Raw genomic sequence first — 288358 nt, forward strand, 5'->3', positions numbered from 1 at the left:
ATTTCATGCTGTGAGTTTTGCTCCCTTGTAAAATATTAACTGTCTACCTGAGGATCTGTCTCTGGATTCTCAATTGTATTCCAATGACCGGAGAGTCTGCCTTTATTTAAATACCATACAACTTTGATTACAACAGCTTTATGGTATAATTTAAAATTAGGACAAGTAAAGTCTCCCATCTTCTTTTTCCTTATAATTACTTTAGATATTATGGGGTTTTATTACTCCATATAAATTTCAACAGCGTTTAGTATAAGTCTCTGAAAAATGTAATGAATATCTTTACAGATACTGAACTATATCTGTATAGTGCTTTGGGCATGATTATGATTTTGACAATATTAACAATTACAATCCATAAATAGGATATGTTTTCACTTTCTCATGTCCTCATGTCCTCTTTTATGTCTCTTGTTAGTGATTTATAGTTTTCCTTGCATAAATCTTTTGCCTCCTTTTTGATCTGATTCCTATGTACTTGATTTTCTGAAGTACAATTGTGAATGCAAAGTTTTAAAAATTTTCTTTCTTTTATTTTCTATTTACATATAGAAAATTTGTGGAAAAAATCAATAAATCAATTTCTGTGCATTGGTTTATTGTAACCTGATTTGTATCATTAATTTTACTGCAGTTTTATTTCTAGGAGGTTTTTTGTAGAGTCTTTAGTGTTTTTTAGGGATAGTATCATGCCATTTGCAAATACTGAGAGTTTGAATTCTTCTTATCCAAATTGGATGCCTTTAATATTACTTTTTTGCCAGATTACAATGGCAGATACTTCTAAAACTATATTGCATAGTACTGAAGAGAGTGGGCAGCTTTGTCTTTTGCATGACCTTATACTGTGTTTGATGTTTGCTGTGGAATGTGGTAAATGTCTTTAGCTATGTGAGGAAAGTTCCTTCAAATTAAATTGATGGAACTTTCAATTCCTTGATTCAGAGGTATATTGTATTCCTTTATTCAGAGGTTTTTACTTTTCTTTTATTATTATGAATGTGTGTTGGATCTTGTCAAATGCTTTCTCTGCATTTATTTATATTATCATATTTTCCATATATTGACATGGTATATTATGCTGATTGACTTGAGTGTACTAGTCAACACTTGGATCCACAGAATGAACCCTGCTTGGTAGTGGTATAGGATCTTTTGGATGCATTGTTGGATTTGTTTAGTTAGGATATATATTGATTTATATTTAGATGAGGCCACTGCTTCATGCCCAGCTATGAGATTTTGGGGTCATCTTCTGGTTGGAATAGTATATTGTATTCCTGGCCTAATTCTGTGGAGAATAAAATGAGATCTACATGGATTTTCTGTTCAGGTTCTTTCATCAGATTGGACAGGATTCTGAGCTTAGTAGTTGGGCAAGGCTGTGAATATGTTTACATGATGGGCACTGTTGTAGAACAGGCTCTAAACCTCTGAAAGTCAGTGAATGAAGAATAAAACCAGGCAGAATTCTCTACTCAGCCTCTTGACCAGGAAGGGTCATCATCTTCTTTTTGCAGATAGGTAAAGCTACTGACATGCTCTTGGTTTGTACTTCACTATAATAAAGATCATACATCACTTGTATCACTTGTCACTTGTCATTCCGTTGATCCTCGATTTCCTTGAGCAGACATCAGAAATGTCTCCATTTGTCCCTGTCATGTGCTAGTGTAGCCCAATGATATCTGCTCGTTCCAGGAACAGGAAGAACCTCAAATTGTTCATTCAGGGGTTTGACGAAGAAGTCTGACTATCTCGTTGGTGGGCGGCCATGTGGTCTTTTAATATCCAGTGAATCCAGTCGGTAGCAGCTCTAGTCCAGCGGTCATCTCTGAATCGCATTACATGTCCAGCCCATCTGATTTTCGACGCCTTGGCAAAAGAGACAGCATCCCTGATTCTTGATCGTCAATGGAGGTTGGAACTCCGGATTCCTTCTCTCACTTGAGTGAAACGTGATACTCCAAGCATAGCTCTTTCGATTCCTCTTTGGGATACCCAAATAGTGTTCTCATCCTGTTTTTGTAGGACCCAAGTCTCTGAGGCGTATGTTAGTGCAGGAAGAATGGTGGAGTTGAAAAGATGTGCCCATACTCAGAGGTTCTTCATCCTCTTAACCACTTCTTCGATGCTCTTGAAGGCATTCCATGCTGTTCTCTTTCTCCTGCACAGTTCTGGCGCCAAGTCATTCCTCATGTTGAGTTCTCTACCCAGGTACACATAGCTGCTGCATTCAGAGATGTTTGTTACATTGAGAGAAAATGGAATGTCAGGGACTAGTTCATTTTTCATGAACATTGTCTTGGTGAGATTCAGCTGCAGTCCGATCTTTCCACACTCGTGGTCGAAGTTGGCCAGCATTTGTGCCACTTGGCTAATGTTTGGTGTTATGAGAATGATGTCATCAGCAAAGTGGAAATGGTGTAGTTGCCAACCATCTATCTTCACTCCTATTCCTTCCCATTCCAGTCGTTGCATGATGTTCTTGTGGGTGGCACTGAAGAGTTTCAGTGAAATGGTACCACCCTGCTGAACCCCTCTCTTTATGTCAATTTAACTATTCCTTGTAGAATGGTGAGATCCTGGTGGTGAATCTGTAATACAGCTCATAGAGAATCTTGATGTACTGAGTTTGAATGCCCTATTCCGCTAGGGCTTTGATGACTGCTTCAGTCTCAACAGAATCGAAGGCCTTCTTTAAATCGATGAACGTTAGAGTGGCATCTTGAATGCTGGCAAAGCTTCAATGAGTTTGGTCACCATTTGGATATAGTCAATCATGCTGAATCATTTTTAGAACCCGGCTTGCTCGCATGGTTATCCTTTGCCTAGTGTTCTGCATCTTCTATTCAGGATGATTTGTGTGAACAGCTTGTAGACGATGGATAACAGGCAGTTTGGGCCAATGTCGTGGATGTCTCCCTTGTACAACAGAACAGTCCTCCTGGTTTTCCATTCAGATGGAACCTTGCATTCAGACAGGTAACATGTGAAGAGCCAAACCAATGTATTGATGAGTACTGACGGCAGATTCTTCAGGTGTTTGGGTCTGACCTTGTCTGGATCAGGTGCTGTACGTGTCTTTACAGATGAAATGGTGTGTTGAATTTCTGAAGGGAGGACGTTGGGAACGACATATCCATCCTGCGGAATTTGGTATGTGGGCAGGTGGACATGGCTGTAGAAGAGATTGGAGTAGAAGTCATGAATAATCCTCTCCATTACCTTTCTGGAAGATGTGATAGATCCATCAGGACGTCAGAGGGCAGTCATCTTGGTCTTGTAGTTAGCGAAGAACAGGCGAGCGTTGCGAATACTTTTCCCCGCTTCTGCCACATAGGCCAACACTGCTACTCTTCTCTCTTTGAGGTCTTCCTTTATCACTTCTCTGCACAGCTTTGTGAGCTCGGATGTTAGCTTGTGGTTGCCTGAGGCTCCTGCCAAACCATGTTGGTGAATGAGCTCAAGAGTTTCCCAAGACAGGCATCTGTTTTCGGCTTTTTCACTCAGCACTTTTTGTGCAATCATGGAGATGCTGAACCAGTCGATCATATTCCTCGTTGATGTTGTCAACGATGGCATCTTCCCACGTTGCCACAATAGAGCCAAAGAGCTCCCAGTTGGTGGTCATTCTGGGAGTTCTCTTCTTAAACTTAAACTTTGCAGATCTTTCTCTCCACTCCGTGAAGTAGAATTTTACACAAAGGAGACAGTGGTCCGATTCCATCTGGAATTTGCCTGACTGATGTCGCTGTTGTCCCAAAATTCAGGCAAAACCTTCAATTGAATATGATGTGGTCAGTTTCATTGTGGAACTGTCCATCGGGAGACACCCATATCCAATGTTTAGATTTGCCTTCTGGAACTGTGAGTTACCATGGATGGTTTTGGTCGATATGACGAACTCAGACAGTCTCTCATCCTATTCGTTCTATTCTAGTCCATGGGACCAAATGTGGAGTTCTTTGGGCGACCTTCTTGGTCCTATCTTGGTATTAAAATCAACAATGATCTTGTAGAAGGTGTGGTCTTCTTTATAGAACTTCTCCAGCTCCATGTAGAACTTCTCAATTTCTTCTTCATCGTAGTTGGATGTTGGTGCGTAGACGATGAAGATAGAAACTGGCGGCAGTGAGCCACATCTCTTCAAGTGTAATCATCCGATTCAGGTTTTTAGGTATTCGAATGAATCAATGCTCATGGCCAAGTTCGTGTTGACAAGGACACAAACACCACTGACGCCTCTGTTGTTGCATGTTCCAAGGGACAGATCATACATAGTATAGAGGAATGTGGTCTTTGAGGACCTGCTTTAAGCCTTGTCCCTTTCTGCATCTCATTCTATTCTGATAGAGATTCCAGAAGGTGCTGCGTGTGGTTCCTGTGAGATGGTAACTAATTTGGTCTCCGAGGAATCATCCATCAGTGCTGGTAGAAGTATCCGTATATATTCATCTTTCTGTCTCCCATTAGAGAGACCATAATTCCACGAAGGCCTTCTAGTTGGCAGCCTGGGGGAGGAGTGTTGCAAGCCATCAAAATAGAACCATCATTCTTACCCTTCTATTGATGTACTTCTGGTTTTTGTGATCCATGGAGTACTTAAGCCACTTCTCCCAAATTTCTGGAACTTCTATCCTGATCTCTATGGATAGGTGCTGGTTGGTATTCTTATGAGGGTCATTGAAGTTGGAGATTGTAGGATATCATTGATTTGTCCTTTCTCCCTTGCTATAAAGACTTTAGCTTTATCTGGTAATAATCTCTAAACAATTTTAGACAACATTGGTATATCCTGTTCCCCTTGCCACAAGGAGCTTAGCTATGTCAGGTCACACCCATCAAAGTGTCAAAGTGCTCCGAGTCACTCCCATTCCTTTGTCTATCTGTAACCACTTCTGTGCTCTCTTCCCCAACCAATTAATCAGCTTTTCCCCTAATCACACTCTGTTAATCTGTAAGGTCAGACCTTTCTAGGAAAATGAACTTGTATTGTAAGTTAATATTGCCTTACTCCTCTCCTCGTGTCTTTTGATTCACGATCATGATAGCCCGTTAAACACCGATTTCTCGATTTCTCGGGTGGGCCCAGTACCATCTCATTTTGTCCTTTCCCTGATATCTTAGAAGTCCATCTGGACTTGGCCCTCCTAACGATGTTGCACTGGGGGCTCTTCAGGGTCACGGGAATGAGATCCAGCTTGTTACTGGATTTTGCATATGAATACACCATGGGAAGCTTGCAAGGCTGTCCCATGTGGGCAGGAAACTCTCAGAAGACTGCCAGTTTCTCCCAAAGGGAGAAGCAGGCTAAAGATATCGCTTCTGAGAGCTTGCTTTTAAGTCTCTGGATGTTGACCATTGATGGGATTACACACCCCTGGGTTCCTCTGCCAGTACTTTCATGCATGAGGCCTGTCCAAACGTGTAGAGAGGAGCCTCCAGTATGGCTGCAGCTAGGTTCGGGTGGTCCTCGGCCGCCGGGAGCTCTGCTTGGGGTGGGGAGGGAAGCTGGAGCCCATCCCCTCCGAGGGGCCCCGGGGAAGACAGCCAGGCGTGTGGGCAAGAGACTCTCCGAATAGTCTTTTGAATAGTTTACTTTAAAAAAATGATTTTTTTGGTATGGACAAAGAAAGACAGTTGTTAATATGCTTTGGTAACAAGGGATTTAATTGGCTTCGAATATTATTCACTCCCAGGCATCTGCTTTCTCGACTTAAGCCTCAGCTGCTCTTACTTCCTAGCATCCCCAAAAGCAGGGTCCCGACAAGGGACGGGACAGACCCAGGGCAAGCGATGAGTTATGTGCTACCCTGGCATTGAGATGAGTCTGGCCAAAGTGCCTAATGCTTAACTATATGTTAAGAGCTTGGTAATGGACATGTCATGTCATGATCCAAAAGCAATGACACGACTAGGACCCTGCTAGGGATAGGAAAGACTAATCTGGCGTGAGCACTGTAGTCTGAGATCAAGATGACCCCAGGAGAGCAATTCTATAAGCTTGATGCATCTCTTGCTATGTCCATACAAAATGATTAATATTATGAATACTTATATGTTAGTTGGACAAGGAGAGGAGAAACACACCCATGGTATTCTACCCTTGGGTGGGTCATCCTACTGAAAGAGAATCTGTCCTGGAAGCAGCATCCCCTGAGGAAAAGAATTTTACCCCTATTGATTATGACTACACTAAGTGTAAGCCCTGATCCCTCATGCTGGGCGGTGTAAGGAGGCGGGAAAAGGGGGCTCGGGGAAGAAGCAGAGAGAGAGAGACAGGAGTGTATAGAGAGGATATTGGAATAAACTGCAACTGAGACCAACCAGCCTGGCCTCCGTTCCTTTCTTTGCCTGTCTCATCATCGCTATCAACCTCCTCGGGGTGGGGGTAGGGGCTGGAGACTACTGAACGTGGGAGGCGGGAGAGATAGAGCGCCGCTGCTGCCCTGTGCCCGGTGCAGTGCCTCCTCCCCACTTCTCTTCCTCTTTTTTGTGTGTTTCCACAGGGGATGACCCATGTAGCCATTTTGATAATATAATACTTAGAAAAATATTAGCTTCATTTTTTGAATCTGTAAAAATTATATTATGCCTAAATATTAGCTTTAAAGTATTGATTTAGTTGCAGTTGATCTTTGAACAGTATGTATTTGAGCTGAACAGGTTATAAGTGTTTTGTTTTCTTTTTCTAGCTGTGTCTCTGTGTTCATAGATTCAACCAACTCAAAATGTTGCTTGAGTCTATGGATTTGTGATCCACAAATATGGAGCACTGATTGTCAAAGAGTGGAATGAAAATGTAGAGATTTTGGTGTCTGGACTGGGGACATTGATGAGAGTGTCCTAAAATAAATTCTCTTGTATGAAGGGATGCCTAAATTAAATTTTAAGGGAGTAAATGTTATACAGAGTTTTTTTTATTACATCAGTTCAGCATCTAATTATCCTCCTATGTAGTATCTAATGGTCAATTCACTTTAAATCATGTTACAAAAGTCATACCATGATGTCAAACACATGTAAAGTAGGTGCTTACCCACGCTTTTAAATTGGGTAAAAGGCTGATGTTTGACCTGAATTTTACAGATGAGATAGGAATTAGGCAGACAAATGTAGTGCCATCTAGAGAGCAAGCAGCATATAAAAAGGCATGACAGCCTGAATGTCAGACTCCGGGAGGAGAGGTTCAAGAAAGGTGGTAGAATACTACAGGAGTGTGCTCTCTGCCACCCAATCCAGGTACCAGCCCAGGTCGGGGCTCCTGCCCGGGGCCACATTCTTGCCCAGTTCCCAGGAAAGGCAGTTTTCATCCTTGCTTTTCGGAGGACAGGAATTGAGGGTCACTGAACCGCTGAATCGTTCCACGCGCTCTCTGCCACCCAATCCAGGTACCAGCCTGGGTTGGGGCTCCTGCCTGAAGCCGCAGCCACTAATGTGGCCACGAGTTTTTTCTCTTCCCTCCATATTTCACAAGAACCAGAAGTTACCCTTTTAGCTAGAACTTTCACCAGGTTAGCTTAACCAACAGAAACACATAAGCCAATATCTCATTGAGCCCACCTAAATTAATATTGCATCATAAGCAGAATAATATCAGTGAGTGTAAAGGGCTGAGCCACATAGGTCACAATGGTAAAGCAATGCAGATCCCCACTAAGCTTACTTGTTGAAGAGGCTAGCCCTGAAGAACCCAACAGCAATGAACTCTCTGACAAGGAATTTAGAAAGGAGCTACTGAGGATGTTGAGGGAGCTAAAAGAAACAATGGCAAGCAACACCAATAAAACACAAGAAGATTTGAAGGAAGAGATGCGGAAAATACAAACGGAAAAGTCAGATGTGAAAAACCTGGTAGGAGAATTAAAAAACTCACTGGCTGACCTCAGCAGCAGAGTAACAGCAGCTGAGGAAAGAGTTAGTGAGCTCGAAGATGAAGTCCAGAGACTCTCTAGAAAACAACAGAAAATGGAAAAGAGACTGACAATCCGGGAACAGATGGCAAGAGAAGATCATGATGAAGCCAAGAGGAGTAATATGAGAATTATTGGCATCCCAGAGGGACAGGAAGAAAACCCTGATGAAGAAGAAACTGTCAAAGACATCAATGCTACGATGTTCCCAGAGCTGAAGAAAACATGTGACCACATTTAGGAGGCCCGAAAGGTGCCTGCTAGAAGAAATCCAAATAAAAATACCCCAAGACACATCCTGATAAAAATGACCAAAACCTTAGATAGAGACAAAATCCTGAAAGCAGCAAGATCAAAGAAAGAAATTGCCTATAAAGGAGCATACTTAAGATTCACAGCTAACTTGTCTGATGAAACCCTCATGGCCCGAAAACAGTGGTGGGATATAGTGAGAAAACTCAATGAAATAAATGCCTCACCAAAAATACTTTACCCAGCTAGACTCTCATTCATAACAGAGGGAAAAACACAGTTTCACAGATAAACAGCACAGAAACTTCATAGACTCAAAACCATGGTTACAAGAACAACTGAATGGGCCACTTTAAGACAGACAGGCCCCTCAAATACACCAAATTTTAGCAGAAAAATGGGACAAAACCCCATAACGATAATCTCTCTCAACATCAATGGGTTAAACTCACCAATTAAAAGACGCAGGATGGATTAGAAAATTGAACCCAACATTCTGCTGCCTGCAAGAAACTCATCTCAACAGTCAGAGCAAACACAGGCTCAAAGTCAAAGGTTGGAAAACAATCCTACAGGTGAACAACTCCCATAAAAAAGCTGGTGTAGCCATTTTAATATCAGACCACATTGATTTCAGACTGAAGAAGGTCACAAGAGACAGTGAAGGTCATTTCTTATTGATAAAGAGATCTATACAACAGGAAGAACTGACAATACTAAATATATATGCACCTAATGAAGGACCAGCAAAGTACTTAAAACAATTACTCATAGACTTGAAGAAAGACATCGATAGCAACACAATACTAGTGGGAGACTTCAATACCGCTTTATCCTCTCTTGATAGATTAACCAGACTCAAGCTTAGCAAGGACATACAGCATCTGAGGGAAGAAATGGAAGAAAGGGATTTAGTAGATATATACAGGACACTTCATCCTCAAAAAGCTGAATATACATTCTTCTCAAGTGTGCATGGAACATTCTCCAAGATAGACCACATGCTGAGCCACAAAACATACATCCATAAAATTAAGAAGATAGAGATTGTATCCACAATCTTCTCAGACCACGATGCGCTGAAATTAGACATAAATCTCACACACAAACAGAAAATGAAATCAAACACCTGGAAATTAAACAGCTTTTAATTCAAAGAGAAATCAAAGAGAAAATCAAAAGATTTCTGGAAACGAACGACAATAAGGACACGAGGTACAAAAACCTATGGGACACAGCAAAAGCTGTATTAAAAGGAAAGCTCATAGCTCTACAAGCATTCCTCAGGAAGCAGGAGCGAGCCCACATAAGTCACCTAACCTCAAAGCTTAAGAGATTGGAGAATGACCAACAAAACGAGCCCTATCCGAATAGGAGGAAGGACATAACAAAACTCAGAGCAGAAATTAATGAGATAGAAACCAAAAAAACAATCTGAAAGATCAATGAAACCAAGAGCTGGTTCTTTGAGAAAATAAACAATATCAATAAACCTCTAGCAAGACTCACAAAAAAGGGAGAGAGGAAATCCTAATAAACCAATATAGAAATGAAAAGGGGGACATTAAAACAGAAATTACAGAAATTCAAAGGATCCTCAGAGATTACTTTGAGAATCTTTATGCCATGAAACATGAAAACCTCGAAGAAATGTATAAAATCCTAGACTCCTATAGCCTCCCAAGGCTGAACCAAGATTACCTAGGATACCTGAACAGACCTATCACCATCAAAGGAATTGAAACGGTAATAAAAATTCTCCCCAAGCACAAAAGTCCTGGCCCAGATGGATTTACTAGTGAATTCTTCCAAACTTCCAAAGAGGATTTAATCCCAATCCTTTTTAAGCTTTTCCAGGGAATTGAAGTATCAAAAACACTTCCAAACAGTTTCTATGAAGCAAATATCACCCTGATACCAAAAACAGACAAAGATATCACAAAGAAAGAGAATTACAGACCAATATCCCTGATGAACACAGACGCAAAGATCCTCAACAAAATATTAGCAAATAGAATCCAACGAAAGGTCAAAAAGATCATGCACCATGACCAAGTAGGATTCATCTCAGGGATGCAAGGATGGTTTAATATTCACAAGTCAATCAACATAATTCATCATATTAATAAAAGAAATTATAAAAACCATATGATCATATCAATAGATGCAAAGAAAGCATTTGACAAGATTCAGCACCTGTTTATGATGAAAACTCTCAGCAGAATGGGCATCAAAGGAACTTTCCTCAATATAGTCAAAGCCATCTACCAAAAGCCCACAGCAAGTATCATTCTCAATGGGGAAAAACTGAAAGCCTTCCCTCTAAGATAGGGTACAAGGCAAGGTTGCCCGCTTTCGCCCCTCCTATTCAATATAGTACTGGAAGTCCTGGCCATAGCAGTTAGACAAGAAAAAGATATCAAGGGCATACATAAAGGAAAGGAAGAGATCAAGTTATCACTATTTTCAGATGATATGATGCTATACTTGGAAAACCCTAAAGGCTCAACAGAAAAGCTCCTAGAAACAATAAGTCAATATAGTAAAGTGGCAGGCTACAAAATCAACACCTAAAAGTCCATGGCTTTCTTATATACAAATAATGAAAGAGAAGAAAGATACATTAAAAAAAAACCAATCCCATTCACAATAGTACCTCAGAAAATCAAGTACCTTGGAATCAGCTTAACCAAAGTGGTGAAGGACCTATACAAGGAAAATTACAACACACTACTTGAAGAAATAAAGGAGGACACTAGGAAGTGGAGACACATCCCCTGGGGCTGGAGTGATAGCACAGAGGGTAGAGCATTTGCCTTGCACGCGGCCAACCCGGGTTTGATTCCCAGCATCCCATATGGTCCCCTGAGCACCACCCAGAGTAATTCCTGAGTGCAGAGCCAGGAGTAACCACTGTGCATTGCTGGGTGTGACCCAAAAAGCCAAAAAAACCAAAAAAACAAAGTGGAGACACATCCCCTGCTCATGGATAGGGAGAATTAACATTATCAAAATGGCAATACTGCCCAAAGCACTATACAAATCTAATTCAGTCCCTATCACGATACCCATGACATTTTTCAAAGAAATAGACAAAATACTCCTAAAATTTACATGGAACAATAAACCCCCACGAATAGCTAAAGCAATCCTTGGAAAAAAGAAGATGGGTAGCGAAACCTTCCGCAACTTTAAACTCTACTACAAAACAGCATGGTATTGGGATAAAAACGACCTGCAGACCAATGGAATAGAGTTGAATATCCTGTCACAGACCCCCAAATATATGGCCACTTAATCTTTGACAAAGGAGCAAGAAATGCAAATTGAAACAAGGAAAGCCTCTTCAACGAGTGGTGCTGGGAAAACTGGATAGCTACCTGCAAAAATAATGAACTCTGATCTCTGTCTAATGCCAGGCACAAAAGTCAGATCAAAGTGCATTAAAGACCTCAATATCAGACATGAATCTATAAGGTTTATAGAAGAAAATGTAGGCAGAACTCTCCATGACATTGAAGCTAAAAGCATCTTTAAGGACGAAACAGCACTGACCATGCAAGTGGAAGCAAACATAAACAAATGGGACTAACTAAACTAAGAAGCTTCTGCACTTCAAAATAAACAGTGACTAAAATACAGAAAGTGCCCACAGAATTGGAAAGAATATTTACACAATACCCATCTGATAAGGGATTAATATCCAGGATATACAAGATACTTGTAGAACTGTATAAGAAAAAACCTCCAACCCCATCAAAAAATGGGTAGAATAAATAAACAGAAGTTTCCTCAAAAAAGAAATACAAATGGCCAAAAGAAACATGAAAAAATTCTCAACATCACTAGTCATCAGGGAGATGCAAATCAAAACAACAATGAGATATCATCTCATACCACAGAGACTGGCACACATTCAAAAGAACAAAAGCAACCAGTGCTGGCATGGATGTGGGGAAAAAGGGACGCTCCTTCACTATTGGCGGGAATGCTGACTGGTCCAGCCTTTCTGGAAAACAATATGGACAGTCCTTCAAAAACTAGAAGTTGAGCTTCCATATGACCCTGCAATACCGCTTCTGGGAATATATCCCGAGGATGCAAAAAAGCACAATAGAAATGACTTCTGTACCTATATATTCATTACAGTACTACTCACAATAGCCAAAATATGGAAACAACCAAGTGCCCTAAAACAGATGAATGGTTAAAGAAACTTTGGTACATCTACACAATGGAATACTATGAAGCTGTTAGGATAAATGAAGTCATGAAATTTTCTTATAAATGGATAAACATGGAAAGTATCATGCTAAGTGAAATGAGTCAGAAAAAGAGGGACAGACATATAGGAACCACACTCATTTGTGGAGTGTGGGGTAGCATCACATGAGGCTGACACCCAAGGATGGTAGATACAATGGCCAGGGGAACTGCCCCATAGCTGGAAGCCTGCTTCATGAGCGGAGGGGAGAAGGCAGATGGAATAGAGAAGGGATCACTAAGAAAATGATGGCTGGAGGAACCAGTTGTGATGGGAGATGCATGCTGAAAGTAGATATTGGACCAAACATGATGACCTTTCAGTGTCTGTGTTGCAAACCATAATACCCAAAAGTAGAGAGAGTATGGGAAATATTGTCTGCCTTAGAGGCAGGGGGGCTGGGAAAGGGGGGTATACCCAGGATATTGGTGGTGGGGAATGTGCCCTGGTGGAGGGATGGGTGCTTGATCATTGTGAGATTGTAACCCAAACATGAAAGCTTGTAACTATCTCATGGTGATTCAAGAAAATTAAAAAAAAAAAAGAATACTTCCGGAATTTGGAAGCAGTTTTCTGATGAAAAAGACAGCTAATAGATAGGGACTATTTCTGTAAACTATAAAATCAGAATGATGGCCACTTGTTAACACAGTTTTTGAAGGTATAAGTTGCTGGCAATGAGGAAGCATTGTGAAGGTGAGATTCAGCCATGGAGACCCATGGAGTCACCAAGAAGATCTCGGCTGGGGAAAGAGACCAAGACCATTTTAGGTGCTTGGGGTTTTAGTAATATTGAGGCATTGCTTTTTTTTTTCCTGTTCGGGTCACACCCACCGATGCACAAGGTTTACTCCTGGCTTTACACTCAGGAATTATTCCTGGCAGTTCTGGGGGACCATATGAGATGCTGGGAATCAAACCTGGGTTGGCCTTGTGCAAGGCAAACGCCCTACCCACTGTGCTAACACTCCAGCCCCAAGGCATTGCTTTTGAAGTTGAACATGAATTTGCCCCAAATGAAGGTGGGTGACTGCCAGTTGTGGAAGTAGGACAATTTTCAGGCCTTTTTAATCCAATGACATTTGGAAAATGATGTCCAAAGGTGCAATGAGAAGAATGCTGATAAATATTGTTTGACCCTTTTAATTTCTAACTACTTCCCTGATTGGGCCTGGCTTCCCCTCTACTGTTCAGTTGTTATCAGTGTTAGCAACATGAACCCTCATAGTTGTGAAAATTCATGTTCTTATAAGCCACAGAGCGATTACAGGTATTGACTCTGAAAACCTTACTTCCCCTTACTGTGCTCCCCATGGTGCCCCCTGCCTTTGAGGCTATGTGTATGCTGCTACAATTGGGGTTCTATGCTAAGGGTTTTTAATATTATCACTGTATCACTGTCATCCCATTGCTCATCGATTTGCTCAAGCGGGAACCAGCCATGTCTCCATTATGAGACTTGTTGTTACTGTTTTTGGCATATTGAATACACCATGGGTAACCTTAAAGGCCCTGCCGTGCAGGAGAGATACTCTCGTAGCTTGCCAGGCTGTCTGAGAGGGACAGAAGAATCGAACCCACGTCAGTTGTGTACAAGGCAAATGCCCTACCTGCTCTGCTATCGCTCCAGCCCTTTAATATTATATAAATATATATAGATACAGATATAGGTATTTGATTGGTCTAAAAAGAAAAGTACTTTCTCTACGGAAAAAAGTCTTGAATAATCTCAGCACTATGGAGGGGAGGGGAGGAGTTAGGAGACTGTAAGACCCATACAGGGTGTAAGTGGAGGTGATGTAAGTACATCACCCCTCCCCTTCTCTTTCTACCCCGATTCCAGCATGAATCGGGGATTTCAACCTGTTTTGCTGAACTCCCTCTGTATCTTACCAACAGTGGCTTTGGAAACTTATGAAAAAGATAGCTTACCATGGAGAGAACATGCAGAGCCTGAGTATTTGGGCAGAAGATTTGGAGACACAAAGTCGATCCCTTGGTTTTATGAACTCCCAGACTCCTGAGCTCTAGGTAGAGCCTGACTAGAGGAGCGCCAGAGCGGGCACCTATGCAGGGACCCCTGTAAGTTGTGGAAGTTGTGGTGGCCAGGCTGGGATTCAGCTTGTCAAAAGGGACTTCTCTCTCAAAGGACACAACATGATCTCAGGTTGCTTCATTTGTGAAATGACTGATACTGGGTCAAAGGAAAGAATTCAGTTCATGCTATGGCCTTGTTCTCTTAAAATAAATGGGATGCTTTAGGGATGAACGCAAATGCACATAAAAGTCTATTCCTTTTTTGGTCATTTTGTTTGCTTTGGTACCACACCCAGCTGTGCTCAGAGATCTCTACTGTCCAGGCTCGGAGGGTCATATGGGGTATTGGGAATTGAAGCTGGGTCAGCCGCATGCAGGGCAAGTACCCTACCACTGTACTCTCTCTCTGGCCCTCTTGCCCCTTCTTATGGAGCTATCGTAGCTTCCAAATTCTTTAACCTTATTGACCCACAGAGAAATTAGGGCTCTCCTAGATAAGAGAGCTCCTCATGGCTTATTTTTCTCGCAGATGCATTCATTTGTTGAACTCAACTGCATGAAAGTCAGTCAGGGTGTTTAGGATCTTATGCTGAGGGTCAGGAAGAGAAATATTATAGGAAATTAGCAGCAGTCAAGCTCATCTGACTATAGGGCTTTGTTGGTGGCCCTCTTTCCCTTGTTCATTTGGTTAAATTCACACCATCAGGGATGAGTCCTAGCCAGTGAATGTAAACTGAGTAAGAATACAGTAACTGGTCAGCTGCTGGTCCTGTCCAGCTGCAAGAAGCATCTGATCTAGGTCATGGTGCTTCACTCATCCTGTCTCCAATACTTCTTTTATGTAACTCAAGAAGGGCACAGGGGTGACTTAAATTGTAGTCTTAACACTGCTATCGGTGTTAAGCTGTGTGGTCCTAGACAGCTTTCCTAACCTCTGTTTGCGGTCTCTTTCTTTGTAACAGGGCAAGCCTTTCTATTCGCAGAAATGTTTTGAGGATCTAATGAGCCCAGACAAGGCAAAGACTCCTAGGCTGTGCAAAGCCTGTTGAAATTTAAGGGATTATTATCACTGTGGTGTGAACCATTTATCATATCTCTTCCTAAGTGACAGCGCTGCAGGGGAGCAGCTTTGCCATAGGAGGGCAGAAAGGTAATAGAGGAATTTCAAGGGGAGTGGGTGCTGGGAGACCAGGAGTATGGGGGAGTGGATAATGGAGCAAGCTGTTATATAGGAGGTACAAGGTGGCTGTATTTCAAGATCTCCTAGAGTTTGTTACCAGGCAAGGTATATGCCACCAACTAGCTCAATATGTACATGACCTTTCAGATATTTCTTGTGCCTCTGGTTTCCCTCAGAAAAGAAGGAGATAAAAACTCTTTAGCTCCCTTACTCTGTGCTTCTGCCCTTTTCTCTTACTATGCCTTCGTACCTACTTCACTGTCTGTTTCATCCAAACTGTTCTTATTTTCCCTGAAATTCACCCTAGTCTGAAGGCTTTTCATTTGTTGGGCTCTTTCCTCAATATTCATGTCTCACTTTATATTTCCTGCCTTTAGTCAAAAGTCTCCTTTTTAGGTAGGCCTTTAATGACCCCCTGACATTTCATGTCAAATCCTGCTTCTCTAACTTGTATTTTGTCATTAGCACTTGTCACTGCCTCACATTCAGCACATTTTACTTATTTAGCTTGTTTGACATCTGTCACATCTGAGTTTAGAATGTAAACTCACCGAGGGTAGAATTTTGTCTGTATTCCAGATTAGAAAAAGTGCTTGGTTAATTGTGGGCAGTCCATAAGTATTGTATGAGTGAATGAATGAATGAAAACACAGCTATGTGGACTTCAGAACTACTCTTATATTCTAGAAGTGGCCACCAGTGATATAAATTATCTTAATGCTAAATACCTGTACAATCCGCAATGTAAACCATTACGTTTTTTGATTTAGACTCCCTCTCACAAATAATTTGCTTCTTGAATTTTGACCTAAGGCTGCTCACTAAAATACATAGAAATCTGGGCTTCTCAGCACTCCAGGTAGAGAATATCCAGCCAAGGGGCCAGGGTGATAGTACAGTGAGTGAGTGAGGTATTTGTCTTGAAGGTGGTCCATCAACCGAGCACAGCCAGGGGTAGCCCAAACAAAACAAAAGATACTCTGCTAATGGGTCCAAAGGCAATGTCCTGTCAGTTTAAGGAGGGTGAAGGTTTTCCTGGACCATTTCCTGAGAAGGTCTGTTCTATTTTGTATTGTGGTATCGAATAACTGGGGCTGGAAGCAGCTCAGATTAAACATGGAAGAAATAGAGATGAAAATTTTGCCAGGGATGTGATCTAAAAAGGTTTCCTGTCACTTCTCAGAGGTGATATATACTTATTAGTATCCTAAAAGTTTTATTCTCTTTCTCCTTCCTCCATTTCCTTCACCTTATGGAAAGAAGGTGCATGGAACTATTTGGGAAATTCATTGTTCGGAGAAGCTCTGTGGTATAGCTTCTTCTTTTTCTAAAACAACTTAAAAGTTTCTCTACCAAAACCTCATCTTTATGGAACTCATTAGTACCTGGAAGTTTAAATGACCTTAGTTAATGGAACGTAGGGGACAAATTGCCCAAAAATTCTCTAAAGGTAGAGCTGAAATACTCTCCGCATCTTATTGTGTGGAAAATATCACTAGAAATAGGTGATTTTTATAATATTCTTCTCATTTTGTGTTTGTTTACAAGAGATATTTCAATACTCAAGAAATCGTGTGGTTATATTGAAAATGAAAGAAAAGGAAGTAAAAAGAAAACCCACAACGAATAGAGAATAGAGCACTCTTACAAACTTTGGTTTGTAATGCATTTGGTTTTTTTTTCTTTAGAGGGGAGGAGTACTCCCAAGTGGTTTTCAGGAGGCTTGGGTCCCCCCCTAGCAATTCTTGGCCAGTCAAGCCAGTGGTTCAATGTATAGGCCCAAGGATGTTGTGCTTCTCGGGTTCTGCAGTGCCAGTGATTACCTGTGCACCCTGGAGTTGTTCCAGAAGCCTTCAGGGCCACACCCAGCACTGCTTGATGGGTGATGTTGTGCCAAGAGGCAACTGGGTCATGTCCATGTATGCTCTAGGCATTGTCATTTATCCTGGCTCTGCAGTTTTGAGTCCTTTCTTTCCTAGGACAGACATCCCAGAGACTGTGGATGTTGGGGTAGCATATAATTTTGAAGAACTTAGATCATGTCTGATGTCTGCAATAAAGTTTAGAAGACTTTGAGATATTTTCCTACTGTTATTCTTTAAAGTGGCCACTGGGAAACTAGATGATGGTATCTGGGGTCCTGAGAAGTCTGGGATATCACCTTTGACCCAAGACTGAGCTCATTCCATGTTTTGAGTTCAACTCTTTGCAAGAAATTGAAAGGGTTTTATAGAATATTTAGTTATGACCTAATCCGTACCTAAAATCAAAACCTACTTCCACCTTGCTCTTTTCTTTATTTTGTCTTGTGTAGCCCTCAATGTTTTCCTCATCTTCCCTCATCTTGCTCTGTGAATTTCTTCTATAATGATTTCCATTTTCTCTCTTCTGTTTCTAATTTTCTTTTCCCACATTTTATCTCAACCAAGAGCCCATAGAATTGGTGGGGTGTGTGGGGGGTGGGCAATGTGTGATTGCATTGGCTGCTTTTGGACTTTGCTGCAGAGAGAAACGTAGTTGGCTAACAGAAAGAGGAATTGAACTGCATACTATGCATAGTGGAGAGGGGCCCAACATGGAAATACAAGATATGAAGGTGCCATATGCATTCTGACTTTAATCTTCACATATGTCATCCCAAGGATGCTGAAGCTTGCTCTATTTTGTTGAAGGATGAGATTGTCTATGTAACCTTTTGTTTTTGGGTCACATGCAACAATGTTCAGGGCTTACTCTTGGCTCTACACTCAGGGATTATTCTTGGCAGGGATCAGGGAACCATATGGGATGCTGAGGATCAAACTCAGGATAGCTGCATGCAAGGCAGGTGCCCTACCCACTGTACTATTTCTCTGGCTCCATACCTGACCGTTTTTCACTACAGCTTTTTCTCTATGCTCCTGGCTGGCAGGACCAGTCTTCTACCCCAGAGGCCAATGGTGAAGATTCATATTGCCACCTCTCTTGAAGTCAGAGGAGTAATTTTGGATAATGGGTTGGAGAAATGATTGCTGAAACTCTACAAGGAGAAATTTTTATTGCTTTGGAGAAATAGATGAAAGGAAAGACTGCTGTTGTTTCTGGATTTCATTATGCCATTATATGGTAGCTGAAACTGCTGAAGCAAACTTGCTCTGAGATTCAGAGATTCAGAGACTCGGAGATTGAGAGATGCAGAGATAAACAGTCCAAGGAGAGAGGCCAGAAAGTTGGAAAGGTCCTAGAGACAAATGAGTTGCCTATCCAAGTTTGTAGTTCTTTATGTAATTGGTCTTACTGAGGTCATTCTTGCCTGGAGTTCCTGTTTATTGCAGTCAAATACGTTTTGAGGAGAACCAGCAAGTACAACCTCATACTTGGGTGTGTCCTGTTTTTCTACTTCATTTCTTTAATGGACTTAAACATTTTGGAAAGATGGACTGAGTTATACTTTATGCAGACAGCAAAATTTCCCATATATTTGCCTTATATCTTCAATTTTCCTTCTTACCTGGAAGCTGAGTCTATTACCAGATTATGTCTTTATAAACTTTTACTAATAAAATGTACTTTGTGACCCTAAATATTGTGACTGTAACATGGAGTTAAAAAAATAGATTTCAGTGGTCTTTTTCCTGTTTCTCATGAATGCTATATGGTGCTGATGGAAATAGAGTGTCACCTCCACTAGATTTGTAGCCCCTTGCTGTGCTACAGGGTGTTCTTCTTTCATTCCCTCTCTCATTTGTTCCTCAGAAATAATGTTTAAAGTTTTCCTATATTTAACACATAGAACCCTCTAGTGAAAGAATTCTTAGTGCCATATGTACCCTATTCTAGCCCCTGTATGTGACAAAGTTAAAATTGTTTATTCATCTGTGTAAGGGTTTCTTTCTCTCATTACCTGCAAACAGAACCTTCCTGTTTGGCATGGTTTTCTTATGTGGGAATCTGAGAATGCCTATTTCTGCCCCCAGCATATCTCTGACTGATAATAACATTACAAACCTGAGAATTACTTACTGAACAACACCAAATAGGAATGCTTGTTTCTGTATAGTAGGAGAAACCTGTACCAGATTTTTCTTCTTTAACCTTTTAAATTTTGTTTCCTAAAATATCTGGATTTACCAACTCCATCCCTCCAATTTGAAACTAATAAGATGGGTCCTACCTTATCTCACTGCTCTTGGGTTCATGACTGAGATGCCAATGCACTGACAGGGAGGAACTGAAGGAGCTTATGAGTGTAAGAGGAAACAGACAGAAGAGAGGCCCTATTGGAGATTAGAAAAACCCAGTGTTGGCATTCATTTGGTTTGCATGAGGATGGCCAAATGACTTGTCCATTCTGAGAGATTAGAGCCTTGGGTGAACCAGTCTTCACATTTTGATCATCATTTCTGGTGGCATGAATATTTGAAAACATCTCTATTAGATATTACTGGTTATCAAGGTATCTGAGATTGGAAACATCGCACAGATCTTCCTTTTTATTCACTTTATTCCCCTTTGTCTTTTCATCTGGCTCTACTGTGGGAGCAAAGCACCCTCATAGGAAGGCCACAGAGAGATTGTCTCTGTGTAATTGCTCTTTAGTGCTGAGAGTTATTGATACTTTGGATTCCAGTTGTTTTTATTCAAATATGGAAATGCAGGAAGTGTTTCCTTAAGTCTTGCCTAAAGACTTAAAATTATTTATTTTTAGCTCTTCATAGGTATTTGCTAATTTACGGAAAGTCTTACCTCTTACCAGGAAGTGCTGTAGTGAGGGAATGATGGCGCTAGTCTTCAGCTCTTCTCCTAGTACTTAATATTTGACTCTGAGTATGTTCTTGGAAACACCGTCTAGTAAATTAAGGTGTCATCAGCATTCAGAAAAGAATTAATGCTCCATCTTATTTTTAATTTAGCCGCTACTTATTTTTCAGTCTAAACCCGAAAAACTTTGCAGCTGCTTATAAAGAATGACTCACTCAGATGGAGAAGAGTCTAGCAGCATGACAAACTTCTATGTGGATCTGAGAGCAAATGCTGAATTAAACCCCATGTTCTAGCACAGCCTCCTCTAATAGGATGTAGCATGAGCCACAAATGAAACCTGCACAAGTAATTTTCATTCTTCTTATAGTCACATTTCAAAAATGTAAAGACAAATAGGTGAAATTAATTTTCAATATGTTTATTCCAATATGTCAAAAATAGTTTTTTCAATATGTACTCAATATAAGAATTACTAATGAGAAGGGCAGAGAGTCTCTTACCAGAGCGCCTGGCTGTCTTCCCGGGGGCCCCTCAGAGGGGGTGGGCTCCAGCTTCCCTCCCCTCCCTGAGCAAAGCTGCTACAGCTGAAGACCTCCGGATCCTCGCCACAGCCATGCTCAAGGACCCTCTCCACACGTTCGGATGAGCCTCACGCATAAAGGTACCAGCAGAGGAACCCAGGTGTGTGGGACCAGGGGCTGAGACCTCCAAGCCTGCTCGGATCAGGACTGGGCCTCTTCCGCCCAGATTTCCCATTTTCCAGTAGCTCGGTGGTCACACCCAGGGACTGCCCCCGACACCGTGCAATCCCACCAATGGCCAACATCCAGAGACTTAAAACCAAGCTCCTAGAAGGTTTACATCTTATAGCCTACTCCCTCTGGGAGAACCTAGCAAACTATGGAGAGTTTTCTGCCCACATGGGAGAGCCTCGCAAACTCCCCGTGGTGTATTCATATGCCAAAACCAGTAACAATGCTGGGTCCCATTTTTCTGACCCTGAAAGAGCCTCCAATGTGGCATCATTGGGAAGGTCATGTAAAGAGAGGCTCCTAAAATCTCAGGGCTAGGACGAATGGAAATGTCACTGAGACCACTCGAGAAATTAGACATCAATGGGATGATGATGATGATGATGATGATGATGATGATGAATGAGGTGTATGTATGTCCTACCAACCCTTGCTTTTAACTTGGTATGTACTTATACATATGGTTAGCTTGAATGGAGGCATGCCATATTTCTAGTGCTTTCTAGCCATATGTGACCAGAAGATATTGTCTAATGTAGCACAGCTCTTGACTCTTTACATGGACAATTCTTCTATTTTTTTGTTTTCATTTGGGCTGGAGCGATAGCGCTGCAGGTAGGGCATTTGCTTTGCATGCAGCTGACCTGGGTTTGATTTTTCCACCCCTCTCGGAGAGCCCGACAAGCTACCAAGAAAATTCCACCCACATGGCAGAGCCTGGCAAGCTACCTGTGGAGTATTTGATATGCCAAAAACAGTCACAACAAGTCTCACAATGGAGACATTACTGGTGCCTGCTCGAGCAAATCAATGAGCAACGGGATGACAGTGATGACAGTGATACAGTGATTTGTTTTCACTTAATGATCACAATAGATCAAGATAGTAGTGCCAGGTTATAAAGGCAGAAATGATTGCTTTTTCTTCTGATAAGAAACTCCCTGGTAAAGTATTTGGAACCAACTTTTGAAAAACTTACAATAGAATGAATGCGAGAGAGGGATTGGATTTGGCATGTAAGAATATAGAGGAGAAGTGAAGTTTTGTGGGTTGGTCATAGGGCTTGTGAGGGTTTTCAATATGTATTTTTAATATACAGATTATCCAGATGTGGTCACAAATGAAAACAGATATGAAGAGGATAGATGTGTGAAAGCCAGTCTGGCAAAATGGAATGAGTCCTATATCAAGGATCAGAAGGATTGGGAACTCTTTCAGAAAGGAGGAAAGCATACTGATATTTACTCATATCATTAGGCACTTTGTATCCATTTTTATACCCAGTTCTTACAGTATGTAACAGTTATGCATTGTTACTATATCCAATCTACAGAAGACCAAACATACATAAATGGAAGACTGATCTGTGAGAGTTAGAATAAAATCTCATCTCTTATTTCAAAGCTTCTGTGCTTAGTCTATTATGTCACATAGTAATTTGTACCTTCTATCCATTAGGGTTCAACTAAGGAATCAGAACTAGTCATATACGGACTGTGGTATTTGTCACAGGGATTACACAATTATGAGGGTTGGTAAAATAGTCTCTGTAAAATGTCCCTACATCGGGGCTGGAGTGATAGCACAGTGGGTAGGGCATTTGCCTTGCATGCAGCTGACCCAGTTTCCCATTCCCAGCATCCCATATGCATATGGTCCCCTGAGCACTACAGGAGTGATTTCATAGTGCATAAGTCAGGAGTAACCCCTGAGCATCACCAGGTGTGACCCAAAAAGCAAAAAAATAAAGTCCCTGCATCTTTGTTTTGGTTTGGGGGCCACAACCAGTGGTGCTCAGGGCTTATTCCTCCCATCCAAGTACTAACCAGGCCCGACCCTGCAGGGCTTATTCCTGGCTCTGCACTCAGGGATCACTCCTGATGGGCTCAGGAGACTATATAAAGAGTGCCATGAATCAAATCTAGGTCAGCCACATGCAAGACCGACACTCTACCCTCTATACTATCACTCTAGCCCCAAAAAGTTTCTATATCTGGGGCTGGATCTTGAAGTCTGAACAGACAGTCATAAAGGGAGGATGATTTGTGATAGAAAGCTTAGAGATGAAACAACCACAAGGACAAATAGAGCCTGTTTCCATTCTTTGCTTTTGGTGATAACAGTGTCCTCTAGAAGCATCTGAGGGCCTTTGCCATGTTGCTAAATGCTAACACCAGGCTCAGGAGTCAGAGAACCTGGAGGAGGGAAGGGGCACAAATGTGAGCTCGCTTGCTGCCCACTCAGTGAGCTTAGTCAGCAAACCAGCAGCAAAGTGAGTGAGTGATAAAGGAGCTGCTGCTTCCCTTCTGCTCTTCTGTTTTCTGAAAGTATCTTCCCTCGATGGGAACTCTAAGGAAGGGAATTTTGAAAAATGTATTTAAGTCAATGCAAGCTGACAGATTACAAAGTCATCATAACGAATGTTTGTAGAATAAATGAAGTCAGAATACTCAATTCCTAAGCCCTTTAAAGGCGAAGACTCACATAGCATATTAGATCTTCATTTCCTTGTCTATAAAACTCTATGAATAACCCATCTCTTGCCTGTATGAGACATTAAGAAGAGTCAGGGAAGATAATTTGAACAAAATTACTTTGAAAATTATAAAGAAAATAAAACAAATGTAGTGTAGTATTGCATTGTTTTAATTACTGTTATAGTACTCTATCTTCTTAAACTACCATATGAAGTTAATAGTACCTGTAAGATATGCCAAGAAGATTAAATTAGATGCATATAAAAGTATGTGGTAAAACTGTCAGCTGTCCCATGAATATTTTTCAAAGGCAAGGATATAATGACTCAGATACATTTGTGCATCGTATTTTAGTTGTGGGCTAAATGGCTTAAAGGGACAACTGTGTAACTGGAACCATTGGCAACCCTATGAGCTGAAGAGCAGTGGCCATTCCTTAAGTGGGAGTTGTGTGCAGTAGATGACGTATCTGTCTTATAAATGTGGGCTTGCATTTCATAGCAGCCAAACTTGCTCAGCAGAATGAAGAAATCCCTGCGAAAATTCTTGGTGAAGATGGCATAGAGAAAAGGGTTGGCGCAAGAGTTGATGGGGTAGAACAGGACCAAGAGAATCTTTGACTTGGACACGGTGATGAGGGGCACCTTGAGGGAAGCAGAGATGGCAAAAAAGGAGATGGGTGCCATGCAGAGGAAGTCCGTGAAGATGAGCATGGCCATACGCTTGGCGATCTTGGTGTCACTAGAGGAAGACACAATATTGGGGTTCCTCACTGTGAGGTAGATGTGGGTATAGCATCCACAGATGATCACAAAGGCCAAGACGTTGAGCACGAGGAGGGACATGACATAGAGTTGTGACACGAAGTTGTCGATGTCCATGGGCAGGCAGATGCTCACCTTCATGTAGCTGCTGATGCCGACAATGGGAAAGAGAGCAGCTGCGAAAGCAAAGACCCACCCGACCAGCATGACACTGGCAGCATGGCGGAGCTGCACCTTGCGGTCGAGCTGCATGGCGTGGGTTATGGTGTGCCACCTTTCCAGAGTGATGGCTGTCAGCGTGTACACTGAGAGCTCACTGGCAAAGACCGTGAAAAAGCCAGCGGCATCACAGCCTGCTCCAGTTTGCCAGTCAATGGCATAGTTGTGATACTGGCTTTTGGTGTGGATATCGACGGATGCTATGAGCAACAGGTAAATTCCAATGCAGAAATCAGCAAAGGCCAGGTTGCACATAAGGAACCGAGGCACCGTGAGTTTGTATCGACTGGTAATCAGTATCACTAATACTATGATGTTCCCTGTGATGGCCAGGATGCTAATGAACCATATAAGGACTCTGAGAATATCATACCCCATGATGTCTTCACATGGGTTGAATGCATCTGGCTCAGGAGAGCATGTCACATCAATGATTTCATTGCACAAACCATAGTCAAAGTCACCATCCATCATGTCAAATCCTTTGGTGTAACTGGACTCCTCATCTTCAGCCCAGTAAACTCTGTGACCACTCGCCTGAGTCACATCGACATCTTGCTTTAAATTTGATTTGTTGCAAATTGGATGAATCTCAGAGCTAGAAAAAATATGAAAAGGAATACGATCAACATCCTGCATCCAGAATGGCACATAGATCACTTTCTGTGCACATTGATGGGATTTCTTCCTGAACCTTTTTCTTTTCTTCTAACAATTTGTCTGCCTTTGAGGCCAAGATCAAGGGTTAATGCTGCTTACTGTAAATGACAGAACAAGCCATGTACATACATTCCTAGAGTTGGATGAGCCCCGAGGGAAACCATCTGGCCACAACCTGAATGTGGGGAGGAAGGCGCCTGAGACTAGCTTAGTCTTGCTATTAAGTGCAAATAATTTACAGGCCCCATATCAACTCCACCTTTCACCCCTCCCACCCCACCTCCACTCAATGATCTCTTAGTATGCTAAACAAGGACACATCCTCATCTCAACACTCTACACACTCAACTGGAAGATCTGGACCATTTCTGACTCAAATGAGAGTTTATTTGCTTCTTTTATCTTTTATCAGCTTACATTAGTTAGTTATTCCCAGTCAGCTCCATTCCCTGCCTCTTTGATACTTGAACTACTGGATGCCAGCTGATTTCCCTGAAGGATCTTAGTCTTTGTTATCTCATTCCCTAGGGCTACCACTGGCCTCTGACATGCATTTGTCTGTGAGATAAGCCTGACTCACTTAAATAGTTTCTTCATGAGTGTCTGAAAGAGTGAATGCAGGTTGCGGATGGAGCCTAATTTATTCTAAGATTGTTGCTCATCTTTCAGGAACCTGTTTCTTTTTGGACACACTTCTTAAAATAAATTTTTTTGATGGCTGGAGGAACAAGTTGGGATAGGAGACACATGCCAAAAGTAGATAATGGACCAAACATGATGACCTCTCATCATGTGTTGTAAGCCATAATGCCCAAATGTAGAGAAGAGCATGGGGAATATTGTCTGCCATAGAGGCAGGGGGAGGGTGGAAAAGGGGGGGTATACCCAGGATATTGGTGGTGGGGAATGTGCAATGGTGGAGGGATGGGTGTTTGATCATTGTGAGATTGTAACCCAAACATGAAAGCTTGTAACTATCTCACGGTGATTCAATAAAATTTTAAAAAATAAAAAATAAATAAAATAATTTTTTTGCCACATTCAACAGTTCTTGGGGCTTACTCCTGGGTCAGCACTGAGGGATCACTCCCAATGGACTTAGGGAACCATATGGGGTTCTGGGGACCAAACCTGGGTTGACCATGTGTAAGGCAAACACCCCAATGCTATTGCTCCATCCCATTGGACTCACTGTTATGTTATGCCTTGATTTTCTCTTTAGACGCAAGTTTGCAAGAAGTCTGGTCAACAGAACAGAGGCATGTTCAGAAGAGAATCAAATGGAGGCTAGAGTATGTATGGTATGTAGGACACTTGCTTTGCACTAGATCAACCCAGGTTTGATCCCTGACATCCCATGTAGTCCCCCAACACTGACAGGGGTGATTCCTAAGTTCATAGTTGGGAGTAACCCCTGAGCATTGCCTAGTGTGGCCCCAGAACAAAAACTGAAACAAAAATGAAGAGATTTGAATGAAAGGAAATTATAATTATTCTACCTAGACAGCTCGATAGGACATGGAGGGACAGAAAAAGTAACAGTTCTGTTTTGAAGTCATAGCTTAGAGAATGGAGAGGCTCTATAACGAAATCTTTGGGAGGTCGAAAGCAAGTGTAGTTTTATTTAGTTGGAGTTCTCACCAGGAAGGTGAGCTAAGCTTAGTGAGGGACATAGGTTTAGAGGTGACAAGCAAAGTAGTCTGTGATCTTGAGTCTATGTCCCAACTCCTGAAATCTGACATTGAGTTAGTAGAGGCCCAGTTTATACCCAGTTATTCAGACTGCAATGTGGCTCATGAGAACAGATTCGACTTAGCCATCTAGAGAGAGGCCCTCCCTGGTGCTCAGATTGCTGCTCAGACAGTTCTTATTTTTGAAATCAATTCCAAAATATTTTCTTCTTTTTGTGTGGTGGCAGGGATCAAAGCCAGAGCCTCACATAGAAGGGGTGAGTGCTCTGCCACGGAGTCATATCTCTGGCATCACTGGCATGTTTTAAATATTGGTATTCCCCTCTCTGGAAACAAGTGAGCCAAATGATGTGAAAGGGGAAAAGGTGAGCAATTTATTCGCTGAGTAAAGAACAGAAATAAAAAATGGAAACCAAGGAGAATATAGGCCTGGCAGAATGGTACATACTAAGAGTTGGAAGGCCAGTTTAGCATGGCCTTAGAAAGTGGTATTCTTGGTCCAGACCGGACCAATCAATGAATAGGGCATTGAGACCTGCATGACAGTGACCCAAAGCTTGTGCTTTGGAGATATACTAGAGGGTCTGAATCTGAGTTTGCTGGCATTAAATTTATTTGCTATGTAGGTACTTAGAAATATATGCAATGATACATCAATTAAAAAATAATAATAACAGTTTAAAAAATTGATCTGAGAAAAATTAGAGAATAAAACAAGAAAAATTGCAGTATACGTTGAGTATAGACTTACATCAAGGCAATAGATCCTTCAATGTCATTTGAGGGTCTGGCCAAAAAGGACTTTGAAAAGAGTTCAGAAGGTTCATTGGCCAAAGTCTCAGTTACAAGGGCCCAAACTTTGTGCTCTAGCATTATTTCAAATGTGAATTTGAAGAAAAATTTTTATCATATAACACTCTGAAATTTCATTACCAAACCATACCTATAGATTATAAATTGATGTGATTTTTAAAAATAAGCCATGCAGGGGCTGGAGCAATAGCACAGCGGGTAGGGCCTTTGCCTTGCATGCGGCCAACCCGGGTTCGATTCCCAGCATATCCCATATGGTCCCCTGAGCACCACCAGGAGGAATTCCTGAGTGCAGAGCCAGGTGTAACCCCTGTGCATCGCCGGGTGTGACCCAAAAAGCAAAAAAAAAAAAAAAAAAAAAGAACAAAGTGCCATGCTAAAAAAAAAAAAAAATAAGCCATGCATTTATCTTCTGAATAGTATGACTATTGCATTGTGTATATCTGAATATTTTTAAATTTAAAATTCAACATCTGACCTGCAATTTCTGTTACTCCATTTTGGCATGTTTTCCTAGGGGCGGGCATGGTGGGTCCCTGAAGCACACCAAGTGCCTTAACGTTAATAACCTGAGGCTTCAGAGCAGGTGAGAGCTGGATGAAGTGGAGAGCTCAGGGGAAACTCCAAACCATGGAACAATGTAAGACATACCGGGAGATTTCTGGTGCTCTCTGTTGCTATACCAGTAGGTGACAAGATCAGAGAGGTCTGAGCAGAACGAGATACTCCTAGGGTCACAGTAAGACAAGGTACTCCTAGGGTCACAGTAAGATGAGGTAATCCTGTGGTCTCTTTGTGCTGTGCCGGGCCAGACAGCATACTATGTGCCTCTCCTACAGTAATCATATTCTGAGATTTTCCTAGAGGGGAGTTCATTTCTAGAGGCTTGGTGGAAAAGTGGCACTTCTTGCTCTGGCTACAGAATGATTCTTACTGGGAATATAAAAGAGGTAAGCTTTACGTCTCAGCTCCGGTCCTTAAGGAAGACATTTCTTGTCTCATGCTCTTGAAGAGGGCTGAATTCTAGGTTGTTTCCAAGTGATCTATGCTAATTCTGAAACATAGTCCCCTTTTTGAAAATCCTGGATCTGAGTGTAGATGCCAACTAACTGTGGAGATATTTTAGATTGTGAACTATTTTATTTTTGAGTGGGGGATTTGTTAGTGGGCAGATTAGAGGTTGAATAACAGAAGCAACTGAATTGAATAATAAACTGGTGCAAGAAGCTGTCTTGGTGCTGGGCGTCCTATGGTTGCAACTGCACAACACGGATAGCATGAGTGAGTTCTGGGAGTGAAGGGGGTGGGTGGTGAGGGTGACAGACTCTGAGAACTCTTCATCTACATATAAGTGATTATTTCCAATAGATTGTTTCTTTTTTTGGAGATTGGCTCCCAAATAATGCTCAGTAGGTCAGGAATCCCTTCAAGAAGTTCTCAAATAACTGGGCAGGAAGTTTAATGTAAGAGCCTAAAGATTTGGAGCTGCTTTGGCTCTGTTGTGCCAGAGAGGACCCAAGATGGCACTGCAGTGGTGCTGGGGAGACCTCCAGAGCCATCCCTCCTGGTGCTGGGGGTCTTCAAGCTCTTGGAAGCATGTGGTACCGGGGCTAAACCTGAATCAGCCACATGCAAAGCAGTCACCTTTAACCCTGTATGATCTGTTTAGCCCTAATTTAACTCTTAAATCAGTTATCTACTGGGACTTAGTTCTATTTGAATTTCACCTTTACCTTGGGCTTTCTGAAGGGTGAATGACCTTGAACGACCAAGTAAATGTATGTCCCAAACTCTGTTCTCCCTGTATTATGCTCAGATTCTCAAGCAGGTTAGAGACACTGAAGTTTTTGGAATAAGCTGTGCCTGTGTCAGTGTCTGAAATGGCATTTGTACTTTGCTCCAAAGTTGATGTCAGGTTTTGGGACACTATGGGATGTAGAGTTTGAGACGATGAACAAATTTATATTGGTACAAAGAAAAAAGGGAACACATACCTATAACCGTCAGCTATCAGTCAGGCACCATGTTTGGTGTTTTTAACGCTCTTATATTTAATATTTGGGGTGTTCTGCCACGTGGGCAGGTCTCTCCTATGTGCCTATGTTTGAAGAAATTAAAAGACTCCAACCCTTTATCGTCCTGCACAAAACTGAATCTGTGATGTAGAATATCCCAAGGAACTTTCTGCCACAGATAAGCAGAAACTATGGACCAAGTCTAAGTTTGTCTGAGGGAAATGCCTAGCCAGGGTCATGGGACGAACATGGAAAAACTCACATTTGCCGCCTCCAATTTGCAAAGGCACAGCAGTGGCTGGGGTAGGTGAGGCTAGCCTCCACGAGAGAGACCAACTTTTCCAGACTGGGAAGCTTTTTTAAGTTGTATGTCGACCTGGCCCGTAGCTTCTTAAGATTTTCTAAGCCATAGCTAGGCAGGGAATGTATCCTGGTTCTAGAAATGTCTCTGTGAGGAAAAAAGGTAGAAATAACTTGATTGTTATACGTCTGAAATTTTCTTCTCAGATAAAACAGCAGATCTCCTAGTGATGTATAGGTGAGGAAGAAGATTCAAATTAATTCAACACACCCATACCTGACCAATGTGTATCTAATGGACATTTTCTTGAGTGAGAAAATAGTCTGTTTGTGGAAGGAGAATTTATTTAATAGGTCACTCTGAGTCTGGAATAGACTCATATTCTGGCTGATATCCAGGATAGCTGTAGACATCACCCCTTGTATGGTCAATTTGTACTCACTAAAGCACATGAGAATTAGGAATTGAGATTATTTCTTCCCAATTTATTAGATATGTGGTATTAGTCCAATTATATGACTTCTCCATGCCTCAATTTCCTCAGGTACAAAATAGGAATAATGATAATCATAACTTGCAGTGAAAATTAAATGAGTTAATGTGGATTTATTGACATTCCCTGTCAATAAATAGTACTTAGTGACTTGCAGCTATTATTAGTAAATATCAAACAAGTACACACATGCATACACAAACAGTTGTTTTGGCTGTTTTGAAGAACCGATTCTTGGGTGAACTAGAAGAACTCTATGTGAAAGTCAGCCTAAAAGGACAACTGAGCCATATCCCTCCTGGCAGCAAGCACTGTGATATAGGTTATCTCTGATAGCACTATTGACATTTGCAAATCTCAAAACAATCAAAACCAGATGATTGGAGCAAACAGATGGAAAACAGTTTAAGCACTTGCTTAGACATCTTGGTACCACAAGCTGGGCCTGGATCTGGTAGCAAGTGTTGATTAGGATAAATTCATTTCAGGATCTTAGGGTGCTTAGCTATATCCTTGGGTATACTTGGTAAAGATGACTCTGATATCTGAAGTTTCTAAAATTCAAAGAAGAGGGATTGTATAGTGATAAAGGTTGTGATATAAAAAACGTTATCCCCCATGTTCTTCTAGTCTACCAAACTTACATTCTCAAAACTGTTTTCATTGTCTTCCTTATTGCTCAAAAATTGCTCAATGTTATGGTCCAAGAGAGTAAACCTTCACCACTATACTAGTCTCACTTCCATTTCCCAATAAAAATTTGGATGCCACTTGTTCATACTTGATTTCTTATCTTACAATGCAATCCAGTTTTCCAGCCTCTAGAGAAATAATGCTCATTGAGGCCAGATATTAGTTCTAAACTGACTTTTCAATTACGTTTCATACATAACACACTTTCCCCGAATTCCTGTCATTTGTTCTCTTTATTTTTCTTCTGATATCTTTTTTGACTTCTTTTTGATATTGTTTTCCTTTCTTGGGAATTTCTCAATCTAAACCCCCTTTTGCTGTGCATAATCTGGTGTTCTTACTGGCTTCTTTGGTTTCAGGTAGTAGAAATGTGCTGATGGCTTCTTCCAGAACTGAAGCCATCAGTTGTCTACAATTATGATGACTTAAAAAAAGTATCAACACTAAATTTATCTCTTTTTGCTAGATACTTTCCTCAGTTTTTTAATCTCAGCAAATGAGTTATCCATTTTTTGCTGTTGTTCAAGATAGAAACTTGGGAGCTATTTTTGAGCCCTTCCTCAATTCTTTTGTCCTGGCAAGTCTATCTTTCTCATATTGGCTTCAAGTTAATCTACTCTTCTGCCACATATTTTGTAAGAATTCCATAATCTTTTTGTAAAAGATGCAATAGGTCTCACAAATATTCTAGCCACCATTGTGCCATTGTGTTAGGCTTCTACAGAGAAATGGAGTCAACACACACAGAGGAAATAATAGAATTTGATTTATGGGATTGTGGAGACTACAGTTTTCATAACTAATGTCTAAATAATATTGTATTTGCTAGCTAGAGGACTAGGAAAACTAGAAATATATTGTAATGAGTCTGAAGGCTTGATTGAGAACTGTGGAGGTCATGAGAGTGAGCACCAAACCCAAAGGCCCAAGAATCAGAACCTCTTGTTCCCGAGTGGAGAAGATAGATGTGTCACCTGAAGAAGAGAGGAAGCAAATGCGTCTTCCTCTAATGCCATTTGTTCTCTCAAGGAATTGACTATTACCATGTGGGTCCATATTGGGGAGGGCGAATCTTCTTTACTCAGTCTGCTGATTCAAGTGGACACCCTTTATAGATGTTTAGAAATAGTAGCTAACAGCTATCGGGGTATCCCTGAGCCCACTGCAGTTGACATATACAACTACCCATCATGACTAATGACCTTTATTCACTGCAATGTTTCTAGTGCAGAATGGTTAAGATTTGAAAAATTCCTAATAGGCTTGGATTTGCTGCTTGAAATGTCAATAACTCTCCTTTGCACTACCAGTGAAGTACAAAGAACTGGCTATGATGTGCAGATGTTTTTTTCCTTGTCTAGTTTGTGCCTTTCTGTGTAATAGTAGGGATTCCTCTGCGTGTTCTGTCTCCAATCAGCTTTCATCAGCTGGATTCAGCAAGCATACTTGGCAGGAGATTGGAGGGTGGAGGAAGAAAAAAGTTAGGGCATTTCTCCTATTCCTCTACCTCAAGAGCTCTCTGATTAGTGCTCGCTCATTGAGCAGATGTGCTGAGACTGCATCATCTCAGCTTGCCCAGTTCCTACACTCCAGTAAAAACACTTATTCACTCGTTCTCAAGTCCCAGGATCAGAAGTGATAACAAGCCAGTTACACTCTTGGGATTGCTGATCTGTGTTGATATTTATGCAAGTTTACATCTTCAGAGCTAATTGCTACTTTTATGTACTACATATGTGTGTGTGTGTGGTATGTGTGTATAGTCTTTGTCTCTTTTCTTCTTAGCTGCCCAGTAGATCATATTTTTCAGTTCTATTGTTTCTCCAAATCTATGGGATAATTGTTCAGGGACCCAACTGTAAGGATACTCAAATCTCATAAAAATGTCATAGTAATTGAATATTTATCTACATATTCTACCTATAAATTATCCCAATAAAATGTAAATGCTAGATAGGTGGGCTGGAGAACAGCTGCAGTGATACAAAGCCTTTTGGCTGTATAGGCCTAAAGATTCCCTGTTTGGGCCAGGAACGCAGTACTTCTCAGGCCCAGTATTGTTGGGGGACCACCAGGCCAAACCTAGAGGTGCTTTGGGAGCCATGCAGTATATGGAGATCAAACTGAGGGCCTAGTATATACTGGGTAAGTGTGCCAGTCCATATTTGGAAACTATGGTTGTTGCGTGAACCCACATATGTGAAGCCTCAGATCTGAAGAGTTAACTGCATTGTTGTTCTCACAGTCGTATACATGCACACATTCTTATTTGCTCTACCTCTATTGACAGTGTCGAAACCTCCAACTCTGATTTTGGATCTATACACTACTTTTTGGTTAATGTTTTGTTTGTACATTTTTTATGATTTGTTTAGATTTGCACAAATTTAGAATTTTTATATCTTCCTGGTGAATTTTTAATATTTAGTAGTATTAAATATTTAAAAGAAAACTCTCCTAAACCCTTGGATGTTTCTTTCTTATTACTTTTCTCCCTGACCTTCAACTATTGGAGAATCGATGGACTCAGTACCTAGACTTATTCCCTCTATTTTTACTTATTCTCAGATAAGTTAAACCAGTCTTTGAACTTTTGTTTTGGGGGCTCAGAATTTACTCTCAGCTCTGTGCTCAGGCATCACTCTTGGCAGTGTCTAGGGGAATACATGCAATGCTAGGGATTGAACCTGGGTCAGCTACATGTAAGACAAGCATGCATTATCGACTGGACTGTCTCGCAATCCCACAGTCTATGATGTAGGCATTGTTTATAAGCTTTTGGTCCTGAGTTTTGTCTCTAGGTTGCGCCTCTCACTGGAACTTCAGACTTCTTTGTTTAATTGCCTTATTATAAGCTCTGAGTATCTTAAGCAGGTAAAGCTTTGGATGTTAGCAACTGAACATGCCTACCCATGTCCATATCTGTTCATTTTCTGCCAAGTCATTCTTGCAAAAATCTTCCAACTCTTCTCTATCAATTTTCCACTTAATAAAATACTTAATAAAACAATGTTTGAACCACACCTGGTGGAGCTCAGAGATCACTCCTGGTGGTGCTTGGAGGACCATATGAGATGCCAGGGATCAAACCCAGGTTGCAAGGAAAGCACCCTACTGCAGTACTATCCTCTGGCTCCCAGAAACACGAAACTTAATCATGTTTTCTGACTTTTCTCACTATCACCATTTGGTAAAACTTTTGGTATTCCTAGGACTTTTTATTAACTTGACCTATGCTATATTTTCTCAGAGCTGGGGTTCCTGGAGCCTGATCCAGGAAATTTTGTCCCTATGGTGAGTCTTACTTCCACTCTGCTGAATAATCTGCATTATTCAGTCCTGTTCTCCACTTTGTATATCTGTTGCCCCGGAGTGTTTCAATTTCTTTCTCTGTCCTAGCAAATTTTTGGTTGCTCTTCTAGCAACTGATCAATTCCACTACTAACACACTAAGGTCTCTGCAACTATATTCTTATTTATTTCATTAATATTTATTTGTGTTCCCTTTTTTGAGGGGGAGGGTGGGGATATCTTCTCGGTATTGTTCTGGAGGCTGGAGACTCTTCTCGGTGATTCACAGCCAATGGAGCCAGTGGTTCTCCATAAAGGTGCAGTGCTTCTTGGGCCCCGGAAAGCTGGGTATTCCCAGGGTCAGTCCAGCAGTTCCCTGGAGCCCTCAGATCCTGGTGCTGTTCAGAGGGTGCAGGGGGTTGAACTGAGGCTGTTCCTGCATGGCACATGCCTCACCCAGGTGCTGTCACTCTAGTCTCTTGGGTTCGTTTTGTACTTCAGATGTGAAAGGGGGTAAAGACTGACTCTTTTCTCTGAAACAGTTCAAGACTCCTTCGAAAATGCTTTGAATTGGGAGCAAGTTCAAGCAGGCTGGGCTGGAGCAGTAGGACAGGAGGTCAGACACTCACTGTGCACGCGGCTCACCCATGCTCCCCTCATGGTCCCCTGAGTAGAGGCGTAGAGGCAGGCTAATCATTCATTACCTGTCACATCGTTGTCACCTTTTATACAATAGAAGCGATACAAAACTGGAGGTTTTTCTTTTTGTTTCTTGGTTCTTTATCTTTTTTTCCTTCTGTTCTGGGAATTAAACCCAGGGCCTTATACATGCAGGCTAAGTGCTCTATCTCTGGGCCATGCCCCTGACCAGAGACTATTGCTTCTTAATCTTGCTTTCTCCCCTGCTGCCTTTAGAATATTAAAACATCAACTCACTTGAAAATTTCTGAAAATAAATGCATATATTCCATCCATCCATTCTTTAGCTCCTATTCTCTATGGTAGATTGAGGATAACTAGAAATTTGTTTGTTTGTTTGGTTGGTTTTTCAGTACCAGGAATTGAACTCAGAGTTCAGTTGGACTCAGAAACTCAGTTTCCCTAAGTGGGAAATACTGTCTCCTAAGGGACACTGGAATTATGGAGGTGGGACAGGGTGGTACTGGTTTGAGGGAAAACAGAGAGGAGGGGTCCTTTCTGTGTGTTTTCTTATAAAAGGTAGAGTTCTGGGGCTGGGGAAATGCTGATTTTTTTTTTCTGTAAAGGGGATGATGATAGGTGAAAAAAGGTTGGGACTCTAGTGCCAAATGCAAGGAAAGTGCTCCAGCACTGACCAATACCGATCATCTTGGAACTTTTATTCTCCTCCTATTTAGGGCCCATTTGTCCCACTCTGGATCCAGGTATAATTGCGCTCTTTGGAGACTATAGTCATGTACAATGTGTCACTATGTCAATTCTGGCCCTTGAAAAGGCAGCTTCTGTTTTGGTCTTAAAGAGTTCAAAGCTGCGTAAAAGAGTCCAAGGCCTTGAGTCATAGCTTTGCACAAAGTTGCTGGCAGATGAGGTGTAGTGTATATGGGGGGTCACGGGATGTGGGGGGGATGTGGTGGCCGGGGGGCACTTGCCAAGGATCACAGATGCACCATACATGTCATGCACCATATACATGCATGATATGCATGTCAAAAGGGCAGCTTGAGTGAGATTCCTGTTTCTGAAACTCCAAAATGTGAGCAAGTGCCAAGATTCTTTGAAGCCAAGTTTTAGGGAGATTTATGCAGTCATGGAGGACCCAAGCAGACCCCATTGAATGATTTGATCCCATCATCTCCATCATTTCAAATTGTAGAGGTTTTCTTTCCTCCCCTTAAAAGCCATTAGGCACGTGTGTGCGGCCCCTCCGTGTGCGGCCCCTCCGCAGCTGCATGAGCATGAATCCAGACCCAGCAAAACCTCTTTTGGCATGGGCAACTCCTCGCAGAATGTCTCCAGCCTGAGAACTAAGCCGTGGCCCCGTGCCCGCCCAGGAGGGGAAAGGTACTTCTCTCCTTCTCTCTCTCTCTCTCTCTCTCTCTCTCTCTCTCTCTCTCTCTCTCTCTCTCTCTCTCTCTCTCTCTCCTCTTTCTCTCTGGGGATGAAGGGCATGGTGTCTGCCATATTAAGACGACCACAGATAGGATTTACGACAAAAACTGCAGCAAAAGGACACGAGGGTGCTCTTGGGAAGGTGGGAGGCACCGGCCCCTCCCGCCGCCGAGATGTGATCCCGGGGGCTGCACACGTGTGTGGCCCCTTCGCAGCTGCACGAGCGTGAATCCAGACCCAGCAAAACCTCTTTTGGAATGGGCAACTTCTCGCAGAATATCTCCAGCCTGAGAACTAAGCCACGGCCCCGTGCCCACCCAGGAGGGGAAAGGTACTTCTCTCTCTCCCCTCTTTCTCCCCGGGGATGAAGGGCGCAGCGACTGCCATATTATGACGACCACTGATGGGGTTTTCAAGCTTGCAATGATCCAGTATCTGGAAGAAATCTCCCTGAATTTAGTTGTTAACGTACAGAAATCCAAAACTGCGCGTCATTTTTCTTCACAATAGGTCTGACTCTAGTGGGGTACTCCTAACAATAATAGTGAGGTGTGTGTTGAAATATTGAATGTAACCAAAGTAAACAGAAAGTAAAGTGAAACTTATCAGTTACAAGGCGGGGGGTGGGGGGGGGTGGGATGGGAGGTGTACTGTGTGGGTTTTTTTTTTCTCTTTTTTTTGGTGGTGGTATATGGGCACTGGTGAAGGGATGGTTGTTTCAGCATTGTATAACTGAGACTTAAGCCTGAAAGCATTGTAATCTTCCACATGGTGATTTAATAAAATAAAATTTTTATTTAAAAAAAAGCCATTAGGACTGCAAAGCAATATATTCTGTATTATTTCTGCCTCACTCACTACTTACTCTATTTTGCTTTATATTCCAGTTCTTTGTATTTGCATCTTATCTCTCTTTGAGAGCAGACTGCTCCTTGCATTCTCTCTAGTGCCTTTCACATCACATAGTCAGCGTGCAGGAAATTGTTGCTTTGTTTAAAGATGGGCTATAGACAGATAGGAATTGGGAAAGGGAATAGGGAGTTTACCCCCACCTGACTATTACATCCTCTGACCTGTAGCATTTACAAAGAATCTTGCACCTTGTGTAATCTCTATTATTTCATATATATTTGTTTTGTCTCCTCAGGTTTCAGATGTCCAAGAAAAGGAGTTATTCAAATACTTTTGTATTCTACCTCATGCCTGATACGGGGCTGGGCTCATAAATTCTCCTCAACAGATAGTTGTCTGATTAGCAGAAATGCCTCAGCATCATAAAAACAATGAAAATCTGGAGCAAATCTTACAGGAGAATGATTCTATAGGGAGAACGAGGCTAGGCAGAATAAGAGAGGAAATTTGAATTTAGGGAATTCAGCCAAACGGTGCTTCTGCAATGGGTACTGCCATGTGGTGGTGTGGAAGGCACCAAGAAAAAGAGCAAACTTTTGCCAATTTTACACCACCAAGTAGATAAGATGTTAGGTAGCACTGCACTGTAGCACTGTCCCCGTTGTTCATGGATTTGCTCAAGCGGGCACCAGTAACATCTCCATTGTGAGACTTGTTGTTACTGTTTTTGGCATATCGAACACGCCACAGGTAGTTTGCCAGATTTTGCCGTGCAGGCAGGATACTCTCAGTAGCTTGCCAGGCTCTCCAAGAGGGATGAAGGAATTGAACCCAGGTCAGTCACATGTAAGACAAACACCCTATCCGCTGTACTATTGCTCCAGTACGAAGAAGTTAGGTAGGTGACTTAAATCAAGGAGGGTGTGGCTGAGAGTGGAATGATGCAAAGTTACTTAGAGTTTGGTAAAAAATGGAAGTGTTCAGTAGAAGAGCTTCCTGAATGATTGGGAAATAAAATGATCTGAGGAGTGTTTACTTATAGCTCACATGATACTAGCTGGAGTGAGCAAACATGGGATAGATTTCCAGATTTGGGGGTGACAGAAAATATTCCCCTAGTTTTCTCCCCAACACACACACACACTCTTAAATTCTGGATGTGATTTTTCTTCCACACAATTTGGCACTCTAATGCTAGATTTTCATCCCTTTGTATTCCATCGTTAGGAGGCAAACATCCAGGGTGGGACTCAAACAAAATAAAAAATGATCAATAATACTTATATTTGTGGAAGGATGTTAATTGTGATTATTGGTGAAAAGTGGGCGTGGAGAGAGGACCAACCCGCCTTTCCTGGCTGTAGTTCTGAGGACTGCCCAGAAGGATTATTCAGGGACCCATCAGACAAGATTAGTTCCTGGGCCTTGAGGGCCGGGCAAATGAATTTAGAATTTATCTGAACTGGACAATGACTGGCTGAACCTGGTGCTTCTTTTTAGAAAATGAATCTTGAATGTGACACATAGTAGGTTCTCAGGAACTCACATGCTAAATGAACTGGAAGGAGAAAACATTGATAATAGAATGGGCTGAAGAGGGTATTGCAGAAACACAACAAAGGAAAAGACTCTTCTCCCAGTGCTGGCTTGTCACCTGCCCATGTTCCCTCTGCTCTCTGTCTCTTTATAGTCTCTAGTAAAATTTCTTTCAGAGCTTAGTATTCTAGGCAGTGCCATTTGTCCACTAATAAATGAGAGACTTTAGAATTGATTCTTCTATTTAATCTTTTAATCTCGCTATCCTTTATACCCAACATAATGCCAGACACATACTCATTGATCAATCAGAATCTACGAAACGTGTCATCTGAGACCAAAATCCCCAGTGAATGGCTGAGGATGTCTATGACTGATGTCATTTCTGAAACTGGAAAGGTAGCCATGGATGAGTGTAACTCCCCTCTTTCAGGCTGCTCTAAGGATTACAGGCTTTCTTTTGAAGATGTTACTTTTGTTAACATGTCAGCACATGCTCTATTCTAGCAGTGACTGGTTTTGAGAATTGAAATCCTGAACAGTACCAGCAGGGAGACACCGCAGGATGATGGCTGATGCTGAAGGGATTTAGTAATCCTAAATGGTTTCAACATTGTTAGGATTCTTGATTTTGAGTTGGAGAGTGAAAAGGGAGACAGCAGTCAATAACAGGATGCTGAGTCAGGAGAGGCAGGAGTTAAATAGCGCTCTGTGCCCATTTAATAAAGTGTGTTATAGCCAGTGCCACAAATTTGATTTGAACAATTTCTATTTTTCCCAGCAAAGATGTTATTACAGGTCAATCATTTCCATAAGTGAGAGCACATTTCTGTTGTATACTACACTGACAGATGGCTAGAAGACCTCTCTTTCATGATCCCAGGCGGGATAAAAAGGCAATTTACTATCTATAGGACTATGGGTACACTGGTAATGGAAGAGAATCATTCTTATACAAATAACTCAGTGTTTGAATCTGAACTATCAAATGAATCTGAGCTATAGCCAAATCAATTTGATAAACCATCAGAATATGATTGTACTGGCTCCAGCCTGCAACAGCAATGCATTAAATTTTCCCCACAGGAAACTGTTTCCCAAGGAAACAGCAATTGCATGATTGCTTAAAAAAGACTCACTTACACACTCACACACCCAACAACCACCTTCCAAATCCTGGAATGAGCACAGAATATCAGGTAGAATCTTGGAGGCTGCTGATGTTCAAGGTCAAGATTCCTGAGGGGGGTCGGGACGTGGGACTGCCCCACTGGCACCTCAGGAGCTTATTGTGTGCCCCTGAATTTTGCAGCAAGTTGCTCTTTGCAATGGAGCATCTCACCTTTGCACCCTGGGGTGTTCACAGGCTCCCCTTTTTCATGCAACTGCATATTTGTCCCCCTGGAAAGCTGATGAGTGTTGATTTGGGGGTTCTCTCCTGGACTGCCTGAGTTTCCTTTGCATCTATCTATAAGGAACAACCAGGCCAGCTGGGGTGAAGGATGCACCACTGCTCATGGAGGGGCTACTGGGGATTGAAGCAGGAGCAGGTGACTCTTCCCAGTGTCATTCTAGGCAGTGACTCTGTCTTCCGAGCCAGCAACATTCCTTTCGCCTGAGAAATGGGAAGAGAGGCAAGTTCTTAGATCACTACTTCCACCCAATTCTGGGGGCAGGGATTAGTAAATTGGGAGTTGATTTTGATGCATCATTCAGGGCAAGTGGGAATCACTTAAAGCTGAGGCGATGCAGCTGATTATGGGAGTTGCTTTTGACTCACTTCAGAGATTTGATGCCTCCTCGGGTGTCCTATGCCCAGTGATGTGGATGTAGTGGTCTGGCCTTTTGCATCAGTTCAACACAAATGTTGAGGCTCATCCACAGTTCCCGAGAGCTCCAGTGGAAGCTGCTCTTGCAAATTCATTGATTAACTGCTGTTCAGCTTCTTCCTCTGATACTACTTCTGTCAAGCCCCCTCCTCGACGAATGCTCCCTAGTAATCTCCTGCACACAGATGCCTGCGATCCATCTTGCTGGTGTGGGGAGGGTTGACTGACTCTTACCTGGAGGGCAAACACAGCCCCAGCTTGAGCTGTGTCTACTGTGAGATGGACATGCAACACCTTCCAACCCAGAGGTCCTTGGAGAGTCCACCCTTTGCATGCACATGTAAACCAACAGCTCCCAGGCCAGGGGAGATGGGAGATGAGCATTGGGGCATGGAAATAGGCATGGGATAGGCCAGAGAATCTCAGACTACCACACCGAGGGGTTGGAAGGACACCTAGGGACTAGCCTGAAAACATCAAAGCAGAGACTGGTGTTAAGGTGATCAATTCTCAGCTTTCAACCAGGAACATTTTATGGATTGAGATGAAAAGATGTGAGCAGGGATTACTACTCTTTAAAGTGATGGTAAGAACTTTCTGCTTCCTGATTTTCTCCCAATTCCAGATTTTCTGTAAAGTGGAAAAATCTGGAGGATTTTATTTTATTCTAGCAGTATTATTCCTCTGGGGAAAGGGGTTCCAAAATAAGTGGGTTTAACTTGTGGAGCTGGAAGAACTGTTTGTGCAAGTGACATCTCTTTTTGCATGTGACCTGCGAGGCTAGCTGAGAAATTTGCATGTCTGCTTTCATTCCACACTCTCGCAAGACACTCAGCGCCATGCCTCTGCCTGAGATCTTCTCCAACTGCAGGAGGCTTCCTCCTGCGCTGGCTGTGCATAAGAACTGATGTTGTTAGGCTGAGAAGCTGCTACGTATTTTCCCTTTATCTTTAGCAATAACCACTGATGGAGTCTCTGTCTGCCCATGCAGAGTCTAGTTCTACAGATACGTTGATTCCAGTTTGGAAAGCAAACGTCACTTTTTGGTGAAAATAAAAGTGATGTTGGTAGATGGTAGGTGAATAGAGAATTATGCGGATGCCAAATAAAAGCTACGGGCTATTTGCTTTCATATGTCCAAACCGGCCTTGGGTTGGCTCTTGAAGATCATCTAGGAACCTTTAGAGTTGACCATGTTCACCTGTTTCTGCGCTCACCATTTCTTCTTGCGCTCTCTCCTGCCACCTGTGCTCGCTTCTCCCTGCAGTACACTCTTCAGTAGGGTTAGTGGTTTGGTGTAGAGCCCAGGAAAGAATTTTTAAAAAGCTCCTGTGAATTTGGGTCCTTGGAGCTGTAAAGGCTATGGACTTTGCAGAAGGACATTTTGATTATTGACTGAGATTGTCAGGGAAGAGGACATGAGACTTAGTATGAGCCTCAAGGAAGGGCGGGGCAAATGAGAAAGGGTTGAGTCACTCTTGCAGGAAGAGATGGAAGTAATAAAATTCCAGAGAGCTGGAATCTTGACAGAGAGGAGCCAAGAATAAGCCTCTGTGGTTATCTCACTGGGTTTCAAAGGAGAAAAGGGAATCGTGTTCTCCATCCAGGAAAGAAATGTATGATAGAGTGATGAGAAGCCAATAATATAAGTAGCTAAGTTTGACAGTTAATTTATGCTCTAAAATTTGTATGACCTTGCAGGGGTTACTTAGCCCCTCCAAAGAAGCTAGTTTTGTCTATTTGAAAATGGGAATAGTAACTCCCACCACAAATGCTGTTATAAGGATTAAATTTGAAAACTTAAAGTTAAAAATTTTAAGCTCGTAGGGTACTCTCTAGCAGGTGGTAGGTTCTCATTAAATATTAGTTATTATTGTTACTGTTGTTGTTGATGTTTTATTAAAATTTCAAATGTAGATAAACCCCTAATTGTCTCTGTAAGTGTTGAAGATGGCACAAAAGTAAAGTTTTACTTTAATTGCCAGTCCTGTCTTAGAAGCCTCCGCAATTGGAGAAGTTAGTTTCTAACATACACGCTGAACTCTTGCAGATGGAAATGGGGAAAGCTACTCACAAAATGACTGGTCCAGAGGCTCCGTGGAAAACATCATTAGGTAATTCTTCCAAATTATTGTTATCACTTAGATTCCTGGGAACAAAGTGGAGGAAAGAAGGGAAATACAAAGCCACATAAAACACCACTGTTGTACAGGCCATCTCCCTCTAAATGGCCTGGAAGAATAGTCAGGAATACTTACAGCTCATCTAGTTGGGTTCCATTGAATGCACAGTCGTGTATTTCTTGAATCCCATTTTTACTCAGCCATCTGAAATAAAAGCCCATTAAAAAGTCAACAATGTTCAATGCAAACAATACAGAGGTTTCATAATTGGAAGCACTGGGGCCGAGTCAGATAGCACAGGTTAGTGGCATACATGAAGGGCCACTCTCAAGGCCTAGGAGAGGAAGTGGGACGGAGACTGAGTAGTCAACGAGTAACCTTTGGCAACTTTTGAGATTTGCATTATGCGCGTGCATTACCTATGCACAAATATTAATGAAATTTAATTTTGAGAGTGCATAGCTACGTAGACCCTGGGCAGCTCTGCACACAGCTTCTGCATGCTGAGACAATAGCATGCAGGGAGCTCACCAGAGTATTTACTCTCCTGAAGAACAGAAATCATTCAATTATCTACCAGTCAAGGGTTTATAAGACAGAGAACATTTTGTATTACTTTCTCGAAGGCCTTAGGCCTCTCACCTCTGCTCACCCCAGCAGTGGGGCTGGCTGTCCTCCAAAAGTGATCTAATTAAGCTGTCAAACAACTTGAACATCTCCTGTGACCCATAGGGACCTGGCTACGAGAGGTTTGTGAAGGTAACTTGGGGCTAAACCATAAGGGAAGAGAAACTAGTGGCAGGGCTGGTGGGCTGTGGTGGGTGAGGGAGTGTGAGTCTGGGGGGGGCGGGTGGTGGCAGGGGCTGGAGCAATCATCCTGGTTGTGTAAAGAAGGCCAGGGAGCATGTGTGCCCAGGCACCCAAGGACACAGAGGATTGCTCTGCATAACGGCATTCCTAGGTAGATCAGAAAAAGAAACAACAACAACAACAAACAAACAACTTTCACCCCACCCCGGAGAAAGCCAAGGTGGGGAGAGCGTTGTCTTGAGGCCCAGGGCAGCTGCTCTTGCCTCGCTGTCAGGTTTTTCTCTGCCAGCTCAGTGAGTGGACAAAGAACAAGCTGGGAAAATTGTGCATTCAGAACTTTGGTTCTGGGCTTTGGGTGAGTAGTTAGAAAAGACTTCGGGTCACAGGAGAAGAAGCATGTGCTTTTATCTTTCTCCTGACACTCAGATATCTAAAATATCCAGAGGAGCAAGGGAGATCTTTCAATATGCTAGCAACCAATTGGGGTGTTCCAATGACCAGCAAGTGGCTTTGCACCCATCTCAGCTTGGCATCTGCCCCCAGGAAGCTCTGCCAGGCACACTGAGTCCCCGGATCTCCTCATCAGCCTATCCTGCAGTATTAATTGCTTAGAGCTCTGCCCTTATCCCACTAGGTGGGTGATAGGTCAAAATCAGGGATCTGAAGATGTCTCTTATAAAGGGCCTGATAGGAACTTCAAGATGATTCGGCTAGAATTGAGGCTATATAGGTAATTATAAATTTATATACACTATAGCACTGTTGCCCTGTTCATTGATTTGCTCGAGCGGGCACCAGTAACTTCTCCTTTGTGAGATTTGTTGTTACTGTTCTTGGCATATCAAATACATCATGGGTAGCTGAGCAGGCTCTGCCATGCGGGCAGAATACTCTTGGTATCTTGCTGGGCTCTCCAAGAGGGATGGAAATCAAACCTGGGTCAGCCATGTTCAAGTCAAACATCCTACTCACTGTGCTATCGCTCCAGCCCATAAATTTATATAGGGAATTACAAAAGAAAGTTGCACAGTTTCTTTTGTTGACCAAAGTTAATATATAATAATGAAAACAAATCTGTTAAAATAGTTCCTTTTAAAAAATTGAAAGTATAGCTCTTTGGGGAAGAGAACATTTTACTTCAGTTTAATTTCTGTTCTTTATCAAAATATTGACTTCTAAAATCCAGTGCCAAGTTAGGAGCTTTGGTTTGCCCATAATTGGCTGCCCCTAGAATCTAGCACAAGGGATGTATAAACCCACACCTATTTTCTGTAAACTAATTAACATTTTCTGAATACATGTGTGTGATGCAAAAATAATTTTCTATATGATTGGATAAAATATGGTATGGTTTAAAATATCATTATATTCAAAGTAGTTTTTTGTTTTTATGGATTTTTCCCCAATAACTAGATAACATCACAGGAGGCAGTTTTCCATGTCAATAAAGGACAAAAATACAAAAAGCAAGTTATGTCCCAAACTTCTGTCCTGGGGAATATTTTGTAGGCCTCTCAAATTATCAACAAGGAGCAGCTGACATTCATCAAGTACATATCTAGTCACCTAAGAGATGTAGTACTGGTTTTGAAAACAAATGGTGATGATAATGAGAACCTGGTCAGAGTACCAGGTAATGGGTTTTCACTTAGCCTTTTGTATTCACCAAGAAGATACTCAGGCTACTTAAGGTGCAAAACTATGCCTCTATCAGCTCAAGATGGAAGGGGCTGGGGGACCTGGTTCAGTAAATTCATGAGGGGCAACCAAGTGATATGGACACAGCTGAGTGAGGAAGGAAGGATCACACATGAAATAGGGTCTCCTGTGGCTGAGGTGTGCAGGGATCTTTCCCATATGTCTCCTTGTTTTGATTCCTTGAGACTCTCCCCATTCTCATCCTCTGCTAACAGTGAGGAAAGGCTTAGATATCTCCCATGGCTTATTTTCCTCTGAGCCACAAGTCAGATATCTGGTCAGATATCTATATCTAGATAGAGCACCCAAATAAAGAACAATTGCAGACTTAAACTGCATTCATATAGATCTTCTGCTCCTGCTACCTATAGATGAGGAGCTGTTCAAGCAAGAAAAGCAGATATTGTTCTTATAAATGTTCATTTGTCCTTTAGAAACTAGTCTGAGAATGACTCTTAACACATTATCCTTTACAGGAAAGTGTGTTCAAGTTCTGGGGACCACATGGTGTTTATCAATAGGAATCAATGAGGAACAGCTGTGATCAGCATATTTCACTTGTAAGTTGAGTTTCAAAGCTTCATCAATTTTGGGCCACACTCAGCTCTGTCAGGGCTTACTTCTGGCTCTGTGCTCAGGGATCACTCCTGGTGAGGTTTGATGGAGCATATGGAGTGCTGGGTATTGAACCTGGCCTATCCCCTTGCAAAATAAATGCCTTAGTCACTGTGCTATATCTCTGGACCATAAATTCTTATTACCTCAAATTCTTTTCCTCAACTTGGAGAATTGAGATTCTGTAAGTCAGGACACCTTGCTTTCTGTCTAATGTTCTGGACCAAAAGGATGTGTGTTTAACGTGTAAAACTGTGAAAATATTGACATAAAGCCTCTTAGATACATAGTTTTATAAAATTGTCATGTTAATTTTGCTACCTTATAACAAAAACTAATTTTGAATCCTAGATTTAAAAATAACACATGCTCAGAGCTGACTAAAAGCAGCACCAAATCCCAGTACAAGTGATTAAGGCCTCACCAAATCCAGTACAAAAGATTATAGTTATCACTAATGTTTCCTTCATGATGTAATCCAAGAACTTTTTACTGTTATGCTTATGTTCTGACCCACCGAGCTAGCATTACTTAGATATTCACTATTTTCTAAAAGCTCCTTTTATCTCTCTCTCTTTTTAATCCTCTTAAACTTTGATTATTCTTTTTCTTCTCCCTGCCCTTTGCCAACACTCTGGCTAAATCCCACTCATCTTTTAAAGTCCAATTTAGACATAGCCTCCTTTTCTTAACCTTTATTTAACTCTTCCACCAGCCCTAGCATCAGAAGCAGGCAGAGTATGTTATCCCTTCTTGACAAATGATTGCTTTTATTTTATATACATTTCATTCTGCTCATATTTTAATTTATTTTTCTTTCTCATTCTCTCACACTTCCCACGCAGCCATCATCTCATTCCAACACACACACAGAAAACACATATGCACATTTAATATTTCCAGTATCTGTACTTTAGGTAAAGGATTACAATTTACTCATGTATAATCCTTATCCTAATACTTTGAATACATGCCTTTGACTTTTACAAAATTTTCCTTCACAACCCAATTATTTGCTAATCAGTAGTAGCAAGGAATATATTTTCCCCCAATATTTTCTATTTTTCTTTTTAATGCACATAAAAAGCTGCTTAGCCTTATTCTGCACTATGTTCTTTGTTACTGTATCTCTCTTTCTTTCTTATTTTCTGTACATCTTGGACCCTGAATCAGATTACTTATTTGAAAAGGACTTAAATTCTTTATGGACTGGAATTTACTTTTTGAACAGACTGGATGTTTAACATACAAACATAGGTGTGTATTTTCTAAGAATACAACAATTTGTGGAATGGACAAAATGCTTCTTTATGGATGTAACTGCAACGACCAGTCCTCTGAATATCACTCTATGCCCCTGACTTCCAAAGATTCCATAAACCTTGAATAGCCCCTAGAGCCATATTTCCTTACATTCTGGGAAGTGGGGAAATTGTCCTGTGGACTACTGGCATAAAAGATTAGAAGGTAGTTCATTAACTATGTAGAGAGCATAAAAAAATGAGGGAGAAACTGAAGCTCATTAAAAACGTGATTGTTCCAAGAAAATGAGAAGTCATCTTATGCTCAGCAAGGGGCTAGAAAGTAGCTTCGTGGCAGAGTTAGGGGGAATAGCCCCATCTTCCACTCTCAGCCTCTTTCTTTGTCTTTTTCTTTTGGCAACAAAAGACTTGCCAGGCAATAACTTGCTTTATTGATGCATGAGTTATTCTGTCCTGCGGAACAGATGTTGCATCACAGGAGACCATCATTCAAAGAGCAATTTTAAATACTTGAATTGCACCACAGAATCATAAATTATTAACACGACTCCATGTTGTGATTCTGAAATATAAAAATGGGAAATGAGAGAAAAACACAGAACTGGAGAGAAATTTCAATGGGGAAATGCCAAAGTCTTCCACCCTCCGCCCCACCACTACCACCACACACAAGGAACAAACATCCCATTATGATAAAGATCATTAAGTGAAAAGTTAAGCATTACTCACTGAGTTTTTATGCTTTACTTACAGAATCATACTTTCAAGACTCAGTCCTATAAAAGAATTTCCTTTGACCGTATGGAGGTTTATATTATCTTGAATATCTCTAGAAGAAATTATGGCCAAATTAGATATGTATCTTACTGATGTGTCTTTCCCCCATTCAGTTTACTAGGCATGATGAGGTCTTTAGGTCAGGCAAAATTCAAATCTTGTTTATTGTAAAAGATGAGTTCAAACTATATTGTGGGGCCAAGGGTAGGTAAGATAGAGGAGACCAGTATGACAATAGCACCTGAGAAAGATCATACTGGTTAAAGATCTGAGGGTTAAAAGTAGGTAAAGGGATATTCTTGATAACATTTCAGTATCAATATTGCAAACCAAAATGCCCAAAAGGAGGGAGGGAGAGAGAAAGAGAAAGAGGGAGGGAAGGTGAGAGGGAGAGAGAAGATGCCTGTTAGAGAGAGAGGAGAGAGAGGAGAGAGGGAAGAAAGAGAGAGAAAGAGAGAGAGAGAGAGAGAGAGAGAGAGAGAGAGAGAGAGAGAGAGAGAGAGAGAGAGAGAGAGAGAGAGGGCTGGTGCTGGGGAAGGTTACACCGGTGGAGGGATGGGTGTTAGAATACTGTACGACTGAAATGCAATCATGAACAACTTTGTAATGCTCTTAAAATAAAAAAAAATAATAAACGAAGAAAATAGACTCATTCTTAGGCCTGTGTTCTCCCCTGAACAGGTATCTAGAATGCTTATTCCACTCTGGGGAAGGCTGGATTCGCTCTAGAGCACATATTTCTCTTATTTCTCTCCTCTTACATCTATCAAAGCAAATTTCATTCAACAAAAAAATACCTTGCATCACTAAAAATATAAATAAAAATTTAAAATGTGTGAAATCAACAGCATCTGTTTTCTTTAGTTTTTAAAAGTGGACCCCTCATTCTACTCTCTTTGAAATGTTTTCTTAATTTTACTGCTAATGCTTTCTTTGCTGTGTTTGTGACTGTCCTTATCTTCATGACTGGTGTCTGCTTAATGACCAGGACACTAGAATTGATCTTTACCTCCTTTTAATTAATTCATTTTTGGTGTTTGAGCCACACCCAGCTGCTCTCAGGGCTCACTTCTGGTTCTGTGCATCACTTCTGGCAGGGATCAGGGGACCAGATCAAATGCCAGGGATTGAACTTGGGCCAGCTGTATGCAGGGCAAGTGTATTGCCTGCTATGCAATTGCTCTGGCCCTAATTTCACACCTCTTTACCAAACTGTAGTCACTTTCTCTGGAGCTTCATCTGCCTTTCCTCCCTGTCATCTTCTCAAAGCTAGTCCTTGGGTCACACAAATCTTATTGATTTTTTTCCCTCTTCTGAAATTCTGGAGAGTCTTTTATCTGGTCATGTCTTAGTCTTACATCCAGTTTCTCTTTTGGGTCTGATCTAACATATAATTGTAGAAGGAGCAAAGTGCTTGTAGATATTTGGAGAAACTGAGTGTATCTTTCTCTCTCCCTCTCCCTCCTTAGTTCCTTGTATCTCTTCCCTGCCTCTTCCTTTGCAGTCTCTCCAAATTCTTCAGTTTCAATTTTGAAAATCATCAGATTCATTGCCCTTTCTCCTCTTCCAAAAGACATATATCCTAGGCAAAGATTAACACATTTGTCTCCAACATCTTAATGTAAATTGGTTTATCTGGTAGATTCTTCATACCTAAGGCAGCATAAGAATTCTGTTGGGAAGAGGGAGAAAGATATTAAGATAAGGGGGAGTTGCAAGGGAAAGTGTATAAAGGAGTAGAGAGGGAAGAAAGAAGAGACTTCTTGGTTTGCTGCCAGGTGGACCTATTAACAACCACGCCAACTTCCTCCAAACTGAGATTAGTTGACCTTCAGGGAAAAAAAAAAGAGGATACAAAAGGTTTACCCTCTCTGTGCACTCCCAGAACAACACATTTGGAGGATGAAGATCTAACGATGCGTACTAAGGATCGGAGGCTGATGAGCAAGAGAACTACTGTGTAGAAAAGTTAGCAACAGCTCAAGGATAGACTTACAGTAGAACCTTTTGCAGAGATTGAATCTTGTGGACAGCTGGCAACTGCTTAATACCCGTGTTAGATATTAACCTAGAGAGAGAGAGAAAATGAAAGTGAGGAAAAAATAAAACTGGCTATTATAACAATGTTTAGAAATCCAAAATTCCAATTTTGAGCTATCAGAAAAACATACCAGAAAATCTAAAATACTTGAATCATGCTTATGTTTTCTACTTCAAGACATTGTTTAGTGTTCATTGTTCAGGGTTGATTTCAGTGAGAAAAAGAACCCATCGGTCACAAAGAGGTTAGTATGCTGTGGTGCTCTTTATTATTATCGAAAGCAAAGCAAAAGCAGTAATGCAGTCATAGTTTTCCTAAGCCATATCCTACTTACAGCCTCCTTATACTTGTTGGAGAGCTGCCTCTTCCTACTCCAAGTGAGTCTATTGGGATTAGGACATAAGAGTCCATGAACTTTGGCCCCGAGTCTATGTGTGATCTAAGTGGTCTAATCAGACTCCAATGGGACAGGGTTGGAGGTCAGCTGGAACTGAGACCATTGACACTATAGTCTTGAAGCTATGGTGCATAACTTGGTACATCTGATATTTCCGGAGCTACACTGGGTCCATTCCAACGCTTAAAAATCTAAGAAGAAGGCTAACCTGTATACAGTATATTGGAAAATATGAGGTCCTAGAGTTTGAACAGGGAGAATAAAATGGGAGAGGAAGAAAATCAGTAAATGTAAGAAAGTTTTACCAGGTCCACCATTACTTGTAACTGGGTCTCAATGAGTACTTGATTTCGGTAATTTTCAAACTGGTTGGCAAAAGTGTTGCTCTGGGAAGGAAGGAAGCATTAACCATGGGTGGCATTTTCTATCAGTTAATCATGTCCCATGATATTAACTCCTCTCTGGGAAATTCTTCCTGAGCATTGCGTTCAGGGGGAAAGAGAAAATCCCCGGGCAGGAAGTCCAGGACATCCAAGGCAGGCGCTGTGACCTCCAACTGCACTTGCATTCAGCATCTTGGAATCTAGGTAGAACTGCCAGACATGTTTTCAAATGGTCCGTGAGATTCTTGGACCCTGTTTTCCATATTTCCTCCCTCCTGTGAATTGTGAGTGATCCTCACAATAAGTCCCCATCCCTATTTCCCTTTTCTGTGTGCAACTTACCAAGTCAGATAAGTTGCTTATCTGACTTGGTAGGTTGCTTGTAACCTAAAGTATTTCCACTGGTATTGTGATGACCATAAAACATCTTTGTATTTACAATCTTTGGCATCCTGCTCTCTAATTCAGAATTGAGAAAGTCAAAGACTTCTCCCTGGTTCTCAGTAATGATTATTAGACATTTTTTTTCCCTTTTAGTTCCCAAAGAGTCTTTATGATTACTTCAGAAGCCCTTAAGATAGACTTTGCTTTACTTGTTTTAATTTTGGGGAAAAAATTCCTTTTTTCCATTCTATTATTTTCTTGGACCACACCCGGAGGTGTTCAGGGGTTACTTAGAGGTCACCTTTGGTGATGCTCAGGGGACAATGAGGAGCTAGAGGTTGAACATGGCCAACCACATGCAAAGCATGTGTACTGGTCTGCTGAATTCTTTCCCCGACCTCTGCCCTCAGCATTTTAATTTGAGGATTTGTGGGTAATTTACCTTAACTTACATCATAAAAATGAGCTTTTTTTTTTTTGGTGTAGAGAGCTGAATTCACTTGCGTATATAGCTCTATAATTACCAGTAGAATCAGGTACACAACAACACTACTGCCCTTCAGTTGAATCTCATTGCCCTCTTGTAGTTAACATTTTCTTCCATGTTCCATCCTTAGCAATCATTGACAAACTTTTGTTCTTATGGTTTTATCTTTTGCAGGTCATAGTGCATTCATGTAGTGTGCACTACGTATGACATTTTGCATCTGGCATCTTTCATACAGAATAATGTATTTGAGAGTCTTTGTGGTTGCGTATATCAGTAGTTGCTTGCTTTTGTCACTGAGGTGATGGCCATTGTATTCATACCACAGTTGGAAACCTTCAGGATTGTTTTCCATTTTTGTAATTATGAAAGAAAGCTGCTTTAAACACTTGCTCCTTGTGTGTGTACATTTTTAATGTTAAGTTTATACTTTGTTAGGAACTGAAAAATTGATTTCTAAAATATTTGTACTATTTTGCATTCTCACCAGCAATGTATGGGAATTCTAGTTGCTGTATATTCTCTGATTATCTTAAAATAATTTTTCTAATATTTATTGTTACACTTACAAAAACGTGAAAATATTAGCATGAAAAATAAAATTCACATTCAAGTATTACTAGTTAGAGATGGCTTCTGTTAACATTTGGAGTTTGGTATTGTCTGCCATGGAGGCAGGGGGAGGGTGGGAAAGGGATCATATATTGGAGATATTGGTGGTGAGGAATGTGCACTGGTGGAGGGATGGGTGTTTGATCATTGTGTGGTTGTAACACAAACATGAAAGCTTGTAACTATCCCACAGCGATTCAATAAAATTAAAAAATATATTTGGAGCTTGAAGTACCAAAAAATCAAATAAATATCACTGTTGCTGTTCATAATCTATAAATTTCTACTCTTTTCTAACAGAAACATTACCATTTACTCGCTTGACATAATACTATTGCACATTTACTAATCTCATCAAGATTTCAACTATTTTTAGATCTGTTCCCATATGTCAGTGCAGCATTCCCTTAATGAGACATCAAAACTTGGACTATATTGAATATTATCTGACAACTTATACTACTGTCTGCAGATTCAGAGTGCAGTGTGTACTCATGAAGATCGGGTTAATTGGTTGGGGTTCCTAAGGCATTTCTCATTTCTGTCACCAAGAATTGCCAAACGTTTTATTTGCCAAAACTCTTAGATTACTTGGCAGGTATCATTCTGTTACTTGGTTCAGTTCATCTTAAACAGAGGCACATTCTGGAGGCGAGGAATGAGGAGGATCTAGACACCAACTTTGGTGCGTACTAGACAGCACAAGTTATCTTATTTCTTGCCTGGGAAGGAATTGGGATAGAGTGCAGGAATATTAAGGTAGATATTACAGCCGGCTTCTCTGGTGCACTGCTTCACATATTCCTGGCCCATCTTTGATTCTAGCTATTACTATGGCAACCAATAACATACAGTTAATAGCAGGCATGATAGCTATATTCAGCTACATTGGATGGCTCTCATTTTTCTGTTTTGGGTTTCTCTAAGTGGGACTGTTTATAGATACCTGATAATTCTGTAGCATATGCAAATTGGAAAGTACAAGGGGGGTTAATACCCAAAAGAATATCTCTTGGCTAGCTGTAAACTCCCGTTTTGGGGGGGTAAAAAATTTCTCAATATATTCTAAAGGACACCTTAGAGGGACTCTAATTTTATAGGCCCTAATTGTTTGGTGGTCCTAACTAGATGGCAACTTCTTGAGTTTGCTTTCCTATTTTCTTCTTCTCATTCATTAAAAAAAACAAAACAGTTTTTATGTAAGTAAGATATTAGACATTCCATGGAGAACCTAAGGTAAGACAGATATCCACTGTACTGACATAGATCTTTCACCTTTGACATAGATCTACTGATGCTTGATATCTCCCTTCCACATCTTCTGCTATTGCATTCTAGTCTTGTTCCTCTGCCACTCTTTGTAACCGTTCCCAAAATGTTGTTTGTGTATACTCACTCACTTCATTTTCTTAGCCCTCCCCCAACCTGTATCTCAATTAAGATTACTTTTGTCATGCTATAAACCTACAACCCACTGACCACAAATCAAATGAACACTTTATTTTCATTGATTCGATCTTTAAGGAGCATTCAGTATTCTGCCAGTTTGGTTTCTGTCATATTTTTTCCTCCTTTACCTCTTACTCCTTTTAGTTTTGCCCTTTCTTCCAGGTCTCTCTGTAATTTGAGACTTTCCCAGTTTTTCCTGTGGTCTTACTAGGAGGATCACTTCCATAGCTGTAAGTACTATGAACACGGTGCTTAACTCTGTACACTCAAAGTTATCTACACTCAAAGCACTAGAGTACAGCTCCTAGGTACAGACATGATTTCCCCAGACTTTTTTACCCCCTATGATTTCTCCTCACTTATTCCACACAAACTGCATGAAGCTTTAACAGTTAAGCCTGTCCTCTTAACTCTCCCTCACAAACACATAGTCTGTCTCAGAAATATTTGATCCAAGGTTATTTCTTCCATCGCTATTTACATCATTCTAGAACAAGTCATTATCATCTTTTCTCTGGATTTCTACATGAATCTTCTGATTTCTACCCTTTAAGCTTTTATTTTTCTAACTCTCCATACAGCACACAGAGTATTCCTTCAAAAATGTAAATCAGATTACACTGGTCCTTCGAATTTCTTTAGCTCTTTCCCATGGCAGTTAATAAAATTTGTATTTATCCACTCATTTCATTAATCCAACATTCCTCAGTGCTAGAAAATTTCTTTCAAACCCTCAGATATACTAAGTTATTTCCTGTCTTCAGGTATTTGTATCTGCTTTATCTGGAAGTTTCTCCTCTTCACTCACTCTTCACCTGGCCAACATCAACTTAGCTTCAGGGTTCAGTTATAACTGTCACTTTTTTTTTTGCAGGGGGTTGAGAGGAAGGGTACATCCACCTGTTCTCAGGTCTTACTTCTAGCTCTGTGCTCAGGGATCAGTACTGGAATTCTTGGGGAACCATATGTGGTTCTGGGGACCAAACCTGCATTAGCCATATATAGGGCAAATGCTTTACCTTCTGTCCTATCTCTCGGGCTCTTGTCACTTATAAATGACATTGTTATTTCATGGAAAGGACCTTCCTGACAGCCAGTCTAGAATAAGAATCTCAGATTTATTTCCAGTATAGTTGCATCCTTTTTAGCAGTCACAAAAACTCAGAAATATTGCAACTTATATTACCAATTGTGTTTCTCTACCATGGATGGCATGGGGACAAAAATCACATTCTTATCTTTAAACTCAATGTTGGCACAGTGGTTGGGCACATATAACATGACTCTACCTCTTAGTTAATGAGAAATATATTTTATGATACTGAAAGAGGTAATAATTTCTCCTTTTCTGTGGCCATGGGGAGCAATTTCCAAGCAGTTTGGTTAGTTCAAGCCAGATGCAGATGGCTCAGTACTCAGCTCTGGTGATATAATCCTGCTTAGGTCCAGTCATGGTCTAGACCACCAGAGATAACCAGGCAGTGCATTGGGGGCCCCAGGGCTACACCTAGTGGCACTGGGAGAATCATGAGCACTGGGACTGAATTAGGGTTTTTAAACATGAAAAGTAGTGTAATCCCTATGGCTGCATTATTTCTGCAACCCCAAATTTATAATATTCAAGTAGAATAGTTTGAGTACATTATTTAATAACAATAGCATGGGCTCCTAAAATCATTATTTGTATGAAATAACTATAAGTGTTGGTAGATGCACATTAAAATCTTTGGTTTTATATAAAAATATAAGCAAAGAAAAAAGGCTAAAATTATTCCAGTAGTGCAGAATTTAAGACACTTAAAAAGATCTAGTGACCATCTAGTAAGATGGATTATTGGTGATAATGGTATAGCTGAGACTCTCTATAACCCCAAGATAACTCAGGAAATGGAGTTCAGATGAACAGTTAGTTTTCAATTCATTTTTCCCCTTTGGTCAATAAATTCATGTCTGATGCAGGCTGGATGTGGGTAATCAGCTAGGGGCTCCACGTCCATGGGTTTTCTTTGGTCAAATGACTGTTTGCTGCAAAACTATTTTAATTCACTCAACCGAGGTTTATCTTCAAAGAGCAGGTAAAGGCCTGAGAGTAAAATGTCAGCAGATTTAAGTTCTGCAAGCAGATCGTCTAAAGAAAGGTAACTGGCTTACAGTTCTTCCCTCTCAATGTCCAGTTTCACATTCCGAGCTAGTGTTAACACCTTTCACTGTCCCTAATCTTTAGGTTGTAATAATGCAGGCAAGCACCTATTCTGTCAAGATGAACTCAGTTTTCTGAAATTGTTGGGAACCAGCGCAGCTAAGTCCTATAACCAACAAGTATTGCACATTTCCTTATATGAACATATGTGCCTTCAAAGTCAGGACCAAGCCCTGAGCACCATTGAGTATGGCTGAAAAACAAACCAAAATAAAACCAAACAAACTAGAAAAAGAGTTTTAGTTATGGCAGTTATGGCATCTGCAGTGCAAGGCTGGAGTAGTACCACAACAGCAGCTGTGTGTGGACATGGGTCAGTCTTAACATTTTCTTGCATGCAAAGATGAATGATCTGAATTCTGGACAATTCACTTAATCTCTTAAGGCCCTATGTCTTAAAATATGGGACATCGGGATTTGAGCTAGGAGCCTCCAGGACTGGATATGTCCTGTCTGAATAAGATCAGAAGCCAATTGTTGAAGAGAGTTGGGTTGAAACAGAATCTGTAGCCAGGTAAATAGGTCTGATTCCTTAAAAAATGCTATCTTACCTTAAACACCAGAATGCTTTCATTCAGCTTCTTGGGGCTGGTGGGTCATTTTTTCTTAAATCAACTGTGTGTGCTTGCTGGTGTTGCATTTGTGTTGCTTGTGTTCTCTTTTTCATACACCTTCTGCCTCATCTAAGAGAAGACACTAAAGCCTGTTCCCTGTAGCTGGGCAGATTGTAGGTTAATTTAAGGAGTTCAGAGTAGTACAGATGAAACTCTCAAACTAGGTTAGTGCTAAATTGTATGTTATTGACTGTAAGTATCTTAAAAGTTCAAAGGAGGAGGAGCAGTGTGGGTGAAGTAGTCAAGAGGATTGCTTCCAAGGACAGAAAACCAATATTTTAATGGCATATAGAGTATTATTATTGTTGTTTCAGTACCAGGGATGACTCAAGCCTTTTACATTAAAGGCATATGCTTTATCATCGATTCATATCTTCAGCCCTTCAAATTTTTTGAGAATACAGAAGTTAATGATCTAAATCAGAGAAGTATGTGTATTCAATCAGGAGGGGCTTGGGAGCTGCAACTAAAAAACAAAAGTAAAAAAGAAGATAGAGATAATATCTCAGCAACCTTCAAAACTAAATCTAGAAGACTGGGCTTGATAGATAAGTAATTGGAAGTCACTTTTAAATACTGAGAAGGAAAAGAACCTAGGCCACTCACACTTTCACACTATGTCTAGTCTGACCCAAAGACACATTGGCAGGGAAAGATTAAGAGTATAGAAACTAGCTCTCCTAGTTTGTGAACTGAATCAGGAACAGAGCACAGGGAATGGTCTGAATGGCGCAATGAGATGCAGTAGATACATTTGACCTAGGGAGAGGATGCAACTGATTTTCTGTCTAATTTGGGTGTTTATTATTTTTGCTAGAATATATCTCCTAAGAGTCAAAGCTGGAACTCATTTTTTCTGGCCATGATATTAAATTTGTACCAAATTTTACTTTCTTATTATTTTTAATTTATTTAATTATGTATTTTAGCATCATGTATAAATTTAATTGCTTCTCCTATACTGCTCTTGGAAAAGTTAGTTATGCAGTGATGATAAGATGAAGAGATTGGAGTATGCTTAACTAAATATGTAAAATGATTGCTGACTATATGAGGCTTGTGACATTGAGATTTCAATTAATACTTACTGACTGGATATTTGGGTAGTGTGTAGACTGACCATTATAAAAAGTGATAAAGCAGACTTTCAGATTATAGTGATTTTATTAAGAGTGGAATCACAACCCTGGAATTAGGCGGGCACGTGTATAAGAAGCTGTGATACAATGCAAAGGGTCCTCAGCATAGAGTCTGGAGCCCTAAATTTAAGTTCTTGCCCTCTCATTATCTGGATGATACTGACTAGTCCATCTTATTTTCTGAGTCTTTTTTTCTTTAGGACAATTTTTTAAAAATAAGGAATCATGTAAGACACGGGAGAGTCTGGTTTTCTGCCTCCCCTGTCTCATGTCTTCAAAATGAGAACTATTTAACTCATATTTGCTCTAATATAATTCAGGTTTTCCTTAATCTCCATGGAAACCAGCTCCTTAGCAATCAAGGGGAATATAATGAACCTAAGATAGCATTTTTTAAGGAATCAGACCTATTCGCCTGGCTACAGATTCTGTTTTGACCCAATCCTCTTCAACAATTGACTTCTGATCTTATTCAGACAGGACATATCCGGTCCTGGAGGCTTCTAGCTCAAATCCTGCTGTTTCACATTTTAAGACATAGGGGCCTTAAGAGATTAAATGAAGTGTCCAGAATTCAGATCATTCAATTTTGCATGCAAGAAAATGCTAAGACCAACCCATGTGAGCACAGATGCTGTTGTGGTACTACTCCAGCCTTGCACTGCAGATGCCGTAACTGAGACTCTTTTTCTGGTTTGTTTGGTTTTATTTTGGTTTGTTTTTCGGCCATACTCAATAGTGCTCAGGGCTTGTTCCTGACTCTGCACTCCTGGTGGGTCCAGGGAACCAAATGGGATTCTGGGAATCTAAAACTTGTTGGACACGTGCAAGGCAAGTACCCTACCCATTGTACTTACCTCTTCTGCCCCAAGACTCTTTTCTTATTTCCTAGCTCCCTTAAGACCTGCATCCTGCCTGGATTTTCTCTAGTTCTGTTGGGTGCCTAGATGGAAGGGCCTCCATATCTAGGTCTCTGGTGCTCCTGTGGGGTCTTCATGGGGTGGCTCTTCTGTTATCTACAGGTTGAAACTATTTGTGCCCTATTGCAACCAGGAAATCCACAGCTCAATTTCTGAGATCCCAGCTTCCTGACTCTTCCAACTTCTTCCTTCTTTCTCTAGTATATCTGTCCATCAACTCTCTTCTTTGATTCCGTCTCTCGGTTCTGATCATACACACAACCACAATTACCTAGAGGTTGGTTGGCCATCTGAAGGCAAATTATAACAGATGATACAAAGAAAGATAATATACAGATTTTGTTGACTTTTTCTCTGTGATGACAAATGACATTCAGAAATGATACTACCAAGAGTTACTTTCAAATTTTATATATTTGGTGTTTCTCATTAAGGGAAAGTTGATGTGCTAATAATGAGGAGGATATAACAGTATTTGAGAAAAATTGATACTATGGAGACAACTTTTGTAAAAATCATGAAAACAGTTCACTCTTGAATAGAATGTATGTCATTAATAAAAATTTTCATGGCAAAGTTGAGAAACAAGGTAAACAACTCTCAAACTTAGGTTTCTTTCTCACTAAATTTTATATTGTTCACTTGACATGTAGAAGTGCAAAAGCTTCCTGATAATTCATAAGAACATTTAACTGATGTTAGGGTAGAAGATGAAGTATGGGATTAAAGACTTGAATATGGAAACTCTAGGAAGTGCAACTACAGCTGCTTCCTTTATTGGAACTGATTATTTTAGCAGACTTCTGGCCCCGGTTTTGATAGTCATATATGCTAGCATTGATATGACCTGTAAATTGCCTTTCTCAGTGTTAAGCAAAAGGCTGAAAAATAAGCACAAAGTAAGGGGCATTTTAAAAAATTATATTTAGTGAAAGAAATAAAGGAGCTTCTGTGCCACCTATAATGGTAGATAGCATGACAAATGAAAATATAAAAGCTTATTTTTACTCATCTTAATTTTATCCTTTAGAAATTCACTTTCTTAGTATGGAAAGATGGATGACTATTTTTCTGGCTGATGTGAAGAATCAAGATCATAAGATATTTTGTCTGAGAATAGAAACCCAAGATTTTGAAGAGCTGCCAGGTGGAAATGGTAATAGATTTGTGTCATACTGTTCTGGAAATAGGTAAAGGGTTAATAACAATCGTGGTTAACATTTATTGAACACTTCCTATGAACCAGGCATCAAACCAAGCACTTAACATTGATTATTTTATTTATTCTTCTTCTCTACCTTTGAAGACAGGTATCTTTGCCATTCTCATAGTAGAGATGAGGAAGCGTAACTGAGAGATAACATTTCCAAAGCCACAAACAAGGGCAGAGTTAGAGATTGCATCCACCTTCTCCATTCCTTTAGTTTTTTGAAAGCGGGTGGGAGGGTTACACCTGACAGTGCTCAGAGATCATGCCTGTAGGCTCAGGGGACCTTATGCAGTGCTGGGGATCGAACCTGGATCCATCAGCAACTTATCTTCTGTACAGCTCCAGCCCCAGAGTCCACAATTTAATTATTCTCAAGTTCATACTCTTACCATTGTCTGTCTTACTAGAATGAATGTTTCTAATTCATTATGAAAATGGTCACCTGCTAAGCAGTTGGTTCCATACCTCTGGAAAGGTACCCAACCACGTTGAAGAGCTCTTCAAGAGAGATTTTAAGAAATACATATTTTGGTCTTATCTGCCCTTCCAGACACAGTCCTCCTTACATTTGGAATTTTCTAAGTGTTGAGAGCCGAAAAGGTATCTTTTTATATGTGGCTGAGTAACTTTTAGAAAGTTCCGGCAGAACTGGTTGCCACGGGAACCAGTCTAATGAAACTTGCAGCCCTGATAACCTGCCCTAGCCCCAACCTCTAGGGGGTGAAAGTGAAAAGGTGTCGAGATCTATTCAGTTCTGAGGTTAGTCATTTAATATTCATACTTGAGTAATGAAGTCTCTATAAAACTCTGCAGAGTTTTGTTAAACACTAGATTCAGGGAGTAATACCCACTCAGAGAAAGCACAGAAACTTCAGACCCTTTCCCCAAACCTTGCCCTGTATATATTTCCCTTGGAGTTAGACCCTTTTATAATGGGTTAGTAATCTAGTGAGTTAATGTTTCTCTGGTAAATTAAGGAAACCCAAGAATGGTTAACTGGGATTTCCACTCTGGAGCCGACTGGTGAGAAACACACACAGACGACATTCTAGACTTGCCATTGGCATCTGTTGTTTGTGCAATTGGCATCTGAAGTAGGGAGCTTGGGCTCCCTACTTCTTAGTTTGGGCCCTTAGGCAGTTGGATGTGAGCCTATTACCCAGATAATGTCATAATTGACTTTATATCCCACAGATGCTTGAGGATTTCTTGCATTTTGTGAAGAAAAAACTTATACCAGGAAGTTGGGTGCAGAATTAGAGAGAAGAATCAAACTCTGTGACCATTAAGATGCAGTCACCAATGCAGAACCTTGCGCTTATTATCTCTGGGAGCATTATTTGCAGAGCATATAAATCTTTTGTTTACAATTGAAAGGTGATGGCAGTCCAGTAAATTTTCCAATGCTGGAAATGCTGATTTCAGGATAACATTAATCAGTTTAATTATAAATAGCTTAGAGAAAGAAGTCATATGCTGACTTTCCTCAGCCTCAACATCAGCCTTCTCCTTTATTGTAGAGCAACTCCTGACTTTGCTATTTTCTAGTTCAACCTTGGAAATCCTGATTTATGCTGATTTGTTTTACTGTAGACAAAATTCCAAAAGGCAGATTCCCATGTAGGACATGATAAGGAAATCATCTCAGGCAAAGTATTCCATTATCAACACACATCATTCTTTTACCAGGAGTGCCAGAAAGACTAAAAAATCAGAATTAGGTTTGCGAAAGAATACACCTTTTTTTTTCCTTTTTGGGTCACACCCGGCGATGTTCAGGGGACCACATGGGTTGCCAGGGATGAATCCAGGTCAGCTGTGTGTGCAACACAAACACCCTCCCCACTGTGCTATGGCTCCAACCCTGAAAGAATAATTGTCAAGTGAACTTTGGTGCAATTTGATGGGCCACTTCAGACCTTGTAGGAGGGTCACCTCCTGCTGTCCTGGGGAGGTAAGGCAAAGACCACGTAGCTTCCCCGCAATGTATGGTCTGTATCAGACACAGGATCAGCCCCGACTCCTAGCTCACAAACCAGCCTCTACACATAATCTCAGGTTCTCTAATGGCAAACTAAATGAAAAAGAACAAAAGAGAATGGTGCTGAAGAGAAATCTTCAGCAAAATAGACCTGAATATATGTTTTTAAAAGGTAAACTTTGTAAGGAAGCAACTTTGCGCCGGTCACTACTGGTGTTATTATTGTTCCTTAGAATTGGTAGGTTGCTGTAGAGTTCCCGTGGTGACCGGGTCCAGCTCAGTGGAACAGGTCAGTAAAGTTGAGGTTTTCAACACTGGGCGAAGAGCAGTGGACAGAACCCAGGAGATGGGTTTGAGGAGCAAACTGTGCATTTGCTTTTGTGCTTCCTCCAGGGCTGATTTGCTGCCACACCAGGATTGAGAAAAGGGCTAAAGGCAAACCATGTGGCAAGTTGCAAAGCTGTCTCTCCCACATGGGGATCAGTGACCGGTATCTGATTTGTAAATGGCTGGCTAAAGGCACGACAGACCAAGGGACTGTGATTTGGAAAGTAGCTGAAGTTACGGAGCTGGCTACAGAGGCCACACTTCCCAATCCTCAGATCAGGGAGAATCTCACCTTGTATTTGTGGAATACACCAACGCTAGTTCATCTGATCTCATTTTTCTTTATAGTGAGTTTCTGAGATGGAAATAATGATGACTCTCATCTTACAACTAGCTTAAATGATTAAAGTATTAACAAGCAACCAAATTTTCAAACTAACCCCTCCCCCACAAAAAAATAAGACAGAAAATACCAATTACTTTCCTACTCAGTAGCTACTGTTATACTTTGCCAATTTGTGATGACCTTGGAGCCCACATATAATCTATGAAAAGAGGCAATTTCTACTTCCATAGTACAGATATGAAAGCTGAGGCTTAAAGCATTTCAGCTAACCTATTAGAATGTGGTAGAAGTAAACCCAAGTGCTCAGGGCTGGAGTGAAAGTACAGCAGGTAGGGCTTTTGCCTTATATGTGCATGACCCGAGTTAAGTCCCTAGCATCCCATATGGTGCCCTGAGCACCGCCAGGAGTAACCTCTGTGCATCACTGGTGTGACCCTAAAAAGAAAAAAACAAAACAAAACAAAACAAAAACAACCCAAGTGCTTTGGCTCCTGCTCCTCTTAGAAATATTCTTTTCATCATGTAACACTGGTTACATGAAGACTTTTAAAACTGAGATATTTACTTTTGACTTCCTGCAAACGGAACATTACCAAGTGGCCATCTTTGAGGACCTACACTGCTGCTGACTGTAAGAATAACTTGAATGATCCAACCCGGGTGTGGCAAGCAGTTACTTTTAAATTATAGAGTGAGTCACAGAAGAGTAAATATTTCAAACACTTTGGACAATCTGCCCTACAACTCATTTGTAATGTTAATTATTCAAATGTTTTTGTCTTAGATACACCTGAACTTAGCTTGAGTGGTCGATCACAGGTTGCAATAAGGTGTGAACACGATGCTGTCAGAGCACTATGTATATTTACGCTGTCTTCACCCTCTGCCCCCATCTCCCTGGCTTCCATGTGCCAGAAAGCAGGAAGAATTGAATGGGAGTAGGACATGCTTGATTTTACTTCTCAGTTCTGGCAACAACAGAAGCCCTGAAATTGAAAAGTTTTGTTTCTAATTTTTGAAAAGAATGATTGCCCTGTTTGGGGGAAGTTTGGAAGAAGAGATGAGATGTGTGAACACATTCCTGCATAGGGTGTGCCCATATTGTAAGTTTCCAAAGCTATCCATTTTCTTTTCTAAATATTTTATATATGTATATGCCAGAACCCAGCCACAGCCATGTTCAAGGCCCCTCTCCACATGTTCGGATGAGCCTCACCATGAAGGAACCTGCAAAGGAACTCAGGTGTGTGGGATGTGGGGCTGAGATCTCCAAGCCTGCTCAGATTGGGACTGGGCCTCTTCTGCCAAGATCCCCCATTTTCCAGTAGCAAAGCAGTCACAACCAGAAACTGCCCCTAACACCATGTAATTCCATCAACAGCCAAGATCTAGAGACTGTAAAACGAAGTTCCTGGAAGCACGTGGCCAAATGACATCATATAGCCTAGTTCTTCCTCTCGGAGAACCTAGAAAGCTACCGAGAGTTTTCTTGCCCGCACAGGAGAGCCTGGCAAACTTCTTGTGGCATATTCATATGCCAAATACAGTAACAATGATGGGTCTGATCCTCCTGACCCTGAAACAGTCTCTAATGCGGCACCATTGGGAAGGACAAGTAAAGAGAGGCTGCTAAAATTTCAGATCTAAGACGAATGGAGACATTCCCAAGACTGTTCAAGCAAATCGAAGATCAATGGGATGATAGTGGTAGTGAGATCTGATTTGTTTTCTGATCACTCCCAGGTGCACCAGGGACTATTCCTGGCTCTGTGTTTAAGAATGATCCTTAGTGGTGCTCAGAAACTAATGTGGTGCCAGGGGATCAAACTGGGGTTGGCCTATGCAAGGAATATGCTTTTGCCCACCTCCTACCATCTCTGCAGCCTTTTATATTTCTGTTTCATGAGTGCTGTGATTCACTCAACATTTCAAACTCAGGTATCATATCATCTGTCAATGGACAGATCAGGACATCTGTCATGGGCTCTTGTGTGATACACACAGGAATTCCAAGTACCAGTTCTTCTTGCATCATCCTGCATCCCACAACCCCTCCCCACCATCCAATAGTGCCCCAGGCCATCTGCATGCCCCATAGCATCTTGTTTACTTGTTTGAACTTTTTATTTGTGTGTGTGTGTGTATTTATTTGGATTTGGGGCCACATTCCAGTGTGCTCAGGGCTTACTCCTGACTCTGTGCTCAGGGATCACTCCTGGCAGTGCTTAGGGGACTGTATGGGGTGTCAAGGATTGATCTTTGGGTTGGTTACATGACAAGGAAGCACTTTATCCACTGTGCTCTCTCTCTGGCCTATTCCTCTGGACTTTCAAAACACCCTCGATCCCAGCCCCCTTTCTTTTCCTCCTTCACGGCCCACTAACAGAGATAGACTTCTGATCTGCATCTTTTTCTCGAGGTGTGGAGAATTCTGGTTTCTCACTTTCAAGTTCTTACCGACAAGACCAAAGATGGGACCAGGGTCACACTGTCCCATAAGGGTAGCTTTGTCCTTGGTGTCTCACCTAGAGAGTCAGTCCAGGGGGTTGTGCGGTTCGGTCCTTGTCCAGAGACACCAGCTGGATGAACGTTTGGGAGGGCGGCTGCCAAATGTCTGCTCTCCAGTCCCCAAACATCCTGCTTTCTCCTTCAAGCACTGCTATCTTTGAACCCCACGGGGGCGAGGGAGAAGCACACCGCCTCTGGAATGAGACATTATTTGTGGGGTAGCTTCTGTGGGTGATGTCATGATTAAACTGCAGTTGAATATTTTTGTCATGTCTGTTGGAGATGAAAATATTCTCCCCCAGAGCATTTGTCACCTCACATTCGGTAACACCCTGAGATATTTCTCCCCAAACAGCAGCTGCATCCCTCTGACTACATTCAGACTTCAGCTCACAAGGGCCTGGTCATGCCAATCCTTGCTCTGAGGGTGCTCCAAGATTAATTAGATGCAGCTCTTGATAGGGCAGGAGGTCCAGTAGAATCTGGTGGTGACATCTTGGTCCTGAGAAGATTTGGGGGGCACAGGAAAACCCCCTGGGGTGCATCTTTCTGCAGTAACATTATTAGGGAAGAATTTGTCTTCGCAAAGGACGAGTCAAGAATTTGGGAGTTGTGGAGTTAAGTGACAAAATCCCTGGATTCACAAGTCTTTCTACCTGGAAACACAGATTGTGAGAGAGGAACAATAGGTAAAGAGTAAAGGCAGAAAGGGTGCAGATGGGCACTGGAGCGATAGCACAGTGGGTAGGGTGTTTGCCTGCACATGGCTGACCTGAGTTCAATTCCCAGTATTCCATATGGTCCTCCAAGCACCACCTGGAGTAATTCCTGAGTACAAAGTCAGGAGTAACTCCTGTGAATTTCTGGGTGTGACCCCAAAAGAAAAATAAAAAGGGTGCAAGTGGATGATCAAGTCAGACAGAGCGAGGCGAGAACTGGTGCACCAGAGGCCTGACTCACAGTTGGGGCTCACTTAAAGGAGAGGGAATAGTGGCAGGTCTGTGGATTGGGGTTCTGGGGGCAAAGTGAGGGGAAGAGCCCATGCCCCCCCCCCGCCCCCTCGGACCAGCACAGAATCTGGTAACTGGTGTTTCCCCACTGATTCCCTCTCTCTGAGAACCAGGCCCCTGCCTACAATCTGTCCCGCCTGCTCCAGCCCATGGGTGCTTCTAGGGGATGCCTCCACGCTGGGCAATTTCCCCTGGGATACTCTCTGACCTCTCAGGATATCTGTAAATCTGAAAGGTGAAAAATGGCCCTGAATGCTTCCAGCACTGAGGCTGCAGTGGTGGATGAAAGAGCAGCCATTGATTTTGCCTGTGGCTTGTGGGACACTCTGTTGCGACTCCACGTGCTCATGCTCCTCCTACCAGTGTCTGGGCCTGGCCAGAGTGAGTGGCCATGGGGTGCCCTCTGCCTCTGTGGCTCACACCCTCCACTGAGGCTGCAGTGTCATCTGGGAAGGACCAGCATGGCAAACTCTGTCCTGGGTCTGCTCTGCCGGGCTTAAGATGAACTCAGAGCAAGTTTCAGTTCCCAGATGCATGGGGAGGAGGGGGGAGGGCTTAAACTTTCATACTCTGAATCAAGGAGGAGACTGACTCCAGTTGTAAAATGGTGTTCAAGATGCTGGTTCTTCCTCTTGTTGCCAAGAGACTTTCTCCTTTTATCCAAGGTCCTTCATGCTGATCTGAATATATGAACAGGACAGGCACCCCACTAGAGAAAAATCTCAGTTTAGACAGCAAAAACTTGAGGGCTAGAAGAAATCTTAAAGGACATGGGGTCCATTTTCCTTGTCCAACTAGTTGATGGGAATCTATTTATTTTCATTTTTCAGATGAAGAAACAGACAGATAAGGGCCCATCACAGGCTGGGACAGCTGGGGTGATGCTAATAATGGAACAGAAGTCAGGACTGACCTTTGTGCACCTAATCTGAGACTTGTTTGCTTCTGAATCTTTTTTGAACTCATCTTTATCTCTGATTTCTAGTGATGATCAAGACAGATCTTATTTCAAACTAAAAGGTGAGGCTACACCTACCTTGTAAGTAGTGTGTCCTGTGAAAATACAATGCAGAGAATCTGCAGTGGGTGGGGAAGATGGCAACATACGTGCTACCCAAATGAATCGGCAAGATGCTTTCAGCATCTGTATCAGGTCATTGATTGCTACCAATTTGGGGGTTTAAGCATGGTTTTTCTAGGACACTTTTAAAAAAATACAAATTCCACTGGAAAGACTTGAAACTGCTGGTTTGAACTGATAGGTCAAACAGCTAGAAGAGACTCACACTTTTGTTTGTTTGGGGTCACACCAAGCTGGGTTTCCTCCTGACTCTGCATCAGGGATCACTCCTGGTGGGGCTTGGGGAAAATTACACGCAGGTTCAAGGCAAGTGCTCTACCCACTGCACTATCTCTCCAGCGGCTCCCCCCAACACCTCCCCCACACTCCCGCCACCCTGAGCAAGGTTAGAAGCTATGTGGGTTGCAGTACAATCATCAGGTCATCACCATCTCTTCTGCTGGCCCTTAGCCTTGAGCAGGCCTTTGCCATCCTGGAGCTGACGTGGAGACAGTCTCATCCTGAACCTCAGTGTTCCAGAAAGAAAGCCTGACCGTGCTTTGCTAGAATTGACAGCTGCAAAGTCAACTTTGCTACACAGATTGCTGAGAAAAGAAGCTATTGTATAATTTCTATTGTGCCCCAACATCCTTGTAGTCATGGCAACATCCTTAGATACAGCACCACCAGCCAAGAAGATGTCTAAAACTTTCACCCCGATAATCACAGGCCCCATGTAAGATGTTTTTGGGCCTAGACCGGATTCTTGCTGCATGTTGTTTCCCGGATGATACTGTGTGGGGGTTGCTTAGGAGGGGCATTGAGGAGAGGAAGGCTTTTGGGGAGGGGCGGTTGGTCATTAGATGTGAGATTTCTTGGCTCCATGTCCAAGTTAGAGGTAAAGAATGTGTGAGAGATTCTTGGTGGAAAGGTGTCCCCCACTGAATTCATGTCTTTGTTTATCTCTTGGTTGTCACTAACAGAACTGAAACTGGTTTATGGAAGCTGGTCCTTAATAGATCTCCCTTAGGTATCAAAGAGTTCCTACTATTGGTCAACCTACAGTCTAAATTGTTGTTATATTAATCTGCGGTTCAAGAATCACTCTTTTTTCTGTGTTAGGACAGAACTCCAAACTTAGACATTTTTTAAAACCCAATCTTCCCAAATCCAATCCATTCAAATATAGTTATATGCTCAAAATGCCTCTTGAGCATCTTTCTTTTAGTTAGAACTCAGTTCCTCTTCTTCCTCTGTCTGTTAGCATGATTCTTTTACATTCTCCATGCATTTACTCATCTATTTCTTTCACAGAAACTTTCTTTTCCCTCCACTACCTCTTTGCAGAGTCTTTTTATTTTATCCTTCAAGTTATAGCTAAGTTCCCCTAGCCCAAGAAGTTTTACTTGACTAGCCCAGCACAAGTTCTTCGCTTTGGTAATCTCATTTATGATCAGTGTTGCCAATTCTATAGTTGTGTTATTATTTTCAGGGATTAATGGATTCTGTTCTCACCAAGAGAATGAACTCTTAAAATTAGATTGTCCTTAGAGCTCCTCATTTCTCTCGATTCTCCGTTCTCACTCAACCACTCTTCAAAAAATCTTGTCCCTACTTTTCTTATTTTATTTTTCTTTATGCCATTGTCACCACCCAATATTACTCAACATTGTTCCCTCAACTCTAAGGGCAGAGGCTTCATGTGTCTTACTCTCTCAAGCATGAAACAACCATGCACATAAAAAACTGGGGTTTACTATGACCTCAGTAAATGATGAAAAATTGAATGAACGAGGTCATATTGATCGGACAGTTCACATCTGAAATGATAGGAAGAGAAATGGAAGGTACTGATCCTTTCAGCAATACACCTGACCACCATACCTTACAAAAATCCTACTATTGCAATTTTTCTAGCTACCCTAGAGGGTCAAACATTACTAAACATCCAAAATATCAGAGTAATCCAATATGATGGATAATTGCATATTTCTGCCAACAGAAGCTTACAACCAGAGACTACTGGTTACTCTTATAAAATGTGAATGTGTTTACTTTCAAACTACTACTCTGATTGCATTGAGGTTCAGATGCAATGAACTGTGCTTAAAGGTATTCAATTGTAAATCAGCATTAAAATGGGAAGCATTAACCAACCAGCTGTCGGTGTGAAGAACTGGAATTAACTTTGATGGAGATAGCAAAGGAAATTATGCACCACTAATGTTGAAAATAAACATTACCAGGAGGGTTTAGGAGCCCCCAAAAGAACTCTGCAGGGTAATGAAGCTTTGTTAAATAGACATTTCTGGATATTTCAAGAGTTTACCATGCCTGTCCTTTGAGAAACACAAATGATACATTTCTGGTTTTGAATGCTAACTAGTGCAATCTATAGAAAAGAAATAAATATATCTTCAAAACCTTAGCAATATGGAAAAGACAAAGATATTGTCATTATCAAACTGACCTTAACAATGATCTCCAAATGCAGATATTAATATTTTTATAATTGTTTTTAAGCAGAGGTGTCATAAGGTAAAGTCCAATAATTAGCTCTAGCCAATAAATTCTAGGGTCAAAAATATAATTAGAACTGCTAATGTTTATTGAGAAATTGCTAAATTTCTATCACTTTTCTAAGTACTTCATTGAGTACAATTGAAGGATGCTGGCAGTGTTAATCCTTGCTCATAGAAAGAACTAAAACCTAAATGTCAAACCAATTACCCATGGTCACCTTGCTACAGAGAGACAGTCCTAAGCCCAGACACTGGCGTGGTATCTGACGGCAGCTGGTGTGCCCTCTCACTATTCCTTGTTGTCTCCTAGTCCCAGATCTTGCCTCCTACTTCCCATCTCTTTGCCACAAGATTTCCGATGATGGTTGAGTTTTTATAATCAGAGAAGCTTAATTTCATTACACTTACCAAACCAAGTGAGAAAGATGGGCTTAGGGGAGGTCAAGAGAAGAAATCAGATGAATTGTTGGAAATGGTTTAGAGTTAGCTCAGATCTGAAGAAAGCCTATAGCTGGCTTGACTGTCATTCATTAGCAGGTTCTGCAGATGACACAACAGGCCCACATGTGAGAGGAAATGGCTGTCAGTTATAAATGGGGGGGGGGTGTTCACTCAGCTGTGTGAAAGATTTTCTGTGATGGAATTATAGTTTATTGAGTACCAAAGAGGAAAATCAACTGCCTGAGAATTACATTGACAGGATGCAAAGGCAAGAGAATAATGCATAAACCTTATTTTACAGATCAATAGATAATCTTTAAATATACAAAGGTCAGCTCTAGAAGGCCAAGCAGCAGAGAAAGAAATATTGCCTGCAAATACAATATTGACTTTAAAAAAATCACCCAGAAAAATCCTTTGATGTATATTCTTCCACTTAGAGTGCATTTCTTTATTCATGAGTTTTTTTTCCTAACCACTTCAAGTTCTTTAGTGAAGTATGAAGGCAGTGATGAAGAACGCTGATTTCTAGTTGTCTTGAATTCTGTGCCATCAAATGATCAGCATGAAATGGAATCAATGCTGATCATTTCAGAACATTTCTAAATGTGTTGATGTGCAGAGCAATTAGGATGCCCAAGCCGAATGGCAACTTATACCTACCAGATGTAATTTCCTGCCTTGCTGGTTGGGATGCTAAACATTTCTCCTGGCTTAAGGAAAAACAACTAATCCTTGCCCCCAATGATCTCTTCTAAATTCCTTCATTCAGTTGGGGCTTTTCCTTTGCCTTAAAGCAAGCAGTTTGTCATCTCCAGGAATATCTGAAATCGGTGCCATCCATCTCTACCTGGCTGCTGTATCACAAAGCTGTTTATGACTGCAGCTCAGACACAAATAAGCATGAAAGGAGGACGTTTAACTGGATTTGGTATAAATAATAGATAATCTTTCAGATTAGAAAAAATCAACTATTAATTAGGTGAGTCCTTTTAGCAAATTGGATGCCTGAAACCCTGAGAGTTGCATTGCTGGTAAAAGTGACTTTTTGAGTGTAAATTTCCTCCATTTTCCAGCATTTACCTTAAGCATTAATCAAAAAGCTTGAGATGGACAATTCTTCCTTTCCCTTTCCTGTTGGTGATCAACATGACAGAGATGCAAAAGACTTGTGCTCATTGTAAATTGCACAGGTAGATACATAGATTTTCAGAATAATCAAGAAATTTCTTCTATACTGCTGGCAAATTCTTGTCTTTTCCCAGATACAAAGTCTGTTTTATTTGGCCCACCCCTGGTGATGCTCTGGGATATTGTGCTGGGTATTGAGCCTAGGGCTCATGCATGCAACTTTCTAATCCTTGGATAAAAACATTTTAGATTATCTGAGAAAAATAACCACCACTCAAGGCTGGAATTTATCACCTCCAGCAAGCGTTATGTGAACTTAATAGGGGGTCAGGTGGAATATGGGACTAAGTGCATTACTTTGTTAACAGAGTGCACGAAAGGCAGGACTTGATGACAACAGATTTCAGCCGCTCTCAGTAACATCTATAGCTTTGGCTTTTCTTTTTCTGCTTAAATGCCCTCCCTCTTTCATCCCCTTTTCCTTCCTCACCCACATCCTCCAAAACTCTTGACTAGCCATCATTGTATAAGAGCTGACGATTCTCCCTCCATCACCTTTTAGCTTTTGGACCACACCTGGCAGTGTTCAGGGCTTACTCCTGACTCTCAGTTCAGGGTGGGGCTTAGAAGACCACACAGGGTACCTGGGAACCCAGATGATGAACACAGATTGACTCTGCACAAGTCAAATGCCCCACCCACTCTCTTTTAGTCCCTGTATATTTTTTATACTTGCATCATTATTTATAGGTTTTATGTTAAAATATAGCATACTTTTTTACACAATATTCTTTACATGCATAATATTATTTGTTTTTCCCAACCACCCAATTTACAGATAAGGAAACAGATTTAGAGAAAGTAATTAGTTACCAAGCTCATACTATATCCCATCTGGAATCTATTTTTTTTTTTTTAGTGAGGAGCACATCTAGTGGTACTTAGGATTTACTCCTGGCTGTGGGTTCAGGAATTACTTCTGGTGGAGCTTGGAAACCTTATGGGAATCTGGAAGTCAAACCAGGTTGACCATTTGACCAAGCTGGTTGACCACTTGATCAAGCTGATTGACAGATAAGCACCCTGCCTTCTGTAATATCTCTCTGGCCCTTGGAATCTAGTCTTTCTGACACATTCTTTCCTATTTTGCATACTGCACCTTTACATGAAGTGGTATGTCTCAAATATTTCTCTTTGAAGTCAAGAAAAACATTCTATGTAAAAATATAAAATCCTAAGTCTATAACTTACAATTAAACTGTTAATAGACTATTCCTGTGGATGTACCAGTAAGCTGTGATTGGTTGGCCATAAACAATAATTTTAGAAATTGTAGCATTTTAATACATTAATACATGTTTTTGGTTCTTTAACTGAGTCACAGTAGTAGTTCCTCAGCATTTCCCTTACTTCCCTGGATGCTTGTGCCTTGTCTCTGCAGCCGGGACTTGGGATTCAATTAGAAAAGAGAGGCAGGAAAATCGATTTGCCCCCCCATTACCCTTACTCCCACTCCCATTCCTTAGGGATAGCCTAATCTAAAGCAGAACTGGGCATTAGTACATATTAACACTTTTGAACTCTTTGTAATGCAAAATACTTTGTGAAAAATATTTTCATATATAAATATCACTTGGAGGTCCTGTAAGCTACTTTTAAAGAAGCTGAGATTGAATAGTTTGCAATTCTATTAATAATGGTTTCTCATGCACCTTATTCCAACACTACACCCATACCAGTGTACCTATCTCCCTTCCCCAAAGTCCCCCACACTGCTCCCTCTCAACCGCACCCAAACTCAAGTGTTTGGGTCAGTTATCCTGTTGTGTTGCCTTTGGCCTTTATTGCTCCTTCTCTGTGTTTCTTAAGTCCCGCATATGAGAGATCATTCTGCATCCGTCCCTGTCCTTCTGACTGACTTCACCCAGTCTGAGATCCTCTAGTTGCATCCATGTTGCTGCATAGTTTTCCATAGTGTTTATACCCCATAACTTCTCGATCCATTAATCTAAAATTGGACATTTGAGTTGTTTTCATATCTTGGTTATTCTATTAAGTGCAATGATGAATATAGGTGTGCAGATATTGTTTGGAATTAATGTTGTCGTGTTTGGGGAAATAAATGCCAAGAACTGGTATTGCTGGGTGATATGGGAGTTCTGCTACTTTTTATTTATTTATTTTTACATAGTTGCAAAGTTGTTCATGACTGAGTTCCAGGTATGCAAAATTCCAATGTCCATCCCTTTACCAGTATACATTTCCCACCACCAATGTCTCCAGTTTCCCTCCTGCAACCCTCCCCCAACTCGACCCTATCCCAGCCTGCCTCTATGGCAGGCACTTTTCCTCTCTCTATCTCTGCCTCTTCCTCACTCTCCCATGCTCTCCCTTTTCTTCTGAGCATTATGGTGTGCAATATAGATACTGAAAGGTATTATGAATATCGTTTTACCTCCTTTCAGCACTTAGTTCTTGTCCAGAGTGATCCTTTCCAACTATCATTGTTACAGTGGTCACTTCTCTATCCTAACTGCCCTCCCCCAGCCCTTCCCACTTGTGGCCCAGTCTTCCTGGCCCTTGTTTCTACTATCTGTGGGTGTTAGTCCCATATTACATTTGCTTTTCTCTTCCACAGTTGAGTTCTATCAGTCTACGTCTCTCTCATTTTGACTGATTTCACTCAGCATGATCCTGTCCATGTCCATCCATTTATAAGCAAATTTCATGACTTTGTTCCTTTTTTTTTTTTTTTGGAAATCTTCATATTGACTATAGGCTTTTATCTCAGAAGTTTAGTGATTTGGTTCAAGAGAAAATGGAAGTTAAGATAAAGACCTAGTCTTTCAGCTTTTAAGGCCTGGACTTTTCATTATTCAGATTTCCTTTACCGCAGCATTCTGACTCAGGTTATGCTCTGCAATGAGTATAGGGAAGTTTATTTAGGCGCCAAGACCCAGAAGTGTGAAATTAGAAGAGACTGAACTCCTGACCTTTGAGCTTCATAATTTGTGAGATGCAGTGCAATATTAACAAACAGGAGTTGTTAAAAATGTTCAAGCATTTCAAGACAAGGCAGCAGAGGATGAAGCCTAGTGGGAAGTCTTCTGAATGTGGGTTCCTAATGGGCAAGAAGTCTGGGGTGATTGTCCAGATTGCATTCCAACACAACTGCTCTTGCCTCTGACATCTACCGAAGAGTGGAAAACTTAGTTTCTTTTAGGGTACTGAAATTCCAGGTCATTTGGACTTTCCTCTAAAATACACTTTTTTTGGGGGGTGGGGGGGTTGTTGAGGGTAGTGGACTACAACCCACTGTGCTCAGTGCTCAGAGATAACTCCTGGCAGTGCTTAGGTTTGGACCATATTAGGTGTTGGGGATAAGTTTGAGCCACCGGCAAGGCAAACATCAACCCAACGTACTATTGCTCAAGGCCTAAATCTCTTTTCTTTTTGTGAAAGTAATGTTGGTTAATGTCACTTTGTAAGTTTCACATATTCAGCCTTACAAATCAATATCTGCATGTACTACCTTGTGTTTACATTGGTTTCTAGCTGTCACCAGGTTCTAGTTTCACCAGAATGTTGGTTTCTAGCCATCACCAAAATGTTGACCCCGCTACCCAACTTACCTTTGCCCTCCCACTTTCACTGATAATCACTATTTTGTTCTTCTAGTCTTTTCTCCCCGTTATTTAATTTGTTTTATCTACCTCATATGAGTGAAATCTTATATTGTTTGTTTTGTTCTGATTTTTTTTCACTGTTAGAAGCACAATACCTTTAAGATATTCATATTGCAGCAAACGGAAGGATTTTGTCATTATTTCTAACTAAATAGCATTTGATTGTGGAGGATCACCTTTATACATTCATTTGTTAGTGGGTTCTTAAGTTGTTTTTATCTGCTAGCTATTGTAAATGCTACTGTAATGAACACAGGAACTGACATCTCTTCAAATTAGTGTTTTGTACTTGTATCCTTACCAAGAAGTGAAGCTGCTGGATTCTTTGTCTCTTTTTTACGTTTTGAGAAACCTCATGCAGTTTTATTTGTGATGGGGTGGCTATATGAATGTATTTCCATCAGCAGTGCATGAGTACTCACTCTTCTCCATCTCCTTTCTGATACTTGCATTTCAAATTTTTATTTCTTTGATCTCCATTAAGAGAGTTAGGGGATACAGTTCTTTAGTATACCTTCAATTATTTTTCTAATTCATTTCTCATAGACCAAAATTTAGGTATGCCATAATATCACTAGTAGCTAATGTTTATTAAACATTTACTATATGACAGATACTAGGCCCGATTCTCTGTATTGTGCAGTTTCACCCATTAAAAAGTATCATCTGTCTCTCTACCTTCAAGATCTAGGCTGACTCTCTGGCTTGCTTTGGGTAGTAAAATCCACCAGGGGAGATGGTGTGCTAATTTGGGGTTTAGCTTTAAGGCTTTAGCTCTCTCTAATTTGGAACCCAGGGTCTACCATGAGAATAAACCTCTAGTAACCTGCTTGAAACATGTAGCCCTTGAAAGAGAGCTATTATACTAATTTAGTGTAATATAGAAGTCAGCCCTTGGTTGATCTTCCAATTAACTGCTGATACATGAGTACTTAGCTGGTCTCAGTAAAAAGGTCTAGGTCAGCAAACCATTCTACTGATTGTCTCACTGAAAAATGACCAATATCTTTCTGGTGGCCCAGGTAACCCCAGGCACTGTAGAACTGGAGCATCTTGCATTGAACCACCAGAATCAAGAATCACTGAGAGAGGTCCAAGAGCTTCGAGCCTGCCTGGTAGCACCTCTCCTGCCAAAAAATGCCTTGCCTTTGGGGGTGGTTAGTTACACATTCTTTTTCCAATTGATAACCTATATATCATTATTTATACTCTTAAATACTCTTTTTCTTGTGTTTCTTATTTTGGATTTGGGGCCACATCTGTCTGGCTGTGCTCGGGCTTACTTTAGCTCTGCACTCAGGGATACCTTCTGACAGGGCTCTGTTGACTACCAGGGATTGACTGGGTCAGCTGTGTGCAAGGCAAGTGTCCTTCCTGCTGCATTCTCTCTCCAGTCCCTATTTCTACGTTGCTGATGAAGAAAAACACATGAAGGATTGGAATTCTTGCCAGTGAAGAGAAGCCAGTACATGGAATCAGATATTTTGACTACAGAGACAAAATTCTTTTGCTCCCTTGTCACAGCACCTCAGCATCTGCCACACCCTCAAGTACTTTGAAAGCCTTTTTTTTTTTTTTGAAGAGGAAGCAGTGATTTTGCTGATGGGAAATACCCAAAAGAGCGAGCTCAAAGCCCAGAATCTCTCTGCTGATCAATGATGTATTTATTGCTAACTGAGAGTTATTAAATACTATACAAGGAAAATGCATATGTGGAACAAAAGAAACTGTCTTTGAGGTTGAGGTCAAGAGCTAAATATAGCAGAAATTTGCTGCATTTCATTAACACTAAATTATAACTGAGTTCTGCAAGAGGTCTGTATACAATCCCATTAATGTAAATGTCATTCCTTATACTGTCTTGCTGGAATTAGTATTTTTTGTGAATGAAAACAAAATATGTATTAGTGGAATTCACTCATTAAACTAAACCTGAATTAATGAGCAAGTTTATTTTCACCTCCACTTCTGCTCCATAACTTTGACCAAAATCAAAAACAAACAAAAAAAAACACTTGTTTCCATTGTAGCAAGTGGTCACTTTGGTAAAATAGGAGAGGGGACCCCAGAATAAAGAAGTTCTTACAAATATCGGAGACTGGGGAGGTTCTGGAAGGCTTCGGGGTCAATGTAAAGCAGCTTGTTGGCCTTTTCAATTCTGCTGTAAAATTAGGAAAGGGCAGAAAGTAATTTTAACAATAAGGAATACTGTAGTATTTTTTATATTATGCAATAGGTATATATCAATAATTCATCCATTCATCTTTTTAACAAATGTTAAGTTTATATGCACTGCCTTTTTCTATACTAAATTGTGACGTTAAATATTAACTCCACTGATAGCACAGCGATGGGATGTTTGCCTTGCACACAGCCGACCCGGTTTGATTCCTGCATCCCTCTCAGAAAGCCTGACAAGCTACTGAGAGTATCCCACCCTTAAGGCAGAGCCTGGCAAGCTACCCGTGGCATATTCTATATGCCAAAAACAGTAACAACAAGTCTCACAATGGAGATGTTACTGGTGCCCGCTCGAGCAAATTGATGAGCAATGGGATGACAGTGATACAATGCTAAATATTAACTCTGTCCCCTTTAATTCTCATTCTTAAGGTCCTCCCTCAACTATTCACATAGGCAACTGAACAATAGCTGAGAGGATCATTTTCACTCTGGCCATGGCTCAGCCTTAAACCTGTAGTGACCTTCCAGATTAAGAGAAGGCTAAAATGGCAGGGTCAGATTAATATGAGAAAATGAGTTTCTCCCCTGATCTGAAGACAAAATAGGAGGCATGAAAAATAACAAGAGTGGGTGGAAAGATCAAAATGATGGAAATAGGGTGAAGGCACAATGAGATTAAGGGAAGGCGCGGTGGAAAGACTAGAGCAAATGGAGACCGTGGAGCAAACAGTTGGGGTCTCTGGTTTTAACCATGAAATCCTGGCAAGTGGCAGCAGGGAGCTGCCACCCATCGCTGCCCGCTGCAGGCTGACTGTTCTTCACAGCTCATGGCAAGTGGTAACTCCTGCCGCACCCTGACCTGTGCTACATCCTGATCAATAGTCTGGAGGTGAGCGTGTTGACATTTGGATCCCAACAGGGAAAGGCTGCCCTTTTCTCATCTTGCTAGATCAATGTATATTTGCAGAGTTTCCCCGTGTTAATTACTTCCCCTTTGTTTCATTAGCTTTTATGCTGCTGTAACCTGGAGCTACCCAGCTCCAAGAAGTCGGCAAGTAATCGCTTTAAAAGCAGTCCGTGCTACACAGGCCGAGCACCTCTCTGCACGGAAATACGATGAAAGAGCTACCCCGTTAGCTCGCTGCCCACTGCCCTGCATGGAGCTGTGTTCCTTGATTCTCAGAGAGAGTTGGCTACCTTTTTGATTCATTTTTCCACTCATTCCTGTGTCTTCTGAAACCCCAGGAATGTCTCTCTTCCCAATGAGGGGAAGAAGAGAACAAGTAGGGAGAAAGGAAGAACCATGAGGGCACTGGAAAAAGGGAGGGGGGGCACAAACTTAATGATGATGTAAGAGAATAAGGATGTGGGTATAAGGAAAAGGTCTGGGGAGGGGGCATAGGCTAGCCAAAATGGACAGATTGACATTCCTAAACAGAATGACTTGTGTATTTACATATAGATACTACATGTATGTATACACACATATAAGCCTATGCCTATGTGTCTAGCCTACTGATACTTGGCGAATACTAAAAGTTTCATGGAGGTGTATGTTCAAGTTCCATCCTTCTGTGGATTTGGCTGTGGGACTTTAGGCAAACCTCATGATGTCTCTGTGCCTTTCATCCTTCATCTGTGGCATTCTAAAGTTTCATTGACTTCCCTATATGTGCTCCAGGGGGTTTTCTCATTTTTGAGATTTTCATTAGTGCTTCACAGAAAAAACCTTTGTAGGGACACTAGATAAGAAACACATGATGCAATAGACTTCTTGGAGATTCCAAATACATATTAGCCTATTACTGAATTAGAAATGTTTTTCCATAGAGGTGAATCTATCTAATTAAATGTGACCAATGCTTCCTAATATTATTTGATCAGAGAATATTTTTTTCCCTCTTTAAATTCTTAATTTCCTAGGGACAGAGTGATAGTATAGCAAGTAGAGTGTTCACATTACATGTGGCCAGCTGGGGTTCTATCCATGGCACCCCATATTGTCCCCTGAGTATTGCTGGGTGTGGCCCCAAAGCCAAAATGAGTAAATAAGCTCCTAAATTCCTGAGTATTTAACAATACATAGAATATATTTGTAAATTTCTGGGCCAGTTGCTAAGTTTTCTTCTGATTTTGACATTCTATGATTTACTGTGCCAGTATTGATGACATGTCTATAAAACTACAATGTCAACTGAAAAAATAAATTTGTTTGGAATATCAGAGAGACCAAGGATGTTTGACATTCTTCCATCATATAAGTCAATTTGTTAAATCTACTTTACACTTATTTATTCATAACAATGATCGTATAGGGCACGTAATTTCATTTTTTCCAGATTTACAACATGAAACCTAAGAATAATTTTGACCAAGGTGAGTGTATGTCATAGGTTAACTTTTAGACTGGGGCTGTTCCTGTGTAATGAGAACATGGGGCACTTATTTTAGCCTTTGACTATGGAAGAACCTGAAAGAACAAGGCTTGTGTCATAGGGCAAGTTTCTTGCATCAAACCGTGCAAAAGACTCTGAGGAAGAGGCAGGAGGTTGATTCAACTCTGGGCTGATGTCTAGATTGGCAAGCAGAAATGCATATTGTCAACAGGACCTTTTTGAGTGGATGTTGATACATTAAATATGAAATTCAGGGGATCTAGGAAGAAAGCAGAACCGGAGTCTCTTGGGAACATAAGAAAATTTTAAAGCTATTATACAGCAGTCATGAAAAAACTACTAGGTTTCTTGCTTACATTTCATGCAATTTAGGAAGGTTGGAGAACACATTCGCTTCTATTGCTTCCAAGACATCGTTTTGTGAGATCTCGCTGTAAAGAAAGAAACATAATTCTGTTTAGTTACACTCTCCTCCATACATGGACGTAAAGCATAGGGATATTGTGCTTATGATGCTTCATCAGACCCACAAAGATATCAAAGAAATCTGCTCTCAAAAAAGTCAGCTGCAATGAGACAAAACCAACATGCTTGAGAACAATCCTTATGCCCTTATGCGACAGTAAGAGAATCCCAAGGTAAAATCCCAGTTTAGCAGATATTCATGCAGACATCAGAACTCGAGGCCTAGGGGAGGGAAAGAGACACAGATAATCAATATTTGGGGGCTTTGTGGGGCCATTTGGTCTCTGTCTCAATTAATCAACTGTTATTGCAGTGCACAAGTAGATATAGATAAGTAAACAACTGAACATGATTGGATTTCAATAAAAATGTTTTAAAATCATAATTTGTCTTTTAAATAAACAGGCTATAGACTGAATCTGGCAACACAGGCAGCAGTTCAATGACTTGCCCTCGATGATGACCTGGTTTGAGGAAGAAGGGGCCCTCACTTCAATCTCTTCTATTAATTTGTTTGGGGGTACACCTAGCAGCGCTCCAGACTCTCTACTTGAGGGCCATTCCTGGTGATGCCCAAGATTAATCCTGATCTGTCCCGTGCACAGCATGAGCCCTGTGAACTACCTCTCTGGCCCTCTGTCTCTTTTAAATGGATTAAAACCAACGCTCTCCCTTCCGTGCCATTACTCAAATGGGGCCTGTTTCTACTGAAAGGCCTTGGCCACTAATGTTGTCTTGGCTGATAGTTTCCAGAAAAAAATCTTCCTGCATTTTCCCCCTCTTGTGATTCGAAGGCAGGGGAGAAAGTCGTCCCCTGTGTGGAAGGCCAGGGTGGATGAGGGGAGAGGACAGCTTTCAGAGTTAATGTGTCTAAGTGGCTTACAGATGAAACGTGCTGTTATTAGGCCTCCCAAGGAAGACTCTCATGCAGTTTTAATGTGGCAGCTGAGAGTGTCTCAGGAGCTCTCACAGGCAACACGCATTCAAATTGGCTCAGGCAGAAGTGCTGTCCTCCAGCCCGAGATTCAGCCGATGCTCTCCAAGGCTGCTCTAGATCAAGAGCCAGGCGTGTGGGGAAGCGGAGGGACGGCTGGGAACAATGGCCTCCTTCAGGGAGGCTGGGAATGTCTGAGGCTTGTCAGGTGTTGGCAGTCTCGGAGGTTCCCATGAGTGAAAAGAATTTTTTCTTTTTTGTGGGCAGGTGGGTGGTGACAGACACTAAACAGAGCTCAGAGCTTCCTCTTGGCCCTGTACTTACTCAGAGATCACTCCTTGTGGGCTCAGGGGGCCAAATGGGGTGCTGGGGACTAAAATCATTGGCCATATGCAAGGCAGATGCCCTCCCTACTTTACTCTTGTTCAGGCCCCAGAGGAGACATTTTGTGAGGGATAGACACCTCTTGTTCTATAGCAGCAAACTCGTGGTCAAAGATATGCCCGAGTCTGCTGATGATCCTGAAAGGAAAGAAATTGAGACAAAAGATTCCCAAAGAGTTTCTTTGTTTTTAACTTAAAATCTCCCCAAGATCCAGACATATCTATTCTCTGTGAGAGGTAGACTATTTTCCATCCAACATCGCCCCCAGCAACTCCCCCTCCCACCAATGAACACTGGCTCTGTTTTCTAAGCATGTATCTATCACTTAAAAAATCCCTCCTCTTAAATTACCAAATTTTATTACCCTTTTTGGGAAGCTATATGATCTCCCTGGAGGACTAGATCTAGTTCCAAATAGGGTTCTCTGCATATATAATTAAAGTTTGTCCTTTCTCTCTTGTGATATAGAGGGAGATTAGCTTCATCCCTGTAGTGTCTTTTGTGATTCATTTGGTACAATTATGCCTTCACAACTTCCATTCTTGAATATGGTAGCTGCTAAAATAACAGGTCTCAATCAAGATTAGTTTGTTAAGTAAACAAAACAAGGAGTTGAACCTGGGGACAGTCTGACAGCTCTTGAGAGCTCTAACTTTGAGTGAGATTATAGAGTTGAGAAATGAAAGTGAATAATAAGTCTCAATAGTACAGTGATCAAAAACTGAACAATAAATTCGAGCCAGGCTTCTGTAGTTTTGTTTTCAGGTCTGAGGTGTTAAACATGTTCCGTTCTCCTGCTTTCAAGTATTGTTAGCCCTAAATTACACCCAGAGGGGAAAGCATCAGTGTAGTTAAACTTTTCTGCTTATGAGAGTCTTGGTTGGATAGTGGGGGTGCTCTTGTCTGGTCTCCCTATAACTAACAGAGACCAATTGTTGGTTTCATTTTCTAAGTGCTACATGGAGTTTTCTGCAGGCTGACTTCACAGAACAGGGCCAGCCTAATTCACTCTAGGACATGCAGGGGTCTTAAACTCAGCCTCTGAGACCAAGAAGAGGGGTCCTGAGAGAAAATTGCAGCTCTCAGCAGACCAAAGTCACTTGCCTCCTTCCCCTTCTCTCCCTCCTTCTTCTTCCTTTTCTCCCTCCCTATCTCCCTCTTCCTTCCCCTCTCTTTCTCTTCCTTTGATTTCCTTATTTCCTAGGAAATCAGAAACTAGCAAGCTATTGAGAGCTTCCTGCCCACATGGGACAGCCTCGCAAGCTTCCCATGGTGTATCCATATGCCAAAGCCAGTAACCAGCTGAATCTCATTCCCCTGACCCTGAAAGAGCCTCCAATGCAGCATCATTGGGAAGGCCGAGAAGAGAGAGGCTTCTAAATCTCAGGGATAGGACGAATGTAGAGGTTACTGAGGCCGCTCAAGCAACTCGACGATCAATGGGATTTCGTGATCGTGATTTCCCTTCCCTCCCTTTAACCTCCCCTCTCCTTTCATTTCCTTGTCTTCATAGAACGTACTGATCATTAACTTAATTTTGTTGCCCTGTTCTACAAGTGGAAGCAGTGCCGAGAGGTACAGGAGTGAGGAGGGGAATAGAAGTGGTGACCTTGGAAAGAAGGTAGTAAGAAACATGGAAGAGCTGAGTGCAATGGTTTCAGATATGCAAAACGAGGGGACAAGAACTGAATGATGAAGAGGGTTTAAGTGCAAAATGGGGCCTGGGGTGGGGCACAGTTTTAATACAGAGATTAAGATACTGCCTCCTGCCTCGCCTGACACTGTGACCTGGACACTGGTTTGAATCCTGGCACTGCCAGGAGTGGCCCCCAAGAACCTCAGATGTTGCTCAACCCTAAGCCCCAATGCAGAAGGAGCCATATTATCTAATAGTGGGGTTTTTTTTTTTGTTTGTTTGCTTGTTTATGGGCCATGCCAGCAGTGGTGCTTAGGGCTTACTCCTGACTCTGTGCTCAGTGCTTACTCCTGGAGGTGCTCAGGGGACCAAATCGGGTACCAGGGATCAAACCCAGGTCAGCTGTGTGCAAGGCAAATGCCCTACCTGCCCTGTTGCTCCAGACTTCCAACAGAATTTCCAGGGTTACTGTTAGGTTTGCTCACTCACAGTACTGTCTGTCTCAGTACTGTTACCCCCAATATTACCTGCAAATATGCACATTTCTCTCTCCTTAATTCATGTTATGAGTGTTCCTTTTATATAAATGATTTTTTGTCAAATAGCCTAGAAATTATTCAGGAAATTATTAAGAAAATTCAGTCAAAAATCACGTCTAAATTGTTTCAGAGGTCTTATTTAATGGCCTCAACTTCAAAGAGGGAGGTTGGGGAAGGTCAGCAATGCTCACTATGGGGAAGAACCTCACGGAGGAATTCAAGTCTTTGTTTTTAGCCCAGTCCAACCCCACTGCTAGATTTTCTATTATAATTATTAGGTAATTACTGTTTACTGGTTACCCTACATTCATGTAATCCTTTCAACATCCATGTGAGGTTGGTATTTTGTTCTTCATGTTAATGGTAAATTTCTCACTAGGAGTCTATGAAAATATTCTACAGACTCTCCTTTTATAAACTTTTAAATATGTGATCTCAGAAATGAGAATTTCTAGTCAGCACCTTAGATGCTAGGGATAGGGAATATCTTCATTATTTCCAATGATTAAAAACAACTTTAAATATGGAACTTGTATTTACCTGATATCAGATATGGGTATTTTATGGTTGAAAGGACAGAGAGATTATTGCTCTTTATTAGTCTGTATTTAATGTCTGTAGCAATGGGTAGATAGAATATTTTCCCTCCTTTTTTCGAGGTCACAAATTCATGTAAGAATTCAACTTCTTATGTTAAATTTTTGCAAATATTTAAACCACGGCACTCTTCTCACCTGTGATCCCACCAGTAGTACACACCTGCTAGCACTTCTATCTCCCTTGCCTAAAACACAAACTTCACCAGACAATTCCTAGCCATCTTTGCCAGATAATAGATAGCAATGTTGTAGAACCATGGGGGACTCAACTATTTCAGCAGGTGGTTCCCAGAGGTGCTGGCCAGACCATGTGGTACTGAGGGTTAAACTTGACCTTTTGAATGCAAAGCATGCTGCAGTCCAACCCATTTAACGAGCAGTGTGGCTCTGAGTACTTTTGTACTTGCATGTTTTTGCTGTAATATTTGACATTGCTTAGGCTGCCATTGCTTTGGCTGCTGGGGCTCTGCTCGGGGTGGGGAGGAAAACTCAACCCACCCCTTCCGAGGGGCCCTGGTGAAGACAGCCAGGCACGAGGTCAAGAGACTCTGATGAGTTCAGAGGAACCTCATGCATGAAGGAACCGTAGAGGAAACCAGGTGTACGGAACCCGGGGCTGAGATCTCCAAGCCTGCTCAGATTGGGACTGGGCCTCTTCTGCCCAGATCCCCCATTTTCCAGTAGCCTGGCAGTCACACCCAGAAACTGCCCCCAGCACTGTGTAATCCCATCAACGACCAACATCCAGAGACTATAAAACCAAGCTCCCCGGAAGCTTGGACATCTTATAGCCTAGTTCTCCCTCTCAGAGAACCTGGCAAGCTACCAAGAGTTTTCTGCCTGCATGGGAGAGCCTGGCAAGCTCCCCGTGGCGTATTAATATGCCAAAACCAGTAGCAATGATGGGTCTCATTCTCCTGACCCTGAAAGAGCCTCCAATGCGGCACTGTTGGGAAGGATGAGTAAAGAGAGGCTGCTAAAATCTCAGGGCTTGGATGAATGGAGATGTTACTGAGACTGCTCAAGAAAATCGACAATCAACAGGATGATGATGATGATGATGATGATGGCACTCTTCTCACTAATATATTTTTTCTGAAAAGATGGTTATTTCATATGATGTCTGCATCTATCTTTTCATGTGGATATTTATTGCTTTTAAATAGAGCAGCAAATATACATTTTTCAGTTTTCATTTTTATTATTCTAATGTCAGTAGCTTTAACACACATAATCAAAATATTTTTTTGGTCTTTAATAACTTTTAAGAGTATAAAGAAATCTTAACATCACAAAGTTTGGAAACTGTTCAATGTAAACATAGGCAGATGCCCTTTGGGTGGGGGGCGGGGATCCCAATCTGGAACGCTTGTTTTCAGAGATGAAGTTCTCATAACATTCGGTAATAGTGCTGCTCGATTTTTTGTATAATTGTGACTCCCCTGGAAGTCTTATTAAAAATGCATATTCTCAGTGGGGAGGCTTTCCAAGGGCCCGAGACACTGCACTTCTGAGGCTCAGGTGAAAGATCAGTACTGGTAGTACTGATCTTTAGTTTGGAGTATAAAGTTCTTTAGAGGAATGATAACATCATATCTTCCTCTCCACCACATGAATATAAGATAAAAAGCTTTACATATTTGTCACTGTCACTGTATCACTGTCATCTTGTTGTTCATCGATTTACTCAAGCGGGCACCAGTAAGTCTCCATTCGTCCCAGGTCTGAGATTTTAGCAGCCTCTCCTTACTTGTTTTTTCCAACTATTGGAGGCTCTTTCAGGGTCAGGGAAGTGAGACCTGTTATTGTTACTGTTTTTGGCATATTGAATATGCCACGGGGAGCTTGCCAGGCTCTTCTGTGTGGGCAGGATACTCTTAGTAGCTTGCTAGGATCTCCAAGAGGCATATATATTTCCTTCTATGATGATGTGGCCACATGGTTCAGGAATATGTTAACTCATGTGTGAGGCTCGGCCTGAGTGTGTGGAAAGTGGCCTGGATCGTGGTGGTGGTTGGGTAGTGGAGGTCGGCTGCTGAGGCTGGGTCCCTTGGGGCAGGGAGGGCTCTCACCCACCCCTCCCTGGAGTGCCTCGAGTGAAAACAGCCTGGTGAGGGAGTCTGGTGGCATGGATATGGGAGCCTCATTTTATGCTCCCTTTTGGGAGAAGCAGCTGTGAGTTCTGGAGGGTGGCCGATAAGGAGATTATCTGGTACAGGCAGGAGGTGGCTTATGGGTGTGACTCCTGTGTTGCCAGAGACTGGGGGAAGCAGACAGAGGATCTCTGCTCCTCGGTCCTGTTGAGCCCAGAGTCCAAGATCACAAAGTTCCATGTTACCTGTGCTCTGTGGGACTTTGCTCATGTGTGAGGCTCAACCCAAGCGTGTGGAAAGCAGCCTGGAGCATGGCAGTGGTTGGGTAGTGGAGATTGGCTGCTGGGGCTGGGTCCCTTGGGGCAGGGAGGGCTCTCACCCACCCTGCCCTGGGGTGCCCCAGTGAAAATCACTGAGCGGAGTGATTGTATAACTGGATGACTAGCTGTGGAAAGGATACACCCCGGATGGAATCCTGCCCCTGAGCAGATCTCCTAGTAATCTGGAGTGCTGAACCCTCAGATGAGATCTGTCAAAGTAACCAAAATGTTATTTTGGAAAATAAGCCAAGAAACACTTTTAAGAAGCTAGATAGTTTCAGATTGATGTAGATGAGGCAGAGACAGCGGGTCTCTGTTCATTCACAGTTCCCAGGTTCTTCAATACTTTCAAGAATGAAAATATTAAATCATGAAGATGTTCAGACTCAGTTGAAAAGTAGGAAGGTTTACTGGAAGTAGAAGAGAAAAAGAAAGGAGCTCCCCAAGGGGGAAGGAAATTAGTATAAGACTCAGGTAAGGGGCTGGGGCGATAGCACAGCGGGTAGGGCATTTGTCTTGCACATGGCCAACCTGGGTTCAATTCCCGGCATCCCATATGGTCCCCCAGAGCACCACCAGGAGTAACTCCTGAGTTCAAAGCCAGGAGTAACCCCTGTGCATCACTGGGTGTGACCCAAAAATAAAGGAAAAGAAAAAAAAGACTTAGTTTACTCTGTCTCTTTTTGGGAGATTTTTATAGGAAAACCGGATCTTTGTGTTACAGAGAATGCCGGGAATCCACAAGGTGGTCGGGCTGGTTTGTCTTTCTGGCATCTGCCTCAGGCATTGTCCATTATCTTAGTCTCCCCATGAGCAGAATTTTATGATGAACAATTGTTAACTGCTGTTTACCAGAATAAGTCCAAGAATTGCAGGGAGCCAAAAATGTGGATGGGCAAGCCAAAAGCCAGACTGCTCACAGCAGTTGGCAAGGGTAAACTGAGGCTTTCTCTTTCAAGATGGCATTTTCTAATTTATGGTCTCAACTGCAGATATGAGAGGGAGGTGGAAGGTGATGTTAGCTCGTTTAAAAATAGTCATTTCATGTGTGTGTATGTATGTATATGAGTATATATACATAGTGAATATATGAATATGTATAATATATTCTGGTTTGGAGACCACACCCTGAAATGTTCAGGGAACATTGTTGGTGTTTGCACTCAGGAAATGATATGGGTATTGAACCTGGGTTGGCCATGTGTAAGGCAAGTGCCTCACGGCTGCACTATCTTTTTCTCCCTGGAAAGAAAGATTAAGGACTCAAATAAGTCAGCTTATGAGTAGCAAAATACTTGTCTAAAAACAATAAAACATGTACTCTCTCCAAAAAGCTTTCCCGTACTTGCTCATCATTGAAGTTCTCCTTCCTAAAGATTTTCATAAGATTTTTTTTATTTTTCAGTCTCAGGAATTAATGCTGTGTTTTACTTTTTCCACTTTTGAGGGGACAGTGGTGGTGGTCAATGTATTTCCCAATCTGAGTTACTGGACAGAATCTCACCCATCTATCTTTATGTTTTGGTCCTAAATGGTAAAATTGCATCTGTACCTGGTAATTGTTTCATGGACTGATGAGTGAATGGATGGGTAGATGAAGGTAAAAGGTCTTTAGGCTCAGAAACAGAATCTGCAAAGCTGATACCATTATTTTATCATCTTTTCTGTAGACAATGCCCCAAACTCCAGCAAATGATAGAGTTTTCTATGAGTCAGTTTTGTCCATGAGATCTTTGCGGAGCATGTGAGAAACCATGCATGTTTTGGCTTTCTCTATAAACAGTGAATGTCTATAGTCTTGCCTCTAGCCTTGCTTCTGATATTTCAAAACACCCCTGGAGGATAAAGTAGTGAACATCACAGGCAAACCTCTAAGAGTTCTTGAATTATTTATCTGGGAGTTAGAGAAGGTAACTTAAGGTTCTTTTGGTACATAAAATTCCAAATTTCCTTGAAAGGAGGGGAGATGCAAGTTGGTAAGATACTGGACATTAGTGCCCCAGTACCATCCTCCAGAGTGTTATCCTCCTGGTCACTGAAGTGATATTCATATGGAACTATATTTGACTGGGGTAGGAGTAATTAGGAAAGTGGTCTCTGGTAATTTGCAGAAGTGACTCAGCATTTAAAATTCAGCCAGGTCTTTCATATAAATTTCAATCCATTATGTAGTTATAGTCATTTGTTCATCATTTATTTATTTATTTATTTATTTATTTGCTTTTTGGGTCACACCCAGCGATGCTCAGGGGTTACTCCTGGCTTTGCACTCAGGAATTACTCCTGGCGGTGCTTGGGGGACCATATGGGATGCCGGGGATCGAACCCAGGTCGGCCGCGTGCAAGGCGAACGCCCTACCCGCTGTGCTATCGCTCCGGCCCCCATTTGTTCATCATTTAAATGAATATTAGGAATATCTTATTCTGGTCAGAGTTGTTATGGTTTATAGACTAAGGCAAGATTGGAAAATTACGACCAGTTAGTCTTTACCAAATGATGCTCAGCCTGGTGGTACTTTGGGACCACTCTGGAGATGCTGAAGGAATATGAGCTTGGGGCCAAACTCAGGGCCTTGCATGTGCTTTGCATGTGCCCTAACACTTAAACTATGTCTAAGCATCAGTGAAGAAGAAAACAAAGGCTCAAACACAGAATCGTCTTCAATGTCTTTTGACATAGGAAATATTCTTCACCCACATCTACCCCATCTTTTCCTTCATTCTCTCTCCACAGAGCATTTTTTCCTTCACTAGATTCTGCCCTCAATAGACATATTGGAGGAATCAACTGCATGAACATGTTTTTAATATTCATTGAATTAAATTTCTTTATGTTTTTAAGAACTTTAAGAATTAATTTAATCAAATAACGAATCTTAATACATTTTGCCAATTATTTCTTCACCCCTAATCTCCTATGTCCCCAACCCCACTCCATAGTGGACCTGCACATTTTACGCTGTGTTTGCATTTGTATTTGCCTCCTTTGCTGGGCCAAGAACTCCTAGAGGAGCGCAGCATCACTGTTTAGCATTCCTCCTGCCTGCCAAATGTTTGCTGAATGAATAGATTATCTTTGAAAGATTATAAAAAGATTTTCCACCTTTGCGTTTGCACAATAAAGCTGTGTTCTTGAAAACTTGCAGTAAACAGTATTTGCAAATCAAATTGTACATTAGCCCAGAAAGGCAGTGCTTTGTTTGGCAGTACCTGGGAGTGCATCTCTGAAAGAGAGAAGAACTAATACAACAACCGTTCAACAGATTTTGATTAAGCAGCTTTTATGATTGGGGAACTAGGCTGGGTTGCTATGATCTGAAGATGAATAAACTGGGTGCTGGGTTTTATCAGTCATCACTCAGAGAGTCTAGTTTTTAGGTTTTCTTAACTGGGTACTATCTTTATTTGATGGACTACAATTGATTTACTGGAGAAGGTGTATTATTATATGTTGCATTTTACTGTAACTATGTGTATAAACATGAAATAAATTTACATACTGTATTTTAATAATTAAAAATAATTATACATAATATATATGCATATATATACATATAGTGGCATGTTATATCTCTCACAAGTCTATTTCCTCAATTCTTCTATAAATGTGCTATATGGTTTAAATAAATAGAAGGCAAGTGTAAAACAAAAAAGAATAAAACAGGTGAACATATCCCATAAACATAGATTCCAAAGACCTCAATAAATATTTGTTCTCATTTATATTCCCACGAGGGCAGATGTGGAGACTAGATGTAGAGATGTAGAGAGTTTGAATCCATCCTGCCTCCTTTATTGCTGGCTGTATAACTGGGAAATTTGTAGGGGATCTGATTCTTAGCATGCTTGTCGGTAAAATGGGAATCATAACTACCTCACAGGGCTATCAAAGTATTTAGTAAGATCTGTGTGTGGAAGTGAAAGGCTTGTCACATGCAAACTAAATATCATATCTTCCTGATATTCAGTGAGTTTCAAGACATTCAGCACTGACTGTCTCTGTACTGGGGAACAGTACAGCAAGGATCAGAGGAGTCCTTCCTTATCCCATCTACAGATCCCTAAAATTCTTAAAGCTGGCTATAGCATTATCTCAAACCTGATTCTGTGCCTTTCTTGAATGAGACTTGTCATCTAGTCCAGCCTGTAAGTGCTACAATCTCCACGTCTCTATCCCTGGAGGCCTCATCTACAAGCAGGGGCTTCCCTTGGTAGAGGTGAATGCAGGCATAAGGGCATTGTTAATGGGCTTCTCTCACCTGCTCAGATGGCAGCAATAGGGATTAAATATATTTTCCGATCTTTTCTCTTTTTGCTTTATATTTTCTCTACCATACCCTCTCTACTTGTCAGCATTTCCTAAGATTTGTCCTAGTAGCTCCAAACTTTGTTTAGGAACTTTTGTGCATCATTTGATCAAGTTTCCCTCTCACCCTACAAGTCTGTAACTGTCCAAGCCATAATGCAGTGTGTATGCTGTTAATTCTTCATGGACAACTAGTGTAGAATAGGCTATTACTTTCCGCCCATTTCTCCTTCCCATTTTGGTCCCAACTCCAGACAAGAGGTCCATCTAGTGCCTCTATTGGATCATTGAATCAAACCAGGTTGTCCCGAGCCATCTCTTAGGCCTCTTTAATATTTAAACTTTTTTTGCAAAGGTGGACTGGAGCAATAGCACAGAGGGTAGGGCATTTGCCTTGCATATGGCCGACCCAGGTTCGATTCCTCCTCCCCTCTTGGAGAGCCCGCCAAGCTACAGAGAGTATCCCGCCCACACGGCAGAGCCTGGCAAGCTACCTGTGGCGTATTTATTTGACATGCCAAAAACCGTAACAAGTCTCACAATGGAGACATTACTGGTGCTGGCTTGAGCAAATCGATGAAGAACAGGACTATAGTGCTACAGTGCTACAGTGCGTTTTGTAAATGTCTATTTTACACTACTACTACTACTACTACTACTACTACTAGTAGTAGTAGTAGTAGTAGTAGTAGTAGTAGTAGTATTATGACTTCTTGCAGTTTCTGCTAGATCAACAGTTCTTAACAGTCCTGTGATGACATAGGAGTGGTTTGATAAGGGTCATGAGTCATTTTTATATTTCAAAATGTCCTAATGATTTATTTGTGTTATGTTCAAAGTTATGCACACAATATGCAAAAAATGGAATAGTTTGTGGAGAAAAGTTGGAAATAAGAGGTAATGCTTTAAGAATTCACGGGAACTAGAGAAATACTTAAAAGAGCTAGACACATGATTTGCATGCAGGAGACCCAGGTTTGAGGTTTGATCCCTGTCACTGTACTGTATCCCAGCACTGCAGGGAGAAGGACTAGCCCTTAGCACTGCTGGATGTGCCTCCACACCCTCCACACCCTCCCTCTGATAAAGGAATCCATAGATTTCTAGACAGAGGTATAGCTTATATCACTGCCAGGATAACTTAAGTAGGATTTTTCACCTGGGAAAGTAAAGAGGACTTAAAATAGATAATTAAAATAAAGGTATCAAAAGAGTAGGAGGTAAAGAGAAAGAAATGATATGGAGATAGAAGAAGATTTGAGTTACAAATTATAAAGTGGTGGGCAATTCCTTTATTATTGTGTATGCCTTTCAGAAATTTTTTAAACATGAGTTCTTTGAGTTCTAAGTAATGGAAGGCAAGGAGTTGGGGATGTAATAAGGAAGTCAGTGTGTACTGTGTGTAGGAACATTGAGTCTTTCATGTGGCTTGTGTGTGGCCTGCCAGCTTCAGTTAGGCCAATGGGAGGTAAGTGAGAAGAGTGGAAGGGCTCTAATTCATAAGGAATAGTAAATTGTTCGGACACTTGCAAGTTTGTGCTGTGTTACTCAAGGCAGTAGAAATAATGATCACCATATCACTGTCATCCCATTGCTCATTGATTTGCTCGAGCAAACACCAGTAAAAATGTCTCCATTGTGAGACTTGTTGTTACTGTTTTTGGCATATCAAATTCACCATGGGTAGCTTGCCGGGCTCTGCCATGCAGGCAAGATACTCTCGGTAGCTTGCTGGGCTCTCTGAGAGGGGTGGAGGAATCAAACCCACGTCGGCTGTGCACAAAGCAAATGCCCTACCCTCTGTGCTATCTATCCAGCCCAGAAATAATGATAATGGTGATAATTAACCTTTAGTAGACATTTGTTACATAAACAGGCACTATCAAATGCTATACAAGGGTGATCCTACTAATGGTTTGATTTCATCAGGGACTTGCTGACCTATACAAATGCTTTTATATATACACATATCATCATATACACATGTGAGAGGCAGCATGAACCTGGAAACTAGACAGATGTGGAGTCAGAGTCTATTATTACTGTAAAGTTTGTGGCCTTAGACCAGATAATTAATTTCCATGTGACTTATTTATCTGGGGATCATTATACCAAACTTTTAGGGGTTTTCTGAGAATTATGGGGATGCTATATTATGGAAGATATTCTTAGCTATCCACCCAAATATATTTCCCCCTCCATCTTCACTTTTTCTGACAAAGCTAAACTATATTTCTGACCAATCTTGCTATTAGAAATAGCATTGCAGGAAGAAGCTTCTCTCTCGGAATGTGAGAGGTGGTATGTGTCTCTCTTAGCCTGGCCCAACTCCTCTCAGAGAGGTCTTCCTTCTGGGACCTGCATTCCTGGAGAAGGCTTGAAAGCTATGATTGTTCATAGTAAAGCTGCCAGTTCCATGGGATCCTCTATAAATTACAGGAAAAGCCATCCTAAATTCCTCCATTGAAAAGTCCCTGCCATCTAGGGAGTTCATTATTGTCATCTTACTCAATACTTATGGTAAGATATTCTCAAAATGAAGTCAGTTATTCAGTGCCTCTCTGTTACTTATTGCCATGATACCGATTTCCTCTGAGTTGGGATGCCTCTTGTGGGGACAGCACATGCCTGTTTTGTGTTGACTATAACTGGGATTTCCCCTCCTCTTTTCAGTTATTTCATGGTGGGGGTGCAGGTAGTAACAGCTCAGCTTGCCAGCAAGAACAGTTTTTTAACAAAGGAGTTTATTTCATCCATGAGCACTCAAACCCTGAGAAAGTATTCAGTTAAAAAGTTTGAATGCACAGGTTGCCACCCTTAGCAAGGCAGAGGTGAAGGAGCTGAGGTGAGATCTCTTGAATGGGCAAGAAGTCTTCATCACTTTGGCAAATCACTAAAATTCTCTGTGATCTGTTTCCTCCGCAAAGTATTGCCAAGGATCCCTGTCCTCAAGAATATTTTATACAGCAACATAAACCTCATTGGTAAAGCAACACCGAGGATCTAAAATATCTTCTGGGTCCCTTCTAGCCCCAGAGTTCCATGATTTTAATTATACATGTGATCCTATTATCAAAAAGCAGTCAGCCACATCACGGTGGTTCTCCTCTGTGACGGTTCCATTTCTAACAGGCGTGGGGGCAAAGGTGAGGGCTCAGAGAAGCCGCATTCTTCAGGCATGGCCCTTGCACTTGGAACCAGCTCTGTGAGCGCAGTCCTGCTGGGGCAGAGTGACTGGGTCATTCTTGTACTGGACACGTGAGAGAGTACTTCTAGCCTGACTGTTATTCTCCTAGAAGACAAGTTTTGTTTTCTTGTCTGCTTAAAAAGGGCATCATTGATCTTCCTAGAGCCAAGGCTGATTTCTTTCTTCTGACTAAGCACGTGTGTGTGTGTGCGCGCGCGCGTGCGCGCGCACATGTGGTGGATTTTCCTATGTATGTCTGTGAAGTTGCCTCCCCCAGCTTGTTTACTGATGTTCTATGGGATCTCTTTGTCTCTCACATGCACATGCTCCACCTGCAACCTGATCTGCTCCTCCCTAGTTGGTGTTCATCTTCCTTCCAGGCTCTGTTTTCACTCTGTAATTCATAATTACTCTATCTCTGATGCGTCTCCATTTTCTACCTCATTAACTTTTATTCTTGGCACCAAAGTGCCTCCTCTATGGCCTGCAGTAAAGGAACAAGAAGGAACTCACATTTGGCCACTTCTCAATTTCAGTCTCATTGATTGACTTATTTCCCCTTTGGAAAGCTGGACTGTTGTACCCTCATAAGAAGCACCTTGCATGCAAAGCTGTCATCCATTCTGTCCTTTACTGCATTTTTGGATTTTCTTTGAATTCAGAAGTGAAGAGGCCTATTTTCACTGACTCAATATTTAATAAATTTTTATATCTAGTTCTGAATAGTAACTCTGGCCCCTGCCCCACTTCAAAACCCAACTGCAGGGGCCTGAGTGATAGTATGGATAGTACAGTAGTGCCTTGCATGCAGCTGACCCAAGTTTGATCCCTGGCACTACATATGGTTCCCTGAGCACGGCCAAAAGTGATCCATGAGCAGAGAGCCCTGAGCACAGAGTCCCGTTTGACCCCCTCCAAACTGAAACCAAAGCAAACCAAACCAAAAATCCTACTACGGGGCTTCATTGCGTCATGTTGATCCTTAGATTTGACACTTGCACACACACACACACACACACACACACACACACACACGCACTTACAGTAAAGATATACTATACATATGGTCAGGAAAAGAAACTTTTTCAGATGATCCTTTTTTCCCTGAAAATTAGCTGTTATTTTGGAAAAGGATAAGTGAATTCTCTTTCAATGCCATTTATTGGCTGTAGCTACTTAAGGTCACTGAACAGGCTTGTTTAGTGAGTAAACACAATCAACAAGCTTGTTTAGTATCTGTTCAGGCCTTTTTTGTGCTTGGAAACCTTTGTTTCAACATAGTCAGAGCATTGCAAAAAAAAATAGTGTTATTGTTCTCCTTCAACTCCAGGTGCTGGTCACGTGGGAGTAAGGAAGAGAACCTAGATCTCTCTTCTTGTTTTAGCAACTTCTGAAGGGGTCTTTTGTGTGGTTTGATTGTGTAGTACATATGTGTCCTTAAATATCTATAAATGGTAAAGATCCTGTTTAAAAAACTTAGTGTTGGAAAAGTTTTAGGGTTTTTTTTTTTGGTGTGTGTGTATGTGTGTGTGTGATAGTTGTTTGTTTTGTAATGACTCTTGAAAGGAGAAGAAAGAAAGATACTTTAGTACTTATCTTCTCGATTTACTTCTGACAAATGCTACCCTTCCTCTTTTATCCAACATGAAGTGGAAAAAGCAGAAGAAGCTGTCATTATATGGTTACTGATCACTGAGCTGCTCAACACTAAGAAGATCTGTATCTGTGATGATGGTCGGAATTCCCATGAATCCAATCAAGTTCTGTCACATGGGATTTCCTGATGGAACTGTATAAATAGTAAAGGCTACTAAGAACAGTGATTTCCAGGAACAGGCATATATATCTCATGAGCCAGAAATCAGAACTAGATTTATGTAAGTATGTGTAGATTTACCAGGTTCTGTGAAACCAGCAAAGTTACTCAACATCTCTGAATCTGGTACCACGTGTCTCCAAAGGAGACAATAAAATTTAGTTGTAAAATGTTGTGAGGACTAAATATTAAATATATTACCCAAACTATGAATTGATACACAAATGGAATTGATTTTATGTAATTGGGCGACAATACCCAGTGGTTCTTATGGTTCTACTCCTGGTTTTATGCCCAGCAATCACTCCTGGTAGTGCTTGGGAGACCCTATCGAACTTAGGTGTGGAACTTAGCCACATGCCTTAACCCCTGTATTATCGCTCAGGTCCCTAAAAATGATATTGGTTATTGTTGTTATCATTTTCTTCTAGATGTTATTCTAGTGACTCTTAAGTTCCTAATGACCAAAGTTTGTATTTTTCTGTACATCCAGCAGATAATTTGTTTTTATTTTCTTCATTATCATCATCATCATCATCATCCCGTTGATCATTGAGTTTCTTGAGCGGTCTCAGTAACATCTCCATTTGTCCTAGCCCTGAGATTTTAGAAGCCTCTCTTTACTCGTCCTTCCTAACAATGCAGCATTGGAGGCTCTTTCAGGGTCAGAAAAATGAGATCTATCATTGTTACTGGTTTTGGCATATGAATACACTGTGGGGAGTTTGCGAGACTCTCCCATGTGGGCAGGAAACTTTCAGTAGCTTGGCAGGTTCTCCCAGAGGAAGAACTAGGTTAAAAGCTTGGTGTTATAATCTCTGGATGTTGGCCATTTGTGGGATTACACAGTGCCGGATGCAGTCCCTCAGTGTGACCACCTAGCTACTGGAGAATGGGGAATCTGGGTGGAAGAGACCCAGTCCTGATCTGAGCAGGCTTGGAGGTCTCAGTCCTGAGTCTCACACATCTGGGTTCCTCTGCCAGTTCCTTCATGTGTGAGGCTTGTCCAAACGTATGGAGAGGGGCCTTGAGCAAGAACTTACTTTCTTCACTAAAATATATGTTTGGCACTGTAAAGATTGAAGCAAGACCTTATGCATGAAAGACAATGCTTTACTGCTGTGCCCCCCCACCCCATCCTCAAAGCAAATAGTTCAAGACTGTATGCAAATAGGCAGGTGATATGTGACAGCTTGGTGTCCTTTGCCTTATATTTATTACAGGGTTACTATGTCCTCACATCTGAGTAACAGTATAGGAATAAAGCTGTAAAGTGTTCCCTGAGGAAAACATCCCCTTATCCTTCAACATTAAGATATATCTCCCCTTTCTAACCTTCCCACACACTCATTGTTTCAGAGTATTTTGTCATAGTTGAAGTAAATCATTTGTTTTGTTTCTGTCCACTGGCATCTGAGTACTGCAAATGGTTCATTGTCCTAAGTCTTTACTGTCACATCCTCTCAATTTGAACTGGAAGAGATAGGAATAAGTCACACATTAATCCTTTGGGCATCAAATTATTAAAGTCTTTTGCATACCTCTTTAAGACATGTTCGAAAGAACACAAATTTTGCCTTCAAGGAGTTTCTAATCCAATAAGAAATGACACTATCTTCTCGTAAGGGATTGGTTTCCTATACTTCCGGTTTATTAAATGATTGTTGCCTGATAACATTAATAAAGGAGCAAAAGCTATTATGCCATTTATCATTGAAAAATGATGAAGCACAGAAGGCCACACAGTAAGTTTAAGATGGAGGGAGGAGTGTGCCCCATGCTAATGGTCTTTCAAGCACATAATTCAGTTATAGATCTCTTACCTAATTTTAATTTATCAATAACCACCTCTTTTCTGCTTAGGTAGGACATTTTGGGATCCCCCATCCCCCGCCTTTAAAATGTAATCATTTGCAGGAAAAGAAAAGCATTCTGGCCAAATATGCCTTTGGTAGAAATTCTGGAATTAACTTATTACACCAAATCCTGATTTAGATTTCAGAATTAATTTGAATACATTAGTTTTGCAATTTGTAGATCTAATTATGTTTTCCTCTGTCACCAACCACAAGCAATTTCCCCCTTTTTAGGATCTTTGTGTCTTTAAATGACACAGAAATTACCATAGCAACTTGCCATCCAATTAGACTGCAATTGCTGACAATCGATATGATTAGACAAGGTCGATGACTGAGTAAGCCCTGTAGTATTTAAAGAGAGCTAGAGAGGTAAAGGCACAATGAGGAAATGAGAAAACCAGAAAATTTCTCTCCAGAGCTGAATATGAGTCCTTTGTTACTTGCTGCGTATCCAACGTACAGACAAGTCTTTTCAGAAGCCAGGAACAAAAGGATGAGAACTGCAAGGTACTGGGTTCAGACTGTTTTTGTTTCTACTCCCTAAACACTTTACAAAACGAAAGACTAAAAATCAACAAGTTGAAATACAGTTACTGAAGTAGGCAGCTAATGGAGAGATAGATGCAGGGGAGCTGCTTTTGCACAAATTGTGAAGAAATGGAATGTTCTGGAACAAGGTTGGCCTGGAATGCATGGTCTGAGGCACCGTGGGAACCTAATTGGCCCTGCACCCTGTATCATCTAAGTACATTTTAGTGCCTTTATTAAAAGTCAGTCTCTATTTTAAAGAAGAAAAGCTTATTTACAACAGAATTCCATGGTCAGATAAATGGTTAAACCAGATGGGGCAGGAGACAGGAGGTTCTATGTGGAATAAAGCTTGCATTGTGAATATGGGGCCCGGGGGAGCAGATTGGAGGAGCACTGCGAGAGCCTTTCTGGAGCTCAAGTCACTTTTGTGACCTACTGTGATTTTATAATGGCTATCTAAAAATTCGCTTCATGTCTTTACCCATTAAGGGAAAAGAAGAAATAAGGTGATTATTCCTTTCGCCAAATTATAGGTGACTCCCAGATGCAAAGTCATACCATGGAAAGCAATCACAAGGCAAAAATAATATCCCATTAGCCCTTGCAGAATAAAGATACCAGATCGCAGACACACTCCGCCTTCAGCCAGCACTGAGAGTCCTCTGCCTTAGTGCTTTTCCGACTCAGCCTTAATGGAGAGGGGCATGGAGCAATGCAAAAAGAAAAATGATGCTCTCCTCTCTCATCAGCTTTCCAAAATGATTACAAAAAAAATTCCTATCCTATTGTAAGCATCATCTCAGTGTTATTTCTAGATCATATAAGGCCTTAATGAGGGGGCTGTGTTCCCCATAGGATCCTTCTTATACATACCCACCACCATATCATACTCATGGGTGGGTATAGGTTTTTTTGTATGCAGGGTTCTCACCCTCATTTTTGAAATACTCTAACAGACATCAGTTTCCTCTATAACATTTCCAGCATATAGTTACATGAAAAAAGGTGATTACTCTTCCCCCAGACCATGGGTGTTTCAATCTCCTACATTTTTTTAAATGTCAGAAAAAAATATGGTATGTTGATAGTGGATATTTGATTGTGCAGTTAAGCAAAATCATTCCTTATGACTCTATATTGTTTGATAAACATATATATATATAAAACAGGTTTCACTTTTTATCACATTGAGGATAAGTATTATTTTATGATTATAAATGAACCAAAACCACTTCCATTAAGGGCAGGATATTTCTGTTTCTATAGCTTGGCAAGTCTATGGGTTGCCAAAGGAAGGCAGAGAGTCTTCTGAGAGAATAGAAAATGTGGTTTGAAGGATGCTTCCTAAGCAAACTTTCTGCTTTATCTGAGTCAATGCAGTCAAGTTTATTTTTGGAGTCAGGAAGTGTTGCAGAAGTAGATATAGAGATATTATGGCATACTAAAACCAAATGTGGAATTTGAGTATCTTATGGATCCCTGTACCTCAAACCAGCAGAGTAAGACAATTCTCTATAGAGATAACTTTGGTTTATAGGAATAAAGACATTCATGTTTTAGGAATACAGTGTCAGCACATGATATTCACCGCCCAGGCACCAGCATCCCTCCACCACTGGACTCCTTCAGCCAACTCCTCCCAAACTCACCCTGGTAACCACAATTTTGTGATCAGAGTCTATGAGTTTGTTTTCATTGGATATTGAATTTCCTCACTTTATTTCTTTATATCTCACATAGGAGTCAGATTATCTAGGGCTTGTCTTGATCCTTCTAAATATTTCATTTAATGTGATGTCTTCGATTTCACACATATTATAGCAATGGGTGAGATTTCATCTTATAACCCAGTAATATTTCATTGTGGATATGTCTCACATCTCTATTCACTCATCTCTTGCTGAGCTTTAGGTTCTTTTTGTATTTTGATTATAAAAATAAGTGCTGCCAGTATAAATGACATCTGCACCTATATGTTCATTGCAGCACTGTTCACAAGAGCCAGAATCAGAAAACAACCTGAGTTCCCAAGAACAGACGACTGGTTAAAGAAACTTTGGTACATCTACACTATGGAATACTATGCAGCTGTTAGGAAAGCTGAAGTCATGAAATTTACTTATGTGTATGGACATGCAGAGTATCATTCTAAGTAAAATTAGTCAGGAAGGGAGGGACAGACATAGAGTAACTGCACTCATTTGTGGAATATATAATAACATAATATGAGACTGACACCCAAGGACAGTAGACACAAGGGCCAGGAATATCGCTCTATAGTTGGGAACCTGCCTTATGAGCTGGGGAAGAAGGCAGCTGGAACAGAGAAGGGATCATTAAGTCAAAGATTGTTGGACGGATCGTTCAGGATGGAAGATATGTGCTGAAAGTAGATAATAGACAAAGCGTGATGGCTTCTCAGTATCTGTATTGCAAACCATAATGCCCCAAAGCAGAGAAAGAGTATGGGGAAATTGTCTGCCATAGAAGTAGGGAGAGGAATGTGAGGGGAATACTGGGGACATTGATGGTGGGGAATGTGCACTGATGGAGGGATGGGTGTTTGATCATTGTATGACTGAAACTCAAGTATGAAAACTTTGTAACTGTATCTCACAGCGATTCAATTAAAAAAGGTAATGCTCCAATGAACTGTGTCTGTGTTTATACATGTATATAGGTGTAATATTTTATATAAAAACTAATTTTTGTTGTTGTATTTTTTGGATATATACCTAGAAGTGGTTGTTGAATCACTTAGTAGTTTTATTTCTAATGCTTTGATAAATCTTCACACTATTTTCCAGAATAGAACTTCCAGAACAAGTTTATATTTGTATCAACAATAAATAAGGGTTCCTTTTCCTCCATGCTCCTGCCAGCACTATTCTTTGGTTTTTGTGACAGTTGCTATTCATATTTGGTATGAGGTGATGGATTATAGCCACTTTAGTTTGCATTATCCTGATAGTAATGCTGAACATTTTTTTCATGTTCCTGTTGGCCATCTTTGGAGTAGAGTCTGTTTGGTTCTTCTCCCCATTTTTTGATGGGATTGTTTATTGTAGGTTTGTGAGATTCTTTATATATCATGGATATTAACCCTTTGTCAGAAGTATGGTATGCAAATATTTTATTCAATTTAGTAGCTACAGTTTACATCAAACTAAAAAGCTTCCAGTGGAAAAACTTCCAGTGCAGAAGTTTTTCAGTTTGTTGTAATCCCATTTATTTGAGCTTTTATTTTCCTTGCCACTGGAACTAAATTATTGAATACAGCACCAAAGTCAATATAACAGTATGTTTTGTGTATTTATATATTTAAATCTAATATCTAAATCCTGTGTATATGGATTTGGGTCTAATATCTGAGTATCACTGTCATCCTGTTGCTCATCGATTTGTTTGATCGGGCACCAGTAACATCTTTCATCGTGAGACTTATTATGATTTTGGCATATCCAATACACCACGAGTAGCTTGCCAATCTCTACTGCGTGGGCGCAATAGTCTCGGTAGCTTGCCGGGCTCTTTTTAGTTGAATTTTGTGCATATATGTCTTCTCCATTTTATTTTCTTGACTTCTGTGTTGTAAGGGAACCATCAATATTTCTAAGAGTTTGCTTCTGGATCTGAGTGTCTGATTTTATCTCAATGTCACACTGAATGGATTATTATAGCTTTAAAGTATTGTTTAAAATTGGGGCATGTGTTACTTTGCCTCCCTCTACCCACCCACCGCCCTCAGTTGCTTTGACTATTCTTGATTTAGTGATTCCATACAAACATGCCACGTTGGATGAGCCTCATGCATGAAGAAACTGGCAGAGGAACCCAGGTGTGCAGGACCCAGGGCCAAGATCTCCAAGGCTGCTCGAATCAGGACTGGGCCTCTTCCACCCAGATCCCCCGTTTTCCTGTAGCTAGGTGGTCACACCCAAAAACTGCCCCCGGTGCTATGTAAGATCATTTGGATGTTGGCCTTTAACACCAATGGCCAACATCCAGAGACTATAAAACCAAGCTACCGAAAGTGACATCTAATAGCCTAGTTCTCCCTCTTGGAGATCCTGACAAGCTGACAAGCATCTATTATCTGCCAGGAAACCTGACAAGCTCCCTGTGGCATATTCATATCTCAAATATAGTAACAGATATATACACACCTCTTAGAGAGCCCAGCAAGCTACTGAGAGTATCCCGCCTGCATGCCAGAGCCTGGCAAGCTACCTCTGGCGTATTCGATATGCCAAAAACAGTAATGATAGGTCTCATTCCCCTGACCCTGAAAGGGCCTCCAATCATTGGGAAAGACGAGTAAGGAGAGGCTGCTAAAATCTCAGGGTTGAGTGTAATAGAGACATTACTGGTGCCCACTCGAGTAAATCAACAAACAACGGGATGACAGTGATACAGTGATACAAACTTTAGTAATGTTTATTCTATACCTTTGGTAGTTGGACTTTTGATACTTCAGGAGGATTTCATTGATTGTGTATAATGTATTGAGTAGGATGACCATTTAGATAATGTTATTTTGATCTTTATAGTTTGCTTTTATGATTTTTCTTCTCTTTGTTGATCGAATATAGAAATGCAACCATTTTTACATATTGTCTTGAACCTTTAACTTTATTGATTTATTGTTTCTCAAAGTTTTTTTGGTGGAAAAATTAGAATTTTCTGCTTGTTTTATTAAAACAGTCATACTTGCAGTTGACTGTTAAATTGCAATTAAATTAAGCTTAACTTGATTTTCAGTTTGGACCAATTTTATTTTTTCTTATCTGATACTAGGAAAGTTCTCATAATAGCTAAGACTACATTGAATAATTCTGTTGAGAGGGGCCATCCATGCTTGTGTCTGATATTAGAGAAAAATATTTCAGTTTTTGACCACATATGATGTTAACTTTGGACTCATAAGATATATATTATTAAATTAACAATTACTGCTAACAAGAGTACATTGCTTGCTAGTAGTCAGAAATAGATTGAGAGGGCTTGGTTCTGTTTGTCTGCTGTGTTTAACTACTGTATTTTTGATTTGCCACTAATTAATTTACCTATTATCTTGGTGCTCATATCAGAAATCTGTACACAGGAACTGATCCTGAAAAGAGAGATGCAGTCTGGTGCCACCAGAAAAGTTGTGAGAGGTCACTGAAATGGTAAATACTGGTGAATTCATTACTATGGCAATGTTAATACAATATAGCATCCACCAGCAAGGTAGCCAGAGGTCACAAAGATAACACCTTCTGCCAATTCTGACCCCTACATACTCTTTTTGACTTTTATTCCAGGAAGCACAGAATCATGGAATTGGATGTCAGTTCAATGTGATCCACTTAAATCTTAATGGCAAATATAGGACCAGGTACAAGCTCCAATATCTTCCACTGTTTTAATAACAAACTCTCACCACTACCTCTCAGAATTTATCATCCGATTCTTGATGTTAAGGACCTGATTTTTTTTTAAAACGCATTCTTCACTGTCTTATGCTGCAAGGGTTTAAACTTTATAAGGACAAGATTCCCTATTTTGATCAGTCTTTTTTCCTTATTTTTTTGTTTTTGTTTTTGGGTCACACCCAACAGTGGTGAGTCCTGGCTCTGCACCAAGAAATCACTCCTGGGATATGCTCATGTTAGCATCTATGGAGTCAGAGATTGAATCTGAATTTGGTGTATGTAAGGCAAACACCCTACCTGCTGTACTCTCTCTCTGGCATAATGGCACAACTGGTATTAGCTCTTCAGTTTTGGAGCCAGGGATTGACCCCAGATTGGCCTAGTGTCAGGCAAGTGCCTGAACTTCTGTATTATCTTTCTGGCCATTATTTTGGTCAGTTTTGTCTTTCCAGAGGTTGGCAGATAGTAGATGCTCAATGAATATGTGTAAAGAAAACAACAAACTTGCTAAGTCTGAATTTATTTATATATGGAGAGAGATACAATAGCAGTGAAGGCAAATGGCACATCATGAGTAAAGGGGAGAGAAGGTAATAAAGGGAATGGTCGGGGAACATGAAGCCGTATGGAGTCTGACTTGATTGGCAGAGAAGTTCTTGAGGACTAACAGCAAAGCAAGTTTAAAGACTGGGAGAGATGGTAAATATACTGACAATAAGAGAGAATTGAAATGAAGGCTGAGTACACACTCATGGGATATGGTGAGAGCAATGTGGGGTTTCCTGATATGGCACTAAGTCAGAACTCCAGCACTGATTCAGGGCAAACAGTCTTTTGCCCTCACTCTCTATAAGGCAGAAGAGGACACTGGCACAAAATCAGAATATGAATGGCTAGATTTCTTTTCTTGTATATGATAGCATTCAGGGCTTAAAACTATGCATTTGGAATAATTTTCAATTCAGTGCACCTGACATTGCAAGACAGCTCTATGCATGCAGTGACAGAACACTTAAGGAGATCCAGACCTTCTTTTTAGGCTTCTTTGAAACTCTAATTAAATGAAACAGATCTGTGCCTTGTGCTTAGTTCTGATTTTTTCATACAGTGCCTTTGGGAAGCACACCGTGAATATGTATTGGAGCATTTTGATGGTGTTCATTTGTGATGAGTATGGATAGAAATGGAATTCACTCAGTACAAAATGTTTACATGCTACAGTGAACACGCCTTTGCTGTTTCTGAAAAGAGACAGCAGGCCTTTTGCTTAGTCTGGCTTCTCAGAGCGAGATGTCAGGAAGCTCCTCCTGCTATGTAGAAATCCAGAGCTATTACTAAAGAATTAAAATTGCTTTGAAAATGGGAGTAATTGCAACTATAATTCTTTTCCAGAAACATGAATAACTCAAAAGGCTGTTTGACTGCACAACAAATTAATTCAGTCATCATACAATCCTTGATTAATTCATTTAAATTTTTTAGGGGCTGAGCAATTACACAGCAGGTGGGGCACTTGCCTCGCACCTGGCTAACCCAGGCTTGGTCCTCAGTACACCACCTGGTTGCCAAGCCTGTCAGGAGTGGTCCCTGAGTGCAGATATAGGAGTAAACCCTGCTCATCACTGGGTGTGGCCACGTTCCTAAAAAGAAATCTGGCTCAATCTCAGGAAGGTACAAGATTAGGATTTCTTGGAAATATAGCAGCAAAATATCCTAGAATCAAAAGGGATTCTAGCCCAGGGAGTCTATACTAGGAAATGTGTTTTGGGTTTTGTTTGTTTTTAATGAACCTCCCTATATATATATATAATAAATACAAGTGTTTGTGTTTATTATATATTTTGGAGTCTTCCAAATATAGCAGAGTTTAGTTTTTACCCATGCGTTAGTGAATATTGGAGTAGCATTTGGGGGGGCAGGAGGAGGTTACACCTGGTGGTGCTTTGAGGCAGCTCTGTGCTCAGGACACCCCAGCTTCCTACACGCACGGAGTCTATTAAGATGTCCCTCTAATTCCACCAGCTTCCTCTTTACAGCTTTCTAAACTCTAAAGAGCCAACATGTCTTAAAGTTTGGTCACCTCTAGACTCCAGAGGCAGAGTAGAAGTAGGTTAAGAGCAAAGAGGTAAAGATTATGAGGACTGATGGATGGCTGAAGTGACATTTAATTCAATTAAATGCTGCCATTTGCATTAGTTAAATAAAAGAGTTCCTTGTGGCAGGGAACAATTGTAGTTTTGTGTCAGCCACGAGTTCACTGAGTTCATTGACCAGATAGAGCCTGCTCTGTGATTTGACAACAGTATATGTAAAGAAAGAACAGAGCACATCTGAGAGCATTTAAAGAGCATACATCCCAAACACAGACTCAGCAACACTGAAGCAGGAGATCTAAGCTACAGCCACTGAAATGTTGTAAGGTGACTGTCAAGATGACAGACGGGGATGGGTGGGGGCGGAGAGAGAATATGGGAACACTGGTGGTAGCATTGGTGTTGAAACACTATATGCCTAACACAATTATCTATAACTTTGTAAATCATAGTTATTTATTTTTTTTTTTAAAAGCATACCAAGGGGCCTGAGAAATAGTACAGGGATTAAGGCACTTCCTATGCACTCATCTGATCCTCTTATGATCCATGGAACTGCATGTTGTTCACCAACCTCCCAAACCTGTCTCACCTTACTCCTGCAAGCCAGCCAGGAGTAAGCCCTGGGCATCAGCAAAACAAAGGGTGTTATTCCAAGCCCTTCTTATATTTCTGCAATGGAGAAAACTAGATTTGAGGATAGTGAACCTGACTTTTTACAGCTGAGACCAGAGAAATATTATTGTGATTTCTAGCTAGGAACAGGATATGTCCCTTTCTGACTGCATTCCTGCCAAGTTTAGAGGTGCATTTTATTCTGACTTCAGAAAGGAAAATACTTCTTAGAGCTAAGAGCTCTGGCTGCATCAACCCATCCCAAGTATAGTTTGCAACTCTGCTTGCTTGTGATTCTGACGGGGATGGAATCATAATCTCTTTATGTACCCAGTGACTGCAATCTAGGAAAATAGAGAGATTCAACCAAAAGGTCTCTGAAGTGGAATTTACTGGTTTGACTGTGATTTAAGCTGAGATAAATAGACATAAATCTCCAATTTCCTTTGTTTCAGCATAAACCCAGTGCAAAGGACATTCGCTTTATGGAAAACTGACCTCTTAAACAAATCCTGTAAATAAGCAACAGCTCCTGTAAATATTAAGCAGTGGTAGGTATCATCTGAATTTGTGGTTGAAGATAATTCCATATCACAATCTTGACTTGCTTCTTGCCTACAAAGTCCTACTGAGGCCTTAAAGACAGCATGTCACCGGAAACTCAGACACAGGCGTCCTTTGCATGAAGATTTGCTCCTACTCTGGTTTGAACTTTCAGAGCTCGGTGTGAGCCCAATTACACATAATGTGATCAAAGAACCTGGGCTGTGGGAGCCTACAGCCTTTTTTAGGGAATCCTCAAATCCCCATTATGAATTTCAATGTGTTCCTTGAGCCCCTGTCACTCAGGATGCTCTTCCCCTCTCTCCTCTGATTAGTGAAATTCCGCAGTCTCCACAAAATCTTTTTCAGTTTCTCTGCTCCACGCTGAGCTAAGTCCCATCTCTTTGAGTAGACTTAGCACCCATGGTCTGGACAGCGAAGCATGGAGGTTGCACACACTCCTCTCCTCTGTTTCACAGGTATGCTTCATACTCTTAACTGCATTATAAATATCTTGGGGTTAAAGCCAAATCCCAGCTTCTCTTTTGACTCCTAACATGGAAGATTGACGAAGATGGATGGATAGATGAATTGATAAAAGGAACTTAGAAACTTCTAATGAGATTGAATCTTTGAGTAGAAGTGTTGTTATTTCTGATTATAAGCAGGTCATAGGTCATAAGCAGGTGGGGAGACTTGCATTTACAGCTGGTGAGGAGCACCTATTCAGTTTATTACCGGTCTCTCCAGGAACCCACTCACCTTCCACTTTCCCTCATTCCTTTTATATACCACCCTTAAAATTGGAGGCATAACCTTGTTTGAATGTGCAAGACAGGAACATGTTAATGAACTCTTGTGGCTGCTATAAACTTGATGAATGGCTTATACAGGAAGGGCAGTAAATGGAAATCTCAGTCCAGTGATTAGCTCTGTGGCATTCCTCCCTTGGAACTCACATGAACCAGCATAGCTTTCATTTTGCTGTAAGTTTCCTGTGTGCCAGGAAGGTTTTTGGGCTTTGGCTGGGGGAAAAGGAGTGAGGGTTTCCAGTATTCCCACTGCTTTCTTCCATCTCCAATTCCCCAACCTGTCTCATTATTCTGGCTATGTTTGATCTATTAGAAACCTTATATGCTACCTGGCCTACATTTCTCCCTGACCTCTGCCCACCATAGGCTGGCAGGAAATAAATGCTTATATTCAACTTTCTACTTTTTTCTTGGAGATAAAGATATCCCACCCCAGGAAAAAAGTTCCCAGGTTCACTTTGCCCAGATGAACCATACAAAGGATCTTTATCCTCAGTTACGTGTGAATTGCAGTTTTCAGGATCCAGCTGTGTTTTGAGAGAACTGACAGAGGGACTTTTGAGAAATCCTAGTTTCTCAGTTTCAGTACATTAATAACTTGTTACTTTAGAGACCAAGAACAACTTCACTTAATGGGATCTGTCCATGACAAGAATTTACCTATCTTTTTTATTATTCTCACTTGATTATAGCAATGACTTTGGTGATTTCATTATTCCATGTGCATTTTATTGACACCTGTTCTGGAGCAGGGCACTTCTCTTCGATATTTTACCATTTACCTCTTTATATAGCACTATTATCTTTAGCCTCTTAGCATGGGTGACATATCAGCCATGGAGCTTCATTGGAAAGCTGGTTGGCACTGCAGAATCTTAGTCCCATCCAGACCTGCTTAGGATCTCCAGTGAGTTAGAAATCAGGTTATTTGTGTACACTTCAAGATTTGAGATACTATGATACAGGTGACAATGTGCAGAAACTCATGCTCACTGAATTTAGCACTGTCGCACTATCGTCCCATTGTTATCAATTTGCTTGAGTGGGCACCAGTAAAGTCTCCATTGTGAGACTTGTTGTTACTGTTTTTATTGCACATCGAATAAGCCACGGGTAGCTTGCCAGGCTCTGCCGTGTGGGCAGGTTATGTGGGCTCTGCCAGTAGCTTGCTGGGCTCTCTGAGAAGTATGGAGGAATCGAACTCAGGTTGGCCTCGTGCAAGACAAACGCCCTACCCTCTGTACCATCACTCCAGTCCACTCAATGAATTTAACTAAAAATAAATAGTTTTTCATGAAATGAAATCATCTATCTTTACTGAGAAGTCCTGATTAAAACTGCAAATCACTGGTATATTGATTATAAGAGGAGGAAGAGATCAATAGGAAAATAAAATAAAAAACAAATATAGTTGATTTAGAAGGAAATTTTAATAATGTTTGGATTATAGATCCCAGAACAACTTTCCTAATGATACATCTTATCAGAGCATTTCCTTCTTGGTATGGAAAAGGCCAGTTTAATACCTGGATTTTCACTGCTTGGATCAGACATCCATGCATTCACTTCTAGGTCACCATTTTTCCCTACTGGAAACTGGGAAGTATAACATATGTTAGCAAAAACACCTGCATGTGAAGGTTACTTTTTTCTATTGACTAAAATTCTCTGCTATAGTTCTTACTCCTAGCCTATAATGCTCCCAATGTGTGATTTCTGTTAGATAATTGAGAGGCAGCCCCAAACTACCTGAAGAAAGTACCAGAACATGACATCTGAGAAATCTCACTTCTGTGACTCTCAGCTACCAGTCTTCTCCACGTCATTCCCTCACCTGTGAAGTGACACCAATGCTTGTCCCAGCAGTTACTCTGGGATGTGGAGGTTAAAAGGGCTAATAAGAGTATAAGGCATTTTAAAGGCATAAATAGGAAATAATACAGCTACTAGAAATGTTATTTTAAACTACTGCTACTACAAATGGAATGGCCAAGAACTTGATTTGTTGGTGAACATCTTCTTTCCATGAGAGAGCAAGTTTTTTATTTCCCCTCTGTTGTATACAATACGGACTACATTTGTTGCACCCATTGATAATACCTAATAGTTTATCTGGGGGAGGGGAATTACTGTCATTTCCTTGAGTAAAGCCCATCTGTATCACTTATAGATGTATGACGTTCAGCAAGTCACATAACACTTTTGGCTTCAATCTGCTCACTATAAAATTGGCATGCTAATATGGCTAAGAAGGTATTCCATGTAAAGTGGCTTATCTCAGTTTCTGGCAAAATAGCCTTTAAACAAATACAAGTTGTGATCATTGTGCACCAAAGTAGGAAGTTTCTGAAATCAGGGACCCTGTATGTTCAATTTTATTGCCCGTGACATGAAGCCAGTGAGTGGCATGTACTCTTCATCAAAACATTCCCTCCTTTAACCACTACATTTCATTATACTCAAGAGCAATTTGTTGGGTTAGTGACGGATTATGCTTTGTTCATAAATAGACCAGCACAGGCACAGGTAAGAAAAGGGTATCAGAGCTTGAGGAAGCTCATGAGCTCTTTTAGCCCCATTTTCACAGGGTTTTGGGAAATTAGAAAAGTTACACTCATTTGCTCTGTGTAACCTCGTAAATCACTTGATAGATTAGTAGGTGTCACCCATTAGCGTGCTCTTTTCTTTAGCATTTGACCAAAGTCAATAAACATCAGCTCTTTAAAAAGTTCCATTGTCTTGAAGTCCATGTGGAACTTATTCTCTATGTGGAATTTTCTTATGGAACTTGATGATGTAGTAAGCTACTATCCTATTTCCTTCAAAGCAAACATTTGCTTTACTAAATGAAAAATGTCATCTTAAGTATCTATTTGATTGGACTGAATCAGGAAAGCCTATGTAAAGGATGTTATAATGGCATACATTTGAAAGAATCTCATAAAGATTGATATCTCAAATTTTAACATTCAGTAAAAAAAAAAAGGAAATCTAGAAAACTACCAGCCTGAGTTCCCATGCGGCCAGTGAGAAAGCCCAGGCCCAGTGGATCGATTATTGAAAGTACCTGTATCTGTGTGATTACAGGAAGCTCATCTTTTTTTGGATTTAAGTTCATGTACATGTAGATTTTGTAGTCCAAACTCTTATTCTAGTAAATTTTTCATGTATGAAAGCAAATCTTCATAAGCACATGCGCCACGTGGCTAAAATCTCATCACCAGCATTTTAATCCTTCAGAATTACTATGACCTACTTTATGCCTCTTTTTCTTAACGAGGCGAATTGATGATTCCTGGACTCCTGAGAGTTCTCGGGGCTACTGTGTTATTTAAATGGAAAAAAAAAAGAATGATGAACAGATGAAAAAATATTAAGACCTTGGGGCCAGAAATATAGAACAAAGGTTAAGGCATTTGCCTTCATGTGGCTGACTCAGGTTTGATCCTGAGTTCTACATATGGTTTCTCAAGCACCACTTGTCTTGAGCATAGCTAGATGGGACCACCACCCCCAGCCAATACACAGACACACCCACATGCACCCATATATAGATGAGCTTGATTGGGGAGGAATTGTCTAGATGTTGGGAAAGGACCTAAGAGCTAGGGCTGGAGATTTACAAACTTGGCCTGCTCCCACCCATCCACGCTGCTCAGCCCTACACAAGATGCTTTAGAGGAACCCGAGACAACTCAGTGTGTGGCTGAGCGGACAGGCTGTAATTGGGAAGCAGAGCAAATGTGCTCTCCTTATTATTCATACCTTGTGTTTGTATGCACTTTTAACTTTTCAAAGCACGCTCACATCCAAGTGCAAATTACATGTTTATGAAACACTTGGCATCAACAATTGCTATCTCTCTGCCCAGATTCTCTCAGAATTTCAGACCCACTGGGGTGGTTAACTTCTATTTTATTCATTTACACTCCTCTGGCATTTATTTCTCACTCTTATACTTTTCCTATCTGCCTCTTTAAATTCTGGAATGGTCTCAACTATAAAAATACACCCCTGGTCATTTGATTTCCATGCAGGCTGGCTAGGGTGTTTCTGAGAACTACAGGAGAGGTTTATGAAGTGTAATATTCAGGTAGTTTATTTGTTGGGGGAGGGTGGCAGGTAACTGGGTCCATATCCTATTTGAGTGTTTTACTGTTTAAGGAATCTTATTAAGTCATAAACAGCCCAGATGGATGTAGCGATGATGGGCATGGGCTAAATGAGGAAATAAAAATAAATAGTTTGTGCATCGATTGGAGCTTAGATTTAGATTGCATCTTTTTATTTTAATATCATCCTATTAAAAAAAAACCCAGCAAGAGTCTCTAGGGCAGAGCCACAGAGCTATTTTTAACTTGTGTATTATAATGCCTTAATTGTGTTTTCTTCTGAGTAGATACAAACATCGAGGTACTGGCAGAGAGAAGGGAAAGGAGAGACCACCAGTTTATTTTTTGGTTTATCTATAAGCTTCACCAAACCTCTCCTTCACTGGCTCTCCTGCAGATGGTCTTGTCAAGAAAGGTCAAAAGGTCAAGCCTTAATGTTTTAAAATGAAGACGATGTTGATGCTTGACTGTTGATTAAACAATGGAAGGACACTGTATATTCAATGCAAGCTAGAAAACTGTCTGGATACCCTCTGTCAAGTCTTGCCACCCAGAAGTTTTGGAATAAAGGATGCTAAGCAGAGGTCATCAGGAACACGAGGAATTCCTTGAATTATCCAATGACCAAAAGGGTGGCACATCTTAGAGATAGAAGAGTGGATGAGGCTGCGTCTGTGGTTTACCAGGGAAGAAAACAGCTGCAAGACACAAGTTTATTACTATAAGCTTGCTAGCTCACTCTAGATGCTTCCTCTGAATGTTTGTGCTCTTATCATTCCCCATAAATTACTAGCATGGTAGTGTTTGGAGGTATGAATTTGAGGACTACTTGGATAAGATCATGGGTTTGGAGCAGTCTTGAGTGGATTGGTGCCCATAGGGAGGTTATGAGGAAACGAGAGCTTCCTTTCAGTCATTCAGCGTGTAGTGAGAGGGAAGTTATTTCTAAATCAAGTAGCATGAACTTGAAGCCTGCAGAACTTTGAAAAACGTTTTGTTGTCTAATTTGATTTTGTCTTAGTTATCTAGTTATTCATTCTGGAAGGTTGCTGGTGGAAGAAAACCATAGGGATCGTACCTGTTTTATCATCATCCCTTCAAACCCCTTCCACTTTAAATTAAGTTTACTTATAAAGTAAAAGGTTTAAGATAGGGAGAGTGATCAAGGTTGAGGGCTTCTGTAAAAATCACTAAGTTTAGGAACTCTACTTTCTGGATCTGATTTATCTATCAGCAAAGTAAAACAAAACAAACCAAGAAACAAAACAAAAAAGAAAACTAACAAACTCCCAACATAGAAATACAAAGCAAATAAAATATTCTGAGCTAGGGAGCTATTAGATATTGTAGAGTTTATTTTAAGGACCCACCTATAAACAGTGGGGAAAAAAAGAGACTTAATGGAAACATTAAAACCACATCAACCCCAAATTCGACAAGAAAACAGCTTCTAGTGTTCTGAGTTGAAGCAATAAATACAACGAAAACACTTATTTTCAGAATATTTATGGAGAACAAGAAATGAGATAAGGACTTTCATCTTCTAGACACTAACTCATGGTTGACCTGGGTCAATAATGACAACTTAATTGGCCCAACTCTTATATCCCCCAACTGCTGACTAAGTTAATTTTCAGCATAACAGACAGCTTTGCTTGCAAACCCTTGGATTCAGGCCAGACTCAGCAAGAGACTTTACCCAGAAATGAGTTTGCACACGGGAACTTGAAGGTGTAAGAGTTCCAAGAAGAGATCCTGTTTATTCCTGTCTCTGTTGAAAAGGACTCTAGTTTTTAGTTTATGGAAGGTCTAAGCAAGTGGACACAAAAATCCTCTAATTATAAAATGACACTGCAGGACGTTTTCATAGACGTCTGCCTCTTTGCCATTCTTTTACCTTAGTGGGATGATTCAAAAGAAGTGGCAGGTCCCACCAACAAGAAAACATTGTGACAGAAAGGATCAGATTACCTCGGGTCAAAACCTAGCTTCATCATGCAAGCACTTTCTTTTTTTTTTTTTTTTTTTTGCTTTTTGGGTCACACCTGGCGATGCACAGGGGTTACTCCTGGCTCTGCACTCAGGAATCACCCCTGGCCGTGCTCAGGGGACCATATGGGATGCTGGGATTTGAACCCGGGTCGGCCGCGTGCAAGGCAAATGCCCTACCCGCTGTGCTATCTCTCCAGCCCCAACCGAATAAATTTTTTTTTTTTTTTTTTTGCTTTTTGGGAACACTTTCTGATTTACACTTTCTAAACCTCATTTATACCATCTGTAGAGAACATGTTGAGATGTGAATTTTAGAATACCTGACCTCATGTAGATCCTGAAAAAATATTGGTTTTTAAAATATGTATTTTTGAAGTCTAACTTGACAAATAATGCCTTAAAACCATTGTAACTGGTTGGTTAGTTTTTTTAAAATGATATATTTTGTAACAATCACCGTAATTAAGATATAGAGATTGTAAGAGCCAAGAAGGGTTATTCAAAGCAGTATGTTAATTTCCATGCAGGCTGGCTAGGGTGTTTCTGGGCACTACAGGAGAGGTTTACGAAGTGTAATATTCAGGTAGTTTATTTGTTGGGGGAGGGTGGCAGGTAACTGGGTCCATATCCTATTTATTTTTTAGTTTGAAACCAAAATTCAGTCCCCTGCACTGCATCAACTCCACCCCCAGCATGACGGGGTATTGCTTTGCTGGCCCTGAGCAATGAATCATCCAGCTTGGTTGGTGAGTGTTGTCAGCCCGGGGCTCTGAAGCACTGTTTGGGAGGACTCCTTCTGACAAAATTTACTCATGTATGATATATATTATCTCTGTTAGCACAAAAATCTCTGTGTTCCCCTTCCCAGATAGTCCCCACTGTCAGTCTTGGCTCAAGGCAACAACTAGTATACTTTTTATATACATAGATTAGATTTTCTTATTTAAGAGTTCTTTTCTTAAAATGAAAGTTTTATTAATGAGCCATAGTTTTCCTTTAAGTATTAGCTGATACACATTCTTTCATGTCTAACTCCTTTGTTTAGTATGAAATGCTTTTGAAATTCATCCATGCTGTTGTGAATATTCAGTTTATTTACAGTAGTCTGTTTTATTACTTAATAGAGTTCTGTTCCATGGGTGGTCAACCGACCCACTAAAATGGCGAGTCTTGATTGTAATTTTGGACAATTGTGAAAATAATCCATTATGAGGAGGCTGAAGTGATAGTGGGTAGGTGCTTGCCTTGTATGCAAAAGACCTGGATTAGATCTCTGAGCACAGAGCCAGGAGTAAGCCCTGAGTACCACAGGGTGTGACCCCCAAACATTATGAGCAATGCTCCTCAAATCTTTGTGTGGACTATTACTCAAGAAGAGTAAAAATATAAGAGTATAAGAAAGAAACTGTCAATTTCTTTTCCAGTGGTTTACAATTTGCTTCACCACCTCAGTAATGTCCGGTATTTCTAATACTTCATTTTAGCCATTCTAGTGAGTTATATTTGTGTTTCCATGTTGAGGTTCAAACCCAACTCTCACAACATGCAATGCAAGTGATCTACCACTGAGCCACACCTCTGGCCTTTGTGTGGGTTTGTAATGGTATTTCAGTAAGATCTTAAAATTATGTTTATTTAATCACTGCTTATCTTAAGTATCTTACTCATATATTCATCACCCATTTGTATATCTAATTTTTTAGATTTTAATTTTTCTAATTTTTGCTTATATTTAATCTAATTTTAAAATATGAAGGTATAATGCAATTTTTTATTAATGTAGAATTTACATGAAACGTTAGCTTCAGGTATGCAAGTGAAGATTGTATATTTGTATACGTGTATATGATTTTTAAGTCTAACTATTCTTAGACATTAAGAGTTATACTCTTTATAACTTTTGAACATGCACTACAATATCATTAACTATATTTACCATGAAATATGCTACACTATAACCCTATGATTTATTTTATAAATGGAAGTTGTATCTTTCGATTCCCTTCATCCATTTCACCCCCCTGCAACTCCTGCTCACTCTGGCAGCCTCCAATACATTCTTGGTGCCTTTCCTTTTGTTTTGATTTTAGATTCCACATATAGTGAAACTACATGATATTTTTCTTTCTCTAATGTATTCCACTTAGTATATCCAATTTGCCGCAAATAGCAGTATCTCATTATTCTTTGTGGTTAAACAATATATATATTGTGTATATCTCTATTATTATGTGGCTGTTCTACTCTTAATATTTTGATGAGCATGCATACTATTGTCCACAGTGGATGGACAATGGATGGTTTCTAAATCAAGTAGCACAAACTTGAAGCCTGCAGAACTTCGAAAAACGTTTCGAAACGTTGCATCAGTTTACATTCTTACCCAAAGTACTTGAGGATTTCCTTCACATCCTTGCCAACACTTTTCTTTGCTCTTTCTGATAATAGTTATTTTAACAATTTTGTTTTTGGCTTGCATTTTTTTTCTGATTGATTATCTTTTTCTATGTGTTGGCTCTCTGTATTTAATCTTTAGAAAAATGTCTATTAGGCACTTCTACCTATTTTTAAATCAAATTCATCCTAGCTATTGAGTTGCAGGACTTCTTTATATATTTTATATAATAACCCAGTATAGGATGTTCTGCAAATATTTTCTCCCTTAGGTAGGTTGACTTTTGGTTTTATGATGCCCTTTGCTGGTGCAGAAGCTTTTTAGGTTGATGTGTTTCAACTCTTAAATTTTCACATTTGATGTTTTGCTATTAGAGTCAGATGTAAAAAAAAATCATTATTGAGATAGGTGACAAGAAGTTCTGTTGTTTTAAATCCATCTTTTTAGTCTAATTTTTTTGTTTGTTGTAAGATAGAGGCCTAATTTTATATTTATTCATGAGGCTGACAGATTTTTCAAATACCAAAGAAACTGTCCTTTTGTGTTTGTGTTCTGGGGCCATACCCAGCAGTGCTTGGGGGGGACCATATGGGATGCTGGTGATTGAATTCCAGTGGGCTACATGCAAGGCTGTAGCCTACCAGCTGAGCTATTGCTCTGGCCCCAGAAACAGTCTTTATTGTATATTCTCAGCCTTTTCTGTTATAAATCAGTTGACAGAATATACATGGGTTTAATTTTGGTCTCTGCTGTTCCATTGAGCTGAGTCTACTTTTATACCAATATCATATTCTATTTTTAATAGCTTTATATCTATAGAATAGTTTATAGTTTGAATTCTGGGCATATTTGAGTTTTTATTTTTTAAAAAGTTATTTGGTGTTATTTGTTCTATTGGAATGTTGACAGAAATATGTATATTGCTTTGGTAATATGGTATTTTGCCAGTATTATTTTCTAATACATAAGCCTAAAGTAGATTCCCATTTTACTTCATTGTTTTCATCTGTGTCTTATAGTTTTCAGCGCACAGATTTTTCAATACTTGGTTAAAGTTATTCCTAGATATATTATTATTTTTGGAACAATTTCAGTTGGGATCGTTTTCTTTTTTTATTGATTGAAATTCTACGAATTAGACCAACACACCTCACCCCTCTCACCGGTGTACCCACCTCCCTCCTTTTTAACTCCTACCACGATACACAAACATATACAAACTCAGTTGTGTGGACAAGTTCTTGTATCATGTTGCCTTTGGCCCTTTCTGCTACCTTGCTATAAGTCCCACATATTAGAGAGATCATACTAAATCTATTTGAGATAGTTTTCTTAATAATCTTTTTGATAGCTCATTGTTGGTATATGGAAATGCAAGATTTTTTGTTTTTTTCTGTGTGTGCATTTTATTTTATGATTTATTTTTTTAAATAAAATATGTACTGGATCACCGTGAGATACAGTTACAAACTTGCATGATTGTGTTTCATTTGAACAATGCTTGAGTACTCATCCCTCCACCAGTGCACATTTTCCACCACCAATGTTCCCAATGTCCCACCTGCCACCCCCACCCAACCCCACTCCCTGCCTCTGTGGCAGGTACAGTCTTTCTCACTCTCTCTCTAATTTTGGGCATTGCTATATGCGATACAGAGGTCATCATGTTTGGTCCTTGGTCTACTTTCAGCACATATCTCCCAACCTGGATGATCCCTCCAATCATCATTTACTTAGTGGTTCCCTCTCGGTCCTAACTGCCTTTCTCCCCAGCATGTAGGGCCAGCTTCCAAACGATGATGTGATCTTCCTGGACACTATCTCTCCTGTCCTTAGATATTAGTCTCATATTATGATACTCTATATTCCACAAATGAGTACAGTCATTCTATGTCTGACTTTTGCTTTCACAACAGGTATTTTTTATATTGATTTTGTAACCTAATACCTTAATTTAGGGTATTTTACACATAAAATAATCCAATTGGTTGCCTTTTATTTTCTTTTCTTGCTGATTGTCCTCCCTACGACTTTTTCACTACGATCTTGCAGTACTTGAGGTTGTGACTGTCTGTGGCAGTTTGGCCTTCAACATACCTCTCACAGCATGTCAACGCTACACCTAAGCAAACTAGGAAATGACGAAATGCACGGAAATGAAGGAGAGAAAGATCAAAGCAGAAAAATTAAATACAGAAAAAAATACAAAAGATTAACAAATCCAAGAGCTCTGAGAAGGTATACAAAATAGACAAAACTATAACCATACTTTCCAAGAATAAAAAGAGGGCTTAAATAAATCTGAAACTTAAAAACAGCATTAAAGTTTACTTTTTTCCACATGGTTACAAATTTGATTCAGTTCTACTTGTGGAAAAAATATTCCTTTTCTATTAAAATTCCAATGCCAAGCTCTGGGGACCTGAGTGAAGAAGCATTCCCTATATCACAGGGTAACCTTAGTATAAAAATAAATCAAGTGAATAAATTAAAATGGAATAATATCTCCACAAGCATAACTACAAAAAGCTACAAAATATATTAGAAAATTAAAAGTATGTTAATGGCCTTTAATAAGTGGTCATTCATAATTTCATCGGGTTGTTCAAATTAACTTTTTAAATTTCAATCACACTATGACCCTCAACTTCTTCCCATGCCTTAAGATGCTCTGTGACTTCCTCCTAGCTGCTTCTCTAACCCTTTTCTCCACCCATCCCTTTTGTTTACTTAATTCTTGTTACACATTGCAGACACACTGTGTGTGTTCACGTATGTTTCTTAGGAATTGAATTCAAACTGAAATACCAGCTATGGTTTTTGACTTAACATATTTAAAAAGTGATTAATGCTTGACACTCACCCTGGGCAAGTGGGATGAAAAATCTTTGGAAATGATAGCTATGTGAATTATTTTATGAGTTTGACAGAGGGATATAAAATGCCATCTTAAATGAGAAACACTGACACTCATTATCCTTTTTGTTTCTAGGGACTCAAGTGCCATTTTCCATTTAGGGGTCTGCTGGGTTCAATACTAAACATCCATTTTTTATTTTCCCGCACTGTTGCCATGACATGTTTCCCAGTTTCCTTCTATCTGTGCTGAGTGAGTACAGAGAACTGGGAGGATCCTCATCAATGTTATCATGTCTGCCACAGTTCTTATTCTGTAAATCTTTCCCTCCAAAAAGTACCTCGGTTCAGATAGATTTCCTTCAGTGATCTGGAGTGTCAGACTAGTGTTCTCATTTTTATATGCAAATAAATCACTTGATTATATTTTTTGTCCTTATGTTATGAATATTTCAACTGAATTTTACACAGGGTTCATATTTATGGTTTGGGAGTTAGTTCACATTTTGGCTCCTTGCCGTCTCATCTGCATATACCATATCTCTGCTGCTGCTGATTGGTCTCATTTACATATTCATCATGCTCCTATTTTCAAAGATATTTTGTTATAAACTGGCTTTTCTTCCCCCTCCAGTGTTATAATAGCACGTAGATGTGTTTTTAAATTGCACTCATCTCCATACATAATTTTCTCTGGTTACCATAAATCACCACATTGTCACCTACTCCCCCTACTCTATTCAGTGTAATCTTCACACTTTATACCAAGCTGACATATGGCTCCAAAGTAATTAAAGACATGTAAACAGTTTACAGTGCACTTTGCAAAGCCACTTCACATTGCAGAGATTTTAATAATTTTCTCTTTTCACCTAGCCAGTCCCAAAGCAATGAATAGCAGAAGAGTTTAATAAGTTGATGCTGATTAAGATGTGAGCAGTGGCCACCTCATTTTTCTTGGAGAAAGTCCTTTCTGTGTTCCTTTCTTCTTGACTTCTTCTCAAAGCACAGGGGCGGGGGTAATGAATGAAGAAGGGTTGTCAGCAGGGGTTGGGACTGAGGTACTCTATTTTTGAAATTATTCGAATAGGAGGAAGGGAATACAATTTATTAAATGCCCATGTTATGCTCCACACTAAGCTTGGGTATTTAAGAGCCTGACAGCCCTGTAAAAATAGGACTTCTTATTAACATTTTACAGCTGAGGTAATGAGGCTCAGAAAGGTTAAAATACTTCTTCAGTATGAGGGCAGATCTACAATAAGGAAATCAAGATGCGAAACTCTGATTCTCTTCAAACTCCTCTAATTTCAGATAGATGAGGATGAGGTGCAGGTTTCTTTTGGAAAATCTTCTTTTGCTGATGTGCCGTGTTGGACAGAGAATTCAATCTCATAAAATCCATTCCTCACCTACAAAATGACCTAAATGAAGTAGGCAATCAGGTATGTGTAGAATGGAGCTCAGCAATGAATTTCAGCAAGTAATAAAATCAAGAAATATTTGGAAAGAAAGAAACGGCTTGCAAAGGAGAAATCCCGCCAGAGGCTTGAGGTGTCAAGACTAAGGCTAGAGATCCATGGAAGTATAATTCATAAGCAGAAGTAAAGGCCTTAGTCAGATGCAGAGAATAAAGATTCAAAGTCCTTTTTCTTGCCAACATCCTGGCCACTGATTCATCTGTACAGAGAGTCCCAAGCTGAGACTGTTAAAAAAAAAAAACTTCTATATAATCAATTTCCCAAGGCAACTACATACGCTTCTTTGTGGAGTTGTCCATACCTTTTGGGGGATGTATAATGTCTCTTTTAATTTAGAGGTCACTCTTTCTCTCTAAGGAAGCCCATTATTTAAAAAAACTTTTTAAAACTTCTTTATTGAATCACTGTGAGATAGACCCTTACAAAGCCGTTTATGATTAGATTTCAGTCATATATAGTGACCCAACACTATCCCTCCACTAGTGTGTATTTCTCAGAACCACTGATTTTTTTTAACGTGTTTGAGTTTTCCTTATAAAACTATTTTGCTCCAATGTCCTCTTCTAAAGAGTTTTCTGCAAAAATAAAGTTAAAACTTTGTACCACAAGTAGATATGGGGACTAATTACTCTATTTCCTGCCAAGAGCACAGTCTTGTCTCAGCTTGAGAACCATGACCATCCAGGTGACAAGGATCAATTCTGCTGCATAGATCAAGTGGGTCTCAGGTACAGACTGATAGTTGTCTTAGTGATGCTAGCAGGACTTCAGTGATGATGTGGTACAGGGGCTCAGCAGACTTTACCAGCCCTGACCTCTGTGCACTCATCCTACCAGTGACATTGCAGAGAGCTGGGAATGATCAAGGTAATTGTTTTTCAATTAACTTTTCATTCCTCATGGCTGTTTTTATCCTTCAGGCCCACTTGTAAAGTGACACCATTACTGACAACATAATGATAGTACCTACTTCTGGGTAAGTCCAGGAGGACTGAAAAGAAATAAAGAGACTTCAATCAGTGGCTAATACTCAGTAAGGCCTCATGCAGGGACTGGAGTGATAGCACAGCGGGTAGGACATTTGCCTTGCACTCAGCCAACCTGGGTTGGATTCCTTCATCCCTCTCGGAGAGTCCAGCAAGATACCTAGTGTATCCCGCCCGCACAGCAGAGCCTGGCAAACTACCCCTGGCATATTTGATATGCCAAAAACAGTAAAAACAAACATCACAATGGAGATGTTACTGATGCCTGCTCAAGCAAATTGATAAACAACATGAAAGTTAACTATAATGATAATAATAGTAAAGAAAGTAGCATAATAATAAAAACCTTTAGTGCAAATCTCACTTAGCCTTTGAGTCTCAGTTAAAGTCTGACCTTTCCCACTCACCCCAGTTCAGAGCTTGTTCTCTTCTGGATTCCTATAGAACTGATTTTCATTTGATCATGTGGCATCTTTTCTCAGTCCCAATGATGACCCGAGTTTTTGTTTGTGTGGATCTCCAGGTCCCTTCGATTGGGGTAGTTATTTTTATCGCCATGAACAGAAGCTCCCACTTCAAAGTAAATTTGGATATAACGTTATTTTAGCTATAATTGTTGGAATAGGAATGGCTTTGTAATCTAAACCAGGTTAAACTTTGAGACACTGTGATTTTAGCCAGAAGATAGGTATGGTCTTCTGAATAATACTCAACTATATAAAGACAGGAACATTGCTACCATCTTGCCACTTCAGATTAGCATTGGGGATGAAAAAATAACATAATGGAAAAGAGACCTCAGAGAGTATCTCCCAGGATAGCCTGGTCTATTTTTACTATCTTAGTGAGCCTGAATATGGCTATTTCTGAATCCATACTTCTCTTACCATCAAATTAAATAACCCATTACATTCTCTTCATTTTGAGAAGTCAGTTTGAGCTGTATTTTATTTTGCCTCACACAATAGAGAAAAATATAAGAAATACATTGCTTGCATCACTTGTTTTATACCTATTATCTTGTACTGTTTTATTCTTGGTTAACTTATAACTCTGAATTTAGATGACATTAATCCTCGGCAATGTTTGTGTGCCTACCTATCACTCCTACTTTAAAATTATTCATATGTATTATTTTTACATATATGACTTTTTTATTCCTAATTTTATTTTCATTTTTACCACTGTTTATTGTATTGAATTTTTGAGGCATAATGTATCCAATAGTGAGTATAAATATATGGAACTTATAATACAACAGAGAAACTACAGGAGTGTATACATAGTAGGTTTTTCCCCATAGATGGGGAGGTCAGGGAAGGCTTTCCTGGGCCAATGACTCTGGTGTGAGAATTTAACAAAGTGGAGGCAAATAAATGAAAATATCAGAGTTGAAAAGACACCCTATGCCAAGCCACATATGCTAAGGTTCCTGGTGGGCAGCATAATGTGGTGCATTCTATGAGCTGAAAAATGCTTAGTAGAGCAAATAAGAGAATGTGAAACTTACTTCCTGTTTCATGTTAAGAGTGGCAATAAGGTGTGCGAGGAAGGACAAATACAGACGGTGTCAGGGATGATTACACAGGTCACTGTGCAGGAAAGAGGGATGGAGGAGGAGGAAGCATGCTGACGGATGGGTCACCATAGCAGAATACCACCACCTTTAACCCCCAAAAGATTATGGAGGTCGGAGATAGACATAGAAACAATAGGACAAGATATTTTGACTTTATTAATACTCTGGTCTTGCTTTTAACTTTGTCTTTTAAGAGTAGAGATATCTGGAAAAACTTGTAAGTTTAGACAATTTGACAAAAATGCTATGAATACTATGAATTGAACATTGTGATTTGAAACACTCAAATTTTGAATTCCGGAACTAAGTTCTGAACAGTCTCTGAGAGGCCTCAACAGTAGCATGAGCCATGGAGGGCAGAGGTCAGCTTAAATTTGATTTGATTTTTCTATTTTTTGATCTGTAATTTTAGTGAGAAAACAGCTACATAAGACCAGAATGAAAGTATGGATATTTCACTTATTCATTCATTTGCAACAGTTCTTTGACCCTTCTCTGTGTCAGCCATTATCCAGAGAACCAGCCTTCATGATCTAAATAAGTGTCTAGGGGCTGGAGCGATAGCACAGTGGGTAGAGCGTTTGTCTTGCACTCGGCTGACCTGGTTTGCTTCCCAGCATCCCATATGGTCCCTTGAGCACCTCCAGGGGTTATTCCTGAGTGCAGAGCCAGGAGTGACCCCTGTGCATTGCCAGGTGTGACCAAAAAAGCAAAAAAAAAAGTGTCTAGTGGTAGTGGTGTTCAGAAAATGGCAATTTTCCTATCTGGCGAGAGCGTGGGGATGCACAGGACATATGGGAGAGAGTATTTCCAGGCCAGAGACTTAAAAATGAACCATGTAGGGATGTGGGGTCAGCAGGTTTGTCTGCAAGGGGATTTGAACATGCAAATCTGGCAGCAGAACAGCCTTCTGAAGAGATTACATCAGTGTTAATGAGACTCTGACTCTCACAGATGCTAAATGCAGAGTGAATGAGTCTGTAGGGGTGGCTGGATAGAAAGGAGATAAGATACTTGGGTCAAGAGAGATTTTAAAGGTTCTTGCTTGGGGCTTTTGGCAGATGGTGATGTTGTCACTGATTCATATGGAGAGATTATAAATTTAAGGATATAGTTTGGATATATTCAATTTGAGGCACTTGGAAGTATTTAGGAATCTCTTAATTTCAGAACAACTCTAGCCTCAAATGAGAGTTGCAGATGAAGTGTTGGAAGCTCTAGTATTAGCATATTATTTGAAGCTCTGAAATAGCCAACGTTTAAGAGCGCAGATAGTATGATGCTGTTTGGCAGTAATTAAAAGGGGGAAAAGTATTAAGAAAAGCATTAATTATTATTAAAATAAAAAAACTACATATAGGCTAAGTAGTAAGAAGTAAAAGAGTAGCTTTTGGAAATAGTTATGATACTTTGGGGACACTTATGAGAAAAATGCGATCATGTTAAGGAATGTGTGGCCCCCAAATGCAACTGGGTATGCTGAGGGTGATTGAAAGGAAAGGATAAGAAGAGGGTGGACGCAAGCCACTCTGTCAAAATAGTGAGGGAGAGAGAAAAGAAGACAAAATTTATACCAAAAGCAGTTTTCCTCCTTTCCTTTGTAATAACCTCAGGTGAAACTTCTCAACATGTGCAGAATGGACAAATGGAATACTATAACTCATGAGAGAGTAAGGTACTGAAGAATCATTTGCATAGCTTATGGAACTGGTTAAAAATAGGAGGAAGAAAAGAAATGAAGGGGCTGGTCTGAGATGAACACAAACTGCTGACTAAGAAGGCAAGACAACACACGAAGGTAAGTGGGTATTGAAGAATAAATCTGAGGCAGTCCAAAGTCCCTTTCCAAGGGAATGCTTTTGAAGTACTGAAAAAAAAAGTAATTTTCTTTTTGCCAACTGACTATGTCACTACAAATTGATTAAGCATGACATGAGGTAGAACTAGAAGTGCTCTGTCTGAGGAGATGGAGGGACTTCTGGACTAACTGCTCTGTCAGCTCTAACACACATGTTCCCACAGGCTGGTCTGGTCTGATGCTGAACCTCAAGGAGCGGTCAGTCATACACCCCGGATTTAATTAGATTTAGGCAGATTTACTTTTGTCATCTGGCATTCCTGTCTTTAGAATAATTTCTATGCAATTACCTAGACAGCACAGACTGAAGGTGACACAAATTCAATAGTCATCTAGTCTGTGTTAATTCCAAGTAGAGGAATAGCCAGTGTGCCTAGAAACATATCCATGACTCCAAACTCTCCAATTTTGACGCTTTCTATATTCAGTGAAAGCTGCTCAGGTGAGTTCCCAGTTCTTAGTTTAAGACCATCTCGGAAGGCATACCCTGCAGGCTGTGTGTTTGAAGCAGTTGCTTATACTTAGAGATCATTTAAGCCCTCTATTTATTTTAAATTTCCACCATTTCTACACACATAAGATAATCAAAGACCTGGAAAATTAATCCAAGTTATGACTCAGATTTTATATTAAAATTAACACTCAAACCCAAGATTCTCACCTCTCGTATTGAAAACAGTCAGATTGCTAAAACACATCACAGCTTTCTTGTTTTACATACCCTTCATTAATAGATTCATCCAGCTGCAGAATTTTGTAGTGATTAAGCCACATCCATGTATGAGTCACCTGTATCCATGTCCACTGCTTAGACCTCAGTGAATAACTTTCATGAATGGGCATGAAAGAACTAAAGGGAATGTGCTTCTAAAAGAAACACACATAACAGGCGATTGCTTTCTTCTCACATGAAACAAACAAACCCCCAGCACAACATTGCCTGCATAATCATCTGCTCTTATACTAACTGGCATTTTCATTCTGATTCTTGTGTCAGTGTAGAATATTGTGAGCACAAAAGTCAAAAGGCCCAGACTACAGGCCAACATTCCTCAAGGGAGAGGACAGATTGTCTAATATATAAGAGAAATTTGTCTTTTTATTATTATTCCTCATTTTGAGGGAAAAAAAGACCTATTTGGGTACCTCCCTGCCTTAAACTCATCTAATAAGAAGGGAATATTTGCTTTAACCAAGGAGATTTCTTTTTAAAGAAAAATTCTGTCAGTGCTGAGAACTTTCTTAATACATTTAAGTGTGTACCTACCAACGCTTGGTAACACAGTTTGGGAACAAGAAGCCCAGGGGCATATCAAACCCGGGCCTCCAGGAAATAAAACAAGCTTTGCATGACTCGGACTGTATCGCTGTAACTCTGGTTTTCAATCTTTTTAGACCTGTAGCTGGTGGTTGAAAATCACTGGTCTAACTGAGAATAGCGTCTTCTTTTTTCTTTGTTTTTGGGCCACATCTAACAGTGCTCAAGAAATAATACCCCATAGGGTACTGGGGATTGCACCAAGGTTGGGAGCATACTGGCACCTTACCAACTCTGCTGTCCCAGAGCCTCGCCCCTTACCCTCTGGGTAGTGGCTCCTCCCTTGGAGTAACTGAATGTGGGTCGTGAATCAGATGTGCTTTGGTAGTGCTCACCCATGTTATATTTCTCAAGCACGGAATGTCATGAACAGAAAAACAATTGGTCTAGGATTCTCGAGGATGAAAGCTCAGTGTTCCTGTCAATACAGTTACTAAGCACAAAAAATCAGGTTAAACACAGTCACTGGAGAATCTGCCAAGGCCCCTCTGAGGCAGTTACTCACAGCGCTGTCAGGTACATACATTTTCTCCAGGTCTCCAAATCCTGAAAATGCTCCTTTGGGGATGACTCGAAGTTTGGTGAGGACAAATCTCCTGGAAAAAAAGGAGTGGGGGAGGCATAAAATATCACAACATACCATTCATTTGGTACACAATTGAGTGCCTAATGTTTAATATCAGATAAAAGTCAACACAGACTTGCTATTTTATTATTAATTGAATCATCGTATGTGATCCTTTTAGTCTCCTCACAATACAGTGCTTTTGGTTTATTGCATTATTGCCCTGTTTGCATAAGAAAAGTGAATTCCAGGGACATCAGAAAGCTTGTTTCTGGTGTCACCTGGTTGATATGTGACAAGGTTGAGATGGGAAACTTCTTGTCATCATTTTTTCCAAATTGCTTCCCACAACCCTTTGTGAAGCTCCTCTCTTTCAATCCCAACACCCAGTACCTCCTTTCTTCTTATCTGTAGCTGATTTTGCTTATTTCAGAGAACATGAGCTGATTTGAAAAAAAGTCCTGCATGTTCTCACATGGTTCAGTCATCAGGCACCTGCCTCCTTCTGATGATTTCTCCAGGGTGAACTGTCCCGCTAAGAACAGTCTTCTACACATTCCCATCCTGTCTCTTCTAGTGGAGGTAGCTGCTACCACAATTTTCCTTCCTTTTGAACATTTCATTCACCAAGTTCTGCTTTTTATCACAGTCTTTCTGTCAATATACAAATAGGCCATCACTTTCCCTATCTAAAAAAATTCTTGCCTTCAACTCAACCACTTTCAGCTTTTTTCAGTGTATGGACATATATATATATAATTATATATATAATTAAATATATTATATATAATTAAAATTTTTATATAATATATATACATTTATATATTTATATATACATAAAGTCCCTTGGTTTACTTCTCCTCCACCCCCTCACCTGCTTCCTTGACAAATACATTTTTGTGTTTTGCTACTGTATGTAAATCTCCTGCTTACAATGTTGTTGTGTCTGTAGGTATACACGTATACCTCACTTTTATTTCATGAATGTGCTACTTCTTGTCTACCTATTCTTTCTTCCCCCTAAATTTTTTTTCCTTCCAGGTCCTCATTTCTATAATCTAGGGTTAGGGTAATTTAGAGTAATCTAGGTATCAGTATTTGTCCTAGGGATTTACTTCACTTAACATGATATCCTTCAGTTCCATCCAAGTTGTAGCAGATTACATACTTTATTTTTACTTTAAGTATTTGTTTTACATTTGTTTCAAAAGTAACTTTTGGCTCATCTTCTAATGCATGGATGAATCAAAATTGCATACAGTTCTCTTGCTTTCACTCCCCATAGATATTGTAACCCCAGTTTTGACAGTTCTCCCCTTTGCTCATCCTGAACTTATCACAGTGCTTATCTGTCATTCTTTGGGCTTACCAGGCTCCTTCTTGCCTAATGTTTATGAATTATCATTTCTTGTAGCTTAGAAGATTCTTCTTCCAGATACCTACTTGACTGACTTTTTCACTTGGCAACTCAAATGTTATATTTCCCTAAACATCCTATTTAAAAATGACAATTTTGCAACCTGGCCTATGACCCCTTTTCCTACTCTATTTTAGGTTATTCATAGATGAATGTAAATTCATATGTGTATTTATGTAATCACCTCTTCTGTATGGCTAGAATGAGTGTATGAAGGCATAAATGTTTGCCTGATCTGTCGACTGTTACACACTAAATATTTGGGTCAGTGTTAGGTTTGTTCAAAGTTGTCAAAAATGTTTCTTGAATGGTTACAATGCACGGACACTCTGAGGGTGGACTTTCTATAAGTCACATGTTTCCCTCTGGATTTCTCTTGATTTCATAATTAATTAGTATCTTGGGCCCTTCTGGACCCTACCCCCACTTTGCCGCTGCTGCCAGTCAACCTCAGTTCCGCCCTAATTCACACATCCTGCAACAGAATTTGGGGGCGTGTCCTTATGTCAGGAGGCATGGCCTCAAAAGGGGGCGTGGTCTCCCTCCAAAGTGACCGCAGTTGTTTCTCCCCTCTCAATGCATTGCTCACTTATGTCATAATTTATATAACCTAATCCTTTGAAGAACATCATGGTTTTCTTATGACTATATGCCAATCGTCAATTACCCTATCCCATCATAACTTCATAAAAACTATCAGTGAACACAAGAGGTTGCACAAAAAACCTTTATAAAGAGACTACAGCCTCAAGTTTTCAATAGGGGCCCTACATAAGCCAGGAAGAGCACCTGAGGGTAAGATCTAGAAAAACATTAGGAAACAGCGAAATTCCCACCACCAGGAGAGAATGAAGAAAAACTCACAGAAACCTCAACAGGGACTCCCCACAAATACAGCCTCCTCTCAGATAGAGAATTCAGAGAGGAAATCGTGAAGATGATTGATGATCTCAAAGCAACTATGAAACAGATATCCAATAAATTCAGGGAGTATATGAACTCAGCATTGGAATGGACCACCAAGATAATATGGGAAGAAATGAGAGCAGAAATCTCAAAGCTATGAACAGAAGTGACTCAATTAAAGGAATCAGTAGATGAAATAAAAAACTCAGTAGGAGCCCTCAATAGTAGAATGACCTCAGCCGAAGACAGAATCAGTGAGCTTGAGGATGAGCTACAGAAAGCATATAGGGAACAACAAATAATGGCAAAAGACCTCAAAATGGCTCTAGGGCAAATCAGAGTCCTAAAGGATGACCTCAAGAGGAACAACATAAGAATCATGGGAGTACCAGAAGCACAGGGAACTAATCCCAATGAAAAAAACACAGTCAAAGACATCATTGCTAAGAAATTCCCAGAGCTAGAAAATGCAGGCATTCAGATCCAAGGAGTCCAAAGGGTGACAGCTATAAGAGACCCCAATAAAAAATATCCAAGGCATATCATAGTCACAATGATGGATGCCATGGATAGAGACACAATACTGCAAGCAGCAAGGTCAAAGAAGGAAATCACATACAAAGGTGAGCCCCTTAGATTTACAGCAGACCTATCAGAAGAAACCCTCTAAGCCTGAAGACAATGGTGGGATATAGTGAAAAAAAGTCAATGAAATGAATGCCTCACCAAGAATACTTTATCCGGCTAAGCTCTCACTTAAACTTGAAGGAACCATACATTACTTCATGGATAAACAATAGCTCAGAAACTTCATAGACTCAAAACCAAACTTAAAAGAAGGACTAAAGAGGCTACTGTAAGACAAGGAAAAACCCTACAAGAACAACAAACCCTACAGAAAGATGACACAAAATCACATGACAATAATCTCTCTCAATGTCAATGGCCTAAAAGCACCAATTAAAAGACACAGAATGGCAAAATGGATTCGGAGATAGAACCCAACATTCTAACATTCTGCTGCCTACAAGAAACACACCTGAACAGTCAGAGGAAATAGAGTCTCAAAGTCAAAGGATGGAAAACAATCCTGCAAGCAAACAACTCCCTCAAAAAAGCTGGGGTGGCCATACTAGTATCCGACAACATAGATTTCAGACTGAAAAAGGTTAGAAGGGACAACAAAGGTCATTTTCTAGTCATCAAGGGATATGTACAACAGGAAGAAATCACACTCCTAAACATATATGCACCTAATGAGCAACCAGCTAAATACTTAAAACAACTCCTAGCAGAATTTAATGGGGACATCACTAGCACCATGATAGTAGTTGGAGACTTCAACACTGCCTTATCACCTCTGGATAGATCAACAAGAGCAAAGCTCAGCAAGAAAACAAAGGCTCTGAAGGAAGAAATGGAGGAGAGAGGGCTAATAGACCTATACAGGGCTTTACACCCCATAAAGAAAGAATACACTTTTTTTCCCAGTGCACATGGAACATTCTCCAAAATAGGCCAGGTTCTGGGTCACAAATCATACCACAATTGAATTGGGAAGATAGAAATTGTATCAAATATCTTCTCAGACCATGATGCGCTGAAAATAGAAGTTTATCACACACAGACGTGAAGAACCAAATCAAACACCTGGAAGTTAAACAACTCATTGCTAAACAATGAGTGGGTCACAAAGGAAATCAAAGAAGAAATCAAAAGATACCTGGAAACAAATGAGAATGAAGACACAAACTACCAGAACCTATGGGATGCAGCTAAAGCTGTGTTAAGGGGAAAATTTATAGCCCTACAAGCATTTCTCAGGAGGGATGAAAGGGCCTACATAGATGGCTTGACTTCGCAGCTCAAGATCTTAGAAAAGCACCAGCAGAAGGAACCCAAACCAGAGTGAAGGAAAGAAATAATAAAACTTAGAGCAGAAATTAATGACATGGAAACCCAAAAAACAATCTGAAAGATCAATGAAACAAAGAGCTGGTTCTTCGAAAAAATAAATGTTTGATTAACCACTAGCAAGACTCACAAAGAAAGAGAGAGCGAGAACCTTTATAAGCCGAATCAGAAATGAAAAAGGGGACATCACAACAGAAATCAAAGAAATTCAAAAGATCATCAGAGACTACTTTGAAAATCTGTATGCCACGAAACAAGAGAACCTAGAAGAAATGGATAAATTCCTGGATTCCTATAATCTCCCAAGGCTGAACCAAGAAGACCTGGAGTACCTGAATAGTCCTATTAACATCAAGGAAATTGAAATGGTAATCAAAAGCCTTCCCAAAAACAAAAGCCCAGGTCCAAACGGATTCACTATCAAATTCTTCCAAACATTTAAAGAGGACCGATTGCCAGTTCTTCTCAAGCTTTTCCAGGAAATTGAAGAAACAGAAACCCTCCCAAACAGTTTCTATGAGGCTCACATCTCCCTAATACCAAAAGCAAACAAAGACACCACAAAAAAAGAAAACAACAGGTCAATATCCCTGATGAACACAGATGCGAAGATTCTCAACAAAATATTAGCAAACAGAATTTAACAACTCATCAAAAAGATCATACACCACGACCAAGTGGGATTCATCCCAGGGATGCGAGGATGGTTTAATATTTGGAAATCAATCAACATAATCCATCATATCAACAAAAGAAAAGATAAAAATCATATAATCATATCAATAGATGCAGAGAAAGCATTTGACAAGATCCAGCACCCGGTTATGATGAAAACTCTCGCCAAAATGAATATAGAAAGGATCTTCCTCAATATATTCAAAGCCATCTACCACAAGCCTACGGCAAGCATCATCCTCAATGGGGAAAAACTAAGAGCCTTCCCTCTGAGAACAGGGATGAGACAAGGATGCCCACTCTCTCCACTTCTGCTCAATATAGTACTGGAAGTACTTGCAATAGCAATTAGGCAAGAAAAAGATATTAAGGGCATTCAGGTAAGAAAGGAAGAGTTCAAATTCTCACTATTCGCTGATGATATGATATTATACTTAGAGATCCCTAAAACCTCTACCAAGAAACTCCTAGAAACAATACACTCATATAGTAAAGTTGCAGGCTATTAAATCAATACCCAAAAGTCCATGGCTTTCTTATATGCAAATAGTGAGAGAGAAGAAAGCAACATGATAAAAGCAATCCCATTCACAATTGTGCCTCAAAAATTCAAGTCTCTCAGAATCAGCTTAACTAAGGAGGTAAAGGACTTGTATAATGAAAACTACAAAACACTACTTCAGGAAATAAAAGAGGACACGAGGAAATGGAAAGATATCCCCTGCTCATGGATTGGAAGAATTAATATTGTCAAATTGGCAATTCTCTCCAAAGCAGTGTACAAATTCAATGTGATCCCTATAGGGATACCCTTGTCATTCTTCAAAGAAATGGAGCAAGTGCTCCTGAAATTCATATGGAACAATAAGCCCCCACGAATAGCTAAAGCAGTTCTTGGGTAAAAGAAAATGGGAGGAATCAACTTCCCCAACTTCAAACTCTACTACAAAGCAGTAGTCATTAAAACAGCTTGGCACTGGAACAAAGGCAGAGCTGCAGACCAATGGAACAGGGTTGAATACTCTGACACCCCCCCCCCCCCCCCGAAATATATGACCATCTAATCTTTGATAAGGGAGAAAGAAATGTTAAGTGGAGCGAGGAAAGCATGTTTAACAAATTGTGCTGGCAAAACTGGACAGCTACATCCATAAAAATGGGCTTAGACCTCCACCTATCACCATGTACAAAAGTCAGATCAAAATGGATTAAAGACCTGAACATCAGCCCAGAATCCCTAAGGTACATTGAAGACAAGGTCAGCAAAACCCTCCACAACATTGAAGACACTGGTACGCCACTGGCCAAGCTAGTGAAAACAGAGATAAATAAATGGGACTATCTCAAACTAAGAAGATTATGCACCTAAAGAGAAACAGTGACCAAAGTACAAAGACAATCTACAGAATGGGAAAGGATATTTACACAGTACCCATCCGATAAAGGGCTGATATCAAGGATATACAATGCACTGGTTGAACTCCACAAGAAGAAAACTGCCCAACCCGATCAAAAAATGGGGTGATGAAATGAACAGAAACTTTCCCAAAGTTGAAATCTGAATGGCTGAGAGGCACATGAGAAAGTGTAAAATATTCCCAGGTGTCCAAAATAAAGTAACATAATACCAGCAGGAATCCTGAGTCGTGAATCAAACCAAAATTTTGAGAGGAAACTAAAGTCATAGAACTCTTGGGGGAGTTTTTGACTTGAGAGTCTAGCAATTTGTGTTTTGATACTTAACATGCAGTGAAATGTAGAATATTGAAAGCATACCACTATCTCTATCTCACTAGTATATATTCTACGAAGAAAGGTAGAAAAAATGGAGTAAGACAATTCTCAATGAAATGACATCTTTTCCCCCAGAATTATGTAAGACATAAGTCCTTAGATTTAGAAATTTTGACAAGTTCCAGAAAAGAAAATAAAATAAGTACATTGCCAGATATCTGTCAATTAAAAGCACAAAGTCATAAAAGAAAAATTTTAAATGCAAATAGAAAAGTAATCATAAAACTCTATAAAAATAACTGCCAATTTTGAATCCTATAGCCCAAAATAATCATTTAGACGTGAGAGTAAATCAGATACACATTTTTGTACAAGTTTAATTAGCCACTAACAAAGTTTTTTTAAAAAATTCTTTAGAGAATAAGAAATTTTAATTCAGTAAAAGTTCATGAAATAGGAAGCAACGGTGCACGAAGAAATACTAAAATATATTGACCAATATTGCATCAAGCAAATTCTTTTATGCTTTAAATCAGAAGAGAATAAAATTAATCCTTCCAACCATGAAAAATGTCTTTTGGGAAAAAAGAATTAACCAAAATCCACCCTTTTATATTATACATTGATCAAAGAAGAAATTATAATATTCATAACTTATTTTGAAAATAAACATGAAAGTTATAATATGTAGTTAAACTCTTATACACAGCAAACCAAACTTCAAACACAATCAACTGGTAACATAAAAGAATTATATAATAGTAAACTATAAAGTGAGAATTTCTCTATTCCATTCATGTCTATAACTTAAAGCAATTGAAACAAACTAAAAGAAATTTAATAATAAGCATTGTGATAAAATGAGTCTATTGATAGAAATGTGTTGAAAGATTAATATTGAATTAGATGTTACAGTGAGATGTAAGGGTATATTTCATCATAAGTTTATTGATAAGCTCAATGAATATTATTACTGAACGTACTTACTCAGAGTTTTTAGGACTCTTGACATATCTTTAACATTAAACTGACCATTAGAAAAAATACATGTATTTGAATTTTTCCGAAAGAAAACTATTACCTAAAATTGCAAACTCTACTACTCACGAAAGGTTTATTTGAACCCGCAACTTTCTGAGAGCTGAGTTAATATGACCTTACTTAATTAACAAAAATTAGTTGCAAATATACATTATTTGCTTTAAATCAGAAACACGGGTTAAAGCATTATTCTTGAAATATCATTTTAGAATTAAAGGAAATAAGCATCTAATAGATTAATTAACAAATTCATTGGGAAGTCTACACTTGCTTTTAAAGAAAAACTTAAAATGAACTTAAAAAAATAAAATAGGACTAGAGCAATAGTACACCTCTTTGCCTTGCATGTGGCCAACCCAGATTCAATTCTGGCACCACATATGGTCCATTGAGACTGCCAAAAGTGATTCCTTGAATACTGTTAAGAGGGGCCTCAAAATAAAATAAATAAAATGCTGGGTTGCATATTAAAAAAATTTTTAACAGTAGAGTTAATGATAACAATTGAAACTGTAAAAAGGATCAACAAAATAAATAACAATAAAAAACTTATCTCCAGATAAGTTTGCCTACATAAAGTGCATCCCTACTTTAAACAATCACTGTTAATCATTAGGAGAATGAAAGAAAATCTGTATGTGAGATAAAAGAAAAAATATCAAGGTAATAAATGTATGGTAGTACTTAGAGACATAAAACATTTTGAACAACTTTATAGCATCAGATTTGAAAATTCAATTTTCACTGAAATATGCTGAATCATGGAGATAAAGAAGAAATATATCTAAAACTATTAACAAATTGGGTTGGTAGCTGAAAAGTACAAGATCAGCATTGTATGGTTTGAAAAGTAAACTCAACTTTCTTTAAAGTAGCAGAAAATTCCAAGCTCATACAAACTACTCCAAAGATCAGTAAATGATCTTCGTTCAGTTTCTTTATGGCTAGTGGAACAATAATATCAAAACTAGACAAAAAAGAATAGAAAACTTTTGGCCAGTTTTACGTCTTAATAAACTTGGAATAGCATGGCAGTGATGTGTATCCAGCAGAGTAGACTTTAAAATACGCATCCTTATAGTTTTGGTGTGCCGTAGAATTCAAGGGTTGCTAAATACTGGAGACCCCTGTTACATGAAAATTTCACATATTTTTAAGCATAATTATTTTTAGGCATAGACAATATATTCAAGACAAAACTGTTGGCAAATAAAGAATACTCATTATAATGATGTGCAAACATATTTTTTTCAGTGGGGAAATATGATAGTCATTACTTGTAAAATTAGGGAATAAGCAAAGGGTGCCTGCTGTCACCTCAGTTTAAACATTGCGCGGGATGCTGGATGCTTTTGCCTACAGAGTAAGAGAAGTAAAAGTAAATTATATATCAGGACTATTATTTTTAAAAGCTGTTATCTCCAGATAACAACTTTGCCTACACAGAGAACATCCATACTTTAAGCAATCACTGTTAAAGCTAACAACAAGGTAGCTTGGCATATCATCAGAGCACAAGAGTAATTTACATTTTATTTTGAAGAATACCTACTCTATTGGCCTCAATAAAAGCTTAGGGATTTACAGACATTGGTTAAACACTTAAAATACAAGAAAAAAATCCTTGAGTCAGGGATAGGATGTGGCTCAATGGTAGAGTAAACGAGGCCCTGGGTTTGATACCTGAGCACTGCAGTAATAACAGTAAAACATGAACATAGTCTTAATACTAAGAGATATTAGCTTTTATTAGCAAATATGTATGAAAATTGACTAGCTGGCTAGTATTCATATCAAAGAGCAAGCTTCCAAGAACAGCCAAAACAATTCTGAAGAAGGAAAATAAGAATGGGGGAATTCACGTGCCAGACAATATGTTTTTTGAGTATAGTGATTACAATGCCATGGTATCCGTAGGAATCAAACAATTGGCTGATGAAAGAGAATAAATAGCAAGAAATAAACCTTAAAAAATAAATTGCAAGGTAGCATCAAAAATCATTTGGGGGGACTGGAGCGATAGCACAGCGGGTAGGGCATTTGCCTTGCACGTGGCCAACCTGGGTTCGATTCCCAGCATCCTACATGGTTTCCCAAGCACCGCCAGGAGTTGTTCAGAGTTGTGCAGAGACAGGAGTTAACCCCTGTGCATCGCTTGGTGTGACCCAAAAGGCAAAAAAATAAAAATAAAAAAACAAATCAGTTGTGGGGGGAAGATATGAACTAATCAATAAGGAATGATGAAACTATTGATTATCCTTGTGGAAAAATATAACACAAGATCTTTGTTTATGACCATATTAAAATCTCAATTCCAGGCTTGTGAAAGACTAAATGAGAAAGAATTTTATCTAAGACATTCTTTCAGAACACAAAAAACTGTATCCTGAAGTGTCTTAAGTTGTTACATTTGACTATATTCAAACTAACATTTCTGTACAACAAAGATACACAAACTGAAAATGTAAACTAGGGACTGGGTGAAGATTCTTGCAACACATACAGCTAATGAGTGCTATGATCCAGAATATGGAGAACTTTACCAAGTAATAAAAATGCAAACAACTAAATTGAAAATTGGCAAAGGAACAGGCATTTCATATAGGGGAAGATGCAAACAGCCAATAAAAATAAGACACTCAACCTTACTAGCAATCAATGAAATGTAAGTTTAAACAATAATTGTCAAACACTTAAAGGGAAATCTGAGAATATCAGTGTTGGTAAGGCAGTGGAATAGTAAGACATTTTATGGGCAATTAATGAATGAAAAAAACTGTATCAAATGATTGATACAGATACTTTAACTAGTCATTTGACAGTATGTATTAAAATCAAAGTTACAAATACCATTGAACCCAGAAACTCCATCCTGTGGGCCATTTTGTAGCTGGAGACAGGTTACAAAAAAAAGTGATCACTGGGGCTAGAGTGACAGCACAGTGGGTAGGGCATTTGCCTTGCACGTGGCTGACTCGGATTTGATTCCCAGCATCCCATATTATTCCTTGAGCACCGCCAGGAGTAATTCCTGAGTACATGAACCAGGAGTGACCCCTGTGCATTGGTGGGTGTGACCCAAAAAAAAGCAAAAAAAAAAAAAGTGATCACTGTGTTACTGCTTGTCATGGAGAAAAACTGGAAACAAATGCTTATAAACAATTCATATTAGTAAACTGTGGTATGTTTATATAATGCCAAATCATAAAGCAGCAAAAAAGGAACAAAATGGGTGGAGCTGCAATCTATAATCTTTGTAAGTTTCCAAAGCATTATGATGAGAAGAATAGTGAGGAATTTATGGTATGAATAGTCTAAAATCTTTAGAGTCCAACAAAAATGAAAATAAAGCAGCATATTATTTTGTATTAGTATTGTATTTTTAGTCTGTATTTTTGATGCTTTGACCTCTTGGGCATTTGCTAGCCCTGGATGGAATACTGTCCCGGGACGAGGCAATTCCTCAAGATAGCAAACAACTAAGACTGTGAGTGTGCATTTATTTCCTTGTGCAAATCAACTCCTATATCTCTGAGTCCCATTAGACTGCGGGATACTGCTGTCTTACCCTCAATACCTCAGTGCAGTGTCTACACCCCACGCTCTGGCATTATTCAAAACTGTCAGTCTTGGGGCTGGAGCAATAGCACAGCAGGTAGGGTGTTTGCCTTGCACGTGGCCGACCCGGGTTTGATTCCCAGCATCCCATATGGTTCCCTGAGCACCACCAGGAGTAATTCCTGAGTGCAGAGCCAGGATAACCCCTGTGCATTGCCGAGTGTGACCCAAAAATAAATAAATAAATAAATAAATGGATAAATAAATAAATCTGTCAGGTCTTGCCATCCTATGGGCCATAATCAGGATTCCTGCCAGTGTTTGTTCCCTCTGCCTCCTGCTGCCCGCCCTGATGTGGCATGTTTCCATGCCTCTAGCACTGTATCACTGTCGTCCCATTGTTCTTCGATTTGCTCGAGCGGGCATTGATAACGTCTCCACTGTGAGACTTGTTACTGTTTTTGGCATATCAAATACGCCATGGATAGCTTCCCAGGTTCTGCCATGCGGGCGGGATAGTACTGGTAACTTGCCGGGCTCTCCGAGAGGGATGGAGGAATCAAACCCAGGTCAGCCTAGTGCAAGACAAATGCCCTACCTGCTATGCTATGGCTCTAGTCCTAGAACAGCATACCAGAGATCAAATAGAAAGCAGGTTGTTCAAAGATCTAGCATATGTATTAGACTTCTAATTGTCATATAACTGAATTTCTCAGTATCTGACTCTAGAGCGTACAATATTTTTGGTAGAAATTGTCTCCCAATTATTCTGTTGCCTTAAGCATACTTGAATAATAATAATTTTAAAAAAACCTGTGTAGTGGTACATACCTACTTATCAACAGGAAAGTTCTTCAAAATTAGCAAGGTATTTGAAGAGGTCTAGCAAAAGACCCCTGAAAATGTGCCTGCTGCAGTCCCTGCATCAAAGGCCTGGCGGGGGACACCAGCAGACTGTTGGCCACTGTCAATGGCTCCTACTGCCCAGTTCCCGGAAACTCCTGTGCGTCTCCTGCTCACCCCCTCCCGGAACAAACTAGTTTATAGAGAGTTGAGACTTCTGCCTGACCAGCCAGAGACGCCCAGGACGGTGCTGAGAGGGTCTCTCTCCGGAGGCCACGCGAGGTCAGGCCGACCGGGGCTCCCACTTCAATGAACTGACTGGCTGAGGTGAGTGCGCGGCGGGTAGGGCTCTTGCCTTGCATGCAGCAGGCTGGGGTCACCCCACAGCCCCCCTGTGCCACATAGGGTCCCCAAGTCCCGCCAGGAGAAAGCCCTGATCTCGGAGCCAAGAGTAATCTTTGAGCACAGTGGGTGTATCCCACACCACGCACTGTGCCCACCCCCCAAAAAAATTAAAAACCCGACTTGGCTTTGCCCAAAACACCTCACTCTCCTGGTAAATTCTTTGACCAGCCCCACTGGGATCCTGCTGGGCCTGAATTCTAGTAGCTTCTTTTGTCCCTTGGTATTTACCTCTGTCACAAGAGAAGGAGGGGTACATAACTAAATCTAATGCACACAGTTTTTAAAATACATGGACAATTATGAGCAAATGTTAAGGTATAGAAAAACCGAGTTCTATCTTCTTTGTGGGGGCGGGGAGTGCACACTCAGTGGCGGAATCCCTCTCAGCATTTCTCAGGGGATTATGTGCGGTTCTGGGGCTGACTCTAGGTCCATGCACGCCAGGCAACCCCTTCCTCCTTATCTCTCCAGCCTCCGCAATGAAGACGCGATGGTGTTGATACACTGTGAACCTTGCTCTACACTTAAGACATGTTAATTGTTCAGGATTAAATTTCTTACCAGGCTTTCTCATCTTTTCTTTTTTTTTTTTTCCTTTTGAAGCATCTTGATTTTCAGTACTTTTGATGATAGGTGTAAGGTTTGCTCTGTATAGCTGCCGGAGGATGAAATAGTGCCATTCCCGGAATCAAAGATCACTCTGCCCCCAGTGCAGAGGACAGGACTCATGGTCTACCTGGACATCCTTGCTTCCTCACATCCATCCCCTACCGGTAACAGGCCAGACCCAGCACACCAGTCCACTGGTCCTGATTCCCTTGTCCTGTTTTCCCTCCCAAGACAACTTAAAAGCCCCCTTAGTTTCTCCCAGGGCACGGTTCTACCCCAACCTCACTAGAAGTTCGTACACTTTGCTCAGGAGCGCACCCCAATAAACTTTTATTTCCTTCACGTTTACTAGTTTCTGTCTCTCGTTGGCTGAGGTCAGAGATCCATCAGTGGGGTTTTATGCATTTAATATTCCACACCCACCCCCTCCACCAGAATGTTCTATCCCTGCCCCCACTGATAAGCTCAGTTCTGTAAAGCAGTTTGCAGCTTTTGTTGTCATTGACCATTTGTTATTCCCATGTTGTGTTTCTTTATATCCCACATTCCATTTGTTTATTTTTAAACAGAGCTATTTAAGAGTATCATCATGCCATTTTTATCAAATGGCACCTTTCCTCTGCTTCGTAAGGGATGTAAAATGCCAAATGACTTCTGTGAAGATGCATAATTCATCAAGATGGCTTTAATAAGAAAAATTTCTTCACTATATTGCAAGTTACTTCATGTCTCTTCCATGATAAATGAGGTGTGTGGAATTTACTTTATTCTTCCCTGAAACTGGGAAATTTTAGGATTCCTCGAACTCTTTCTGTTAGAAGCAATTCATATCTTGTGCAGTCCATTCACCCTTGGCCAAATTTAATTTCCCTTTTAGGCTTTAAGGTGAATAGTTTAGAAGATCCCATAAAAAGCTTTCTGGCAGTCTGGAAAACAGCCAATATTCTTTTTGAGAAAGCTGCCTTATTTTATGACGACCCAACTGTAAATGACACTGAGCTCCATGTTCTTTGAATTTCACATGAGTTTAAAAATTAAAGTGAGAACAGCTTGGCGAAGAATATACAAAAAGAAATTGATTATCTTCCTGACCTCAAAATGCCAAGAGCTTTTGTGCTTCACACTCTTTAGGGCAGACTCTTACCCTAACTTTCTGGGAATATGTTTAGAAAAATTATCCAAAGAAGACTGGGGACATTGGTAGTGGAGAATGAGCACTGGTGGAGGGATGGGTGTTCGATCATCATATGACTAAAACTCAAACATAGAATTTTTGTAACTGAATCTCATGGCAATTTAATAATTATTTAAAGTATATTGAACTAAATTATCATGTCATCAACACATAATTTGTGGGGCCTGGGAGATAGTTCAGTGGTCTGTGTGCAGGTGCAGAAGGCTGCATCCGTGCTCAGAGCACTCCATCACCTGGAGTGACCCTTACACACTGACCTGGGGGGAGGCCTTATTGCCATGTGTGACCCATACCTTCTTAAAAAAAGATCTGGACAACTTAATTTGGCGATTTCCCGTGACCCAGTAGATAATGACCCCACTGTCAGATTCATGTGAGCATCTAATTAGTTGCATGTTTCATGTAGCCAGTGAGGCAGGAAATACCCAGAACAAAGAGGTAGTTTCCATATATTATTTGACTTTAAACATAAGACAACAGACAAAGCTCTTTTTTTAAATGTCTAATTGCCTACTACAATAAAGTGGATACAGGTCCCATAACTTAACATGAGGTTCTCTGTCACCATAAGACACTGGGAAATATTCTCCAGCTAGCATTACCTGCACTTAGTTTTAGGCCAACAAAAATAAAGGACTCACTGGGGACTATGGTGTTTCCAGTGGGGATTCTTTGGGATGCACTTTGGGTGTTAATGGCCTAATGGTGTTATGCAATTCCAAATAGGAAGGAGCAGTAAGTGAACAATTAAAAGGTGTGCTGAGCATTTTTTTTTTAATTAAAGAGCAAGCAGAGACTGGGCCTTCTGCTTCATATTTGACCTCTAAAGTCATGGGGGTAATGTAGGGAGGGGGCATTGTCAGATACTTGGGGAGGGAGATTCTGCTGCATAGACAAAACTATGTCTTTTCCCTTATCCAGACTAGGACCCAACAGAAGAGAGCTGACCTATCCATTCTCAGAAAAATGGGCCTGCCTCTGTAGTGACTGACCCTAAATTAAGGTGGTATGGAGTACATGGGGTGCTAGAAGCTAGTAGGTGAAGGAATTGTTCTCCAGAAAGTACACACAGAGGTTTCTAAAATAAGGAATATGAGGCCAGTGGGCAGCAACCAGGAGAATAGGAATTACCATTTAAATATGACATATCTAGAAGGTTCCAAAGACAAATGACCACTTCCCTTTCCTCCACCTAACCCAGGCATAAAGCTAGAAATAGCACTAACTGATGCAGGAGGGGGGAAGAGGAAAAGGGGAGGAACTTCTTTCCGGCAAGTTTTTAGCAGTGGAATAAAAAAGTTTTACATAGAATAAAAGTGTAGGGCTTCAATAATAGATGACTTTGGAGTTTCATTACATTGATGAGACTGAAACAATTATAGCAGCCACTCCAAATGTCATTTGGGGTGGGGAAAAGTGAGTCAGCGGAGTGGGTTTGTCCAGTGGTGGTAGAAGAACAACAACAAAACTTTCTGGATGTACCTACTGAATCCATCTTGTTTAGTATATTATGAGTTCTGAGTGTTATGCCGTGCTCGGGTTCCCGATATGTGATGCATGTGCTCTTCAGCTCAGCCACATGCCACTCTAAAGAAGCGAAAAGACAGAAGGAATGGCTATTCATAGAGAAATTTCCTATCCCTCGCCCTCCCAAGGTCATTCACCTCTTAACACCTGGATGACTGCTGAGCCATTTAGGACACAGAGTGCAATTTGACTTTGTTTTCTGGAACAGCTGAAGATAGCCAAGAAATCTTTATAATTCAGGCAGTCCACTGTTAGAATTAGTCTGTATAATCCCAGAAAGCTGACAAAGGCCTACTGATCCAGTTATCTTGATGTCGAGTTTCCATGTGTACTATATAAACAATGCCACTGGCCACTGTGTCAAGTCATGAGTCCAGAATATTTTGCTTCAGAGAAAACCTATTTGCAAGGCGGAAACCCATAAGGCAGGCCGATGCAAGCCCAGTTCTAGTCATTCCTTCCTGTCCCCTGAATGTCAGGGATTTCTCTGCAGCAGCTTTTCAGGAATGGTGATTCATCACTTTTATCATCTTTCATTGAACACGCGCTTTGAGTCTGCTTCTTCAAATTTCCATTTTTTTGTCCCCTTATCTCATCATCTGTGCTATGCTGATAAAAGGAATGTAGGCATTAGTGCTAACTGTATATCACTGTGGACTGTCTTCCTCCTTTGGACAACCTTTACATCAAGATTTTGTAGACTGTTTCCTTGAACCCCCTCCCGTATTTACATAGTGTGGTTACTCTGCGCCACTTTTTATCACCTGTTCACTTTTTTTTTCTTACACAGATATGTGATTTGTAACCCATTTATATGAATCCCTGGGATGAAGTAACAGCATGGTGAAGAAAAAAAAAACATTTGGGAAAAAAAAAATAAGAAATGTGATCTATTCTGGTTCTGCTATAGGGAATACAAATGAGTAGGAAAAATAAAATCATATTTGCAAAGTGAGAGGGCTGGACCAAATGATCTCTAATACCGATTCCTGTTATATGTGTTTTACAATTTATAGTGAAATACACTTCAAGTGTTTTTATTTAATTCTTGTTCTGTATTATACATGCACATATGTATGTATGTGTGTATGTATACATATACATACATATACATTGAGAAGTAAATTTATGTTGTGTTCAACACAGAATGAAACACATTCGAAGTTACTAAAAAATAATAAGCCCTTCTTTTTTTCCCTGTCAAAAGCAAAATCATTTTAGTCAAATATTTTCTTCTTATTTTTCTTCTACCAATATGACCATACTCTACTTAGTTTATAGTCCTGGCTGTGACTTCCTAACAAACACCCCTCTGGTGTCTTACTGCCTGGTCTGCTTCAGGCCCAAACCTGAGCACTTCTCAACACTGCTTGCAAAAATAGGACAAAACAAAAATCAACAAAAATTTAACATACACAAGATCACTTTATTATTATTACCTCTAAGAACCCCATTTATCATTCATTTGAGATAGTCTACAATCTGCTTTTACTTTTAGTGAAACTTTTTTCTTTTCTTTTCTTTTCACAACATGCAAACTCAAATCTATCTGGATCCTCATGATAATATATTTTACTAAATTTCCATGGGCCTGTATTTTATCTTACAACATATATTAAATGGCACAGAGCAGAAACTATGCCATTTTTTCTAAATTCTCAAGTGCCTACTCAGTGCTTTTTAAAAATGTATTAATAGGTTCTAATGGGTGAAAGGTTATTATTTTTTTAATTGAAATACTGTGTCACTGTGAGATACAGTTACAAAGCTTTTATAATTGAGTTTCAGTTATACAATGGTCCAACACCATCCCTCCACCAGTGTATATTTCCCACCACCAATATCCCCCTACTGCCACCCCTCCCCCAAGCCTGCCTCTATGGCAGGCATTTTTCTTCTCTCTCCTACAAGTCTCACAATGGAGACATTACTGATGCCCACTCGAGCAAATCAATGAACAACGGGATGACAGTGCTACAGTGCTAAGGTGACAGTTCTCCTTTTGGGCATTATCATTTGCAACACAGTGACTGAGAAGCTATCTTATTTGGTAATTTGCCCACTTTCAGCACACACTTCACATTCAGATCAATTGAGAGATGATTTTTAAGGCATTTAATATCTCATACTCTTAACATTTAGATGGAGAACTAACTTCTCAATAAGTTGAAGTTCCCCATTACAGTACAACCAGAAATCAGCAACCAATCGCAGAAAACATTTTCAAGAGTCCAGAACCTAATTCACCTGAGAGATGATTACTGTAACTGAAAGGTGATCATGGTAATAAATTGGAGGGAAGGAGGATCTATCAGTGAAGAGATTTCAAGTGCACACACCAACTGCCATTCAGTGTTGGCACAATTGCCCCTGCTGGGATGAAAATAGAATCAGTGTTCTTCCAGACAGGGGCAATGACTGTGCTTCCAGAAACTGTGCTGAGGGACAAATAAAATTTGAGTTCTGGCAGTTCAGGGTAGCAGCATCTGGAGCTGCTGTATCCTCCTCCTCTCACTGAGACTAGCACGGAGATCAGTCCAGAGATGAAGATCTATAACACAGACCTTGGCATTAAAAGAGCTCGGGGCCAACTGTAGAGGCAGATGGGAAACTCGACTTGGGATCTTTCCTTTGCCTCTCTTCCTACCATTGACATCACTATGACTGATTCAGTTCCTGATCTCCTTAGCATTATTGCCCTCCTCATGGCCGCAGAAACAAAGGAGAATTTCAACACTAAAGCCACAGTGCCACTTGCAGAAAGACAAAAGAAGATATCCCAGGTGTGCAAAGAGAAAACTTTGGCAACCATTGTAAAAATAAAGTGGGATGCCTCAAAGAGAAAAATGAAAGGACAAACCTAAAGGTGACAAAGTTGTGAAGAGAGCCAGTAGGTCAAAATTTAATGAAGATAGAGAATCTCAACTAAGCAGAGAAGCAAATTTAAGATATCGAAAAAGAGATACAGAAACACAAGGAGTTCTTTACCAGAAAAATTGAAGATATTAAATTGCAAACAGATTCTGGCTGTGAAGAATACAATAAAATTCCATCTAACATAGAAAGCATAAAAGTGGACCGAATCTGACAGAAGAAAGAAGATTGGAAATTGGAGATCAAATCACACGATGACTCAAATGGAAGTTGGAAAAGTAATATGTATGAAAAATTGTATTTATCATAGATTTTCTTAGATTCTGTTAGAAGGGCAAACAGGATAACAGGAATCCCAGGAGAAGGAGACTAAAAGAAGGGCGTGACTAAGAGACTAGGTCAGATCATGTTGAAATAAATATTAGCTGAGAAATTCCCAAAAGAATTAGGAGAGAATTGGGCACTTGATAGAACACCCAAAGTTCTAAAAACAACCTAGACCATGACAAATCATGTTAAAGTACCTAAAGTCAATAATAAGGGGAGAAGTAACAACAGAAACATTGATATCAGGATTTATCAAGATCCCACCAGAAACCCTCTAGTCTAGGAATGGTATATTTGCACTGTGAACAGATTACAAGCTTTCAGTTAGGGATATTTATGATGGAGAAATAAAGGCTATTTTCAGACTAACAAAACCTAATAGTATAGTTCCATATACTAACAATATCACTGTCACTATCACTGTCATCCCATTACTCATCAATTTGCTTGAACAGGCACCAGTAATGTCTCCATTGTGAGACTTGTTGTTACTGCTTTTAGCATATCCAATACGCCATGGGTAGCTTGCCAGGCTCTGCCATGGGGGCGAGATACTCTCTGTAGCTTGCCAGGTTCTCCGAGAAGGGCAGAGGAATTGAACCTGGGTTGGCCACATGCAAAGAAAATGCCCTACCTGCTGTTCTATCGCTCCAGCCCATACTAACAATGATACTTAATAATTCCAAACACTAACAGAGACTCTCTTGCCCCCATGCCTGGATGTCTTCCCCGGGGCCCCTCGGAGGGGATGGGCTCCAACTTCCCTCCCCACCACAAGCAGAGCTCCCGGTGGCCAAAGACCACCGGAACCTAGCTACAGCCATGCTCGAGTCCCCTCTCCACACATTTGGAAAGGCCTCATGCATGAAGGTACCAGCAATGGAATCCAGGTGTGTGTAATCCCATCAACGGCCAACATCCAGAGACTTAAAATCAAGTTCCCAGAAGTGCGTGGCTGCTTCGTGGCCACACGATATCTTGTAGCCTACTTCTCCCTCTGGGAGAAACTGGCAAGCTTCTGAGAGTTTTCTGCCCACATGGGACAGCCTTGCAAGCTTCCCATGGTGTATTCATATGATTAATCCAGTAACAAACTGGGTCTCATTCCCCTGACCCTGAAAGAAGCTCCAGTGGGACATCCTTGGGAGGGCCGAGTTGAGAGAGACTTCTAAGATCTCAGGGAAAGGACAAATGGAGAGGTTACTGAGCCCACTCGAGAAATCGACGATTAATGGGATTTTGTTATTGTGATTATGAACAATGATACTTAATATAAATGCGCTAAACTTCAATCAACAAGGGATATAGAGTTAATACTAGATGAAGAAGACTATTGGACCCTTATGTACAATGCATACACTGGTTTCCTATCAACCACAGTTGATAAGGACAGACAGGCTCAGTGAGAAAGACTAGAAGAAAGTGCTCCTAGCTAACAATGAAGAGAAAAGGGTAGAAACTCTATTCTAATATCTGACAAAAATGAGTTTCTAACCAAAATATAGGATGGATACTATTTATTGATCAGGGGCTTAATTTAGAAGGCATAATGGTCATCATATATGCACCCAACAATAGAGTCCTTCAGATCTACAAAATAATCATGAGTAAAGCTTAAAGGGTATACTGACAGGAACATAATAGTTGTAATTCTCAATGCAGTAATAAACCATCTAGACAAAACATTAACATAAAAATTATGACATTAAACAAAATAATGATCCAGACTTTTATATACACAAATTTCTATCCCAAAGGAAATACACATTTTTCTCAAGTACACATAGAACCTTCTTAGGAAAAGGTCATATGTTGGGAGAAGAAAAAATCCAAACAAATATAGACAAACTGAAATTATACCAAATTTATTTCTTAGCAGGGTGAGACAGGAAATCAACAACATCCAGAAAAGCTTTAATGAACACAGACATAAAATTCCTCACATCTTGACAAATCAAATCCAACAAAAAGTCAAGAGAATCATCCAAGTGGATATTAATCTCAGGGATGCAAGAATGGTTCAAGTATGTGATTTACCTTGCAAACCACAGCACCTAAAAGGAAGGGAGAGGAGAGGAGAGGAGAGGAGAGGAGAGGAGAGGAGAGGAGAGGAGGGGAGAGGAGGGGAGGGGAGGGGAGGGGAGAGGAGGGGAGGGGAGGGGAGGGGAGGGGAGGGGAGAGGAGGGGAGCGGACGGGAGAGGAGGGGAGGGGAGGGGAGGGGAGGGGAGGGGAGGGGAGGGGAGGGGAGGAGAGGAGAGGGGAGGGGAGGGGAGGAGAGGAGAGGAGAGGAGAGGAGGAGAGGAGAGGAGAGGAGAGGAGAGGAGAGGAGAGGAGAGGAGAGGAGGAGAGGAGAGGAGAGGAGAGGAGAGGAGGGGAGGGGAGGGGAGGGGAGGGGAGGGGAGGGGAGGGGAGGGGAGGGGAGGGGAGGGGAGGGGAGGGGAGGGGAGGGGAGGGGAGGGGAGGGGAGGGGAGGGGAGAGGAGGGGAGGGGAGAGGAGGGGAGAGGAGAGGAGGGGAGAGGAGAGGAGGGGAGAGGAGAGGAGAGGAGAGGAGAGGAGAGGAGAGGAGAGGAGAGGAGAGGAGAGGAGAGAGAGGGTGGGAGTGAGAGAGGGGGAGAGAGAGAAAGAGAGAGATCTGCCACAGAGTGGGCTGGGGATTGGGAACATGAGGGAGGGAAACTAGAGACATGGGAGGCGGGAAATGTACACCGATGAAGGGACAGGTGTTGGAGCATTTTACAACTGAACCTCAATCACAAACAACTTTGTATGTCACTATGATTCAATAAAAAAATTTTTTTTAAATATGTAAAATTTCAGGAGGCAGGGTGTTTGCCTTGCATGTGGTTGATCCCAGCATCCATATGGTCCCCTGAGCACTGCCAGGTGTAATTCCTGATTACAGAGCCAGAAACAACCCCTGGGAATAATCAGGCATGCCTCCGCACCAAAAAAAAAAAAATCACAATACATGACATAATGATATACATTAAAAAAAACCCTCAAAGACTCTACTAAAACTAGAAATAAAGAGGCAGGATCAATACATAATAAATCCATCACATTTCCATATGCAAAAGTTGAAGTGGAGGAAAGGGAATTTAAAAAAATTATTATTTATAATTTCATGAAATAGGTAAAATATATGTAGTAAACTGAACATTGTACACATTGTACACGAAAAGCAAGGACAAAAAATTGTAAATAGAGCATGGACATCCTATGTGTTCAGAATTTGGAAAAATAAACATTAAAATTACCATCTTAATCTAAAACAATACATAGCTTAAACACATCCTTATCAAAAAAGCAATGACATTTATTTACAAAAAAACATAAAATATCTATAATTTTCAAAGAAATTTTGAGAGAGACGAAGAAATTAGAGTTTTCATCCTCCCTGACAAAGTACTATTCTTAATTAAAGCATCATAATATGGAAGAAAAATTGGTCATATATTAGTAAAATAGAGAACCAAGAAATAAATATGCTAAGACCACGCTATGCAGAAAGAAAAGTCTCTTGAAAAATATTGTGATAATTGAAAGTCACATTAAACAAACCAAAAAGCAATTACTATTTAATACCACCATCAAAAAAATTAACTCAAAATAATGTTGACTGGATCAATAGCACAGTGGGTAGAGCATTTGCCTTGCACACTGCTGACCCTGGTTCTATTCCTCCATCCCTCTCAGAGAGCCCAGCAAGCTACCGAGAGTATTCCTCCTGCATGGCAGTGCCTGGCAAGCTACTTGTGTCTTATTCGATATGCCAAAAACAGTAACAAGTCTCACAATGGAGATGTTACTAGTGCCTACTCGAGCAAATCAATGAACAACTGGATGACAGTGCTATAGTGCTAATGTAGAATTTGGCTATCAGATTGAACCCATGAAAACATAAAGGAAAACAGTTGATTTACCTTGCAGGAAATGTTATGCAATGGAAAACAAAGAATAAACCAACTTAATGCATCAAATTAAAATATTTTTAAATAGAATAAAAAGTATACCACACAATCAAAAAGTTAACCTCACAATTGAGAGAAGATAGTTGCACATCAGAAGCCAAAATATATTGAGACTATACAGAGAATTCAAAGTTGATAACAAAAGCAAGCATCCCAATTTATAAAGTAGACAAAAATAACTGAATAGACTCTTCTCCAAAGAAGACATATAAGTGGCCCAGAGACATATGAAAAAATGCTTATCACATATCATTAGAGGAATCCAACTCAAAACCACAATAAGATATCACTTCACAATGATGAAAATGCTATGCGCTAAAAAGTTTGAAAATAAGTTTTGGTGAGGTTGTGAAAAAATAAGTCCTAACATCTTTTATGTGTGATTGTGTGGCAATGAGAATTGGTACAGTCTCTATGAAAAATGGCAGGGAAATTCTACTCTAAAGTAGAAAAATGGAAAGTGGAGGACAGAGAGGTATAGGAAGTGGGTGTTTGTATTGCCCGCAGTTGACCTTGGATCAAAGTTCCTTACAACATCCAGTCCCCTGAACACAACCATAAGTAAACCTTAAACACCTTAAACAAAACCTTAAACAAAAGGGTCTTGCACGAAAGCGAAAACAAAAAAATAGCAATAAAAGATAAACATATAAACACCATATGATCAAGCAATATTTTTGGGCCTTTACCCATTGTACATTTAAAGTTATTCAAAACATAATTTGCAATTCTTTATTCATAGCAGCATGGCTTTCAATGGCAAAGCATAGAACCAGTGTAAATGCTCATGGACAAATGACCAGAAGCTCTACTACTTTTCTATTAAAAAACACAAACTCATGCCTTTTCAACCAAAGTTATGAAGCTTGATGTGATTATGCTAAGTGATATAAATAAATGAAAAACATCTTTACATGGTTTCACTCATAGGTGGAATATGAATATCCAAAGCAAGAACAGTGGCATCAAAAGAATAAAACTAGATTTGTTAAAATTCAGGTGGCTACCAATGGAATAGAGATGGAGGAAAGAAAAATGAGCCAAGAAAGGAAATTTTGGTGTGGAGAAGTCACTGAAACTGTGTTCATGGTATGGAGGAGTTTATCGTGTGGTGAGTAGTCTCAGTACATGAAAATGTGACCTGTAATACTATAAATTAATAAAAGTCAATATTAATAAAACAATTCAATCAGACTAATCAGGTGTGCTAAAATCATCATCGCAGACTGAAGAGGTATCTCAGTGGTCGAGAGCATGCCCCCTTTATGTGTGGAATTTCATCTGGTCCTCACACTATAAAATGAAACATACCAGAAAAAAAGAGCAAAAGCGACATTGATTAGTACTTAAATGATGAAAATAGATTTAGCTTTCTAAGAATTTAATACAGACTTGGAAAAACATATAGAGAAAATATCTTAGGATATGGGAAAACACTATGTAAAAACTGCACATTATTGGCCTATGAATGGAACCCAACACAAGACATATTTTGCTTAACCCACACTTTTGAGTTTGCTGCCAACAGTTACAAATCTGAGAATTCAGCCATAAATTATAGATTTCTGACTTTTATTGAAGGCTTGAAAATCTAGCAACACTATGCTACATTGCAATATCATTGCAGTCAACTAGGATTGAACAATAACTGATGTCTTAGATGTGGCATAAGCTCAAGTTGAATAGATTTACAGTTGGTCTGCTCTTCTTTGAAGCCTTTTTTGTTAATTTAGCCATAATTTATTTGAAAGATCCATATGAAACTTGTGGCCCTCTGCCAAATAAAATCAAGTAGAGAAGTGCGCAGTGGAATGATTAAAGATTAACATGTATCAGATAGAGTAGCACTGTCGTCCTGTTGTTCATCGATTTGCTCAAGCAGGCAACATGTATCAGAGTAGGAAGGAAAATAGAAGGAAGGAAGGAAAACATTAAACAATGTGAGAGAAATAAGCCAGAGAGGGAATTTATATATACAAGGATGAGTAAAGAGAGACTTCTAAAATCTCAGGGCTAGGACGAATGGAGATGTTACTGAGACCACTTGAGAAATTCGATGACCAATGGGATGATGACGATTATTTATATGTATAACCAGAAGCAGATATTGAAAGAAGCAGAGAATATCCGTTTGATATTCCTTGACAAATATTTATTGCTTTCATTCTGTTCAAAGGTCTAATGACAACATGGTAAAACAAAAAGTGACAAAATGAGGTTATATTTAATAAGGAAAATAGACATTTTTTTTAAAAAAAAGTACAGTTATGAGATAATGAGAAAATGAAAAGAGGATCAGACATGCAGAATGGAAAAGGAATAAAGAAAAAATATTATTTTGATAGAAAACACATTTCCATGGCCGAGAAACCTACCATATTTATTTATTTGCAGATTGCTTATTATGTGTCTACTACGTGACACTTGTTTTATAAGGTTCTGAAGAAAAGTGGTGATCAATGCGTTTTCCTGGCCTTACAGATTTTAATTATATTGTGAGACACATAGGTAATCTAAGAATTATTGTGCTGAGTGTGTGGTGCTATGGCAAAGGTCATATTTAATGCTTACTTTATCAGCACTACAATAATTGTTTCATTTGGGCTACATAATTTTCCAAATTACCTTATAAAATAACTATATTTTATGTCTGATAATACTTGAAGATATTAAGGGTAATTTAATAACCTGATCAAGGACATAGCTAGGAAGTGGCAGTGGAGTCTCAAAGCAAAATTTCGTTTTGAAGTCTAGAAATAGATTTAAAGTAACATTAATGTTTTTCACAATAGATGGATGTCTGAAGAGTGAATACATGCGAGTAAAACAAGTTTAGAGGTTGAATGTTTCTTTAATTTACCAGGATATATTTTTCCAGAAATTTCCTGAGCGCAAGTCTCTCTGAATTATTTCAGAATGAGGTTTTTGATACTCTAGATTCGGGTCTTGATCTGGATAGTATTCAGAGCTCATACTCTGTCAGAATGAAGAAGCAGAATTCCACTTTATTGACTTACCAGGATCTCAGACAGCATGAGAAAATAACAAATATATTATGTTTCTAAAAGAGTTCTGTTAGTCCCCTAGGCTAATGTCAACCTGATTTCCCTGTGAGTTTTATTGACAACATTTAGGGCAAGATACAGTAATGAAAGATGACTGTCACATAAAGGTTAGTCTGGGGTCAATGCTGCTTCAATATGGGAGGATTAACTAGGGATAAACTTCTTTCTACAATCGAAAGGTTCAGGCTGACTATGACAGACAGTGAAAACAAAACCATGAGAAAAGCTTATCACTCTTCCATGAACCAAAGATAAATTTAGGTCTTCACTAATGCACTTCAAACTAATTTCTGTTTTGTATTTAGATGTTTCACACATTTAATCAGAAAGCATATGTGTTGAATAATTATCTTATACTGATTGTGTAAAAAATGCAAATGTTAAATGTTCAAACAAACTCTCTTAAAGACAGAACAAATGAATAAAACTAGTTAAAATAGATTCAGCAAGAAGCCTACTAGATGGTTCTCAGCATGCAAGGCCATATGTAAATTCATTTCTGAGAAAATGTTACAGGATTTTGAGGAATGATTTAATCTTTAATGCAATAACCTGATAATACTTAAGAGCAACATGTGTTTTGCCAGACAGAAAAATACCATGAAAAATTTAATTTCCTTTTTGGGGATAAGAAGAATATAGCTTTTTAAAATGTTTTTCAAATATAGATGACATATTTTACTAGAATATCTTATATTCTCTCTTTTCCTTAAGACTATTTTCAGAGGTCTTGGAAGTTTGGATTAAAAGATCATGTAGAATTTAAAAACAAGGATCAGAAAGATAGTAGAGAGGTTAAGGCACATGCCTTGCATGCAGTTCAGTTCAATCCCTGACACTGCAGCTCAGTTCAGTCCTGGCACTGCACAGGTAAACTCATGGAGCCCCAAAGCACTGCCAAGGTGGCCCAGGAAACTCCTGGCATTGAAGAGCGCAAGCAATACTACATCCTGCATCCTGGCCCTCGTACTGAGCCATCAGCTCTGAGCCATGAATTCCCAGGAGAGGGCCTTTGGGCCACCAAGACTGCCCCCTCCAAAGAAAACCAAAAACCCATATAGTGCCTTGAATGAAAATGAAAATGCAATATGCCAAACATTACAAGATTCAGCAAAAGTACTGATTAGTAGGATACTTACAGTAAAAGATACTTACTGCTGTTATCTAAATTGAGAAAGTCCAAAAAGGAAAGCAGACACTAGGAAATACTAAATGTAAGTATTTAAAGTGTTAAAATAAACCAACAGAAAGAATATAGTGAATATAGGTGATAGGTGATGGGGGTCGGGGTGAGGGTGGTGAGGAGGATCGAAACAGTGCTCAGGAGACTACAGGTCCCCAGCACTCAGGAGAGCATGGGCCACTTCAGGTGGTGTTCAGCCAGCTGGGCAGGATGACTCAGCAGTAAGGCCCAAGGATGCGACCCTTCTGCCCATCTAGAAGCACAGCTGCTCCCCGCATGTGCCCTGACCTCCATGCTGTCCCTATACCCTGCCAGGTGGCATTTACAAAATGACACACACAAAAAAAAACCTATGCAGTTGACAAAACTTTTAGTGGAATAGCCAACAGACTCAGAATACTATTTTGTTTTGTGGCCACATCCAGCAGTGCCTAGGATTTACTCCTGGCCCTGTGCTCAGGGGTCAGTCCTGGTGCTGGGGGATCAAACCCAGGTTGGCTGTGCGCAAGGTAAGCACCTCATCTGCCTTTCTGTCTCTCTGACTCCTCAAAATACTAAACTTAGAAAAGAGAGGATCGTCTTAATTTCCAAAAAGTGGGATAATGATGAATTAACATAGATGAAACAAATCCCTAGAAAACACAAACAACCAGAAAGAGCTAGAAAATCTGGACAGACATAATGCAGTCACTGGATTGTTATTTTAAAAATAACAAGAAGTACAGAACTGGACCAGAAATATTGCATAAAGTGTGAGACACTGAATTTAGTCCTGGGACCACATGGAAACCCCTCCCTCCAAACAGTTTATTTTGGTCCTGGCTATCCCCAAACACATACCTAACTGAATGCTGAACTCTCAGGCATTATTGAAACAAGCATCACCAGATTGGCCCTTGACCTCTCACCCCAGTGCCTGCAGGTATAGGTCCTAAATAAATTGTCCATAATTGGGTGTCTACATAGCACTGTTCACTGTACTGTCCTCCCGTTGTTCATTGATTTGCTCAAGCGGGCATCAGTAACGTTTCCACTGTGAGACTTGCTGTTACTGTTTTTTGGATATTGAATACACCATGGGTAGCTTGCCAGGCTCTGCCATGCAGGTGGGATACTCTTGATAGCTTGCCAGGCTCTCAAGAAGGACAGAGAAATCGAACCCAGGTCGACTGCCTGTGAGGCAAATGCCCTACCCGCTGTGCTATTACTCCAGTCCTGGGTGTCTACATAGATAAAATAATAAATTACAGACCAATCACACATAAAAATATATTTACAACTTCTGAGTTTAAAACTAGCAAATAAAATCCAGCAATATATATATACATATATATATATACTCTGATCAATTGGAATTATCACGTGAATACAAGATTGATTTAGCATGTGAATATTATAATGAGTATTAAAAAATAGAGGACAAACACCATATCATCCTACTATGTTGTGTAGGAAGCAAAATATAACATTGATTTATAATAAACATATTTGTGCTTTGAAGACACCACGAAGAAAGTGAAAAGATAACCATCAGAATTGGAGAAAATAGGGGTCAGATAGTACAGCGGGTAGGACATTTGCCTTATACGCAGTTGACCTGGTTATAATCCCCAGTATCCAATACAGTCCCATGAGCAGCATCCGGAGTTATTCCTGAGCATCTTCAGGTAAGACAAAAATAAAGCAAACTGGAGACAATATTTTCAAATCATATGCCTGATAAAGATTGCAATATAAGGTATGTACTGTTATTTTCCAAAAATGTTTATGCAAGAAAGCCAAGAAAGTGGCTTGCTTGGAATCACAAAGCTCGGTGCTAGAGAGATAGTACAGATGTTTGCTTTGCACACGGCTGACTCTGGTTCACTCCTTGGCACAACTTATGGTCCAATGAACATTACAGGGAGCAATCTCTGAGCACAGAGCCAAGAGTAAACCCTGAGAACTGCTGGGTGAGCATCCAATTCCTTCAGCCCCCTAAAGGTGCTCACCTAACTGTGGCTGACTCAGTGCAAATCCCTGGTACCACACATGGTCCCTGAGAACCCTCAGGGATCTCTCCTGAGCACAGTGCCAGGAGTAAGGCCTGAGCCCTTGTAGGGTGAAACCTAAGCCCCACTCAACTACCCCCCTAAAAATTAGAAATACAGCTGGATTTGACAGTTCCAGAATTCAGTTTCAGGAGTTCTTAGCTCAGCTCATTATCTATTTTCTGGGTGCTTGGTTGTTCTGTGATTAACACCAAAAGCAAAAGCCATATTCCTATTTTATGGGTGATATTGAATATTTCGAAACCCACAAATTCACAGTTTCTCTCTTTTGTGATTTCTTGTTTCAGAGACTGAAACTTGAAACAGTCACTCAGCTGTTCTTAGACTTACGGTGATGATGTAATATATTTCCTGTGAAAATCCTTGAAGGCTTCCCATCCAAAAGAAAAATCAAAGAGTGGAAAAGCTTTTTATTTCTCCCATAAGTCTTCTATAGTTTTAGGACCTTAAAGTATATAAAAAATTACAAGTAATCAAGATATGTATAAGATATACTCTGAGCATATTTTAACATATAAAATAACATATACTTTGAGTTTGATGACTGTGAAGTGATTAATAAGAAATAAAATTTCTTATTAAAAGAAATTTCTATAGATGGCTAGAAAAATACATTTGTATTAGGTTGGAAAATACTTGAAATATTAAGAAGGAAAGACAGCAAGTTTTAAATAATCTTCCCAAACTTTTGGATAAATCAGTGGAAGAGATGTTGAAGCTTATTTGAGAAAAGAGAATTAAAGAACAAATTTCAATCCACCCCCCAATGAAGTGATTCAAGTATATTATGGGAGGAACAAACATGAAGAGAATTCTAATACGACTGGGTGCCTCTATAAATGAGAATGGGTAGGGCGGAATAATATTGAGATTGATCTTGAACAGGACTAAAGGACTCTTGTTTGTTGAGACCAGAGGAAAATCAAATAAAGAAGGGGGCAATTGCAACTAATTATCTTAAGAGCGTGACTAATTGAGGGATAGAGATAATATTAACATAATTTTATAAATTACCTAAGGAGAAAACTCATTAACATTAGTGTGGAGGTGGGACTAAAATGGGTATGAAAGGAAAATAGTGAGGCTTGAGTTTTGGAGGAAGGGAACTGACAAATAAATTAAGCAAGAGCAACTAATTGTAATACACAAAAGAGGGGTACTGGAGTCCAGGACTGTGATATTTAAATACTATTTTCTATTTGCCTCCTTGTGTGCATTTGTATAACTAGTACCATAATGCACTATAAATGCTCTATATAAATGCACACTAGTATACTACTACTATACTACTAGTAGTATAACTGCACACTACAGTATATTAGTAATGTAAATGCATTTACTGGGCACAAAGGGAAAGATAATGGGTTTTAGTCACCTGTCTTAATTCCTTCCCTTACTTTGTTGAGAAGGTGCAGAGACAAAAAAGCATAAAATTGCTGTTGAGAAAATTAAGTTGGAGTCCAATTGATGATTCCACCTCTGGATAGAAAAGCAAGAGAAGTCAAGAGCACTGGCAGCTGGAAATATTTTTAAAAAGTAATCACCAAGTGGAAATTTGGCCAGAAAGTCAATAGGGTCATCCAGGCTGACTTCTGCCTACCTTTTTTCCCAAATCTGAGAACTCAGAATTCACCCTCAAGGACCCTTGGAAGTGAATGAGGTGTCAGCAAGAATACTGGAGCAGCTTGGAAGTCTCAGAAGTCACCGAACCCCCATTCTGAGACGGCACCCACACAGAAGAGAAAACACAGCGCCAATGGCCGCCGCATCGGTGGGGAGAGGTCCTTCTGTCTTGCTAAATGAACAGAAGAGTAGAGACGGGGACATTGTAAGTTTTGATGTGTGTGCATTGGCTAAGGAGTTGACTTTTTTGTGGGGGAGTCCCCCTGGAGTTCTGGAAGGGATTAGAAACCCCTCCCAGATTCTTGGCCAACCTGTCAGAGGTTCGATGTAAGGACCCAAGAATGCAGTGTTCCTTAGGCCTTGCAGTAATGGGGCTTACCTTGGCTACACCCCTGGTGCTTGCTACAGGTGTTTGGGGGATCACACACTACCACTAACTGAACTGGGGTCAACCTCATGTAAAACACGTCCCTTAACCCCAAGACTATCTTTCTGGCTCCATTGGAGTTTTCTTCCTCCCCCCTCCTATCTCCTCTTTCTCCTCCTCTCACTCTTTTTCCTCTTCTTCCACATCCCCCTCTTCCTCTTCCTCCTCCTCTTCATCTTATTTTTTCTCTTATTCTTCTTCCTCTTTTTTTTTTTGTGGGAGGAGTTCATACCTCGCGATGCTCAGGAGTTGCCCCTGGCTCTGCACTTGGAAATTACTCTTGGCTGAGCTGAGGGGACCTTATAAGATGTCAAAGATAGAACTGAGGTCGACCAGCATGCAAGGCATTCTTTAAATAAAAATCTAAAGAAATAATGATAGACCTAAAAGCCAGGGTTTTTGTCTTATGATCTTAGAGACTAATTCTAAGCTAGCACTCACTATCTTTTGTTGAAGTATAGACTTGATCCCACACTCACTACTCTTTTGGTTGGAGTAAGTCTGAGTTCACACAAATGAATCTATAGCAGGACGATATTAACAATTGTCTTAGTATGATCTGAGGACCCATTCGTTTGTCCAAAGCTCAATGTCATGTAATATCATGATTAGGGTGATATTACTTCTTTCATTCCTTACAATGATGTATGTTAAAGGGACTCACCATTATAATTGCCAATTTAGTTTTTAAATGATTGAGGGAGGAGAGGTATAATAGTAATCATGTTATATAAAATAGTGTTATACTTAGGAGAGAACATGTAAAGATCCCAGGAGCAGAAAAAGTCAATTAAATCACATAGATGAAACAGTCTATATCTCATACAGCCTATAATATTCCATGGAGTAAAACCTATTTCTGATAAATTCCCCCAATAATCATGAGATGTATCTCCCAACATAGTATAAAATATTCAATTTAAACCAATCCCTTATAATTGGTCCTTGAAATATCTTGTCATCATGGTCAGCATCATAAAGGGTAAGCAAGCCCCTCATTTTCACTTTATCTATCAGCCATCCTGTAACACTGTTCCATGAGCATCATACCCATTTCTGGTTTAAGGTATTCTTACTGATGAACAGCTTGGACTTTACTCAATAAAAAGCAGACCAAGTGATATTCTCTCAATTTTATTCAGTAATTGGTTTTAGAAATAAGATACAAAGAATAAATCTGATGAACCTTGAGACCTATGACTATCTACTTACTAACCCATGGAAATCATCACAGTTACGCTTCCTCACTGACCAAAGAGTTTGAAAGGAAATCTCTCACAGCCTAGCATTACTTACTTTGTGCTGAACTCTGATCTTACAAAGCAATGTTTATATGAGTTTTTTATCATTCTGTCTATAAAAGGGGAAAATATCCTATAATTCCCTGTTTTGATTTTAGGCTGCAGTGCAAAACTGGGCTCGCCAAAGATCTGTCACGTTAGAGAATCTAAACACAAAAACAGGCATGACATGGTTCACAACTTAAATAGATGCCATGCTTTTCTGGAAATGGATGAATTTTTGGATACTTTAGAATGGAAATTTTCACAGTAGGAAGATTTTAACTAAGATAGCATTGTCTATCTTTTTAAATTTTTTGCTTTTTTGGTGGGGTCACACCCAGTGATGCTTAGGGGTTACTCCTGGCTCTGAACTCAGGAATGGCTCCTGGCAGTGCTTGGGGGACCATATGGGATGCTGGGAATTGAACCCTGGTCAGCTGTGTGCAAGGCAAACACCCTACCCATTGTGCTATCACTCCAGCACCAGCATTGTCATTAAAAAAGAGAATTCTAGGAGAAATAGTATAGCAGGAAGTATAGCAGGAAAGGGCCTTCTGTTAAATGCAGTAGACCCAGGTTCGATTCCCAGCACCACCTTTGGGTCTCTGAACACCATTAGGAATGATCCCAGGGGTAAGCAGAGCCAGGAGTAAGCCCCGAGCTCAGCTGAGTATTACACAACTTCCACCTCAAACAAAGGGGGTTAAAACCTCTCAGATAAAATGGAATGACTTCTTTGGTATACAAAATACAAAAGGACAAAAAAATAACATTTCAAAATGTTTTTAGCACATAATCTTTGGTTACCAGCTTTAGCTATCTATGGAGGTAACTAATACATTCTATCTTCTAGAAAAATAATTGGTATATAACTTTCTATTGAGGTTTATATTATTATATCTGGTACATGACTAAAAAATTTTCATGGAACTTAAATATTATTATGCTTGCATATTTACATATACACAAATATTTAATATATAAAGTGTTTAATTTACTTAAAACAAGCAATTGTGTTCCTATTTATTAAATAATATATAAACAAATTTTCCTAAAATTCATAGAAATATAGAAATAAATCCAATGTTTTCCTAGTTGACATGATTTGGGCTAATATTTGATAAGTAACAGCTAATTTAAGTTGGTTGGCTTAATTAAAGCAAAGCATATCTTGAGAGTTTTCAACATAAATCACAATTTAAACATAAACATTTTATTCCTGTATTTACCAGTTGAAAAATCTCATACTATGTCTGTAAAACAAAATTTGTTCAGCAAAAGTAAAATCTAATTCAGGAGGAGTGTCACAACCAGATCATGATAGAGACATGCCTTGCTTCGATTTTCCTCTAAGAGAAATAACTATTCAGGAATATCATGACAAACAACAAAGGTAAAGCTGTGAAAAATATCCTTCAATATGGGCTGGAGTCTGGAGAGATAATTCAGCAGGTAGGGCACTTGTTTACCTGTCAATGGGCTCAATCCTCAATACCCAGGTAAGGACACCCAGAGAGCCTCCAGGAGTGATCCCTGAGCCCGGTGGGGTGTGGACCAAAACAAAACAACAAATTCCCCCGGTGGCTCTGACGCAGAGGCTCCACCCCAGAATCTAGCAGACTGCACCAAAGGTGAGGAATGCGCATTTATATAAATTGAGGTGGATGGAGAGAGAGAAGTGGAGATGGCATTAAGGGAATGATGACAGGAATTCTAGCCCAAGTAAAGGTCTTAAAGATATGAAAATAGAGATGATGTCAGACCCAACCCATCATGGCTCAGATGCTGCACAAAGTAGAGATCTTGAGGTGTTCCCCCACACACACCAGAACCTGGATTAAAACAAGAAAGAAATCACTCTATACTGCGCTTCCCCTCCCCCCACGACACACACACTCCTTAGCATGTATTTGAGGATGTTGAAACAAACTGACAATATATGAATATATTCTGATAGGCAGATGTGGGATTCCAAAGATCCATCCCGTGGAATAGGCCTCTCAGCGCCTTCACGGCAGAGCCAGATCCCCCTTCGCCATCCCCACACGGACACAGAGGCAGTTCTCACAGCCAACTGTGCCCCGAAATAAAATCATAGCATCAACTTTGGAAATGTAAAAACTGTGAGTGAAGAGTTAAGTTGATATTGCACATTTTAAAAAAGGAATACAATTTACAGATAGTAGACAAGCTAAATATCTTGGCAGGCTGAAGAATATACCAACGGGCAACCCGAGACTGAGACTTCAACGTAATATGACAATGTAAGAAGACAAGAACTCTCCAGAAATCAAAGTGAAAAGATAAAACGTGCCCTAGTGGATATTTAATTAAACTAACTATAATGGGTAAATTTATAAAGGTAGAGAAAACTCAGAAAATCAACTCAATGAGCTCAGTAATCAAACTAATGATGAAGATTTTGAAGCCATGAATAAAAACCAGATTCGGATGTGAAGAACTAAATAAACAAGATCAAGAGTACTGAAGAAAGTTATGGACATAGAATTGGAATGAGCTCAAAGAAATTTATCCCAAATTAATTTAAATATTTTTAATCACTGTGAAATTACGAAGTTACTTATAGCTGGGTTTTAGGCAAACCATGTTCCAACACCCAGTCTTCACCAGTGTCTTCATTCCACCAACCCCTACCTCTCCCATTTGCCTCTGATCCACCGGCTTGATTCCAGGAGGATCACATTTTTAAAAGACATAATCAAGAAACTTTTGTACCTCCAAGGAAATGGTGATAAGGACACAAAAAAGCCCACAGCATGGGAGAAATTTTCACCCAACACTCACCAGGGAGTTGCAAATCAAAGCAACAATAAAATATCTCCCTACAGAGACTGGAACACATTCAAAAGAACAATCAGTACTGGCATGAATGTGGAGAGAAAGGTGGGAATGTCACTGCAGGTGGGAATGTCCAGTCTTTCTAGAAAACAATATGGACATTCCTCAAAAAACTAGAAATTGAGCTTCCATTTGACCCAGCAATACATTCCAGGAAATATACCCCAGGGGCTTAAAACACAATGCAAAGTCATCTGCACTCCTTTGTTGCAGCACTTTTCACAATAGCCAGAATCTGGAAACAACTGAGTGCCTGTGAACAGGTGATAGAGTGAAGGACACATCTACACAACGAAGATGTACCATAATTCCTGCAGAATACTACTCAGCCACTGTAGAAAATGAAGTCATGAAGATTTACTTATAGACAGAGAATATCAGATTGAGTTAAATGAGTCAGAGGATGAGAGACATGCTAATTAGTGTGGTCATTCCATCATATCACTGTATTATTTCATCTTGTTGTTCATCGATTTGCTGAGCAGGCACCAATAACGTCTTCATTCATCCCTGTCTTGTGCTACTGTAGCCCTATGGCTTTTGGGGGGCTCTTTCAGGATCAGGTAAATGAGGACTGTCTTTGTTACTGTTTTTGGCATATAGAGTATGCAAGTGGGTAGCTTGTCCAATTATATATATATATATATATATATATATATATATATATACATATATATGTGTGTGTATGATCAAATGATCGCACAATGATATATATATACACACAAAATATGAGAATATCCAAAGACAACAAAAAATGAAAGTCAGGAGGAAGCTTGTCACAAATGAAGAGGGGGAATGCAGTCAGGACAGAGAAGGGACCACTATGACTAGGATAGTGGAAAATGATCACTGTGGACAAGTTCTGAGTGCTGAAAGGAGGTAAAGTGATGCACTTAATATACTTTCAGTAATAGATGAAACCATAGTGCACTTAAATGGAAAACAGAAAAGAGAGAAAGGGAGAGAGATGAGAGAAGAAGGGAGGGAGAGAGAGGGAGTAGAGAGAGGGAGATGGTGAGAGAAAGAAGAGGGGAAGAGAAAGAAACAGAGAGAAGAAGTGTCATGCAGACAGGCTGTGGGGAGGTTGGTGGTGGAAAATATTCACTGGTGAAAGGATGGGTGTTAGAACACTGTATGATTGAAACTTAATCATGAACAACTTTGTAACTGTGTATCTCATGGTGATTCAATATTTTTTAAATTGGATTGGGGGGCATAAATCCAAGTTCTTTTAATGATTATTCTTATTTCAAAACAAGATAATTTCACAAAAAAAGGAAATGATAGATCAACATCTCTGATATATATTTAGGTGTAAAAATATATAATAAAAACTAGCAAACTCATTTCAGTCATATATTTAAAGAATCATACATTGTGATAAAATTAGATTTATCATGGATATGCAAAGATTGTTTAACACATATTAATAAACTTGACACACCATAAACAAAGGCAGAGTAATAGCCATATGATAATATAAAAATTCAGAAAAGGACCTGCAGGATTAAACAGCAATTTATGATGTTGTTACATATGACAAAATATAATCAGATATCACCATACAAACACTATACAATAAAATCCCACAGCCATTATCATACTCAGAGATGGAAAATTGAAGCTGTTCTTTTTAGATCTGGAACAAGAGGATTTCTACTCTCACCATTGAACATAATGTTGAAACAATTAAATAACCACAACAATTAAATAAGGGGAGGGAACAAAAGTTATCTAGATTGGAATGGAAAAGGTAAAGCTATTTGCAGATGACTTTACAATATACATAGAAAAATTTAAATACTCCAGTAAAATATATTGGAAATAATAAGTAAAGATGTAGACTGTAAAATTAATATAATAAATTATTGTGCTCTTATGTGCAAGTATACAGATCGGAGAGGATCTTGATGTACTGAGTTTGAACACTCTGTTTGGCTAGGACTTCAATGACTGTTTCAGTCTGAACAGAATCAAAGGCCTTCGTTAGATTGATGAACATTAAACAGAGTTTCTTGAACTCTCATGAAACTTCAATGAGTTTGGTCATTGTGTGGATATGGTCAATAGTGCTGAATCCTTTTTGGAGCCCAGCTTGCTCACATGGTTGTCCTTCATCTAGTGTTCTGTTTATTCTATTCAGGATGACTTGAGTGAACAACTTGTAGACAACGGAAAACAGGCAGATTGGGCGATAGTTGCCGATGTCGTGGATGTCTCCCTTCTTGTACAATAGGATGGTCCTACTGGTTATCCATTGGGACAGGACCTTGCATTTGGACAGGTAGCATGTGAAGAGCCGAGCCAGTGTATTGACGAGTAATGATGGCAGATTCTTCAGGTGTTCGGGTCTGACCTTGTCTGGACCAGGTGCTGTACACATCTTTTACCGATGAAATGGCATGTCAGATTTCAGAAGGGAGGACGTTGGGAAAAACATATCCATCCTGCAGAATTTGGTATGTGTGCAGGTGGACATGGCTGTCAAAGAGATCTGAGTCGGATTCACCAAGTAGAAGTAGGATTCACCACCAGGATCTCACCATTCTACAAGGCAGTGATCATCAATGTAGAGAGGGGTTTGGCAGGGTAACACCATTTCACTGAAACTCTTCAGTGCCACCCTTGAGAACATCATGTGATAACTGGAATGGGAAGGAATGGGAGTGAAGATTGACAGTCAACAACTACACCACCTCCGTTTCACTGATGACATCATTCTAATAACACCAAATATTAGCCAAGCAGCACAAATGCTGGCCGACTTTGATCGAGAGTGTGGAAAGGTCGGACTGCAGCTGAATCTCACCAAAACAATGTTCATGAGAAACAAACTAGTCCTTGATGTTCCATTTGCTCTCAATGGAACAAACATCTCCGAATGCAGCAGCTATGTGTACCTGGGTCGAGAACTCAACATGAGGAATGACTTGGAGCCAAAACTGTGCAGGAAGAAGAATGCCTTCAAGAGCATCAAAGAAGTGGTTAAGAGGACGAAGAACCTCCATCTCCAAGCACATCTTTTCGACTCCACCATTCTTCCTGCACTAACTAACATATGCCTCAGAGACCTGGGCCCTATGAAAATGGGACAAGAACACTATTTGGGTATCCCAAAGAGGAATTAAAAGAGCTGTGCTTGGAGTATCACATTTCACTCAAGTAAGAGAAGGAATCCAGAGTTTCGACCTCCGTCGACAATCAAGAATCAGGGACGTTGTTTCATTTGCCAAGGCATTGAAAATCAGATGGGCCCTACAGGTAATGTGATAGATTAGAGATGTTACCAACTGGATTCCATGGGATGTCAAAAGACCGCGTGGCCACTGACCTATGAGATGGTCAGACTTCTTAGTCAAAACCCTAAATGAACAGTATGAGACTCTTCGTGTTCCTGGAGTAAGCAAATACCATTGGCCTACACTAGCACGTGACAGGGATGAATAGAAATGTTACTGGCGCCTGCTTGAGTAAATAGATCAAGGGGATGACAAGTGATACAAGTGATACAAGTGATATGCAAGTAGCCAACTCATAGAAGGAGAAATCAGGGATGCTTATTTTCAATAACATTCCATAAAACAAAATGCTAGGAATAAATTTGACCACTGAGGAGAAAGATGTGTGTTCTGAAAACTACAAGACATTGTTGGAAAAAAAAGAACATAAAGTAATGAAAAGAGCTTATTCTCTTTATTTAGAAGTATTAATTTTCTGTAAATGACATTCCTGGTGGAATTGAACTTCCTTAAAATTTCTTGAATAAATCACATTAAATTTCCCAAAACAATCTACAGTGATAACTTTATCAAAATCCCAATACTATTTTTCACAGAACAGAGCAACTGTATAGTGTTGGTGGGAACATAAAGCTAATTTCTTATGAAAATAGTAGGGCTATTTTCTAAAATTCAAACAAATTTCATATTTCTAGTAATCCTACTGTTTCTTTAAACTTTAAAGTACAAAATTATTAATTTGAAGATACATATGAACCCAGAACTTTATTATAGAATTTTATACATGTAGCAAAAATTAGAAAAAACTTAGTTCCCATCAACAGATCATTGAATAAAAAAAGCTGTGGTACAAAAATTTAATGGAATTCTGTTCAATTTGAGAAGATGCTTTTGGGGAAAAAAAGAAGGAAGTGTATGACCTCACTCCAATATGTTATATAAAGAAAGAAAATGAACTAAATAAAATTAAAATAAACTTTTAGATTATAGGACCATTTAGTGGTTATCCCCAATTGTTTATGTAAGGGGGTGTGTGTTTGGATCAATCATATGGTGCATAAAAAAATTAAAGCTCATGCCAAACATTGTGAAGTACATAGTTTCTAATTTATAATTATGTACATCTAAATAATTATGTACACCTCAAACAATGTTATAAAACTAATGCTACAGGAACTCAAACTGTTATTAAATGAACTTCATTTAACACAACGCTGTCTGTAGAAAACAGACTTTATTTATTTTTTATCAAAGAGCCATGATTTACAAAGTTATTGATTGCTGCATTTTAGGCACGAAATAATTCAACCCCAATTCCTCCACCAGTGTCAACTCCCCTCCACCATGTTCCCAGATTACCCATCCCAACCCCCACTCCACCCCACCTGTCAACTTGATAAGCACATTACAAACATTCCGTGTGTGCAATTTTGATCTCATGTCTTCAGTTCTGTTGAATCTGTGCTTTGGATATATGACTATACATCCTCACTCATATTTCTGGTATAGATGAAACCTTGAAGCCTGGTTACCCATTCCTTCTCATTTTTTCTTTCCTCTTTCTTTTCTTCTCTGTCTGTATCCTCTCTAAACATTGGCATCAAGGATTATCAGATGATCGAGGCATTCCTCTTCTACATTTCCTCATCCAGTATTCTATATTCCACAGAAAGTGCAACCATCCTGTGTTTGTCTTTCATCTTCTGGCTTACTTCACTCAACATGAGATGTTCTAGTTCCAACCATGTTGCAGCAAATTACATGATCTCATTGTGCCTTGAAGCTGCATAGTATTCCATTGTGTATATACCACACCTTCTGAATCCATTCTTCTGCCACTGGACATCCAGTTTGATTCCATGTCTTAGCTATTGTACTGAATAATGAATAATGCTGTGCATATGTCCTTCTGAGGGATGGTTTTTATGTCCTGGGGAGAAATGACCAATAGTGGAATTGCTGGTCATATGTCATATTAGTTCTATGTTTACTGAGAACTCTCCATACTGTTAGAGCACGCACTTTGAATATGACCATGCTGATTATTTTATGATATGAGAAAACATTTAGGTATAACAGGCAAATTTTATCAAAAAAAAGCAGAAATAGTCATGATTTTTTTTCCTGAAAAGTAGATAGTGTATATCTAGTCTAATCTAGGCATTTTTAAAGCATTTTTATTAAAAAAACAAATAAAGTAGATGTGAATATCTTTACACAGATAAAATATCTAAGCAAAAATTAGTATAAATAAATTTTACTGAATAAAAATATTGTAAATGCATATTTCTACATTCATCAATTTGCTACTCTACTCCTGAGATAGTTTTTCAGTAGCCTGTTTTCTGCTTTTTAGTGTAAAAGTAAAAATTACTATAGTTAAAATTGATAATATAGAAACAGATGAGTATAAACAATAGAAATAAAGGAAAACAACTTTGTACAAAAAATCTGATAGGAAAATAGGAAGCAGATTTAAATATTATTCAAAGAATATGTTTTTGTTAAAGGTAAAAAAGTCCTAAGGTGAGTATTTTATAATGAAAAATAAAATAATACAAAATATAAATGAATATAGAAATTTGCAGAAATTTTATATAAAAGAAATTCTATATTGTAAGATCAAAACTGACTAAAATTATATATTTTTGAAGTTTTGAAAATGAGCTCAATAATACACTGCTAAAAATGTAGAGTATAATACTCTCTGTTGAAATGATAGTTTTTGTAAATTATAGATTTGCTTTCAATAAGAGATTATAAATGGCTTTACTTTCCTGAGATCTGCTTTGAAAACAAAGATTCTATGTCATCAACATGCCTGTTAATGTGGTCTTTATAAGGTTTTTCACTATGTAGAAAAATGTAATCCATTCAATATTTAATGGGCTGAGAGTTTTGATTTTATTTTTTAAAGCCACATGGAGCTACTGTGATTGTAACTGCATGTGGTGCCAGGGATCAGGGATCGAATTTAGGACCCCACATACGCCAGGAATGTGCCCTATCCCCTGGGCATTGTTGTACTTGGATTATTTTTTAACAACATAATTTTATGTTTTTATTTTATAAACTTTTTGACACTGTGGTTGAGTAGATAAGGAAGTTTTGTTTGACAGTGACCTGTAATTCTATTTGAGCATGTCTTTTGATATTTTTGTAGACATTCTTAAATTTTGAATAAAGTCTGTGGGGACTTTTCAGGGGGTCCTTGGTAGATTTCAAAAGACATATTCTCCTTTTTTACTAAAAATAAAAGTTAAATTTTATATACATATATATATATGTATATATATATATATATGGCATTCTTGTCCCATTGTTCATCGACTTACTCAAGCGGCACCAGTAACATCTTCATTGTGAGACTTGTTACTGTTTTTGGAATATCAAATACTCCACAGGTAGCTTGCCAGGCTCTGCTGTGCGGGTGGGATACTCTCAGTAGCTTGCCAGGTTCTTAGAGAAGGATAGGGATGAAGGAAACTAACCCAGGTCAGCTGCATGCAAGGCAAACGCCCTACCCACTGTGCTACTTACATATATGTAAGTATACATATATATATAAGTGTTCCTGGGGTGAGAAGATGCCATTGGGCTATACTAGCACACAACAGGGATGAATGGAGATGTTACTGGCGCCCACTTGAGCAAATCAGAGATCAATAGAATGACAAGCGATACAGTGATATATAAACATATATTTATATATTAAGTTACATTGGAGACAGGGTAAAATAAAAAGCAATTAACCTTCTTTTGGTTGCATCTGCATGGTTATATGTTATTATATTCCAGAAAGTATCTATGTTCTAATTCTCCATATACTCAGTCATGATTCGCTATTATCTTACAATGTTGTGATAAAAACACAAAATTTCTTTGTCAATTACATTAAAATAAACTCTTAGCAGATTCTTAACACTAATCATCTAAATTAGTTGTTATTTTACTCAGATAGTTCCTGGAAGTTTTTGTAAGCATATATAATATCAAATGACAAGAAATGTATGTGGGGAGGGGGAGAGCTAGCCAAGTCAGCATTCACATTTACTGAAAAGTTTTTGAAAAAAAATTTTTGAAAACTGTGACTTTCAGTGAACTGATGTATAACAAATCAAGCCCTTAAATAGTGATATTTCACTTAACATTGGTTATGATGAGTGTGGGGCAGTGTGTGTGTGGAGGGGGCTCCTTGTTGCTGTTCAAGGGACCTGGGCACCATCCCTATGATGCCAAGATTATGGCCCAGGTGAGGGCTGCGGCACTTCAGTACTGGTTACCACCAGGGTCACCCCAGCAGTGTGTGGGGCCACCAAAGCCCCCACCGAAAGTGCTCAGGAGGCTGCAAGGCTACACCTGGTCATGCTCCAGGGCACATGCAGAGCTGGGGACTGGACTGGCAGATGAGTCGTATCTCTCATCTGTGTCCTATCTCCCTGTACCTGTTCATGATTTCTTTATTCCTCTTAAAGGCTATAATGAAGTGATGTTAAGTGAAATGAATATAGTTTAGGAAAACTCTACTCGAGGGCCCTGGCTTCTGATAACTTTATAATACAGAACTGGGTAAGCGTCTCTAATAAAAAACCTAGTTGATACTTAAACCTGCTAATTTTGCAAATGAAGATTTAATTATATGTACGCAATAAACTTATGAGTGAATTACATTTTTTTGTTACTTGGTTTGAAATATTGCTGTTTCTTATTGTTTTGTTTTCCAGATTTAAAGACACCCCCTCTCTCCATAACTTATAGAACTTTGGTAAACTTTACTTGTACAAACCAAAAGTGAAAGCTTTATATTTTTTCCTCCTCCTCCAACTCCTTCAGGATTCAGAAACTCTTACCGCGTATACTTATTTTCATGGCAAATATATTTAGAAAAGTTCCATAAATATGTGTGCTCTTTGCTAAACAGATGTTTCCCCAAAGACTTACAGATGGCCAACAGGCTTATGAAAAATGTTCATCACCACTTGTTATTAGGGAAATGTAAATCAAAATGACCAGGAGTTATATCACTTTACACCAGTGAAAAAGGCTTGCTTTAGAAAGCCAGAAATGGCCAGTGCTGGTGGGGGTGTGAAAAAATGAACCCTCATGCACTATTGTTGAAAGTGTCATATAGTTAATTCTCTATGGAAAACAAGACAAGGACTTCAAAATTTAAAAATTGAACTTCTGTATGACCCAGTAATTTTACTCTTTGTCAACTACTGTAAGAACACAGAAACATTTGTCCGGAAAGATATATGACTATCTATTTTCATTGCAGTGTTATTTACCAAGATCTAGAAATAATCCAAGAACAGGTGAATATGCATACATGCACACATGAGCACAAATGAGCACACACACACATACACATACACACACAAATGAATACTATTCAGCTACAAGAAGGTATGATATCTTGCAGTATTCTATAACTTGAATGAAACCGGAGGGTGTCATGCTCTATGAATTAAATACCAGATCATCACACTCATTAATGGAGTATATTGGGGCTGGAGCAATAGCACAGCGGGTAGGGCGTTTGCCTTGCATTCAGCCGACCCAGGTTTGATTCCCAGCATTCCATATGGTCCCCTGAGCACTGCCAGGAGTAATTCCAGAGTGCAGAGCCAGGTATAACCCCTGTGCATCGCAGGGGTGACCCAAAAAGCAAAAAAAAAAAAATAATTAATGGAGTATAAGGAAATAAGGCAGGGAATGGCCTGTGGCCAATGCAAATGAACCCTGGGTTTCCTTGATGGACATCAGTGGTGCTCAAGGGCTAGTCTTTGGTCTGTGCTCAGGAGTGACCCCTGGTGGTGCAGTGACAGAGCAGGGCTCCAAGGACGGTGTGTCACAGCTAAAATGGCTGCCTGCAAGCTAAGCACCTAATTTCCAATATTGCCTCCCAGACCCAACTCCTGTGATTATGTATAGAACTGAATCTGCCCGCTGTGTGTGAAGGGAGGAGAGAATAGTTCTAGGGATATTGGTGGAGGGATATTGTCACTCTGGTGGTGGGTATAGTACATAATACCACAATAATAATAATTTTTTTTTTTTAATTATGTTGGAGAGGGGCTGGAGCGATAGCACAGCGGTTGGGCATTCGCCTTTAACGCTGCCGACCCAAGTTCCATTCCTCGGCCCCTCTCGGAGAGCCTGGCAAGCTACCGAGAGTATTGAGCCCCCGAGGCAGAGCCTGGCAAGCTACCTGTGCGTATTGGATATGCCAAAAACAGTAACAATAAGTCTCTCAATGAGAGACGTTACTGGTGCCCGCTCAAACAAATTGATGAGCAACAGGATGACAGTGAAGTTGGAGAGATTACTACAAGGGTTAAGGCACTTGCCTTGCATGAGGCTCACCTCAGTTATATCCTTAGCACTGTATCAGGTCCCCAAGCACTGCCAGGAAAGACCTCTGAGCACAGAACCAGCAAGAACTCCTGAGTACCTCTGGGTATAGCTCAAAATGACCAAATAAAGATAAATAACAAAGAATATGTGCCTCAAAAATAAGATTCAACTGGACTTCATTTACTTCTCATCCTGAAGAACCCTTTAAAGGTACATAGGAGTCTTGTTATAATCAAATAGCTGTAAAAGCTATGTTTAATCTGTGGATAGGTCATGTAAAAGCTTTGATCAGAATAGCACATGTAATAATATACAGAGAATCGCTATCCTTGCTGCATTTATGTAAATAACCAATTATAACAAGAATAGCTTTATTTAGCCATCACCCACCTTGGGGATGCCAGAATTATCCAGGAGGGGATAGTAGTAGCCTTGAGTACCTTTTGGGGGGAGTGGGAAGGACAGTGCTTTCAGCTTGTTCACTTAAGGAAGGTACATTTGCAGAACAGTATAGTTTTTGCTTCTTTTTAAAAATGAGGTGGCAGGTCAAATAAGTTTGGGTACCTCTGTCACCAGTAGAATCGTAACTTAGATGGAAGCTCATGTGTAATGTCATCTCTGAAAGTACCTCATGAAGCATTTTCATGCTTATTCTGCCCTAAATACTCATGATAATTTCAATACTACAAAACACTCTAGTAGTCAAAGGCACATCTGCCACACCAATAAAAAAAAAAATCTGTGTGATCCATTTCCCAAAGGAAAACTGCACTTAAATCTCATTATAGGAGACCTTGTCTACTACAAAAGTCTCTACAACTACAGAGTTTATGAATTCTTTTTCTAGTGTTGCAACACACAGCTGCATAACCTATGACATAGATTAGCTGAACAAGAGGAAAAAAATTGTTTTAATCCACCAAGTTGTATCTAGTTAAAAAGCACTCGCAAAATTAAAACACAATGATGTATTATCCCAAAATGAGATCAGTTTATAAAAAATAAAACCTGATTATGATTATAATTTATTTGATTTTTATTAAGAAGGTTAAATCTTCTGATCCATAGTCAGATGCATTATCCATTGTGCCATTTCGCCTTTAACGCGGCTGACCCGAGTTCCATTCCTCCGCCCCTCTCGGAGAGTCCAGCAAGCTACCGAGAGTTTTGAGCCCGAGAGGCAGAGCCTGGCAAGCTACCCATGCATATTGGATATGCCAAAAACAGTAACAATAAGTCTCTCAATGAGAGATGTTACTGGTGCCTGCTCGAACAAATTGATGAGCAATGAGATGACATGTTAAATCTTGGTTCCCAGGAATATTCACTCTGGGGAGATTTCCAGCCCTCCGCCTAGCTGTCAAATGAACCTTACAGTGCATTATATACTCTCAAAGGTTTTCAATGTCCTTCAACAGTCAGTCACCATCAAATGGCACCCATCAGAATTAAGCAGTTTAGAACATGCAATGGTTTGACTGCCCATATTTATGATGACAATGCAACCATCAATAACTGACCATCACACATCCCTGACTGGCCCAGTGTCTCTGTCAGCATTGAGAGTTACACAATGCTGTTTGGGCAAATGTATTCCAATTTCCTGAAAGAATGATCAAAAGGTGTGTTCCGGGGATGGGGGTTATTAAATTATATACAAAGGAGATTAGACTTGAAGGTCTTGTTGTTATGGTGGAGAGGTGCTAGGTAATCTTGTCGACAAAATGAGGGATGTTAACTCTATACAGAGTGTTAGCATGGGACCAGAAAGACACTAGGGACTTTAAGAGACAGAACTCAAGAGACCAGTGTGGACTTTGATGGACACTAAGATACTGGTATGGACCAAGGACTATGTATATGGGAACCTGTGGGGAGCCAGTGATGTTTGGACTTCTTAAAGTTGTCAAACATCATGAGTTTTGCATATTCATTTTACCTACAAAATTCAAGGACCCACTCAGAGAGTAAACCCGTTTTGTAGAATGCCGTGAATAGCAAAACAAGTCTAACCAAAGAACTGAAATGAAGTAAGCAAAATTTAGGTTGTTCCCTATAAATAACATAAGCTTTCACTTGCCCTTAGTAATAAGAAAGCTTCTAAATCATCTCTCTAAAATTATTACAAGATAATCACTTTGAAGCAATCCTCTGCTATCTGGAAACCACCCTAGTAATTATCAATCATGGCACACAGCATCCTGAGATTCTTAGCCATCTAATAATGTCACAGCTCTGAACTTTATCTGTTTCAGGTCCGAAATATCTCTGTTACTGAAATTTTTTTTTTCTGCTCAATAAAATATTCATATCAAGTAAAGCTCTTTGAATTTTGTTTTGACAATAGAAAAGGTCATTATCTAACAAACCTTTACATAGTGAAAGATTAGAGTAGATTTAATCTTCGCAAAATGTTGACCCAGGGCCAAATGACCCCTCAGAGAGAAGGGTTGTTCTTAGAGCTGGCAAATTGCTTTTCTCAGCATCTTAACAGGCTCATTCCATTAGCAGGAAAATTCTGACTTTTTTTTTGGTACATCATAGCCATTTCCTCCCAGTACAGCTAGAAATTTGTTATCTATCTGGTAGGAACACCGGTAGAGCACAAAGCCACAATCTTTTGTGAATATATAAAGGGCAAGATCATGGAGGTTCTTTCCTTCCCTTAGGATCCCTTGTGAGAATTTGAAGTTACTGGGCTTCCACTTCTTTTGCATCCAGCAAAGCTTTGCTTTGACTTGGAAACAAAGAAAGCACTTAAAGACACAAAGTTTCCCTTCCTTCTGTTCTTTGCTTTTTTATCAAGCTTAACCTTGAAACAAACAAGCTGATTGCTGCAACCTTGCAAGGAGAAGCCTGGCTGAGAGGCATCCCCTTCCAAAGGCACTTGGCCAGGCTGAGGAACTCTGGGAGGAGACAGGAATGTGAGGAGCCATAGACTGTCTCTAAGTCAGAACACAGAGCGTCCCTTTGGGTTCTTGTTTACCCTCAAAGGCCCTGGCTGGAGAGAAGAGAGCACAGTTAGTCCCGTTCTTCCCAGCCCCCAGGTGCCAGTAGCTCAGGGAAAATTACCATAAAATATAACAAAATTATCTGTTGAATTAAAAACAATTCACTTCTGAATTTGGGTCGTGGGGCTCAAAGCGTTAATTTTAGATAAGGTGGGGCAAAGGGATAAGGAATCGGGGTCATACATACTTTATGAGTTTTGGGAGAAACATAACACAAAGCAGAAAGATTAAATGTATTTTATACATCAAGTGACTTAGCTGACACTCAGGACTGCCCTAGACAGCAATGGAAGGCATCCCAGATGCAAGAGCACGCTCCTCCTCGGCCTTGTGTGGGGTGAGGAGGGGAGCTCTGTGTCTGCTCTTGGGATGAGCTAACCTTTGTTTGGCTTTCTCTACCACTTCCGGTTTCTCCCGAAAGCTCACTTCTCACCACTGCCTGAATCAGAAAGTCAGACACCAGTACCCACCCTCCCCCAATTTTGTGCTGGACAAATGGAAGTTAGCAAAACACATTTCCAAGTTCAGGAGGATTTTAAACAAAACTTTGAGAAACAAAGAATAATAAAAGATCTTTTGTCTTAAGTTTTTCCTTATTTCTTTATTTTCCATTAAATTGATGTAGGTAGGTAGATCAGGAAAGGCCCTGGACAATAAACAGGTCAGCAAAAATTCTGGGAGGAAAAATCCAAGACTGATCCACTTTGTGGATGCGGATAAGATCTTGAGCAGTGGACCCTGAGGAGATTGGACCCTTCCCCATGAAGGAAATTCCTCGAATTCCCTCGGACCTCTCCCTCAATCTGATTAACTTTAGTGATTCGGCCCAAAGAAGACCATCACCACTCCCAACCTCCCTGGTTTCCTCCTTAGCAACGGACTTTTGCCTGGGAAGAAGCCCCACGTGGGGCAGGTTGGAGAAACCCTATAAAAGCCACAAAGGATGGGTGTGCACATGCTGCCTGAGCCCATGTGCTGCTTGTGCCCACGTGGCCATGCACATGTGGCACCTGAGCACATGTGTTGCCCACATCTCCCCTTTGAGATGTGGACTTTCATACTTTAGTGTCTAATGCTGGGATGTGTCTAGGAGTCTCTCTCTGCCCTTGGAGAAGCACACATTCTCTCTTGAGCGTGTTACTCTCTCTCTCTCTCTCTCTATCTCTCTCTCTCTCTCTCTCTTTCTCCTCCCCCTCTCTCTCTCCTCTTCCTCCTCCTCCTCCTCCACACCTTCAAAAACCCTCCAAATAAAATCTATTTATTCATTGCTTGTCTACTCCTGAAATTCCTTTCTGCGAGGTGAGACAAGAATCCAGTAACCCTGGGTCCCAGGTGGCAGAGGCAGATGGGGACAAAGTGACCATCTTTCTCCTCCCCCCTTCACATAAGTCAACCGTGGGGTCCACCGACATCAAAATTACCATGATTTAAAAAGTCATTCATAGCTGAATTTCAGACAGACACTATGGCGCCACACACCCCACCACCAGTGTCAGTCGCCCTCAGTCTGTGTTCTAGGTTCCCTCCCACATCTCCTCCCCACAGCCTGCCCTCTTCACACACACCTTTCTAAGTCTGTCCAAGTTCAGGTCTCAGTTGCAGCATTGTTGACTCTGTGGCTTGGGTATTTGGCTCTATCATTTCTTAATCCCATCTTTGTACCTGACTCTCCTCATCTCCCTCCCACCCACCTCTGTTGCTTCTCATCTGCCTCTTCTCTCCCTCCTATCTTTCCTCCTTCTCCTCCCTACACACTGGAGTCAGGCTGATCTGGATATATCCGCTACCCCTTAAGTTGCCTTCCCCAGTTATTCCAAACACCACATACAAGCGAGAGTGAATGTTAACAGATTTAAACAGGAAGAAGCAAGGCCTGTTTTCTCCGAAAGATCGAACTCTGCAAGCTTTCACTCCCCAAACGCCTCCTCTCAGTCTCAACACTGACACGTTTAGTCTTTGTGGAAAAGCCCTTTCTGTCCTTGTGAGCTGTGCTCTCCTGTCAACCAGCTGTGAGCAGCAGACTCAAGGCCACAGGCAGAGCAGACTCCCTGAGGATGTGCTGTGGGTGCCCGATCTCAAAGCAACTACCATAAAGAGAGCTGAACAATGCTGACTCGGCTCTTCCGGCAAGTGGCGTTTCGTCTCTACTCTTTGGGGTGAGCTTAGAGTTTCTAGTTCACCTCAAAAGTGAATTGTGAAGCCTGGACCAAATCAACTAACCCTTTTAGATTTTAATTTTCTCCTGTGTGAAATAGGCTTATGGTCATCTTTCCGAATAGATTATGAGGAAGGCCAAATAAGATGCAGCATTTGGTATTTTCTGAATACCAGAGAGGTGTTTTTATGTATACTAGTGTGGTTATTCCAGGAATGTGAAACAAAAGGACTCTCTACCTGCCCTCTTTTTTTCTTCTTAAACCCTGAAAAATGAAATGCCTTGTAAGGGAGCCTTCATGAACCTTCATGCTGCACTCAGAGATGTCAGATGGAGTGTGATGCTCAATGACAGGTTTATACCAAAGAGGAGAGGAAGTGGGGAAGGAGAAGGGAGAGGGAGAGGAGAAGGGAGAAGGAGTGAGAGCTAGAGTGAGGGAGATTTAGGGAGGGAGGGAGGGAGAGAGAGAGGGGGTGTGAGAGAGGTGGAGGGGAGAGAGAGAGAGAGAGGGAGGGAAAGAGAGAGAGGGAGAGAGAGAAAGAGAGAGGGAGAGAGAGAAAGAGAGAGGGAGAGAGAGAAAGAGAGAGAGGGAGAGAGAGAGAGAGAAGGAGAGAGAGAAAGGGAGAGAGCCCTTACAGTTGTTTCACAGATATGAAGGGCGGTTGGGACATGAAGTGGAGGGAGACAAGATTCTTAATATAAATGTCACCAGTTTTATAGTTTAGCTGATCCTGCTATTTGGAACTTTTTTCTTGAGAGATACAGATTAAAATCAATTAAGGAAAACGAAAGACATCTATATCCCGTCCTGCTCTTTGGGAGGCTTTAGGCTACATAAAGAGATATTTTATTAAATTCTACCAAAACCCCAGGCTCATTGGCATGGAAAAACATTCTTACCACTTAATCTTTGTCAGTGTCTGTTACCCACATTTTGCTCATTAGCAGTCACCCAGACATCGAATAGTGTAGTTAATTCTAAGGTATTTCTGACCTGGTGGTCCTGCTACTCCTCCAATCAGGAAGTTTAAAACCCAAGCAGCACCTTACAGGTGGGTTACAAGTGGAGACCACTAATCCTTTCTGTCCAGCAGGTCAGTGTTTCTCAGTTAGGGCCTATAGCTCCCAACCCTGTGGATCCTGGATTTTCCAAGGATGCCACATTCGGCAAGTGAGTAAATAGGAGCTATAGCATGATATTTGGGGGGCAAATGGGATAACTGGGGCCCACGGGAAGGAAGTCAGAAGAAGGCTGAAAAGCACGGCATGGGGGGCCTCTGTGAGGCACAAGCAGGGTCATCTTGAGTGATGGTATCCCTGACCAGGAGGAGCAAGTCCTTTACAGCTGAGTTGACTCATGCCAGGGGTTTACTCTGTGGTGAGGAGGAGGGGAGAGGGGAGGGCGGGGCCACACCCACAGTGCCAGGGGCTACTCCTTGCTCTGTGTTCAGGAGCAACACCTGGCTGAACATACATGGTTTGAAGACTCAAATCAGGGTCTACTGCGAACTAGCTGTCTCATCCCTCATGGGAATCTTCGCTCTCCTACATTTTCTACAACATCTAATGAAAGCTTTCTAATTTAACACAAAGCCTACCCCATTCTTTTTAAATGACTGGTTCTCATAAACCACAATTCAAACTCTTCAGCCTGGCAGTTGCAAACAAATTCTCTATGACCTAGTTCTTTTGGGGGAGATCATCCTGGTCACCTCAAGCTGCCCATGCTTTCTAAAATGTATCATGTTACTCTGTGTGTTTGCACGTACTGTTCCCTCTGCCTAAAGAGGTCTTCCTCCTTAGTTCCGTGGAATGCCCTTCTTTTAAAAACTCGTCTCCTAAGGGACAATCTCAAGACCATTTTTCATGCTCCTCTATGCCTCTCTCTTTCCAGAGCATTTGTCCTGCTTTATACACATCAATTTTATAACATTTATGTTACTGCCATGATTATTTGCTGACTTTAAATTCCATTTTAAAATTAGTCCTGGGAAGACAGGGTCTATATTTCATTCATTCTGTATCTTAAAAATCACTGTATCACTGTCATCTCGTTGTTCATTGATTTACTCGAGTGGGCCCCAGTAATGTCTTCATTCATCCCAGCCCTGAGATTTTAGCAGCCTCTCCTTACTCGTCTTTCCCAACGATTGGAGGTTCTTTCAGGGTCAGGGGAAAGAGACCTGTTATTGTTACATCGAATATGCCACAGGGAGCTTGCCAGGCTCTGCAGTGAGGGCAGGATACTCTTGGTAGCTTGCTGGGCTCTCCGAGAAGTATATATATATATATATATATATTTTTTTTTTTTCTCTATGATTTTATGGAAAAGGAGTAGGGACTCTTACGATGTGCAGCCCTGCGGTCCAGGAATATGTTCATTCATGCATGAGGCTCAGCCTGAGCATGTGGAAAGAGGCCTGGAGTGTGGCAGCGTTTGGGTAGTGGAGGTCAGCTGCCAGGGCTAGGTCCCTTGGGGTGGGGAGGGCTCTCACCTGTCCCCCTTTGGGGAACCCTGAGTGGAAACAGCCTCTGGCGTGGAGTCCCATCTTAAAAATAATTAAAGTAAAATTTTGGAATGAGGAATTGGAGAGAGAGAGATCAAAAGGGAGTACCCTGCCACAGAGGCAGGGTGGGGTCGGGGGGGAGATGGGATCGGGGGGAGGAATACTGGGTTTATTGGTGATGGAGAACAGGCACTGGTGGAGGGATGTATTTGTGAACATTGTATGAGGGAAAAACAAGTTCTAACATGTGTGAATCTGTATCTGTACCCTCATGGTGATTCACTAATTAAAGAATAAAATAAAATTTTTTTTCAAAAAAAAAAAGAATTTGAGACAAAATAAAATTGGAGGGGCTGGTGCGATAGCACAGTGGGTAGGGCGTTTGCCTTGCATGCGGCTGACCCAGGTTTGATTCCCAGCATCCCATATGGTCCCCTCAGCACCGCCAGGGGTAATTCCTGAGTGCAGAGCCAGGAGTAACCTCTGAGAATCGCCGGGTATGACCCAAAATGCAAAAAAAAACTTTTGGAGTGAGGTTGTGGATATTTGATCTATCTACAGTAGTACAAGAGAAATGGGTTCAAAATGAAAACTGAATCACAAAATTTTAGTTAGTATTCACTATGCTTTATTGGGGACCTATCATGTAGCAAGAACTTATAAGAGTGTGTGTGTCTAAGGTTCTTTTGAAAATTTTACTATACATGACAATCTCTAATGTTATAGATTAGGGGAAAAATGAGACTGGGAGGATAGGAATTTTCCCAATTCATAAATTATTTAGCAGTAGAGATGCTTCTGCTTCAAGGAAAGTCTGTCTCTCATCTCTCTCCTCCTTCCCTCCCTCCCCTTGTGGTGCTCAGTGATTACTACACCTGGCAGTACTCTGGGGACCATATGTAATACCTGGGATCAATTCTGGCTTGGTCAAGTTCAAGGCAAGTGCCCTACCCACCATATTCTGGCCCAAAAAAGTATTTCTGACCCCAAAAGAGGATTTTTATCTTATTTACCTCTATGACTTTGAAATGCATATTGAGATGTATTATGTAAATATTCCTTAACTGGAGATATCAATATATCTCAATGCTTGGATACACTTGCTTCTACATATAACATAACTTTTGCCTGCCTCACCCCTTGTTCTGTGTTTCTAGAGAACCAGATAATAAAACTCTGGAATCTTTGGATCTGCCTCTTTTAAGGCAGAGAGCTGGGGTGAGTCAACTTATTAAGTTGCCCATGTCGTATAATTCTCCTATCAAGAACCAATTATGTAAAAGCTGAGAGTGGGATTTTTCAGAAATGGAAGCAAAACAGCACAAAGTTTACCATGGGTAGAAAGGAATTCGATCTACATTATGAGTACTTGATTATCCAGAGACTGGACTGAAAAAGCTGGATAAATTACCATGAAGATGAAGATTTCTGTCCCAGGTCACAGAGAAAGTAATAATGATGGGATGGAGTTTAGAGATGAAAGATTCTAATTTTTAGAAAACTAAGTAGATAAGGACATTAAGGAATCATTCAAACACATTCATTCTTTAAACATTTATAGTCTAATAAGCTCCATTTGGTGAAGAAAGGAAGAATTAGGATACTTTTGTAAGTGTTGGGAGCAACGGACAAAAACAGTGTTAGGTACCAAAACAAATATTGCATAGGCTGGTGAGAAAGTTTTTTCAAAGAAAGTCACTTTCCTTGGAGGCATCACAGCCATGCAGAGCTCAATATTACTTTTTCTAAGAAGCCTCTTCAGTTCTTCAGAGATTAACTGCTTTCTCCTTCACACCACATGCTAGGGAGATGGGAAGAAACCTTGCCACATTTGGAAAACAAAATTAATATCCTTAACAAATTAAACCCCCCCCATTCCTAAGAAATGAAGATGAATCCCTTTTAGGGACTCAATTGTTGAGGAGGAAGAAAATGCAGATTTTGAAGACGATAGCATGGGCCATAAATGTGGGAGATCATGTGGGAGCACCTGAGAGGTGGTCAGTGGCTAGGTGAGGGACAAGGGGAAGCTGGTTGAAGCCAATAAGAGCATGTTTGGGATCAGGATTCACATGCTGATGACAGCTTGCAAATGGGCTCACTCAAGAATGCTCAAGTTCATGCGTAGTCTGTGGTGTTTAGAGTTAATACCCCTTAACCAGCAACACCAACTCTCAGTGCCTACTCACTGCCAAGCATGGCTCTAAGTACTTTGCCTTTATAACTCATTCAATTCTCTTAATTACCCATGAGGAAGAAAAGCCATTCATGTAAGGAACAAAGACTGAGGCATAGAGTAGATGGAACTGATAAAACTGGGGGGAAGCAGGACATGATTTGGTAACTACAGTGACTGCCTTGCAAACATGAGGCTCGGGGTTCGGGTCTCAGTGTGACTCACATGCACCACATACCATCTTCCCAGCTCAGCCATTTGTGCCTGGCAGATTCCAACTCTAACCACTTCATCCATAATTCCCAGCCCCACAAGCAGCACAGCTAAGTGTGTGAGCACCCAAAGTGTGGGTGATTCCTTGTCATAATAGTAATAAACACCAACAGAAGGATGGAAGGGGAAAACATTTGGGAAGTAACAGACCGAAGATTTCATCATAGGAGTCTATCCTAATGTAGATTCTGAAGCACAACATATTCCATCTGGCCCCTCAATTCCTTAACATAATATTCTGAGTCAAGTTCTTCCTGATAATCTTTTATTTCTAGGTGGGATGCAACATTCATAAATATTCCCAGTTAGTAAATGAACTGGCAGAGTCCCATTTACTGCAATGGATGGGGGAACAGCACTGAGTTAGCTGGCAGTTGACTACTGTGACCTTCACTAGATTTTTCAACTTATTGAGGATCCAGGGTTCTGCAGACACTTTGCGTACAGCAAAAGTCATACGTGCCTATCATTCAGTCTCTCCTTTCCCACACAGTTCTGTACAGTTTCCAACTATATTGGGATCTGTCAGAGACAGTACTTTGCTCTGTGCTACCTATCTGGAACATGGGCCTTTTGCTAGAAAATGGTCCCCTGACCTGGACCATTTCCAGTTCCCCTTTCATTGTAGCAGAGCTGTTGGGAATTCTGGCAATGAAACTGAATAGAAGAGTCCTCCAGCCAGGGACTTTGTGAAAAGAAAGAATACATTATTGTCGCCATCAGCCACTGTGATTTAGGGAGGTTGCTTGCTACAGCAATGAACCTACCCTTATGAATACACAGTGCTTTTCTTAAATAAATTATGGTTCAAAAATTGGAGTCCTGAGCTTGTTTAACTTAAAGCCCATGGCCATGTAACTTGACTGGAAGCAGACCCCTCTGGGGACTAGTTTTTGCTCTGATTAGTTCCTTTGTCACCATCTTGTCCCCATCCAATCATTAAGACACATGGGAAGCCATGTTATAAATGTCCAGAGAATGGCAGTCTCAGAACACTTCCCTGACAAAGGGCCATTGTATAACCATCATTATTTTATTCCTTCTCAGTATCAGTCCTCCCCCCTGTTCCTTTCGGCTGGCCCTGTGAGAAAAACAAGTAAAGGAAATTTTTGTTTTAATCCACTGTCCATTTGTCTCCCCAGGTGCTTTTGCCCTTAAAATGCCTTTGGTCTTTGAATTCAAACCGATCCTGGTTTTTGCTGAAAGAATAATCATCTTCTTGCAGCTCAGCTGGTCACTTCATTTCTCTGGCCAGCCGGGAAGAGTATTATTATTATCAGACAATTTCTCTTCTCTTGAGGGGAAAGAGCAGTTATTTGTTCCTCTGTTCAGGTCTCAAAAGAAGGTGAAAAATACCCCTTTCCTGGTGGCTTTTGTGTCTGAACAGCCAGTCTGATGGAGGGAACGCCTGGGCTGCCGCGATGGCAGGAGTATTGATTGAGATCATGTGTGATGTGCTTCTCTGACAGCTTTGCAGCTGGCGCTCTCCACGCTCCTCAGCATCCATTAGGCTCTCACGGGACGCTCCCGGAGCTGGAACAAGTTTCCACTGGCAGCGGAGATCTCCACATTCCTTATGAACTCCTGTTGAGCTATTTCTACAGTGTTGGTGTTGTTTGTTCCTTCACAATTATTTCTCACACCTGAACTGTAGATTGTCTGTGCAAAACGGATCCCCCCATGGGAGTCTTACAAACCTCTTGATGAGACAAATGGAGCAGGTGATGAGTGCCCCAAATTTATAAAAGGAGAAACTAAGGCAAGAGAAAATAACTTATGCAAAGTAATAGTTTATAAGTGATAGAGTAGCAACTCAAATCTATGTACGTTGTTTCATGATGGCAATTCTCATGAAAAGCCAAATCATGCTTTTGTTTAATGTGTGAGCTCCTTTCACTGAAGTTCAAAAGTAGATCAAACAGATGGAACAATTTCAGCAATGAAATTAATCTGTTAAATACGGTATTATAATCTGAGCAGTACTGTGAATGATAGCATCACAATATAAATAAATGAGAAAGGATAGCTATTCCTAATGGAAGAACTTCAGTTATTAAATATAGAAGAAATGAGGGACATAGAAATCCTCTTTAGAATGTCACTGTATATTATTGTAAGCAAGACTTAATGATGAATGCTAAGTAACATTAAAGCAAAACTTTGAGAAATTGTGTATTTGTATAGATTAAAAGTATCTCTTCCAAGCTAAAAAAAAACAAAAAACAAAAGTAGATCAAAGAGAAAACACCCATTTTAGTTGTTAACTTTTCATTCACAGAATTAAAAAAAAACATAAAGGTGCTTTCGCATAATGTATGTACATTGTAATGAGGAGGTGGATTTCAGGAAGACAAATGTCATTTTCTTCTAATAATAAACATTTTGAAAGGGACCAGATAACTAACAAAACTAGTATATTTTGTGCTGTGTTGTGTTGTATGCAACGACCAGGCTTTGATTCCTAGTGTCACGTATGACTCCTGAGCACTGCCAGGAATGGTCTCTGGACATGGAACGACGAGTAAGTCCTGAGCTGGGTGTGGCTCAAAAACCAAACCAATACAATAAAATTTTATTAGTCAAAAATTCCTGATGTTCTATTTGCTCTCAATGGAATGAACATCTCCGAATGCAGCAGCTATGTATACCTGGGTCGAGAACTCAACATGAGGAATGACTTGGCACCAGAACTGCACAGGAGAAAGAGAGCAGCATGCAACACCTTCGAGAGCATCCAAGAAGTGGTTAAGAGGATGAAGAACCTCTGGCTCCAGGCACATCTTTTCAACTCCACCATTCTTCCTGCACTAACAAAGACCTCAGAGACCTGGGCCCTACAAAAACAGGATGAGAACGCTATTTGTGTTTCCCAAAGAGGAATCAAAAGAGCTATGCTTGGGATATTACATTTCATTCAAGTGAGAGAAAGAATCCAGAGTTCTGACCTCCATCGACGATAAAGAATCAGGGACGTTGTCTCGTTTGCCAAGGTGTCTAAAATCAGATGGGCCAGACATGTAATGCAATTTGGAGACAACCGCTAGACTAGAGTCATTACCGATTGGATTCCATGGGATGTCAAAAGAACGCATGTCCTTCCACCTATGAGATGGTCAGACTTCTTCATCAAGACCCTGAATGAACAGTTTGAGGCTCTTCGTGTTCCTGGAGTGAGCACACGCCATTTGCCTACACTAGTACATAACAGGGATGAATGGAGACATTACTGGAGCCTGCTCGAGCAAATCGATGAACAACGGGATCGCAAGTGATACAAGTGATATTTGATAATTACTGACACTGGGTCTTCAGTACAATGGCATAATAATTTCTTTTGCACATTTTTGAATAGTTAGCACAATTTCATCCAGTTAACCCTGTAGAGGTGCAGTGATGTGTGGAGAAGCTCCTGTCTTTGGGATCCTCAGGTACTCTGTGAACTTTCTGAAAGAAAGGCCAGGTAAGAGAACCCAGTGCTGTCTGTCACTCTACTTCATTTCAGCTAGAGACTTCTCCATACTTCACTAAGAAACGAGAGAAAAAACCTTGTTTGGCCCATACACACCTGGGCCCATACATATTTAGTTTGTCTTGTTTGGGGGCCACACCTGGAGGTGTTCTCGACTTACTCCTGAGTCTGTATTCAGGGATCACTCCTGGCGAGGCTTGGAGGCCCATAGGAGGTGCTGTGGACTGAACCCTGGTCAGCTGCCTACGAGGCCAGCACCCTACTCACTGTTCAATTGCTCCAGCCCCAGGGACTATTCAGTTTTGTTGTGATAAACACTTAAGTCCCCACCCCCACAAGTTGCACCAACATACTTGATAAGCTGGTCGTGGTGTTCATGGGAAGATAGATTATTGCAAAACAGGCTAAAGGGATCCAGCTCTGAAGAGTTATTTTTCTTGAGACAAATCCCAGCTGCTCGAATGGGAGAAAGCAAAAGAAAGATGCAGAAGAGTGCAAAGGAAAGAAAAGGGGTGAACTCTTTATGTCTGCTTAAGCGCAAAAAGCAGAGAGACAGACTGGGGTCCTGGGGGCTGCAGCCTAGGAGCTGAGGGGTAAACTGTGCACAGGGGACCCTCGACCACCTTTCTCCTCCTCCCAGCGTCCTGGAGAGAATGCCATCACCCCCAGAATCTGGCAGCTCCCCGAGCCAACAGGGCTAAGCCACTTGAACATTTCCAGCCTACTTCATGGCAAACAGGCTGGAGTTCTCTGTGCAGATGCCCCGTGTAGCTCAGTGTGAATCTGTCAGGCCTGGGGGCAAGGTTGGAGCCCCGAGAAGTCCATTCCCAGCTCCTGTGCGTTCCCATCTCCTCAGCAGCGAGTCTAAAAGGATGATTATTTATGAAAACAGTTCATCCAGCAGCAGCCCCACCTTATGTTCTGGGAAGCTGCGGCTTTACACAGACCGGCAGAGAGCTGATGTTAGCTCAGCGGGTTAGGAAGCAAGATTTAAATCAAAATCCACTGAAGCCTTTTTTGTGTGCGCCTTTTGTATTTTTTTTTTCCAAATGCATTTTTGCCCTTTTATTCAGGGACAAGTAAATTTGGTCTGTGAGAATGTGAGTGTTTGTTTCCACCCCACTCAGTGAGTTTTAATTAATCTTAATAGTTCCATTAGAGATATGGCTCCATCTTCGTGGGTTTTTTTTTTATTGAATCACCATGAGACAGTCACAGACTTACAAATTTTTGTGATTACATTTCAGTCATACAATGATCAAGCACCCATCCCTTCACCAGTCCCCATTCTCCACCACCAATGTCTCCAGTATCCCTCCCGCCACCCCCACCCCTTCCCACACCCTGCCTCTGTGGCAGGCACATTCTCTCAAACCCTCTCTCCTTTGGGGTGAGGGTTTGCAATACAGGTACTAAGAGGCCATCATGTTTGGTCCATAGTCTACTTTCAGCGCACATCTCCCACCCAAGTGAGCCCTCCAACCATCATTTACTAAGAGATTTCTTCTCTATCCCAGCTGCCTTTTCCCCCAACATGTGAGGCCAGCATGCTAAGTGAAATGAGTCAGAGAGAGAGGGACAGACATTGAATGATTGCACTCATTTGTGAAATAAAAAGTAACATAATAGGAGACTGACACCCAGGGTCAGTAGAGACAAGGGCCAGGAGGATTGCACCATGGCTTGGCAGCTTCCCGTTTTTAAGGGATATTTTATGGGCCGTGGTTTCCAAGATAGAACTCTGCCGAACAGAACCCCTGACAGACACACTGAGAGAAACCTCATCTCCCAAGGAAGCGAGGTCAGATGCCAGAGAGGGAGACACTGATGCCACACAAAGTGCTTTCAACTTTTTAGGCGGTTGGTCACCTCCTGGCATTCTCCAGTGCCCTGCCAGATGTTGAAGTGAGCCTTACTCCTCCCATTCAGAAGGTGCAATGAACAAGGCTTCCGGAGGAGGCTGACTGGATTCAAGAGCGCATCTCCAGCCCCCAGGTCCCTCCAGCCCGTCCTATTATTCCTACCGGCAGGACAGTTATGTTCTCATGCCTCTCGCTGCAGGCTTGCTGTCCAAGCAAATCCATCTTTTTACTTCTCTCCTTGGTTACCAGAGACTGACACAGACACCACAGTGTAAATGAATAACTTTGGAAGCCCAGAATCATCAGATCTCCAGTCCAGCTGCCTGCCCCACGGACACTCTGCCGAGTCTCACCTCACAGGGCTGAGTGTTATCTAAATACTAAACTTGTAACTGGATGGAATCGATTCTGCATCTGGAGCGTTCTCTGTGGACTGACCCATTCACGCTGAACCAAGACTATCACATGGTCTTGATGCATTGCTTTAACAGAATATGTCAGAAGCAGTCTGCTTTATTTTCCTTGGTTTACAAACCAGGCTCTTGCCTTTGGAAAAGCATTTCTGAGAAAAAGATAGTAGACAAGAAAGCTTGTGTATAGTCCCAAGTTCAAACTTTGGCTCACATACTTAACAGCTGTGTGGCCTTGGGTTTGTTACTGTTTGAATCTCTGCTGCTAAACGATTAGAAATAAAAAGGAGAGTAAGAAGCCTCCTAGGATTACTGTGAGAACCATACTGAAAGGGAACAAGATATAAGTGGAATAGATAACAACAATCAAAATCCTTTCATATTATTTTCATTTTTATTTTTTTATTATTTAAAAATTTTATTGAATCGCAGTGAGATACATAGTTACAAACTTGTTCACGATTGGGTCTCAGTTATTTAATGCTTCAACACCACCTGTCACTAGTGTACCCTTCCTACCACCAATACCTATAGTTTCCCTCCTGCCCGCGCTGCCCCCACACCCCCACTACCTGCCTCTGTGGTAAGCACTTCTCTTTCTCTTTCTTCCTCTCTCTCCCCTTCTCCCCCGTCTCCTTTCTTTTGGAAATTATGGTTTTCAGTACAGATACTGAAAGGTTATTATGTATATCCCTGTATCTCTTTACCTACTTCAACAATCAGTTCTTGTAAAGACGCTCTCCCTGTCTTGGGGAGGTGATGCACTCGAAATTCAGGAATTGTTGCCAAGGGGCATGTTAAAAACAAACCAGCCTAAATATTGCTGCAAGGATCATACTGGTCATTGCATATGGTGACAATAAGGTCACACAGGGAATAGGATCTTTGAAAGGTGAGAAGACTGAAGATAGAGAAAAAGTATCACTACCTAATGCTAAAATACAAGGAAATAGAACATGATTAAGTCACTTGGATCAAGCTCGCTTCTCATTTCTACTTGTTGACTCTAAGGCTAAGGGAAATAGAAGCTATTGTAGGGAACAGAGTGTACAAAAGTGGCTCCCTGAAACCCTAAGTGGTGAGTGGAGAGCAAATGATTTACGGGGAGGTAGAAAGACTTGGCCACAGCACAATCCTTCAGGCCTAACCAGAATATGTAGACGGACAAGGGAATAAGAGAATTTAACAGCAGGATGTATTTGCTCAGTACTTTATACATAACAATCCCCGCAATATGTGTTATTTCACAGCAAGTTCAAGAAGGTGGATGATTTCTTTCACTCAGCATATATTTATTGAGCATCTCCTGTGTCCCAGTAATTAGTCTAACTTTGTGGAAAGAGGGAGATGCAGGATTGACATGGCCCTGATTCGTAGGACCTGAACATCTAGTGGAGTGATAATAGCAAAGGTGTGTCATTGAAGGGTAAGGGGAGGCCTCCCCAAATGTTCAGGGCAGGATTTTCTAAGACATGGCACATTGGAATATTGAGGTAAGGTCCACTGAGGCCCTCTATAGTGCAGTACTCAAATCAGGGTCATCTCCAGACAAAGCCCTTTCACTGGATGAACCTATTTTTATGGCAGGAAAAAAAAAGTTTAGTCATAGAACATATTGGTTTGTGAGTCACCTTGTCATTGTCACATAAGATACCTCTCCTTCCTCACTCTCAGGACCCTATGAAACTCACTTCATGAGATTATTTTATGAAAATAGGAAGTGGCACTTTCAACTAGTAACTTAGCAAATATGCCCTAGCTTTGGGTTCAGGACAGTTTTATATATATATATATATATATATATATATATATATATATATATATATAATATGTGTGTATGTATGTATGTACATATATATATGTATAAAGATGTATACAGGATTCATACAACTTTCACATTTAGAGATTAGTCTAGGTGTATTTAATGATGAGAAGATGTGTTATGTAGGTGCATGGCTGGGTGGGAGAGACGCCTCTAGGAACATGATTTGTTCCTGAAAACAGAATGAGGCCCCTTCCAAGTCTGGGGACTGTGCATGAATGCTGTGCAGTGGGGGGCCTATGTGGAGTTGACAGACTTGTTTTCAGGAAGGGGGAAAAGTGGGAAGGAAGACAATAAGGAAGATTTAAGCAGGATTAAATCTTGGAGTGTTGAGACAGACCGAGGTAAAGGAAGCTATGCTGAATGGCTACAAAATGACAGAAGTGGGGAAGGTGACCCAACCCCTCAGCCCGGCCACTGAGCTAATTTTCCAAGGGAATGCAGCACAGTTGAGTAGGTTGCTGCTGATCCTTGCCCCACAGTTCCTCATTCAAGCAACAGTGGCACTTGACTTTGTTGGCCCTGGAAATAGATAAGGTGGTCCTGAGTAAAATATGACCACTTTTGGACAAATGAGATTCAGGCCCAGAAATTTCCAGAGTATCTCAGGGATCCATTTAAGGGCAAAATGAAAAGTGACATTATTGGAGAATGATGGGCACAAGGGAGTGGCTAGAAGGTCAGAGCTTTAAGTAATTCACTGTAAGTACACTATTTACTTCTAACATGTTGGTGGACTTTAAAAAAGTTTAGGTTAGGATATTGGGAAGTATTCCATAAGCAAATGATACACAGTTTGGCCATATATTCAGTCAAGAAGTACCATCCTTTTTTCCCCATTATGCCAATTACCTTCTATTCTCTAGAAAATTCTATGTAGGAATCCTAAATTAATTTTCTTAACTTTTAAAATGTGTTAATTCAATATAGGGCTGGAGCAATAGCACAGCGGTTGGGTATTCGCCTTTCACGAGGCCGACCCATGTTCGATTCATCAGCCCCTCTTGGAGAGCCCGGCAAACTACCGAAAGTATCGAACCCGCATGACAGAGCCTGTCAAGCTACCTGTGGTGTATTGGATATGCCAAAAACAGTAACAATAAGTCTCTCAATGAGAGACGTTACTGGTGCCCACTCGAACAAATCGATGAGCAATGGGATGACAGTGACAATACAATATAGTCACACCTTCACAGTTCCTTCCCTTTTTTATAATGATGCATCTTTTCAATCACTGGGTATATTTTGTTTTGTTTCACCAAATTTGTCAACACTGAGTTATCTTATGGAATTCTCATATAAATATTGTACAAATATTTATAATACACTCTCCCTGAAATATCAGGTACCACATATCACTCTTGGAGACTCATTTTATGGTGATTATAAGAAGGGAATTTCAACATTAAAAAAGTGAACAGAAGTACAAACTCTGAAACAGTGATGGGCCCAGCCTGTGTCCTATTTTTATGCCTTGAGTTGTGTGAACTAACATACAACATACGGCCCCACCTCTAGAGCCTGTTTACCCATCTGAAACCTGGGACTGATAACTATTTGTCAGATTCATTGAGAATTAAATAAGAAAATGTGGTTGCAAACATGGGAGGCACAAGAAATGGCAGTTCTTCTTTGTAAAAGGAAATGGTTTTAGTTCAGTTCTAGTTTATATTCTAAATTGGGATGATAGTGAAATCCACTGTGATCAAAACTGGAGGAAAATGTAATAGATGCTGATCAATTCTGGTTTCTCTCATTGAATAGGTGACTCTTTACAGTTAACTAATATTTAATACAAATTGAATGAGAACTATACTAATGGAGTGGTTTCGCACTATGTCCTTGAAAAAGGTAGAATTTGTTGGGTAGGTCGCATTCAGTAGTATTCTTAAAACTTCTCTGGAAACCATTGGATCTCAAAGGTATTTTCAACTCTGACTTCATTGGCAAAAATAACAAAAACAAAAGTAAAAAAATGGCATGATATCAAATTGAAGTGTTTCTATATAACAAAATAAAGTAGGACTAAAATAAATACACACACTAAATGGAAGAAAATATTTGTATGTGATACTTTAGAAAAAGAGTTAATATTTGAGATATACCAAGCACTCACAAAGTCAAATATCCTTAAATCTAAAGTCCCATAAAAATGGGGTCAGGAAGGAACAGACATTTCTCTGGAGAAGATAGGAGGGTAGCTAGAAAATATATGAAAGCACCCCTTCATCACTGTCATTTTTTTTCTTTTGGGGCCACACCTAGTGATGCTCAGGGGTGGCTCCTGGCCCCAAACTCGACAATCATCACTTCTATCAATGCTCAGAGAACTATCAGGGATGCTGAGCATGGAATCCAGGTTGGCTGTACGCAAGGCAAGCACCCACCCATTGCTGTATCTCCAGCCCCTCATCACCACTTTTCATCAGGGAAATCCAAGGTCAGATGAAGTGAGATATCACCTCACACTAGTGACAATGGCATGTACCAAAAAAATCTAGAAACAGCTCGTGCTAGAAGGGACTAGTGACAATGTAACTCTCATGCACTACTGATAGGGATGTTATCTGGTTCAGTCCGTACTGAAAACAATATGGAAACTGCTAAAAAAAAAAAAAAAAACTTGCTGCTTGGTATTTTCCCCAGGACACAGTAGCATTCATTCAGAGTGATACAAGCATGTTAACTGACTCATTTAGTACAAAGGCCAGGATATGGAAAAAAAATCCAGGTGTCCAATGACAAAAGAGTGGATATCATAGTGAACAATGGAATATTATGTGCACCATGAAATAATATGCAGCCACAATGAATGATTAAATTGTGTATTTGACACTTGAATGGAACGGGAGGCTCTCATGTTCAGTGAAATAAGTCAGAAGGACTAATACTGGGTCTTCTCACTAATTTGTGGTATATAAAATAATATGTCTAGGCAATCAAAAGTATCAAAAATGGACAGAACATTGGTTTTAGATTACAGAAATAAAATGTCAAAGAAGAGAAATGGGAGGGACAATAAAGAAGAGTAGACCTGGATGTACCTGAGATTCCCGTCGAGTTTTGGGCTCTCTGGTATAAAGTGGAGATCTCTGTGCATATCTAAACATCTGGACATATCTAAATCACAAGACCCAACACTGCTGCAAACATCAGACTCAAACTACAATAATACAAATCTGTCAAGGAGTCAGGCTGGGGGCGTGTATGAGGGGACTTGGGGTTAGAAGTGGAGGAATGGGGTCGTGGGATGGTAGGACTGGAGGTAGGAATATTTTATACCTATTGTAAGGAAAAAAAGCTTTGCAAATTATGGTCTCTAAATTAAAACTTTAAAAAAAATTCTAGAAACATAAGGAAGCATGTTAAAGTTAAAAGGGATGGCTGCATTCTCCTAGGGTCCCAACCTAGGTTGGTGACATAAACTGTTGCAACATGATAAAATAACACAGCCCTCCTCAACCTTATGCTCTTCTGAACTTTATAGCCATTGTTTAAAAGGGGATTTTCATAGCTGCTGACCTAGAGTAGGTGCTGGGTAAAATATTCATTTCTTCCATTTTGCTTTTATATCCTAATATTATATGTAGTATAAGTTAATCTGATAATATAATGTGAAAGTCAAACATATTGTGATGTACCAGGAGGACACTAATGCATTTGTTGTGGTTTTCTCGGCTTAATATATTTGCAAAAATTAGAAGACTCTGTGGGACTTCCAAGTAGAGTGTTAGGGAACCAAATCATTATACTTTATCTGGAATTCCTTTTAAAGGAAGAACTGCTGTCGTATTTGACAAGTTGTTTTGCTGAAGATATTGTGTGTTGGGGTAGAGATGGTATTTATTAAACAGCACCTATGTGCCAGATACTGTGCAAGGAATTTATGATTTCTCTTTGTCTCAGATTCTTTGAACTTGAGATTCAGCTCTTATTTTCATGATTTATACAGTACATGTCTTTAACCAAATCATTTAGTCTATCAGTTTTCTCATCACTACAGAATAATCATTTCTACCTGCTATGGTCTGAGTCTGTATGTCCCCTCATAATGTGTATGTTGACATTCTAACCTTGGAGGTGATGGTGTTTGCAGCAGGGGTCTTTGGGAGGTCATATAGGTCAAGTCTTTCTGGATGGGGATTGTCCCTTGAGGAAAGGCCCTGTGGAAACCCTTCCCACTTCCAAGGAGTGTTGGTGGATAGCACTATGGGCCACAAAACAGGCTCTCCCAGACACAGAGACTAGCACCTTGCTGTCAGCCTCCGAGCCTCCGGAACTATGAAAAATATATACTCCTGTTGGTTACAGCCCACCCAGCAACGCCATTCTGCAAGAGAAAGCCAAATGAAGTAAAACACTTAAGCATTCTGAAAATAAAACAAGATAATGCTTGTCAATGGGAACTGGTGGAGGGGTGGGTAAGTGATCACTGTATGAGTGAAATGCAAACACAAAAGTGCATAAGTTTGTAACTGTACATCGCAGTGATTCTCTAATAAAAGATTTTTTAACAAAAGATAATGCCTGTCAAGATGCTTCTACTCTCAGGACATAAAAAACTGTCTCTCAAAAGGACATATGCACACCATTATTAAATGCTAGACTCTACAGTAGTTAAGATAGGAAATCAACCTAAGTGTCTGATGACAGATGAACGGATTCTGAAGGTTTGGTATAATATAAATGAAAAACAATGCAGCTGCAAGAGATGATAAAATTATACAATTTTCTGCAACATGGTTTGAACTGGAGGAGAAGAAGAAAGACAAACACAGGATGATCTCGCTTCTCTGAGGTATATAGAATACTGGGTGAGGAAGTGCAGTGCAGTAAGGAGATGCCTTGATCACTCTTGACCTCAGTGTCTTGAGGGGAGACAAGGAAAGAAGTCAAGGGAGGAAGGGAGAAGAGAATGGAAGTAATGAGTAGACAGGCATCGGTTTTACTGGTTATAAGTGAGGGGAACAGCTGTATACCCAAAACACAGACTCAACGAAGATGAAAACATGAGATGAAAGCTGCAGCCTCTGAAACTTTGGAATGTGCCTGTCAAGGTGACAGGCGGGGAAGGGGTGGAGTGGGGAGGGACTAGAGGAGCAGTGGTGGAGGGAAGTTGCCATGAGCTATTGGATTGGCATTGAAGTACTATATGCCTAAAACTCAACTATCAGTAACTTTGTACATCATAGTTCTTTAATAAAAAAAAGATGTTTTGTTAACTGTAGAATGCTCTGTAAGTGCTGGGTAAGGACAGGCATCTGTCCCATTTCAGTATCTCTAATTCCATGCCTGTGTTGATTGCTACATTTGAAACCACACAGAAATGAGCACCTATAGGACCACTTGCTTGCTTGCCCGCGATTCTAAATGGTGGAGATTTCTAGAAGGTTAACTCCCTTTGTCCGTCCTTCTCTCCCGACAGTCTGTAGAAAAGCAGCTTTAGGGCAGCGCTATCCATGCGGCAACTTTAACTCCAACATGGAAGTCAGGTCTCACCCCATCAAGACCCCCAAGTCTTTTTATTTTTAATAATAAAGGTCTTTTTTCCTTAAGAAAACATATCCATAAGCTAGCATCTTTTCTTTGCCTTGCCCTTCCTCAATGTCTCTGAGACAAAAACGAATGTGCTCTTGAACATGCCGCTTTCCCAGTTATTTATTTATTCGAGCAAAATGCCATCCATAGCTCTTCAATCAAATCGCCTTTTGTGCTTCAGTCAGGCGACAGGATGGTGGTGCAAATTGCTCCTAACTCAAGAATCAGAGCCCTTAAGGCAGCTTATTCTCTTTCATCCACTTCTGGGTGCTTTCAGAATCCTGGCATTGATGTCCTGAGAGGTAAACTTTTTTTCCTTTTTCACTTTGGGATAAAATCTGCATTGCCTCCAGCATGCTCTGAGAATTTTCTTTGTACCTTTAAGAAGGAAAGAATGAGCGGAATAAAAGCGGACTGAGACAGGCTTGGCTTGTTCCCAGTGGATGGAGGGCCAAGCAGGTGCATTCCAACTACTGTCAGAACTGTCACCTCCCCAGGTAGCCATGGGGAAGGCATGGGCTTCCTGTCAAAGAATGGATCCACAGAGTGATTTACTACAAGCCTGTGAAACAGCCTGCCAGCCATCATCCTCTGACAGTCGGGATTCTGTAGGACCTGTGTTTTGCCTGCACCCCTCATTACCCAAGGTCTGATTTGCTTCGTCATTGGAAATGCCTCTCAATTCTGCCCTTCTTCCTCCATTTGAATTTTATAGTCTGGTCAAGGGTCTTACCTCATGACTGAAAAAAAAAATCTTGAATGATTCTGCTCCGTCTTCATTTCACTGGTTTCTTCCTCTTCTAATTTCTTTGAACACATATCTTCAAGGAAATGACACCCAAACACGGCTTCCACCCCAGCATTTGGGCCTACAATGGCTATGCTAGAGCCCTGTTATACGGAATTTATAATACTCTGCCTCACTTTCAATATCCTTCCTAGCGAAGATTGTTCAGATTAAGGAGCCAAATCTTGAGCTCTATCCTTACCTTTTCCAATCCTCCATCTGGGATCTTTGGGAAGGTTACCTCCACATTGAGGTAACCTTCCCAAAGCTCTTTGGAGCTCAACCTCCACATTTATGAAGTGGAAAATTTAGTCAATACATTAAGCTCTGCTTAATCCCTGTCTCCTTTCCTTTTAAAGGAAACTGTCTTCTTCTCTCCTTGTTACACTTTGTCTTTTCTATCCTCCTGGTTTGTTTCTTCTCCTTTTCATCAAGTTCCTTCATCAGAAATACCCAAGACATGAAAAAATTTGAGTGATCTGCTTGAGTCAAATAGGATATTATACGTTATTCCTGTAAACTGTATTTAAAATAACTGTGGGTGCCAAGCCAGGTTCAGATGTCTTCTAGCTAGAGTTGACTCAGAGGTAGAGAAGAGATGAGAAGATAAGCGTGGGTGCTTAAAATTGGCCAAGGGGGTGGACGCCCCGAGAAGGGTGCACAGTGTTGGTAAAATGGATAGATACAACATTAAAATCATGGAAAGGAGAGTCTATTCTGCATCATCATAACTAGAGAGGACAAATATAACACAGCTTACATTTGTCACTTGAGTAGCTAGCCAGTTCAGCAGGTAGTTTTTGAAAACTTAATTCTGGGGTTTGATAAAATTTTTCAGGAGACTAGAGAAAAGAATAAGTTCTGCTGACATTTTTATTGTAGCATTCAAAACTCAAGGGACTAACAGGCTTAGCCTGAAAGATATCAGAATATAGAAATATAAATAAATAATATTTAGTGTGGGTTGGAGCAATAGCACAGTGTGTAGGGCGTTTGCCTTGCATGCGATTCACTCAGGTTCGATTCCTCCGCCCCTCTCGGAGAGCCTGGCAAGCTACCCCCAGTATCTCACCCTTACGGCAAAGCTTGACAAGCTACCCATGGTGTATTCAATATGCCAAAAATAGTAACAACAAGTCTCACAATGGAGATGTTACTGGTACCAGCTCAAGCACATCGATGAGCAATGGAATGACAGTAATACAGTGAAACTTTAGAGTATATAATTTTTAAAAAACTATACAGATCAATCTTCTATAAGGTTACATCTGTCTTGTAAGCTTCATTCTCCTAAACACTACCCCTCCCCACCCCTCCATTCTACTTTTATCCTCTTGGCAAAGGCTGTTTAACCTTTTGTTTAACCTTTTCCAGTTTATAACCCTATCAACCACCTTGTGACTGCATTTTCCCTTACATTCAGGTTGTCAGTGATGTCTCTCCCTTCAAAGCCCACCCCAAAACTGATCTTTTCTCATCATCTCACTGCTCTCACCTCCACAGAAACTCACAGCTTTGCCCTCAAATGAGTTATTGTAATAGCCTCTTAACTAGTCTTATTGCTTCTGTCTTGACATCAGTCAGTGAGGACTGAATGTCAGTTTCTGACGGATTAGAAAACTCTAGGTGGCTGATGAGCTCTATTAACCTTTGCTCCTCTTCCTCCCCGGGTGGGGTCCAGAGGGCAACCTGTCAATGAAAAGACACCAGGTCCTTCCATTTACTCCTGCTGCTCCTTAATCATGAAACACCAGAAGAAAGAAATTGACAAAAATGCAGGATTTCCACTACACATGTAAGAGTCATAAGAATCCCAGGTAGCAAAGCTGTAGAGGACTCTGAAGAGGCAGCCTGGGACTTCAGCAACCAACATTTAGTCCTCACTGACCACGTCAAGACAGAAGTCATAAGACTAGTTAAGAGGCTACTACAGTCGTTCTTTTGAGGGAAAATGTGGGTTTCTGTGAAGATGAGGACAGTGAGATGATAAGAAAAGGTTAAATTCTGGGTGTACTTTGAAGGGAGAGACAAGATCACTGATAAGTTGAATGTTAGGGGAAATGCAGTCACAAGGTTGTTGATAAAGCTTGCTCAATTATAAAACTATTTGAATGACCTCAGACATAGTTATTTTCCAGGGATCAGAATTTTCTCATATGGTGAGGACACAAGTGATTTTAGCAATCACTTTAGTAAATAAAATGTATTTATTTACTCCTATGTACTATAGATAGTAACTAAAGGCCTAGAGAAGATAGGTGATTTTCTGAGATTGTACAAAGAAATACTCTTGAGACTAAAACAAGAGCCAATCTTCTTGCTCCTGTTCTTGGGATCATTCCACATGCCGTTGACCTCTTTGCCCTACGATAAACCTCTAATGAGGTGGAAACAGAGGTATCCAAATTATATCTATGCTTCCTTAATTCACCAAGGGCTATCTACTTTCAAGCTGGCAGGACAAAAATGGAGAACAACAAAGAACAAATTAGGCAAGTTCAGTGGAAGAAAAGACAGTCAGGGGAAAGCACAGGATAATTTTAGGTGAGAAAGATAAAGTCTCAACACGGCAAAAAGATGTTGAAATTACTGAACATATAAAAATCAGAAAAGATGGGGCCAAGAAGATAGCATAGGTATTAAGACACTTGCCTAGCATGATGCTGACCTTGGCTATAAATCCCCTGAGCACTACTGGGCTCAATCCTGAGCACAGAGGCAGGAGTAGTCTGTGAACACTGCCAGGTGTGGCCCTAACACTCCTTCTGCCTCCTCAAAAAGTAGGGGCAAAAAAGAAGAAATAGATACCATGGAGAAAATAAGGAATAAGAAACAAAATAAAATCAGTATACATATTTAAGTGTCCTATGTCAATTAAAAACTAAAATATGATACTCCTCCAGGATTATCCTGATTTTCCCTTGAGAATGGAGGGTCACCACTACCATTCAGCTCCCCGTCTCATTCAGACAGCCTCATCTTTCCCTCCAAAATTTATCCAAGGGATAGGTCTTCTGTCCTTCAGAGTGAAGTCCTCCTCTCCCCTCCACTTTGTCATCCCACTTTGTTAGTGATGTTCTGAATACCTGTGTCCTCTGGAATCCCATGATTTATATTGCCTGTGGCATCTGCTATTTGTCTGTAGCTTATTCTGATGCTGTCTTGGTAGCTTCCAAAACTTAGATCTGCAACAGAATCACCCTTCTATTGCTCTACAGCAAGTACCTTTACGCGTGCCCTGTAAAAGTTTTTGGAATAATTAGTGGATAGGAACGTTGTCTTCAAAATAGGATAACATTGGTTTGTCCTTTCCGCCTGGCCACAGGGAGCTTAGGTTTACTGGGTTACTCCCATCACAGTGCTCCCATTCCCCTGTGTTTACTTGTAGCTTCTTTCTTTGTGCTCTGTTAACTTGTAAATATTGCTTTTCTCATCTACTTAAGTCCTTTGCATAGTTAATTCAGAGTAATGTCCTTTTTGTATGGGCACAAGAAGACAGTTAATGTTATGCTTTTGTAACTTGGGAGTTAATGGACTTTGGATGCTCTTCACCTCCTGGACACCTCTGTTCTCTCATCTTAAGTCTCAGTTGCCCTTATTTCCCAGCACCCCAAAAGCCAGGTCCTGAGAAGGAACTGGATGGGCCCAGGGCAAGCAGTGAGGTACCTTGGCATCGAGATGGGTCTGGCCAAAGTGCGCCAATACTTAACTATAAATTAAGAGCATGGTCATGGACAAATTCTGTCATGATCTAAAAAGTAATAACTAGATTCGGACCCTGCTAGTGTTAGGAATGATCAATCCAGCCTGAGCACTGTAGTCTGAGTCTGTGGTGAGATGTCCCCAGGGAGTTGCTCTATAAGCCTCAATGTATCTCTTACTGTGTCCATACAAAATAACTAATATTAAGAAGTAGAATTAAGATGTTAATTAAATTACTGAACTAAGGAAAGGAGAAAAACAGTGGTATTTTGCTATTTTTCCTGTGAGCAAAGGAAGGGCTTTCTTATGTTGATTTTGCTGCTGGATGGGGTGTGGTGACTATCCATACAGTGAGTTGGGGATAGATGAGGGAGAGACAAGGGCAGCAAGATGGAGTGCAGAGAGACTAGCAAGGGGGGCAGAAAGAGAATGTAGGGGAAGAATGCAGGAACAAATGCGTGGAGACGAGAGACGTGGCTCCGAGAGGGAGCACTGAGAGATGAGCAGGAGAGACAGGAGGAGATGGGAATGAGGGGCAGGGTGAGACTGGAACGGGGAGCTCAGAGAGACTGGAACAGATGCATAGAGAGAATGGAATAAACGGCAACTGATCATCAACCAGCTTGGCCCTCGCTTCCTCCTTCATCCGCCCATGGCCTGGGCAGCCCTGGGTCGGTGTGCGTCCCGAGTCCACTGAACACGGGCGGTGAGAGGGAGAGCTGCTGGGGCTTCCCTAGCCACCCTGGAGATTACACAGTCTTCAATTTATAAAAAATTATAAACATTCATAATGGATATTATACACACAAATGGAACGGTGATTATATCTTAACGGTGGTTCTTTCAAGATATTAACCACTCAGCAGTGATTAATATCTTGAAAAATATTGCACAAAAGGAATCATATCAGGCATAGAAGAAAGGACCACAAAATCAAGAGTAAACATATATGCTTTATAACAACTTAAATCCTACGCTGTGTTCCGACTTGAAAAAAACATTAGAAACCTAGAAAAATTTTCCATTTATATTCATGGCAAGAAGAAAAGCTACTGATTAACTTAATGTTACTGTGACTATCACAAATGTCAAGAGAACATAGAAGTACCCGTGAGTCCTATTTGACTTCTACCTTCTTAATCAAAATGAATAGCACTGGAAAGTTTTCTGTTACATTGGAAATAAAGATCGATATGAGAATTCTCAATATATCAGAGTAGAGAGGAAGACAAGAGTGAGCTGTTGCAATAGGGTTTCTACTTCGACATAGAGGAACAATATTTCAAATCTAGAAAATTGTTTGATCTCTAAAGAATTATCAAGATTAAGATTGATACCAGAAGACTGGAAAGTAACAAAATGACATGACCCATTTTATTTAGAAAGATGGAAATACAGACTCTGGGCATTGAAGATCAGAAAACTTAAGGTCGGGGCTGGAGTGCTAGCACAGCGGATAGGGCATTTGCTTTACATGCGGCTAACCTGGGTTCGATCCCCAGCATCCCATATGGTCCCCTGAGCACTGCTAGGAGTAATTCCTGAGTGCAAAGCCAGGAGTAACCCCCACACATCGCCAGGTGTGACCCAAAAAGAAAAAAAGAAAAAAGAAAATGTAAGGTCAATCTTATTAATACAGTTTCTCCTCAGGATTTTGCAACTGAGAGTTCCTGAATACCAACAAACAAACTAAAAATTACCTGAAGCTAGTGTATTGTCCTTAGGAGCATGCTGTGCAAATTCTAACTTTAAGTATACATTACATATTATAGATTAAATATATGTTTCTCTTTTTAATTTTATTTCCTTTTTGTGTGTTCTATTTTCCTTTTTCTGTGTTTTGATCTCTGATGCTCAGTGCTCTAACCCAGGGCTTCATATATGAGATTACATACACTCTACCACTGAGGTATTCCTACAGTTTTAAAGCATGTAAATAGTTCAGCTAATTTATCTATTGTAGGATAATATAGCCTCAGTAGGTTAGGTTTATTGGGTTACTCCCATTACAGTGCTCCTATTCCTCTTTGTTTATTTGTAGCTTCTTTCTTGGTGTTCTGTTGACTTGTAAATAATGTTTTTCTCTTCTCCTTGAGTCCTTTGCATAGTTTATTCAGAGCAAGTCCTTTTTGTATGGACACAGGAAGACTTAACAAATGTTATGCTTTTGTAACCTGGGAGTCATTTGACTCTACATGATATTTTCCTCCAGAGCATCTGTTCTCTTGACCTAAGACTCAGCTGCCCTTACTTCCTAGCATCCCCAAAGCAGGGTCCCGCTGACGTGGGACAAGAAGGACCCAGGGCAAGCGGTGAGTTGTGTGCTACCCTGGCATCGAGATGGGCCTGGCCAAAGTGCCTAATGCTTAACTATAAGTTAAGAGCTTGATCATGGACAAATGCTGTCATGATCCAAACACTGATAACTAGATTCGGACCCTGCTAGGGTGAGGAATGATTAATCTGGCCTGAGTGCTGTGGTCTGAGCCTGTGGCAAGATGTTGCCAGGAGAGCTGCCTTGCAAGCCTCAATGTATCCCTTGCTATGTCCATACAAAAATAACTAGTATTAACATGTTAATAAGTTCCTGGACTAAGGAAAAGAAAAAAACCTTAAGAGTGAGGAAGGGCTTTGGAGTGCCCTGCCCTCAGGAAGGGCTTTCTTATGTTAATTTGGCTACCTGGCTGATTGTAGCCTAGAGGGCAAGGTGGGAGAGACAAGGAGGAGGAGAGAGAGAAGCCAGAGAGAGGCAGCAGTTGAGAGTAGATCCAGAGAGAGGCCGGAGCTGGGAGTGCGGGAGATGAGAAAGATTGAAGATTGAATAAACGGTAACTAATCAGCAACCAGCTTGGTCCTCGTTCTTCCTTTGCCTGTCCTTGACCACCGGCCGTCCCGATCCAGTCCACACACTGCAGTTCCAGAGCACCGAACGCGGGCGGTGAGACAGAGCTGCCTGGAGAGCCCGCGAGTGCATTCGCCCCTCGGTGAGCTTTAGTTTTTTACAATCTATGTTCTGCTTCTCACGTGTTTCAAATGCGTCATAAATTTATGTCTCAAACTGTACCTTTGTCTTTACTCCTTCAAATCCCTAGTCTATTTCTCCCAGAACAGTGATCGGCGTTGCTATCGCGAGACTTCTCCTGCCAGAGTGGGGTGTAGCCCTTACACCCTTATACCTCACGTAAGTCCCTCATTAACTCTTGTGGAGTGAGCCAAACTCATTTTCCTTCTTCTGCAGCTGCCGCACTTACCCTGAGTCCTGTCACGTTTTAGAAGTAGGGCCTGCTAAGTAGGGACTCAGACCAAAAGTATATAGGATGGCTTCTAGTGAGCAGGACTCTGAAAGAGCTCAGTTCTTTAGGATAAGAATAACCCAAATTTGAAATCCTTGGTAGTTCTAATTCTTATAGGGTTATCAGCAGGCCTATCACTGCACGGATTAGAAAGATTCAAGATGTGTCCATAGATGGTGGCAGAAAATACAGAGGTAAATAGAGGACTTTGGCATCCAGGCAGGGAGATGACACCATATCGGGAGTCCTCATTATTCTGGAGGTAAGGACAGAGATATGGTGCCTAAGACTGACCAGGGCCTTAACATTTTGAGCTATATTAATTAAATATTTGTAGTACTATAGGAATGTTTTGGAATATTAAGAATGGGGCTGGAGAGAGAGCACAGGAGTCAAGGTGCTTGCCTTGTATGTGGCTGGTTTGACCAAGTCTCCCTAGTTTGATCCCTGGCACCGCCCCTGGTCCCCTGAACACTGCCATCGTCACTTTTGAGCACAGAGCTGGGTATAGCCCCTAAGCACCACTGGATATGGCCCCCACACCCATTCTGAAAAAAAAAGAAAAGAAAAAAAAAAGCCAAACAACAGAGCATAGCTGGATATAAGATTAAGTATCATTTTCTAAAAGCTTTAACTTTAAAACATGCCCAGAAGTTAGTACCTTAACACATATAGAAGATTCTATACATTAAGGTGAGAAAGATCCTACGAAAGAACGCCAAGAGATTTAAAAAAAAAATTAAAATGTGAAAGTCAAGGATACTGGAACAATTTTTAAAATTAACTTCAAGTCTTTAATAAAGGAAACAATAAAATCCTTATTATGTTTTTCTATTTTCTTCAAGTGGCAGTTTCCTTTAAATAATTCCTACTTAAGCTATATTTTGCTCCGCTCTTCATGTTCAGTACATGGTGTCATGAAAGTCTCAGAACACTGTCTTGGCAGACATTAACTAGACATTGTGATGGTCATTTTACAACAGACAAAAATACTGAATCCGGGACTAGGAGAGACACAGGCGGTTTGGTATGTGTCCAACCCAGGTTTGATCCCCAGTACCATACGGTTTCCTGAGCATCTCTGGGTGCAGTCCTGAAGGCTTCCTGAACACCTGAGCACCTAAGGGTGTAATAACCCCAGAGGTCCTGAGCACTTCCAGGTTGTCAGGTACCCCCAGAATTAGAGCACCCAAAACAGCATGCCAGTCTCTGGCCCTAAAGGGTCGCCTAGATTTCTAATTATTACTGGGGAACCCAGCACCTCTCTCTCCCAATATAAAAACCTCCTCCCACCAAAAACAAACAAACAAAAGTCCTGATTCATTGTGCTGTACACCCGAACACCCGAATTCACTTAACACCAGTTTCTTTAGTAACCATGGGGGCCTACAGTCTGGTCATTCATTCAAGTTCAAGCTTTGGTCAGCTTTAGTGATACCTATCCTGTCATTGCAAGCAGCTCAATTCAGTTCATTTTATTCTAATCCAACTCACTAAATCATGTAAGTATCTGTAATTGGTTTATTAAAACATATCTCCTAAAGTCTGAGCTAAGCATCCTCCTTCCTGGGCCTCCGAGTTCGAAATGAGACCTGGAAATCTGTGTTTCTGAGACTCTTACAAAGCTGAATACTTTCTATATTTTCACATCTTTCTTGGATACAAAATGAGAAAGAATCTTTTCCCTTTGGGACTCGAAGGGCTTTCCTTAAACAATTGTGAGGAGCATAGCATCTTGCCAGTAGCTGGGAAATGCAATTCTGCTACCTAAGTGATTCTAATTATTCCCCACTCAAGGATGGGGGCAGGGTAGTTCCTAAAACCTGGCAAATCTTCCCTGGAGGCTGCGGCACACACATTATTCAACTTTGGTGAAAACTATAAGGTAGCTCAAAGCTGGGTTCCAACAACAGCCAAATAAACAAAACTCCAATTATGATTCCAGGGAGGTAGACAAGGCTTTTCTATTTAGTCAAAAGAAATTGATTTCCCCTGGAGTGTCACTTACACCATAATGATTATTGGAAGGAAGGCAACTGAGTGATACAAAAACAAAATTAGATGAGCCCAGAGATGTGGCTCACTTTGACTGCTTGCCTTAAAGGCAGAGTTCGAAAAAATACTATAAATAGGGAGGCAGGGTATTTGAAACATTTTCTTTATCTTTATTTTTCTATATTGATTCTTTTCCTGTGTATTAAAAAAAGGGGAGGTGATTAGGAGTTTAAAAAGAAAAATGGCAAATTGAGGTTAATTCTAGGAAGTTACTTAGATCTAATTGGAGGCCTATTTGCTTATGGTATAAACAATAACAGTGAGTGAATTAACTCACTGTTTAAGTAAGTTTCTCTGAAGGGATTATTTATTTTAGAAACATGTAGATTCAGACCCAAAGATCTTCTAGGCATTAACCTGATCTCAGCTAGCTCATACACCTAGCAAGTAAAACAGCTGAATACAAGTGAATTCTACTCAAAAAGAGTCTAGTGACTTAAGTGTTTGTATTTATTAACTACAAAGTTTGAACCATTGTAGATTCTGCCAGTTCTGTGCTTGAACCCTATGGTACTGGGATATTCAGATTTGATAGTGTTTGAGGCAACCAGAGCTACTTCCCGTGGCACCCAAGAGTCAGGAGGAACTGAAGGTAGAGGCCAGGGTTATCTGGATGCGAGGTATTTACTCTACCACTGGGCATTTTCTCTTGCCTGGGCTTAAGGCCATGTATTGCCACACTGAGTTTCTCTGAACCAATCCATGCATGGTTCTGTCTTTCCAAACTTCAACAAATTATTTAAAAAGAAATTCCTGCTTTGGATTCGATCTGGGATAAAAATGTTCCAATGTTTTCAAACTTCAGCTAAGTATATCACATGGTATGTTTCTAGAAATGTCATTAAGAATTCAGAAGCAAAACTTCTTCCTTCAGGAGAGAAAAGTGTATTACAGATGTTTGACCAGCTCTCCGAATGCTTTTTTCTCCTTCCTATGTGTTCTTTCTAACTATCATTATTTCAGTTCTTTCTAAAGTCTGCACACATCTCACATGTTTGAGAGAGAGCTCATTTTGGTCTATTCTGAAGAGTAAACTATCCCTTCCAAGAATTTCTACAGTTCTCATTGTGTTCTGCAGATCTTAGCCCTCTTAGGTGATTACATGATACCCTGAAAAGCCTTGTTCTCTATCTGTGTCCACGTGTCTACTTTCATCAGTTGCCTTAAAGGGATCTACATGACAGTTGAATTCCTAGCCCTTCTTTCCTTGCAAATATCTGTACACATAGTAAGTGTTTAATAAAGGTGGGTTGCCCATAGTAGCAGGTAGATGTTATAGTGCTTTTTTCAAGGTCTTGATTTTTCTGTGAAGATGCTGAAATCAGGATTTTGATATTACTTTTTGGCTTTCTATTTTGTACAACTGCATGCTCTTACTGAAATTACTTCAGTCAAATTGTCAAGAAGATAAATACACAGGGAGATGGTTATTTTGTCTCCATTCTGCTCAGGGGAAAATAAATTTGTTCCTTCTCTTTGATCTAACAAACAGAAACAAACATGGAAAGTGTCCTTCTGGTTGTAATTCTTTTTTTTCCATGTATTTTTCTCGCCATTTACCTTGTTAAGAAACAGTTATGCCTGCCAAGAGCAGCCTTATTTGTAGGTGACAGAGCCATTCCCATTCACAGACCCACATTCAGGATCATGCATAACCAATTATTTAAAACTCACAATGAACAAAACCACATTAAACTGCAAAACATAGGATTAGAAACTTCATGGTGATAAAATTTTCTCTTGGCTTGCCCAACTTCTCTCTTTTGTTTAATGACATACCAAGAACCTTAGAGATACACTATCTGTGTGTCCAGTTGCTTTTCTGCTTCTAGCCCCAGCCCCGTCCTGCTTAGAAACAAAGCAGTAAGATTGACATTGAGCAGCACTGTCTGAATGGGAACTTGCACTTCTTGGTAGTAAAACTTATTAAAAAACAGGGTAAAACAAGCAAAAACATTCAAAGTCATTTAACGCTATTCTAAGAGCAAAGAAGGAAGCATGCATTCAAGAAAATCTATAAAAATCCAGTAAAAGAGCAACACAAAAGGGGAGATGTGTCATGTTTGAATCTAAATCATGGTCTAGCACTTGAGTCAAGCATACAGCATTCTCTTCCTCCCAGCTCTCAGCCATCCGCTTTCCTTTCCTGCATGTCGCAGGGCTTCTCACTCTTCCTCCAGTTGCCTACTGCTGAGGCTAGGTCCAGGCGAGCACAGCTGGAAAGGATTTCTTTCTTTTGACCAGGTTACCTTTATATAGCAAAGGCTCTATCTTGGGCACGCCTTGTTGAAAGTGGTGGGGTCCCAGTAGCTCTTGCTTAGGCTCATGAAGATGTGGTGAAAGAGGATATATTAAGTGAGTACCCCAAATTCTACCAAGTGCCTAGTTCGTAGGAGGTATCAGAAATAAATTTGTCCCTGAATTTACTCCTGGATCCCCCAAATACCTTACTGTAATTCTGAGCAGAAGTAGAGGCAAGCTGCAAAAAGACAACCAGTATTCTCATCTCAAAAGAATTGGTGTGATTTGCAGCAGAGTAAGAAGTTTAGCTCCATGAGCACTGAAGAACAGTTGTGTGGTGTAAGTAACAGAGATTCTTGGACCTGATGAGTATCTAATGTAGGGTTACTTTTTACAAAAGAGAATAGGGGAATGGCACATTTGGATGGACCCCCCTGCCTGGAAGGAAAAATATTAGTTATTGACCTCTGAAATGATTTCATTGAAAGAGCCATGATTTGATCAGGTAAATCTGCAGCACCATTAAATGGGACTGTTGACAATTAGAGCACAGTTGCCAGAGAGACAATACAATGGGTAAGGCACTTGCCTCACCCAGATTCTATCTGCACCCCTGAGTCTTCCAGGAGTGAGCCCTGAGCACAGAGCCAGGATTAAACCTGAGCACTGCACCCCCCAACCCAACCTCTACAAAAAAAAAAAGTATAGAACATCTGCTCTGAATTTTATCAGAAAAGCACACAATAATCCCCCAAGTACCGCTGCTTTTGTAGGGCGAGAAAGACTAGTGAAACCTGTACCTCCCTGAGAAATAATATCAAAGCCTTTCTCTCACTTAATCTAGTTTGTTACTAAGCAAATAATCAGATTAGCAATGACAACCATAGAGGAAAAGCCAGTTCCAGATGCTAGTATACATTTCTAAGTTGTCATTTCCAGCAAAAGATTATGAAACGTGGTAAAAAAAAAAGGGTGTATGATGATACACTTAGTGGAAAATAGAGGAAGCAACAGAAATTGACTGCAAGGAAAATGATTTATATATATATATAGAGAGAGAAAGATGAACAAAAGCATTATGAAATAAATAAATGCATGCTGATAATATTGCACAGAGAATATCACTGAAGACACTAAAACAATTTTTAACAATCAAATGGTTATTGTAGAGCAGAGAACTGAAATATTTTTTAAAAGCATCTTAAATGTCCTCCGTGGTAGGTGTAAACTTGTGGAAAATTTAGTAAATTTATAATGGATCGACAGAGATTAGAGTCAGAGAACAGAGCAAAGAAACTTGAGGATGGCCTCAAAGAAATATGGAAGAAAATGAAACACACCAATATGTGATATTGATAATACCAAAAGGAAAAGAAAGAAAGAAAAAAATATATTAGGACATGATGTCTGCAAATGCTCCACATTGTTGAAAGATATAATATCTAGTGAGCTTAATAAACTCAAGTAGACTATACAGAAAGAGACCCATAAAGACAGTAAAAATACCGAAAGCCCAGAGTGAAGGAAAAATATTAAACACAACAAGAGATAAATTAATCATTACTTTGAATAGAATAACAAGGTGAATAACTTCTCATCAGAAACAATGGAGGCCATTGAAGCTAAATGAATCTTTAAGGACCAAACAGCAGTGACCATGCAAGTGGAAGAAAACATAAACAAATGGGATTACATCAAACTAAGAAGCTTCTACACTTCAAAAGAAACAGTGACCAAAATACAGAAACAACCCACAGAATGGGAAAGAATATTTACCCAATACCCATCTGATAAGGGATTAATATCCAGGATATACAAGACACTAGTAGAATTGTATAAGAAAAAATCCTCCATGAACACAGATGCGAAGATCCTCAACAAAATATTAGCAAATAGAATTCAACAACTCATCAAAAAGATCATACACCACGACCAAGTGGGATTCATCCCGGGGATGCAAGGATGGCTTAACATCTGGAAATCAATCAACATAATCCATCATATCAACAAAAGAAAAGATAAAAATCATATAATCATATCAATAGATGCAGAGAAAGCATTTGACAAGATCCAGCATCCGTTTATGATGAAAACACTCGCCAAAATGGGTATAGAAGGGACCTTCCTCAATATAGTCAAAGCCATTTATCACAAGCCTATGGCAAGCATTGTCCTCAATGGGGAAAAACTAAGAGCCTTCCCTCTGAGAACAGGGACGAGACAAGGATGCCCACTCTCTCCACTTCTGTTCAATATAGTACTGGAAGTACTTGCAATAACAATTAGGCAAGAAAAAGATATTAAGGGCATTCAGGTAGGAAAGGAAGAAATCAAGCTCTCACTATTCACAGATGATATGATACTATACCTAGAGAATCCTAAAACCTCTACCAAGAAACTCCTAGAAACAATAGACTCATACAGTAAAGTTGCAGGCTATAGAATCAATACCCAAAAGTCCATGGCTTTCCTATATGCAAATAATGAGAGAGAAGAAAGTGACCTGAGAAAAGCAATCCCGTTCACAATTGCTCCTCAAAAAAATCAAGTACCTCGGAATCAGCTTAACAAAGGAGGTAAAGGACTTGTATAATGAAAACTATAAAACACTATTCAGGAAATAAAAGAGGACACAAGGAAATGGAAAGACATCCCCTGCTCATGGATTGGAAGAATTAATATTGTCAAAATGGCAATTCTCCCCAAAGCATTGTACAAATTCAATGTGATCCCTATAGGAATACCCTTGACATTCTTCAAAGAAATGGAGCAAGCGCTCCTGAAATTCATATGGAACAATAAGCCCCCACGAATAGCTAAAACAATCCTTGGGAAAAAGAAAATGGGAGGAATCAACCTCCCCAACTTCCAACTCCACTACAAAGCGGTAGTCATTAAAACAGCATGGTATTGGAACAAAAGCAGAGCTGCAGACCAATGGAATAGGGTTGAATACTCTGACATACACCCCCAAATATATGATCATCTAATCTTTGATAAGGGAGCAAGAAATGTTAAGTGGAGCAAGGAAAGCATGTTTAACAAATTGTGCTGGCAAAACTGGACGGCTACATGCAAAAAAATGGGCTTAGACCTCCATCTATCACCATGTACAAAAATCAGATCAAAATGGATTAAAGATCTCAACATCAGACCAGAATCCCTAAGGTACATTGAAGACAAGGTCGGCAAAACTCTCCACAACATTGAAGCCAAAGGTATCTTCAAAGCTGACACACCACTGGCCAAGCAAGTGAAAACAAAGATAAATAAATGGGACTATCTCAAACTAAGAAGCTTCTGCAACTCAAAAGAAACAATGACCAAAATACAAAGACAGTCTACAGAATGGGAAAGGATATTTATGCAGTACCCATCCAATAAAGGGTTGATAACAAGGATATACAATGCACTGGTTGAACTCCACAAGAAGAAAACTGCCAACCCAATCAAAAAATGGGGTGATGAAATGAACAGAAACTTTTCCAAAGAAGAAATCCGAATGGCTGAGAGGCACATGAGAAAATGTTCAACATCACTAATTATCAGGGAGATGCAGATCAAAACAACAATGAGATATCATCTCACACCACAGAGACTGGCCCACATCCCAAAAAACAAAAGCAACCGGTGTTGGCGTGGATGTGGGGAGAAAGGGACTCTCCTTCACTGCTGGTGGGAATGCCGACTCGTTCAACCCTTTTGGAAAACAATATGGACGATTCTCAAAAAGTTAGAAATTGAGCTCCCATTTGACCCATCACTACCACTCCTGGGAATATATCCCGGAGAGGCAAAAAGGTATAGTAGAGATGACATCTGCATTTCCATGTTCATTGCCGCTCTGTTTACAATAGCCAGAATCTGGAAAAAACCAGAGTGCCCGAAAACAGATGATTGGCTAAAGAAACTCTGGTATATTTACACAATGGAATACTACGTAGCTGTCAGAAAACATGAAGTCATGAAATTTGCATATAAGTGGATCAACATGGAAAGTATCATGCTGAGTGAAATGAGTCAGAAAGAAAGAGACAGACATAGAAAGATCGCACTCATATGTGGAATATAAAGTAGCTGAAAGGTACAAGCTTACAATGTTGCGATTCCTGGCAGACATTTCTCTGGACTTAGTCACTAAAATACAGAAATCCAAAACTATGCTGCTGCTACTGTGGCCTCCTGACCTCATATCTGTTCATTCTCAGCAATGGAAAACAAATTACCAAATGCTTTCTTTTCAGCAGATCGACTTTAGGGGGGAGAAACTCCAAATCAATAATAGTGAATTTTTTTGTTTAAATATTGAATGTAATCAAAGTAAAGTGAAAGTAAAATGAAATTTACCAGTTACACATGCGGGGTGGGTGGCTGGGGAGGTGGGGGGGACGGGGGAGGTATATCGTGATTCTTGGTGGTGGAATATGTGCACTGGTGAAGGGATGGGTGTTTGAGCATTGTATAACTGAGACTTTAACCTGAAAGCTTTGTAACTTTCCACATGGTGAATCAATATAAGAATTAAAAAAAAAAATTCAGTAAAAAAAAAATCCTCCAACCCCATCAAAAAATGGGTAGAAGAAATGAACAGAAGTTTCCTCAAATAAAGAAATACAAATGGCCAAAGGGCACATGAAAACATGCTCCATATCCCTAGTCATCAGGGAGATGCAAATCAAAACAATGAGATATCATCTCACACCACAGAGACTGGCACACATTCAAAAGAACAAAAGCAACCAATGCTGGGTAAAAAGAGACGCTCCCCCACTGTTGGTGGGAATGCCAACTGGCCAAGCCTTTCTGGAAAACAATATGGACAGTCCTTCAAAAACTAGAAATTGAGCTTCCACATGACCCCGAAATACCACTTCTGGGAATATATCCCGAGGATGCAAAAAAGCACAGTAGAAATGACATCTGTACCTATATATTCATTGCAGCACTGTTCACAATAGCCAAGATCTGGAAACAATGCGAGTGCCCTAAAACCGATGACTGGTTAAAGAAACTTTGGTACATCTACACAATGGAATACTATGCAGCTGTTAGGAGAGATGAAGTCATGAAGTTTGCTTATAAATGGATAAACATGGAGAGTATCATGCTAAGTGAAATGAGTGAGAAAGAGATGGACTGACATAGAGGGACTGCACTCATTTTTTGGAGTATAAAATAGCATCACATGAGGCTGACACCCAACGACAGTAGATACAAGGGCTGGGGGGATTGCCCCATAGCTGGAAGACTGCTTCATGAGCGGAGGGGAGGAGAAGGCAGATGGAATAGAGAAGGGATCACTAAGAAAATGATGGCTGGAGGAATCTGTCAGGATGGAAGATGTGTGCTGAAAGTAGATAATGGACCAAACATGATGACGTCTCAGTGTCTGTGTTGCAAGCTATGATGCCCAAAATTAGAGAGAGAGTATGAAAGCTTGTAACTATCTCACAGTGATTCAATAAAATTTTAAAAATTTCAAAAAAAACATAGAGCATCACTTGGTGCTAGAGTGTAAAATGCACAAAAGTTGCTTAAAGTATTTCTTAGGAAATATTTGAGGATAGAGAATGTATCGTGAATAAATATAAGATGATTGCATCGGTAAAAAAAAGAAAAAAAAGAAACAATGGAGGCCACAGGTGGTGGTAAAATAAAATATTTAAAGTGCTCAAAGGAAAAAAAATACCCCGCTAGACAAGAATACTATATCCATAAAGCTATTTTTTTTAAAAAAACAAGGATTTCTCAGAATATACAAAACGGTAAAATGTGTTGCTGTTTCATCTGCCTTATAAGAGGTACTAATGGAGATTAATCAGCTGAAGAAAGTGACCTCAGATGGTAATCAAATCCAGAAAAACAGGAGAATAAGTTAATTTTGTAGTTATAAAAGACTATTTTCTCCTTTCTTTTCATAACTGATAGAGAATATATCTATATGGTAAGATGTTTAAGTTAAATCATAATGTAAACACAATCATTAAAAATATAGCCTAAATTGATACAGAAGATAAAATGATGTATTAGAAAAGGTTTGATGTAGAAAATTATTAAAGAAGTAAAAGAGGAACAAAATAACAAGACATACAGAAAATAAAGTTAAATGAACGATGTAGGTTTTAAATATATTGATAACATCAATGTGACTGAATTAAGTCAATCAAATGGCAGATTATGAAATGGGATTAAACATATAATTTGTATTAAAAAATATAACTACACGTTTTTAATTTAACCAAAAGAGTATGATAGTCACAAAAGTGTTGGTAACTTTAAGTGTACACCAGTAATAAAACTGAGTCAGGAAATGGACATATCTGTATTCAACTAATTTTCAACAAGAGTACAAAGGTCATTAAACAGGAAAGAAATCATTATTTAAAAACTGGGTTTAGAACTATGCACATGTAAAATATGAAATTGGACATAAAAATTATCATCAGACATAAAAATGATCTCAGGCTGGACCAAAAATCTACACATAAGAGCTAAAAGAATACAACTTGGAAGAAAACATAATAGATCTTCATGACTTTAAACTTACTGAAGGATTCTTGACTATGACACAAAAACAGAAGCAACAAAACAGAAAAAATTTTGAAAAATCAAAAAATTTTTTATAAAATCGAATATGCATTTTCAGAAATATAGCACTGCACTGTAGCACTGTCATCCCGTTGTTCATTGATTTGTTTGAGCAGGCACCAGTAATGTCTCATTGTGAGACTTGTTGTTACTGTTTTTGGCATATCGAATACGCCACAGGTAGCTTGCCAGGCTCTGCTATTCCTGATTATATTCCTTAAGCATATTAGAAAGCAACTCAGAATGGGAGGCACTATTTGCAAACCATATATCTGATAAAAAACTGTATCTAAAATGTAATAAAACTCTTACAACTCAATAATGAAGACGGATAACCCAATTTTTAAAATGGGCAAGGACAAAGATAAATGAGTGTATAAAGAAGCTGTGGTAGATATATTAATGGATTGCTACTTTGCCATTAATAAAGATGAAAGACCTTTTTTAACCATTTGGGACAAAATGGATGAAATTCAAGGAGATGGTGCTAAGTGCAATAAGAAGTGGAAGACCATTACAGAATGGTTTCATTGATATGTGGAATATCAACAAGTAGATTAAACAAAGTAAAAAGTTATAAAGGGGTAGTTGTGTAGGAGGGTAAGAAGAGGGGGCCAGGGGCTCTCTTGGTATTGGACAGAGTGGAACAATGGTGGTAACTGCAGTTACCCTATACACACATAAAGATGCTAAGCTACAATTATAAACTAATGACAAACCAATTAAAATATTTTGCTTGAATGGGTAAATGGGGCCAGGAACATAGTAATGAGAGGAAGGTGTCTGCCTTGCAAGTGGCTGAACCCAGTTTGAGTCTCACCAGGGGTGAGCCAAAGCACAGAGCCAGGTGCTACTGAATATGCATCCCTCAACAGGAAAACAGTCAGTATAGGAAGTCAGTGCAGATGAAATGCAAACTTCCAATGCACACATGAAAAGATTGTTGGCATCATCACTTGACATTATTACTCAGTAGTGAAATGTAAATCAAAACTGCAAAAAGATACCACTTCATCTCATGAGAATGGCTAGGAAAGTCAGATAACAGCATGAAATTATGACAAAGTAGTCAATATCATACATTATTATGAGAAGGCAAAATGAATATATTTGGGTAGAGCCCAAATGATATAAACAGAGAATTATCATACAACTCAGTTATTCCATTAGTAGGTCTATAATATTATCTGTGCTACCAAATCAAGCCATAAATTTCTCCATCCCTCTCGAAGAGCCCAGCAAGCTACCTAGAGTATCCTGCCCACACGACAGAGCCCCATGCCTGACAGAGGGGGTAGGTTGAGTTTCCCTCCTTACCCCAAGCAGAGCGCCGGCAGCTGAAAATCTCCAGAACCCAGCCACAGCCATGCTCAAGGCCACGCTCCACATGCTCAGATGAGCCTCATGCATGAAGGAACCCGTAGAGGAACCCAGCTGTGCGGGACCCGGGGCTGAGATCTCCAAGCTTCAGATCAAGACTGGGCCTCCTCCACCCAGATATCCCATTTTCCAGTAGCTAGAAAGTCACACCCACAAACTGCCCCCAGCGCCATGTAATCCCATCAACCGCCAAGATCCAGAGACTATAAAACAAAGCTCCCAGAAGTGCTGCTGAGAATGCCTCTTATTGTCTAGTTCTCCCTCTCAGAGAACCCGGCAAGCTACCTAGAGCATCCTGCCCACATGGCAAAGCCTGGCAAGCTCCCCATAGCATATTTGATATGCCAAAAACAGCAACAATGATGGGTCTCAGTCCCCTGACCATGAAAGAGCCTTCAATGAGGAACTGTTGGGAAGGACGAGTAAAGAGAGGCTGCTAAAATCTCAAGGCTAGGACGAATGGAGATGTTACCTGAGCCCGCTCTAGCAAATCAATAAACAACGGGATGACAGTGATACTGATAATATTTCTCATAGTACTTCTTTTAGATATTGTGAGGCTATGTGAGGTTCAGAAAGTTTTTCCTAGGGGCCTGTGAGGGGTTTCCCAGAGCTTTCTGAAACATCATCATAATTGTGTGAGGTTCACTTAGGGAGCATCTTCAGAGTATCAAGTCTGTATCAATGCTCAATTTTCACTTAGCTTTCACTCTGCTAAGCCTGTAAACTGTAGATTGGCTTCTCCTCTGGCGGGCATGTCACTATTTCTGGGGAACCGTCTTTACAGGCGCAACACAAAGTGGAACCTGTCCAGGCACACTTGTCACTCATACAGCAACACTCAATGCTGATCCAGAGCAGCCGTGCATGACACGGCCCCTCTGCTCCTTGAAGACTATGATCCGGAAGGTCTACTAACCCATTTTGGGACCCAGAGACTTACAGAAATGCATCTAGACTGTGAGCTGAGCTACGATTTTCTCTCCCAATGCTTTCTTTCTATGGGGAAGATAGCAGCGGCAGCACCAGCAGCGCCCACGTGGCATCCGCCATTCTCCAGAACTCACAACCCAGAGGTACGAGCTTGTAGTGATGTGGTGCGCAAGAGATCATGGGATGGGGGTGTTACCAGCCGCTCTCAGCCCAGATGAGATCCGAAGCAGCTGTGCACGACACAGCCCCTCTGCTCCTTAAAGACTATGATCCGGGAGGTCTACTAACCCATTTTGGCACCCAGAATATGCATCTAGACTGCAAATCTCATAGAAATGCATTTCTAGACTTATAGAAATGCATCTAGACTGTAAACTGAGCTAAAACAACAGAAATCAGCTGTATCTGAAATATCCATTCCAGATTTGATGATAAAAACTTTAGTGATTTGAACAATTCCAGTGTTTCCACTTTTCATATTTCCAAAATGGAAATGATATTAATGATAGTGAAAGATTGTTGGGGAGATCCACTAAAAAGCAAAAGCATGGGGACATAATAGAAACTAATAAATGTTTGTTACATTCCTCCTTTGCTTGAAAGTGCCTTGCACTTACTCAATTCATGGATGTACTAAAAATCTACTTTCAATTCCTTGCCAACAAGAAACATTAGTTCTAATTTCTAGTGCATAAATATCAGAATATGTTTATTTTGTTTTTTAAGAAAAATACTCAAATTTCAGTGTATTTACAGAATCAGTGGGGATGTTACTGTAGCAGAATGGTCAGAGGTTCTGTGAAGTCACATTTGGGTGGAGACTGGAAAGAGAGAAGTGGAAGAGGAGAGTGGAAGACATCCAGATAGAAGAGCTAGTGAAAAGGCCCAAGGTAGGAGAGAAGAGTAGGGAGGGGTCTCGGTGGCTACAGCACAGTGGCCAAGGTGAAGCATGAATGCACTGTGCGTATGTAAAGGTCAGAGTGTGGAATGCTGGCAGCTGGGATAAAAACCTGCACGAGGGCAGGGATTTGACCTGCATCTGTCCCTGTATCTCTGACTCTAGAATAGTGCTTATAGGTAGTTACAAAACATAACTAGCTATAGTGGAAGTTTCTTCGAAGTGCAACTTTGGTTGTAAAGCATGTTCTTTTTTTCTTAACCTTTTTTGACAAGATTTTTTTTTAACCAAAGTGTAATGATTTTGAAATCTTATTAAATAAGTAACTGAAAAAAATCCAAGAAAATAGAATAAAAGTGGCAAACTTAACCACTAAATGTTTCTAACTCCCATGTAAAGGCTGGATTGTATATTCAAATAAAAGCAGGGATTCAAAGAAATGACCATCTATTACAGTCACTCAAATTTGAAATGAAGGTGCTTAAATTAAGAGAAACAAGGAAGATAAGGAGAAATTGATAGGTTAAGCTATATTTTAGAGGTCAGATCCTTAGAATTTATTGTTAAATTGAAAGAGTCAGAGTACAATGAAGTTTGCATTCATATGGCAATAAAGATGGGGAGGGGTATGGGGAGGAACCGGGAACAGGAACTAAGTGTACACTCCTTTCCCTTTTGGTTTTGAGATGCTAGTGAGTAGTCCAAGTATACATTAAAAGATTTGTGTTGGACATCATATGCTAATACTATTGAAGAAGCTAAGCATGGCACATTTATTTTGAGTAAATGTCTGATTTCAAGCTATGGGACTAAAAGCATTCACCAAGACAGAATAGAGATGCAGAAGATAGAATGGTCCTCAGTGAATCCCAGAGAATTCAAACATTTTGAGACTGAGTAACTCCAAAGAACTCGCCAGAGAAGACCGAGTTCTAGTGTAATGTGCAGGAGTAAAATTAGTGTGGTATTACAGAAGTTGAAAGCTGTACCAGAAAAGTGTTTCAAAGAGTAGAATAGACAATTGTGGAATATTCTAGAGAGGTACATTACCTTTAAGTTGGAAAGTGACCATTGACTTTAGCAAGTGAATTTCAGCCATTGCTCATATTAAAATATTTATATTATATTAAAAATAATATAACTAAGGTAAAAAGCAGACTGAAAAATAAAGTTTGAGATATCCGTGACAAGAATAGTTTTGTTGGAACAATGGGAAGAGAGCCAGATTAGCCTGGCTGAATAATGAATGAGGATTCCTCAGAAGGTATGGCATAATAAATAACTTTTTTACTTTAGTAAACCACTATTTTTTGGCTTACTCTTGAATAATCACTGAGAAGACAACAAGGGGATATTTTTAATCACATAGTACCACAAGGACAAAAGAACATGAGCAACATTTTTTTTTTTAAATAGTGAAGCAAGAAGGTTATTCTAAAACTTATTTAGAAAGATGTGAGGGGTGAGAAAGGAAAAAGTACATGTTTGAGGAGAAAACAGTCTTCTCTGGAGTGAAGAAACAGAAATGAGCTTGTTCGAGAGAAAACAGGGCCTTTAAGACCACGCCAAAAACAACACATTATTGGGGGCTGGAGCGATAGTACAGCGGGTAGGGCATTTGCCTTGCATGCGGCCGACCTGGGTTCGATTCCCAGCATCCCATATGGTCCCCTGAGCACCGCCAGGGGTGATTCCTGAGTGCAGAGCCAGGAGTAACCCCTGTGCACAGCCGGGTGTGACCCAAAAGGCAAAAAAAAAAAAAAAAAAACCCACCACATTATTAAAAAGAACCTGGATGAAATGCGGGCTTGACCTAAAATTGTCAGGAAGTCTTGAGAGCTGGCTCCGAGAGTAGAAAACTCAGGCCTACTTTAGACGTATTGAATCAGAGTCTGTATTTCCCAAATAATGCCACATCTGTGGGGTCAGAGAGGGACCTCAGTGGCAGGGCACAGGCTTTGAACATAGAAAGTTGGGGGGACCCCCGGTACTGAAGAGTTCTCCGTCCCTCACCCCAGCACCACTGGGAACAACGATTGAGCACCAAATTTAGAAGTAGCTTCTTAGCACCACTGGGTGTGGCTCCCAGAAAATCAAAGGTGCTGTGATTTGCTTGCCTCTTAATATTTGGGAAGTGCAGACTAAGATGGCTATAGAAGGCAGACTTCTAAACCAATGTGCTTTGTTTTTATTTATTTATTTTTTGCTTTTTGGGTCACACCCAGCCATGCACAGGGGTTACTCCTGGCTTTGCACTCAGGAATTAACTCCTGGTGGAGCTCAGGAGACCATCCTAGGATGCTGGGAATTAAACCTGGGTCGGCTGGGTGCAAGGCAAATGCCCTACCCGCTGTACTATTGCTCCAGCCCCAACCAATGTGCTTTATAGTGAAAAATTCCTAAAACACTCAGGAATCAAAGGCACATGGGTGCGCCTGAGCAGAGCAAGAAAAGAGGACTGAGAGAGGTAAGAGGGTGTGGTGCTGTGCCCCCAGGCAAAAGCAGTGGGCAAGGCAAGTTCCTGAGCAAAATACCAATTGTTTTCTGTATTTTTTTTCTTTACTGAAATATATTTCACACAAAATGTGTATGTTTAAGGGGCACCAACTGTTTGATCCTGTTCCTACTACAATGTGCTTCTGCTGTGGTGTTGACTTAAACCAATGTCACATCATTGCTATTTCTCCTTGTGGCAGGGACAAAAAAGATGGTTCTGCTTAGTAAGTCTAATGTTGGTGATTCAGTTCTGTCTACAATCACTGCAAAGTTTGGCAGATCTCCAGGATTCACGCATCTACTAGTTTTTAGTATGAACCCTTCAATAACATGGCACCCTGGCCTTAAAGAAAGTAGAATAGAATTTCTGTACTAGAGGATGTCTGACCAACTGACTGCTGATTTCTGAGCAGTGGGAACGAGGGCTTCCTCCTTCAAACAGGAGCTTGGAAAAGTCTTCTGGGAATTAATTCAGCCCAGGATATAGGCCAAATGTACCGAGAGGCCCAGTGGCCTTGCATTCCTTTCCCTAAGGTGCCTGTAGCTTCCTTTGCTGTTGTTTTGATTCTTCTTCCCCTCTATCTTACCTAAGCGCTGTGCTCTCGGAGCTGCTTTGTGATTTTCCTATCGGACTATCATAACTGTTTGCTCTCTTTCCACTTGTCCTTAGTATTTGTTTGGGGGATTGGATGCCATTCTAAGACTGTATGTTCTTATAGAAGGAGCTCAGCCGATTTTCACAATCAGGCGCCAGATAAGCAGTTTTGCTACTTGTATGCAGGATTTCAGATGACCTCCTCTAGTCACCAGAAGTTTATATTTGTTTTCATTGCTTTTCCAGTTGGTTTTATAAATTAGAAGAGTTTCTGGTACTTTCTCTTGCCTCTCTTTCCACCCCCATTATATTAACTTACAGGCATTCTTTATAGCTTGCCCACAAACCAAGCACCAATTAAATAAAAATATTTCCTCCCTGTCCTGACCAGCTATTAACTTTGGTGGGCATATGGCTATGACGAGGGTTTGAGATTGATTCTTGTTTAAGCTTTGATCAGATGCTCAAAAGAGAACAATCATTTTTTTTGCATTTGTTTTTGAATCTAAACAGAGTCATTAAAATTACTTTGGTGTGTCTCACAGTGATTTAATAAAAATTAATTAAAAATATTCTAAAATTAAACAATAAAGTACTACAATTCAAGAGCATTCCAGAATTTCTTATTAGTGTTTTCCCTTATAACAAAGTAAAAATTTTAAAAGTGTGCCATTTGGGGGAAGAAATAACTGAACCTTGTCAGTTCAATACTGTGTGATAACCAGATTTCAGAAATGACACTTAGCTACTCTGGAGGAAGGTGGTATTGTCACATGGCCTATTGTCACAATAGCCCTTTTACTCTCTCTTTTCCCAAATATTCACACAGAGCTTTAATAACCACAAGAAGCTTTGGAGAAATGGTTGGCAAAGAAAACAATGCAGTGTAAATGGAACAAAAATTCCCTTTTGTGTGTTCTGACTTCTGTGTTACCTTTTATCCTAACTCAAAGGAATTAGTTCTTTGATTTCAGAAATTTGAAAATCTCTATTCAAACCTAAACAACTGAATGACTGCATTGAAACTTTATCATAAATTTGCTGATGCTAATTTATATATTTTATTTGATGCCTATTTTTATATTTAAAAAAACAAAGGCTTTCTTTTTTGTTGTTGTTTTGTTTTGGGACCACACCTGCAGTGCTCAAGGGTAACTCCTGGCTTTGCACTCAGGAATCATGCCTGGTGGACTCAGGGAACCATATGGGATGATGGGGATTGAACCGTGGTCAGCTGCATGCAAAGTGAACACCCTCTCTGCTGTATACTCTCTCTCCAGCAAAGATTTTCTGACCCCTTGGACAATGGGGTATTCTGTGATTGGTCCTGCATAGCTCTTAAAATCAACCTTGGGCAGTTAGAAGGGCAAATGTAGGTGGGGTATGCAGTCACCCTTCTTCTCATGAACTTTTCCTTGGCATCAAGCAAGCAAGCATCTTCTTGTTGGCTTTTACTGGGCATCCACTTAGTGGAGCTCCTACTGTCTTATGATTTCAGATTGGACACAGCAGCTTGCAATAAACTGTTCAAAGGGTGGCCTTGACGATGAATATTCTGGGTGTGTGGGATGACTGTTGTAAGTAAAACTGAGGAAAACCATGATTGCCATTGTTTGTTTAATGTTCGACCTCTTCAGAAGCCCTGGAAGAGTTGCCACTAGCTGTTCCTATTGATTCTTTTTTCCCAAGTGCCCAGCACAGAGCCTTGCACAGGTAAAATCAATAAACATTTCCTGTTGAAAGAAAACATCATGAAAAATGAGCATTTTTTCTGTGGCTTTAAAACTAAAAGATATTGGAGTAGGAGAATGTATTTCAGGGTGAAGAAAATGATAGAATTGGGTAGAATTCATCATAGAAGAATGGCAAGTTATATTTGGACATTGGAGAATGCATAATACTGCATAGAGCTAGTTAGAAAGTGGTTCTTTAAAACGAAAGGTTGAGAAGACAGAGGATGAGAGAGAGACACCAGGAGGTTAATTTTATGCCAATGCAGGAACTTTGTACACTCACTTGGAGTCTGAGCATTGAAACCTATAGAGAAATGGAACCATAGCCACAGCTGACCACAGAAGCCAGGGGAAGTACAGACTGCAGAAGTCTCACAGGAGCTGACTCAAACTCTAGCAGTGTGATATGAAGAAACAAGTCAAGCACCCCTGTCTTCTAGGGGTGTGTTAGATCTTTTAAATGAAAACTTACTAGACTTTTTCAGAAAGGACAGGTGCTTTTTTTTTCTTTTTGGGTCACACCCGGTGATGCACAGGGGTTACTCCTGGCTCTTCACTCTGGAATTACTCCTGGTGGTGCTCAGGGGACCATATGGGATGCTGGGAATCAAACCTGGGTTGGCAGCGTGCAAGGCAAACACCCTACCCACTATGCAATTGCTCCAGCCCAGGTGGTTTTCTATTGAGTCCACACCTGAAAATGTATGTTTAAATCTGATGTCCTCCTATATATAGACTTTTTCACCTGTTCTTATTCCAAGAGGATTCTGGGGTAACATGTTCCACTAATATCCTGACAATCTTCCTTTTGTTATAAAGCCAAGTTAGTTCCTTTACAAAAGGGCTTTTTAAAATTCCATTACCAAAGTGAAAATATTAAGAGGAAGGGGGAATCCACTTGGAGGTTCTCCATACTAGATTGCAAGGTAGTATATTTATTGTATAATTATCTATTGAGAACAAGAAAATCCTCCATCGTCCCAAATACCAAAATTAAAATCAGAGAAGTTTAGGAGTTGATCAGCTACTGGATTCTTCAGAAGAGACAAAGCTTTTTTTGGGATGTGTAAGAGTTATGAAGGTATTTGTAAGCCAAGGGGCTATAGTTAGAAGCAACCTCAGCATCATCCTACTTCAATCATGCTCCAATCTACTGATAAATTTCTTATTCCAAAAGCATGGTGAATTTTATCTCTGATAGTTCACGTTTAACTGATCTGTTTCATTGAAACTTAGCTACGCTATTTGGGTCCCACATCTTAAAGGTTTTCATTAAGTTTGACATTAGGGAGCTATAAAAATTGACCTGTGTGATTACATTACATTTAGCATTATCTCTGTCACAGGATTTTGTGATGACTCTGTTGGCTTTTGCTGAAGAAGGTCTTGGAGGAAAGAGAGAGGACTCAAATCATTTTTAATACTAAAAATATAATTGAGTTTTAGTTTATGGCAAAGATAGGTTGCTTTATTTGGTTATATTTTGCACATCTCCTGAAGATTTCAAAATCTGCTGGCATATTCCATATGAAAGAACAACGTAATGGCATGCTTAGGTCAGAGACAGAAAACATCTCTGAGATACTTCAAGGAGAGGTCAGATTAAGAACAAACATCCAAATCTCATTACAATCAGATCCCTAGCAATTAAAAATAATTACTTTTTTCCCTAGCTGACCTTGTGGGATATATAAGCTAGAATCTAGTCTAAATAAAGCTAAATTGGAGTGTCTAAATCTAACAGCTAAAAAAAAAGTATAGTCCAATCAACCACATTGACTATGTAACCCAATTAGTGGCTTTAGAGAAGGACAATCAAAAGTTAAATTAATTTCCCATTTGCTGCCAAGATATCCTGCTTCTGAAGCTTCTTCAGTAGATAATTTGGGTGAGGAAGAACAGCACTCATTTTTAGGTAAACAAGGGGATTTTTATCATCACCAAGTGAGTGCAGTTCTGTGCTATCAAACCCCTACTCTTCAATTGCTGATAATGACTCTATAAATTATAGCTCTTAGCCAATTCTCAAGGTAGAGTTCATCTTTTACTTTAAAGGACTCTTTCCCTGAAATATAATGTCTACTTTTTCCTCTTTCAAGGTACTACATTCTACAGCTGTTTCTGTAGTCATTTTTTTTTCTGATTCCTCTGCAGGGAATATAAACTCCCTTACCCCCAGTCCAATTAAATTCCAAATGTTGGACATGGAAGTATCATTTCTCACTGAAAGATGTGCAGAGTTTTGTTTCTAGAGAGAGGATTATGCATGCATACACATGAAAACTGTGCTATTTGTTTCCTTCAAAGAAAGAACCAAACAAGTCAGTAGGGGTCTCAATATGGGCACCCAGGGCAATCTTCACAGTTGGGTGTTTGGTTTTGATATTCAGACAGAACTACAATAATCAAAGCACATCTAGGAAACACAGGAAACCTAACATTCTGCATTTGGCATCTGACCTTAATTGGTAAAAATTGTATTTCTTTGTGCATTTCTGCCAGGTTTAGAGTGATTTTGTTTAGGCAATTGCATTCATCTTTTCAATATTCTTGTTAGGAATAAAGAAGCAGGTATTACCAGTTAACTTAAATGAATTGAGTGATGTACTTCAAGCATCAAATATTCAACTTTTAACTTGGAAACCTTGTTTTCTTTTAATCTATGCATTTCTATGAACAAACAAGTGGATATAGAACAACATAAAACCAAATTCTTAAAACACACACGTAAAGAAGCAAGGAAACCAAATTCTATAGTAGCTCACCACAGGAAGAGCAATAATAATCTATTATAAGAATCTTTTTCAATACTGGAATAGAGCAAATAAATGTAATCCCCCTGAATTATTGTATCATTTGTTCTACACATAAAGGGGGGGGGACCCATAACATGCATTACATTGAGCCAGACACAATAAGAAGTACAAAGCAAATTTCAGCTGCAGTTGAGGAAATACAACACATAAAAAGTTAAGTGTGAAGCAAGATAAAATGGGAAATGAACTGTTTCACATTCAGATTAAATCAAGATAGATTGGCCATGGATGGTACAAAGAGGCAAACTTTGAGCAAGGTTATGATAAATAGGTTGAACTAACAGGACAAATAAGTAACAGTACTGTTAGTGTCAGCAAGAGACATAGCATGAGGAGACAGCAATACAGAAATGTAAAAAGAAAAAAAAAGAGCTTTAAAGAAAATCCTGAGTAGCCTTACATAGTAGATGACTCCTATTATAAAATTCAAAAGTAAAGTCAGAAAAGAGAACCAAAGAATGATTTCAAATGAAGAAAGCAATACGTGGCACTGGCATTTTAGGGAGAAAAATGAAATTGTCAACAGGCTGGTTTCTAAAAGAGAGAGAGACTAGAAAGAAAAAGATAAATTAGGAAGTAGTTATATAATACTCACTTTAGATATTAGGCTATTCCTCCTTCCCCTCCCCCAAATTAGTGTGGTAACTAAAAAAGATCATATTGCTGAGTAGCAGTATGAACCAAGTTTAGAAAACAGATTAGATATTGGCAATCAAAAAAGTGAATTCAACCTAATGAGAAAAATTAATTAAAACTTAATAAATGAGAGGGTGGGAGAGATAGCACAGCAGATAGGGTACATGCCTTGCACACAGACAACGCAGGTTTAATCTCCAGCGTCCAGTATGGGCCGACTAGTCCACCAAGAGTGACCACCGAGCACAGAAGCAGAAGTAAGCCCTGAGCAGTCGGGAGTAATCCCTGAGCATCACTGTGTTGTATGGCTCCAAAGCAAAACACAACCCTCCTAAAAATAAAGACCAAGCAAAAGAAAAAGCCTAAACAAATGAGAGCGTCAAGAATGGTTATAGTAATTTTATAATATATTGTGTTGTCTTCACGTCCATATTCAAGCAAGTAGTACCTAGGTGGGTATTTTTTTTCTTTTTATGGCTATAATTTATGCCTCAGACTACTCTCTTATGAAAAGAGATCACATTTCTAAGCAGTTATTTCTCAGTCATCAATAACTAAAGGCTGATACTAAGCCTGAACTGGGAGCCAAAATGAGGTCAGCTTTAGTAGGAACTTGTTCTAGTGGTTGCCAGCGGATAGAACAAGTTTAGTATGTTTCCAAAAACACATTTTGCTAAGTATCAAGCCCCCCAAAAAAGATGCTCTAGGAGAAAAAATTCTCATAATGAAGAATGCTTCAAACATTCAAAACACCAGTTCCCTTTTGGAGCTCATATAATCTATTGGCACTGTGAAGACTTTGCTTCTGTTTCGGCACACAACTGCCACACAATCTCTAAGATCCCTGGGCCTCCTGAGGAAAGACCAGGCTACACAGTTTAAAGTTTCTAACTAATAGTGGTCAGTTGGATATAGAGAGTGCTTTAAGACCAGATGGTGAAACAAGGAACATAAAACAAAAGAATAAGATAAAAGGGGAAAGATACAATTACATAATCACAAGTTAGAGTTGGTCTTGAGTAGACAGACTGAAAGGAACTTGAGGATAGGGTCAACATGAGCATCATGGGGTTTTCTGTGCTGGATATCACCACCATCACTGTCTCCTTTATTAATGCTGTGACCATCTGACCCTGCTGAAGTTGAAGAGAGCAGAGGTCATGCTGTCACTTAAAGGTTAAGATTTAGAATGAGTATTTGAATTTTCTCTAGGAATTTAACTTCAGAAAGAGTAAAGTGAGATCTAGATTCATGGATTGCCTCCAGGTGGGGCTGAGTTTCTATGGTGTCAGGAATAAAAATTTCCTTTGACTACAGTAAGAACAAAACCTGCTTCCTGAGGTTTTGGCAAATATTGAGTGTCTTAAAAGAATACATTTCTTACACAGAAAGTGCACATATAAAATGGCTCTAGCAATTCGATAAGGTAGGTTATTTTTAAGGGGGAGACTATGATCTGAGAGTTACAAGGATCTAAACATTGGTTTTTAATACATATTTTTTTCTCATTTATATAATTGACTCATTTGATCATGAATACACTCTGTTGCATTTTTCCTAGTATTACAGCCACCACCACCTCAGTGTCATACTGATGGGTGCTCTATTCACACTGTCCTTTTTCAGTCCTTGTTGAAACTCTGTGAGTGAAGCACATCCTGCAATTTACATGTTATAGCCAAGAACCCATGTGATCAAACCAAAAACTAAAATGTTGAACTCATGGTCTTGGATTCTAGAAGCTACATCCTAGCATCTCGGAATGGTCAAAACTAAGGATCCATGTGTAAATACCGCTGAGAATTCCCTTCCCTCCTTAACATGCTCACCTAGCTCAGTACATGAGCCTGGTGCTAACTGATCTCAGGCAATTAACCCTGCTTAAAACAAAAATATTTAACCTCTTTTATCTAGAGTCCAAATCAGAAATTTCAGCTCCGTAAACAAAGTTTTATTGTATCACAGCCATGAGCATTCATTTACAGTTTGTTTTCAGCACCTTTCCCATTTGGCAAAGTTGAATAACTGCAACAAAGACTGTATGCCCCATAAAGCCAGAAGGATGATATTGCTATAATGCAATCTGTTTTTTTTAAAGAGATAGAATTGACAGGAGTCAGACATTTATTTTACACAACATGCAGAGAATAGTTAAACATAAGCTCAATTTGAATCTCATTCCTGACAACCAGAGAGTCTAGGAGTGACTCCTCAGAGCAAATTTTTCCTCTCTTTGTTTTTTTCCACTTGAAAGATGGAGTAGTAACAGGATGCTTGCATATCTATTATGAAGTTGCCCTGCACCATATGTAAAGCAAAAGATGAATAGCTGAGGGCCCCCAGTGCATGGAGTCTGCCTGCCTGTCATGGTAGAGTTGAACTGTTTGGTATCAAGATCTGTATGTCTGGATTCTAGGAAATTTGAATTCTTTGGCAACAACTGGCAGACATACACAATAAAACTGCTTTAAGGTGGATGAAACGATAGGATAAAAATGTACAAGGTAAAATATGTAGGGGTTGTTTTTCACCAGGTGAATCCAACAAAAAAGCAACGGGAGTCACTGAATCCCAGCCATTGCGCCCACCTGCACCTAATCATCATCAAAGTCAATTCCCGAACTTGGAAAACTTTAAGGGGAATTAGAAATCTTTCTTTAAACACTTTATTTCATTTCTCTTCTGCCAGTGTTCCAGATAATCTTTTTAAGGAAGCAGAAGTAATTGCTCTCTCATTCAAATACATCTAAGATCTAATTTTCTAAGCATTTTATCTGCTCCTTAATAGTTAACAAACTGACCTTAACCATAATTACAAATTATTTTTATTTGTCAAAATAATTCTATTTGTCAAAAGCCAAAACAATCCTTATATTTTTCTTATTGTACCTGGCTAAGAAAATTGCAAAACTGAAATATAGAAAATCAACTCACCATGGCAAGAGGTTTCCACAGAAACGTCTTCATCGCAATCATTCTCACCAAAAACTGCTACTACTCTGCCTTATGAGTATTTTTGCTTTAAATAACTTGCTGCAAGCATTTTCACCTGTGAAATTTCTTGACTATAAGGCAGTTTTGACGTAAAGGGAAAAGAACTGCTTGATGGTCTGGTTTGACTTCATCCTTTGAACAACCAATTGACTCTCTTTAGCCTTTTTTGTATATAAAGCTGATTGTCACTTTATGTTCACTATCTCTGCAGAAGAAATACAAACCTAACTCTTTGCAACATAATGTGTTAGACTTTTCTAGTATGGTAAATAGTAGGCTTTGATTTCATACTCTCTGTAAGTTTGAACACTGAAAATTAAAGTTGCCAAATACTTTGTATTGTTCAAAATATATTTGTCTTTGAATCATTTGCATATTGCCTTAAACTTTTGTTATTGATTTTTATGCTTCATGATGTCCTTCTGAAATTTCAAATTCTTGTCATTATGTTATTTTCCTTTGATTTTAAATTATTTTTCTCTAGCCCCAAATAATAAATAAGTTCTTGTGAAATCTTGCCATAATTAATCTACACACAGGAATACATTCCTTTTAATTTTTGTAATGAATTATTTATGATTCATTATCTTTTTTATAGCTAATTAGTCACACAGTGAAAACCATTTTATATGTCCTCTTGAGTGTCCTTTGTATATGTTTTATCCCCCCTTCATAGAAAAACTGTCTTATGTGGCAAAACTGCTCATAGAGATATTCACAGCCAAACTACCTTGAACATTAACTTACAACTAACTAATGAGAGGGCAGAGAATCTTCTCAAGATGAGTTATCTGGGAGAATGTTTTTAGTTTTCAAACAACCACCCTTATTTCTCAGATGGGGAGAATGTCTATATGTAACTAGTTACTGCTTGCTTTCTCATTCTGTTCTATGCAATATTGCCCTGTATTTCAAACATTTAAGTGAGGGATTGCCCAGACCTAGTATGAGAATTGTTTCTGGTTTTCTGCCAGCACAATCGCTCTCAAAATATATTTTCTCTAATTAAAAATTTGGGCAGAAATGTTTTTTAGTCATTTATACCTAATTGTAACTTTTCATTTTTAGAATGAAAATTTACTTGTACACATGCAATACCTGAGGTTTAGAGTTAAAGGGTAGATTTTCTCTCTATTCCTTTTCTATGTCTTCTATGAATGACAAAAGAAAAATTCCTCTTTTGCTGAAAAAATTCCATGGGCTAGAGAAATAGAAAATGGGTTAAAATCGCACACAGCCCACTCTGATTAGATTCCTAGTACCACACAGGGCCCTCAAAGCACCACCAGGAATGATCCCTAAACAAAGGCCAAAAAGAAAAACAGCAAGTTTATAGTTTTGGGAAATGGATGATGAGCCTCAGTGGATGCCTTGTTAGGACCATTTGCTTTAAGATCTGCTCACGATGCTTGACCTCTGTCTTAATTTATTGTGAGAGTTTGGGCAATTCTCCTTACTCTTTAGTTTCCAGATTCTTTGTAGAGAGATAGCAAGAAATGATATCTAGGGTCTTGTTTGCTCAAAGAACTCATCTACTTCCTGTTCAATTAGTTGAATCAAAACCTAAAGAATCACATTTTGCCAATTGTTTCAAAGGCCATCTTGCATTTCTCCTTCCCTTGCTGCCTCCATTTTCTTTCTTCCTTCCTTTATTCACACTCCTTTCCCTGTATTACAGCTTCTGTCTTTGCCCTGTGAGGCAGAATCTCAGATCAAGAATTATTTGCTGGTGCTTCTGAACCAACAATGGCATCTTGAATTTAGTATCTTGAGAAGACAAACATTGTACATTGTAACTAAAGCAAAGCGGCCATTCTGTCTCCAGGTCTAGATGGTCTAAGTTATCACTTTTTCTTAGTTTTACTTTTTGAGATTCTACCAAACAGAGCATGTTTCTTTGTTTAATTTTTAAGATTATACCAAAGAATAGATGGAATCTAAGAGCAAGTGTGTGGAAAAGACTGAAGAGTTTTTCTTCTGCCTTTAATCCAGGTTTCCATGTTGCTGCTCCTTGCAAAATGTGGAGACACGCACTCAGTAACACATTTAGAGAGCCATAGGGCAGGGGTGTTGGGTGAGGGGAGTTTGTTTTATTCAGTCGCGCTCAAAGCAGAAATATTTCATCCCAACAGTTATCGGTTATCAGACAAACGTGAAAATAATAATAGCACTCAAAGCATAAATACCAGGCACACAAGTGTTCCCGCTCTTCTGATACTCACAGTTCAACTGCGTTTCTGGGGAGATCGGAGGGAACTTCTGTCACCTGGCTCTCTTGGCAAAGGAAAACCCAGTTAGAGCAGTGACACGTCCGGTGGTGACAGCCTGAGCCCAGGCTCAGGAATGCTAGCCAGGAGAGCAGCAGGAAGGCCATGCTTATGTGTCCATCCACCCGCTTTCCTCTTGCATCTGTGGAGAAAAATCTCCAGCCTTCAGAGGCTCACACAGCACCCTTAGAAGAGATTTGCCTTGAAAGCTGGCAGGGTCACATGACCCACTAAGACTTTTTTTTTTTTTGGTCACTTCCAGACAAATAGCAAAATTCCTGTGTGCCAGCAGTGATTTCCAGGGCAAGATAAGCTACTCCCTTATTCTTTGCAATTCAGTTTCTTATCCTCTGACCCAAGAAAGACAGCACATAGAATCTTGAAGTATGTCTGGAATGGTGTACATATTTAGCTGCAGTGATACTCCTCTTGGTCATCATTTCTCAAAACAATATGATATGATTGATTGATTTCTCCAAGGAAGACACAACCTAAAATATAAAAACTGCTAAGTGTTATTAAGGGAAAACTGTTCATGGTCTTGGTACAACTTGTGTCTGCAGCCTACTGGATTTAAAATCCAAGCTTATGATGGCAATTACTGATCCTCTCTCATGTAATTAAATTTTTTTAAAAATGGCATAGAGATTGGTAGGTGACTGAGTTAGTGGACCGCAGGCAGTTCCCTGTTGGTGGCATGGAAGGCACCTCTGCCAGGGCTACCCATAGAGATTATTGAGTAATTGGAGTAATCAAGGAATGGTCTGTGTTTTCAATCAGAATATAGTAAATACCCCCTCCTTACCTCCAACTCCCTTGGATATTCTTTGTGACTTCTCTTCATTTCCCTGTTCTAAAGCTCCTCCCTACCTTTTGGATATTGGCACAAATGAGTTAATTTAATATGTGTTTTTAACTTGATGTTAAAAACTTTTTTGTGACAAAAAGTACCCCAGTACTTTTGTTGGTGTTCCAAGTCTCTTTCATGAGGCACTTTTGGCAACACTTTCAAAAAGTGACTTCCTACTTTCATCTCCAGATCTATGAAGAGTGAAAAGCTGAATCTTCTCTAGGATTCTGTATTGTTACAGGCTAAAATTACTTTCAACGTCATTTCTGAATCATTAGTCTCATAAACTTGAGTTATGACAAAATATGACCATATATCTGTCCCTTTTCTTTCTCTTTTCTGCCTTATCAAAAACTGATGTTAAATAATGGATGAATTGATTATTAAAGGAAAATCAAAAACAAATGATTGGGTGGTTTAAGTTGTTGCCTAAATTCTTCTAGTTACAACTAATTAATTGTTACTGTAGTATTATTGTTAACAATATTGACTACTGTGATCACTCATTTTATTCAACAATTGATGTGTGAAGCAATAGTTTTTCTTTTACTGATAGAACGGTTTAATTTAATCAACCCAATAATGCTTCATTTTACTTCAAAACATTTACATTCAATTAAAATTCAGTAAATTAAAGAGGCTTAACTCTGTTTGATTAACTTCAGTGATTTTTAAAAAAACTTGCTATAGCTGAGCCTCTTACCCACAATCCTGCCACACAACCCCCCACTTAAATTTTGAAGCTCTCCAAGTGTGACAGAATTAGTGCTTGCATAACTAGAAGAAAATAATTTTGTCATTTAGATTTTCAAACTATGTCATTGTCACAACAGTTATATAGTAAACCAGCACAAGTGTAAATGATAAGTCATTGGGGGCTGAAGAAATAGGATTTAACTACTGCATCTGTTTGGTTGTTCCTTGCTAACCCTCCGTTACATTTCTATCTCTAGATTGACACTTATCTGAATTGTGTATTTATAATCCTATGTATTTTAAAATTAAGTTTATCACCAATGTGAATTTCTTCAAACAAATTATTGTTTAAATTCACTTGCTTTTGGATTTTATGCTGGTCTTATAACTCTTGAAGTCATAGCTTTGTTGCCTTTATGACTTCCTTTTTAATAATACTTTTACAGTGTAAGGATACATCCAGGTTTCTATGTGTATCTATACCCAAGACATCACACTGTTACAAAAACTATATTACCTAATACTAAGTAACGAAAAACAATGTGGCATTGGAATAAAAATAGACATACATAATGAAATATTATTAAGATTCTGGAATAAAACCCTCACATATATGGATACTTAATTTATGAGCCAAGGGCGTATCATGGAGAATCAAAAGTCTCTTCAATAAATGAATAGTGTTCAGAAAACTTAACTGCAGCTTCACTCAAAGAATAAAATTGGATCACTGTCTCACTCCATATGTAAAAGTTAATTCCAAATAAATTGAAGACTTAGATGTTAGACCTCATGCAATAGTTAAAATGAGAAAACAGGCAAAAACTCCATGATACTGGCTTTAGTCTTGGTGATTTAATTAGAATCTATTGGCCTAGGGGGAGGGGAAGAAGAATAAATAGATGTCATTACTTCAAATTAAAATGTTTTCGCTCTGCTGAAGAAACTATCACTAAAATAAAAAGAAACAATCACTAAAACAAAAAGACATTTACAGAGTGGGAGAGCATACTGATTCGGTTTAGAAAAGGCTAATATTCATTGTTATAAAGTGCTTATAACATTCAACAACAACAAAACAAACAGAAAACTCTATTTAAGAAATGGGGTTGAGAGTTACACACTTCACCAAGGAAGACATAAAGATGGCCAACTTACATGAAAAACATGCTTATTATTAATTATAATCAAGAAAATCACAATAATAATGAGGTATCCTCATATTAGTAAGAATGCTTTTGAAAGGCCTGAAGCAAGTGCTGACAGGGATGTGGCACCTAATTCACATTTGATTGGAATGCAAATTTATCCAGGTCTATGCAAAAGAATATATAGGTTTCTTTAGCAAATCAAAATATAACTACTGTATAATCCAACAATTTTGTAATTTAACTCTTCATAACTATCTCAAAAATACACATACACACAAATACACACACATTCATAAATATAAATACACTATATTTAATGCAGTCCTATTGCAATAGCCAAGATCTATAAATAACACAAGTTCCCAATGGTAGATGAGTGAATAAATGAGTTATGGTATATGTAAATAATTGACTGCTATTTATTAATTAGAAATATGTTATTCTGCCTTTTGGACCACATGAATCGAACTGGGTGAAGGAAGCCGTGTTAAGTGAAATAATTCAAAAGGAGAAAGACAAATACTGGATGATCATATTCATATGAGGTACAGAAGGAAACATAAAGAGAAAATGCCCAATGAAGACTGTGAGCCACAGAACTGAGGTGACAATGAAGGTGGGAATTGACAGAAAGGGGAAAATAGGCTGTAATGGAGGATATTGATATTTGGGTGGTGGCATAACCATGCTGTGATTACGTTTCACCTGTAAAACATATAAATGCTCATACTTGTAAACCAACGTTCCCTCAAATAAAAATTAAATTTTATGAAACAATGACTCATGTTATTTTGTGTAAATTCACTTTATTAAATTTTACTTTATATAATATTGCATTGAGTAAGGACATTATAATGACTTTTTATCTCTGGTTTTGTTCTGAATTTTTTTTATCCTAAGGTCATAGAAATATATATGTTCCTGTTTCTCTAAGTGTTTTGAGAAGCAATTTTTCTCTACATCCATATACTTTTATTAAACTTTGTATTGATTTTTATGTGAGGTTTGAGTTAGGAACTCAATTTCCATTTTGTTGACTAGCATAGAGCTTTTTCACCCATATGGATAAACATTAGTCCCAGAATGATTTACTAAATATATCCATTTTTCCTTCTTCATGGAATAACTATTTTTTCCAAGCACTACTTTGTAGCTTGTGTTTAAACTTTTATAGTCAATAGTTCTTTTCAACTGCAGTACTGCTGCACTGTTTTACATGCTAAAACTTTAAAACAAGCATTGATAATTTAAAATAGTAATTCTTTTAACCCATAAATGTGGTGTATCAATGTGTTTATATTAACATGTTTGATAAAATATCCATAGATATTTTCCAATAAAATTTTGTATTTTTTTCATAAAGGTCTTAATATCCTAAATTTAATAACTCTACCACAAGACCATTATTAATGAAAATACTAACAGTTTTTAATAACATAAATATATTAAGAACTTAATTTTAAATAAGAAATACATAATTTTCCTAGTGTAAATGATATAAAATTTAAAATAGTCAACAGTTACAATGTACTTTACCTTAGAATATTTATACTATGCCTAATAATCCTATAATTTTTATGCATATGACCACCTTCATTGATTGCATGCTTATCTATATTTATCTTTGAGTTCTTTTACCTTTTAACATTTCTATCTTTCATCTTAATTCTTTTTCTATAATTTCTCCCTCATCTTTCTTCATCACTCGCTATTCTTTTTCTCTTTCTTATTACCTCCTTTTTCTGCTTCATCTTTTATTATTTCTTTGCCTTTTCCTCTTTTTCTTTTTTTATTTTGATGTTGGATAACATTGGTTTGTCCTTGCTCCTCCCTAAGGAAACTTACATTTATTGAGCTTCTCCCACAACAGTGCTCCTGAAGCATACCAAATTCCATCAGGCACTAATAATTCTATATTTCTTTTCTCTTTTCTTTATATCCTTTGCATAGTTTAGCAATGTCCTTTTTGTATAGACACAGAAAGACAGTTCATGCTATGCTTTTGTAACATGAGAGTTAATTGACTCCAAATAATATTTATTCCTGGGCATCCATCATATTTACCTGACGTAAACCTCAGTTGCCCTTATATCATAAGATCCCCAAAAGGAAAGTCCCAGTGAGGGATAAAGATGGACCCAAGACAAGCTGTAAGTTATCCTGGCATCAAAAAGGGACAAGCTAAGTGCCATAGAATTACAATAAGTTAAGAGCAGGGTCATGGAACAAACTCTGTCATGACCCAAAAAGCAGTAACTAGATAAGGACACTACTGGGGTTAGGAAAGACTAAGCTGGCCTGAGGACTGTAGTTTGGGATCTATAGCAAAATGTCCCCAGGAATAGCCAACCTTTAAGCTTAATATATCTTACTGTGTCTATACAAAATGACTAGGAATATTATAAGAAATACATTCACTATGATTGGTTAAATGGATTACTAGCTGAGGAAAGGAGAAAGCAATATACCCTGGATGGAATCCCGCCCTTGAGCAGATCTCTTAGTAATCTGGAGTGCTGAACTCTCAGATGAGATTTGTCCTTGAGTTAATCTCCTAGAAGAACTTCCCTTGAAGGAGGGCATTCATACGTTTGTTGTGATCATGTACAACCCCACCTATGTGTATCCCAACCTTGGCAATTTCTATATCACTATGCTGTAAGGAGGGAGGGGGGAAGAAATAGCAAGGCTGTGTGAGACATGATTATGCTGTAAGGAGAAAAATAGCTACACTGCAGGAGGAACAACTACGCTGTGAGGGGGACGAAGAAACAACTATGCTGTAGGAGAATGAAGCTATAAGGATGAGGATGACAATGAAATAAATCTGTTGCTGACTCCACCCAGCCTGTGGCCCCATTCCTCTGCCCTTCACTCATCTGTCACCACCTATCAGCCTGGAAAGGCATTTCTCGGGCCACCGAGCACATGCGTCCTATGTGCCCATGCCTTCTGAACTCACACATCGATACAAGGGAAATTAAATAAAAGTCAGAGTGATGTTTTCTTTTTATGGTCTTTTTAAATATTATAATTTTCCTTTTAAATAAAATGTAAGCTAATGGATGGCAAGTCAAACAACAGGTTAAGGACCTTAGAATAGAAACATTTATTTATTATTATTATTATTTTTTAATTTTTTATATTTTATTGAATCACTATGAGATAGTTACAAGCTTTCATGTTTGGGTTACAATCTCACAATGATCAAACACCCATCCCTCCACCAATGCATATTCCCCACCATCAACATCCTGGGTATAACCCCCTTTTCTACCCTCTCCCTGCCTCTATGGCAGACAATATTCCCCATACTCTCTCTCTCTCTCTAATTTTGGGCATCATAGCTTGCAACACAGACCTGAGACGTCATCATGTGTGGTCCATTATCTACTTTCAGCATGCATCTCTCATCTCGACTGGTTCCTCCAGCCATCATTTTCTTAGTGATCCCTTCTCTATTCCATCTGCCTTCTCCCCTCCGATCATGAAGCAGTCTTCCAGCTATGGAGCAATCCCCCCAGCCCTTGTATCTACTGTCCTTGGGTGTCAGCCTCATGTGATGTCATTTATACTCCACAAATGAGTGCAGTCCCTCTATGTCACTCTCTTTCTTTCTCACTCATTTCACTTAGCATGATACTCTCCATGTTTATCCATTTATAGGCAAACTTCACGACTTCATCTCTCCTAACAGGTGCATAGTATTCCATTGTGTAGATATACCAAAGTTTCTTTAACAGGTCATCTGTTTTAGGGCACTCGCTTTGTTTCCAGATTTTGGCTATTGTGAACAGTGCTGCAATGAATATACAGGTAGAGATGTCATTTCTACTGTGCTTTTTTGCATCCTCAGGATATATTCCCAGAAGTGGCATTGTGGGGTCATATGGAAGCTCAATTTCTAGTTTTTGAAGAACTGTCCATATTGTTTTCCAGAAAGGCTTGACCAGTTGGCATTCCCACCAACAGTGAAGAAGCGTCCCTTTTTCCCCACATCCATGCCAGCACTGGTTTCTTTTGTTCTTTTGAATGTGTGCCAGTCTCTGTGGTTGAGATGATATCTCATTGTTGTTTTGATTTGCATCTCCCTGATGACTAGTGATGATGAGCATTTTTTCATGTGCCTATTGGCCATTTGTATTTCTGTTTTGAGGAAACTTCTATTCATTTCTTCTACCCATTTTTTGATGGGGGTTGGAGGTTTTTTCTTATACAGTTCTACAATTATCTCTTGTATATCCTGGATATTAATTCCTTATCAGATGGGTATTGGGTAAATATTCTTTCCAATTCTGTGGGCTCTTTCTGTATTTTGGTCACTGTTTCTTTTGAAGTGCAGAAGCTTCTTAGTTTAGTTAGTCCCATTTGTTTATGTTTGCTTCCACTTGCATGGTCAATGCTGTTTCGTCCTTAAAGATGCTTTTATCTTCAATGTCATGGAGAGTTCTGCCTACATTTTTTTCTATGAATCTTATAGATTCATGTCTGATATTGAGGTCTTTAATCCACTTTGATCTGACTTTTGTGCCTGGCATTAGACAGAGATCAGAGTTCATTATTTTTGCAGGTAGCTATCCAGTTTTCCCAGCACCACTCGTTGAAGAGGCGTTCCTTGTTTCAATTTGCATTTCTTGCTCCTTTGTCAAAGATTAAGTGGCCATATATTTGGGGGTCTGTGACAGGATATTCAACTTTGTTCCATTGGTCTTCAGGTCTGTTTTTATCCCAATACAATGCTGTTTTAATTACTAGTGCTTTGTGGTAGAGTTTGAAGTTTCGGAAGGTGACACCACCCATCTTCTTTTTCCCAAGGATTGCTTTATCTATTCGTCGGGGTTTACTGTTCCATATAAATTTCAGGAGTGCTTTGTCTATTTCTTCGAAAAATGTCATGGGTATCCTGATAGGGACTGCATTAGATTTGTATAGTGCTTTGGGCAGTATTGCCATTTTTATAACGTTAAGTCTCCCTATCCATGAGCAGGGGATGTGTCTCCATTTCCTAGTGCCCTCCTTTATTTCTTGAAGTAGTCTTTTGTAATTTTCCTTGTATAGGTCCTTCACCACTTTGGCTAAGCTGATTCCAAGGTACTTGATTTTCTGAGGTCCTATTGTGAATGGAATTGTTTTTTTAATATCTCCTTTTTTTTCATTATTTATATATAAGAAAGCCATGGAATTTTGGTGTTGATTTTGTAGCCTGCCACTTTACTATTTTGACTTATTGTTTCTAGGAGCCTTTCTTTAGAGTTTTTAGGAATTTCCAAGTATAGTATTGTATCATCTGCAAATAGCGATAACTTGATCTCTTTCTTTCCTATATGTATGCCCTTGATATCTTTTTCTTGTCTAACTGTTATGGCCAGGACTTCCAGTACTACATTGAATAGGAGTGGCAAAAGTTGGCAACCTTGCCTTGTGCCCGATCTTAGAGGGAAGGCTTTCAGTTTTTCCCCATTGACAATGATACTTGCCGTGAACTTTTGGTAGATGGCTTTGACTATATTGAGGAAAGTTCTGTTGATGCACATTCTACTGAGAATTTTCTTTTTTTTTATACGTTTTAATTTTATTTTTGAGAGGCTATTAATGGGTATTTATTTTATATGCATTAGAAGTTAATTTAAGTTTAAAGTAGATTTTTATGAGTTTTTAATTTTTTAATCAGTTGAGGTTCTGTGATATTCTCTTTTTTTAATTTATTGATCTTTTTAATTAGTGAGTCACAATGAGGGTACAGTTGCAGATTCACGCATTTTCGTGCTTGTTTTACCCTCATGCAATGTTCGAGAGCCCATCCTTCCACCAGTGTCCATTCTCCACCACTTATGAACCCAGTCTCCCTCCCACTCCCCATCCCTTCCCCCCCATCCCACTCTGCCTCTGTGGCAGAGCATTCCAATTTGTTCTCTCTCAATCCTTTTGAGTGTCGTGATTTGCAATAGGGGTATTGAGTGGCCATCATGTACAGTCTCTACTCTACTTTCATCTGCTGAGAGTTTTCATCATAAACGGGTGCTGAATTTTGTCAAATGCTTTCTCTGCATCTATTGATATGATCATGTGGTTTTTATTATTTCTTTTATAATATAATGAATTATGTTGATTGACTTGCTAATGTTAAACCATCCTTGCATCCCTGAGATGAATCCTACTTGGTCATGGTGCATGATCTTTTTGATGAGTCGTTGGGTTCTATTTGCTAATATTTTGTTGAGGATCTTTGTGTCTGTGTTCATCAGGGATATTGGTCTGTAATTCTCTTTTTTTGTGGTATCTTTGTCTGTTTTTGGTATCAGGGTAATATTTGCTTCATAGCAACTGTTTGGAAGTGTTTTTGATACTTCCAATTTCTTGGAGAAGCTTAAAGAGTATTGGGAGTAAGTCCTCTTTAAAGGTTTGGAAGAATTCACTAGTGAATCCATCTGGACCAGGACTTTTTTGTGCTTGGGGAGACTTTCTGTTACCATTTCAATTTCTTTGATGGTAATAGGTCTGTTCAGATATTCTAGGTCTTCTTGGTACAGCCTTGGGAGGCTATAGGATTCTAGGAATTTATCCATTTCCTGGAGGTTTTCATGTTTCGTGGCATAAAGATTCTCAAAGTAATCTCTGAAGATCCTTTGACTTTCTGTAATTTCTGTTGTAATGTTCCCCTTTTCATTTCTAATCCGGTTTATTAGGGTTTCCTCTCTTTCTTTTTTTGTGAGTCTTGCTAGAGGTTTATCGATCTTGTTTATTTTCTCAAAGAATCAGCTCTTGGTTTCACTGATCTTTCTGATTGTTTTTTGGGTTTCCATCTCATTAATTTCTGCTCTGAGTTTTATTTCCTTCCCCCTGTTCGGATTGGGCTCCTTTTGTTGGTCATTCTCCAAGCTCTTAAGATGTGAAGTTAGGTGACTTATGTGGGCTCAATCCTCCTTCCTGAGGAATGCTTGTAGAGCTATGAACTTTCCTTTTAACACAGCTCTTGCTGCGTCCCATAGGTTTTGGTAACTCATGTCCTTATTGTCCTTCATTTCCAGGACTCTTTTGATTTCCTTTCTAGCTACTCATTGTCCAAAAGTAAACTGTTCAATTTCCAGGTGTTTGATTCCATTTTCTGTTTGTGTGTGTGATTTATTTCTAATTTTAGCACATTGTGGTCTGAGAAGATTGTGGATATAATCTCTATCTTCTTAATTTTATGGAGGTATGTTTTGTGGCTCAGCATGTGGTCTATCTTGGAGAATGTTCCATGCACACGTGAGAAGAATGTGTATTCATCTTTTTGAGGATAAAGTGTCCTGTATATATCTACTAAATCCCTTTCTTCCATTTCTTCCCTCAAATGCTGTATGTCCTTGCTAAGCTTGAGTCTGGTTATTCTATCAAGAGATGATAAAGCGGTATTGAAGTCTCCCACTAGTATTGTGTTGCTATCGATGTCTTTCTTCAAGTCTATGAGTAGTTGTTTTAAGTACTTTGCTGGTCCTTCACTAGGTGCATATATATTTAGTATTGTTAGTTCTTCCTGTTGTACAGATCCCTTTATCAATAAAAAATGACCTTTAGTATCTCTTGTGACCTTCTTCAGCTTGAAATCAATGTGGTCTAATACTAAGATGGCTACACCAGCTTTTTTATGGGAGCTGTTCACCTGTAGGATTTTTTCCAGCCTTTGACTCTGAGCCTATGTTTGCTCCGACTATTGAGATGTGTTTCTTGCAGGCAGCAGAATGTTGGGTTCATTTTTCTGGTTCATCCTGCCACTCTGTGTCTTTTAATTGGTGCCTTTAACCTATTGATGTTGAGAGAGATTATTGTTATGGGATTTTGTCCCATTTTTCTGTTGAAGTTTGATGTATTTGAGAGTCCTGTCTTGTCTTAAAGTAGCCTATTTAGTTGTTCTTGTAACCATGGTTTTGAGTCTATGAAGTTTCTGAGCTATTGTTTATCTGTGAAACTGTGTGTTTTTCCTTCTGTCATGAGTGAGAGTCTAGCTGGGTAAAGTATTTTTGGTGAGGCATTTATTTCATTGATTTTTTTCACTACATCCCACCACTCTTTTCAGGTCGTGAGGGTTTCATCAGACAAGTCGGTTGTGAATCTTAAGGATGCTCCTTTATAGGCAATTTCTTTCTTTGATCTTGCTGCTTTCAGGATTTTGTCTCTATCTAAGGTTTTGATCATTTTGATTAGGATGTGTCTTGGGGTATTTTTATTTGGATTTCTTCTAGCTGGTACCCTTCAGGCCTCCTGAATGTGGTCACATGTTTTCTTCAGCTCTAGGAACATCATAGCAATGATGTCTTTGACAGTTTCTTCTTTATCAGGTTTTTCTTCCTGTCCCTCTGGGATGCCAATAATTCTTATATTACTCCTCTTGGGTTCATCACGATCTTCTCTTGCCATTAGTTCCTGGATTGTAGTCTCTTTTCCATTTTATGTTGTTTTCTAGAACGTCTCTGGACTTCATCTTTGAGCTCACTAATTCTGTCCTCAGCAGCTGTTACTCTGCTGCTGAGGTCGGCCAGTGAGTTTTTTAATTCTCCTACCAGGTTTTGCACATCTGACTTTTCCATTTGTATTTTCCACATCTCTACCTTCAAATCTTCTTGTGTTTTATTGGTATTGCTTTCCATTGTTTCTTTCAGCTCCCTTAACATCCTCAGTAGCTCCTTTCTAAATTCCTTGTCAGAGAGGTTGTATAGCACTTCATTGCTGTTGGGGTCTTCTGGGCTAGACTCTTCAATAAGCAAGCTTGGTGGGGATCTGTGTTGCTTTACCATTGTGACCTATGTGGCTCAGCCCTTTCACACTCACTGATATTATTCTGCTTATGATGCAACATTAATTTAGATGGGCTCAATGTGATATTGGCTAATATGTCTCTGTTGGTTAAGCTAACCTGGTGAAAATTCTAGGTAAAAGGGTAACTCCTGGTTCTTATGGAATATGGAGGGAAGAGAAAAACCGGACTTGGGCTGGTACCGGAATTGGGTGGCAGAGAGCACGCCTAGAAACAAATTTAAACTCTCATGACAAACACTATCTCAGTCACAGATTGGGAAACAATCGCATAGGTTAGTGGTTGTGTAGAAAAAGCAGGGAAGTTATACTGTATCAGACCAAATAGCACTCAAGTAATGAAAGTAATAAGAGAAATGGGATGGACATTATACACTCAAATGTAATGGGATCAATAGATGGAGACTTAACTATTAACACACACACATACATGCCAAATGGAAATTTATGAAGCATTTGCTAATATAACTGAGGGCATTGTTGATGGCAACACAATAATACTGAGAGTCTTTAACTCCTTACTCTCATCATTGAACAGATAACCTGACAGAAGAGCAGCAAAGAAGCAGGGTCCTTAAATAAGAAATCAGAAGAGCTGGGAAAAATAGACATGACAAGACCTCTTTACCCTGACTAAACCTAAACAGACATTCTTCTCCATGATAGACTACATGTTGGGCACAGTACATTAAGTCACAAAACACAGAAATCAGAAGTGGCAAGAATCCTCCTGACATTGGTACAGAGATACTGACACTGGTGGTGAGAATGACCTTGCATCATTATACACTGAAATTCTATTATAAATAGCATAAAATTATTATTGTTATTAGTATTGTTATTACTATTGTTAGTAGTAGTATTTGCTTTAGGGTTACATCTGACTTTGCTCAGAGGTTACTCCTGGCTCTGTGCTCACGGATCACTCCTGGTGATAGTCAGGGGACTGTTTACAGTGTCTGGGATAGAAGCTGAGTTGGCTGCATGAAAGGCAAGTGCAGTGACCACTTTATTATCTCTCTGGCCCAATGATTCACAGCTTTTAAATAATGGCACCTAATTAAAAAGGAAGGAAGGAAGGAAAGAAAGAAAGAAAGAAAGAAAGAAAGAAAGAAAGAAAGAAAGAAAGAAAGAAAGAAAGAAAGAAAGAAAGAAAGAAAGAAGAAGAAAGAGAGGAAGAGAGGAAGAGAGGAAGAAAGAGAGGAAGGAAGGAAGGAAGGAAGGAAGGAAGGAAGGAAGGAAGGAAGGAAGGAAGGAAGGAAGGAAGGAAGGATGGAAGGAAGGGAGGGAGGGAGGAAGGAAGGGAGGGAGGAAGGAAGGGAGGGAGGAGGAAGGAAGGGAGGGAGGGAGGAAGGAAGGGAGGGAGGAAGGGAAGGAAGGAAGGGAGGTAACAAAGGAGGAAAGAGAAAGAAAGAAAGAAAGAAAGAAAGAAAGAAAGAAAGAAAGAAAGAAAGAAAGAAAGAAAGAAAGAGAGAAAGAGAGAAAGAGAGAAAGAGAGGAAGAGAGGAAGAAGGAAGGAAGGAAGGAAGGAAGGAAGGAAGGAAGGAAGGAAGGAAGGAAGGAAGGAAGGAAGGAAGGAAGGGAGGGAGGGATGAAGGAAGGGAGGGAGGGAGGAAGGGAAGGAAGGAAGGGAGGTAACAAAGGAGGAAAGAGATAGAAAGAAAGAGAAAGAAAGAAAGAAAGAAAGAAAGAAAGAAAGAAAGAAAGAAAGAAAGAAAGAAAGAAAGAAGGAAAGAAGGAAAGAAAGAAAGAAAGAAAGAAAGAAAGAAAGAAAGAAAGAAGAAGAAAGAAAGAAAGAAAGAAAGAAAGAAAGAAAGAGAGGAAGGAAGGAAGGAAGGAAGGAAGGAAGGAAGGAAGGAAGGAAGGAAGAAGGAAGGAAGGAAGGGAGGGAGGGAGGGAGGGAGGAAGGAGGGAGGGAAGGAAGGAAGGAAGGAGGAAAGAGAAGGAAGGAAAGAAAGAAAGAAAGAAAGAAAAGAAGAAGAAAGAAAGAAAGAAAGAAAGAAAGAAAGAAAGAAAGAAAGAAAGAAAGAAGGAAGGAAAGAAGGAAGGAAGGAAGGAAGGAAGGAAGGAAGGAAGGAAGGAAGGAAGGAAGGAAGGAAGGAAGGAAGGAAGGAAGGGAAGGAAGAAAGGAAAAAAGGAAGAAAGAAGGAAAAGAATATATCTTGGTAGAAATTAATCAAACAAAAGAAAGTTGGGATAAGTTCCAACATTTGGAAACTGAGTAAAATACTAGTACATAACTATTAGGTCAAAGAGTATGTTAAAGAAGAAATAAAAATGTTTGTCAAAATGTGTAGGAACTAAGACACAAACTATCAACACCTTTTGAAATGCAGGAAAAACAGTACTAAGAAGGAGTTTCATACCAACACAGGGTTTATTGTGAAACAGAAGAAATTTCAAAATAATAACCTAACCTCCCAGCTTTAGGAATTAGAAAGATAACAGCAAACAACTGAAACAAAGTAACAACATAGAAACAAGAAAAATCAGAGTGGAAACCAATATAGAAATCGAAGAATCAGTACAGGATATTTAGTTTTGAAGGAAAAATATAGGGAAAAACCCTTAGCTAGACTTAAAATGAGAGAAAACCCAAATAAATTGGATCAAGGATGGAAGAAGAGGAATTGCAATAGACACCACAGAAATACAAAAGGTTATAAGAAGTTGCAATGAAGAACTCTCTACCACTAAACTGGAGAACAGAACTTAGGATAAATGAATGAATTTTTAGGATCATATATCATCCAATTTTGAGTCAGAAGAAAGTAGAAAACCTGAACAGATCAACCATGGGTAAATAATTCAAAACAGCTATTATAATTCTCCCCAAGAACAAAAGGTTAAGAAAGATTTACTAGTGAGTTCAAAAACCTTTAAAGAAGAGTTGCTGCAAATATTCCTCAAGCATTTCCAAAATATCAAAATAACAGGAATACTTAACTACTTCTATGAGTCCAACACTAGCTTAATTCCAAAAGCAGAGTGTTATTATTTAAAAAATAAAATTACAGGATCAGAGAGATAGTATGGGAGTTAAAAGATAAACCCGTACATTGCCAACCCTGGTTTGGTCCCTGGCAATTCATTTGTGCCCACAAATACTACCAGGAGTGATCACTGAGCACAGAGCCAGGGATAAGTCTTGAACGCTAGTAGGTGTGACCCAATCCCACCCATGCAGAAAAAAATTATAGACCAATGCCCCTGATCAATACTGACACAAACATCGTCAACAAAATCTGGACAAACTGAATCCAACCATTTATCAGAAATAATCATAGATCAAGATCAAGTGGGATTCATTCCAAGAATGCAAGTATGGTTCAATATATATAAGTAAATGAATGCAATATCAGCAAAACATAAGACAAGAAATAATACAATTTAATAAATTAATGCAGAGAAAAATTTTGAAAAGATTTTCAAATTAATTCATTAATTATAAAATTCCTCAACATTAGAAAAAAGGAAAGTACCTCAAGACTATAATGGCCTTTTGTGACAAACCAACAACGAATACTATATTTGTGGCTACAACAAAAGCCTTTCTTTTGAAATCAGGCACAAGACAAGTTGTAACCACTTTCTCTGCAATTATTTAACATAATTATTGAAGACCTCACCACAGGCATCAGGCAAAAAAATCAAAGGAATCTATATTAGAAAATAAGATGATTAACAATCTCTTTTCAGATGATAAGATAATATATATAGATACCATAAAGATATCACTAAAAACCTCAGAAACATAAACCAATACAGTAAAAACATCAGGCTATAAAATCAATACACAAAAATCAATTCACATTTCTATATGCAAATAGTAAATTGGGAAAGAAAGAAATAGGAAAAAAATACCCCCCATTTAAAATAGTGTCGATGACTATTTTAGGGAACAGTGAAAACTAGTAGTGAATACAATAGAAAACAGGGAAAGCTGAATGGCACATGCAAAAGAAAAAAAACTGGATCTATATCTCAAACTATACACAAAAATTAATTCAAAGTGGATTAAAACTACTTGAGATTAGGGTGAATTCATACAACATATTGATGAAAGCATATGCAAAACTCTCTAGGACATGGACTGCAAGGTGTCTTTCATGATTTGAAAAATAAAAACAAACAGATGGGATTATGTCCAATTAAAACATTTTTGTATGGTATAAGAAACTTAGGTTAAAACAGGCTTCCTACTTGGGAAAAATCTTTATATACCATGCATTAGGTGGAGACCTCATATCCAAGATATATACAACACTCACAAAACTAGCAAAATAGCAATAAACTTAACAAATAGGGAGATGAAATGAAGAGACTCTTCACAAAGAAGACATCTGAATGTATTAAATAAAAATATTAAAAAGTTTCCATTAGGGGTTGAAGCATTAGTACAGCAGGCAAGGTGTTTGTCTTACATGCAGCCACCCCGGATTTGATCCCCAGCACCCCATATGATTTCCTGAGCACCACCAGAAGTGATTCCTGGCATAGAACCAGGAGTTACCCCTGATCATTGCTGGCTGTGGCTCCAAAACTGAAAAAAAAAAAAAAACAGTCCCATCGTCATTTACCAGCATGGAAATACAAGTCAAAATGACAATAAACTAGTATCTCATGGCAGTGAGGATGGCATATATCAAATTATTGGAAAAAATAACATCAGGTAAAAAAAAAAACCCATTCACTGTTTGGGAGCTTGTCTTGTTCAGCCTTTGTGGAAAACAGTATGGAGATTTTTTAGAATAATAATAGAAATCACATATGATCCAGAGACCCCACATATTGGCATCTACTCCTAAAATATAAAAACATTTGCTCAGGAAGATATATGCATAACTATGTTCATTGTAACTATAACAGCCAGGATATATAGAAACAATCCAAATATCCAATGACAGATGAATGGATCAAGATAAGATTTATACACAAAATGGAATACTATTTAGTGTAAAAAAAGATGAAATTTTGTAGTTTGCTGTAATTTGGATTGAACTGGAGAGCATCAAAATAAATCAGAGGGAGTAGAACTAATGCTGGATGATCTCAACCATGTGTGGTACAGAGAGGAAAAAAGCAGAGAAATAGAGAATATTGAATGATCACAAACCTTTAGGCTTGCGTTATAAAACGTAGATTATCAAACAGTGGGGCAAGGAGTAATGAAGCGGCTGGCTACAAGAAACAAAACGACAGTGGTGGAAGGTCGTGGGTGTTTTGGTGGTGTTCAAGTGTAGTAACTGTACATTACAACTAGAAACATTAGGAGTTGGACACTTGTTTTGCATGCAGCCAACCCTGAATAGATCACCAGTACTGTATATGGTTCCCTAAGAACCCTCAGGAGTGATTACTGAGCACAGAGGCAGGAGGAAGCCTTGGAAACCAGCTGTTGTGGCCTCAAGCCTCTTTTCTCAAACCCTAAACATTTTAACAATATTGTAACTATCCTACCTAAGCTATAAGAATAATAAATTTTTTATATAAGATGTTATAAATGTAAGCAAATCAGAATAAGTTTCCAAAAATTATTTTTCTTTCGTTAATTGAGAGATGCTGACAAATGCTTATTCTATTTTACTGTTCTACTAACCTATTATTTCATTAGTTAGGATGATTATTTTATACTCTTAGGCTATACATATTACTAAGATTAACAAACTTGGTTAAGAGTTCTTATTCTTTTACACAGTGGAAAATTTCATTTTCTACAATTTTATTTATGATGTGGGCAAAATAATTTTAAATTTAGCAATGAGTAATTTTTAAAAAATAATATAATTTCTAAATTTCCTTTTCATCACATTGTCCTTATATAATTTAATATTATGGATATATTTGTCTCAGTCTAGTTTGGGGAATAATATTTCTATGTTCTTAGAAAAAAACTTTTAGATTAGAATAATCTATTTCTTGAAATCATTAACTTTTATATAAAACCAGCTGCCTTTGTTTTCCATTGTGTTTGTGATATTTGAAAATATACATTCAGAAGGGACCAGTATGACAATAATAGTTAGAGAGAATACTCTGGAGAAGAACTGAGAGTTGAAAGTAGTTAAAGGAGTATACACGATAACCCTTCAGGATCTGTATTGCAAACCATAAAGCCCGAGGAAAAGAGAGGAGAGAGAGAGAGAGAGAGAGAGAGAGAGAGAGAGAGAGAGAGAGAGAGAGAGGAAGAGAGAGAGAGAAAGAAGAAAAGTGCTTGCCATAGAGTGGGGTGGAGGGTGGGGGGAAAATCGGGACATTATTGCTGGGATACATACACCAATGAAGGGATGGGTGTTGGAACATGATATTCCTAAATCCAATCATGAACAACTTAGTAACTGTGTATCACACTGTTATTTGATTTAAAATAAATAAATAAAAATTTAAAAAAATAAATTCTAAAAATATATATACACATTCGACTTGAATTGCACTAAACTATTCTTTCTACTTCAAAAAATTATTTGTCATCAACTTTTCTTAGGATCTTCTATTTCATTGAAGTTTTTATCACTGTATCATTGTCATCCCGTTGCTCATCAATTTGCTCAAGCGGACACCAGTAACGTCTCCATTGTGAGACTTGTTGTTACTGTTTTTGGCATGTCGAATATGCCACAGGTAGCTTGCCAGGCTCTGCTGTTCGGGTGGGATACTCTTGGTAGCTTGCCAGGCTCTCCGAGAAGGGCCGAGGAATCAACCCAGGTCGGCCGCCTGCAAGGCTAACGCTATACTTGCTGTGCTATCACTCCAGCCCTGAAGTTTTAAAATCTTTTATTTTGTTTATTGTTTAGGGGGAGATTACCCACACCGGAAGTTCTTAGGGGCTCCTTGTTCTAGTGACCTCTAGAGGTGCATAAAGGACCTTATATAAAGCAGGCATCAATCAGGGGTACTTCATGCAAGAAGGCAAGCACCTTAACACCTAGACTGTATCTCTCACCTCTTAGTCCTTGGAAAACAGTTCCAGGTCTTATTCTTGTTCGTTTTCCTTCTATTTACCAACCTTGTCAGAATTTCCCTCATTTTTCAAAGAACTTTTCACTGTGATTATTCAATTCTATAGTTTTGCTTTCCACATTTGCCCTAGACTTTCTTTTTTTTCTCTTGGTTCTTTAACCTCCTACTTTAATATCGACTCTTAGCCTTTCTTTTATTTTAACTCCCAAAATCTTAATTCCTTATAAATTTTCCTTAGTTTTATCCCCCAATTTTTGATAGGAACTTTTTAGGATGCTAATACTCAATTATTATGGTTTGTCTTCTTTGGCACATAGGTCGCTAAGATGCATTCTCAGTTGTAGAAATAATAAAAATAATTATATTTAGTATGTTTGTATGGACCCTCTTAATTTAACTGCTTAATGATCAGCAAATGTGACCTATATTATATTATTTTTCTTCAAAAAATGTTGATGCAATTTTATGACTTATTCCAGTAATTTTTTGAAAAGATTCATCATATCTTAAGAAGAATCAGTGTTTCCTATTTATTGAAAGTTTCTATATTTGTTCCCCAAATTAACCATATTATTTTTTCCAAAATTTTTCTATACATTGGTTTTTATTAAACCAATAGAGTCTTGAAATTTCAGTCATCAAAATGATGTAAAATTGTTATCTGTGGTATAGACAGAAGGGTATATATACCTGGTAAATTAAAATATTATTCTAAATTATTTGTGTCTTCTTACTCTACTTATATTTTTGTTTACCTTAGGGCTAGTTTTCTGATTTTATATAGACATTTATGGGTGATGTGTGAGGGATTGTTATATGTGAAACCCTATCATTAACAGCATTGTAAACCCAGTGCCTAAATTAAAATTTAAAATAAAGTAAAATAAAATGCCATCCTGAAAAGTGAGTAGACTTGAAACCTTTGACTATTCTGGTTAGATCACTTGCATCACTTCTATCACTTGTCATCCTGTTGTTCGTCTATTTGTTCGAGTGGGCGCCAGTAACATCTCCATTCATCCCTGTCTCATGCTAGTGTAGCCCAATGGTGTCTGCTTGCTCCAGGAACATGAAGAGCCTCAAACTGTTCATTCAGGGTCTTGACAAAGAAATCTGATGATCTTTTTTTTTTTCTTCCGCTTTTTGGGTCACACCTGGCGATACACAGGGGTTACTCCTGGCTCTGCACTCAGGAATTACCCCTGGCCGTGCTCAGGGGACCATATGGGATACTGGGATTTGAACCCGGGTCGGCCGCGTGCAAGGCAAATGCCCTACCCGCTGTGCTATCTCTCCAGCCCCGAAATCTGACCATCTTATAGGTGGGCAGCCACTCGTTCTTTTGCAAGGAGTTTGCCATAATTCTTTTTTTAAATTGAATCATTGTGAGATACAGTTATAAAGCTTTCATGTTTGAGTTTCAGTCATACAACAATGGAATACCCATACCTCCACCAGTGCACATTTCCCACCACCAATGTTCCCAGTAACCCCTCCCATACCACCTCTCCCCCTGCCTCTATGGCAGACAACTTCCCCCATACTCTCTCTCTACTTTTGCCTGCCACAAATCTTCACCTGTATCATTTGTCAACCCATTGCTCATCGATTTGCTCGAGCAGGTGCCAGTAAGGTCTCCACTGTCCCTGTCGTGTGCTAGTGTAGCCCAATTGAGTCTGCTTGCTCCAGGAACACGAAGAACATCAAATCATTAGTTCAGGGTCTTGACAAAGAAGTCTGACCATCTTGTAGGTGGGCAGCCAGGCGTTCTTTTGACGCCCGTGGAATTCACTCCAAAACAGCTCTAGTCCAGAAGTCATCTCCAAATCGCATTACGTGTCAGGCCCATCTGATTTTCAACCTTGGCAAACAAGACAGCGTCCCTGATCCTCGATTGTCGATGGAGGTAGGAACTCCATATACCTTCTCTCACTTGAGTGAAATGTGGTACTCCAAATATAGTTCTTTCGATTCCTCTTTGGGATACACAAAGAGTGTTCTCATCCTGATTGCATAGGGCCCAGGTCTCTGAGGCATATGTTAGTGCAGGAAGAACGGTGGAGTTGAAAAGATGTGCCTGGCCTGGAGTCGAGGTTCTTAGTCCTCTTAAGCACTTCTTCAATGCTCTTGAAGGCATTCCATGCTGCTTTCTTCATCCTGTGCAGTTCTGGTGTCAAGTCATTCCTCATGTTGAGTTCTCAACCCAGGTACACATAGCTGCTGCATTCGGAGATGTTCGTTCCATTGAGGGCAAATGGAACATCAGGAACTAGTCCATTTCTCATGAACATTGTCTTTGTGAGATTCAGCTGCAGTCCAACCTTTCCACACTCGCGGTCAAAGTCAGCCAGCATTCGTGCTACTTGGCTGATATTTGGTATTATGAGAATGATGTCATCATCGAAGCAGAGGTGGTGTAGTTGCCGACTGTAAAAAAACTAAAGCTTGCCGAGGGGCGAGTGCACTCGCAGGCTCTCCAGGCAGCTCTGTCTCACCGCCCGCCTTCAGTGCCCTGGAACCGCAGTGTGTGGACCAGATCAGGACGGCCGGTGGTCAAGGACAGGCGAAGGAAGAACGAGGACCAAGCTGGTTGCTGATTAGTTACCGTTTATTCAATCTTCCATCTTCCTCATCTCCCGCACTCCCAGCTCCGGCCTCTCTCTGGATCAACTGCCACTTCTTTCTTGCTTCTCTGTCTCCTCCTCCTTCTCTCTCCCACCTTCCTTCTAGGCTACACCCAGCCAGGTAGTAAAATCAACATAAGAAAGCCCTTCCTGAGGGCAGGGCATTCCAAAGCCCTTCCTCACTCTTAAAGTTTTTTTCTTTTCCTTAGTCCAGGAACTTATTAACATCTTAATACTAGTTATTTTTGTATGGACATAGCAAGGGATACATTGAGGCTTGCAAGGCAGCTCTCCTGGCAACATCTTGCCATAGACTCAGACCAAAGCACTCAGGCCAGATTAATCATTCCTCACCCTAGCAGGGTCCGAATCTAGTTATCACTGTTTGGATCATGACAACATTTGTCCATGATCAAGCTCTTAACTTATAGTTAAGCATTAGGCACTTTGGCCAGGCCCATCTCGATGCCAGGGTAGCACACAACTCACCGCTTGCCCTGGGTCCTTCTTGTCCCACGTCAGCGGGACCCTGCTTTGGGGATGCTAGGAAGTAAGGGCAGCTGAGGCTTAGGTCAAGAGAACAGATGCCCTGGAGGAAAATATTATGTCGAGTCAAATGACTCCCAGGTTACAAAAGCATAACATTTGTTAAGTCTTCCTGTGTCATACAAGAAGGACTTGCTCTGAATAAACTATGCAAAGGACTCAAGGAGAAGAGAAAAACATTATTTACAAGTCAACAGAACACTAAGAAAGAAGCTACAAATAAACAAAGAGGAATAGGAGCACTGTAATGGGAGTAACCCAATAAACCTAAACTACTGAGGCTTATGTTTTCCTACAGCCGACCGTCTATCTCACTCCCATTTCTTCCCATTCCAGTCATCGCATGATGTTCTCGAGGGTGGTACTGAAGAGTTACGGTGAAATGGTGTTGCCCTGCTGAACCCCTCTCTTTACGTCAATGATCACTTCCTTGTGGAATGGTGAGATCCTGGTGGTGAATCCTTAATACAGCTCATGGAGGATTCTGATGTATTGAGTTTGAACGCCCTGTTTGGCTAGGGCTTTGATGACCACTTCAGTCTCAAGAGAATCAAAGGCCTTCTTTAAATCAATGAATATTAGACAGAGCAGCATCTTGAACTCTTGCAAAACCTCAATGTGCTTGGACACTTTGTGGATATGGTTGATCTGGTTAGATAAAACACTTTTTACCATTGACTGCATTTTGGCTCTGTCCTGATTAATTTTGGTATTTTAAACATTCAATATTTTCTTATGTCCTCTGTAGTGAAGGGCAGGTCCCTGATTCCAATGAATTTGTCCTACTCTTATTTGCTTATGTAGATACTGTATTAGAAACTTTAAGAGGCATTACTTAAGACTAAACATGTATTTTAAGCGAGTGTATGACAGCTATTTTTAGCTATGTAATAGTAAATATTCAACAATTGGCTTCCCATAAAAGGAACCCATATTTTAGCATTTGTTAATTTTCATATTCCAAATTTTCCTACTGTAGCTTGTGTTAAGAGCTCAAGATGATATTAAATAGTTTTCAAAATCCCTGAATATTATTCAACCTGCTCTCTGTGGTGGTAAGAGCTAATCCTAGCATGTCACTGGCTATGTTGTGCTTTTACTTATCTAGACAATCCCCATTTTCTTCAGTCATTCATTTTCTGACCTAGCTTTGAATGTGGTCTAGCTTTATCTGTATCTTTGCTTTAGCGTAATCCCCAATGTAAGCGATTTTATAGCCAAACTCGGAGTTTAGCTAAATGTTGTTCTGGTCATTCAGCACCATGGTGGACTTTTTGAGTGTCCGACTAGATAAAAATTATTATTATTTATTTTCTTGGTGGTAGAGAGGATTGGAGGTTCCCAAGTGGTGATTGGGAGGCCTGCGGTCCTTCCCAGTGAATCTTGGTTACTTGTGGTGCGATTCAATGTGAGGGACTGAGGCTAGAGCGATGGTCAGCCCTCGGTGCATGGGTTCATGTGCTTCCAGGGATCCACACAAAGCCATCTATCTTCACCCCTATACTATCTCTTCACCTCCCACCGAACTTGCCATTTGCTGTGACTATATATGGCATGCCTGAGGAGTATTTCCTTGGGACTATATTCTTCTTTTTAAAGTGAAGAGAAATAACTACTCATACAACTTTTAGAAAAACGGGACTATCAACTATCACAGCGACATTTACATTGGCATCAGATAATGAACAGAAAAACTTCTATGCTTGTGGGATATCATCCCCTTAATAAAAACCCCAAGGTCTGGCTAGCCCCTGGGTTAAACAAGCTTAGCTTAGTTTATACCCTGAAGGCTGCAAATATGTGCTGAGGCAGAAAATGTCTTGCCAGAGTAGGAGATTGCCCTGACTTCAGTGTTACACATTAAAGGTGCCTGCTGATTGCTTATCAGCCTATGGTCACAGCTATATAAATATCAAAGGCTTTGCTCTTAATGAACCTGATAACTGTTCCTGATGTACCAGCTTATGTCTAGTGCCAGGGAGCCAGGATGGAGAACAGACATCGGAGTCAATAAACGACAGCCCCTTTGTTCTGGGCATTTAAGGGGAGCTTGAACCCTGGAAGAGCCTCTGTATTCCTCCCTCTGTCTCGTGCACTGTGACTGGGTCTGATGGACGTCTGTTGAAGATGCCAGTCCAATAGGCTTTATTGTGATAAATCACCACCATAATAAACAGAGAAATTATTATTAAAAATGAGGCTCACTGCTTATTAAAATATCAATGGTGATAAATGCCTCATAATTGAACTTTATGTCTTGAAAAATTGCATGGAATACAGATAATTCCCTGTCCCTAAAAGTCTCCCACCTGACTTCATATTTATTTCCTCTCATAACTAATTTCTCTTTCCTTTCTTTCATTTGTTCTATTTCACAGATTTTTTAAAGACCATTTACTAGTTCTTTATCTAAAGAACATTGCGTATCTCGCACCGCATTCACAGTGCTCAGACGGCCATTCATATTTCCTAGAGATTAAGAATTATACAAACATCAAGAAGCATTGGTGATGACTATGATTGTTGTCTTTAAAATCTTTCTTAGGAGTTCTCTTAGAAATCCATCAGATTCATAATGGAAGATCAAGTTTCTTTTAAATTTCTGATATCATAAATTTAAATTTATGTTAAATTTTCTCACATTTCAAAGACTTGAAATATCAAAGAGGAAGCTACTTTGTAGATTATGATGGTCCCACAGAACAATGAATAATTATTCACTGAGAAAGTTTTGTCAAGGGTTCAGAAATGTGAAGACATTAATAAATCAGAAAAATCAAGTTTCAATTTGACTTTTTTTTCCTTCAGGACAGTGATGTGAAAATAAGTTGACTACAGATCAATGTGATATTTCCTGTGTATCAGCTGAAAGGGTTGAGAGCCATCCTAACAATGAATGGAGATGACATGAGCATATGAATCTATGAGCAGGGCTAGAAAGTGAGTTGAGATGGAAGCATCTGTATTCTGCCAAAGTAAAATTAAATGTAAAGGCAGTAAGATGATACTGTTTCCCTAACAAAATAAGTTAGATTTTGGTCCATAATATCTCAGATCATTGCATCTAAAACAAATACTGTGTATTTATGATCTGGGGGCCAGCAATTTTGGCTGGTCTGAGTCGAGCAGTTCTGGACTTGACTCACTTGATTTGGGTCTGTGGTCAGCCCTCGGGACAGGGGTGGTTTGGCTGATTTAAGATGGCCGGCTGAGATTCTTAGCTCTACTTTGCATAACCACTCACCCGCTAGAAGATTAGTTTGCTGCAACCCACATGGCTCAGCACTGCAGATCATTGTGTCTGATATCATATGTTGTTCATGCCAACTCAACAAGCACATCAGATTATAGGACATGGGGGAACTGCATTTCTTGAAAGAAGCCACGCTTGGTGGTCTGCACAGGCAGGTGGTGTGCACAATTTGCCAATACTGGTCACAGGTGCCAAATGTTTAGAGGGCATCACTGTCCATGCCAGATGAGTTTTGCAGTTTTCTTTTGTTTTTCTATTGTCTTAAAAAATACAGGCTAGGCCAGCTACTACAGCTGCTGACAATGATATTGATGAAGAATTTGCCAGCCTTTAATATCTTTTATTTTGGGGAACACCGCCAGTAGTGCCCAGGGTTTACTCCTAACTTTGTGTTCAGTATCACTCCTGACAGTGTTTGGGGAACCTTATGGAAAGCCGGGATCAAGGCTGTTTGTGGCACAGCAAGCACCTGACCTGTTGTATTCCCCCCAGCCTCAAGCCTTTAATAGTATCTGCAAGCATATTGCTACCTCATGAAGGAAATTAATGTTTGTCTTTCTAAAACTATGACATTATAAAATGATTGAAAACATTTATTCTTCATTCAAAAATTATTTTGTAGATTAGTAATACATTTGGGACTGGAGCAATAGCACAGTGGGTAGAGTGTTTGCCTTGCACACGCCAACCCAGATTCGATTCCTCCGTCCCTCTCGGAGAGCCTGGCAAGCTATCAGCTACCGAGAGTATCCTGCCTGCAGGGCAGAGCCTGGCAAGCTATCCGTGGCATATTCAATATGCCAAAAACAGTAACAAGTCTCACAATGGAGATGTTACTGGTGCCTGCTCAAGCAAATCGACAAACAATGGGACAACAGTGCTACAGTGCTACAGTAATGCTTTAAAAAAAATAAATCCTATCTCTTGTATGTACTCAGGCTGTAATTTCAGTTGTTCATTGGAACGTAACATAGCATTGATATAGCATTGTGGACCTAGCTTAAGAATACAATGAGAACCACAGAAGGAATACAAATTTCTTGTGATATGACAGGAGCATAAAAGTAAAGCCAGTGGATTGTCAAAATATGATAATCTTGAACAATGACTCTCTCAAGTAGCACTCTTAGATCTACATTATTATTAATATTACATGGTCCCCAGTGTACTTGCCTCCCCATTATTCTATCCTGTAAGTTAAAGATAATTAGGTAGAATGATCTTATATAATATGTCATTAAACATGAGCCTGCAGCCCAGCTCCACACCAGTCAGCCCTGGTCTCACACCACTTACTTACTGCAATCTGGCAGCCATGGATACCATAATGCTAATGAATGTCCTTAGATGGAGCATGCACCATTGCCACAACTGCACCTGGCACTCCTGCCCTGGAGACACCTGGATATGAATGACAAGAGCTTGCCCCAGGGAGGAGAAATGCATGGAGCATCGCTTGGCAGTAAATAGTAGGAGATGTAATTAAAGAGTACTCAGGGTCTTGGACACATGGTCCAGAAGCATCTCTTAGATCCTATGCAGTTGGTCATCTGTATATCCTATTCCTAAAGCCAGTAAAAGGAGGACTCTTGTGAGATTCTTGTGAAGATTCTCCTAACTTTTGGGAAAGGAAAATCTTTTTGGTGGCAGCTTTTCAATTTTTAATTTTTATGTAACAAGACGGTTTGGGGATAACTTTAATGAATGACATTGAAGTCTCAATAGTCACTGACTCTGACAGAGCTGGCCATTCTGATCCTGCCAATGCAAAATGGTACATTCACTCTCTTCCGTCTCCCTTTTTGGACTCTTTCTTCCACTTTGGACTTGAGGAGTTCAAGGCCAAGCTGTTGTGGGCAGAGAGAGGATGTGCCCTCCCTGACTTGTCCTTGGCTACTTGGATAACAAACAGAGAACACAGTGAAACTGATATCCACAAAAATGTTACTCTGAAGACTAATGCCAGGTAAAGAAGGAACATTCTTGTAAGTTTGATAAGCAATTTGCTGCTGCTTTGGGGTGAATAAAGTAAATTCCAAAACTCTTGCATTAGTTTAATTTATTGCAGATATAGAAAATCTCAGGTCCATTTAAGAATAAAATGGAGTGTTCAAAATACATTTTTATCACCATAAAAGATCTTTAATTCAATTTTCTGACCATCCACATATCTAGTACAGAAAAGCAGAAGGTGGAAGCACATTTTCATGCCAGAGAGCTAGTACAGTGGGTAAGGCATTTGCCCTGTATGCGGCTAACTGGGGGTTGGTCCCTGGCATCGCATAGTTTCACCCAAGTATTGCCAGGAATGATTCCTGAACAGAGCCAGACGTAATCCCTGAGCAAAGTTGAGTGTGACCCCAAGCCATCCCTCCCTGCCAAAAAACTGCATTTGGGATTTGGGGTGTATTGCTCTCAAGGCCAAAAGTTTTATGTGTCTCAGACAATAGCATAACTGGAAGGAAGGGATAAAAGGGTTGCAGGTAATCACAGATTTGATGGTGGGGAATATCACTAAAAAAATCCAAGACAAATAACCGTTTTCAGGATTACTTGCTGTAGAATCAGTATTAATACAAACACGTGATCTCTGCCACAGAGGTGTAGTCCTGGGAGGGGTGGATATTCCAGGTTACAATAATGCCCCTTGCCACAAAGAACTTAGATATTCAGGCATGACACTGTGGGTATCACATACATGACATCCTTCATGGGAACATAATCAAGAATTAACTGTAATATCATATTCAGTTCAAATTATGTGTTTTATAGTACTTGAAAAAAATAGCGACATTTCCAAAACAGTGAAGATGAGTAGATTTGGTTATTCTCTGACCCTTCTGGTTCTGTGCCCACTTAGAGTGCTCAAAGCTCCAGTTAAAAATATTTTTAATATACAAACACCTGCAAATATGCCTACGTGTGATATATATTCAGTATATGTACCTATCTCAAGCATAACAGAGTAGGTCATTGTTTACAAAAGCAAGAGTGACTGTTGCCAGGGACATAGGACCACAAGCTGCAACCCTAAGGCCTATTATTCTATTCTTGTTCTTTAGAATGAAGGAAAATAATACTGACATTCCATTATTTATGAACATAGTTAGAAAAAAGAGAAGCAGTGAAACTTCAGAGCTTTTAAAGAATAATTTATTTTGATTCCAAGCAGGCCCTCCTGTCTTTACTTTGTAATGATGTAGCCTTCCCTGCTGACACCTCCGGCAATTCTTGTGCAGTGATAGTGTCTTGTCTCCAAAGTGAGGCGAAGCTGGCAGGTGCTGGCCCGCCGTGTTCCTGAGTTGGAGAGACAAGTTCAGGGATTGATCTCAAATAGTCTGGAAGGCCTGCTTTGGGACTTGTATTCAGAGACACTAGGTGCTATGGGCAAAACTGGAGGCATAAGCAGGAGACTTTTTTTCTCAAGGGGTTGTTGAGTCACTAGACTTATGAGAATAAGGCTTACAAAAATAGAGACCCAGTTGTAAGACAGGGAGCATCATATACTAAATTGCTCTGGATTCTAATTTAGACTCTGACAACAGTTCCTATATATGTTGGGAAGACTTTGTACCAGGATTCAGGAGAAATACTTTACTTAGCTAACCTCTAAAATTTATCCCATCCCTCAAAGGTAGTTATTACTCTCATTTTCAGGGATAGAAGCGCTGTGGCTGAAAGAGGTTCAGTGAATCTGCACTTTGTTGTTTGGCCGGGGACATGATAACCCGAGAAGTCCAAGTCAGGCTCAGCGCTGGAAAGTGGGAAATGGGTCAGCGGGGATGCTGGACACTGCAGGGTGAGGGGCAACACTGGCACTTTTGTGGGCGCACTCAGCCAGGCCAGGGCAAGTGGGGGGAAGGAGCTTTCCTTCTGTTTCCTTGGAATCCCTGGGAGGCAGTGGTCCTGGATCAGCTTCTGCCTGAGGGTCCTGCTGAATCACCTCACTGTGATCCCTAACCTGCCTTTCTGCTACTTTTTTCTTTCTGTAGTTCTGACTTTACTAAAAATAGCTCAGCCTAACTGCCACTTTTTAGAGTGAGATTTTTAGAGAAGCCATTTTCTCTATGATGTAAACAAGATAATTTTGAGTGTGACAGGGAACTCTGTTAGTAATTATGCCAGGGCTACCCTGGGTACCCAGGGGTTTGTACTTAGCCACCTATCTAGGGTAAAGGGGTACTGTAAACAAATAAATAAGGTTTGAATTATTTATCCAAGAATATTAGGCAAACAGGGGAGCCCCAGAATGGAAGTGGACCTTAGCTACTCCAGCTATGGTATCTCCTAGCTGATATTATGGCAGAGTTTGGGGTAACTTCACACCTCCCTCTTTACCTTCCCTCTCCTAAGCTGAGTTTCAACTGATCATGTCACCATGACACCGCCTTGTGGTTTACTGTCATGTAAATTAAAATGTTTGGCTGACCACCAAATTAGCTCTATCAGAGGAACTAAAGACCTCCTTATTCTTGCCACACCTCTAAATTTTTTGGCAGAAAACATACAAAGTATACTATAACACTTTAATTTCGTTTCTCTTAAGAGGTAATCAAGCTAAAGAATATGGAAATGTTCCTGCACTACTGCCTGACACTCCAGGAGGGAGATGAGTAGGGAGGCAGAGGGAGAGGAGAATGGCAGAGGGAAGGAAGGAAACTGTCTAAGAGGCTTTAGATCCAAATATCCTGGAACATCATCCAGCCATCCCAAGTCACAGCAGACTTCTAACCCACAGCCTGCCTCTTTTCAATTTTTAACCTCCTTTGGACTGAAAAAAATGGATTGGCTTTATGACAGGATCATTGATCAAATGACATACCACCTTGTGTTATTTCTGTTAGCAAAGAAACACAAAAATCCTTCTCATATTAAATTGACAGTACCCACTCATATAGTAGCTCCCTGTCCTAAATCCCTAGGGAATGACAGTAGATTTCCTTTGTCTAAAACATGAGTGTTCTTCATCAGCATCGTCAGAATTAACATCGACTCTGAAACCAGGCTCCTCAACAAGTTCCATAAAACAGCCCTATCGGAGGAGTGAGGTAAATTTTCCAGATATTCTAAATAAAGACATTTCTCTCTCCTTTCTTATTTTGCATTATTATTATATGAAGATTTTACTTTTTACCTTATAAGATACTCACATGTACTATCATATAGCTCAAAATATTATTAATAACATTATATGCAGAAAAAGATGTGTCATTTGTACAATCCCCCTGGTATTTTTTTTTCTTTTTGGGTCACACCTGGCAATGCACAGAGGTTACTACTGGCTCTGCACTCAGGAATCACCCCTGGCAGTGCTCAGGGGACCATATGGGATGCTGGGAATCGAACCCGGGTTGGCCGCATGCAAGGCAAACGCCCTACCCGCTGTGCTATTGCTCCAGCCCCTAATCCCCCTGGTATTATACCACAGCTCTGCTTGGGGACTGAGGGAACAAAACCACCCATAGCAGCTGATAGCAGAGCGAGTTCATTATCTTTAGAGCCATAACTCAAGAGTTTTAATCGAAAACCTGGTCACATTAATTTTATTTCAAATCACCCCCACCCCAAATCCTTCAGAAGACAAAACCCAATGCTAGATAAATATCTTTCTCTTACAATGTCACCGCACCTAACTTTGACCTACAAGAGCTGAAGAGATGACACAGAAAGAAATATGATTCTACAACTTTCTGCCAATAAAAGCAGACTTGTGGTGATTTTCTCCCAAATGGCTTCATCACCCCCACAATGTTTATTGGATTTTATTAAAAGGACTATTTATAATTTGCTATTTCTGTAGCATTAAAATGAAGTGTCAACATTTTATATGAAGATTCTCAATACTGAATTTGCTCTTCTTGCTCTCTTTCTCTCCATCTCTCTCTCTGTCTCTAAGACATGTCTTCCCTTTTGAGGTTAGGACAGATGGGTATGATTTTTGATATTTTGGGAACAGATTAAAAAGCAGATGCTTGTTTAAATAGGTTTTGTCTGTTTAATAAGGACATTCTTAGGGCCTTGTCCCACCCCACCGTGTTCATATGTCAGGTGCTGGTCCCACATTGTATCCCTTAACCTTTAACCCAGGTATATGCACTGCAGACTAGACTTGCCCCCTCCCCAGGCTGAAAGCCATGCGCTCACACAGAGGCAGCCCTGAGACCAAGGCCTGTCCCTGAGCAAGGTGCTCGCCCCACTTCCCGTCACTCTAACCTTTAAACTCAAAACTGCATGGAGGAATAGCATCTGCTTGAATAAATTACTTGAGGTATATCTTATTTTGGGGGTAGTTCGGGAGAGGCATTCCTATTCCACAAACTCTACAGCAACTTACATGTCAGTGAACTCAAGCGAGTAACTAGCCGACAATTTGTTGGTGGGGGTGCGTACTCAAACAGCCTCACTGGGTAAGGACAAGAACCTGAACAGCAGATGGAGTGTTGGTAGCTGCCTGGTGTTAACAACATAACCGGCCTGTTAGCAAGTAATCAGGAACCTAAACCTCCACCATTGATGCCCACAAAGCTCAAATAACAATGGGGAAACTGAGGGACTCAGCTGCAATCCCAGTCAAGCTCCCAAGCACACCCAGACACTTGGGAGGAGGACTTAAAAATCAACACTCACTGCAGCGGTAACAGAGATTAAACAAGCATTTGCCAGTGAAATAAAACAAACACTAAATGAGAAATTCAAGTATCTCCAAGAAGAACTTTTCAGAAGATGAGAGGTTCCATACAAGTGGAAATGAAGGAGCTAAAGAACACACTTCGCAAACCACAGGAACAGAATTTCACAGGTGAGATCCACTTAAAGGAACTCAAAGACAAAATACAGGCCAGCATTGATAAGTCAGAAAAAAAAAGAATTAAAGAAAATGTAAAGCACATCATGAACAGTGACAGGAATAATAATTTCCCCAATGATAGGAATACCAGAAGGTGAGGGAAAGGGAAAGGAGGAGAGAATGGAGGGGACGATGGTAGCTGAGAACTTCCCTACTCTCTATAGGGAGGCAACTGTGCAGTCAGGAGGACAAGAGATTACCATGCCAAAGAGGCCTGAACCAAGCAACAACAAGACATACGGCAATGAAAATGGTAAAAACCAAAGAGAGAGAAAGAGACAGAGAGAAAGAGAGGCAGAGAGGCAGGGAGAGACAGAGACAGAGAGAGGAAAGAGAGAGAAAAAGAGAGACAGAGAGACAGGGACAGACATAATGACAGAGATGAACTTCTTAAAACAGCAAGAGAGGAGAAAACCTTAAATAACAAAGGAATCACAACAGTACAAAATGGTACAGCATGAAAAGGGTTGAATGACATACTCATTACTGAATGATATAAATTTTCAACCTATAGTCCAATACCCCCCCAAAGCTCTCATTTAGCTGAAAGGGAGGGATAAAATCATTCTCAGTCAAACAAGAGCTGGTAACTTTTGTGACAACCAGACCAGTGCTGAATGAACTACTGAAAGGCACTTCTACAATTTGCTATCAACCAAATAGCAAACTGTACAAGCCACAAACTTACATAGTAAAATGGCAACACAGCCCTTCTAGTGGATAATATCCCTGAATGTCAATGGACTAAAATCTTGCATAAAAGGTAGAGTGGTGTGTTGAATAAAGAAACAGCTTATTTGAATTTTGAATAAGAACAACTTATTTTGAACTTGAATAAGAAAAACTTAATCTCAAGAATAATCTGTCAACAGTATAGTCCTCTTTTACATTAAAGTCAGTAACCTTAAACGAACAAACAAAATGTATCCTAAAACAAAGAAAATAATGCTGAGCATATTGACAACCTTAAAGGGAAAAAAATCTGATTTTTTTTTCGTTTGGGGCCACACTTGTTGGTGCTCTAAACTTACTCCTGGTGTTCAGGGGAGCATATGCAGTGCTGGGGTCCTAGTGGGATTAGCCACATGTAGCTCATGCATTTTAACAGCTGTAGTATCTCTCTGGCCCAACAGATCTGAATTTTGAAAACATTTTATTATATTTTAAGTACATATTTATCATATTGCATGTGAAATACCTTTCACAGAAAAATTATTCATTTAGTATCTGGAGTCTAATCAAGGATATCATTAAAATATACACAGCATCATTCCTAGATAAATGTCCTTAATTCATTTTCTAGACTTTAACGAGTCTCTCTCCTATAACATAGGTTCTATACTTGATACTGAATAATTGAGAATAAACTTGACAGTGTAGAAAGGTAACAGACAACTTAGATGTACTAGATCATGTTAAGTAAACTTGTCCAAAGCTAGGAAATATATATTCCAGAATAACCTTTTCTGACTGGTTGATTTTCCAATGGAATAATTTGAATGCAATTTGCTTACAGAAATTAAACAGGATTCATTGTTTGAGGGTCTTTGCTGCCAAATATGGTGATGGATAACTAGAAAAAGACCTGGTGGACTCCATCTTGTCTCTCCACTTTTCATTCAATAAAGCACCAACTCGCTCTAGGCCCATTCCTGCTGCTTGACGAGGGGCCCGCCAACATTGCATCTACCCAGAGACAACTTTGTGCTACAGGGTCCAGATTTCAGAGACTTCTCCAGGAACTGCCCCTTTATGATCTCATTGTTGTCTTCTGGATTTCTCTCTAAACTTCCAATTGTCCACCCATATCTTTGATGAGGCAACTTGGTCAGTGATCGGTTTTCTGACTTCCTGACTTCCTACTGCTTCATTTCTTTCCCAACATCTAGCATATGTGTGTAAAGTCTCTCTTCTGCAATAAATCTGTTCCCATAACACTAGATTTTCCTATGAAAACCTTGTTATAGAAATTTCCGAGGAGAGGGGATGGATCTATATTGGATGGGAGGGCGTTTGCTTTGCATGCGGCCAACCTGCAATGGATCTCTGGCATCCCATATGGTCCCCCGAGCACCGCCAGGAGTAATTCCTGAGTGCAGAGGCAGGGGCAACCTCTGAGCATCACCGGGTGATCCAACAAATTAAAAAAAAATTCTGAGGAGAAATATTTTCTCTTAAATTTGGATCATGAAACAGTCATGTTGTATTTATTTCAAAGGAAAACAGCAAGACCTTCCAGTTACATTTATCATTTATGTGTGCCAGACACAATGCTTGAAATTAGATACAAAGCAGAGTCTGTCCTCAAAACACTTACAATATAACAGTCATTGGGTGGATGAGAGTGGTGGGGATATTAAATTATAAGCAGTGATTTCAGGATTGGAATCTACTTATATAAGAATAAGGCTTTTGGTGACTTAAAATATTCATCCTCTATAAAAAGTATCAATGATCAATCTATACCATAGGTTCTCTGACCCAGTTACAACACCTGGGTGCCAGTACTGATCCACGGGGCCTGTGCTTTAGACTCTCTCTCTCTCTCTCTCTCTCTCTCTCTCTCTCTCTGTGTGTGTCTCCCTCTCTCTCATTTTTTTGGGGGTCATGGCCAGTCATGCATAGGGGTTACTCCTGGCTCTGCACTCAAGAATTACTCCTGGCAATGCTTAGGGATCATATGGGATGCTGGGAATCAAACCCAGGTGGACCGCATGCAAGGCAAATGCCCAACCCACTGTGCTAGCCACTAGACTATTCTCTTATTCTCTGTAAGGAAGTGAACACATTTATCAAAAGAAAAAATATGACATTTGTTAAAACATCTGGAGAATGCAAATGAAAGAAATTTCTGAACAGAATGCCAAAACTGAACAAATGAAATATCATACAATAAACTATGTACACAGACGGAGGAAGTTTGTACTCCGGCTATCAGCATCTGTTGTCTTGCCCATGAATGTGGTAAAGAAGCTTTCATATTCTTCTGGGGTCACCTGGGCTCAAGGCAGCAGCCAGGCTGCCTCTACAGAGATTGTTACAGCCTCACCTATGTGCTGTCTTGTGGAGAAAAAGGACAGCTCACTCAAAAGACTAGGAAGCAGAACTTCTTTCTAGAGAAGGAAAAACAAAATAAGCATCTGATTCAGATACAGTCATCTCTCCTCCCTTTTCTCTCCTCATCTATGAAGTTACCGACAAGTTACTGAAAAGTGTTTTTGTGGTATACTATTTATGAGTCAGAATTTACATTGCTGGAAGGGGCTTAAAAACAGATAGATAGCTCCTAAGACCTTAGCATGCTCAATACAGCTTTTTCAGTACTTGCTGTGTCCAGAATACTAATATAAGTGTAAAAAAACAAACCCCACTGGACCTATTGCATTAGGGTAACCAAAGATGTCTACATGACTGTAAAATAAGACAAGGCTGTTTTCTTTTCCACTTCATGTACACTGTTGATAGCTTTCCTCCTGTCATGTTCTACCCCCGTGTACTCCAATTCTTTTCTAATTCTCCTATAACCTCTCTGGCCCCTTCATATCAGCTTTATTCACAATCTTGTCTTTGACCCACTTTTTTAGAAGGTGATATTTCCTCTTCTCTATATCAGTAAGGTCCTCACTATTTCATTTTGTTTGAATTAATATATATATATATATTTGATAGATGCAAGACTCCTTCTTGGCTGTTATTGCTTTTATCTCTCTAATTCTGTTTCTAAATAAACACTAGTGAAATTTTACAAAAACATCATTTAAAAATTATTTTAAAGCACTGTAAAGTTTCTCATTGCCCATAAAACAAAGTCCTAGACCAGGCAGCAGATGATTTCAAGATCCCTGACTCTTCAAATTTACTCCCCTCTACTTCATTCAACAAGTGTCTTATAACCAATCAAACAGAATTATTCACAGTCTTAAATTGTTGGAGCGGTAGCACAGCGAGTAGGGCGTTTGCCTTGCATGCAGCCGACGTGGGTTTGATTCCTCCACCCCTCTTGGAGAGCCCGGCAAGCTACCAAGAGTATCTCGCCCACATGGCAGAGCCTGGCAAGGTACCCATGGCATATTCAATATACCAAAAAACAGTAACAAGTCTCACAATAGAGACGTTACTGGTGCCCGCTCAAGCAAATCGATGAGCAATGGATGATAGTGACAGTGAGACGCTACAATTTAAAGAATTCTTTGGGATCCCTTTGCTACATTATGCTCCTATTCCTAGACATTCTCATGGAAGTGTCCAATCTGGGCAAGATCTTCCTTTCTAATTTTCCTTTGTGTTTACTGCAAATTTTCATTATAACATACCCCTTTATTATACAAAAGGATGGTAAAATTGGGGATATAAAAATCTCCCAACAGAAACACCTATTTGTTTCAGAGAAACTCTAGAAAAGGCAATTCAAATTGTCAATAATATTGCCTCACATGTGAAATATTCTGATTTAAATAATGCCCCTTGAAACACATTATTATTTTTTACTTTAAGAGTTTCCTAATCTTTAAAAGCCCAGTCTAGGTAATAAATGCATCCACTTCTCCCAATCAAAATAGGTAAATCTCTGTCTCCATTATTTGTACTTACATTTGTGGGAAAATCATATTTCATTTTTTCTAAATAAAATTTTTAGTGTATGCTTTTTCTGTGTTTAACTGAAGGATATACTTTGTTGATTTCTCTCGAGTTAAGAAAGTCTATTTCAAGAGTTTATTTAAATAGTGATTTTCCATGAAAATAAAATTAACACATTTAAGGTTTATCCCTGTTGATGTCCCATTTAATAAATGTGTTAAATTAATAAATGCATTTTAGAATCTGTGGTTAAATAAAACTACCCTAAATATCTGGCTTCTAAAACCAGTGATAAATAGAGTAAATGGCAATAACCAGAGAAGTTAATCTAAAATTCTGCATCTTCAGCTGTACAGTTGTTGTTGCTATTAATAAAATAAGAGATTCCGGTAGTATATCTTAATAGAGACATGAAATGATTCTTGATTCTTCCTTTGTACTCTCAGGCACAGTTCTCTCTGGCCAGATTAATGATGTTCCTTTGTTGCTGCAAAAATTGGCATATTTTTAACTGAGATGGGGCAGTTTATGTTTAAACTGAAGCATAGTTGATATGTTATAATATTTTTATTTGTGTATATTACACTTATTTGTACATATTTGCATATGTATTACAAAATATTTACTGTAAAAACTCTATTATCATTCAATCTCCACTCATAATTAGTATTCTTTTAATAAAAAGATATCCTAAAAGGATATCTCTCTTAACAACTTTTATTTTAATATGGGGTTTGGGGGGTCACTTAGGATGTGCTTAGGGTTTAGTCTGGATTCTGTGCTCAGAGATCACTACTGGAGATGTTCAGAAGACTGTGTGTGGTGCCCAGGATTGAATTGTGGTTGACTCCAGCAAAGCAAGTTCTTTCTTTCTTTTTAAAAAAGAATTCATTAATTTTTATCAAGTTGTTTGTGATGATTTGTTGTTACATTCAATATTCCAGCACCAATCTCACCAACATTTCATCTTCCCACCAGCATTAGTTCCAATATTTCCAACTACCACTCAAGTCTGTCCCAATAGCAGGCCCTAAATAATTTATTTTATATTGCTTATTATGAAGAATTTGCTAATAATGATCAAAAATAGTTTCCTTAGAGAAAGTGTGTGAAGACTGTTGTATCTCACCAATGAACCACTGAGTCCTTATATAAGAGATTACTAAGATATTGTAGGTGAAGCCTGTAGAGTTTGAAATGTCTCCAGGAATTCTAAAACTTCGAATGGGGTGATACAGCTGGAGTTGAATTTTTCACTGGATGGTGACTTTGGGTTTCAGAAGCATTCTGCAGCTTGTTGATCTCTTTCGAGAGTTATTCATAAGTCTCTGGATCATGGCCGGTTAGTGAGCTTATTTGGCACTAGAGGCAGTTCATGGGCATGACTGCCTGGCTCCGGGAAGACAGCGAGATGGAAGGAGGTGACTCATCTCCAACTCTGTGAGAGCCTGAAGATTTTGGTCACAAAACACACACACCCGAGTTCTTCAACGGATCAATTTCTGGATGAAGATTGTCCAAGCAGTGGGGTCTGACCTTGAATACAAAGTAAGTTTCTTATCCTTACATTGCCTTTCCAACTTCTAGCAATTTTTTGTTTGTTCATTTGTTTGTTTGTTTGGGGCCCACACCGGGCAATGCTTAGGGCTTACTTCTGACTTTGCACTCAGAAATCACTCCTGCCAGAGCTTTGGGACCATACTATATGTCAGGGATTGAACCCATGTTGGCTGCATATAAGACAAGCACTGTGCCTTCTATACTTTCTCTCCAACCTCTGAGAAACTTTTTAAATGAACCATATGGTATATTAGTTATAGTCACCATTATGTATGTTATATACCTATTTTTAAAAATTTTATAAGTGGAACTTTGTATTTCTTGACCTCTTGCTCCTATTTATTTTCCAGCCCAGACCCTTGCCATTAATGACTGTTCTCTGAGATTTTAATTTGTTTTTGCTTTTGTTTTTAAGAATCTACATATAAAAGAGGTCAGATTATACATATTTGTATTTATTTTTTTCTGGCTTATTTCTCTTAGTATAATGTCTTTAGTTTCAACCATGTTGTAACAAGTTATATTGTAAGGTACATGAATCTATAATGTTTATACACACAGTTTTATTTATTCCATCCATTAGTGGACACCTGTGTTACTTTCATGTACTGATTACTGTAAATAATGCTGCGAACATAGGAATGCCTTTAACTTTCTAATAGCATTTTCATATCATTTAGGTAAATACTATGAAAAATAATTGCTTGATCCTGTAGTTGTTCTTTTGAACTTGTTTTTTTAAGAAATCTCCATACTGTTTTCCATGTCGGCTGCATGAATTTGCTTTACCACAGACATTGTAGAAAAATCCCTTTCTCCCATTTTCTCACTAACATTTGTTATTTTTTGTCTTCTTGATAATTGCCATTTTAATTGCTGTGACATGATATCTCAGAGTGATTTTAATTTGCATTTCGGATGATTTGTGGTGTTTAAGAGTATTGACCTCGAGGCATTATATTATCAGGACATTGCTTTTTTCAAGCAACATATTTCATGTTAGAAATGGAAGTTTCTACTATTTTTGCTGCTAAGATTTTGTGAGGCAAGAATGTGAGACTGTATTTCAGTGCTAGTAGAAAGAGGCTACAAATTGAGCCTCTGCTAGTTCAATTTTCCTCACTTAATTAAATTTTTTCTTTTTTGCTTTTGGGTCACATCCAGTAGTGCCCATTATTCCTCATAAGGTATGGGGACCACTTGGGGTGCTGGGATAGAATCTGGTCAGCTGCATGCAAGGCAAGTGCCCTACCTACTACTCTACCACCCCTGAAAGAATATATATATAAATATAAAATACACCTTAGAAGTTGAGGAAACTGAGTTAAGGGAAAACAAACAAATGTTGTTAGTATAACTGGTGGAGGGAAGTTAATACTGGTGGTGGAACACAGTAGATGTACAGTTGAACTATGAAAACCTTTGTAAATTATGGTGTCTTAATAATTTATTTTTAAAAAATTAGCTTTCTCAAACTCCCCAAATTACCTACAAATTATAAAGAAGAACACATACAACCTACAACAGAACTAAAATATGGCAGGGGCAAGACTGATATGATACGTATTCAGCCTGTATAGCAGAAATAATCTAATTTAGCAGAATCTTGCAGGAAGCACACTGGGAGCCTGAGAAGTGAAATGATACAAATTAAACCATTCTGCAGGTCAAGGCAGCAGAAGGTACAGGAGACGGCAGAGGAGAGAAGGAAGACCATACTGACCTTCTCACTGGCATGTGGAGGCATCATGCAGAGCTTGCTGGTGTCTCCACCTCCTTTGACTTTTGCCTTCTTCCATGAGGAAGACCTAAGAAAGTGACCCTTTAAGCTGTTTCTGGAATAGTTGCTATTAAACACCAAGGCTATTACAACTTTGTGCACCTTTCCTGGTAAAAGTGAAAATCCCAGTCAGCTTTCTTTTGGTTCGTAAGAAAAGATACAGGAGTATTTTTTTTTTGTAAAATTAAATGATGTAATATAAACTTCAGAGGAGTAGGAGATACCTGTAATTGAGAAGTGATTCTAGCTTTTTTGTAGTGGAGACGTCTTGAAAGAACCTGCCCAGACCAGATACTGGCTGTGAGAAATCACCAGCCCAGAGTCCATGCTTCTCCTGCGGAAACCTACGGACAAATTTTCAGCATCTAAATGTCTCATAAAACTTTTTCAAGTTTCTGTTCATCTAATAATACTTTAATAAATTAGCATGCATATCCAAAATCGTAAAAAGATTGTTTATTCCAAGAACAGCAATATTCTTTCCTTTCCTTCCCCCTCCTTCCCTCCTCTCTTCCTCCCCCTCCTCTCTCCCTCTCCCCCTCCTTCCTTCCTTCTCTCCTTCCTTCTTTCCTTCCTACTTTCCTTCCTTCCTTCCTTCCTTCCTTCCTTCCTTCCTTCCTTCCTTCCTTCCTTCCTTCCTTCCTTCTTTCCTTCCTTCCTTCCTTCCTTCCTTCCTCCCTCCTTCCTTCCTTCCCTCCTTCCCTCCCTCCCTCCTTCCTCCCTCCCTCCCTCCCTCCTCCCCTCTCTTCCTTCCTTCCTTCCTTCCTTCCTTCCTTCCTTCCTTCCTCCCTCCCTCCCTCCCTCCCTCCCTTCCTTCCTTCCTTCCTTCCTTCCTTCCTCCCTCCCTCCCTCCCTCCCTCCCTCCCTTCCTTCCTTCCTTCCTTCCTTCCTTCCTTCCTTCCTTCCTTCCTCCTCCTCCCTCCCTCCCTCCCTCCCTCCCTCCCTTCCTTCCTTCCTTCCTTCCTTCCTTCCTTCCTTCCTTCCTTCCTTCCTTCCTTCCTTCCTTCCTTCCTTCCTTTCTTTCTTCCTCTCTTTCTCTCTCTCTTTCTCTCTCTTTCTTTCTTTTCTTTCTTTCTTTCTTTCTTTCTTTCTTTCTTTCTTTCTTTCTTTCTTTCTTTCTTTCTTTCTTTCTTTCTTTCTTTCTTTCTTTCTTTCTTTCTTTCTTTCTTTCTTTCTTTCTTTCTTTCTTCTTTCTTTCTTTCTTTCTTTCTTTCTTTCTTTCTTTCTTTCTTTCTTTCTTTCTTTCTTACTTTCTCTATTTTGGGGCAGTACAACACAGTGCTCAGGGCTTATTTCAGGCTCTGCATTCAGGGATCACTCCTGGTAGTGCTCAGGGAACCATCTGGGGAGCCAGGTATCAAATCAGATCAGCTGTGTGCAAGGCAACTACCCTATCTGCTATCTCTGACCCCGAATTCGAACTTAACTTTCATGTGGACACACACATACCCCCAGCACACACACAGACACACACACACACACACACACACACAAAATCCTCTACAATTGAGCTGTTTGACAGTTTTCTTGTTTCTAGCATTTGTTCTTATAGGTTCTATTTTTCTTAGTGAAGGTCAAATGGCTTCAGGGAGTGATGCTTAAATAAAATGATCATACTGGCCAGAGTGGTTATACAGATGGTAGGGCTCTTGCCTGGCACATGGACAACCCAGGTTCAGTTTTAGGCATCCCTTATGGTCTCCAAACATCACCAGGAATGATTTCTGAGTGCAGAGCCAGGAGTAACCCCTGAACAACATCAGGTGTGGCCCCAAAGCCTTCCCAAACCAAAAATCAACAATACAAAAACCAAAAACCAACACAGGAAGAAATGTATTGGGAGGCAGCCATGGGGGTCCTACATGTGCATCAGACTCAAGGCAGTTTGCTCCTGGGCAGGCAACACCTGGGACCGCCTGCCTTGAGCAAGTCAAACTGTCACTGTTCATTCACTGTGAACAGGGCCAGACCGAGAAAAAGAGACCTGCTTCTGGCAATCAGTGCTGCTGTAATGAAAATTCCAATAACGCTGCAATCATAACCTTCTTTGCAAGTAAACAAGACAGCATTACAGAGTTATCAAATGACTCTTAATTAAAATTGACACTTGAAGATTGTTGGCAGCGTTTTAGAAACATGTGAGGTCTATTAAGTCTATTTATTGTGAACCAGCAAAGCTTTAAAATAATTAATAACACCCTTATGCTAACAGGCATTATCTGAAATTATAAAGCTAAAATACATGGAACAAAATTTGCTAAATACAGAACCTGAACTGAGGCCCATTCTTTTTCTTATTAAAGCCCATACTGGTGAGCAAAACAGCATCCGTCCTCACACTAAATTGTTTTAAATCTGAATTCTGTTGCTCTGATAGCTTAATAATTGAATGTTTCCTTACTTAAAGGAAAGCATAGCTAATATTATATTTGCTCATGTTTTAGCAATATTGTAATAAAATTAACTTAAGACATCATCAAGATGCGTAAGATTTCCCACCCTTCTTTCAAGAGGCCTGTGCTTGGCTCAGGTTTGGAGGAAGCTTCTAGAAGCTAAGAGTGCGGCACTTACTCTTTAGAAAAACACAATCAGTTCTGAGCTCTGGTACTTGAAAACTACACAAGCTTGAATATGCTATTTAGCCAAATTGTGTTCCATTTTCCTGATTTTCTTTAAAGGGGGGACAATTATGCCTTCCTCCTGGGATTAATATAAGACATGAAATTATGAATTCTTAATGATGCCTCCTGGCACATAATGAGTGTATGATAAGAGTTAGTAATAATCACTATTATTACTATCATCATTGTCATGAATATGATCATTTTCTTTTAAGCTTTGGTCTAAAGAACCCAAGGAGGTCTACCTAGTCAAGGAGGCAGATGCTGATTCTGTGAGCCATTGCTATTCAAGTATAAGGATTTCCAGGCTATAATTCAGTACCCCCTAGGAGGAGTAGCTGTCACCAAATGAGCAGCTAAGTAATGCCCTTTCTCTGGAAGTATAATCTGGTGAGAGCTTATTATCTACAGGTCTCATCCCTGGACTTCAGCATGGGTCAGCTTTCCTGTTTCTAGAACCTTCTTTATGAGCTCACTGTGACTGCTTCTCCTCTTCTCTCACAGACATCCTTTGCATCTGGTGTTCCACACTATGTTTTATAATTCTGGCTTTTTGTTTGCAGAGATTATGCCTGTTGTGTTAGTCAAGGGATCTTCCAATCTCATGGACTCTGTTCCCTGGAGCTCTGAGGCTGTTATTGATGGTGCATTTCCCAAGCTCCCACTAAGGGAAATCAAAACCCTGCTAGGGAATGAAATGGTCGGCGTAAGGTTTCTGCATTACAGACGCTATTCTACCATTCTACCTTGAGGTTCTAGGGGGTTGCTAAAATATGTCTGGGAGGCAGAGATCCTCGAGCAGATAACCCCATGAGGTTCCCTCAGCCCCAGCTTCCCCCATAACCCTCCCCAGTTCCCTGCATTGATTCTCACAAGTTTTGTAAGATTTTGCCCAGAATTCTCAGAAATGCTGTCTGGCAAAGCAAGGGTGAGGGAAAGACACCAGTGGGCAAACTTAACTTGGTTTAAAAACAAAGAGTTAATATAATCAGGATCTTTTGGTCTTCTAGATCACCAAGAATGCTCATTTTGTGCTGGTTTCATAAGAAACATTTGCAAATCTCTCTGGACTCCTCCAGAAGCTTGACTGATTTCTAACCAAGACCAGCTGTGAGTTTCAGTGGGCTGGGATGCATTAATGTGTAGGACACAGGCCACACCCCTCTTTCCAAACCCACTGCCCCTCTGGGAAGCTTTTTCTCCCCTTCTTTTTCCTAGAGCATCTCAAAATCTTCCTGTGATCCCAAAGAACATGAATTATTCAATTTATAGAGCACCAGTCTTCAAAGCATACTTTTAAAATAGTAAAGCCGTCTGAACCAGTCTTGCCTTACTTTCATTTTCATTTATTGGACAGCAACTTGAGAGCCATTACTAACCTTCCTTCCTGGACATTTTGTGGTTGATTTGGTTTTCTTTTCCACCTGTCCTTACATCAACAAAGGGAGGAGACTCATCCTGTCTCTTCCTCGGAATCTACACTTGCAGTTAGGGTCTGGCTTAAGCCTAGGGCCACATTTCATGTTTTTGTTTTTTTTTTCAGTCTAAAAGCCTTAGTGAATACATTGCATGCCTAAAACCCAATCATAAATAACTTTGCAATTTCATGGGGACTAAATTAAAAAGTATGTAAATAAAAGCCTCCATGATGAAGGATGTAATCTCTCTCAAAGAGATCAGTTCAACTGCAGATCTCACAGGAGGTAATGACTAGCTACATCCCTTTTGAATCTGGAAGATTCAGGAGGCATACATAGAGGCAGTTTTCACTCCAGCACTGATAGTAACAATGGATGATTTTGACCTATAATATAATGATGGGACTTCAGTTTCCTCATCCAGAAAATATGGGAAGTATCCAGCAAAATGGTAAAAGATAGCTGATGTGTGTGCCCGTTTCTAGCAGAAAGCACTTAAGCAACACAGTGAATGTAATGGATTAATGCAGGGCTAGATGTTCACTTGTGGTGTGGAGGGGAGTAGGTTAATGCCAGTTTAGTTCCCTGAAATCAGTTCCCTGATTGCTGCTTCGATGGGTATTAGGAACTCAGACTCTTACAATCATCAGATTCGAGTTCTAATCCTGTCTTGGTCACTTGACTGGGTTACTCTGGGCAATTTATTTAGTCTGAGTCATTCCATTTCTCTCAACTTATTTCCTCATGTGTGAAATGGAGACCATAAAAGTGCCAACTCAGTTGTTTTCTGGGATGATAAAATAAGATATTGGATAGAAAGTATTTAGTCCAGTGCTTGGCACTTGATTAATGCTGGTTTTTTAAACTATAACATATACAAACTAAGCCTGGGCATTCTATCCTCTCTCCACAGTTAGAGAGAAATGTTTAAAAAAACATGTGAAGGCAAAAAGGGAGATGGTCATGAGCAAAATATATTTGGTATTTTCCAAAACATTCCTTAATTTTACTCACTGTATTAAAAATAATTTTATGTTTACAAGATAAGTTTCATATAGATGAGCTATGATTCAGAACACTAAGACCCACGATGACATTGTAAAGAATGAAGACCTACCAAAATAGATATTCCTGTGAACTTCCCTAATTCCAGTTTTTCTTGAGGGGTAACAATAACATATTTTGTTCTTTTTCTGTATATTGTGTTATCATGTGTGTGTAAATTCCTAAATGACATATATTTGCTTTTCGTGGCTTTTCTGAAAATGATACTATGCTGTACATATTTCTGTGAAACTTGTCTTTCTCATTTAGCAGTTGCTTCTGAGATAAATTCAGATATTTTTTCTTGCTTGCTTGCTTTTATTTTTATAATTTTCATTTCCTTTCTTAAGATTTTCTTTTGTTTGGGAGCCAAACTTAGCAGTGTTTAAGGGTTACTCCCTGCTCTGGGGGCACTTCTATAGTCCTTGGGGGCACATGTGACTGCCAGGGATCCTGCATGGGAAGCAGGCACTCAGCCTAGGCTTACGTCTCTAGGCTGGTTCTTACATTTTCATTGCTCTTAGCACAATATTGGCTGAGTAGAGCTAAATGAATCGTTCTTGTGTCAATGTCTTTTTTTTTATGAACATGATGTCATTAATATAAACTGGTCATATAGATTTGCTCAGTTTAGCTCTCCAGTATGTGGCTACCAGCCACACTTTGGCACTCAAAATATGTCTCATTTGAATTGAAGTGTCCTCTAAGTATGAAAGAGAATACAACAGAATTTCACTGTGTAGTAGAGAAACAAAGTTCTAATGTTACTGATTTCATATTGAAATGATATTTTGGATTTAAAGTATTAGTAAATGCATTAAATCCATAATTTAAATCATGTCTTTTTAATGGAATTTGGAAAAATTTAACTCATTCACGTGGTTGGCTTAAATTTCTCTTGGTCAGTTCTACTTCAGAATATAGCAAAGGGCATCTTAGAAGTGGAACTTTTTGAGATTGTAACCCAAACATGAAAGCTTGTAACTATCTCACGGTGATTCAATAAAATTTTTAAAATTTTTTAAAAAATGAAGTGGAACTTTTGCATCACTGGGTGTGTTAATCAGCTTTATAATGTTAATAGCACTTCTATTGGTTGAACTAATTTGAATTTCATTTGGTGTACAATCTTCATTGCTCAAAATTTTTGCCATTTTTGATATTGAGAGGAAAAAAATTTTGTCAGAGTATAAGTTAAATGTTATTTTATTTTACAATTACCTATTAGTAAAAGTAAATAATTTTAACAACACATTTTTCATTTTTTTAATTGTAGAGAATATGTGCTAACATCTTTTGACAACTTTTGGTGTGAGGGCACATTCAGCTGTGCTCAGGGATCACACCTGACAGCGTTTCCAAGAGCAGGGGTTGAGCCTGGGAATGAGCTAGGATTGGTCACATAAAAGGCAAGTGCTCTACCCTCTGTACTACTCCCTTTTTAAAAATTTTTATGTGGAACTGTTTGCCTTTTATTGCTGAATTTAAAAAAAATTAAATATATATCAATTATAAACTTTCTAATGGTTTAAGTTTAAAATTTTAAATTTCTTCCTGGAATCTTTTGATAAAATAGATGTGCTTGATGTAAATATAATTCTCAAAAATGTTTAAAACATATGATATATATTCCTGTTATGATCCGTTCATGATTTCCATTCTGAAGTGTAGATTTGTATTTTACAATTGTCTTCAATTCATTAGGAATTAATTTGTTTGGAATTAATTTATGTATGCATTGGGATCTTACAGATAAAATTTCATTTTTTTTCTGTAGGCCAATCAATTTTTCTATCACTATTTATTAAATATTCCCTCATTTTTCCATGAGCAATTAAACATCCATCGATACAGCAAGTTACACTCTGCTAAGGTTTGGTTTCTGGATTTTTTTTTTTTTTTTTTGCTTTTTGGGTCACACCCGGCGATGCACAGGGGTTACTACTGGCTCTTCAATCAGGAATTACCCCTGGCGGTGCTCAGGGGACCATATGGGATGCTGGGGATCGAACCTGGGTCAGCCAAGTGCAAGGCAAATGCCTTACCCACTGAGCTATTGCTCCAGCCCCAATATCTGGATTCTTTAGTGTTCTACACATCTGTCTAGTACTGAACGTATTTTAATTATGTTATTTTCTACAGTTGTATGATGAGAACTTTTCTGATTGAGTAATACAGAACTTCCCTTCCTTACGAGTATTTGCTCTTCTTTACTTTTTGATATTATATGGATTTAAAATCAGCTTACTGAATTTCTTTTAAACTTTTGAGAGTTTGATAAAATTACATTCAAATTTTAAGCCAAGTTGGGAATAAATAATATAAGTTCATGGTATTTAGTCAAACAAAGATTATTATACATCACTATCCTCAAAAATATTTTATTTATTTATTTTATCTCGTAAATTAAGTTTTATATTTGCATGAATATAATTTACACATCAATTGTTAATTTCATTCTTAGACAAAGCACAAATGTTACTTTACTATTCTGGATTTACAGAATATCATTTTTCTTTTGCATTTTCTATCTTCATGTCTAAAATTGAGCTATGCCGCATAGCTCAGGGGTAGAGCATTTGACGGCAGATAGATATATAAATTATAAAAATTGATTCAATTCGGGCTGGAGCGATAGCACAGAGTTTGGGCTTTCGCCTTTCATGGGGAGACCTAAGTTCGATTCTTCCACCCCTCTCGGGGAGCCCTGCAAGCTACTGAGAGTATGGAGTCCTCGCGGCAGAGCTACCCGTGCGTATTGGATATGCCAAAAACAGTAACAATAAGTCTCTCAATAAGAGATGTTACTGGTGCCCCCTCGAACAAATCGATGAGCAATAGGATGTCTGTCTGTCAATATATCTATATTTCAAAACTTTTGAATATTAAAATTTTATGTTGATTATTTTTAATGGAAAATAATTATATAATTCTTAAAGAATAAGAATTTGTCTTCCATGCCAATTCTTATACAATTTTTTTTCTTTTTGGTCACACCCAGCAATGCACAGAGGTTACTCCTGGCTCAGCACTCAGGAATTACTCCTGGCAGTGCTCAGGGGACCACATGGGATGCTAGGAATCGAACCCAGGTTGGCCGCGTGCAAGGCAGATGCCCTCCCTGTTGTGCTATCACTCCAGCCCCAATTCTTATACGTTTTACCTTTTATTTTCAGTAACTAAGATCATTAAGGTATTCAAATGCTTCATGGAATGAACTGGCTAGTGAGCAAACTTTCTTTATATTTTATTTTGAAACGACAATCCTACTGTTTAAGTGTTCAGTAGGTTATGACTATGCATATTTTAGTGACTATTCTGAACCAAGTAAAGGAGCTACTCAACCTTTCACTAGTATTATGAAAACCTTTTATTTTTTAATAAGTGGATGTTGAATTTTATTAAGTGATTTTTTGTATCCTTCATGTGATAATTTAATTTCTTATGTTAATGTTAACGTGGTAAATGGCCTAATTGTTTTCTAATGCTACTGTTGATGACTATTTGGTCTCATTTTCAAATGCTGCTGAGTGTAGTGTGCTGTTTTGTCTGGTTTGGGCCATTTACCACGTTAAGCTTAAGCCTGCTTAAGCTATAAATAGAATTTCATGCATCTGGCCTTTCTGGTTTTGTTCCTCTAGATCTGAGCATATAGTATTGTTAGCTCCTTTTTACTTTTCTAAGTCTAAATGTGGTTTGGTCTCAAATCTCAGCCTCTTTCCTTTTCTATTCACATTCACTTCCTAGGAAATTTCATTAAAAAACCCACCGGTGTACTGAGGACTTGGACTTTTATAAAAGAATCCAGACTCTGAAGTGGATTCATTTATCCAGGTACCCTGATGTTAGCCCTCCTGAATGTCTAATTGATACCTACAGGCTAATATTTCTAAAAATGAATTTCTGCAGGGCTTGCAGAGAGCTAAATGGTTGATTACCTGCCTGGCAGGCCTGAACCCTTGAGTTTCATCCCCAGAACTGTTCCAATGCTGAAAATTCCTGGCAGCAGTGACATGGGGACAGCTGGTGCCCCAACAAGGTGTAGGGTCTCTGGTACACCATATCCCAATGTGCGTGAGCCTGACAACTGTGCAACCCCAAGCAGCAACAAAGGGAAGGGCCAGGAAAACATTAACCAGCTTCTGCCTCCCCTACCGAGAATTCTTTTTAGAAAAAGGGGATTCCATTTTTCGGTTGCTGAGACCAAAAACCCCAGTCTTTCTTTCTTTTTTTTTTTATAGCAAATTCTTTTATTCTACAGATTCTTAAGAATAAAATCACAAAACTTAAAAGAAGAAAAAAACTGAAATGGAATTTGATGTTTTAATCTCTTAAACATCTTACATATGACATCTCAATGTATAATGTACATTTCTGTTTTTGTTCTTATCCCTTTTCTTTTTCTTCTTTTTTTTATTTTATTCTTTAATTAGTGAATCACCATGAGGGTACAGATACAGATTCACACATGTTGGAACTTGTTTTTCCCTCATACAATGTTCACAAACACATCCCTCCACCAGTGCCCGTTCTCCATCACCAATAAACCCAGTGTCCCTCTCCCCATCCCATCTCCCCCCCACCTCACCCTGCCTCAGTGGCAGGGTACTCCCTTTTTATCTCTCTCTCTCCAATTGGGTGTTGTGGTTTGCAATAGGGGTATTGAGTGAGCATTGTGTTCAGTCTCTAGTCTACTTTCAGCACGCATCTCCATTCCCGGGAGGGATCTCCAACCACATTTTACTTGGTGCTCCCTTCTCTATCTGAGCAGCCTTTTTCCCCAGCATGTGAGACCAGCTTCCAAACCATGGAGCCAACCTACTGGTACTAATTTCTACTATTCTAAGACATTAGTCTCCTATTCTGTTATTTTACATTCCACAGATGAGTGCAATCTTTCTATGTCTGTCTCTCTCTTTCTGACTCATTTCACTTAGCATGATACTTTCCATATTGATCCACTTATATGCAAAGTTCATGACTTCATTTTTTCTAACAGCTACATAGTATTCCATTGTATAGATGTACCAAAGTTTCTTTGACCAGTCATCTGTTCTCAGGCACTCGGGTTTTTTCCAGATTCTGGCTATTGTAAACAGTGCTGAGATGAACATATAAGTGCAGATGTCATTTTGACTGTACTTTTTTGCTCTTCGGGGTATATTCCCAGAAGTGGTATTGCTATGTCAAATGGGAGCTCAATTTCTAATTTTCTGAGAAGCGTCCATACTGTTTTCCAGAAGGGCTGAACCAGTCGGCATTCCCACCAGCAGTGTAGAAAGGTCCCTTTCTCCCCACATCCTCTCCAACAGTGGTTGCTTTTGTTCTTTTGGATGTGTGCCAGTCTCTGTGGTGTGAGGTGGTATCTCATGGTTGTTTTGATCTGCATCTCTCTCATGATTAGTGATGTAGAGCACTTTTTCATGGTACTGGAACAAAGGCAGAGCCTCAGACCAATGGAACAGGGTGGAATATCCCTACACACCACCCCAAATGTATGACCATCTAATCTTTGATAAGGGAGCAAGAAATGTGAAATGGAGCACGGAAAGCCTCTTTAACAAATAGTGTTGGCACAACTGGACATCCACATGCAAAAGAATGGGCTTAGACCTCAGACCTCGACCTGACACCATGCACAAAAATCAGATCAAAATGGATTAAGGACCTCAACATCAGACCACAAACCAAAAGGTACATTGAAGACAAGGTCGGCAAAACCCTCCACGATATTGAAGCTAACGGTTTCTTCAAAGATGACACGCAACTGACCATCCAAGAGGAAACAGAGATAAACAAATGGGACTACATTAAACTAAGAAGCTTCTGCACCGCAAAAAATACAGTGACCAGAATACAAAGACAATCTACAGAATGGGAAAGGATGTTCACCCAATACCCATCTGATAAGGGGTTGATATCAAGGGTATATAAAGCACTGGTTGAACTCTACAAGAAGAAAACATCCAACCCCATCAGAAAATTGGGTGAAGAAATGAACAGAAACTTTCCCAAGTAAGAAATACGAATGGCCAAAAGGCACATGAAAAAGTGCTCTTTCTTGACTCCAACTTCCTGCCTCTAACCTGTTATCACCTCCCCTAGGTTCACCTCCAGAATAAATCATGAATCAGACCATTTCTTATGATGTTGACTATTACTACCAAGTGGTAGGCCACTCCATGGTTCTTGGGTATTGTCACCTTCTATCTTCTCTCCTTGCTTCTGTTTTGTCTGTTGATCTAGTCACAAAGAAAATGGAATTACAAAATACAAATCTTCTATTCGTGCTGTTTCTCCTTACTAATCACAAAACCACCCTTCTTCTAATAGCTATGAAACTCTCATCTCCTTTGGCCACCCTTATATCTCTGATCTGCTTCCTAACACCCCACCTTCTCTCATACCCTCAGGTTTATTCTGCTTCTCTGGTGACGTTGATCTAACGTTTATCAAACCATATATGCAACTGTGATCTCATGCATTTTAAAAATTCCCGGTCCCAACAGCTTGGCTAGTTTTCCTGGACTGATACCACATTATCACTTCCTACTGGTCTTTGCTCAAAGTCTCTTCCTGGGGTCTGAGAGATAGTACCGGGGCAGGGGGGGGGGGGGAAGGGGGCATTTGCCTTGCCTAGGTTCATTCCTCGGCAGAGCACATGGTCTCTAAGCATTGCTAGGAGTGATTCCTGAGCACAGAGAGAGAAATAAGGCCAGAACACTGTAGGGTGTCGGCACAAAATGAAAATATATTAACAATAAAGTTTATTACCCAGGTAAAATGAATACTCTATTCATCTCTTCTCATTTCTTTTTTGTTTTGTTTTGTTTTTTGTTTTGCTTTTTGGGTCACACCCAGTGATGCTCAGGGGTTACTGATGGCTCATGCACTCAGGTATTACTCCTGGTGGTGCTCGGGGGACCATATGGGATGCTGGGAATCGAACCTGGGTCGGCTGCGTGCAAGGCAAACACCCTACCCTTGTGCTATCGCTCCAGCCCCTCTTCTCATTTCTAATTTTGTTTTTTTCTCATTATTTATTTCTATCTGATTTACTATATGCTCTGTTTACTTTTTTACTGTCTATCATCTTCTAGAAGTATAAAAGTTTCACAAAGATATTGTCCCCAATTAATTTGTGAGAATTTCATGTGCTCTTAAAAATAAAGTTAGGTGTAACATTTTTCAAATATTCATTATAAAAGCATGTCAATAATTATGTTTATATAATCTCTATGATTACTGATTTATTTACATATCTCAAGGAAAGGTTTTAATACCCACCACATATGTCAATATTATTCTTAGTCTGTTTAGTTTTGTTTGGTGTGTTTGAGGATGTTTTTGGGCACTAAAATTTAGTATTGCTTCATTTCCAGGAAGCCAAAGCCTTTTTCCCAGTATGACATAATTTTCAACTTTGATTTTCTTCCCCATCTCTCTCTCTCTTAATATTTCTCTTTATAAATATCCATATAGAGGTAAATAGGCAAAACCTGTTTTTGATTGATATTTCACAGATTCGCCAAATAGTTTTATATCTCTTCCTAGCATGCAATTGTTTTTACTATCAATATTTCCCTATTTTTATGTGTGAGCTTAGTTTCATCTAAAGAGTGTATATTACTTGATTTCTTGTTATCACATTCACGAGGTTGACCTATAGAGTTTAGTTCATTCTTGGTTACTATAATTTCTGAAATATTCTTGGTAAAATACTTATTTCTAGCCACAAGCTTTTAATTTGTCCTACTTGATTTATGTCTCAGAAATTCTCCCTTTCTTGATTTTGTTGAAATTAATAATTTCATTCTATTATCTACCCTTTTTCAAACCTGTTTGGAAAAATGTACCTTACTTCTGTTTTATATCTTTGACATTTGAATATACAGACTTTATATACTTACGTCTAAATTTAATTGGGATTTACTCTTTAAAAAAATAGAACCTCTAGAAAAGTTTTCTATTTATCATGATATTTGTGGAAAGAATATGTGAACAGGATGATACACGTGAAGACAAAAAGTGCTCAGCTCATGGCCAGTCTCTCTCTCAGTCTCTCCTATCACTGCCTTATACAATTGTTACCATCTGATTTCCTAAACCAACATGCATATTATAGAGGCATAAGCATTTTTGACTGCTTTGTTTATTCTTTTATGTTTAGCAAAACAACTAGTTCCTGTCAGTTAGGATTCACTAACTATTGCTAAAGGGATCAATGCTCTTATTAAAAATAATCCAAACTTCCATATAGTTGCTTTCAGCTCCAAGTCAGCCCAGAAGAGAGGGCCTGATCATTCAATTCATTCATTTATTCCTTTGAGTTATGTTTTGTTCCATTATAGTTTAATTTTTTCATCACTGTATCTGTATCACTGTCATCCTGTTGTTCATCGATTTACTTGAGCGGGCACCAGTAACGTCTCTCATTGAGAGAGTTATTGTTACTGTTTTTGTCATATCCAATACGCACGGGTAGCTAGCCAGGCTTTGCAGAGTGGGCTCGATACTCTCGGTAGCTTGCCAGACTCTCCGAGAGGGGCGGAGGAAACAAACTCGGGTTGGCAGCGTGAAAGGCAAACGCCCAACTGCTGTGCTATCGCTCCAGCCCCTCAAAGATAATAGGAATTATTAATTTAAAGATTATTAAATATTGAATTTATTTAAATTAGTTTAGAATTTGCTTATGATTTTGAGTTATTTCTACTATCTTGTAAAAATTTTTGCTTAGTTTAATCCTCAATGCTGTATGTATGGTATTTTCCTTACCTAGCCTTCATTTCTTTTGTCTTGCATATTACCCTTTCTAAGTCTTAGTGATGGTCTGTGGTGACAAAATCTACTTTTTGATTTATGTGATTTTTTAAAAATGGGAAGATTTAATGTTTTCCTGGTTCTGAGTGTTTCTCCTTCATATGCCTGGGGAATCATATAGGCATTCTCCCTGAATATTACCCATTTCCCATTTCTTTTTTATTTCTTCTTACCACAATATTTATGTTACACTATTCTCCATGTTGTTCACCTCTTTTTCCTTTTTTAATATCTATCTTTATTTGTCTTATTCTGTTTAGTTTAATTATAAACTAAATCATAAACTTCCACTTATTTAGTCTCTCCACAATTGTGTCATAGTTATTTATTTATTATCAGGTTTTGGCCACATGCAATTTAGGGATTTCTCTGGGCTCTGTGCTCAGTTATCACTCATGGGCTCTGCTCAGGGGACACGTGAAGCCAAATATGGGTAAGGGTCAGCTGCAGCATGGCAAGTGTCTTAAGCCCTGCAATATCTCCCTGGTGCAAATATGCTCTTTTAATTTTTAACTCTACAATTTTATTTTTTATTTCAGGAATTTAAAAAAAAAATTTTCTTTGATTGGGGTTGAACTATACCCAGTGATGGTCCATAAATGGAATCCAATGTTGAATCAGGGTCCACCACTTGCAAAGCAAGTGCTTTAATATCTGCCACTATCAGTCTAGCCCCTGGTTTTATAATTCTTAAACTTACCTGAATCTTTATCACACATGTTTACACATTTCTGATAAACACATGCTATTTACATATTTTGATTCTTTCCTCTTATTTCTTAAATATCAAGTATTTGTCTAACTTCTTTAATTGATATTTCCAAAGATGGAATATCTGTAAGAACAGAAAAGAAGAGGTCCATGCTGAGAGCTGCATTTGTCCTGAAAGAGGGTCATTTATTTTTCGTTATCAAAGGTCACTATCACAGAATCAAGTTTAATCTGAATTAAAATTTTCAGGATTCACTTTCGAATTGGATGCATGCCTGTGTACAAACGCACACACACACACACACACACACACACACACACACACACATAAATTCAAACCCAAACATACATGGTCTCAGGGGATCCAGAGTACGGTCATGGCATAGCCATTTTTTAGCTGCTCTGGGTGAATTTTCTTCTGATACACCATGAGTACTTCTTCCTGAGCCCAACTGTTTGCTGAATGGTCAGAGGTCCAGTCCAATGCCGCGCATGGGCTTGATCAGCCTTCCTCACAACCACTGATGCACTACCTATATGGATACCTTAGTATAGGATCCCTCTGGCCCAAATAGATGAGAATTGGTCATGCAACAACACTACTCTGATTTCTCTACCAGATTTACATACTCATTTTTTAAAATAAACTCAGAGTATTTATTTTAGGAATGTTTGTTTGAAGTTTATAAAGGTATTTAAAAAATATTTAACCTTCCATTTTCAAGGCTTGTAAACAGTTTGTTGTAAGGCTTATGCTGTGATATACTAATGAAAGTCAAGTTGTGGCACCATCTTTCTTGTTAATCTCTCCTGGACAAGTATCCAGGAAAATTGCCATCTAGCAAGGCAGCTGAAAAAGTGGATAAATTGCTCTGTCCGTATATTCTACGATCATGAGAATCTGGAGACCAGATGCCATTATTTGGCATCTTCCCTTAGTTCTATGACTTTGTCTCTTTTGTACCTTTAATCACTCTTTGCTTCATTTCTACAGATCTAACAAATCTCAGCTTCAACACAATGCATTCTTTTATGTTCAGCATGGGATATGATGTAGCATATGGAGTTAAGCAATGACTTCAGATATTTTTTTTAAAATTTAGATCACACCTGGTGGCTCTGAGGGCTGACTCCTCACTCTGCAGGCTCTGGGGACCATATGGGTTGCTGGGGATTGAACCTGGTCAGACCTGTGCAAGGCATGATGCCTAACCTCTGTACCTTTGCACCGGCTCCAATGAGCAACTCCTTTTGCTTTTGTTTTTGGAACAGACCTGGCAGCGCTCAGGGACTCCTCCCAGCTCTGGTTGTTTTCTTTCCCCAGTTCAGAATTATCTGCTTTGTTGCAATTTACTTATGTGTAATTGAGATTGTTTCATTCATACAACAGAATATACTTTGGAAACCCTGAACACCAAAAGTGTCGCAAAAGTCATAGGTAGACTTTAGCCTTCCTTTTTACTCCCCCCCTTCCTCTATTGAACTAATAGAATGAGATCCCTTAGTAATATGAGATCTTAACAAAGTTTCAGCTAATATCTTCTGCTGATAAGTACTCATAATTAGATCCCTTTTTTCTAGTGTTTAGATTTTGAGTTATTTAGAATGAGGCCAAATCTGATCAACAGGCCATCAGAATTGGTTGCATCATTCTTAGCAGGCAGATAAGTATTCAGAGACAAAGGAGAGTGATCAAAGAGGCAGCTGATTTTAAGGAGGAAGGGCAGAAGCCATATTCTGTCAAGAGCCAATGTTCAAGGTGAAGTTAGAAAACATGTAAAGAAAAGCCAAAAAATGTTAATTTAGTTCATGCTTGAGAACTGAACAGTGATTTAATGAACTCCTTTAACAATCAATTCTAATTTCCCTGATTAATAATAATGATAGAAATTATAATTGCAAAGATTGTAGGGTAAAGTAAAAGATTTTTAAAAAAATAATCACTTAAGGCAAACAATTGTGTAATTTGATATTGATCTTAAGGGAATGAGAAGGTTGAGGATTTCTTTTTTTAGGGCAATTCTGACTTCTGACCTTAAAATTGAAATATTATTTGGTCCTCTTCAAAACAGTTTTAAATTTTCTCATAATTTTGGTTCCTTGTCTGATTTCATCTGTTGGGGATGGACTGAGCTATCAGGGCGAGCCCACATAGACTGTACTACAGACAGGAACATTTTCCCCCTTCAAGCTGCCTTCAGAAAATAATTTCAGTATATTGAAAAGAGCAGTTTTCCTTCTCTCACAGAAGCCTGGCTGGTCTTTGACATGCAGATCTCAGGTGTTAGCCAGGCCTGATCTTTGATATTGTAAATTGCAGGCTCTGGCCCAGCCTAGTCTTTGGGATGTAGATTTCAGGTGCCTGCCCAGTTTGTATTTGAAGTGTAGATTTTAGGTAGCCACTCAGCCTTGTCTTTGGGATGTAAATCCAAATGTTTGTAGCCCAAGAAAGCTTTCTTGGCTTTGTATCTTTTTCCCCAGGCTACAAGCCTGCAGGTACAAGGAAACAACATATTCTACTGCCTCAATGTTCTTCCTGTAACTTCTTTTGATGCCTTTGGTGACATCACTGTATTGCACCCTTTAGAGGTACCATGATCAATAAAAGGAGATCACGAGGCTCTCTACTTTTGTCTAAGAGTCAGAGAGAACTTAGACCCTCCATGAAATACATTTCTTCCGCGTTCCTTGTCTCAGTGCCTCTGACCACAGGAACATTCACGTAACATTCATCATTATTTTTAGTGCATATTTAATATGGCACTTTCTAAAGTTTGGGGAAAGTTCTAATTTTGCTGGTTCATTCTTAGTATATTGCTATCTCAATCTTTCTATGGGGATATGAGCTCATTTTGGAGAATGTTTATCTGTGGAAATCCAGTGTGACCTGAATTAAGACTGTAACACTGCTAGGGGGATAGTTTTTAATTTGTTCAGTCACCTGAGAAGTATCTCTGGTCTAACACTAATTTTATGTTAATGATTTAGCCTCCCCTGCTGGAATTCTCTGGGATGCTTTTGCTGAAGTGAGGCATGACCTTGTCTGTGGTTTGTCTGGAAGGAAAACGAAAAGGGGTTTGTTGTGGAACACACACACCAGAGAGAGACACACACAGAGACACATAGACACAAACAAACACACAGTGACACATACATGCAGACACACACACAACGACACATACAGACAGACAGACAGACCAACACACACACACACACACCAAAAAGCAAATACTCAAACAGAAATCAGGAGCACTGTGGAAGTCCAAGACTTCCGTGAGAATACTCTCAGCACTTTAACATTGCCCAGTACAGATGCTCAATAGAAACCCTTGCTGTGGCTGCAATATTGGGTATATTTCAAATCTTACATATCCTCGGAGGCTGGAGTAATAGCACAGCGGGTAGAGCATTTGCCTAGCACACGGCCGGCCAAGCCGGGTTTGATTCCTCCGCCCCTCTCAGAAAGCCCGGCAAGCTACCAAGAGTACCTCGCCCGCCCGTCAGAGCCTGGCAA

At 39.7% G+C, this 288358-nt stretch overlaps 1 protein-coding gene across 2 annotated transcripts; it reads right to left on the bottom strand.

Moving 5' to 3' along the window:
- Positions 1–23899: 23899 nt before the first annotated feature.
- FSHR (follicle stimulating hormone receptor) lies at positions 23900–230699 on the bottom strand. 2 transcript variants are annotated; one of them, XM_004618593.2, is made up of 10 exons: positions 230548–230699; positions 126830–126901; positions 79936–80010; positions 77086–77160; positions 50148–50219; positions 48126–48203; positions 43125–43193; positions 42941–43015; positions 30046–30231; positions 23900–25202 (listed from the first exon to the last, which is right to left on the bottom strand). In XM_004618593.2, exons 1-10 carry the CDS (start codon positions 230697–230699, stop codon positions 23972–23974), a joined length of 2085 nt encoding a protein of 694 aa, XP_004618650.2. In that variant the 3' UTR covers positions 23900–23971. The 2 variants fall into 2 exon arrangements, with proteins under 2 accessions (XP_004618650.2, XP_004618651.2); XM_004618594.2 differs by lacking the exon at positions 48126–48203.
- Positions 230700–288358: the final 57659 nt, after the last annotated feature.

Source organism: Sorex araneus, chromosome X (assembly GCF_027595985.1).
Source record: "Sorex araneus isolate mSorAra2 chromosome X, mSorAra2.pri, whole genome shotgun sequence".
NCBI lineage: Eukaryota > Metazoa > Chordata > Mammalia > Eulipotyphla > Soricidae > Sorex > Sorex araneus.

Coding starts and splice junctions, on each gene's coding strand:
- FSHR (XM_004618593.2), bottom strand. CDS start 230,699: ATGGCCTTCCTGCTGCTCTCCTGGCTAGCATTCCTGAGCCTGGGCTCA. Junction 80,011..126,829: donor TTTGGAGACCTGGAGAAAAT/GTATGTACCTGA, acceptor CTTTCTTTACAG/CGAGATCTCACAAAACGATG. Junction 50,220..77,085: donor CTCCCCAGTCTCCGATATTT/GTAAGAACTTCT, acceptor CTCTCTCTCTAG/GTTAATATCTAACACGGGTA.